This window comes from Lepidochelys kempii, chromosome 4 (genome assembly GCF_965140285.1).
Source record: "Lepidochelys kempii isolate rLepKem1 chromosome 4, rLepKem1.hap1, whole genome shotgun sequence".
Classification (NCBI taxonomy): Eukaryota; Metazoa; Chordata; order Testudines; family Cheloniidae; genus Lepidochelys; species Lepidochelys kempii.
In genome coordinates, this window is record NC_136383.1 from 125,135,012 (window position 1) to 125,423,369 (window position 288,358).

The following is a 288,358-nucleotide window of genomic DNA, read 5'->3' on the forward strand; positions in this document are numbered from 1 at the left end:
GCACTGCTGAAAATCGAGCCCTGTAGAACAAAAGTTCTTGATTGAAGTTTATAGTGTGGTCTGTTGGGGAGACTGTGCTGAGCCTAGCAGCCTGCTAGGAAAGACCAAGAGCTTTCTAATGAGGCTCTATCCTAAGACAGCCATCCTTTCATTCCTCAGGTAGGGTGGGGCTCAGGTAGAACAGGGGTTTCAAAAGCCAGCTCGTAAGCAACTGGGATCCAGCAAACAGGAGCAGCAAACAATGGAGTTTTGCCAGGGAGTTTAGAGAGAGCTTGGGAGCTAGATACACCTAATAAACATTCTCTAAACTGAGGCCAGTAACCTTCCCTTCCCCCCACACCTCCCAAACACCCCCTTCCCCCCACACCTCCCAAACACTCCCTTCCCCCCACACACATACACACAAACAACAAAAATATAAAAAACCCTGCAAACGTAAAAATAATGCAGGCAGAAGTTCAGCAGCAGAGTGAGGGCTATTCTGTTTATTTCACTGTACGAAACATGTGTGATTACCTGTCTTGTGGGCAGGTGGTGTACGTGTGCATTCATTGCAAGCAGCACGTGGCCGTCACAGCCTGAGTACGGGCTTTGGAGACCAGAATAGCTGAACTGGAGGAGCTAAGGGAGAGGGAGACGTACATAGATGAGACTTTTCTGATCCCACCCCTGCTCTGACAGCCTCTGTGCTGTTGAGGAGGATGAAAGTCTAGGGGAAGGAGAACATCAAACTGGAGCGGAGGGAAATGATCCCACAGTTGGGACCCACATGATGTCATGGTATTCTCTTGCACTGAGGTCCGCAAGAGGGGACCCTTGTTATTAGAAAGAGACAGGGGGATTCTATTATTAGAAATATAGATAGCTGGGTTTGTGATGGCTGGGAGAACTGCATGGTAAATTGCCTGCTGGGTGTGAAAGTTGTGGACCTCTTGAGACATCTAGACTGACTTATGTGCTGTGCTGGGCAGGAGCCGCTGCTACCAGTGACATAGGGAAAAGTAGGAGAGTGGCCCTGGAGGCCAAATGTGGGCTGCTAGGTAAGAGATTGAAGTCCAGGAAGTCCATAGTAACATTCTACGTGCAGGGGCAGTTAGACAGGCAGAACTGCAGGGTCTCAACACATGGATGAGACAATGATGTAGGGAGGAGGGATTTAGGTTTATTAGGAACTGGGGAACCTTTTGGGAAAGGAGCAGCCTAATCTGGAAGGATGGGCTCCACCTAGCCCAAAACAAAACCAGATTGCTGGCATGTAAAATTAAAAAGGTCATAGAGGAGATTTTAAACTAAGGGCTGGGGGAAAGTCGACAGGTAGGGCAGAGCACATGGTTCAGACACACACATCCCTTAGGGGAGGATTTATTAAAGGGGATCCTTGATATCTTAGTAAAGAGGAGACGATAGAAGTTGATAAAGTGCAGGGAGGAGCCGAAGAGAAACAGTCAAATGAAAAAGAGTCCCATTCAATTACATCACATGGAGGCAGACAACTAAATATTGACAAATTTTATAAGTGCTCATATATAAATGCAAGAAGTTTAAATACTAAAATGGGTGAACTTGACTGCCTGGTATTAAATGAGGATATTCATACCATAGGCATCACAGAAACTTGGTGGAATGATGATAAGCAATGAAACACAGTAATACCAGATTACAAAATATATAGGAATGGCAGAGTAGGTTGTGCTGGTGGGAGAGTGGCACTATATGTGAAAGAAAGCATAGAATCAAATATAGTAAAACTCTTAAATGAATGAAACAGTACCATAGAATCTCTACGGATAGAAACCCCATGCTTGAATAATAAGAGTATAGCAGCAGGAATGTACTACCGCCCATCTGACCAGGATGGTGATGGTGACTATGAAATACTCAGGGAGATTAGAGAGGCTACAAAAACAGAAAACCCAATAATAATGGGGGATTTCAACTATCCCCATATTGGCTGGATACATGTCACCTCAGGATGGGGTACAGAGATAAAGTTTCTTGACATCATAAATGACTGTTTCTTGGAGCAGCTTGTCCTGGAATACATAAGGGGAAAGGCAATTCTTGATTTAGTGGAGCACAGGATCTGGTCCAAGAGGTGAATGTGGCTGAATCACTCGGTAATAGTGACCATAATATAATGAAATTTAACATCCTTGTAGTGGAGGAAAATACCAAAGAGACCCACCACAGTAGCATTTAACTTCAGAAATGGAAACCACACAAAAATGAGGAGGCTAGTTAAACAGAAAGTAAAAGGAACAGATACAAGATTAAATGTGTGCAAACTGCATGGAAACTTTTTAAAAACACCATAATAGCGGCTCAAACTATATGTATACCCTAAATAAAAAAAAATAAGAGGACCAAACAAATGCCTCTCTGGTGAAAAAACAGAATAAAAGGGGTGGTTAGAGACAAAAAGACATCTTTAAAAAATTGAAAGTCAGATCATACTGAGGAAAACAGAAAGGAACATAAATTCTGGCAAGTCACATGCACAAGTATAATTAGGCAGGTCAGAAAAGAATTTGAAGAGCAACTAGTAAGAGATACCCAAACTAACATCAAAAGTTTTTTTAAAAAAAAGTACATGAGAAGTAGGAAGCTTGCCAAACTATCAGTGGGGCCACTGGATGATTGAGGTGCTAAAGGAGCACCCAGGGAAGACAAGGCCATTGTGGAGAAGCTAAATGCATTCTTTGCATTGGTCTTCATTGCAGAGGATGTGAGGGAGATTCCCACACCTGAGTCATTCTTTTTGGGTAACAGATCTGAGGGGCTGTCCCAGATTGAGGTGTCAATAGAGCAGGTTTTGGAACACATTGACAAATTAGACAATAATAAATCACCAGGACCTGACAGTATTTATCCAAGAGTTTGGAAGGAACTCAAATATGAAGTTGCAGAACTACTAATTGTGGTATGTAACCTATCTTTGAAGACAGACTCTGTACCTGGTGACTGGAGGGCAGCTCATGTAACACCAATTTTTTTAAAAGGCTCCAAAGGTGATCCTGGCAATTGCAGACTGATAAGCCTACTTTCCGTTCAAGGCAAACTGGTTAAAACTATAGTAAAGAACAGAATTATCTGACACATAGATGTACATGTTATGTTGGGGAAAAGTCAACATGGGTTTTGTAAAGGGAAATGTTACCTCATCAATCTATTAGAATTCTTTGAGGGGGTCAACAAACGTGGAGAAGGAGATTGAGTGGATATAATGTACTTGGACTTTGAGAAAGCCTTTGACAAGGTCTCTCACCAAAAGTTCTTAAGCAAAATGAGCAGTCATGGGATAAGAGGGAAGGTCCTTTCATGGATCGGTAACTGTTTAAAAGATAGAAAACAAAGAGTAGGAATAAAAGATCAGTTTCCACAGTGGAGAAAGGTAAATAGGATCTGTACTGGTAGCAGTGGTATTCAATGTATTCATAAATGATCCGGGAAAAGGGGTAAACAGTGAGGTGGCAAAGTTTGTAGACAATACAAAATTTTTCAAGATAGTTAAGTCCAAAGCTGACTGTGAAGAGTTACAAAGGGATCCCACAGGACTTGGTGACAAGATGGCTGATGAATTTTAGTGTTGATAACACTAAAAGTAACACATGTTGGAAAACATAATCCCAATTATAAATACAAAATGATGGGGTATAAATTAACTGTTAACTCTCAGGAAAGAGATCTTTGGGTCATTGTGGATTGTTCTCTGAAAACAGCTGCTCAATGGGAAGTGGTAATCAAAAAAGCTAACAATGTTAGGAATCATTAGGAAAGGGATAGATAAAATAGTAAATACCATAATGCCACTATATAAATCTATGGTACATCCACATATTGAATGCTATGTGCAGTTCTTGTTCCTGCATCTCAAAAAAAAGATATATAAGAATTGAAAAAAGTACAGAGAAGGGCAACAAAAATGATCAGGGATATGGAATAGTTTCTGTGTGAGAAGAGATTAAATAGACTGGGACTGTTCAGTTTAGTAAAGCGGCTACTAAGAAGGTGATATGGTAGAGAGATCTATAAAATCATGAATGGTGTGAAGAAAGTGAATAAGGAAGTGTTATTTACGCCTTCATATAACGCAAGAACCAGGAGTCACCCAATGAAATTAATAGGCAGCAAGTTTAAAACAAACATAAGGAAGTACTTCATACAACACGCAGTCAACCTGTGGAACTTGTTGCCAGAGGATGTTGTGAAGGCCAAAAGTGTAACTGGATTAAAAAAGAATTAGATAAAGTCATGGAGGATAGGCCCATCAATGGCTAATAGCCAAGATGGTCAAGGATGCAACCCCATGCTCTGGATGTCCCTAAATCTCTGACTGCCAGAAGCTGGGACAAGACAACTCAGAATGGATCACTTGATAATTGCTCTGTTCTGTTCATTCCCTCTGAAGCATCTGGTACCAGCCACTGTCAAAAGACAGGACACTGGGCTAGATGGACCATTGATCTGACCCAGTATGCCATTCTTACATTCTCTCCATTCTAGTAACAATCCCCATGCTAAAACCCAAGAACTCTTTTCTAGTAGGATAGCTTTTCTTTTTTGCTTGATTGCCTTTCAGTAGGTCCTCACAACACTCCCACCCCCTTCTCCCGATATTTTTGTGCTTAAATTAAGCCCTCATCAAACTTACATAGTGATTCAGTTTCCCACTGAGGGAACTGGCCAGGTACAATGGATAGTTCTTTTATCTTTCTGTACCAGCCCTACTCATGAGCTAAATATTCCAAATGAAAATACAGCCTGATAACACTCAAGCAACTCATTTATCAATGGTCTATTTCCCTTCAATGAATTCTCCTTATTTAATGCAACAGAACTTCAGTACAATTTCATTAATCTTTTTTCCTTATAAAACCTGAGGATAGAGGATCTGGATTGTCAAAGCTTCCGAGTACTTCATAATGTGTCATCCCCTTCATTTCACATTTGTCTCGAATCATTACTAACTCACTGGAGAATCAGCTGTGAGGTCTTCAAGGTTTCCACCATCCATGCATGCCAGTAGTCAACTTTGTCTTCAATCTAATAGCCCATCAGAAATTACTCATCAGAATCTGAGTGTCGATAGCTTTTGAGGGATCCTTGTAGCTTCTATTGCTGCTGTGCTCTCAGCCTGAGCTGTCGCTCCCTTCAGAGGGCATCTCAAGCTTTATCCCTTCTCACATTTTACAGCTTAACTTTCTTTAAAGTTTCTTTACTTCATTAAATCTGAAAGGTAAAATCACACCATCAGCTCTGTGTGCACAACTCTCACTGAAGTATAGAATAATGTTGAGCATGAGTCATTAGCAGGATGTAGATTAATACCCATCCTCACATGGCTGCCGTGATGAAATGTACCAAAGCCATTTTCTGCCATTTCGTTACAAGAGAGGTGCAGTAAGTGGATTTTTATGTGTGACTAATGTTAATTTCATTCTGGATGATTCTTCCAGTACAAGTTATTTACTTTAGTCTCTTTGTTTATTTTCATGTTCTAATCCAGATGCTCTCATTGCCTGAATGAACAAGGCTCTGTCTCTTCCAGTGGGTTCCCCATCATTTCAGGTACTTCTACTCACTCCTGGGCACAGGACCTGTCCAAGCCTTCTCGGGATGCTTCCTGGGGATACCCAGGATTGTGAGGCACTTTGCTACCACCTGCCCTGAGTGTGAGGGAGCCATGGTTGTGCCTGCTATGGGTCAGGTCCCCAACTCCACCAATCTCTGGCAACACAAGCATTATCCTCTAGGCCTCTTGAGGTCTTGTTCTCTCTGTGCAGGTCAGCCAGAGGTGCAGCCCATCCCCCCAGTCCTCCGAATGTCTCCCTAGCATGCCCAGTCCCTGATCACTGGAGACTCTGAGATTTCCAGATCCTCTGGTCCCAAAGGCACAGTTACACCAAGTATAAGTTTATTTAACAAAGAACAGAGATTCAAGTGATAGCAAGCAGAAATATTGAAAACAAAGGGTAACATATAAAACAAAATCATAACACGCATAGTAGAGCCTAAACTTAACCACCAAGATATTGTCATGTCATACAAAGCAAAAGCTCCCCCAAAATCTTTCCAGCATATTACAGCCAGGCCTGGCTGTGATATCATCTATTCATGAAGAAAGCCCACACGCAGCTTACTTCCTAGATGAAAGCTGAAGATTGAATCTCAGTACCCACAATTATAGTCCCCCAAAATCCATTATCTTCACTTTCAGCCCTGCTGCTTGGTTTTCCTGTCAATAGCCTTCCCTGGAGACTTTGCAATCACTTGGGTAGCATTTTGCTCAGACTAAATAGGAGTTCATTGTGAAGTATACAATCCTCTATGTACATGGAGACAGACTGATAAACATCTCTTGCCTGAAAGAAACCTGTTTCTCACCTTTTTGTGACCAGCCCCAAGTCACTGACATTAAGAACATCATTTTTACTATATATACATAATTCCTTATTGTGACAAAGTTCCTGCTCTACCTTGGTGGGTCTTGCAATTTTGGTGGATTTGCTCATCTTGGAGCTTCACGGCAGCCCTCAGCTTGGCCGTTTTTCCGAATTCACAGTCCAGGTCAACGACTCCTGTGTCTGACCAGGAGTTGGGAGGATTTGGGGGGAACCCGGGCCCACCCTCTACTCTGGGTTCCAGTCCAGAGCCCTGTGGAATGCAGCTGTCTAGAGTGCCTCCTGGAACAGCTGTGCGACAGCTACAACTCCCTGGGCTACTTCCCCATGGCCTCCTCCCAACACCTTCTTTATCCTCACCATAGGACCTTCCTCCTGGTGTCTGATAATGCTTGTACACTTCAGTCTTCCAACAGTCCACATTCTCATTCTCAGCTCCTAGCGCCTCTTGCTCCAAGCTCCTCACACGCACACCACAAACTGAAGTGAGCTCCTTTTTAAAACCCAGGTGCCCTGATTAGCCTGCCTTAATTGATTCTAGCAGCTTCTTGATTGGCTGCAGGTGTTCTAATCAGCCTGTCTTAATTGTCTCCAGAAGGTTCCTGATTGTTCTGGAACCTTCCCTGTTACTTTACCCAGGGAAAAGGGACCTACTTAGCCTGGGGCTAATATATCTGCCTTCTATTACTCTCCTGTAGCCATCTGGCCCGACCCTGTCACATTATATATTATCCATACATACATAGCGCAATGATTATGACCACTGCGACACCGGCTTTCAGTAGAGACGTTAAATGATGTGCTTTGGTAAACTAGAATATAGATACCAGACCCAGAGGATTCCTGTAATCCATATGCATCCTGTGTCTTCTGCCAGTTGGCAACAAGAGGGCCCTAGGTCACGTCTATGCACCATTTAAGTCCCACTTAAGCCCTTGATGTGAAATCCAGTGAAGTCAATGGCAAAAATACCATTGACTTCAATGAAGTCAGGATTTCCTCTCTTGAGTGGGACTTCATTAGGTCACAAGCCTTGTGCAGGGCCTCTTGTCTAAGAATAAAACTCATTTCCCACTCAAATATCTCTGGTTTTCCTTCTGGATTGGTATTGTAACAGACTCTGCAGTGTGCTTGTCGGTAAACAGACATATTATTTTGAATGTACACTTTTCGCCAGACAGAAAGTACTTTTAGTTCTTCGCTTCTCTCATGCAGACTCTTTACCGTTCCTCATGTTTGTAACGTAGACTGTTAAAACAACACACTGATCCAAAACATCATGGCTTTAGGCTGTGTTCGTCCTGTGCAATGTTCTTGTTTCTTAATGCAACATGATCGTGATCCAAACATACAGGAAAATTCCTGTGGCTCAGGTGCTCTAAAGTTTCCACAATATTTTTCCTGTAGTCAGTTTATTACCAAAATAAATAAATAAATAAATAAATAAAAGACGCGGGCTTGTTTTTCAGAGGTGCTGAGCACCTCCAGCTCCCAGGGACTTAACCTGGAATTGGGGCTGCTCAGCACTTCTCAAAATCTGGCCCTAAGAAATTACTTGCTTAGTATGTTTTGCAAAGGAAGAAGAAGAAAAACAAGGCAAGGCATGTCCTTAAAGCCTAAATGACAATGGCTTAGTGCTATATCTTTAATTCTACATAGATTATCCTATGGGATGCCCCAAAAGCCACGATTCCGCAGGCACAAAGAAAGGGTATGCTGGACCATCCAGGTTAAAATAAGATGTGGAAGCGGTGATCAAAAATTTAAAATGAATATAAATGGGTAGAGGGGAAGTAAATGGCAATGAATATAAGTTGCAAGTTAAAAAATATAGGTGACTGATAAGGGAAAATAAAGAAAGCTATGAAATATCAATGGCCTATAGGCTGAAAGACATCAAGGCATTTAAAAATATATATATTAGGAACAAACCAACAGAGACCTAGGTCAGATATAGGTTCATTGTTAGCTGCAGAGCGTAAAACTGTAAATAGTGATGTAGAAAAGGCAGAAATGTTCAATAGATGTTTCTGTTCTATATTTGGAATGAAGTAGGGGGATGTATTCATCCCATATGATGATGTGGATGCAGCAGAAGGATTATCATCTATAACAAAGGAGGATGTAGGGCAGCTTCTGCTAAAACTAGACATTTTCAAATCAACAGCCCTGGATAATTTATACCTAATGAGTCTTAAGGGAACTAGCTCAGGTGCACTGTGAATGCCAATGTTATTTTTTTTAACCAATCATGGAAAATGGGGGAAATTTCAAGGGACTGGAAGACTACTGGTCCTTTCCAACCCCCCCAAAACAAACAAACAAAAAACCACTACCAACAACCCTGAGCATGCAACTGAGAATTTGCATGAGTAGTGATGATCTGTGTACACAAAGTGGACAGATATCTAACCAAGCTGTACACACAAATCCTGCTTAGATGTGTATATTTCATCATTCCATCCTGAGCAGAGAGTTGGTGCAAGAAGTGGGCACCATTTAAGGTGCCAATGAGTTTTAAGTGGTGCATAGGCCTTATTCTAGCTATCTGCACACAGTTCAAGAATGTACATAAGTGCTGATGTGTGTCAGACTGCCTGTGCAAAGGTAGAGGCCCTTTGAAAACTTAGCCCTGAATGTCCAATTCCAATCTGGAATTCCTATCACCGCCATCACAATTCACTCCAAGTGTTGATAAAGACTTGATTGACCACTTATTCATGGAGGTGCTGATCTATGTCCCTGCATGCTTCAACTGATCTTAAGTGGCAAAGATTGGAGCAGGTGTTCAGGGCAATTTATCTCATGTACCATATATGCCACATTACAGGATCAGGTCAGAGGCACAATGTTCCTGACCAGATCTAGGTCTAAACTTTCCCAGACTTTGTGAGGTGAAAGATTTGGAGCCAGTGTTCTGGTCTGGGCTTAATCTTACTATATGCGCCCTCTAATTCAGGGCCTGATACTTCACCTTTGAAGTCAATGGGCACAAAATCAGGGCTTCAGTGTGCAAGTTAAGCCATTTCTTAAGATTTTCTTCTAAATTAATGGGCAGCATAGTACTTGTATATGAACATTTAAAATCTGGATCAACAGCCTACACTTTGTTCAAGGGGACACAACACTTTGCAGACTATACATTTTAATATTTTAAACGCCAAGACCTTTTAAATAACTTTATGCGTATAAAATTTGAGGAGGACACCAAACTGAGAGGGGTGGCAATCACTTCAAAAGACAGATTAGAATTCAAAATGACCTAGACAAATTAGAGAATTGGTTTGAAATCAGCTAAATTAAATTCAATAAAAACAAGGCAAAGTGCTTCATTAAGAAGGGAAAGTCAAATGCACAACTGCGAAATGGGGAATATCTAGCTAGATGGCAATACTGCTGAAAAGGCCCTGGAGATTATAGTGGATCACAAATGGAACATGAGTCAACCATGTGATGCAGTTGCGCAAAAGGCTAATATGCTGGGCTGTATTAACATGAATGTCGTATGTAAGACACAGGAGGTAATTTTCCCACTCGGCACCGGGGAAGCCTCCAGCTAGAGTACTGTGTCCAGTTCTGGGTGCCACACTTTAGGAAAGATGTGGATAAATTGGAGAGAGTCTAGAGGAAAGCAAGAAAAATGATAAAAGGTTTAGAAAATGTGACCTAAACTGGACATGTTTAGTTGTGAGAAAGGAAATCTGAGGAGGGCCCTGATAACAGTCTTCAAATATGTTAAAGGTTGTTATAAAGAGGATGGTGATCAATTGTTCTCCATGTCCACTGCAGGCAGGACAAGAAGTAATGGGCTTAATCTGCACATACGGAGATTTAGGTTAGATATTAGGAAAAACTTTCTAACTTTAAGAGTAGCTAAACTCTGGAATAGACTCCCAAGGGAGGTTATGTAAATCCCCGTTTTCAGAACAGGTTGAACAAATATCTGTCAGGGATGGTCTAGGCTTACTTGATCCTGTCTCACTGCAGGGAGCAGAACTTGACTCTTGAGGTCCCTTTCAGCCCTACGTTTCTATGAACTTCCTCATCATATTTTCATTTTATAGTCATGACACTATATTCACGGAATTAATGCATGCTACACCTCGTATAGTCACGCAGTGCTCACTTCGGACATATCTAATTTATGTGACAAACCCGGAGACTCTAAATTAGAATCCGAGTGAAATATGTTTAATAATTATACTAATATAAATATCAGTAAAGCTGACTGTACTGCCCTGTGAACATCCTTTGGATATATTAACTTTTAATATCTGTTAGTCAGCGGGTGCCATCACAGAATAAACAGAGAGTTTCAAAACTTTCTCTTAAAACCTTAGCTCCTTTTCCCTTTGAGTGGAAGACCTGAGGATACAGGAATGACAATGAAACCAGCAGATTCAAATCAAAGGAATGCCCACAATGAGCCAGTAATTAGTGCCATTGTTATTATTTGCTAAGGACCAAATGTTGGCCTTACTGAAACTCACAGGAGTTCAGTACTGGCTCCAGTGGGACCAGGAGTTATGATTCTATTTTATCACTATGCACTTGGCCCTGTACAAAACATGCTTGGCCCTGTACAAAACACGAAACGAGTTCCTGCCCCAAGAGCTTACAGTCTTAAAAGACAAATCATAGATGCTCAGGAACCACCAGGAGAGAAAAAACGGGTGTTTTGGCTTTTAAAATGTTACCACAATGCCCACAAGGATGGAGGTGGAAAAGGTGAGTCATTGGCAGGGGTTTGAATTAAGGTAGGGAGGGGGCTTGGCAAGCCAAGTGGTGGGGGGTGCGGACATTTGGCCCTAAGTTTGTTTGACTGGCTCCTGAGAGATTTTCATTATAACTTCTAGAGCTGCATGTTTTCACAGCATGCTACTTTTCACATCTGTCGTTTTGAAAGGATGGTTGTTCTAGATGCAGACAAACATGTGCAGGTTGCAACATGTAACCAATAAAAAGCAAACTTTCCCATGAAACGCCCTGGTGGTAATGGTATCGCACGGTGCCTAAAAAATGGAAGGCTAGAAGAAACTAAAGGCCTTCTGGCTAGCTCCTGAAAAAAGAGGCCGTGGATTATAGCATTCTTCAAACTTTCCACACGTCAGTGCCAGATAAGCAATCCAGCAGTCAAATGCCAATGCCAAAGTACTGCACCTTCGTGCAAATGAACCTGGCAGAGAACTATGACCAACATTTCCAAACTTGGGGAGCACCTGGAGTTAATGTCCATGGCCATATGTAGGCTCTGATCTGTAATCAGATCCACCCAGGAAGACCAGTGGTTAATGGGGCTGCATGTGAAGGCAAGAAGTCCATTCATGTGGGTCCAATGACAGGAGCAAGGCTCTAGGCACCTAAACACAAAGGTTCTGATTTTCAAAGGTGCTCAGCACCCACGTCTCATATTTGGCATTGTGGGAGCTCAGCACCTTTGAAGACCAGACCACTTCAATTTAGGGGCATAAATAGGGAGGTACGTGCCTAATTTTAGGTAGCCATATTTAAACATTTTGGCCCATAGTATACTGTCCTGGGCGGGGTGGCTGGGAACCACTGCTCCCTACTACATGAAATGACAGATCTGCTCACCTGTCTTTTCATGTTCCCTCTACAAGATTAACTACTGAAGCTGCCCATCCAGCTGGGGCCTGTGTTTACTACAGCAGACAGTCGAGTTCTGTTCCCTGTGCCACATGATTAGGTGACTACCATGGTCTCTGTGCAACCATGGAGCATTACAGCGTGATCTTCTGAGTGGGACATCTGGGCTTAAAGCATTGCACAACAGCTGACCTTTTGCTTGCATACCAAACAAAAAAAAATTGGGACAGATGTGGGTGGTTTCTGAGCCTTCCCTTAATTATTTGTGACAGTCGCTGCAGGCTGGCGATGAGCACAGCCCCCACATGTGTATAATCAGATACTCAATGCATGGTTTTATTAGGACAAGTCCCTATGGACGTTGGAGCGGATGAGAACAGTGGATTAAGTTGTTTGTTGCCCACATTGTTTTAACTACCTGACACTGGGTGTGAGAGCAGCCTTGAAAACTTACCAGCTCAGGCACAAAAACGACTTGGCCACCCTTTATCATGATGACAATAAGGGGATGGAAAAATGATATTCCACTTTCCTCGGGCCAGTCAGTAGAAGCTCACAAGGCGGGTTGAGAATGTGCTGTTAGCTGTAACCAGAGACCAGATCAGTCAGAACACTACTGCTAATCTGCAAAGCACAGGTTGCCAGCTCCGTGGGTGCACCACTGGTGGGCTCCGCCAGTCAGCTCCTCCCCCTCCGACCCAACGCCTCCTGCCTGCTAGCGGGCCCCACCAATCAACTCCTTCCCCTCCCTCCCAGCACCTCCCACAGATCAGCTATTCAGTGGCGGGCAGGAGGCGCTGGGATGGGGAGGGGAGTGAGTGGGGTGCGCTCAGGGAAGGGGATGCAATGGGGTGGGAAGAGGTGGGATGGGGTTAGGGCCGTGGGGAAGAGGTGCAGTGGAGGCCGAGCAGGGGTCGAGCACTCCCTCAGAATACTGGTGGAAAGCAACAGTGGTCACAGCTCTTGTCCTGAGTAAACCTCTCAACAGCTGTCTGAACCTCTGTCGTTTTAGGGTTAGTCTACACGAGAAGCGCTACAATGACGCAGCTGCACTGAGGCAGCTGCGTCACTATAGCGCATATGGTGAAGACGTTCTATGCCGACGGGAGTGAGCTCTACCATTGATATAATAAATCCACCTCCGCGAGAGGCAGTAGCTATGTCAGCAGGACAAGCTCTCTAGCCAGCATAGCCCTGTCCACACCGATGCTTAGGTTGGTGTCACTTACATCGCTTGGGGGTGGCTTATTCACGTCCCTGAGTGACATAAGTCATACCAACATAAGTGGTGGTGTAGACAAGCAGGGGACCACTGGCACAGCAGTTCAGCTTCTCGCTGGCCCTGACAAATGCATACAGAAGAAATCTAAGGCCTTTCAGAGGATCCAAGTTCCCTTATCATTAAAACAAAACACAAAGAAGCAAATCTACACAAAGTGATAAGGGGAAAGAGTTTGATCCATTGCTGCCTCTGTAGTGCTCAATGTGGGATCACAAAGTAACTATCATTTGCAGGTCTCATTCTGTGTATGTGCAATGTTTGGCGTTAACAGTGTCCACATCTTCTGTAATCCCCCTACAGTTATGTTGAATGCAAAAGGTTTAATTTAAGCCAGCTGCGAATGAAGATCTGCTATTAACTAGTTTAAAATGTCTATATAAATGGCCCAAATTAGTTACATATTATTTGTCCTATTTACAATAAATACCTTTAAAAATATACAGTTGTACAGAGTGAAATTCAAGGCCAAAATTCAGATGTAACCCAGTTCATTATAGTTTTATGGGGCTTTTGTGCCTGATTGATACTCCCTCTGCGTGCTTCACTTTTCTGAGTAAGCTGGGGTTTTGAACTAAATGAGAATCCTGTTCTCTATACTGCTCTGCCCTCTTCCTGCTTACAAGACCAGACAGGATAGTATAACATTCACATACACATGAGTGTCCTTGCTCATGAAGGAAGCCAGTGCCTTGGGATTATTACTGTAGGGCTGCCTAGCAGAGTACTAAAATCAATGTGACAGCCCTTGTTGTGGGAAGCAGACTTTTCAAGACTTAGCCATGTCTACATTACCATTTATGTCAGCAAAACTTATGTCGCTCAGGGGTGTGAAAAACACACACCCCTGAACAACATAAGTTTCACCAGAAAAAAATGGTAGTGTATACAGCGCTATGTCGGTGGGAGAGCTTCTCCCACCAACATAGCTACTACCGCTCATTTAGGTGGTTTTATTATGTCGACGGGAGACCTTTCTCCCGTCGGCATAGCATGGCTACGCGAGCGATCTTACATCAGTACAGCTGCATCAGTACAGCTGTGCCACTGTAAGCTTGCTAGTGTAGACATGGCCTGAGAAGGGCATATGAGTTCAAAAACAATATAGGCCACATGGAGTTACACCAGATATTCATTTGGTCCTATATAGGTAATTTTAAATGTTACGTTTGTCAACATAAAGTTCACAGGGTCTGTCCTATAGTAGTGCAACCCTGCAGACTCTGGTTGTCAGTGGGCAGGATCAAACCTGGGGCCTCTGGAGCTTAGTGCATGAGCCTCTGCTGCATGAGCTAAAAGATAACTGGGCCTTAGCTAAGGCTGTAGAGGAGACGCATTAATCTCTAAGTGGTCTCAGTGCCACTAGAGGAGTGAAGTGTGTGGGTTACAGTAGTTTGAGATGGAAACGACTTATTTGGTAGAGTCCATCCTTCTTCAAGGGTAGAATATAGTCCTCCCAAATAGAGAGCCTTCTATTCACTTCCCAAGTGATATACTTGGGTCTGAGCCTTCTTTCATTGACTCCAAGGACTTAGTCCTTGATCTTAGTTCCTTTAAAAACTAACTTTATTTAAGCACTAACAATATTCTCAACCATGACTGGGACACACCTGTAAAGACAGTACCTGCTCCAAGGAGCTTACAAGAGCTCGGAGACAGACAAAGAAAAGGCATGACACAAGCATAATGCTTAATAAGCATGTTCAGCTTTGTCAGGAAGAAGACACAGCATTTTCGTTAACTTGCACAAGCATTAAGCTCAGTCTGAGTATGCTTAGTTTTCAGAGTGGCCTTAACCCTGGCCTCCATATACAGCATCAATGCAGAGTTCAAAGTACTGGACCTAAAAGACCACCTTAGCCTCCATGATCCCCCCGAACAACTGTGCTCCATAAAGATGATGTAGCTGGATAGATCCAGGTTCTAACACTTGGGCTCTGGGAACAGAGCATTCTCAGCAGCAGGCCTCCAGCTGTGGAACTGCTTGCCAGAAAAGATCAGACCGAGCCCCATGTTGATGGAATTCAGATCAAGGTGTAAAATACATCTTTTTTGGTAGTCTTCCCTGAACTGATCTGCAAAAAGCCCGATGCAGACAAAGTCATGCTCTTCTGCTGGGGAGGAACACAGAGAAAAACACAGTTTTGTTCCAGGCTTTTATAGTTTAATACATTTGTGCAGCACATAAATATCATGGTGATAGGCGCAATACAGAAACCTAAGAGAAGTAGAACAATCAGAATAGATGTTATGTGAATTGTATATGCCCATAACTCTTCCCTCTATATTTGTTTTAGACAAAGTACTACTTTATCATAGTCATACTTCCATGTGTTCAACAGTTGAATGAGAGGCTAAGGACTGCAATAATGATGCAAATAATGCTGCTTTAGTCCAAAGGCATTCTAGCAGTATGTGTTAATATTCCAAATATATTACTCACTAAAAACTTCCAGTTCCTTATTTTCTTATTTGCCAGTGTGACGGGGCATGCATGCCCTGCACTGGGACTGCGAGGGTTAACTCCTCACTGTGGGCTTAGGAAGCCACGCCCCCCTGGTCCTACTGGGCATGCTTGAAGTGCAACACCAATATAAGAGGGAGCAGCCTGGCTTGGTCTGGGTTAACTGTTGTAGGGGAAGGAGGTGTGCTCCTGGTCCCTGCTGAAGGGCTGTGGGCATGTCAAGTTGAGGCCAGCCAGCTGACAGCAACCCTCAGGCTCTGGATGTGTCTGAGGGAGAAGGAACTGGGGGAAGTTGGAAGCCATGAGATGCTGAGAAGTAGGTAGGAAGTAACCCAGGGAGTCTCTGTGGGGAGTTGGTTGGACAATTAGAGGCTAATTTGGTGTGTTTTGGCTGGATACTGCCACTGTCAGGGCCCTTGGTTGGGACCCTGTAGAGAGGGAGGGCCTGGGTTCCCCATCCTGCCTGCTGCCCACCCTGAGGTGGTGGCCCATTCTGACAGTGATTGACTCTGGCCACTAGGCTGTGCAGCCCTGAGCCTGGGGGTGTGCAGGAGTGACTGCGCCTGATCCATGACAACCAGTTTTTAAAGACTTATGGCTGATGTCTATGGAATGGAAGACACTGGTCTTTGGCACAAATTAAAATCTCATTCTAAAAAAGTGAAAATGTGTTCAAATTGCAGATATCTGGATAAACAGGATTGTAGTTTAATAAGGGGAAAATGCTGAATTAAGGCAATGTTTGGAGTCACTTATATGTACTTCTCTGAAACTCTAGCTCTATTCAGAGAGGCACATACTGAAGTCTGAACTGAAATCAAATTACTATGTCCAGCTCTGCAGTTTCAATCATTCATCCCATTAAGAGGGGTCTTTTTGTCTTGAATTAGGCAAAATGTGAGCCCAACAGGAAATTAAGCAACCAAGCAAAATCAGGAAATTCACTCAAGTGGCTTAGCCAGTGGAATGCCATGGCTATCTGCAAACTAAGGCTCCAAAGAGAAAAGGCTGAACTGCAGTCTGATTTATTTTCAGAAAGGCTAATGTGCTTTTAATTTGTACAAGACTAGTAACGAGGGGGGGGAACCCCAAGGCAGAGCTTTATGCTGTTTTGAGATTTGCTTTTTAATTCTTAATATATTCTGCATACATACATATAGGACTAAAAAATACTCTACTTATACAGCAAACATCAGACTGCCACATTCTCAATTTGGTGTTGAAATACTTTTTTTCTCTTGCTATAAATCAACATTTTTGTTTAAAAGTTCAAAATTAACTGGAGCAGAAAATATACACTCTGAAATTGCTACTCACTCCTCAGACAAAGAACATCTATGATGATTCACTTTAAACATCCAAGCACTATTTATTTTTGTAGTGGCCTCTAAAATTGTGTGCATGTAACACCAACCAACCCCAGACAGGATCAAACCTGGGATTTCTGGAGCTTAGTGCATGAGCTTCTACCACGTGAACTAAACCCTATATAGTTCTTAGCTAAGGCTATAGATCAAACTTGTTAATCTCTCTAAGTGGTCTTGGTGCCACTAGATGGGACAGAACACCACACCCAGGAGGGGTGTGGGTTACATGTGCAATTTTGCATGTGCAATATTTTTCTGCACCCAGTTTTTTTGCATGTAACCTCTGATTGGCATATTTGCAGTAAGCCAAATACTTAGACATGTAATTATACTTTTTTGCATGCACAGATTATTATTGTAATACCTAGGATTCTTACTCATGGGCTGGGTGCATACATACACACAACAAAAAGGTGAGCAAAGAACAAACTAAGTGTAAGACAAGAAACCGATGGATACAGACCTACATGGGGAGCACAAGAAAACAATGAAACACTACTGGTCAGTATGATAGGCACTGGTATCACTGGACCAGTGGTTTAACCATTGTCATCATGGTGAAAGAGTTCTGAGGAAGTTCTGAAGGGGGATAATGAGAGGCTTTGCAGATGTTTACAGGAAACTTCTCCCAAACATGAAGGACAATGTACAGGAAAGCACAAAGCTTGTTTGAAAATTTAACTAGTGGGTGATGGGACTGACATCACTGGTCTAGTAGAGAGGGGAGTTAATGTCTAGGCAGAGAATGAAAGATAAAAGTTAGTGTGGGATTGGCTGTGAAGGCCCTTGAAAACAAAGACAAGTAACTTACATTTGTTGTGACTGAGAGGAGGGAGCCAGTAAAAGGATGCAAAAAAAGGACAGGTCAAAGCAGCAGGCCAGGAAAATGATCTTTGTAGCAGCATTCTGAAAGGATCTGAGCAGGGCAAGATGGAATTTGTCAGAGAGAAGGCTGTTGCAGTAGCTGAGTTGATGAGCATCTGGATGAGGATTTTAGCTGTATGGATTTATAGGAAAGGTCTGATCTAGAAGATATTACGCAGAAAGAATTGGCAGGATTTATACATAGCCTGAAAGGGAGTTGAAGATGACTTCCCGATTATAGACCTGAGTGACAGACAGGATGGCGATGTTCTCCACGGTGATTGAGAAAGGAGGTAGCGGGGAAAGCTTGAGTTCTGACAGCTAGACATCCAAAAGGAGATGTCAGAGAAACAGGCTGAGCTGCTAGTTTGGACAGAAGGAGACAGGTCTGGAGACAGAGAGAGATCTGTGAGTCCTCAGCATAGAGATGGTAGCGGAATGTGTGTTTGTGGATGAGATTACTCAGGGATAAGGTATGAAGGGAGAAGATGCAGTGTGAGCATAGAAAAGAGGTTTTGCATGCAAAACTAGGTGAAGGACTGTATGCCTAGTATTTTGGGCATGCATTATTATACCCACAATTAGACAACTGAGTTGAGGATTGTGTGAACTTGGCCTGTAATCATCATTTTGAATATCATCATAAAATATAATGGTTTCTTCCTTTATCAGATGATAGTAATGCTGTGAATATTTTGCATCAGATAAAGTGAAATAAACAGATTACTGGCCTACAATGTTTGTTAATAAAATGTCTTTATTTCCAGTAAAGTTTCAAGTTTGAAAAGTTTGAAGGGACTTTGGTTCCTGGGAACAGGTATAAGTTACTGAGGCCTGATGTAAAGCTCCTTGCCACAGCACACCATGCTCACTACAGTTCTCAGATTCCCAGACAGAACAAAAGAAAAGGCATAGTTGTGTGAGTCAAGACAATTCCCATCCTATGACAGTACCCCACCCATCCAAAATGATGCTGCATAGGAATGCTAATATAATTTAGTCCATTTCTTTTGTGCTCAATAGATTTATGGGAACCAAGTTATAGAACAAGAGACCAGAATCTTGGAAAATACTGTTTCATTTTTTAAAAATTTAAATATTTTAAAAAAATATTTTAGCTAATAAAAATAATCAAGAGGAGAAATGGCTGTTGGAGGTTTGACATAATTCAGTCTTGGATAGTAGTGAAAAATGTCAGTGATGTTTTGGGAAAGCATTCTCTGGGTAGTTGTACCTAAGTTTATTTACCTATGCCTCATGTCACACATTCTTCCCCCCCTCTCAGAAATTGCCAAAGGAGTTTCCAAAAACTGAGTTGCTTGCAACAAATTAATCTTTCTACCTCCTTCCAGATCCTCTTGGATCAAAATTATTCTAGCCAAATTCTGCCTGAACACACAAGGCATGTGCACCTGACATTATCTTTGTTTCTTCTTTATATTTAGATGACCTTTGCAAACTGCCATGTTTCTCAGTTTCAGATTCTTTTATTTAGCATTCTTATTGCTTCATCTTACTCACGACAACTCCCCCAAAGAACAGTCAGTAAGGGAAAGCAGTTTACAAACAAGCAAACCTTAGTCAGTTAGAACAGTCAGAGCTAAACTAGCATTAACCCACCAAAAGGCAAACACAGTTGGGTCAGGACTTCCCTATACCATCAGAATCCAGACATTTAGCTGTAGGATTGCCAAACAAATAGACTTGGGTGGGGAAGTGTGAAAAGCCAGTTTGATAAATTAGGCCACGCTAAAAATTCCCCCCTCTACCTCCCATATCCCACTAGAATATGAGGGATATTGCAGATCCTGCTCTAAGTAGGACTACAGAGCCAGTTTGGTTTCTTTCTTCACCCATCACCAAGAAGACTCCATCAGATCTGGCCCTAAACCAAATGGTGCCCCACACAAACAGCGTTTTCATCTCACCCCTCATTTATTAAACTTTTGAATACTTAATTTTTTTATTGCATTTGTAGCCCATTTCACAACTTAGATGCATGATTTGCATGCATGTTTTACCCCTGTCATATAAGATGATACATTTGCACACTAGGATCTGTAAATCTGTATTTATTCATGCTATATATAAGCAAATAAAAAAACTGTTTCATCTAAGCTTACAGACCTTTTAATTTTAAGGATAACTGAAATGTACTAACATCAGTACCTGAAAGATTTTTACCTCAAACATTTTATTTTCCCTTTTGTTGCTAACAACAAAAAGAGCATCCTGAGCCTGGCACCCCCCAAACCTGGCACCCCAGGCAATCGCCAAGGTCGCCTGCCCCTAAATCTGGCCCTGGACTCCATGGGCTAGGAGATGGCATCCAGGTTGATTGCTTGCCTGCTAAGGGGGGTTGCAAACTGTCCCTGATACAAGAGGATTAGCTAGGGTTTTATTGGATCTGGAATCTTTCTGACAGGGCTTCATAAATTTCACCGGTCTCTGAAAACAGAGGCCCCACTTGTATCATAAATATTTTATAGGGGAACAGATGAATGGCTAATAATGCCTCTGGCAGGAAGAGGAATATTATGTTATGTAACTTAACTGAAATTTGCTAGCAAAATTCTAGACTGCTTACCTGTATTAATTTCTCAGATCTTAAGATACAGAAGAAACAGTGTAGAGCAGTTATGCATATGCCCAGCTGCTTTTGGATTAGTAAAGTTAATGACTAAACACTTTAAAATGTGATTACTGCATCATTATACAGTGCAAAATATTTTTTAGTTAATGCAAAATGCATATCTGAAATTTAACAACTCTGCACTGTGGATAAATATGGCATCTCACTCACTTTACTGCTTCTCTCGTTTGCGGGAAGTAGGTGTGTGATAGCACCCCCCTGGCTTTGCACGCTGCCTGCCCCAGGCCCAGGGCTTCAGCTTCTGGTCCACATGCAGGGTCCTGGCTGCTGGCCCTGTGTCTGGGGTTCTGCTTTTGGCCCCAGGGTCCCAGCTGCCAGCCCCGTGCCTGGGGCTCCACCCCCGCGCCCAGCTGTGGCCCCAGCCTCAGCCCCCTTACCCGTCTGCACCTGCTCCACCCTGAAGCCATGGCCCTGCTCCTGGCACCAGCTCTAGGGGGCAGTGAGGGGCATGGGCACGGGGGGGCACAGCTCAGTACCCCACTCGAAAAACTGTTCCAGCGCTACTGCTTGTTCGTTTTTTTTAAAGATTAGAATCCATCATGAACCCAGAGGATATGTAAAAATCTATGGGTTAGATTGGCACAATGTCCTGGGTGCTTCCCTCCTTGCTCAGGGTGGGGAAGGAGGGTTAGTGTGGTGGTAATTTTCTGCTGGCCTATACTGGCAGCAAATTGCTCTCACATTCTAACCCTAACTCAGCTCTCCTCCAGCACACCAGTCGGCAGGAGGCAAAGCCCAGGCTCTCACTCCCCTCTTTCAAAGGAGGGAGAAGCACCTGCATACCACTGTACAACTGGACCCAAGAACCAGGGGGCTTGCACAGGGATATTATGGGAATTTTAAATTCCATCTAATGCTCCTGCATGGGCATACAGGTCAAGGGATGATTGAGCCCAAAATGTATAGACTGATATTTTTAATATATATTATTAGAATATTCAAAATGTAGGGCTGGAAGGGACTTCAAGAATTCATCTAGTCCAGCCCCCTGCACTGAGGCAGGATGAAGTATACCTACATCATCCCAGCTGATGTTTATTAAGCTGGTATCTATCTGTATAAACAAAATACACTCTCACTTAATCTGGTACTTGGAGTATATGGTGGGATGCAATAAAATCCAGAAAATAGAATTTTAGAATAGTCATCTCATACAGTAGCTCTGTATAGTGTTAGAGGATTACTATTGAACCTTGTTGCAGAGGAACTTTGAGTCCACACTTTCTTAGATCTCAACTATAATCCAGATCTTTGCTGGGCCTTTACTCTTGGTGGTATAGAAGCTGGGGAGAGACCATAGCTGAACACTTGATGCCATTTCTTTAAGTTGCCACTTGCCCTGTTTCAGACTCGGGATATGATTCTCAATTCCCCACTTCCACATTAGCAGGGATCCCAAAAACTAGAGACTAGCTTGGGAGTGCTACTTAGCAGAGGCACTGACTCCGTGGGTGCTCCAGGTCTGGAGGACCCATGGGGAAAAAAATAGTGGGTACTGAGCACCCGTTCCCTACACCCGCTGTTCACCTGATGTGTGTGTGTGGGGGGTGCCGCTGCTGTGGCCCAACAGCTGGGGGGGAGGGGGCTGTGTTGCTGCCAAACAGCTGACAGGGGGTGGTGCTGCCGCCAAAGTGAAATGCAGAGAGCAGCGGGTGGGCGGGAGCCTCAGGGAGGGGTGGAGTGGGGGCAAGAAGAGGTAGAGCAAGCATGGGGCCTTGGGGAAGGGGGTGGAGTGGGGGCAGGGCCTTGGGCGAAGTGGGGGTTGAGCACCCCTGGGGAAAAGGAAAAGTTGGTGTCTATGCTACTTAGGCAGCTTCCACACAGCTTGTCCACTTGTTGGTGCCTCACATCAAACAGAATAGGAAGCCATTAGGTGACTGGAGGAGTATGCCACCTGGTACAATTACTTGCTTGTGGCTCAGATCCCCACCTGCTCATGTGCTAGATAGAGACGAGTGGGCCCATCAGAGGTAATGGAAAAATAGACTGGCAGCCTTTCCTACCTGTGACGGGAAAGAGACAGGGACAGCTGCAGAAAGATGTCAGTGGAGGGAGTGGGAGCAAATAAGGGTAAGGACTTGTGAAAGTTACAGGAGGGACGGAGACAGAAGATCTAAGAGGTATAGACGGTGAACCTTACTGCAGTACCTGGGGGAAAAAGAGTTGAAAAAATCATTACTGCAAAGACCTTTGTTCCCTGTAACCTGATAGGAACAAAGCAGCGTGGCAACACTAAGGATACATAATGTGTCTCAAGTTAGTTAGGATGCTTTGAAAGAGTTAAACTAATAGGTAAATGAAACCCCAATGATATAATTTGATTAGAGACTTTGTCAAAAGCCTTTTCACAAAGTCCCTCACAAGAATCTATTAAAGAAACTTGGTAACTATGGCATGAAAGGTAAAATTATAAAGTGTTAAAAACTGATTACATGTATGACTAAATGGCCAATTCCGAGTGTGGAAAAGGGTTAGTAGTGAACTGCCCCAGGGATCAGTTGTCTTCAACAGGGAGTTCTATGTACAAAAGTGCTTGCAGGATATGGCTTTATTACTGCCAAACAAGGTCACGGACAGGATCATGAAAACAGATGGAATACAATTTCTCATGTGTTTAGAATGGATAAGGCCAGAAGCAAAATGAATACAACTAAAAAGTATTTCAAGGACCAGCATTAGGAGCTGAAGGAGAGACCTGTGAACTGTAGGTAATCTTTTCAGAAAATCTTGGAAGTAAACTAGTGCCTGAAGAGGTAGTGTACAAAGAGGTCATTTGTTTCAAAGATAATTTATTATACTGCAATGGTATGGGAAGGGTGCCCTGCCACAATTGTTTGGGAAGGCTTTAATGCCAACATGAAGAGACATTAAAAATACAGAGGATAAATTCAACAAACTGGGTGTCATAGGGCTTGCAAAGAAGAAAAGCAAAAGCTGACAAAGGAAATACTGAAATAGTGTTAGGGGGTAAATGAATTCTGATTTGGCCATATGCTAGTGCTAGAATTAAAGGCATGAAAAAAAGCAGTATGAAACAGGTTTCCTATGGACAAATACAGTGATGATTTTGGGCTCTGATTCTGCATCTGAATCTTAGGTTTGGCCCTTGTGCCACTGCAGTCTCATGATGCATCACAAATTTACAATGTAGTTGGATACAATCAATATGTAGGCAAGATTGGGAGGAGGGTAGTGTTGTAACATATTACTATAAATATCTACAAGCACTGAAGAGTGGAAGGTGTAAATAGCAAAAAATCTATTAAAAGGATTTTAATTTATGATTCTATTAATGGTAGTTATAGTTCATTATTGTGGTAATGGTAGGTATAAATGCAGACACATAAGAGACAGTCTCTGCCCTATTGGGATCACAGTCTTAGTGCTGTGCAAACAAACACCCTCCATTTCCTATTGTAGCTGCTTTGGAACTGCTTTTCAAACACTCCAATAGAAACCTTTCTTGTATAATAAGAAACAGTCCATCCTGTCCTCCAGTTGGACAAAGACTAGAAAATGGGGATGTGGAATGATGGGAGTTTTCCAGAAGCATTTGATGCCTTCTCTCACAATTCCCATGGACTTCCCTAAGGTCTTCCTGGAAGCCAGAGGGCTGGAAACTGTGGGAATAAGACAACCAGAGAGCAGTGCAACTGTAACAGTGGAGTACAGCACAAAGTAAGTGTGCACATCTATGCAGGAAGTCAAATGAAATTCCAGTTATGGAGAATATATCAGGAATGTTAAAAGTTAAAAAAAAAATCTTGTAATGAGGGGAGAATGTCAATGTCATTCAGTCTGCATATTGCTGCTGCTTGAGGTCACAGTGACTCACAATTTCCCACAATGGTTCTCATGGAGACTAGTGTCCTTCATCCATCTGTGTGAGCATCCTTAAAGAAAAGAATGGAGACTTTTCAGTCTTTCCTGTCAACCTCTGCTACATCTCTGAGGTGAAAAGTAAAGTTACAGACCACTGGCAGCTCCATCAACTGCTACAGATGGACCCTGGAGGATGAAATCCTTCTGCTATACACGCATGGTCCTGGTTTTGTAGGTAGCAGAGCTCCTCTCAAGCACGTGACTTTGCCTGAAGAGCAGGTGGGTGAGGTCCAGCTGTAATGGAAGCAGTTCTTAGCTAATCACTCAAAAAGGGGAGCTCTGACCCCCGAGGAGCTGTAAAGGCTTCCTGGGGCTGGGCTGCCCTTCAGAAGGGACGGCAGGCTGCTCTCTGTGAAGGCACTGCCAGCAAAGGGCCAAGGTCCCTTTCCCCATCTAGAGGGGGCCTCGCCGGCCTCTGCGGGGCCACGGGCCGTGGGGCTGCGTGTGCCTAAGCGCCCTTCCGCAGCCTGCCGGAGCCCCTAGGCTCTGGGGTGGGTGTCGCTCGGCCCCTCCCGGCCCCTGGGGCGCAAGCACGGCGGTGGCCGCTCCAACCCCGCGGAGGGCGGTGACAGGACGGGTACCCGGCCTCACCCCCACGCTCCCTAAAGCGCGCATGCCCACTTCCCAGCAAGGATCACATCACTCCCCCCCCCCTTATTACCACCGCGCATGCGCATAACGACGTAACGCGTCCACTTCTAGTCTCAGACGAATGAATTATAATACACATGCGAGAGGAGCAAAGGCTCGGGGGAGGCTGTTCCTTTGCAGTTTCATCCGGGGATATTGATCTCGGCTAGAGCATGCGCATTACTTCCTTAACATGTCTTTCTCCGCCCCCGCCTTGCGTGAGCGCATGCGCATGGGTACTACACAGGGCGTGGGGCGGCCGCTATGCCTTCTGGGAGTTGTAGTCCGGAAAGGCCCATTGAATTGGCCGTCGCTGCAGTGGAAGCGCTCCCGTGGCTAGTCCATCCCCTGTGGGCGGGGTGAGTGTGCAGTGTGGCCCTATGGCGGCATGGGTGAGAGGTCAGAGGCTTGCAGAGCCGGCCAATGGGAGGAGCGTGTCTGGAGGGGGCGGAGCTCGCTGTGTTTTGTTCAATTGCCATTGAGGAGCGTTGTTCACATATGCGGAGGGAGGCGGCCCGCGCTGGCCTTGGAGGGCAGGTACCTGGTGGGGGCAGCGGGGCCGGGCACGGGGAATGAGCGTGAGCCCGGGAGGCAGAGCGGCGGGACAGGTATCGGCGGCGGTACTAGCCGGGGAGGGAATGGGGCTAAGGACAAGGGGGGGCAAGTACAGATACCGGGTGGGGAGGGTCTCAGGTACTAGCTGTAGTGGGGGGAGGTACTGGGCGCAGGTAGCTGCGGGGCCGGGCACAGGTCCCTGGGCGGTGTGTGTGTGTGTGTTGGGGGGGGAGCTGCGGGGCCGGGCACAGGTCCCTGGGCGGTGTGTGTGTGTTGGGGGGGGAGCTGCGGGGCCGGGCACAGGTCCCTGGGCGGTGTGTGTGTGTGTGTTGGGGGGGGAGCTGCGGGGCCGGGCACAGGTCCCTGGGCGGTGTGTGTGTGTTGGGGGGGGAGCTGCGGGGCCGGGCACAGGTCCCTGGGCGGTGTGTGTGTGTGTGTGTTGGGGGGGGAGCTGCGGGGCCGGGCACAGGTCCTTGGGCGGTGTGTGTGTGTTGGGGGGGGGGTGAGCTGCGGGGCCGGGCACAGGTCCCTGGGCGGTGTGTGTGTGTGTGTGTGTTGGGGGGGGAGCTGCGGGGCCGGGCACAGGTCCCTGGGCGGTGTGTGTGTGTTGGGGGGGGGGGTGAGCTGCGGGGCCGGGCACAGGTCCCTGGGCGGTGTGTGTGTGTTGGGGGGGGGGGTGAGCTGCGGGGCCGGGCACAGGTCCCTGGGCGGTGTGTGTGTGTTGGGGGGGGGAGCTGCGGGGCCGGGCACAGGTCCCTGGGCGATGTGTGTGTGTGTGTTGGGGGGGGAGCTGCGGGGCCGGGCACAGGTCCCTGGGCGGGCTGTGTGTGTTGGGGGGGGAGCTGCGGGGCCGGGCACAGGTCCCTGGGCGGTGTGTGTGTGTGTGTGTTGGGGGGGGAGCTGCGGGGCCGGGCACAGGTCCCTGGGCGGTGTGTGTGTGTGTGTGTTGGGGGGGGAGCTGCGGGGCCGGGCACAGGTCCCTGGGCGGTGTGTGTGTGTTGGGGGGGGTGAGCTGCGGGGCCGGGCACAGGTCCCTGGGCGGTGTGTGTGTGTGTTGGGGGGGGAGGTGCGGGGCCGGGCACAGGTCCCTGGGCGCTGTGTGTGTGTTGGGGGGGGGAGCTGCGGGGCTGGGTACAGGTCCCTGGGCGGTGTGTGTGTGTGTGTGTTGGGGGGGGGTGCGGGGCCGGGCACAGGTCCCTGGGCGGTGTGTGTGTGTTGGGGGGGGGAGCTGCGGGGCTGGGCACAGGTCCCTGGGTGGGTGTGTGTGTTGGGGGGGGAGGAGGTGCGGGGCCGGGCACAGGTCCCTGGGCGGTGTGGGGGGGGGGGCTGCGGGGCCGGGCACAGGTCCCTGGGCGGTGTGTGTGTGTGTTGGGGGGGGAGGTGCGGGGCCGGGCACAGGTCCCTGGGCGCTGTGTGTGTGTTGGGGGGGGGAGCTGCGGGGCTGGGCACAGGTCCCTGGGCGGTGTGTGTGTGTGTGTGTTGGGGGGGGGTGCGGGGCCGGGCACAGGTCCCTGGGCGGTGTGTGTGTGTTGGGGGGGGGAGCTGCGGGGCTGGGCACAGGTCCCTGGGTGGGTGTGTGTGTTGGGGGGGGGGAGGTGCGGGGCCAGGCACAGGTCCCTGGGCGGGCTGTGTGTGTTGGGGGGGGGGGGAGGTGCGGGGCCGGGCACAGGTCCCTGGGCGGGCTGTGTGTGTTGTGGGGGGGGAGGTGCGGGGCCGGGCACAGGTCCCTGTGCGGTGTGTGTGTGTGTGTTGGGGGGGGGGAGCTGCGGGGCCGGGCACAGGTCCCTGGGCGCTGTGTGTGTGTGCGTGGGGGAGCTGCGGGGCCGGGCACAGGTCCCTGGGCGCTGTGTGTGTGTGTGTTGGGGGGGGAGCTGCGGGGCCGGGCACAGGTCCCTGGGCGCTGTGTGTGTGTGTGTTGGGGGGGGGAGCTGCGGGGCCGGGCACAGGTCCCTGGGCGGGCTGTGTGTGTTGGGGGGGGGGGAGGTGCCGGGCCGGGCACAGGTCCCTGTGCGGTGTGTGTGTGTGTGTTGGGGGGGGGGAGGTGCGGGGCCGGGCACAGGTCCCTGTGCGGTGTGTGTGTGTGTGTGTTGGGGGGGGGGAGCTGCGGGGCCGGGCACAGGTCCCTGGGCGCTGTGTGTGTGTGTGTTGGGGGGGGGGAGCTGCGGGGCCGGGCACAGGTCCCTGGGCGCTGTGTGTGTGTTGGGGGGGGGGAGCTGCGGGGCCGGGCACAGGTCCCTGGGCGCGCTGTGTGTGTGTGTGTGTGGGGGGGAGCTGCGGGGCCGGGCACAGGTCCCTGGGCGCTGTGTGTGTGTTGGGGGGGGGGAGCTGCGGGGCCGGGCACAGGTCCCTGGGCGCGCTGTGTGTGTGTGTGTGTGTGGGGGGGAGCTGCGGAGCCGGGCACAGGTCCCTGGGCGCGCTGTGTGTGTGTGTTGGGGGGGGGGGGAAGGTGCGGGGCCGGGCACAGGTCCCTGGGCGGTGTGTGGGGGGGGGAGGGGCGAGCTGCGGGCCCGGGCACAGGTCCCTGGCCGGGGGGTGTGTGTGGGGAGGGTGAGCTGCGGGGCCAGGCACAGGTCCCTGGGCGGTGTGTGTGTTGGGGGGGGGGGGGGAAGGTGCGGGGCCGGGCACAGGTCCCTGGGCGGGGTTTGTGTGTTGGGGGGGGGAAGGTGCGGGGCCGGGCACAGGTCCCTGGGCGGTGTGTGTGTGTTGGGGGAGGGGGGGGAGCTGCGGGGCTGGGCACAGGTTCCTGGGCGGTGTGTGTGTGTGGGGGGTGTGTGAGCTGCGGGGCCGGCCACAGGTCCCTGGGCGGGGGGTGTGTGTTGGGGGGGGCGGGAGGTGCGGGGCCAGGCACAGGTCCCTGGGCGGTGTGTGCGTGTGTGTGTGTTGGGAGGGGAGGGGCGGGGCTGGGCACAGGTCCCTGGGTGGGGTGGGGGGGGGGGAGGGGCGAGCTGCGGGGCTGGGCACAGGTCCGTGGGCGGGGGGCGTGTGTGTGTGTGGGGTGAGCTGCGGGGCCGGGCACAGGTCCCTGGGCGGGGGGTGTGTGTGGGGGGGGTGAGCTGCGGGGCCGGGCACAGGTCCCTGGGCGGGGGGTGTGTGTGGGGGGGTGAGCTGCGGGGCCGGGCACAGGTCCCTGGGCGCTGTGTGTGTGTGTGTTGGGGGGGGGAGGTGCGGGGCCGGGCACAGGTCCCTGTGCGGTGTGTGTGTGTGTGTTGGGGGGGGGAGCTGCGGGGCCGGGCACAGGTCCCTGGGCGGTGTGTGTGTGTGTGTTGGGGGGGGAGCTGCGGGGCCGGGCACAGGTCCCTGGGCGGTGTGTGTGTGTTGGGGGGGGGGAGCTGCGGGGCCGGGCACAGGTCCCTGGGCGCGCTGTGTGTGTGTGTGTGTGGGGGGGAGCTGCGGAGCCGGGCACAGGTCCCTGGGCGCGCTGTGTGTGTGTGTTGGGGGGGGGGGGGGAAGGTGCGGGGCCGGGCACAGGTCCCTGGGCGGTGTGTGTGGGGGGGAGGGGCGAGCTGCGGGCCCGGGCACAGGTCCCTGGGCGGGGGGTGTGTGTGGGGAGGGTGAGCTGCGGGGCCAGGCACAGGTCCCTGGGCGGTGTGTGTGTGTGTGTTGGGGGGGGGGGGAAGGTGCGGGGCCGGGCACAGGTCCCTGGGCGGGGTTTGTGTGTTGGGGGGGGGAAGGTGCGGGGCCGGGCACAGGTCCCTGGGCGGTGTGTGTGTGTTGGGGGAGGGGGGGGAGCTGCGGGACTGGGCACAGGTTCCTGGGCGGTGTGTGTGTGTGGGGGGGGGTGTGAGCTGCGGGGCCGGCCACAGGTCCCTGGGCGGGGGGTGTGTGTTGGGGGGGGCGGGAGGTGCGGGGCCAGGCACAGGTCCCTGGGCGGTGTGTGTGTGTGTGTTGGGGGGGGGGGGAAGGTGCGGGGCCGGGCACAGGTCCCTGGGCGGTGTGTGTGGGGGGGAGGGGCGAGCTGCGGGCCCGGGCACAGGTCCCTGGGCGGGGGGTGTGTGTGGGGAGGGTGAGCTGCGGGGCCAGGCACAGGTCCCTGGGCGGTGTGTGTGTGTGTGTTGGGGGGGGGGGGAAGGTGCGGGGCCGGGCACAGGTCCCTGGGCGGGGTTTGTGTGTTGGGGGGGGGAAGGTGCGGGGCCGGGCACAGGTCCCTGGGCGGTGTGTGTGTGTTGGGGGAGGGGGGGGGAGCTGCGGGACTGGGCACAGGTTCCTGGGCGGTGTGTGTGTGTGGGGGGGGTGTGAGCTGCGGGGCCGGCCACAGGTCCCTGGGCGGGGGGTGTGTGTTGGGGGGGGCGGGAGGTGCGGGGCCAGGCACAGGTCCCTGGGCGGTGTGTGTGTGTGTGTTGGGAGGGGTGGGGGAGGGGCGGGGCCGGGCACAGGTCCCTGGGTGGGGTGTGGGGGGGGGAGGGGCGAGCTGCGGGGCCGGGCACAGGTCCGTGGGCGGGGGGTGTGTGTGTGTGTGGGGTGAGCTGCGGGGCCGGGCACAGGTCCCTGGGCGGGGGGTGTGTGTGGGGGGGGTGAGCTGCGGGGCCAGGCACAGGTCCCTGGGCGGGGGGTGTGTGTGGGGGGGTGAGCTGCGGGGCCAGGCACAGGTCCCTGGGCGGGGTATGTGTGTGTGGGGGGTGAGCTGCGGGGCCGGGCACAGGTCCCTGGGCGCTCTGTGTGTGTGTGTGAGGGGGGGTGTGAGCTGCGGGGCCAGGCACAGGTCCCTGGGCGGGGTGTGTGTGTGGGGGGTGTGAGCTGCGGGGCCGGGCACAGGTCCCTGGGCGGGGGGTGTGTGTGTGTGTGGGAGGGTGAGGTGCGGGGCCGGGCACAGGTCCCTGGGCGCTGTGTGTGTGTGTGTGTGGGGGGGGGGGGGGTGTGAGCTGCGGGGCCAGGCACAGGTCCCTGGGCGGGGTGTGTGTGTGGGGGGTGTGAGCTGCGGGGCCAGGCACAGGTCCCTGGGCGGGGTGTGTGTGTGGGGGGTGTGAGCTGCGGGGCCGGGCACAGGTCCCTGGGCGGGGTGTGTGTGTGTGTGTGGGAGGGTGAGGTGCGGGGCCGGGCACAGGTCCCTGGGTGGGGTGTGTGTGTGTGTGTGGGGGGGGGGGCAGGGGCAAGCTGCGGGGCCGGGCACAGGTCCCTGGGCCATGGAGGTGGCGGGGCACATGTACTTGCCGTGTGTGTGTTTGGGCGGGCAGCTAGCAGGGCCCAGGTACTGGTACTGGCTGTATATGGAGTAACTTGCGGGGTTGGGCACATGTACTGGTGCGGAGTGGGGGGTTGTTAGCCAGGCCTGCACAGGTACCAGCTGGCCCTGTGTGTGTGGTGCTGACAGGGGCAAGGGTCTAGCACAATTACAAGCGTGGGGAACAGGCAGGCAGCGGGGCTGGGCACCGGTACTGGCTGTTTGGGGGATCAGCTGGGGGAGTAGCCACTCAGATATCTTTCACAAGGGGTAATGGAGGGGCTGGGCATGGCTTTGTGGGCACAATAGCTTGGGTATTGTCTGATGGGCACCGAGGTCAGGGTAGCAAGGCACCTACTTGGTCCCTCTGCCTTAGTGGATCCCTCTTGCGGAGAGCATACAAGTGCTGGGCGAAAGGACTGGCCAGAGGGGCCTATTCTGTTGTTTGGAAGGAGGGGTGCTCTGTACCCATGCGATCCCAAGTGTGAGAGGGGAAGGAGGGACTTGTGTAGTGCTGATATATAGGATAGGGGGTGGGAATGTGTGTATGTACTCTGAAGGGTGGCTTAGTGCTTGTGTGGAAGTGGGGGAGATCATCTATTACCTGTGTTAATGGTTTTCTGTTACTATATATACTGAGCACTACTTGCTTGGGGAGGTGTGATTCCTCACTCATGGCTGTAAATTGGTGACAATATTTATAAGGGAGTTGTATTTAACATAATAACCTCTTGTCTCTATTAACAAGTTTTAGTCATAGTAATTTTTAATATTTATATTTGGTGACAGGTAATGCAGGCTCATAATAAATGTTCGCTCCCCACCACCCTTTCAGCTGTTTACATTTGTTTTCTAGTTGGAGTGGAAACAAACTTGTTTTTGGCAGAATAAAAATGTAGTAACATCAATAATTGCTGCTTAGATTAAAATTAGGTTTTATGTATTGCACTGTTATAGGTTAGAAGATAAAGCTGCTCCTCTAGGCCAAGAATTCTCTGGCCCGTATGTAAATGCATATATGCATTTGTATATGAATTTTGCAAAGAGAAATTTCTTTGATGTTCATGTAAACACTAGCTCTTAGCACATGATTTTGTATTATGTCATAAAATATACATCCTGAAATATTTTAAGAGCTAAATAATTACTCCTTCAGCAGTTGAGGCATATGCAAAGGAACCAAGTTATGTTAATATAGCTACACATCTTCAACAATATCGGCATTAGACTTCTTGCCGTTCATTCCAAAATGTTGAGTTTTTTATAGCAAATGCCTTTGTGGTTGGTGAACTAATTCTCATGTATGTATAGCTTAAAGCATTTCAAGATCCGTTGGGGTAAAAGATGTGATGCAAGTGTAAGATTATTATGACAAACTCACATTGACTGTAGCTTTTTTTCTAAACAGTGAGGTTTTTTAAGTGCAGTGAAGTTCGTTCTCTGCAATCACCCAAGTGACCAGCAAAAATCAGTTGCCAAGGAGAGGAGATCTTTAAAGGTCAAATAAAATTGTACTGGAAACCTTGCACACTTTAAAGGGGTAACTTTAAGATTAGGGGGAGCTTTTCTGGAGATGGCCTGTATTTTAGTATCACGTATATCTTTTTTTCTAAATCTTGGCTGAGTTCTAAAAATAAACCCTCTTTTTATTTACATCATATCATATCTTTCCTAACTGTTCTAATAAATAGCTCTTTGAAAAATAGAATGCTTTATAGTAGTAACAGTTCTTTAGGTCCTCTGATGGAGAGGAGCCTGTACTGTTCATGGGAAATCAGAACAGATAGATACTGTTTTGTTTTTTTTAAATGTGCATGCTGAGTTGTAGGCCTCAGGATGAGTTTAGCCAGCTGGTCAAATCTATTTTCTGGTCCACTGTGCTTTCATTAAAATTAGCTCGTGTGAGCTGTTGTTGCAGGCTTCACTGTTAGATTGCCCTGAATTTTTGTGTTTTGCAGCTTTAAAATGTGATTAATCTTATACAAATAGCGCAAGTCTTTGAGCGTGTTTGGTAAGTAAAATGTTTTGAAGATGTCTTAATTATACTTCATGTATGTGTGCTGTGAATTGGATTCTCAGTGTTCAGAGTACAAAATTCCAAAAGTCTCCTTAATGAAGCATGGGATTTAATTTAGGATCATATTAAAAGTTTAAATGATTATTGAAGCTTTTCAGGGATGAGTGCATGATCAAGCCAACGAGGACTTTTTGTTTATGCCTGTACAACTATCCCATTTTTGAATTGGAAAGTAACTTAGAGATTTGCTTATGGGGAGGACATATGCATGGGGCAAAGTGTAGGCGTATAACAGCAATTTACAGTCCCCTAAATCTGATTTTTTTTAAATAAAAACTAGTCTGTTTAAAATGACTATTATATATTGGTCTAATTACTTTTCAAATAGGATTGCTGCTGCTTTATATCACATCCCTAGGAAATATTCATCCATGTTTTTTGTCTAAACTGGTTTTTTTTTCTGTTCTGTGTTGTGAAATACAAACTTCTACTCAACTAGAGTTTTCACTGGAATATATAAGTGCATTCTGTGTCTGAGAGACATAAACATAAAATATCTGGCTATAATTATTTTGTTAATACTTTGCTCAGTGATGGCTGGGTGAGCCATATGGTGGTAAACTTTTAGAAAATTTTATGTTGGAGTAACCAGACTGTATTCTGTAGGCCTCAATTGCAGAAAACCAGCAGTTTGTGTCTAGCCCAACCTGTAACACCCCATATCTTAAATATTTAATATAATATATAGCTCACTTACTACAAGTTGCAAAAACTATATTGAATTCCAGTATTCTACTTTTCTTCTCTTTGAATGCAAGTTTTGTGCAAAGTATTATGATTTGGATGGGAATAGAGAAGTATTATGAATAGTGCTTTCATTTTTTCTACGTTACGTTTTTTAGAAATCCAGTTTGTATGTTAGAACTTATGGGAAGTTTAGTTGACGTGATTGGAAAGCTTCATGTAGTAATTAAAGTTATGTCGTAGTAACATTACTACTTAATTTTTTAAACCAAAATTGTGTCTTGTGTGGGATAACCCCCCCACTCCCACCCCATCCCCAAGAATTCCTCTGGAGTCTGGTAGCCATTGTTGGGTGTTTGTTCTCTTCCCCCCCCTCAGCAACCCCCAAAACACATTTCTTTGTGTTAACAGCAATGATGATGGCAGTTCTGGTCACCTCCTGTGGTTTGATAGATTATTCCCTTTAGAAACATGTACTTAAAACTTTCCAACCCTGATTTTTGTTCCTGCAATAAATTTTACAATGCCACTTAGTTGTATTTTAGGAATCTGTTTTTTGTTTTTGCTTTGATTTTTTTTTTGAATAGTAAGATAAGTCTCCTGTCAGACCATGTTAAAGGTAGGTAATGGTGGGTTTATATTTTCCTTTTCTTTAAGACTTTAACACACACAGTTGTTCTTTGCATTCTTTGCATGTTTGAGGGAGCTGATGAGAACACTTAAAACATAGAAGAATTCTTGTGTTTGGGCTTTATTTTATAGTAAGTTCAGATTTTCTCCGTTAAGGAATCTGAATGATAGTATTCCATAGTTTTTAAAAGTTTAACCTGAATTTTCCTATGTTTCTATGAACAGTTTTTTAGTATCTAAAATATTCTCTTTAGAAGTCTTTGGTTATAAAGATGTAATTTATTATGTACTCTCTTTATGGCAATACATTTTGTCCAGTGTTTGCTGGAAGATATTTTTACTACTTCGATGTAAATATTTTCACAGTGCCTCAATACATTTTATCCAGAGATACAATGGGATAATCCAAAAATATCAGAAATCTAACATGGAAGACTATGTAAATGGCTCCTGCCTCTTGTCTCCCTCCTATTTAATATCTAGCTTCTGCATTTTTCATAGGCACACCTGTATCATCTTTACAGTGTGGCCAAGAGCATTGCTGTTTATCCAGCTGAAGGAAACAGTTTAACATTATAGCATCTGAAGAGGCAGTAAATGACAGTATGTATATTATATTGTAAAACAAAAAAGGGGTGCATCTGTTATTGGGGTGTCATTTGATACAGGATACAGTCTGTGCTAATTATGGGGAGAAAAATCAAAGTTATTTATAGGAGGAAACAGAGCAAAAGTTATCTTGTGCTAGCTAAATATGTAGCTCCTAATACTGCATATCTGTAGTGGTTGCTATAAGTGGACTATATTAGTAAAGTGGATACATACCTGAGAAGCAGTGATTTGTACTGACAACTTTTTTTGGACATGTCTTGAGGCTTATGTAGTTAACATCTTGGCTGTCCATGTTTATTAAGTATTCTTTCATACATTTTATATTATAAAAGAAACAGAATATTGCATAAGAATATAAGAGTGGCCATACTGGGTCAGACCAATGATTGATCTAGCCCAGTGTCCTGTCTTCTGACAGCAGTCAATACCAAGCACTTCAGAGAGGATGAACAGAACAGGGCAATTTCAAGTGATCCATGCCCTGTCATCCACTCCCCGCTTCTGGCAGTTAGAGGTTAGGAACACCCAGGGTTGTATCGCTGACCATCTTGGCTAGTAGCCATTGATGGAGCTATCCTCCATGAACTTCTTGGAACCCAGTTGTATTTTAGGCCTTCACAAGGCATTCCACAGCTTGACTGTTCCTTGTGTGAAGAAGTACTTCGATTAGTTTGTTTTAAACCTGCTGCCTATTAATTTCATCATGTGACCCCTAGTTCTTGTGTGTTATGAAGGGTTAAATAACACTTTCTTCACTCTCCGCACCATTCATAATTCTGTAGACCTTTATCATATCTCTCCTTAGTCCTCTCTTTTCAAAGATGAACGGTTCCAATGTTTTTAATCTCTCCTCATATGGAAGCTTTAATTACCTTTGTTGCCCTTCTTTGAACCTTTTCCCATTCTAACATATCTTTTTTGATATGGTGCTAACAGAACTGTTCACAGTATTCCAGGTGTGGGCATACCAGTGCTGCACATTGAGTGGATGTTTCAGAGAACTATCTACAATGTCCCAAATCTTTCTAGTGTTTTAACAGCTAATTTAGAACTCATTATTTTGTATGTATAGTTGGAATTAAGTTTTCCAGTGTGCATTACTTTGCATTTATTAACATTGAATTTCATGTGCCATTTTGTTGCCTGGTCACCCAGTTCTTTGCGATTCTTTTGTAATTCCTCAGTCTGCTTTGGACTTAATTACCTTGAGTAATTTTGTATCATCTGCAAAATTTTCTATCTCACTGTTTATCCCTTTTTCCAGATCATTGATGCAGTCCATATTTTTAAAAAATATATAAAATTCTATTAGTCTTAAAGCCAATGAGGTTGTTTTCTTTCTTAATTCTAAAACTTTGTTAGAGGGACTCTGAAAGTCAAATTTAGCAGGAAAAAAAATTTGGGGAGTGGGCTTAAAAAAAAAAAAGGCAAATTTACTGAGCATATGCCCGGTAAGAAGTGTGTGTGTACTTTTTTAGGCTATTCACTGGAATTTTTTTAAAAGAAGATCTACAGTGTTCAAATCAAATATTGTGGCATTATGCTAATGCAAGAAAACCCAAAAGATGGAAAATAACTGAATCAAGTGAAATGGACTATTCTGGACAATGAAAACAAGTTGCATGAAATACTAAAACAGCTCAAATATTGGAAAAAATAGATTTTAATGTATGCATTAAAAAGATCTTCCAGTCATTCTTCAGTTCTTAATTTAACTGTTTATACGTTTATTTTACATTGGGAAAGACTGATGTATGAAAGCATAGTTGTCCTGACTTTCATTTGTAAAAGAGGGAGTTATGTGGCTCAGGCAGGCTGAATGTATTGATTTACATTATCAATAGCATTTTCAGCTGTGATATTAAAGGATATAATAGATTAAATTATACTCTTAATTCCTTTTTAAAGACCTTTTTGTTGGATAACTAAAACTGAATTTACCAAATTTATTTTTCACCATTTGAACTTTGTTCATATCTCACATCAAACAATGAAATAGGCTTATCAGTTTTACCGTATGATTGTTATGCTCTAATGCAGCAGTTCCCAAACACTTTCCCTGCATGACACCATGTTCAGATGTATTGATTCCTGTGATCCCAGACAGCATGGAGGACGCCATTTAAAAATGGTGTCCTCCACGTAGCATGACCTCCCCCACAGACACCAGACATGAAAGGTCATGCAACATGGAGGATGCCATTTTGCTTTACAAAATGGCGTATCTGTACTGTATGACCTCACACATGGGATTGCTGCAACCCCATCTGCTGATGGAGTGACCCCACTTTGGGAACTGCTACCCTACTGATAAGACCCTACAGTTGTAACCATTGAAAGGGGATACTTATATTGAAATAACTGCTTTATATGTCAAGAACACTTGCTTTAAGTTTCATAAAGCCTTTCTTGTTAAACCTGCTAAACTCTCGGTCTAAACTGCCTTATATTGGGCATATAATTTAAACAAGTTGTCTAAGGCTCTGATTCTGCAGCTAGATGTGTGGAAGCAGACCCAATCCTATTAATTTCAGTTGGGCTTCATATGAGCAGAGGGTTCTGCTTGTACAGATAAGTTGTAGGATCAGGGCCTAAGAGTACGGAAATTAATCATACTGTATTACTTAACTGGCAACCGCAAACAAATATTAGATGCTAGTTTTGCAAAAAAGTTTTCACGAAAATCATATAACATCATTGCCACTATTCATACCAATGGAAGAGTTGCGTAGCATGGCACAAAGAGTTATCAGGCTGTTTCTGAACTGATTGAGTTTTACATGTTGGAGCCAAACTGAGCAGGGGCGGGTTGATGGAGAAATCGACTACAGCATTTTTTTGAAGGACATGCATTGTTTCTCAAAGTTTATGTAGTGGGAAGGCAGGATATAATATAGAATAGCTTTTCTCTGAAGAATGTCTGGCTTTTTTGAAAACATTTACCTTGCTCTTAAAAATACCAGTTTAGATGACAAGCGCAGGATTTAGTGGTGATGGGGGCTTCAACTACCCAGACATCTGTTGGGAAAATAACACAGCAGGGCACAGATTATCCAACAAGTCCCTGGAATGCATTGGATACAACTTTTTATTTCAGAAGGTGGAGAAAGCAACTAGGGGAGAGGCTGTTTTAGATTTGATTTTGACAAATAGGGAGGAACTGGTTGAGAAGTCGCAAGTGCTGGGCAGTTTGGGCAAAAGTGATCCATGATTCTAAGGAATGATAGGGAAATCTGCAAAATAAAGATAATGGATTTCAAAAAGGCAGACTTTAGCAAGCTAAGGTAATTGGTAGGTAAGATCCCATGGGACACAAGTCTAAGGGGAAAAGCAGTTTGAGGGAGTTGGCAGTTTTTCAGAGGGTATGAAGATCACAAAAGCTAACTATCCCACAGCGTAGGAAAGATAGGAAGTAGGGCAAGAGACCACCATGTCTTAACCAGGAGATGTTCAATGATTTGTGGGCACCACCCAGCCTTGCTCTGCCCTGGTCGTAGCCCTGCTTCTGACCATGGTTCTAGGGGAGGGAGGGGGACACCGGTTCCATTATGGGTAAAGGGGTGTAACAGAATGTTTGGGGGGACCCCTGGTGTAACACTTTTGCCAAAAAAAAGGGGGGGGCAAACATCATTCTGGGATGTATTAACAGGAGTGTTGTAAGCAAACTGTGAAAAGCAGTTCTTTCATTCTACTTTGTGCTGATAAGGGTTCAGATGGAGTAGTATGTCCAGTTCTGGGTGCCACATTTCAGGAAAGATGTGAACAAATTGGAGAAGGTCCAGAGGAGAACAACAAAAATGATTCAGGGTCTACAATACATGACTGATTAGGGAAGATTTTTTAAAAAAAAAAAAAAGTTTTAGTCTGGAGCCAAGAAGACTTGAGGGGGGGGAACATAAGTTTACAAGTGCATAAAAGATTTTTCTTGTTAACCTCTGAGGATAGGACAAGAAGCAATGGGTTTAAATTGCAGCAAAGGAGGTATAGGTTGAACATTAGGAAAAACTTCCGAACTGTGAGGGTAGTTAAGCATTGGAAAAAATTGTTGGAGAGATGGTGGAATCTCTGTCAGAGTTTTTTAATAACCGGTTAGACTGGGGGTCTCAAACATGCAGCGGGGTTCTTTTGTGTGGCCCATCAAGTTCCCCATGCCCCTCTGCCTACCTCCAGGCCAGAGGTGGGCAAACTACAGCCTGCGAGCCCCACACCGCTCCCTGAAGCGGCTGGAACCATGTCCCTGTGGCCCCTGGACGGGGGGTGGGGGGGAGGGTAGAGGGCTCTGTGCATTGCTCTTGCTTCCAAGCACCGCCCCCTGCACTCCCATTGGCAGGGAACCGCAGCCAATGGGAGCTTTTGGGGGAGGTACCTGGAGGAGCGGCAAGAGCAGCACTTTGGGGAAGTGGTTGGAATGGGGGCGGGGCAGGGGCGGGGCCTCATGGAAGGATTGGAATGGGGCTGGGGGCAGTGAGGGTGGGGGTGTCAGTGATGCGGCTCTCGGGCCAATGCATTAATCCTCATGTGGCCCTTGTGGTCATTTGTCTAACCCAGGGGTCTCAAACTCAAACACTGGTCAGGAATGGCCTACTTCAGGGATTCTCAAACTTCATTGCACCTCCACCCTCTTCTGACAACAAAAATTATTACATGACTCCAGGAGGGGGGGCTGAAGCATGAGCCCACCTGAACCCCACCGCCCCAGGAAGGGAGGCCAAAGCCTGAGCAGGGGGACCTGTATCCTGTGCCCCACCACCCAGGGCTGAAGCCCTCTGGCTTCGGCTTCTGCCCCAGGTGGTGGGGCTCAAGGTTAGGCTTTGGTCTGGACTCCAGCAAGTCTAATGCCAGCCGTAGTGACACCACTAAAATGAGGTTGTTACATATTTTGGGGTCCCGACCCACAGTTCTGAGAACTGCTGGTCTAGTTATTACTTTGTCCTGCCTTGATGCAGGGGTCTGGACTTGATGACCTATTGAGGTCTCTTCCAGGCCTACACTTCTATGATTCTATTTTGTTAATAGGTTGACAGTCTCACTGATTTATCACAACTGGAACTTCAGCAGTTGATCTGTATAATTTAAAAGATTGATCTGTCCTGTGGATGCTAACTGGCAGTCTTGTGGCTCCACTCCTTGAACACACCTGATATTGTACTTCTCAAAATCAAAGCTTTGGTAAAATTCCATTTGATTGGAATTATTTATCCAAGCATGGGTGTGGAAAAATGGACTCTGTACATGATTTCACTAGTAAGACTTCTAATTTGTATCCTGGAATTAGAAGTCTACATCTCAAACAGCTTTATTTGTTCTTATTTAGCCTGCTGTCTGAGGAGTTTTTGAAGAAACTTGATACAGAAATAGATCTGCCCTAAATTTCTTCTTTTGTACAAAGAAATGAGCTTCAAGAACTCTTAATGCGATGGTCAGATTATTATTTTAATCACACCGAAAATCAGCCAGTTTAACATTATGGTTCTCACAGAAACTTTAAATTTGTTGCATTATATTTGTGTATTTTGTATTGGTATTAGTATTTTTATTAATTTAATACATGTATGTAGTCATGCATATTAATACAAAATGCAATGAAGCAAAGTTACTGTGGGAGGCCATACTTTTGAACTGTGCCCGACTTTGGGTTTGTAAAACTGTAGCTTTAATTTTGCATTCATTTATTGTTTGTATTAAATGTTCTATTCAACAACTGTGAAACGATGCTGCTAGTCATAACTTGTTTTTCTTAATGTCCATCACTAGTGTGACTGCTTTTTTTCCTTCCCACTCTCTCCTCCCCCCTCCCCCATTTTCTCCACCTCTCCACAATCCCTCAAGATGATGGGGCTTTTTTCTCTTAAAGGTCATGGTTTTTAAACCTTTTATTTCCCAGTTTGATTGTGAAGTGTATAATGGCTTTCTGCCTTCAAGTTTTCTGTTAACTTTGAACTTTTAAAATTTTGGATAGGTGGAACCATAATATATCATGGGTCTCCTTTTGTTCAGCCAAGGTCTGCTACATTAGCAACTTCAGAGCTCAAGAGCTATCCCTAATCTGCATAAAATGGAGCAGTTTGTATCCATCCTGATCGTAAATAGGGAGTTCAAGTGAAAACTGTGGGATACAACATGTACAGCTCTGTCTTAGTTTGAGCAGCAAGTCTGCTTGAGGCTACATGGAGCTGGGTCCTGTAGCCTCCGTAGGCCATAACTCCGTATGAAAGATGTGGATGGCCCAATTCAGCCACAGGCTCTTCTTACACCATTTTAGTGAATTGTTTGCCTTCATATAATGTGTGATGTGATATAACATATAAAACATAGATATACCTTCATAACATATTTTATGGGGGGGGGGGGGGGGCACACTTTTCCTCTAAAGTTACTGCAAGTTCTTAAGTTCGATTACACGCCTTTGTACGCTGCTTCCTGCTGTTTGTGGGGAAAAAAATATATTTAGGGGGTGTGATTTGAGTCTAGATTCATAAGAACTGTATGGTTCATCTGCCAAAGTTTGTTAGAGAATTAGCCCAAGTCTAACACTATTGCCAGTAGTTATTTTAATCCTATATTTGTATTGTATTGTATTGGTGCCCGAAGCCCCAACTAGGATCAGATCACCACTGTAGTAGGTGCTATACCTAGGAAAAGACCGTTCCTGTGCTGCAGTGCATTCAGTCCAATTTGAGGCAAGACTTGAGTGAGGCAAGTTAAAAAGGTGGGGTGAAGGAAGAGAGAAGAGGAATAAAAAGTTTACATGGCTACTTGCATACATTGGTTCAAATGATGTTGGATTAATTTCTTTTAGTGTAAAATAAATACCTAAAACTTTCTGTAAACTTAGTTTCACAATGCCTTGTTTCTGATGTAAACCTCCAACAACAAAAGGGAGGAGAGACCAGACTTGTGTGGCATATAAGTATATAACTTAGACTCACTATTCTTTAGAATGAAGAGCATTTGAGAGGTATAATGGTAGAACTACTGCTCAGAAACACATTTGAAAATATTGGCCTGCTATATTGCTCAGTACTTGTGGCGGAGCACATCTGGACGCCTGCGTATGTGTGCCACCTTCTCCCTCTTCCTCCACCAGTACTGTGCTTTCAAAAGTCCCGTTTAGCAGTGTCCTGTCCAAATATTAAACTTCTAATAAAAGATATTGCCTCCCCCACCATGTCTCCCTGAACTCCTAAGTGGTAAGATTTAACCACTGATGGGTGCTCTACCTTTTAGTCCCTTGTGACGCAAATCTATTCAGAAACTTGGCACTTAGGACAAGTCAGATAAGAACTTTGAAAAATAAGGCACTAACTGAAAAATTAATAATTCCTACACCTTAAAAATACTAGACTTCCCCTAAAATACATCATTCAAAAGTGCATAGCACTTGTGTTTTTATTAAATATCGCCATTGTTGTGTGGAAATTCTTACTGCAAGACAAAAGATGATGAAACTGAGGAACTATTTTCTTGCACTTAAAGAAAAGGGGGGACTCTAAAGATGTGCCAGAGTTGAGAACAGAAACCACGGACTTCTTTTTAGCCCTTGAACTTAATGTAAGCTTAATTTAAGCTCCTCCAAGTCTCAGTCTGTAAAATGGGGCTACATCACTAGCATTCTGTAATATCTAGTTCAGCTAACTTCCAGAGTTGGAAGTCACATACCCAACCTCTTGGCTGTAATGTATGTATTTTTATTTTATTGTGAGGAGACTTTTTCCCAAACCTATGCCAGAGAGTAAGATATTACATCACTGATTGAAGTGCTGGTTCCAGAACTACTAGATGTATTAGAAAGATGGATCTATATAGATTTATCTTGGGGAATACGTACGGCTTTTATTGTATTGAAGCAAAAATCTCAGTGTGTTGGTATCAAATTCCTTAATGCCATGGAAGATGTTAAACTGATACTTTCTCACGTACAGATGTAAAATTAAGCGTGCCACCTGTGATTTCGGTAATGCAATAAAGTATGTCCTCATATGAAAATGTCAGGATAGGTATTTTATGACTTAAGTTTTCATGTAAAAGGCAAGAGGGTGACTTACTTTTATTTTAATAAACATTACTAGCCATCTGGGGAACCGGAAATAATGGTAATGGTGGTTTGATGGAATTACAGCCAACTCAGGCTGCATTTCTGAACCTGGTTTCTGGAACTAAACTAATAACTGTGGCCCTAATTTTTCCATTGAAATTAATGGATGTTTTGCTACAGGCTCATGGAAGACTAAGTTAGGAGAGTGTATTGAGGTACTGAAATATTTGGATTTATGGTAGAGACTCTAGTTAAGGTTGCCTTGAGCTCCTCATTTACAGCAAGGATAAAATCCCTCTATTTCAGGGGTTCTCAAACTGTGGGTTATTGTAAAAGTGTGTTAGAATAGAAAAGTAGAAACTATTTTCAGCCACAACTCAGACTTCTGGAATCCTTTGTATAACCATCATGGTCAAGTTTCCTTTACAGGGCATGTTTTTCTAAAAACAAGAGTGGAGTGGAAATCTGATTTCTTTGGCTGGCAAAATACTTATGTAAGTTTAGTCAATCAGCTTCAGTAAATACAGTTGAATGGGTACTTGATTTGGCGGAATACTAGGTTTCTAAACTGGAAGAGGGGTTTTAGGGTGCTGGATCTGGGGGGCACTCACCTCGAGCGGCTTCCTGCAAGCGGTGACCTCTCCCTGCTGTTCCTAGGCAGATGTTTTTGGGTCTGAAAATCTCTCTAACAAATGGCAGCTGGACCCAAGGGATAGTGCTATAAGTGTGTGTGTGTACGAACATACGTGGGGGTTGACTGTCCTCCCATTCCTCACAGCAGATGCTCCAATTTCCTTGGGTCAGTGGTTTAAGCTGCTCATGAAATTGGTACAGTTGACATGCCAAGAGGCAATATGGTGGGACTCTAGAAAGAGAAGTCACTTGCTGAAGGATGTATGATAGGAAGTGTAGGTCTGGGAGTGAGGTGGGCTGCTTCATCTTGCATCTTTCTCCTGTTTATCTGCTTTTGCTGATCATCTATCCTTCCATGCACGTGCACATATGTAGCAGTTCATAACTAACAAGCCCACATCCTGGCTGAATGTGGGTTGTTTTTTCTTCTTCCCTCGCCACTTGTTCTAAGGGGCATCTTGAACACCTCATCTACAAATGTGATTTTTCTGGATGTTAAGCAAAATGGGAGGACATCGTAAAGCTTTCCTTCTAATCATTAATACTGGCTATCTTCTCTCCCTCTTCCCTCCCCAGCACAGGTTTCTTGTCCATCGACTGGAAGGGGCTTATCTGTCAGTCTGCCTTTAAAGACACCATATTGTTGGCAGATCAGTGAGGACTAGAAAAATAATAGCTTTTTGTCTCCTTCTCCCTCCCCCCTCCCCAAAAAAGTAGTCCTCCATAAAAACAGGACCTTTCATCTAGGTCCTTAGTAAAAATCTGGCTAGTCCTTATTAACTTGTTCATACACTGCAATAGTGTTCAGAGGTCCCAGACAACACGTGCATTACCTTTTGTGCTAGATACTACACACAGGAGGATGGGATTTGTGCCCAAAAGAACTTGCGATGTAAAGACCTGATCGCATAGGCGAGGTCTGCCCATATGGGTCAGCTTATCTGTGCTGAGTCCTCTTTACTGTTTTGGCTCTACTTGGGTATATGGGTCCACCACTAGAGATTAACTTTCAGAATTGGTAACTGTTTTAATTCTCTGTACATTCTCACTCAGTTTATTGCATATATTTAAAAAATATATATATTTTTTTGGTGGAAGTAGTATTTTAAGCTTTAGTCAAGTGGGGGATAAATTGCATGAAAAATGCAAGCAGGCTACATATGAAATGGTAAAAGACCACAACTGCACACATTTTTCTCAAGACGGCCTCAAACAGTAACTTTTATTAAGTATGTCTGCAAAGGAAAACTGATGGCAAAATGAATGTTATAGAGAAGAGAATTTTATAATTTAAATAAAATCTCTAAGGAAAGATGTATGACCATTGTACCAATGAAATTAGTGTACTTATGGAAGAAAAAGAAATTTTTAGTTTTTGCATCCAGAAAGTACCGTGTACATAAGCATTAAGTTTAAGACATCAGTTACAAAGCAGATAGTGTGGAGGAGGGAGGGCAGAGTTGTGGCTGCATGTTCAACCATTTAACCTATTACATGTGCTAAACATCAATTAAACCATAACTTCATTTAACTGGAAATATAGACCACTTTGCTCAACTGAATTTGTTTTTATTTACAGGAGAGTAGTTAAAATAAACTTGGAGAGTTCTGTACTTAACTATATTACAAATAACATCTGGGATTAAAACAAAGTGCGCACTCCAATACTTCTTCTACCCTGTACATTGCATTTCCCAAAGGGAGTGAAAAGGGGGAGTCATTTCACTTTTTGGTTCCCATGCTCTAGCATTATGCTGTGGTGTTTGGGATTACAAATGCTACAGACAAATGTTTAAATCTAAACAAAATTCACATGCATACAATAGTAAAAACCATAGTTCTGTTAGGTGTTTAAACTTAATAGCCTAAATTTTGGGCCTTCCAGGGTCCCTTTTTAAATAGGGAAAACGCTTTCTAGGTATTTCCTGAGTTAACATTTTATTTTTGAAAGTTTACTGTTAGTAGTAAACTACATATGTTTAGTCTTGATTGAGAGTAAGTTTGGGCCGCAGAAGGGAACTGTCTTGTCTATGTTGCGCTATATCTTGTACCAGTTTTGTGCACTTTTAAGATAGATGATACAGCAGAAAGCCTTTTTAAATAACACCCGTAAGCCTGTAGAGTTTGCTTGCATAACTAATCCTATATCCATTTGTTCTCCCATAATTTTTCTCTTGTTGGCTTTTGTTAGTGTCTCCCAAACTTCTGCAATATATTTAACGTGTATGTTTAAAATAAACAAAAAAACCCTCTGGTGACAAAGTGATACATTAAACATAAGGACTACCATATTGACTGTGAAGATACCAGGCTATGATCCTCTTTCTAGAAGTAGAAGCTAAATCTGGATTCTTCAGAGGAGGATGTGTAAACTTTCTTTCATGCATTAAATTGAATAGTACTATACCGTGGGAGGGAAAAATTCAGATTTTCCCTGAAGAATGAGGCTGACAAAACCACAAATGTACAATATTTAACTACTGTAGAAATAAACTAGTCTTGAAATGATTCCAGTGAAACTTTTAATCTCTCTATCCATAAAGCCAAGTGCCTTAAATGCAGAGGTCCGACTGTACAGGACTAATGGGGAAAAACAGATTTTTAAAACTTACAAAATCAGTGAATAGCTTTCTTTGACACACAGTCAAATATTATGGGCGCTTCCAGGCTTAGAGGTATATAAAGCTCCTTTTTAGAGCCACACAAGGTAATGAAGTTTCAGACCTCAAGTTGAACGTTTTCCACCTGGCCTGAGGCCTTAAGCAGGCAAATTTCACTTTTAGGGAGAGTAAGAAGAAAACTTCTCAGGAAGGCTTATTTATACAACCAGAACAGCTGTTCGAAGCTTTTGAGAAGTGTGGAATGTTAGAATCATCCTTGGGAGAAGGGTCAGTGGACAGAGTAGGTGAGGTGGGTCAGAGGTGCTTGGTAAATGCATTTTATTATGTGTTACATAAGAAGGTCAGACCAATGGTCCATCTAGCAGAGTATCCCGTCTTCTGACAGGTCAGGGCCAGATGTTTCAGAGGAAATGAACAAAACTAGGCATTTGTCAAGTTGTCCACCCCCTGTCATCCAATTCCAGCTTCTGGCAGTGAGAGGTTTAGGGATAACCAGAGCACGGGGTTATGTCCCTGACCACTTTGTGCTAATAGCCATTGGTGGACCTATCCCCCATGAACTTATCTAATTCTTAACCCAATTATACTTTTGGCCTTCATAGCATGCCCTGACAACAAGTTCTACAGCTTGACTGTGATGTATGAAGAAGTACTTCCTTATGTTTCCTGTAAGTGAAAAATTCCAGTTAACTAAGAGGGAGGGAGTTTGAGTGCAGGGTTGGGGCATGGGAGGGTGTGCATGACACAGGCTCTTGGAGGGAGTTTGGGTGTGGGAGGGGACTCGTGGCAGGGAGTTGGGGAGCAGGAGGGGTTTTGGGGTGCTAGATCTGGGGGGCACTCACCTCGGATGGCTTCCTGCAAGCGGTGACCTCTCCCTGCTGTTCCTAGGCAAAGGCGCAGCTAGGCGGCTCTGCGCCTGCCCCACCCTGAGAGCTGGCTCCGCAGCTCCTGTTGGCCGGACTGTAAATCGGACTTTCTGCGAAGATAAGAAATGCCAGTTTATAGAGCTTTTTGGTTGGTACAGGGCTGGATAACACAGCTTTTACTGTACCTATTAATTTCATTGAGTGACCCCTGGTTCTTGTGTTATGGGAAGGGATAAATAATACTTCCTTATTCACTTTTTCTCAATACCATTCATGATTTTGTAGGCCTCTATCATAGCTACTCATAGTCATCTCTTTTCTAAAATGAACAGTTCCCGTCTTTTTAATCTCTCCTCATATGAAGACTGTTCAATGCCACCAATAATTTTTGTTGCCCTTCTCTGTACTTTTTCCAAATCTAATATATCCTTTTTTTGAGATGGGATGACAAGAACTGCATGAATTATTCCAGGTGTGGGCATACCATGGATTTATTTAGTGGCATTATGATACTTTGTCTGATCTATCCCTTTCGTAATGGTTCCTAACATTGTTAGCTTTTTTGACTGCTGCTGCATATTGAGCAGACTTTTTCAAAGGACTGTCCATAATCACACTCTTTCTTGAGTGGTAACAGCTAATTTAGACACACTAATTTTGTATGTATAGTTGGGATTATGTTTTCCAGTGTGCATTACTTTGCGTTTATCAACATTGAATTTCATCCTCCATTTTGTTGCCCCGTCTCACAGTTCTGTGAGATCGCTTTGTAATCTTCACAATCGGCTTTGGAGTCTATGCATATATATTTTCTATCTCTTTATTTGCTGTAACCATTACTGCCTACTGAGTTGTCTACATAAATAGCTCCCTTTCTTAAACTCAAAACCAATAACGGTGTACAAGTAGCTGAAATGATTCCTTCAAGTTTTTACTAGTTTGGCCTTGTGGACCCCATACTTCACAAAGTGTTTTTGCTGGGACTTTGTGAAGATCCTTACAAGCCTTACTAGATTCATACATAGATTCCAATGGTAGAAAGGACCATTGTGATTATCTAGCATGACCTCCTATATAACACAGGCCATAGAACTTCCCCAAAATAATTCCTAGAGCATATCTTCTGGAAGAACACCTGATCTTGGTGGGCTTTTTACACGTTTTTTTTTTTTAAAACACTTAAAAACAAAAGAAATAAACCAAATAAAACAAACAACCTGTTAGGCAAAGTTAGCCTCTTCATTATTCATCCCTTTTCAGGTTATTAATCAATACAGAGAACACCAACCTTAATACTCATCGTGGGGTAACCCTTTATTAACCTCTTTCCATGGTGAGAATTTGGCTATTTATTCCTACTCTGTTGCTTCTTGTCTTTTAACCAGTTTTAAACTATCAGAGGACTTGTCACTCTGTAGTTAATAAGATTCCTTTTTAGCCTCTTTTTTGTGGCACTGTATTTAGAAGACTTTTGAAGGGCTAGATAATTTTTATCCACTTGTTTCTCCCTTTCCCCTTCCCGCTTCTTCCCTATATACATACATACACACACACACCCCCCTTTAAGTTCTAAAAAAGAATTCTAACAGGTTAGAGATGTGGATTACCATTTATAAGGCTCAGCTAGCTTGCCCTCTGGTTTCACTATGCACTGTTTTATCTTGTACTTTGCACTTTCTATTCTAAATGTCAATTAAAACAAACTTTTCTGAAGAAAGAACATCTAGAAAACTCTTTGAGGGATGGGACCAGCAGTGTGGTGCAGCTGGCCTTAGTCTGTTCTCAAGATTTTCTTCTACCTCCCACCACTTGAGTGCAGTGAAGGGTCATCAGAGTGGCATAGCCAGCTGGCCTACATCTTTGTACTCTCCTTCGGGTCCCCAAGCACTAGTCTCTCTGAAGAGTACAGTAAAATCTTCAGGGGCTTGGGGCACTATTATTCTGTCAGTGTTTAATGTGTAGAAATTCTTATTCCTAATGAATTGAGTTTCATGTCAGTTTTCCCCCAGGAATCTTTGTTTTGTGTCTTATTAGAGAGACTTAAATTGTTTGAACAGTTACTTCATTCTGTTTAAATGGCAAATGCTCATAAAAAGAGGGTGCGTTGAGATGAAATTAAATAAATTGCTCCTATGATGGCTTGTTCCTAAACTTAATTAGCTGTTATCTGATTCATGTAATTCTGAAGAAGAGTTTTTAATAGTTAAAATTAGCTAGTGGCTGTCTAGCCAAGTATTTTTTAAAAACCCCAAAACATCGCAGGCAACTAAAATATTTCAGTAAACTGCCTAGGACTCTTATTTTTCTTGAAATGTGTGTATGCAGAAACTTAACAGAATGGATCAGTAGTCGCTGCCCAAACTCCTTGAGTTCCAAACTGGTAAAGCTAATTCTAATAATGGTAAAAGCAATGTATGAAAGCCTTATTAGACCAGACTTTAGCACAATATTAAACGATATGGTGTAGTTATGCACCAGTTTAGTTCAGTAATACTAGGTGGGAGAAACCTTTATTCAGATGTGGCGGAGAAATAACCTCAAAAGCTATTCCTCCAGGTTTTCTGTGGCTAATGTCAATAGCAGGCACATATGGAGCTGGATTTATCCTCTTCAAGTGTAGTAGTGTCTAGATGCTGTAAGTAGACTTAAAAAGTCACTAGTGTGTTCATAGATTTTTAAGGAAGAGAACAGCGGTAATATAGGAATTTACATATTGGATCTGAAGTTCATCTGATTCAGTGTTCTCTCTGACAGTGGCCAGTACCATATGTTTCAGGTCAGGTTTTCTCAATGAGTGGTCACCTAAATGTACTTATTGGGTTACATCCGTGGTTCTCAAACTTCTGTACTGGTGACCCCTTTCACATAGCAAGCCTCTGAGTGTGACCCCCACCCATATAAATTAAAACCACTTTTTTATATATTTAACACCGTTATAAATGCAAGAGGCAAAGCAGGGTTTGGGGTGAAGGCTGACAGCTCATGACCCCCCATGTAATAACCTCGTGACCCCCAAGTCCCGACCCCCAGTTTGAGAACCCCTAGGTTACATGGTGTACTTATCTAGTACTTACTAGGTTAATGTGTATATTATATTGTGGGTAAAAAATACTTAGTAAACCAGATGGTTTTTATACTAAAGCTATTTTTTGGGTCATGACAGGTCATCAAGGTTTACAAAAGGGTCCTGAGCCCCAAAAGGTTGAGAACCACTGTTTCAGACAAAGATTCAAGAACCCAGCAATATGAAGATGTGGGGTAGTCACATCTGATCTTGGTGGTATGTCTCATCCTGGTCTGTAATAGCTAGGTGTAATTGCAGAATGAAGCTTAATATCTCTTCCAAAATTATCACTAATTATATCTTTGGATAGTATTGATATCCATATAAATGTCCAACCTCTTTTGAATCTTGCTAATGACTTTCTATAGCAATTAGTTCCACAATCTAATTTATACATGTGAAAAACTCTTTACATTTATTGGTTTTGAATTTGAGGCTTAGTGGCATGGTTCTCAGGCACTATCTTCTGAGCTTATGCACTTCTCTCCCTTTGAGTACAAAGGCCAGGTTAGAAAACACCAGCTCCTGTTGAGTACAGCAGTATCGTGAACCTGTGTTTGGTGGTACAGGCTTTGTTCTCTTGCAGGAAGACTTGCCCATCCGGACTGTGGGAGGAAGGTAATCAGTTGCCAATCTGTGTAGGATGTAATCTCTAATTTGGGTGTATTTTTTGTGCTGCTTTTCTCCAGTTGCTGGAGTGGGCAATCTGTTGCTATTGCTTGGTGAAGATCTAGGATCAGACTTTCCCCTGCTACAGGAAGTGGGTCTTGGCCTAGTAGTCTTTCTAGGTTCTGGATTCCAGGGCAACTTGGCTGAGTTTAGCTCTCAAAGGTGCACTTAATGTATTCTCTTCATCCCTTTTTTTCTGAGCCAATGACCCCCTGAGTCTTAGTTCTTCAAATCTAGTGTAGCTGACCCACTGGATAACAGGGTATTTTGTAGAGCAATTGATCTATCTTTTACTGTTGCAGACCTACTTCTGAAGTCATTCACATGCTTTGTGCTTCTCCAGTCTTTATATTGTCTAAAAATTAAACTCCGTTATTTCTCACTTCATACAAACAAAATGTCTTTTTGAATATTTATAAATCTCTTTTCTCCCCTTCTAGTGAAAAGCATACCTCGCTGAATACTGCATAGAAACTTAGAATTCTGTGGCATGTTTTAGAAAGCATTGTGTGGAGAACTGGTGAAGCTTTTTGTAGCAAAGGTCACTGATTCTCTTAACTGAAGACACTTAGAATGTAAATGTTTTGTTAGATTCCGAGTATTTTTTTGGTTCAGTTCCTACTTTTTGACATTAAGGTTTGTGTAATACTATCTTTGTGTAATTTTTTTGCACAATGTTTGTGCATGCCAGGGAAACAGTAACAGTAACTACTGCTTAAGTAGGATTTGCTAGCTAGCTGTTAAACAGTATATCTGGTCTGCACAAATAGAGCCTACAAACCTTATTTTTAACTATGGATAGGACATCAGTTCTGTCCCACTGCTTTCTGAAATGAACTTCTGGCTCATAAAAGGAGAATAACATAATTTTTTAAAAAAAGACTTTCCCATATTAAATAAGGATCCCAGTAGTACTTTCTAGACCTGGTGGTCTCATAATTCATGAGAATTATGCCCTTGGGGTAGCAGTAGTACTTCTCTAGTGCTTTGGCCTCAGGACTAAATACTGGAAATGTACTAATCTAGTAATATTATAGTAATAGTAAAGGCTTCATTAGAAAATGACAATTAGGGATTGAAAACTACATAGGTCTGGAACTTCTGTAGTCAGTCTTAGACTTGAACCAAGAAGCTGTACTGGTCCAAGGAAATGACTTTTTTTTGTTTTTTGTTGTCATGAATACCCCAGGGCTAAACTTAAAGTACTTGGGAATTTTAACCTTGGCAGGCCATGAGCTTTTTGAGTTTATAAAAACATATTTTGGTTACCATCTTGATACCTCTTTCACTGAAATTGTGATATGAATTTGGAAGCTGCTCCCTTTTGAAGAGAAGGAGCTAGCACATAATGTCTTCTCTGATAACTGGTTTGGAATACCTCTTTTTCGATGGCATAAAACATAAATTTATAACTTTAGCAATTAATAAAAGATGGGCTTCTTGCATGGCTGTAGGAGTAAAGCAAGACTGGGGGGCTGTGGGGAGAGGGCAGGTAGGTGAAAGCACTGTAGTAATCTGAGATGTTCTGATTGGTGCATTACTTGTTGATGTGTCCAGGCAGCCTCTCAAGGCAGTAGAGGAATACACAATCAAGGATCTTCTAGTTGGAGTCTGCTCATAAAGTCTAGATCTGGAATCCAGACTAATGGGGTGACTGGCTGCTTTGATTTGCTGAAGTGTAGATAAGAGTTAGAGATCCTTGTTATCCTAATCCAAAGTCTGAATCTTCAGTTAATTCTCTTCCTCAGACTATCAAAAGATAAGCATTTCCTGAAGTACCTGAAGAAACCTAGAGGCTACTTCCTGGGTGAACTGAGTCTTGCTGAGACTGATGGTAAAAAAATATTGTGGAAAATGGTGTAAATAAGGACTAGCTATAGCTTGTCTGGGTAAGACTCAGAGGTGATGCAAAGAAAGGATTTGTCTTTTTCATCTTTCTGTTTTTGTTTATCAGTCACTGCAGGCAAAGTTACTGGGATGTAGAGGAGCTTCTTTGAAGTTCATTCTCAACAAGTTGTCCACATTGCAAAGGTGACTTTAAATACTCTTTCTTCAGTTTTGGTTATGAAGATCACACTAGCAAGCACAAAACTGTGGGAGAAGTTGTCATGACAAATGTTTCTCCCTTAGCTGTAGGAGACGTAATCAGTGATGACCAGATCTGATGTGAATCATATCTGGATTCTTGAAATCTGTGGTGCATAAAAAGATTGAAAGGAGCTTTTTTCTGACAGTCATAGAAAAGAGTATATTCTGAAGCTTGCTTTCCTTTATTAGTCAGACAACAGAATCTGTCTATATGTATAGACTTGACAGATAACCTTCGGAGGCATTTTCTTCAGGTTGATTATGGCTCCTGCTGTATGCTTGGAATTTTTTTATTCTGTGTATAAAATTCCTGGTATAGAGGAAAGACCGGAAACCTTGAAATGTGGGATGTCTGTTGCATCCGGTTCTGATGACCTCAGTCTTGGCACTGACAATATCAACCCCACGAAGCAGTGGATTTACTCTGTCTCTGTATACACTCCTTTTGATACAGAAGTCCTCAGGTGTGGCGGTGCTTTCTGTGACCCCAGGACCATCTATCTGGGTTGGCTACTTCAGACTGCAGGCTGTTTGTGGTGTCTTCCTCAGCACCAATTAAGAATCATGCTACAGAATTGAATCCAGTCTGATTATCAGCACTGAAATCTTTTGTCAGAACTGATACCCTGATCAGCTCCGATGACAATCCCAGCTTCTACACTTTTGGTACAGACCAGTTCTTCAGATTCAGTACAGATCTACTCAGCACTGATGGCCATTCTGGTCCTGAGCATTAGTCCCACATCAGCATTGCAACTGGTACTCATAGGTTTGGCTACTGTACTGTTCTGAGCACTGTGGGATTCTTACTGTACCTAAGGCAGTCTGAATGCTTTCTGGCTCCTGCAGAGTAGCACCTGCCTTGTTTGCAAATTATTTGAATGGTTCCTCAGGCTCAGAGTTGTCATCTGTCTCTGCCTCCTTCCAAAAACCAATGCTGGAAGTCTTCTAGGTCTCTGGGGTATCCACTGTGGGTACCAGGACTGGCACAGTTTCAATAGGAAGAGCTGATCTTGGCCCAGTGTCCTATACCATTTTCATTTCAGCAGAGGCCTCCCTGGGACCCTTGAGATGCCTTGGGTATCCAAGCTGAGTTTGTCTTGGAGAATACCCATGAATTGGTAGATATTCTTCATCCCTGGAGAAGGTAGCTCTCCCTATAAATGATGCTCTTTTGGAGATTGTAAAGTCCTTGTGGCATACATCCGCTTCCTTATTTCCCACAGCAGGGCATATGGACAAGTGGTACTATGTACCTATGCAATGATTTCAGCATTTCTACTTCCATTGAGACCCTAACTCTTGTTGTAATGGCTGCAAATGAGTTTGACAGGGAAGGTACGAGGCAACACCTAAAGACAAAGTCTGAGATTAGATTTAATGGTGAGAGATTTATTTTACCTCATTGTTACAGATGCATGCTGCTAATCAGCAGGTGTTATCTAAATATGATTTTGTAAATTGGAACAGGATGTCCAGGTTGGCAGGTAAGATGTCACCGCAATCAGCACTTAATGTAGCAGATGCTTCCTTCAGGATTATGGCCTCAGCTGTAACGATGAGAAAAGCTTCTTGGTTACCAAACTCTGGGGTAGCTCTCATAGTCCAACAAAATATACAAGCCTTTTGATGGCTTGTTCTTGTTTTCCAAAAAGAAAGATAGTGGAACACTGCATTCTTTTAAGGACAGTTGAACCACTTCGTGCACATTGGGAGTTTATACCCCAGCTATTAAGAGTGGACAGCAACAATGGTAACAGTACCATCAGTACTCCCAGGAGTATTTCAGACAGACAGCTTCTCTTGTTAGGCAACAAGATGTCTCCAAAAGGAAATCAAGTCACAGAGGTGAAGGCCCTTGGGGAACCAACCATACTGTCCTTCGTTAGCTTTGAGCTAGTAGTCAATTTAAATCTTCTCTTGAGGTCACTTGTCAACAACTTACTTCCCTGACCGTATCTTCCTGTTTGGGGACAAGCTATCCCACAACTACAAGGCTTGGGAAACAATAACCACAGACAAATGCATTCTGAGAACTGTGGGATCAGGATATGCCATCCAGTTCCTAAACCATCTCCTCCTTTGCATCATCCCTTTTGAGGGACACTTCTCATAGGTTACTCCTTCTTCAGCAGATTTAAGACTGAAGTTTGGGAACCATAGAAAATGTTTCCCTTCATCATTTGGGGAACAGGGTTCTACTCACATTGCTTCCTGATTCGCAAGTTCAGGGGAGGAGAGACCTATTCTTGACCTTTGAAGTCTCAACATTGTATCAAATATGAAATTCCACATGGAAACCCTAGCTCTGATTCTTCCTGCATTGGACCACAATAATTTGCTTGCTGCCCTCGATCTTCAAGAACCCTGCTTTCATGTAGCAGTTATGTGAAGCCCCAGGAAGTTTCTGAGATTTGTTGACCCACCACTACATTATCTATACACAGTACTCCCTTTTGGCCTGCCCTCAACCTCGTGTGTATCTACCAAATTCCCGACTGTAACAGCAGTCTGTCAGGAGAACAGGGATTCACATCTTCCCTTATCTGGATGATTGGCTAGCGAGGGGCAAGTCCAAAGACCAAGTTCACCATCAAGTCCAGTTCATACTATGTCTCTTGGATTGTCTGGGACTGATTTTGAACAAAGGAAAGTCCACATTAATTCCAAAACACAAAATGGAGTTCATTGGGGCCCTACTAGACTGAGTTCAGGGGCCTTTCTCTCAAGTCGTTTCAGACAATTTGCTGCCTATGTCCGTGTCTCAGATCTTCACCTCTCAACCACCATTTGGGTATGCTTGACATTGCTAGCCCACATGGCTTCATGTACTTATGTGGTTCAACATGTGAGATTGTGCCTCCGTACTCTGCAAGGATGGCTGAAATTGATGTGTCTCCCAAATCATCAATCTTTGAACAGCCTGATCTGAGTACCTTCAGCAGCCCTGAAGTCCCTAGTGTGGTGGGCAGATCAGAACGATATATGGAAGGGTGTACCCTTTTCTTATCCTCCACCAACCAGGACTGTAGTTACCGATGGCTTAACAATAGGTTGGGGGGCACATCTAGAGACTTTAAAAGCACAAAATTTGAAACAGATGTGAGGAAATGGGTGGGTTTTTTTAAGTGTAACTCATAATAATGAGTGGAGCTTGCTGCCACAAGAGATTGAGGCTGATTTTAGTAGGATTAAAAAACTTATTAATTTAGGTAGATGGTCTATCAGTATAAATTGAGACCATCTACAGTAATGTTTTAGGAGGATTTTTTTTTTCTTTTAGAAGAGAGAAACACTCCTACTTAATGGCATAAACTAGCTACTAGCTGGCAAGGTTAAGAAGAAACTACTCCATCGGTAGCTTGGACTATTAGTTTTTTCTGAGGCATTAGCATCCTGACTCAGAGTGGCCAGTATCAGAAGTGGCAGAGCAGACTGGGATTAGAGCTCTGTGCTGCAGTAGTTTGCCCAGCAAGGGGGGATGGTGGGGGTGGGGGTGGTCTGAATTGAAAGGGGGAAGGAAAAATTATTGACGACTCAGTTTGGTGGAATGAACCGCTCTAATCTATGAACAGTATAAAGAACTGTGAATGCTTATGTGTGAGAACAGGTCAGGTAGCATGCAGGTTACCTCAAAATAGTTACCTTTATAAGAAAACTTTAATCTTTAGCAGTGGTCCGAGTGCTGTTGTAGCCACGCTGAGCTTTCTTCTTCAGTCTCTCACTCTGTGATTACCTTGTGCTGAAAGCTGGGATTTCCCAACAGGAGTGGCAGGAGCTGAAATCTAGTAGAGAGTTAAACGAATTAGTCCGACTAATGTAATTTATCATCTTTGTAGTACATACTCTATCTTCCACAGCTTTGGTAAACTTAGTAACTCCTCACACATAACTGTATTGAGCATAGGTGTCTCTTAAAGTCTCACTTTGAATTTCCCAGTAGGATCTGCAGAAAAGGACCTGGGGTTACAGTGGACAAGAAGCTGGATATGAGTCAACAGTGTGCCCTTGTTGCCAAGAAGGCCAATGGCATATTGGGATGTGTAAGTAGGGGCATTGCCAGCAGATCGAGGGACGTGATCGTTCCCCTCTATTCGACATTGGTGAGGCCTCATCTGGAGTACTGTGTCCAGTTTTGGGCCCCACACTACAAGAAGGATGTGGAAAAATTGGAAAGAGTCCAGGGGAGGGCAACAAAAATGATTAGGGGACTGGAACACATGACTTATGAGGAGAGGCTGAGGGAACTGGGGATGTTTAGTCTACGGAAGAGAAGAATGAGGGGGCTTTGATAGCTGCTTTCAACTACCTGAAAGGGGGTACCAAAGAGGATGGATCTAGACTGTTCTCAGTGGTAGCAGATGACAGAACAAGGAGTAATGGTCTGAAGTTGCAGTGGGGGAGATTTAGGTTGGATATTAGGAAAAACTTTTTCACTAGGAGGGTGGTGAAACACTGGAATGCGTTACCTAGGGAGGTGGTGGAATCTCCTTCCTTAGAAGTTTTTAAGGTGAGGCTTGACAAAGCCCAGGCTGGGATGGTTTAGTTGGGGATTAGTCCTGTTTTGAGCAGGGGGTTGGACTAGATGACCTCCTGAGATCCCTTCCAACCCTGATATTCTGTGATCAGTTTTGGGTGAAGGAGTGTGTGGTGGGTGGGGTGGACAAGGAGGGAAGATACAAAATAGATCTATATCTATGCATGTGGTTCAGTCTTAGTAATGACAGTTCCTATAGAGGAAAATATAAGCAGTGTAAGTTGCATAGTAACAGAAAATTGCCTTAATGAGTCTCCACTGAAAAAAACCAGTAACTTATCCATCTTTGTGATTGTCTGGAACTAATAAAGGTGACAGCTCCTGATGGCTGGTTTCTTAATCTGAGTTTGAAATAGTTTGCCCTGCTGGTTCAAGAATTCTTTTCCTGGATTTAAGTCGTGGTCTGGAATGTCCAATTGATTAAAAATTAGTATCTAGCAGCCTTATCCCCTCCACTTACTTTGCATAATATGATGCATTTATTGAACTAAGGTTTAAGTTTCTACAATATGATGCAAAGAAAAGCCTTTAGTATATAGGCTTGTTCTAGCTGGTACTTTCTATATCCATTTTTTTGTAAATGTTCATTTGTGTATCATCAGTCATAGCAGGAGTTGGTGGCTGCCCTTCTGTAGTAATTGTCCTATGACGGTTTCTTAATCTGAAAGCCTTTGCATTAATATGTCAAAATGAAATATATGCCTCTGTCTGAATTGATGGAAGCATAGTAAATGGCAAAGCCCAACTTCAGATAAAATGCTACTGCTTTCTAGACTTTGAGTCAGACTCCTTTTCTTGGTTATGCCCACTTACTTCCAAGGAAATCAATCAGGTTGCCTGTGCAGAACAGCAGAATTTGGCTATGTGCATGCATCTATAGATATAAGAACACCAGAACATGAAAGCAGCCTTATGTTGTGTTGTATGGTATGGCAGATACTTTACTTTGGTTTAAAAAACATCACATCCTTCTTAGTGATGAGTGCATCAGTGCTCTGTAGAATCAATTTCTGATTCTGAGATTTGATTGGATTTCAGTAGAGGCATTGGCAAATATTTTGAGTCTTGGGTGCCTATAAAGGAAGACAGCATTGTGCTTTTAGCTTGCATTTCTGTAGAAACCGATCAATGAAGCTGCAGTGCTCCTAGGAAGCATTCAGGTGCTTAGGATAAGACAAACAATACCTACTTCATGGAAAGTAAAATGAGAGTAGAGTGAGGGGCAGGAAGGGTGACAGCAGCATATTTATATTATCCCATCAATTTTACTCTTTCCAAAGAAATCTGCTGATATGTAGGGCTAGAATATGAAATTATATTCTCAGGATGTACTTCTAGGTTACAGTTTTAAAGATAATCAGGCAGTATTGTATGGGTAATACCTAGGTTTTAGATGGTTTTAACTTGAATCATGTACCCAAATAACCTCTGGCTTACTATTAGCAAACTGATTAGTATAGGTAGAAAATACTGGACATATTTAAAATACATATACAAAATCTTGAGGTACGTTTGTAATATAAATTTACAAAATACTATTTTTCCAAAATTTTCCAATATTCCTTAGATTAATCTGTTTTTATCACAAATTGTATGCAGTGTTGTTGCTGTGTCAGTCCCAGGATATTAGAGACAAGGTAGGTGCGGTATCGTCTTTTATTGGATCAACTTCTGTTGGTGTGAGAGACAAGTTTTCGAGCTTACAGAGTTCTTCTTCAGGTCTGGGAAACATACTCAGAGCGTCACAGCTAAATACAAGATGGAACAGATTGTTTACCATACATGGTTAACACAAAATCTGTTCCATTTTGTATTTAGCTGTGATGCTCTGAGTACATTTCCCAGACCTGAAGAAGAGCTCTGTGTAAGCTTGTTTCTCTCACCAATAGAAGTTGGTCCAATAAAAGACATTACCTCACCCACTTTGTCTCTTTATCACAAATTCAAATTTTTTTTAAAAAAAATGTATCCTATTGAATGTAAACAAAATTTGTTGGTTTGGTGCCTCTCTTAATTTGTTGGGTCTTTTCCTGTTTGGCCATTCCCAACATTGCAAAACGTTTCTGAACAGTAAACAGTCTTTGGTTACTTTACATTTGACTTGCATCTCTGAATATGTGCTTGGGTATAAATAGCTCTCTGTTCCAGTTTTGCATAAACGCAAGTGTAGCATCTCTTCCTGATGCTTCACAAAGCACATGGTTTAAAGTGAATCAGTCTGACTTAGTACCAAATAAAAATTATATCAGTTTACATATGTGTTTACAAAGGCAGTGTGATGTGTTCCTACACTTAAAAGCTGACAGTCTGAAATAAGTAAGCTGAAATAAGGGACAATAGCTCACTGAGGGTTGGGCATAGAGAAATTATTGCTGAGATCAAGGTAGAAGTGAGTTTGGAAGTCAGAGGGGTCCAAGGTAGAAGGTGGAAAACCAGAAAAGGAGAGATTTATATCCTTGCATTGAGAAGTGCAAGGAACAAGAGGAGAGGGTTAGAGAAAATGAGCAAAGATGATGGGGGGTGTCTTTGATGGTAAGACTGTTGATGTAAGTAGGTAGCTAATGATCTTTGAAAAAGAGTGATGAAAGAGAGGTTACTTTCTGGGCAATGGTGATAGTAGTGATAGCAAAACTAAAGGTAGGTAAGGGATGACCAGGGCACAGCATGCACAGCAGTGAGCTTACTGTTGGTTTCTCTTTATTGCTCACCAAGGAAATGTTCTCTTCAATTTAAAATGTTTTTATAATGCACGTTTACCTTTCCAGTCAGCTTTATGTTTTATAATGCTAAGATCCAATTTTAGCTAAAGATCAGTAATTATAATAGTTAAATATACATTTTTATAAGCATTATTGGTCAATATACACATCTACCTAGAAATATAGGAAAGCAGAAAATATATTAAAAAAAAAAAATCCCCTCTACCGCTGTTCTGTTTATATAAAAATCTTTCAGTTAGATTTGCCTATTTGGGAAACATAATATCCATTATGTTGAATAGCCTGAAGATCTTTCCTGTTTTATGAAACAAGATTCTACATTTGTTTGTCCTTCCTCTTGTATAAACTTGCTTTTCTACACACCTGTCACTACTTCAAGCAAAATTACTAGATGTGACTTCCACCTTTGTGGTGGTAATTGTCAGCGATCAGTATAACTCCAGTAGGAGCCATACTTTGTGAAATGAGACCTGTAATCTGTGAGGCAAAGGAAAAAAATGCAAGATAAATTTGGGGGCACTAACATCTTTGGCTATATGTGAAAGGTCCTTACATATAAATCCAGTTATTGTAAAGAATTTAATGGGTACAAAGCTGACTCCCCCTTCTCCCCCCTTTCCTCTAACTTTACAGAAAAGCAGACATGATACCCTGAAGGCCTTTGGATATAAACTCTGGCAGTAAGATGGAAGCATAAATCTTGAAATTTAGAACGGAATCAGAAATGGCTCACGAATACTGAAACAGGACACAGAGGAGCCTTCAACACTTCCCAGTGTGAGCAGTGGCAAAGGGACAACTACCATGGTAACACTAATAACGGAAAAGCTGCAGAACCAGAGCTTGGATGATCTGACGTGTAAAACATACAATATTCACCTGGTAAGGATATGCCAAACTACTGTATAAGCTTGTTGAAGTAGCAGGTAGCAAAGAAGCAACTTTCATAAAATACACACCAAAACCAAGAATGGAGAATTAAATTAAATTTATGGATTTATGTTGGGACAACGGGTGAGAGTTCCTAAATGTAGGAGGGGAGTGAAACTTATGTGTTTGGGGTTCAGGTGCTCAGATAGTAATGTTTGAACTTCAGTCATATAAAAATGAAATTCTTTCAGCCAAAATCCATGTATTTATAAAAAGAGAAAAGGCTTTCTTCTGTGGTGATTGATACTATTTGTCAGGTAAGCGTTTTACAGGCATTAACTAACATATTCCCAGTGCTGTGGAGTCACAGTGATTACCATGTTGAAAACATTTGCTAGCAGTTACTGTTATGAGATCTTTATTTTACACAGGGGGGAAGAGGGGGACTGGTATTTGATACTGTCATCCACTTACAGTGAGCAAGTGTTTTGTTTTGTTTTTTAAATGGTGACCTCTGTTTATTCATAACTGTATCTACTGTGTACAAGGGCGAAACAGACACATTACCTGGTCCAAGGTTACAGATGGAGAGGAACTTTGGGTTAATGACTCCTATTCTAATGTTCAGATCACTATACCTTTCATGCTTAAGTAGACCAGGGGATGGGAAAGAGTAGAGTATAAGTAACTTTTCTACCATTTAATTTGAATGGCATGGATGCTATTGCTTGATCATCTATCTATGTATTAAAATACGTAATTACTGCTTTTTTTGTGGTGAAAAAGGGAGAATTCCTTTGTCGTACACGGTTTCTGTCGTTTCCTAATATTTGAATGCTTGACTTTATCACCTTAAGGTTCTCTTAATATATGTGTTTTTTTGTTTATTTGCTTGAGGTTAGAGGGAACCAAGGATGGGTAAGTGTTGCATTGGAGATCAGGAGAATCTTATTTTTTGAATTTCTGTAGAAGTTTGCCACTTAAATTTTGTTAGCCCTCTGAATGAATAAATGAGGCATTCTCAAGTAATATGAATGCTAGTTAGAAGGCATGGATATGTGCTTATGATGGGCCTTGAGAAGATATGATGAAATGCTTTGTCTGCAAAGATAGTAGATGCTTTCCTGACAGCAGATTGCGGCCTTCATTTATTCACCTAGTTCTACTGCAGGAATTATAAAGCAGCAAACTTTAAAAACAACAACAAAGAAGTGCAGAACACACAGCTTTGTGTTGAATAATGGTATGTCCTTTGAGTGGGGGCAATCTGCTACACCCTTTCACTTTTAGCACATTGGTTTGACTCCTTGGCTAGTAGCTATCATTTGATGCTTTACTCTGTGAGAAATAAATTCTAGAGGGCGATTGCCATGGACAATTTCATCAGAAACACTAAGGATTGCATGAGTTAGGAGTCTAAGCTAGCTTTACACTGTTACTAGTAAAAAGAAAAGGAGTACTTGTGGCACATTAGAGATTAACAAATTTATTTGAGCATGAGCATAAATTTGTCACTCTCTAAGGTGCCACAAGTACTCCTTTTCTTTTTGCGGATACAGACTAACACGGCTGCTACTCTGAAAATTGTTACTAGTGTACTCACTGGAAATTTAGGGGTAGGGATATACTTGTGGGGTTGAGTAGAGAAACATACTCTGTTTCAAGGGCTGTATCTGGTCTGTGGATAACAGTGCTATGAATCTAGCACTGTTCACAAGCCTTGTATATTAGGTAATTGTGGAGAACTTTGTAGAGGGATCATTTAACAAGTTTGAACTAGGGGAAATGGGGAGGATGAACTAGGGTTATAGTAATCATGGCTATTCAGTTTTGGCACTTAGACATCTTGATGGTTCCCCTAAGCAAAACTTGGTTTTGTAAATCAGCTTACTCCTTGCAGGTGATGAAACAGAAACAAGCTGCTTCCAGCCACACTAGGGAGAGTGAGGGGGAAGAGATGAGCTCTGCAAAGACAGGGGCCAAGTTATCCCTGCCCCCTCTCCTATAAGCACCTCCCGTCCCTTCCCTCCCACAAGGCTGCTGCTAGTCACGTTCAGGTGTGAACCCTGGCAGAAATCGTGGAGAGGACATGTGACCCTGGGTAGCCTTGGGACTTGTAGCCTCTGGAAGATGTGGCGTCAGGTACCAGGAGAGGCGGGTCTGTCCCAGGGGCCCAGCTAGGCATGTAGGGTGGAGAGCACCGGGCAGGGAGGGTTGGGTCGGTTGGTCACCCCCAAGTAAGAGCAGTGTACAGGAGTGTGTGTGTTACTTTTTCCCGTGTGTGGGTGGGGGGGGGGTTGGAGGTAGGGGTGTGTGTCACCCCTACCTGTGTGAACCTTAAAGATAAGGTAAATAAAAAGAATCCAACTATGCAGTATTTCTTTTTAACAAGGCTCAGTCACTTGATGTTAATTTGAATGTTTGTACTGCATAGTTCTGATTGATTGCAGCTGAACTCGCTTGAATATGAGTAATTTTACCAGGTGTCCCATATTCAGCATAAGGAAATATGGTTGCCCTACTTATAAGCAACCACTTTTGTTCACTTAGTATGTTTTACTGTTTGTCTTAGCAATTGGCTGAACAAGAATAGGACTTAATTGACTTGTGGGCTCTAAAGTTTTACATTTTATTTCTGAGTGCAGTTAGGTTAAAAAAAATCTACATTTTTAAATTGCATTTTCATGATAGAGATTGCACTACAGTAATTGAAGTGAATTGAAAAATACTTTTTTTACAGTGCAAATGTTTGTAATAATGTGAGCACTGTACCTTTGTATATGTGGTGTAATTGAAATACATATATTTGAAAATGTAGAAAAAGATCCAAAAATATTTATAATAAATTTAACTTGGTATTCTATTACTCTTTAACAGAGCAATTAAAGATATGATTAATCACAACTAACTTTTTAAATCTAATTAATTTGTTTTGCATTAATCGCTTGAGTTAACTGCAATTAATTCACATCCCTAATTAAATAAAAAAAAGTATTTAGTAGTATGTATTTGCTACCAAGTTTGAAAGAAAGTCAAACCATTGAACTGGTGGAAGTCACTGGCTTAAGCATCTATCACCAGAAATTGAAGTGCTAACCTAGTTTGACAGCAGTTACCTGTTCTGCAGGTGCAGAACAATATTTTCTTCATTTCAGTTCATTCAACTAGTTCAGGTCAAAGACTAGTTCATCCCAAATTAAGAAACCAACTGGGAATCGAAAAAGCGGGAAAACTTGTTTTTCCCTTTTCAATCTGCAAAAAAAACTAGGTGTGAAAAGATGAGATCTACTAGCTCAAAAATCTTGAACATAGTGGCGAGAAATAATCAGTTCACGAACTACAGGTAATACTTCCTTTTAATAAATCAGCTAGCTTTAAATGAAAAACCCATTTAATAAACTTTCTTATGTATCAAGCTATTTAAGATGCTTCATTTAGCTAAAAATATTATAATGCTGCTATTGTGCATGTTAATTGAATTTCCATCCAAAAGGGTTTGACACAAATCACAAGTAAAAAATGAATCCTCATATAATAGGTGCCCAGGCTCCCTATACAGTCCTAACGTATCATTCTTCATTTTCAAACATCTTATTTTTTTAAAAAAAAAAGTAAGCTAAACATCAGAATAAATTGCTTAAATAAACCATAGCAATACAAAATGTATCCTCTTGGTTACTAAAAAAAATCACCAAATTTAGAGTAAAATGTTATAATTTGTTCTAAATCAACATGTTTTAATGGTTACCAACCAGTAAAAATCAACCTTTCTTTAGACAAATAGCAAAAAAGTGCAAATGTAAAACCGTTTAAAATTGATTTAAATCAAGGTTTCCTGCTTGCCAATTTAAAACAAGATTTCAAATCTGTCATTTGAATCACCTGTGACATTCTACCACGATCATGCTGCTGGTATTCTTGCCTCTTCCTGCCAATGTCCTTTCTCATTAAGGTCTTAAATTAGAAATGGAAAGGGCCTTTTTTTCTCTGAAGTAGACTTGAGCCTTTTTTAATTTCAGTATGACACTGACGCAAATATAATTCAGGCTGTGTCCAAGAGAACAAGGTAAATCATTCTGTCCTAAATTTCTTTGTTTCTTCAGTGGACCTCACTCTTCTGGGTCATGTTAAGGCACATTTGGCTACAGGAGTTCCCTTCAAGGGGTCTTGGAGGACAACGACATGACTTGTCTATGTAGATCAGTGGTCTCCAAACTTTTTTTGATCGCGCACCCCTATCAGTAAAAAAAAATTTTGAGCATGCATCCCCAATATATGTATATTTATGTATAAATTATATACATGTACTACTGTAATATATTATGTAAATTATAAAACATAGAAATTAAACTGAGATAAAGATGAAATAATATTTTTTAAAATTTTTATTTTATATTAACAGTACAAAATACCTTTTTGCTCTCACTAAAAAAAAATATTAGTGAGAGCAATGTGATTGAATATGCTTTATTATTTTTGAAAATCTTGGTTTAACACTTTGTGATACAGCGGGCACTCAGGGTGGGGGCTGGGAGGGAGTTAGGGTGCAGGAGGAGGCTCAGGGCTGGGGCAGGCAGGAGGTGCAGAGCACTTACCTGGGGCAGCTCCTGTTTGGTGCAGGTTGTGTGCAGGTTGCTCTGCACACCGGAGCACCACCCCCATGGCCATGATTCTGGGAGCTGTGATTCTGGGAGCTGCCCCCTCCCCCAACGGCAGGCAGGGCCACCTGGAATGCAGGGGCTTCAGGGCTCTGGGCTAAGGGGGCCCTGGGGCCCTGGCCTGCACCTCTAAAGCCCCTTTCGGTGCATGGGCCGGAGGACTCAGGAGGAACAGGGGCAGCCGCGCAGCCAGCGGCTGGAGAGAAGCGGCGCTTTGAAGGGGAAAGTGCTGCTTCTTTCCGGCTGCTGGCTGCACGGCTGCCCCTGCTCCTCCACGGGCCGGAGGACTCAGGGCCGCGCTCCCCTTCCCCACCCCTTCAGCAGTGCTCCTCCTGCCGTGCCGCCCTTTTGCTCTGGCGGTGCTCCTCCTGCTGCGCCCCCCAATCGATCGTCTTGCGCACCCCATGGGGTACGCGCAGTCCGCTTTGGAGACCACTGATGTAGTTTTAGTAGGTGCTATGGCTTGGACTTGGAGTTCCATCGTGAATCTTTGTTTATCCTATCTGGGTGCTACAAGAACCTGTTTCTGGGACACCAAAACCCATAATTAGTGTTTACTGTTTGACTGCTTATCTGTCATTACTGAGAAATTTTTTCTTTTTCATACTCTGATAATCTCAGATCAGGATGGCTTCTCCTCTGAGAGAAGGAACTCTGTAAAGGCTTTCTTGATGATGAAGAACCTAGAAAGATAGTTTGAGTACTGTGCGTACCAAGAGACTATTTCTGAAGACTGATCGTTTTCAGTAGGTGGCTCTAGGGCACTAACGTAACAGACAAGAGTTGCTCCTCCTGGTGATTGGTACTGTATGTAGCACATATACAAATGGGAAAGAAAGTTCTGTTGTCATGCTCAGCATATCCATTTATCTGGAGAGTAGAAGACTGATAGGACAAAGCAAGCAGTAGGAACAGAAAAAAGGAAAGGGGGGGGGGGAGGGAAAAAGAAAAATAAGAGGCAGATGGGATTGAGAGAGCTGCCAGAGCTGACTTCTGAAAATAGCATAGACAGATGAAGCAACATCTGTCTAGTAAAAAGAAAAGGAGTACTTGTGGCACCTTAGAGACTAACCAATTTATTTGAGCATAAGCTTTCGTGAGCTACAGCTCACTTCATCGGATGCAGTATGCATCTGATAAGTGAGCTGTAGCTCACGAAAGCTTATGCTCAAATAAATTGGTTAGTCTCTAAGGTGCTACAAGTACTCCTTTTCTTTTTGCGAATACAGACTAACACGGCTGTTACTCTGAAACCTGTCATCTGTCTAGTGTTACTTGCAGATGAAGAAAGAAGCCTACGTAGCAGTCTTGTGGAGGTCACCATGAAAAGTTATGCTCTTCCTGTGCCGTCACCAAGACCATCGTGCACTAGTGTTAATAGTCCAATAGTGCTGGTCATAGTTGCTTTAAATATTTTTCTTTTTGAGGGGAAGGGGCATATAAAACAAATAGTGCATTTGACTTGCAAAGTTGATGCTCTTCTGGAAAAGGTGATAGATATTTCATTAGTCATGACATTCTGGCCGTTTAATTTTTGGAACTAATATTCTGAAATATTCTGGTTCAGAGACACTGACTGATATGCATACAGAAATAGTTTTCAATGCCCAACACTTCTGAAAATAAGGTCACATGTTTCAAGAGGACTTTGGGCCTGCTGGGTATGAAGAATTGGATCCTGAGATAGGAGATTACTGGTGAGTGGAATACTCAACAGAATACTAGATAGCTCTTCCAGTAGCTGGGGAGACTATGGATTTAAGGGCCAAAAGGAGAGCTAGTATTATTAATGTCTTATTGTCTCGCCCTTTTGTCCTTTAGGAAGAGGAAGCCATAAAACCAGGGACCATGCTAGAGAGTCAGAAAGGCGGGCTCTGCGATCTTTGTATCTGGAGCTATAAATTAGACTAGATGATTTCTGGCTGATATGAAAGTATATCTACAGAACGTGCTGAAAATATACTGCAATCCCCTTGGGTTGAGGGTATGGCTAGTGAGCTTTGTAAACTCTTTTTCCTTGAGCAGATGTGTCTGACATACAGAATAAGTTTATCCAAGCTGGTAAGAATAGTCAGAGGTTTTGGCTGCTGGTACTGCTGCTTTTGGTCTGATGGTTCTCATGTTGGGGCTGCCTGTTTTTTGGTAATGACTTTTTTCATGGAAGTGAGCTTTGGTATGCGAAGGAAGGAAGGAAGGAAATGCTGAATAGTAATACCTATGACTTCAAGTTTTAGGGTATTGACATATAACCAAGGTAGAAGGCTTTTATATAAGCCAGTACTACTTAGGCTAGTTTGTATAGAAAAATTTGCAATGGAAGAGTCTCCTGGACCCAACCACCAGTGGAAAGATTTGAAGGCTAGATTTGGGAGATGGCTTAATTAAATATCCCTTGATACATTGACAGTGCGTGGGCACTTGAAGGCTCATACAGTAAAGGTCTTATCATGGTGGTATCTTAGTGCATGCACAAAGGACCCAATGATTTCTTCTCCCTTTCCTAGATGGTATGTTGACTTTTTTTTGAGAGACACAATTATTGAACCCTGGTCTGCAAAGAATGAGTATCTGTTACAGTAATTACTAATGCAAGTAATTTATGTAAAAAGGTAATTTTACCTGTGATTTGTGTTGTCTGAAGTGAATGCTTGTAAAGAATCAGTCTAACCATTTCCACCCCATCTATGAAGAGTTGTTTGCAGAAGAAAGAAAAAAAGGACTGATGGAAGTAGCTATGACTATTAGACAGGGCCTCTGACCTGTATTGTACTGTGTAAGAATGATTACAATGTTCTCCAGACATTTGTATTAGATTATGTTGTAACTGCTAAAGATCTAATAGACTGGTTAAGATTGCTTGGTTTACGATTAGTTAGAACATGAAGCTGATCAAATAACTGGACTACAAATAGGGTCACCAGATGTCCTGATTTTATAGGAACAGTCCTGATTTTTGGGCCTTTTTCTTATATAGGCTCCTATAAACCCCCCCACCCCGTCCTGATTTTTCACACTTGCTGTCTGGTTACTCTAACTGCAAATATTTTAAAAAATAAATGTATTCTTACCAGATCTCCCTGGAAGCATCTGGGCATTCAGTTAATGATGGCCCACGCAGGAAATTTGGGATCAATTCTGTGATTTGTTATTGGTTTTTTTGGCCCTTCTAAATATGTGGTCCAAATTTGAGCCCTTAGTCCAACTGATCCTGATTTTTTGGGTTTCTTAATGAGTCCTTTTTTTAAAAAGGTTGTTTAAAGATTTACTTACCTCTCAGTCGTTTACTTTTTTTGTGGTTGAAGATATACAGTTTTCTAAGATTTAAGTATTCTTGTTTCCATGTTTTAATAGTTTGAATTTCCATAGCATTGTGGTTCACAAAATATAATTTTGTAATCTGCCCTAAAATGCAAATACTGTACTTATATAAATGGAAGGAACATTCTACTGACTTGTCATTTTTCAAGGGATGGTTTGGGACACAGGTTTTGACATTTCTCCAAATGGGACCTTAAATTGTTTCTAGTTTTCCAGTAGGATTCTAGTCAATCCCAGTGCAAGGCATACAGATAATACTGTTTCCAGTTTAAAGCAAAAGACAAGGTATAATTGAAGCTGATGGAAACTCATGAAGTATACCTTGGTTTTCATTATATAATATGACATAAACTGTGTGTACACCCTCCTCCCTCGAGCTATGGTTTTCCCCAAAACTTGGTTCTGTAATTTTCTCTAGCACACAGTTATCAGTTATAAGTATACTTGAAATGCCTATGGTAATCTGAATTTGGAGGGGAGGGGAGATCTTTAAATAACCTATTTAAAAGTCTTTTTAAATTTGTCACATTGTCACTCTGTCCACACTTGCTCCTCAAAACAATAATAGTGTGAGTTTCTATCTCAAATTAAAGGAGTACCTGTGGCACCTTAGAGACTAACCAATTTATTTGAGCATAAGCTTTCGTGAGCTACAGCTCACTTCATCGGATGCCGATGAAGTGAGCTGTAGCTCACGAAAGCTTATGCTCAAATAAATTGGTTAGTCTCTAAGGTGCCACAGGTACTCCTTTTCTTTTTGTGAAGACTAACACGGCTGTTACTCTGAAACCTATCTCAAATTAGTAAATAGAACAGAAGAGTGCCTCACTCCTAGTTTAGCACAAATGATTATATTACATATTAATAAAGTTATAGACTATGTAACTGGGAAAATTCAGTTTTACAAGATGAACATGAATGAAATAATGCTCCTTACCAGTCTCGATTAAAACTTTGAAACCTAAATTAGTCCTGGTATCCTAAGACTCTTGCTGTTTCTAGAAAAAGATTGTGCTTTATTAAGTAGCTAGTTGCTAATGCATCTGCAGATATAGAAAATATAAGATAAAAAGCATAGACAAAAGTCTATAAGACATGCAGACATTTTTGTGTGGTAGGTAGTGGGGTAGGATTTTTTTTAAAGAAAGCAAGCTGTCCTTTCACTACTCAGTATCTTAGTTGTGAATTTGAAGTTCAAGGTTTTAAAGCTGCCAGTTGCACTTTGTGGCAAACAGCAAAAATGCTCCATTGCCCAAGGATGTTTACTTAAAACTGAACTTGTATCTGGAAGGAAGTCTCTGAACAATACTATCTTTTTTTGGCTTAATACTGAGAGCGAGGTCCAAAAAAAGCTTTCTTTAAAGAGGGCATGTTTTTAAAATAATCAGTCCTTCCTCCCCATCCCCAGAAAAACTCTATACCAATCTGAGTGTTATTAATTTGCCTTTTAGTTATTAGGAGGCTCGATATCAAGCTACACTACATATCTGAGACAAATCTAGTCACTGTTCCATCTAAATTTATGATAACTGGGAGGAAAAACATTGAGGCCTTGTTTACACTCTTGGGGTAAGTCAACCTAAGTTACGATATTCTAGCTATGTGAATAACGTAACCGGAGTTGATGTAGCTTAGGTCGACTTACCACGGTGTCTTCATTGCGCTGCATTGATGGGAGACGCTCTCCAGTCAACTTACATTACTCCTCTCGCAAAGCTGGAGTACCGGAGTCGACCGGAGAGCATTCTGCCATCGATTTAGCAAGTCTTCACTTTGCATCGATAGCAGCAGCATCAATCTCCCCGGTAGTGAAGACAAGCTGAGTGTACAAACTCTCCTTACTACGCAGTAGACTTGTTTCTAAGGACTTTATAGAATGCACATATAGTAACCATACCTAGAAGTCACATGATGTATCTGATCAATTTTTGCAATGATTTGTATGAAAAACTGTAGCTATTCTTTGGCAATCATTCAATTTTATTGTCAAAAGTCTACTTTTTAAAGGGCAAAATACACAGACGATCTGCTAAAAGATCAGTAAAACATAGCAAAACACACTCTTAAAGGGCAACAAATATTTTTTCCCTATAAATGTCATATGTTTATCCAGTCCTTAGTTATGTATTAATTGAGTCTAAATTTGTGTTCACCTAAAAGACTAGAATGGCTTTAGTAAAGCTGTTCAGGTATCTGAATTTTCAATACCATACGAGCACGAAAATTCAGACAACAGCTTCTTAAATTTCAATTTCCTGCTGTTTTGTTTAATAATTTTTAGGTGTGGATCCAAAGCTCTCTATTCTTTTTTTGGGAGTTAGGAATAGATTCATTCAACTTTGGAATTACTTTATTTGGTTCATATTTCAACCCAGAAAATACTTGAAAGCTTTTTGAAAGATATTTTGGATTCTTATATAGCACTGTACCAAAAATTGAAAACTTAGGTTTTTTTAATTACCAGTAACTTAGACTAGAGTTTTTTAAGACTCCCAACCAGAAACATGGTCATTCCATTAATTATTCCCAGTTTCGCTATATATCTATATCTATATTATTTTTAAATATTTTAAGTTTTCCTTAAGGCTTATGCTCGCTACCTTTCACACCATGTGTAGTTGTATGGTGTTGAAATTTTTTTTTCTGATTAATTTCAGTACTCATCTGAGAAGCTGAACAAAAGTGGCAGCTTGTTCCCTTTCGAAATCAATGGTAAGTTTTTTGTTTTTTGTTTTTCCCCCTGAAATCGTAGCCGTATTTTTACTGAGGTAATTGGTATAGTAAGCAGCCTTTCTACTGAAATAAGGTGGAGGGGATTGGAGCATGCTCTTATACAGCCTCCTGGCTTATGAGGGTCTTGGAACAATACTGGGAATCACTGGTTGTTAATTTTTGTACTTGTGATCTGCTTTGCATAGTAACACCCCTTGTTACTGTTTGTTGTTCAATATCTGTTGTGATGTACAAATGCAGAGAAACTACCGTTTTGTTCTGTCAAGGCTTTCTCTTCAGGCTTTCTTCATAGCAGAAAACCACACCTTTAACTTCTTTACACATCTTCATATAAAAATAGGGCTTTGCAATATAGAATAAACCATAAATTCGCTCTCAAATACCTGTTAACGTGATGGAAACAGTCAAAGTTCATGTCCAGTGTTATTTGACATAGGAAAACCTGCATGTTTTGTGTGTGTGTGTGTGGTGTTTTTGTTCTGGGATATCTGGTTACTGTTCTATGTTTCTTCATTCTTACTGCCATGTTGTGGGCTTTTTTTTTTTTTTTACATCTTTGACTTGGGAAAAGTTGAAATTTTACATCCGCTTTATTTCTTTATAAGGGGTGGTACATTTCATTTACTCAGTAGGATTGTCTCCTGAGACACTGATCTTTGTTTCTTTGAGATTCTCAAGGGGACAGCAGTCGCACAATCTTACAACAGCATCTTACAAACAACACTAGTCTCAGCACGCTTACTGTAAAATCATCAGTGACTTTGAGCAGTTTTCTGGGGTTTTTTAACATGAACCAGACTTTTTAAGAGATCTTAAAATTAGATGCTAACAAAATTTGCATTACGGTAGTGTCTCGAAGTCCCAGGCAGGATCAGGGCCTCACTGTATTAGGTGCTTTATTCACACTGAATTAAGGATGGTTCCTGCCCAGAAGAGCTTACAGTTTAATTAAGGCAAAACACATATGACTGTACCCATCTGAAAGACTGGAGGAAGGAGGACAAAGGAATTCTAATATATATTTGCATAGGCCAGCTGTCTGGACTTGTAGCTACTTGGGTTTGCAACCCTCAAAGCATTTAACAAATCAACTTTCGCCTGTTGGTACTTAAAAAAAAAAAAAAAAAAAAAAGCTGCAGTGGAAATATAAAAACTTTCATGCTGGGTAAAACCAATGGTCTATCTAGCCCAGTATCCTGTCTCCCAACAGGGGCCAGTATATCAGCTTCAGGGGGAGCATATAGAATAGGGCAGTGGGAGTGATCCATCCCATCTTCCCTTCCAGTCTTCTGGCAGTCCGAGGTTTAGAGTCACCTGTGAACATGGGTTTGCATTCCTGACCATCTTCAAGATCCATATATAAAATATTATTAATCAGTGAACCTAGAAGAATTTTTACCTCCAGCTTTAAAAGTAGTACTCTGCTCTACTATACTTTAATGTGATGAAGTTTTTATCTTCATTACTTCTTATAACAGGCTTTAAAAACTTGGGAAAAAGAAAAGGAGTACTTGTGGCACCTTAGAGACTAACCAATTTATTTGAGCATGAGCTTTCGTGAGCTACAGCTCACTTCATCGGATGCATACCGTGGAAACTGCAGCAGACTTTATATACACACAGAGAATATGAAACAATACCTCCTCCCACCCCACCAGCAGGACAGTGGGGTGGGAGGAGGTATTGTTTCATATTCTCTGTGTGTATATAAAGTCTGCTGCAGTTTCCACGGTATGCATCCGATGAAGTGAGCTGTAGCTCACGAAAGCTCATGCTCAAATAAATTGGTTAGTCTCTAAGGTGCCACAAGTACTCCTTTTCTTTTTGCGAATACAGACTAACTTTTAATTCATCCTTTATTACCACACCCCCAGGATGAGTGAAATTTACTTGGCTAATTGGTTTAAATTAGCAAATTTTCTAGCCAAGCATGAAGAGCTGTTAACTGGCCAGCAGGACAATGATCTGCCTTTCAATTTGCAAATCCTAGGCCTCTGTTGTTTGTCCTCTTGTGCTTCACTCTATAATGCAGGGGAACAGCTGTAAAATGTGCAAAATGTTCTCAAAGAAAAGTTTCACAAAAGAGTGAGGCTTGGCTGGCAGACTTCTTTTTTTTTTTTCCCCCCTCCAACCCAGCATTGCCACTTCAGATCATAAGTTGTACACTGTGGGCTGTCTGTATTCACAGTAAAATTTGTATAAGGTTTTAAAAAAGTGTAAAATAAGGGGAATGGTGGACTTTAACATAGGGCTTTCAGAGGCTTTGTGTCATGATATGAGTGGGAGGGACAAATGTTCCACTATCCAAAAAACAATCTTAACTAACAGTTCCTAAAATAAGATTTCTCAATACTTTATTTTTAAAGCTTTTAGTCACATTATAAAGAATGAACAGACATCACATAAGCCTTGGATTTCCATAATGTGGTGTCTTGAAAGAAAAAACACTACAAACCTATAACTATTTGGCTTTACGTATGCAGTATATCTCCATTATGGAGAAAAACAAAATTATCTGTGGTCCCTATAGGCTTAAAATGGTCATAGTTATCTGCTAGATTTTAATTGGTGTTAAGCAAAAAAGCCCTCCAACCTGCTGGATTTTTCACAAGATTTGTTGAACCAGCTCAACCCTATTTATGGTGGTTCAGTGCTACTGGTCTCAATGTTAATATATTTTTTGTAGACTGTGGAGCAGCAGGTAAATTTGCCACTAATGCTTATTAATATCAACATTCTATTGTGCAAGCTTTTTACGTACAAAATGGTGTGCTGTGAGTGCTGTGCTTTGTAAATGATTTAGAGCTAATCTATCAATAACTCTTAATGTGCAAAAGTAATTCACATTTTCACAGTAGCTATACTGAAGTACAAAGACTGGGTATTAGGATATAGAGTTCAAGAGAATTTGTGCATACTGGTTTTTTTGTTTGTTTTTTGGTTTTACTCTGAAATCCCAGACTTCTCCCATAGTAATCTTCCCCTTCAAAACTAACTCATGTTAGAGGGTTGGGTTTTGGTGAAGATGCAGAGTTAAGTGTCACCTTCACAGCTAAGAGAACTAGGACTTCCAACTTATTCGTTTTTACCCAAATAATATCTCTATTAATGTAAGCTAACTGTGTCCTATTTTTTTCTGTTCCCTTACATTTTTCCTCTTTAGAAGAGAGCCCTTGGAAAGCTTTAAATGGGGGTTGTCCAGTCCAAGCTGACGCCACCAAAAATTCAGCTTACCCTTTCCCAGTGTGCCCGTTCAGTAGAGGCACAGCTAACAACGTGAGTCTGCAATGGCAGCAGGAATCGTCCAGCACATCTATGGTGTCAGGATGGATAAGTGAACTAAACCTTAATGAAAACTCGGGGCAGCCATTGGCTCCGCCTACCAAACGACACTGCAGGTCACTCTCTGAGCCGGATGAACTGGCGCGCTGTCGGTCACCATGGAAACCCGGCAGTTCAAAAGTCTGGACTCCTGTGTCAAAGAGACGATGCAACAGCGGCGGCAGCGCCACCTTGCAGCGCTGCAACAGTCACGGGAGTGCAAACTTACAGAGAAGCACAAGTATCAGCTTGCCACAAAATGTTTTGTCCTTAAATAGTGTCTTCACGGTCACCAGCTTCAACACGTCTCCAGTACCCCGACCTTCCTCTGCGAGCAGCGGCTTTGTGGACAGTAGTGAGGGAAGCACAAGTTCAAGTATCCGCTGGAATTCTGGAGGACCTCGTGACTTTAACCCTAGGCGTCGCCTCTCCCTCTCGCAGGAGCACATCACCGAGACTGGAAACCTCTTGCCTTCAGCCAACAGCACTCCCACCTCCACACCAGAGCTTAGCCGGCGTCAGGGCTTGCTGAGGTGCCGCTCACAGCCTTGTGTCCTGAATGAAAAGAAAAGCCGGCTAAAGCGCAGACGGGAGGAGGATGTACGGTGGAATCGTCCATCTTTAGACTTTTTTAAAATGACACGGGTGAGATTTTACTTTCTTCAGTAGAGTGTAGAAATGAATTGTTGCATGCAGGCTATTCCTAGAAAATAGTTGGCTTAATCAAACTCTTCTGTGGGTGTAAAAGTCCAATAAATTGGCATGCTAGTATTGGCTTTTGTAATTCCAGCAGTACAACTAGGCTTCTGCCACTCGCTAACTTCATGTCTTGTGGCTACCTATAACTCTCTACTACTAGGACCCAGCTTGTGCACTGCAGCCTGTTTCTACATACTGTACAAAGGGCTGCATAAAAACACTTTTACAGGGTTGGAGCAGAAAAAAAACTTTGGGCTTGCTTCTGAAATGCCACAGCAACTTCAGGGAGGAAGTGGAGGGAAAAGTAGTCAGTTAAGTAAGTCTGTTCCCATGAGATGGGATTAGGTGCGGTAATAAAACATTCTGTTGTGATGCAAATATGTTCTGCTTTAAGTTATACCTTAAGGCTCTAATACCTCTGTAAGTCAAAGAAAAAATGAGTCAGAACATATATTGGCCGATTACAACAGCATAGATAAATGTGCATCAACAAAACCTGTAGTTGAATGCAATTAAAGAAACTGCTAATAAAGAGACAACAGTGGAAACAGATGTATCCTCATAGGGCTTCTCCAAACATTGTCCCACAGTACTAGAAAAATGCATTCCTTAAACCAGCTGTGCAAAATTCTATTTCCCTACTCAACTGTGCGTGAGAATTTTCTTTGAATGAGTAACCATTTTTTTTCATTATCTGCATAATCGTGAGCTGGGGGAAGTGTAGACTTTGTACATGGGTTAACATTTCCATAACTAGGCAGTGCTGATGTAGATTTAAGCATGTGCTGCAGTTAAAAATAGAATCCCATTGTTTGGTGTCCATGGGAGCAATATCAAGTACTATCACTTGGGCCATAGAGAGAAATCTGGCATTGTGGTGTCATCATAGGTCAGCATCATCCACACCCTTTAACGCATCTTCCATAACTTCATTGGCACCAGCATTGGAGAGATTCATGTAACCTGCCTTCCTCTTCAAAGGAAGGCTATCCTAATGATAGCCTGGTGAGGGAGACAGTCTAAAAGGATGATAATGAAAGATAAAATGAGGAATATTGTGTTTGATGTTAGTGTAAGAACTACCTAATCTTTCAAAGGAACAAGTTGAATGGAGTGGGACCCTGGAAATCTGTGGTTATTGGTGAATTTTAGATGAGGACATAGGGAAGTTCTGGTAAAGTGCTGTGGGATGAACTTTTAACTGTTGGATGTCTTTCAACTGGACTGATTCTTACCTTTATTGTATTATGGTAAGCAAAATTAATTTGGGAGATCAAATATGAAATAGGCAAACTTTCTTGGTTTCAGAGTGTCTGAGCCCAGATTAACCTCTATGATCAGTGAGAAATAAAAGAACAATTAGGTAACTTTAGGAACTGTAGCAGAAGTAGGATACCAAGATGTGAATAAAATTGACTCCACCTCTTCCTTTAGCAGACAATGAGTCTTATAGTCTTCTGAAACTGGTGTTTCCTGGGATGATCTGACCATTGGGCAGATGGGTAGTTTTAGTTTTACTACTGTTTTGTTCATAAGAATCATAAAATCATAATATGAATTTTACATGGGTGGGGATGGAGAGTTGCAGTTATGTGATCATAGCTCATTTAAAAGTTATGTAGTGTGTGAACCTTTAATGAAAGTAAACACTATTTTAAAAAAAATTCCAAGGGTCATCATTAAATTTCTCGTTTACCAAGTGAATTTTTTCAGCAAACCTTCGTTAACTATAATGTCAACATCTTAAACTAGCTGTTTTATTTATCCCCCCAGATAAATTGAAGATTCTCTTTGATAAGACCTTGACTAATATATTTTTGTATTATGTGAGTCAGTGCTCTTCTTTTGATATTGATTTTATTGGTTCTCTGTCATGTGAAGTAGTTTTGAAAATTTTTAGTTAAAATCTATACAGAACATGGATTTGAAATGAGATTATGGGCCTTGATCCTGCAGCACGTGCCAGGCAATCTCTATGCAAGGCTTGATGCAGGATTGGAGCCAAGAAATGTTCTTTGTTGAACTCTCAATGATTACAAGTCTTTCTGGCTTTTAAGGGCTCCTTATTCACAAAATATCAATAGATTGTGAGATCAGCACAGTTTTTATTAATTTTAACTTAATCTAAAATATGCAGTTAGGCTTACTGCAAGTGAGTCTTGATTAATCAGTCCTCTAAGATCTTCCTGTGCTAACAATTGGCAGAAGTCTAAAACAGATTATGGAATTAGCTTTATTTACCAAAAAAGCTCACTGTAAATTAATTCTAACTCATTAAAATACAATTTATTTCATTCCTCTAATAGGATTTGAGGGAAATTATTTGCAAAAAGCTTCATTTTGGGTAGTTTTTGATTTGCCAGAAGGGGCAATCTTGGTTTTAGTCAAAGGTTGCCCAGTTTCTCATACTAGTCTATAATAAAGTCTGTCAAACTAGAAGCTAAGCACCTGCTTAAATTGTCTAAAATAAGAATATTTCAGAAACTGAAGCCAATTTGCATTTTTACTATTAGTGGTTCGGTTAACTTTGTCCACTATTGATTTATTTCTAATTTTTGAATGACTATTTTTTAGCATATAATATTCACATACATATGTGGTGTAGCAGTCTTTTGGAGGGAAGAAACCCTGAGAAATGTGTGCTTTAATTTATTGAAACTTTTTATGGTATAGAGTATGAAGGTCTATTTTCTGCTAGTACAGTCTCTGTACTCTTACATAGGGTTAACACTATTGCACTATCCCTGCAAATTAAACCACTTGTTTGTTTGCTGTAAATACACAAGAATCTATAATTGTACAAAAGCCAGGACTGCTTCACCACTGCATTTTAAGCATAAAAATTTGAGCACCTCTTTCTCCAAAGACCTACATAATCTAGCCTCCAAGCCTCTACAAAAAGAAAAGGAATACTTGTGGCACCTTAGAGACTAACAAATTTATTTGAGCATAAGCTTTCGTGAGCTACAGCTCACTTCATCGGATGCATTCAGCCTCTACAGTTCTCATTTTCTCCCACTCCCCCACCTCTTACTTGATGCTCCTTCTTGTATCTCTTCTCCTGCACCCTGTTTAATGTCTTTATTCTTGCTGTTCCTTGTACTTAGAAGTCTCCTCTTCCTGTCCACCAACAACAGTCATATTTTTTTCTCTCCCTCCCTCCCATAGTCCTTCAAAATCTAATCGGAATTCTATTTCCATTCATTGGAAGAACTGTTGTCCTGTGTCTCATCTACCTTAAACCATAAGCCTTTCAGGGGAGGAAATCTGCCTAGCTCTGAAAGTGATGTGTAGACTTAATGCTATATATAAATATGATCTTCTAACTAGTATTAAGAAAAAGTAGGATGTAGAGTGTAGATTCAGTCTTCCTCCTTTGTTCATGAAGGAAATACACATAATCATAACGATAAAGTAACTCTTCAGCTTTCCCCTATGAAGACGGTGCAGAAGTAATTGAAAACAGTCATAGTGATGGGTACAAAATAAAATGGTCATTTTCTGACCATAATCCTAACTAAATAAATAATCCCCATAACCTTTCAAAAAGGGCATGTTTTCAGATGTGCTTAAAGTTTGAGAGTAATAGCAAGCTCAATGTGGGAATGAGTTCCACACCCTGAGGGCATGCACAGCAAAGATTTAGTAGACTTCAGGTGAAATGACGCAATCTTTGCAGGATGTTTAAATTGGAACAGCTGTAGTTGAGTTAGATTCCAAGGCCAAAAGGCACCTTTGTGATCATCTAGTCTGTCCTCCTTTGTATAACAAAGGCCACAACTTCCCCAAAATAGTTTGTAGAGCATCTTTTAGAAAAACGTCCAATCTTGATATGAAACCTTCCAGTGATGGAGAATCTACCATGACCATTGGTAAATAGTTCTAATGATTAATTAAAATATTAAAAATATGCATTATTTCCAGTCTGAATTTGTCTAGCTTCACCTTCCAGCCATTGGATTATGTTATACCTTTCTCTGCTAGATTGAAGAGCTCATTATCAAATATTTGTTTCCCCATGTAATAAAGTCACCCTTACCTGTCTCTTCAAGTTGGATTCAAGGAGCTCAATCTATTTATCACAATAAGGCATGTCTTTTAACCCTTTAGTCATTCTTGTCTTGTCTCTGAACTTTCTCCAGTTTATCAACATCTCTTTTGAATTATGAGAACCAGAACGGGACACAGTATTCTTGCAGCAGTTGTGCTGGTGCTTGTAGCGAGGCATAAGCTGGGCTCCTCTGGTTTCTGCCCCTGCTTCCCTTTCAAATCAGTCAGGGACTTCTCAGGTTGTTGCAAACACCAGTGCTCTTTATTTATAGCTGTTTCCCACCACCACCTTATTATCTATGTATAGGTTTTTCACAGCCAAACTTTGCCAGCAGCAAGCCTGGCCAACAGCAGACTTGAGGGCCCCACCCTCTCTGTGCCTGGCCTTTCTCTTCCCCACTTCTCCCTCCTCTGGCTTCCTTCCTGCCAGCCTTTATAACCCCTGGCTAATGAGGTTGACAGCTGTTTCTTGTTGCCAGGCAAGCCCATGGCTCTTCAACCAGCCCCAATCCATCCCCCTTGATTTGGGGCTGATTAAGCCCTCCTTACTCAGCACCCTGTCACAGTGCTGAATACAAAGGTAAAGCAACCTCTCTACTGCTACATAAGATTCCCTTGTTTTATGCATCCAAGAATTACATTAGTCCTTTTGGCCACAGCATCACACTGGGAGCTCATATGCAAATGAATCCACCACCTTCCCCATATCTTTTTTTTTTTTTTTTTTTTGGTCACTGCTTCCTTGGAAAAAGTCTTATAAGTATGGCCTGCATTCTTTGTTCCTAGATGTATGTTTATATCTAGTTGTATTAAAACGCACATTATTTGCTTGTGCCCATCTTACCAAGTGATTCAGATTGCTCTGTATCTGTGATCTGTCCTTTTCATTATTTACCACTTCCCCAATTTTTGTGTCATCTGCAAACTTTCTCAGTGGTTTTGTTTCCTTCCAGGTCATTGACAAAATGTTAAATAGTGTACGGCCAAGAACCGATCCCTGCAGGCCCAAATTAAAACAAACCCACTCAATGACCATTCACCATTTACAACTACATTGTGAGACTTATCAGTTGGCCAATTTTTAATCCATTTAACGCAGATCATGTTAATTTTATATTGCTCTAGCTTTATAATCAAAATGTCATGCAGTACCAAGTCAAACACCTTACAGAAGTCTTAAGTATATTACGTCAGCGCTATTTCTCAGCCAATCTTGTAATCTCAATTTTAAAAGATTAAGTTAGATGAGAGGATCTAGTTTCTGTAAACCCATGTTGATTTTTGTTAATTGTATTGCCCTCTGTTAATTCTTTATTAATTGAATCCTTATCTTGCTTGGGATTAATGTCAGGCTGCCAGGCCTATAATTACCTGGGTCATCCTGTTTAGCCTTTTTAAATATTGTCAAAATATTAGCTTTCTTCCAGTCTTCTGAAACTTCTCCAGTGTTCCAAGACTTAATGAAAATTAACATGAATGATCTAGTGAGCTCCTCAGCCAGCACTTCCAAGATCTTTCAGCCAAGATTTTTTGATCTCCTGATTTTTAGAAAATGTCTGACTTTAGTGGCTGTTTAACATCCTCCTGAGATACTAGTGGAATAGGAAAAAGTGTTGTGTTATCGTTACATTTGTTTTTTCCAAATACAGAACAAATATTTATTGAACACTTCTGCCTTTTCTGCATTATTTCTATTGATAATTCTACCATTTCCATCTAATAATGGACCAATACCACTGTTAAGGGAGTTTTTTTGTTTTTTTTTGTTCCGAATATCTTCTTGTCCTCAGTTCTGCTGGCCATATATTTCTTTGTGCTCCTTTGATTCCTTTGTCAGTTTTCTACAATTCCTACCATCAACTTCTCCTTTCTTCCATTTGTTAATATATTTTTTATTTTTATATCTTCCTTCACTTTGTCTCTAAACGAGGTCATTTTTTTAACCAATATGGCCTTCTTTCTCCATTGGAAGATTGTGGCTTTTGATAGATCTAGTAGTGTTCTTAAACTATTCTTAGTTGTCATTCACACTTTTTCCTGATTTTAAATTTTCTCCCAGCTAATTTGGCTTATAATTGTTTTCACCTTTTGAAATTGCCCCTTTCAAAGAACTGTGTGTGTGTGTACTGGTCTGGACTTTATTCTGTTTCCACATTATAAATGCGATCATGTCATGATTACTTGTACCTACAGTATCATTAATTTTTAGTTCTGCAATTATTTTCTCTTTATCTGTCAATACAAGGTCTAATATAAAATTCCCCCATGTTGATTGCAGCACTTTTTGGGTTAGGAAATTGTCATCTATAATATTTAGTAAATCCAAGGATATTTTAGTATTGGCAACCTGAGACCTTGAGCATATCACTGTAATTACAATTCCCCAAGATCACACAGCTTTTTTTTTCCTTTCTCCATGTTATAAATAGGTGCATAAGGAGCTAGTCATCTTGTTCCACAGTGTGGTTTGGTGCTCTGTAGCAGACACCAGTACCCCATATTGTGTTTTATTGATTAAGATGTTTATCCATAAGCATTCAAGATAATTTTCTTCAGAGTTATCAGTGACTTGGAAACAGGTAATGCTATTTTTGACAGTGTGTCACTCCCCTTTTGCCACCTGATCCTTCATAAATAGATTATAACCATTGGTGTCAAGGTTCCAGTCATGCGAATCATCAGACCAGGTTTCAGTAATACTAACTAGACCACATTTATGCTGCTAAATGAGCAATCCAGTTTCTGTGGTCTGTTATGCAGGTGCCTAGCACGGGTGTATATTCAATTCTTTTTACATCCTTTGGTTCCTTGATTAATTGGGTTCTCAGAATTCCAGTTTTGTTAGTTGAGATCTCGTATCATTCTTCCTTTTTACCATCCTCTTTGTTAGAGTAACACCCTCCTGACTACTCTAGCTAGCTTGTCCCCAAGGAGATTGGTTTTCCTTCTACTCCGATGGAGGCCTTCCAATCTATACAGCCACTTCTTTCCACAGAAGATGCACTGCTGGGATTGTGTGTATTGTGAATAAAAGCTATATACACATAACTGCATTTTTGCCTGTTTTTACCTGAGGTGGGAATCCTTGCTGAGCTGCAAGGGGATTGCTTAGTGACTTCAGTATAACATGTGTTATACTGCATATGCACCACCAGACAAGTTTTGATATCTGTGGTGGGCACTGAAGAAGGGCACACTGAACAATTATGCACAATGATGGACAGCCCAGACCACCTGGACAAAGAAGGGGGCAATACTTAAAATATTGGCAAAAATAAATACTGGTACTTGAATTGATTCAAGTTGCCATGTTAGGATAGTGGCATTATCATGAGCTAAACTGCATTTCTGCATTGTGGTGAGGCTTTCTGGTCCCTTTAGCTGCTGCAAGGAAAAAAGTCATCCTGCTCATTTGATGTGTCTGTGTCTGTTTCTGTGTCTCCTTTGGGCTGTTGCTATCCTGCAGACCTTCTAATCTCCACAGGTTCTCTGCATTCATTTCCCTGTGTGACAGAGAGGCTAGTAGTAAATGATAATAAGTATTGATGATGCCCATACCTGTAATGGATGCTGTTCTCCACTGGCTTGCCAAGTTTCCCCACCCCCAGATGGGGGTTGTCAGATTTTTTTTTTTTTTTTTTTTTAGATGCTGCATTTCATGTAGAACAGAACCTACGGTCAATTGATTAGTAAGGTAGCCTCTTTGGCAAAAGTAAAATTAAAAATAAAATCTTATGCATAGTCAGATCTAAATCTATTTAAAGGTCCCAGTGTTAAAGCCCTGATAGGTGAGTTAGCATGATCTGAAAAATGCTAGACAAAGTCCTAAAAAATTTCCAACACTAGTCATTTAAAGAAGAAAAAATTGGCTGATGAAACTTTCCCAGAGACTGAATGCCTGATTCAGCTGAAAAACACAGCCTATTGATTCACTGAAAAATACCTACATGGTGTACTTAAACATTTACGTCTTAGATGGAGCCCCATGTATTTCACAAATGTGAAATAACACAAAACTAAAAGGAATTAAAAAAAATAAAAAAACCCTGCTCCCCCAGCAGTCACTTCTGCAACTCCTGTCCCATAGAGTTAGGCCCGGCCTCCCACTCCTGGTGGTGTGACCTGGCATGTGGGGAGTGTCAGGTAGGCTCACTCTGAAAGTCCCTCCCCAGGCCCTACTACCCCCTAGAGGAGGCTAGTGGTGGTTGGGATTCAGTGGGGAAGGGGAATATATGAAAGGGGGATGGGGAGGGGTCCTGAAAGCTAGTGAGGGGCTGAGACTCAGGCCTGGTCTACGCTCGGGGGGAATCTAAGTTACGTACCTTCAGCTACGTGAATAACATAGCGGAAGTCAATGTACTTAGACCTACTCAGAGCGGTGTCTTCGCTACGGTGAGTCGACTGCTCCCGCTCCCATGTCGACTCCGCCTGCGCTTCTCGCGGTGCTGGAGTACAAGAGTCGACAGAGTGCTCGCGGGTTGATTTAGTGTGTCTAGTCTAGACACGATAAATCGACCCCCGCTGGATCGATCGCTGCCCGCTGATCCGGCAGGTAGTATAGACATACCCTCAGTGTGGTAAGAGGAATATTCAAGAACAGTAGTGTTGGGATTTCTGGGGATTGAATTGGAGAGGGAGACGATGTAAAGGGGGAGGGATTCCTGGGAATAATGGGGGCTTAATGGGGGGGGTAGGGGTGCAGTTTATGGGGCTAATGGGTCTGGGGGATGAGGTTCATTGTGGGAGGAGGAATATATTTATATTTATATACTTTTAAAAAAGGGTGGATGAGGTCCCTGAGGATGTGATGCGGGGACTGACAAAGTCCTAGCAGGGATGATTTAGTTGGGGATTGGTCCTGCTTTGAGCAAGGGGTTGGACTAGATGATCTCCTGAAGTCCCTTCCAACCCTGATATTCTATGACTGGAGTAGGAAGCAGTAGTGGTTGGGAAGATCTCTGATTTCCTGTGGGGTTTGTGCCACTAAGTGGGGATGGGAAGTGGAAGTTATCTGTGGACTGCAGTACTAGGTAAATTTCAAGGGAGGAACCCTAAGGAGCTGTCTGGGGCATTTTCGGGTGAGGGGGTGGGTTAACGGAGGTGTGGGTTGGTGCGTGTCTTAAGAGTAATAATGCTTAATGAAATGATGTAGTATAAGAAAATGTTGGATTTAGATACTTATGGTCATTTGAGATATATTAATGTAAGTGTAGTAAAAAGGAATAAAACACATTTGTAATAGATAAAAGAGGAAAAAATCCTGAAAAATAAAACATTTCTCGGAACCCTAGTTATAGATATTTTTAGGTCCATTCCCATCATACTCGCACCTCCACATAACAGGCCCAACAGGCTTATTTCCAATAAGGAATAGAATAGAAAATAAAATAGATTTAAATAAAAATGTCTGTAAAATACTAAGTGGCTACAGAATTTTTCTTACTGTCCAAAAATTTTCTGCAGCATTAACTCATTGAAATATTCAAGATCCCATTTCAGTTTGAAATGGGGAATAGAATTTAGAAATCTGTCTAGGTTCTTACATGGTGTCAGTCACCATGGTACCTGATGAAATTACAATCTTTTAATAAGGAAATGTTGACCCACAACATAAACATACATAACACATTCAAACTGGCGCATGCTCTTCTTTTCAGCTTCTTATATCTTCCAGAGAAGTTTAGGAATTCTCTTTCAGTCTTGAACATTTTAGGACTCAAAAAATAATGACGATTTTGTTGAGGATTTTTTTTAAAAACTTGATGTTAAATTGGTTGAAGTAAATGACAGTTACAAGTGCAATATACTCATGTGCAAAATAAATAACACCTTTACCATTTTTAAAACACAACTAAGCTTTAACTCCAAGGTAAAGATTTTTGTTTGGGCATCTTTTATTAAGGGTGAAACTTATTCCTAAAAACATTTTTGCCAATCCTTATTCATATACAGTACAACAGGCATTTTGAGATAGATAAGAATACAAAGACTATTTGTATCAGTCTCCATAGCTTTAAATTTTAGTATGTGTGGAATGCTGGTATGCTTCTTGGGATACGTTCCAACTAAGATACTGCATGGTTTTTTTGGTATGGGGTGGATGGATATCTTTTAAGAATTGATACTGAATATAGTGTTCAATCAGTAAGTACTATGTGGCGGGGGGGGGGGGGAGGGGTTGTTCTTGTTTTTAGACCTTTTAACTCTGTAAAGGGATAGTATAACTAGAATTTGTGGAAATGACTAATTTTGAAAAAATGATCAGAAACTGGATGTCTTTCAAATAGGTCTTGAAATTAAAAACCAAAACAGAAAAAACACTTTTTTTTTTAAAGAGCTTTCTGCTCCCTTGCCGAAGTTTTATAAGAGCCTTTTAAGCAAGAAAGAAACTATCGTCTCCATACTGCACTTGGAATTACTAGTATGTACCCCCTGTGCCCATACAAAGTCCCGATGAAGTAAAAACTGAAAATAAAGTTAGATAGCTGTGAACATTAATACTGGAATAAGTGGAATAAGTGAGTTTTCAGAGGGGATTTAAGGCTCCAAGTCAGCAAAGCACTAAGAATGTGTTTGAGTCCTTATGAAGTCCGTTTGATTTTAGCATAAGAATAGGCTTACTGTAAGTCTAAGTGCTTTGCTACTGAGGCCTGTATGAGAAAGGGGTAATGTCTTGGTGGACTGAAATGGGAAGAAAGGCCTTCCAAGCACAGAGGGATGGCAGGAAAAAGTCAAATACTTGTGGGAGAAAGGAATGAATGGAACATCAAGTCTGCCATCATTAGAACAGAATTTGCAGGAGGGATGCAATAATATCAATTGTGATTTTTAACTGGGCCTTATTAAACCTGCTCATAAACCAACCACAGTGAGCAAATGGCCTTTGTCTAGGGAGCAGACTGGAAGATGGGGAAAGGAACCCCCTTACTGTAGCAGGTGGTCTTATGAGGGAGGTATAGTCATAGTATTTGTAGTGCAAACCTGTATTTAGGTGTGGCAGAATTCAATTTTTATTTCTTTTTTGTGACTGATATTGATGTTTGCTTTAAAGCACTTTTTAAATTTTAATTGATTTTTAATTTTCACAGTTGTCATATTTATGGAGGGGGAGAGTTCAGACAGCAAGGGTCAGACAATCATGACAGACATTCAGATTTAAAAAGTTAAAGCTTTATAACTGTTAAAATGAAAATTGTCAACATCAAATGTCACAATATATAAAGTAAATATCCTTAAATCAAACTAAGTTCTTAATCATCATTTTTTTCTTTCTTCACATCCTGTAAACTTTTATTATTGGTGGAAATTTTTTTTTTTTGCTGGTTCAGGTGCATATGGTGAAATTGACATTTACTGGTGATAAAAATCTAATTCTTCCAAATATACCTATGCTTGTAGATGTGTTTGTGTAAGAAAAATGGTATTTTTTTCTGTAAATTAAGTTTTCCCCAATAACTTCTCATTTTGTTTCCAATGAGACTTCATCTCTATTTAGAAGATACATTAATCTAAAATATATGTTGCCACATCCTTTGAATGGCTCACGCTATGCTGGGTTATGAATAATTTTTTCATTTTGGCTTCTGAACTGTCTTGTTAGAGTGGACGAGGAATGCTTACTCTGCTCAACAGTGTAGTATTTAGTAATTAGTTAGCTGACCCTTACTTTCCACTCCTGGTATGCATTGTGGCTCTTAAAATGAGGTCATGTTGGTCCTTTTCTGTGATCTTTGGATTATGTATGATTGAATTATTAGCAGTACTGTGGCCTAAATTACTTACTTTAGCAAAAATGAAGATCTCAAACAATGTCCCTGAATCTTTTAATTTTTAACTCTTGTCACAAGGTATATCCATAATGGCAAAAAGTTGCCAATATTGGTGGTACACGTCTATCATACATGCATCATTGCATTGAATTTCATGGATAAGTTATCTCCCCTTGTCTCAAAAATATATATTCTACTTCACAGGAATCTGTACGCTATTGCAGCTTTAAAAAAAATATTCTGTACTGCAATTATATCTCCAAACTCAAACATAGGGAGCGTAACTATGAGATGGGACTTCGGCTGTCATGTCATGTTGGGCTAGTCCGCTTCCCCTTTTGGCTAATACAAGGACAGTGATCTGTCCAGATATCAAGCATGCTGAAGAGATGTTCTGAGACCGCTCTTGCAAGGTCAAAGATCAGCGGTGGTAGTGGCCTACAACTTGGTGCTCAAAGCTCATTTAGAGCCAAAAAATTTGTAAGTGAAATTTTGCAGTGTTTTGAATGGTTAATAAATTCCACCACTTTCATTCCAACTTGTCTTCAGCCTCCATCCAAAATATGAATATATAAATTTATTTGCAGAAGACCTCAGTGTTTCTTGTCTGTTCACATGGGATTTATATTTACAAAGACTGAGTGCAGCAGGTCTGTAAGAACAATTGCTTTGATCTCTGCCAAACTTGTAAATTTAAAAATAAGATTTGCCGTATTTACAGTATATAGCTGTATGATATCTAGATAATTTTTGGTATTTTTTTTGGTTCAGGCTAGGATCCTGATCAAGAAAATGAGAGAAACTGCTGTAACTATATAGAACCCACTTGCAAATAAAGTAGGGGAGCGGATGGAAGAAAACTGCTGTGAACAAGGGGACTGATTTGGATACAGGGCTAGGATTTGGAAAATATGGCTTCTGGTCCAAATCCTTAAGCTCTCTCTTGGCTCCCCATCTGAATAATGGGAGTGGGAAGTAATGCTAACCTACCTTTTTATAATGCATTTTTCAAATGATTAGCATGGAAAGTGCTATATCAGTGATTATAAACTGAATAGGATTGGAAGATGAGACCAAATTCTTCTGAAGGGCAGAATGTAATCCAGTTAACTTGTGGGATACTATGACCCTGTTCAGTTTGCTGATATCTAGTCAGTGTATTATGACTAGCTTTGGCTCCGGTGTTCACTTTATTTAAAAAAAAGTTAGCTGTACTGTATGTTAACTTGATCACTAATATGGAGTGCATGTGGGTGACTATTTGCATGTGTCTTATTAGAAACCTTGCAGGGTCCTACAGCCTGGGAGCCAGCCTGACCCCAAAAGTGTACACAGCAATGAAACAGCCCCACAGCTCGAGTCGGCTGGCCAGCCGTGCATGTCTAGTTGCTGTGTAAATATAGCCTCTGTCAGGAATTTTAGAGTTAGGCAGTTTAGACTGCCCATCCCCTCTCAACTGCTTGGGTTCTCATCTCTTGCCACTTATGGTGTCATGTCACTAGTTCTTTGGTCCTAGTCTACCAGTAAAATAGGCAGGCAAGACGGATCTTTCTAATGTATAAAACAAAATAATGAAAATCACATGCAAACACAATGTTTTTGTTTTGCAGGTCACTGTAAAAGGTGCTTGTAGCAGTAAAAAGTTTTCATGTAAAAGTAAATTGGTCTTATCTGCTGTGAAGAAATTCAAAATTAAGAAACTGATCTGTTCCTTGACTTGTCTTGATCAAGCTGACTTCACTTTTAATGAGCTAAAATATTCATGTGCTTAGTATTAGTTTCTTTAAAAATATCATATGTTCAGTTATGTGGTGAATTTTCCTGTCACACTTCAAGTTGTTTTTAAACTCCGAGCAGGAACGTGACTTATAAAAGCGAACGTTGATTACTGATTTGGGGAAGGAAACCCTATCTTTCTTTGTATGAGCTTGTGCACTTCCAGTTTGGCTGTGTTACTTATGAAGCAACTTAACTTTAAATGATTTGAATTGCAAACACTGGTGTGAACTAAAACATATCTACCTCTAACCACACTGCTCTTTTAAACTTTCTTCAGCAAAGATTTCTATCTTTTAGTACTTCTATCCTGCTGTGTACCTTCGCTAGAGCAGTGTCCTTTATAGAAGAAGAAAATAAGTACTGATAATCTAGTACAGGCGTGAGACTATTTTTGAGAAGTAGGCTTTTGTACTTTCTAACGAATAGTTCAGATAATTTTCAGAGCAGCTGTTTGACCTTGTTGGAAATCTGTATTTCCCATTGGGCTTTGGACTATTATCTAGCAGTACTAGTTCAGTTCCATAAGCTTGGATTTTTTAGTTTTTTGCATTTTTTTTTCTACCCTGGCAAATCTGAACAAGTTGAATGCATATATGTGATGTGAAAGGTGGAAATGTACTATAGAATACAGCTTTAATGAACATTTAATGGTATCTAAAGAGTAATTCTATTAACATAATATCAAATGAATGGCTTATCCATAATGTGTGTAGCTCTTGTTACTTGAGAATAGTGTTGCAGTTGCTGAAAACAGGTATGTTTTAATTTTCATAGGCAGGTTTTCTGAAGACTTCTTGCATATGAAGTGCTAAAGTTCTAGCTGAGAATACTGTGTGGTATTCTTAATAGCAACATCATATTGCTGCACTTACTAAAATTTTGCTGATAGAGGTGTTAAGCACTGTACAAGATGTACAAAAACAGTCCCTCTCATATTAGTGTTAAGGGCCCCAATATTTGTAGAAGTGTTTGGTAGCTTGAAACTTTTCATGCCATGCCTTGCCTCTCTGGATGCCTAAAGTTAATCAAACACCGCAGCTACCACAGGAGTGCTATTTTGTTTAACGATGCAGAGCATCTAAGCTCAAGTGTTGAGCTTGATGCTGAGCTCTGGGGCTGGGAGTGTGTTGTGGAAAATCCTTAGGGAGGAGGAAAGGAGTCCAGTTTATTAAAATAACCACAGATCATTTCCTCAGGGGGAATAGTTACATGTAAATACCATATAAACATTCTCATATGTTAGAATATGGAAATGGCACTTCAATATACAGTTTAATCTGAAATGAAAAACTGGTAACTTGAGATATCAAGAGAGAATTTTTAGAAGTCTCCAAATCAGTGGTGGCCAGAAGGGACCACCAGATCATCTTGTCTGATCTCCTGAATATCATGGGCCACCAACACCACCCAGCACCCAAACAGTAAATCCAGCAACCAAAATGAGACCAAAGTATTACAGGAAATTAGACTTATGTGCCACAGGAAGAGAATGGGAGGGACCAAAGGGCACCAGTGGCAAGGAAATGATTAAGTGATATATAGCCCGATAATCCTGGAAAGTTACCTGCATCCATGTACTGCAGAGGAAGATGACCTCTCCCCTAATCTGACATGGCGAAAATTCCTTCCCAACCCCACAAATGACAATCTGGTTAAACCCTAAGCATCTGAGCAAGAACAGCCAGCCGTGTGTGTGCTCGCTCGGTGCCATCTGGCCCTCCTCTTCCAATGTTCCATCTCTAGCCATGGCCACCCCTCATGTTTCAGAGGAAAGAGATTTAAAAAAAAAACTAGTGGGAGGGGCAAAATCCCTTTTGGGTCGCTGGTTGAAACACTGAAGCATGAATTTTTGGGAACATAAGAGAAACTGGGAGTGAGCCCCAGTTTATTTCATTTGTTGTTAGGCCAACATGGTTCTTTAGCTTAAATAGCTTTTCCTTCTCCCTGGTATTTATCCCCTAGTGTATTTATAGAGAACAGTGGTATCCTCTCTCAGCCTTCTTTTTTGTTTGTTTTCCAAGTCTCCTCTCATAATATGGGCCCTCCATTCCCTTGATCATCCTAGTAGCTCTTCTCCACACCTGTTGCAGTTTAAATTCATCTTTCTTGAACATGATTGACCAGAACTCTACACGGTATTGCTAATGAGATCTTTACAATGGCATTTTAACGCTTCTCTATCTCTACTGGAAATGCCTCGCCCAATACATCCTAAAATTGCATTAGCCTTTTTCACAGCCACATCACATTAGTGGTTCATAATCCTCCTGTGATCAATCCACACAGCTAAGTATCTCTCCTCCTCTGTTGCTCTCAACTGATGAGCCAAGAGGAACAAGCCAGAGAGACCCCAGAGTTGAAAAGTATAAATGGCCTTTTCTGCAAGCTTCTGTACTTGTGAATAACTTGTAACTTTGCTACAAAGGTATACTTTTGTTTTGTTCAGTTTCTTTGCTAGCCTTGTCTAGAGGTGTGCTAGAAATCTTTGAACTGTACTGCTGGATTTCCATTTTTTTGTAAGTCATACTCCTTCCCCCCTCAAGAATCTCCTTGCTCTAACCGTGGCTGTAATTCAGCTTTGAATGCCATGAGGCTTTTCTGTTGGAACCATTCTGGACTTTAGAGGATGTAGGTTTATTCCTCCTCATTTGAATGTGTTCATATTACCCAAGAGGTCTTTACTGTGTTCCTAACTTCTGTCCACACCTTTTCCTCTAACTTGTTTTTATTAAACATCCTGATGCTATTTACCTACTTCATTGAAGACGGAGATGTAATGAGAACTACTAAGCATTTTGGTTTGGTTTTGTCTGTCCTTACCCTCTTTAGTAGAGGACCAAAACTTAAGAGTTTTATGTGAAAATCATGCTAGACATAACTGAAAATTCTTGGGCATTTTAGAAGTATAATGTAGCGTTTGCTGTTTGTGTTGTCTAAAAGTACAGTAGTTTATGGGTTACCATGCAAATTGAGTTTAACTGAGAGATGTAATTCTTTCCTTTTCCCGCATGCCTCCTCTACCCTCAAAGTGCATGTTAAAAGGGCCCTTATATTTTCAGTGTAGACACTTCAGATCTCATTGCTGGTCCAAGATCCTTTAATTTATTTATATCATGTCCAAAAGTGCTTGTTTTTACTCCCATAATTCAGAGTTAAGATGTAAAATTTTGGAATATCACCCCAATACACCTCCGCTGTTTCATGGTGTGTCATCTGTTTTGAAGTGGTAGTACCATTCTGTAGCAAATCATTTGGAGTTGCAAGAGAGGGATATACTTTTCTCTGTCCCAAACAATCGGTCTGTTTGTCCTCCACCATCCCAACGTTGTGTTTTTGTTTGTGGCAGGCTTGTGGCTTGGCCATGTGCGACAGTAAGTCATCTAGTCTGCCTCAGTTTGTTCTTTTGAACCCAGTGCTGAAAACATTTGACTTGGGGGGGAAAAACGATTGAGTTTTATGATTGGGGTAGTGGGGGAAGGAACTGCTTACGCCTTTTTTAAAAAAAAAGTGTAAGAATATTTTTGTTTTCCATAGCTCTTTCTGAAACCTAATATTCCAGAAATTGGGGATAGATATTTTTGGTGGTTTTGCACCCCTGAAAGTAAGGTTTTATAATGGAAAATGACAAGTTCTCTAGACTGGCACAGCTCTAATGAAGAGTAGCAGAATAAAGAAAAAATCAGAACACAAACCCTGGACAAAGCAGGCATTACATTTTTTGTAGACAAGATGTGTGACACCTCAGTGGGGTACGTCTGGACTGTGGGACCGCTGTCTCCTTTAACTCTCGGGATCAGGGTACCTTTCACAATTCTGTACTAGAGACAAGCAGCCCCTTTAGGCTTCACTCTCACACAGCCATTAGCATGTGAAGGCACACCCAAAGTTACATGCAGGCTCTCAGTCTTTTATGAACTATACACAGGGAGACACCTGCAAATCCCCCAGCCTTGCAGCCCAGAAATGTACCTTCTGACACTGCTCAAGACCTTCTCTTGAACAGTGCAAGCTCATTAATTAGTTCGCCACTTCATCAAAGGATAGTGGACAAGCCACCAGCCTTTATAATCGGAGCAGATTCCCCAAACACTTTTAGACAAACTCACTGGTAAAGATAAAACATTAAAATCAAATAGATTTTAAGTAATTATATGAGTGTTAGGCATAGAGGTCAGAGTTGGTTACATAAGAAATAAAAGGTAAAATCACAGTCTAAATCCTAAGCTTTATCTGACTAAGCAAGATTTGAATTGAGCAGTTTTTCCTCATCCCACTAGATGTAAGCAGTTCACAGTTCTAATACACAGGCTGAATTCCCTGCTCAGCCTGGGACCAGTCTCCCCAGTTCCAAGTCTTTTCTTCCAAACATTCTTGTTGCCTTTGGAGTGGGTGGGGGTAGAGAGAGGTGGACTCAGGATTCCACTGTCCCTTATTTTATACTCTGTTCCAGTGTCCGGAAAAATATTGACTCAAACATGGAGTCAAGCATCACATGTCCTGATACCTTGCTGAATCACAGAGTTAAGCAATCCCCATTGCGTAGGGCTTGAGCAACTCTCTTACTGAATCTTAAATCTCTTGTTTACGATTCCTCTGCTGGTCAATGGCTGGTGATTGTCGCTTAACACCTGTCTGGGTGTGGGTCACTCACTTTGTTGCCAGTTTCGGGCTAGCTGTGAGCATCTCCCAGACTCTCAACATATTTCAGTAACAAGCATGTAGCAAAATCTCATAACTCCATATACAATAATGATATACATATTTTGACAAAACAGTGAGTTTCAATAAATCATGACATTTCATAGGATAACTTACAAGGCATTTTTTATACAAAATATCATAGCCTTATACACCTGGTGCATGTGGGGGTTACAGGGTGCTATTTTCAGGTACAATGCCACAGGATGAAATGCAATACAGTCAAATGCAGAGGATGCCACATAGGAAGGAACAATCAATTGAACACATACAAAATAAGAAATGACTGCCTAGGATGGAATACTACGGAAAGGGATCTGGAGGTCATAGTGGATCACAAGCTAAATATGAGTCAACAGTGTAACAGTGTTGCAAAAAAGCAAACATCATTCTGGGATATATTAGCAGGAGTGTCGTAAACAAACACGAGAGTAATTCTTCTGCTCAACTCTGCACTAATTAGGCCTCAACTGGAGTATTGTGTCCAGTTCTGGGCGCCACATTTCAGGAAGGATGTGGACAAATTGAAGGTCTAGAGGAGATTAACAAAAATTATTAAAGGTTTGGAAAACATGACCTTTGAGGAAAGATTGAAAAAAATTGGGTTTGTTTAGTTTGGAGAAGAGAAGACTGAGAGGGGAGATAATTTTTCATTACTACTTTCACTACCCACTCAGCTTTATTAACTGCATGGTATGGTTTTTTGGGGCTGGCTTAGGAAAATTGTTAGATGAAATTATAAATCAGAATTACTTAAGTCTAAAATGACAAATTGTCCCACTTTACAGGCAACTTGAATTTCTTTCACAGGATATCCTGTTTAGTCTCCTAAATTTTTATTAATGGCTTATGTTCTCAGTCAGCAAGGATTCAAGATGAACTAATCTGCAGAAGATCTAATATTTATTACCTCAGTATGGGAGGCCAGTTGTGTATAGTGTACTAGCATACATATAGCGCACTGTAGTTGAATATTGCTGTAAACCTGTCATGATGAGCCAGAGAATGTAACTCTAATTTAACTAGTCTGATTATTTGGATTTAATCCTGTTTTAAACCATTTTCAAAACTTGAGCAATAATACTGGTGAGTTCAGCAAGTCTTGAAAATTCCACTTGCCAGTAGTGAATACTAAACTCCTCCATACCAGCCACCAGAATCTTAAGTCCTCACAGAATTTACTACTTTAGGAGAAAAAAGCCTCAGCCCCATAATTGGTTTACGTTCAGCACAATCACTAAATGCTGTCTTCCTGAGTCCGTACACAGCTTCAGTATCTCTGCTGCTCATACAATGGCTTTGCCAAGCAGAAATAATATAAAACTAGTAAGACTCTAGTCCATTTCACTGTTACTGCTCAGAACTACCAGTATGACTGATAGCAACTTGTCATGTTAGGGAGTTGACCCTCAACTACAGTGTTGTGCTTGTCAGTAAGCATTTTGCACCCTGATTTATTGAAAGTTTGTCAATTATTCCCACTTGTCAGGGTTGTTAAAAATTATTTTGCCATGAGGTCAAACAAAATCCAATTTGGAAGAGCCGCACAATTTTATTGTATTTAAATTCTGTGTAGATTCACTGCTGGAATTTTTTATCAGTTCTTCCAGCAGCTCTGCCTCCCCAGGCTCAAGGACAAGGTAAAAAAAAAAAAAAATTACAAATAGTGGGATTAGCTCGTAGTGTACTCCCACCCCCACCAAAACATCAGTCTTTCCCCACGTCCCACCGAGTAAAATCTGCGGTGCACTGGCGCTTGGGTAAGCTAAGTCTTCTGTGTAGAACAAATAATTGTTTCTTCCTTCTACCTCAAAAGGCTGGTCTCTGTAGTCATAGCTTTCATGGTACTGATCATAGAATATCAGAGTTGGAAGGGACCTCAGAAGGTCATCTAGTCCAACCCCCTGCTCAAAGCAGGGTCAATCCCCAATGTAGAAGTGAACTGTGTTCTGTATTCAGTTTAGTAGTGTAATAGTCCTCCTTGTGAAGGTTGATACAGATGTTCATCCCTCTGTAATCCTGCTGAATTTCATACCTTACTGGTCTTGCTGTCAATCATATGTTTCAATCTGAAATATGTCGTCTCGTCTTGGTCAGACTTAAGTTGATATAACTACGTAGCTCAGGGGTGTGGAAAATGCACACCCCTGAACAACCAGTTATAGTGACCTAACATTCGGTGTAGACAGTGCTATGTGAACAAGAGGGGTTTCTCCTGTCAACATAGCTACTGCTTCTCAGGCAGGTGGAGTACCTATGCTGATGGGAGAAGCTCTCTGTGTGTAGACAAGCCCTTAAAATTGCATTCCGTAGCCTACTCGACTGAGCAGATCAAAGTTAGCTATGAATTGGCCTGTAGCCTGTAACCTAGTTATTTTCAAACGACAGATTTTTCATACCTTTTTGCACATCATGTTGCCTGGGAGCTAGTCTGTTGATGGTATGCATAGAGAGCACTTGGAGAGTTTTGTGCCTTCATGTTCATGGCTGAATTTGGACCGACTTTTTCTCCTGTCTTAACTCTGTTAAAGTGAAAAGCATTGGAAGACTTCTTTCGAAGAAAAATTTGGCTCTTGAATGTTAATTAATTCTTTGAACGTAGTAGGTTTTGCTTTTTGTTTTTGACCAAAGAATCCCAAAGAATATAGGCACTTCACTTCTTTTCTAGTGTTAGTCTCATATTGTTTAAATATTTAAACTAAGAGGTAAACCCTCCTGTGAATCAACACATTTGTGTAATGTTGACCATTGGGCTTAGACTGGCAGAAACTTGTGTACTACTTAGCTAGGAATGTATTGTGCTTCTTAAAAAGTGGTAAACTAACCTGTGCAGAAATGCATGCGTTGTTAAATCAATACATTTATTCTAAAAATAGTTATTCAATTCCTTTTTCCTTCCAGTCATTCTTTAATTCCACACCATGTGTGTGCGCGCACGCAAAATGCACATGCGTAATTTTTATACTGGCGTTTTTACTGCTGAAAGTTTTCCCTACTCAGAGGGAGAGAATGGATCTGGATTTAAAACACAAAGTAATTCCCACTCAGTGGTATCGTCAACTGAGATCAGGGCGGTTGTTGCATTAAATCATTTAAAATGAGATGCCACTTCTCCTTCCATTAGAAGTTCTGCTTCTTAGGTGGTAATGCTCTGAATCTTATTTTGTCTGTTTTTCTTTTTATTTAAATGAACGTTGATCCTTACTGCGTTGTATTGTCTTGCAGATCTTTGTTTGACTGCAGTGAAAGTTGAAGGGCTCATTTCTGTGTAGTGCTCTACCTACTTAGAGAAGCCGGGGAGTGATGGTGCAGGCAGCTGTTTGTGGATTCCCTGATACTGAGCTGGTTAGCCCCGTTGGAAGTTAGACCTTACACCAGTGGAGGATCAGGCAGAGCAGAGTTGTGCGGTACCTTCATCCCTTCTTTCCCTGAACTGGCCCTATGTTGTGGTGCTTGGGGTGGGGGTGGACTGCAGTTTCAGGAGATTGCTCTGCTAGCTTTACTTTACAGGAGAAGTTTCCCCTATACAGTACATAGGGAAACTTTGCCTGGCCAGTTAAGTCCTGAATCCAGCCACTTTGACGCAACAGTGGTGTAAAATGGCTCTAGCATAAGTGAGAATTTGGTCCTAAGTGTATTACTCACTTTTTTTGGTTTTCTTTACCTTTTTAGGAGTCACTTTAAATCTTACAGTCTCCTCTCCACTGTGACAGGGAGAACTTTCTTCATTAATTAGCTACCAGTATGGTGGATTTTAATTTAAATTGTTCAAAATGCAATCTCTTTGGCCATGTATTGAAGCAAAGTGCTGGTTGTGGATTATGCCTGTAATCTCTTCCAGTAGGCAAATAAGACTTCATTTTTCTTACCAGCCTCTTAATAGTATTTTCCTGCCAGACTGTAAGCTCCACCTCTTTCAAGCAGCTAGAAGGGAGACAGGAGTACTATATCCCTTCTACGCCATCCAGAGACTGCTAGCTGCTGCATGGAAGGTTGAGGATTGGGGAATGGAGAAGTCTCTGCTATTTTGCCCTCCCCAGTCTTTGTCTTAAATTGTTTTGTGGTCCTCTCATGAGTAACTCCAGTGCCCGCCTTTGCTGCTGTTCATAATTTCTACAAGCAACAGTAGTGTGAAAGTGACATGATTAAGACATCTCTGGGTTTTAAATGGCTTCCATTTACGGCATAATCATTTATTTAACTGCAGTCTCATGACCTTTCTTGTTATCCTGGATCTTATTCTTCTACAATGGTGGGGTGAGGAGTGTGGGAGTTAATTACAGATCCATGAAATAGCACCAGCCACTTTAGGTTTTGTTAAAGGTCCTTGGTAGTAATGAAAGCAGCTGTCAGGTTACTAAATTCTGCTTTATTGTCTGATTGACATGTCTGTACTCCAACTAGACTAATGGTGAATGAAAAGTTCCCCTTTTCCTGTAATGATGGAACATCACAGTAATTTGTCTGAGAGCAGAAGAAAGTGTGACCTAATCAGGAAAAAAGCTTCAAACTTGTATTCTGTCTGTCAGGCAAAAGGAGTGACCAATTTGGGGTGCTTTGAATTTGGACTGTGTTTATTATAATGAAAGTCCTTTTTCACTTCGTTATATCTTGCAGGAAATATTGTCTTAATGTTCCTGAACATGGACTCTTTGGTTTCGGCTACTACTCTACACAATGGGGTCGTCCCCCCTGCATTTACAGTAGATACATTGCGGAAGGATTTATGTATTTTGTAATGCAGGAAGATTATGCATCGCACTGAGATTCTCTATTCTTTCAAATCTCATTGTACAACTGTATTCAGAACTGTGTTTAAGTCCAATTTTGAAATAAGAATCTGCAGTATGTAAATAAATAGCAGTATTACCCATAAATAACAGCAGAAATAAGTTTATCCTCTAAATCCACATTTGAGACTTGTAAGGCAAACTGGGAGCGGCTCCAAACTCTACGTAACGGAGGGCCATGTTGGTAATTTACCAGGAACCTGAGGGATGCACCTAAATGAAGCAGTTTGCTGTCGCTGCCCTAATCTTAAATTTTGAGAAATTTGAACCATGAATGCTACAGATCCTAATGGTCTGTCATTCTGTATTAAAGGTGAAGGTAGCTGTGGATTAGTGTATGTAACTCTGAACCTCATTAGGCCACCCATTCCCTAATGCAGTGGCTCTTTGGATGTACTACTTAAGATGGAAATACCAAATGGTTGATGGAGGAACTCCAATCCCAATCCAAGAGTTTCAATATGAATGGACCATAACGAGTGGGATTAATCTTTGCGAATGTCAATTTCCTGGCTCCCCCAGCAGCACTCTGTTTTCCCACTGCTGTGTCATGTTCCTCAGCTGTAGAAGCGCTGACCTTCCTTGTCAAGCCTCATGGAGCAGCGAGGGGAAATCTGTTGCAGCTCCTTTTGGTAGTGGGAGGAGGCAGTGAGTTAGAGCCATTCAGAGAAATGTGCCTTCCCTGCTCCAAAAATACAGTGCTATCTGAGCACTGATATCTCTCATCTCTTCCCCCACCAAAATGCATCATTTAACTTCAGAGGAAGGAGTCATCATCCAACCATCCCATCCCTTTGGTCTCTCCCAAGCTGGCTTCATAAGAAGTGAGGGAAAGGCTGGCCCTTATTTCCTTAAATAGTCTAGAACTAGCTGCTGAGACTAAGTGCCTGACTGCTTTTGCTCAGTCCCCGCAGCCCACTCCCCATGCCTGGCAGCCCTGAACCACCTCTTAATTCCCACAGCTCTGTAACAGGGGAGAGGTTACCCTTTGTACAGACTTTCCCAAGATGATATTCTCCAGTGTTGGTTTGAGAACTTCTGCTACAAATGTCATTGATTGTGATCTGTCCTGGAACTAAGAAGCAAGACTGGGGCTGTCTAAATGTGTGGCTAACTTGTTTAATATTGTTCCCATTATTTTTGTTTGCAAGATTCAAATTTTTCCCCGCTTGAAGGAAGGCAAGACAGCTTCAAGCTATCAACACTGTTCTTCATGTGCTTGCCTTTTACAGAGTTTGAGATGGTGTCCCGTTAAGATTGATGTACCAGCCAATTGTTCCTGTTTGGGGAGGGAGCATTCATGTTTTACAAAAATATATGCATCCCGTTTTCAGTAACTTGTTGGGCATGCATCTGGTTTTCTTGGAGCTATTTTTAAACATTGTGTGTGCTGAATGTTCCTCCAGGCAGATGTCTTTCTACATGTTTTTGTGCAGAGCCTAGTACAGTTGGGCCCCAGTCCTAACTGGGACTTCTGGACCATCACCATATTATGATTATTAATACAAATTATCTCTGCTCTGGGATTGAGGCTAGATATGACAGCAAAAGTGGTGAAAGGATAGCTGAAGTGAGTTCTTGAGAGAACTATAGAAAGAACAAGGTTGCTTGGAGTAAAGTGGTCTTTTTTTTTTTTTTTTAGGTCACTTGCATTGTCCCATATCCTGTTACAGGCATAGGAATGGAAAGGCAAGAGGGAACTGTAGTAGCTGTAGAGTTATTTATGCTGCTCATTGTACATCTCAAGATTTTTAAAAAAATAAATACTGCAGTGGTTTGTGGTTTTGTTTTAGGACTTGGAACAATGAGTTCAAATATTGCTTTATTTCTTGAAGTCTGGTCCTAGTTTACAACTTTGTTAATATTTCTGTCTTTCTGGATGGCTCCACCAATGAGTTTTTTCCTAAGGCTCAATTGTATTTCATAAGCAAGAGTGTTTAGAGTCCATCCCTCTTTGATCTTTTGTCTATTTAGATTTGAAGTTCATCAGAGCATGGACAGAGTGTGGGTGTTAACAGCACTGAGCACAAAGTTGGTGCTTAACCAATTCATCATCATCATTTTATTATTATTTTATTGTATTTATTAAGTTATTCTGGAAGCATGGCTTCTTTTTCATTAACCAAACACGAGTCAAATGAATAGCGTTCTTATAAGCTCTTTTCTTCAAATACCTGGACAAAATGCTGGACTTACAGGGACATGGTGGGTGAAGAAATATCTTTTATTGGACCAATTTCTGTTGGTGAGAGAAACAAGTTTTTGAGCTTACACAGAGCTCTTCTTCAGGTCTGAGTAAGCTCAAAAGCTAGTCTCTGTCACCAACAGAAGTTGGGTCCAATGAAAGATATTACCTTTCCCACCTTGTCTCTCTAATATACTGGAACCAACATGGCTACAACAACACTGCATACAGCAGTGGACTTGTAGGGAACTTTTTTCACAGCGGACATAGTCTGAAGCTCATAAAAGAAGTCAAGAGGAGTAAATGAAATAAATTACAACATTTTAACATGAATACATCTGTAGCTAGATGGTGGGGCTCAGTTCTCTTGATGTGAGAGCAGGGACCCAAAGTTAGCCTGAAATACAGCTTTTCTTCATGTCTTTGGGTCCTTGTCTTTCTCTGTTCTCTAGAACTTGTATTGTCTTAAACAGGATTTTTCAAGGCATGTAACACAGCCCATAGAGATAAGACAGAAGCTGAAGCAATATGAGGCCTTCAGCTAACTTCCTTACTGATCGGGGCTTAGGTAATTTAAATTAGGAGGGTTGTTGGTTAGCTTACAGGAAACGTTTTCTGTCATAGGAGCAATTCTTTTGAGAGGTCAGTGAATCATGGAGCAGCAGGCAGAAGATACCTAAAATAGGGCTATGAGGAATCGGCCTTACAGGTCAAGTGTTTGTACAGTGCCTAGCACATAGAGGCTGTGATCCTGGCCAGGGCTCATAGCCATCACTGTAATATAATTAATTAAAATAATATGACCCAGATGTGTCTGTCTAAATATTGCTTTTAGGATAATGGATTAGGAAGTCAGAAAACTTGAGTTTTCTTTCCAGCTCAGCCATTGACCTTGAGTAAATCAGTTAACTTCTCTGCCTTGGTTTCCCATTGTCCTTTGTCAATCTTGTTGCTGCTTTGCAGTGTTCCAAGAGTTGGAGACTACACCCTTAATATTTTAGGTTTGCTGTGCCATGCAAACAGCTGTTATGTAGTTTACCTAACTTTCAGGTAGAAGTCTGAACACTCAGGCTGGTAGACAGGTGAAGCCTATCTTTAATGTATCAAAACAAAATAGCTCTAGTAAATATTTGCGTTAGCCAACACAGATGAAAAAAGATGTCTGTTACTATAATCAGACACCAGGGACCTTGGACATTAAGTCTGTAACCATAACAGTGTATTTGAAACCAAAACACAGCTCCTGAGTGGCACAACTCTTAACTATCTGTAGTGTGATACAAGGCAGTCTGAGCTGAAATTTAATGTCTAGTTATTTAAGCTGAACAGATGATTTTACATAGAAAGTATATTATTCAGTGTCATTGTTCTGTGTCCGTTGTCTTGGTTTGTTTGGAAGTGTGCTTGTGGTTGCATCCAGATATTACTGACTGAACTGGCATTTGCTTTTTAATTTTAAAACTGAATGATACAGAAAGCAGCTTTTTTTATTCACAGCTAAGATTTTGACACTGCCTCAAACATACGGATTTTCAATCTCAAAAGCTATTACAGTTAAGTCAGACTTTCCACTATAAACTCCTGTTAAACATTTTTTAAAAGTTGCTGTGCTAATATTCTGACACTTACTTACAAAAAGGTTTTGTTAGAGTGGACCAAGAATTTAGAACTTGCTACAAGAAGAAAAAAGCATGGCCACTACACTTGCCATGTTCAGAGCAAAATGTAAAACTTGCCTCTTTGCCTAAGCTTCCCCTCAATAGTACCTTGAATCTCAGATTCATTAAAAGGTTTTTTTTAAAAAAAAGCCGCCTTTTTTGGCATCGAAAGAAGATGGAGCACAGAATTTTTTTTTTTTTTTAAAGCTTGTGGGACATGGAACTGGGTTCTACCTACAGCAATTCAGCTATATTTAAAAAAAAGGACCGAGGCCTTCATTTTTAATATTTTTTTGTTCTTTGCTGACAACAATTTTGCAGAAGTTAAATAAGATACCTTACTAGTAATGAAACTGAAATGAGACCGTTGAACTGAATTATAGTCTGTTTTTGATTTTAATTTAGTTCAATTTAAATTTTAATCTACATTTCAATAGTACAAATTTTCATTAGGTAGGGGCTTTGTAAAACTAATTTAAATTCCTGATGGAAATTGCCTGGACTTAAATTGCTATATCCCTTTTGTCAGTGCACATGAATTTTGTTCTAGAAACCTAAATATACCAGACCATTCCTTTTTTGTAAAATAAATGTATCAAGCTAATTCTAGTTCTTACCCTAGAGAAGCAAAAGCACTCATGTTGCTCTTTTGCAACCTTGTGTCCCTATCTCCCTCTGGGGGATGCTGTTGAGCTCCTCTGAACCAGACTTACATTTAATTAGATTCTGCTTAATTAATGCAAGGTACACAGAGCAAACCAACAAAAGGCATCTTCAGACCTGCCAAGCTTCTCTCACTCAAAGGGGAACTCCCTCAGTTGTGATTATGTTAAAAACAGCATCAGCATTCTTTCTCAGGAAGATTTTTCAAAATGGTTAAATAAGACTTAGAACCTTTTTTCTTTTCCCTTATTCACATTCAGACTTTGACAACCTCCTGTTTTAAGCAGACAAGTCTTAACGGGGCTCCACATATAATTTGGAAGAATGAGTTCAAGCTTGCCTACATGGAGAAGTTATTCCATAAAAAGGTAGGGTGTGAATTTAAAGCACAGTAGCTATTCTGGAGCAGTTCCCAGTGTGGACTTTCTTCTTCTAGAATAAGAGACTCCACCTAGGCGCCTATTCCGGAATAACTATTCCGGTCAGCTTGACCTTGTAAACAAACTCTTAGTTATCTCTGTTCTCCCCAATAGAAGAAAACCCGGGGGTGGGGGGGGAAGCTTCCCTCCTAAATGCTTCTGCAGAACTTGTTACTTTGGACCACTTTGATTAAAATTCTACAAATTAAGGAGGAAGTGTCATTGGCTAGAAGGATCGATCTGTTCAATATACACCTGGTAGATGTGGTGATGGATAGGGAGTGGAATAAAAGAATGAAAGAGTGGGAATGTTGAACACTCCTTTCTCTGGTCTCCAGTATCCAAGAGTCTTGCAGAAAATCATGGAAGCAAATAAATTCAGTTAAGGCTTTTCCAGTATTGGGTATACTGGGTGCTCTTTGTGTTTCTTATTACTGCCAGTTGTGTTCAGGTGTTGAAATCCTGATCCCTAAGAATGTTAGTGTTGTGTAGGAGAGTCTCTCGCATACTAATGTTGGAGTGTGCAAGAGACCTGGGAAGCACTTAATCGAACATTCATTCCACCTGTACAGTATCAGCATAGCTGAATAACTCTCATACCTTTGGAATCTAAGTGGAAGAGCATTTCAGGAGCTTTGGAGTTCTTAGTTTCCAAAACTCACTAACTTCTGCAAGCTTTGATAATGACAAATGGCGACTATGATGCTGGTCCAGTAGAAACAGTAATCAGAAATGTGTATTTCTTGAATTGCGAGCACACTTGAAAGTATTCTCTGAGGTTTTGGAAGAGTTTTAAATCCTTAATTTTCTCCACTATTGGGGATCTGCCTTGCTTCCAGTATCCAAATGACTGTGCTCCTGTTTGGTGTTATATGTAAATTGTAATGCTTTAAGAAATAAAACCCTCTTGGTCTGTTTAAGGAATACAAGTAGTGTACTGTTTAAAGTATTTGTACAGCACTGGAATACTGTCTGCCGTTTGTGCTAAATGTTTATTTCCTAGGATTCAGCCCATCTTACTTGTTGACTTAGTACAGCTGTAAAAATTGACCTAATTCCTCTTCTCTCACATGTGAATTTTCTTTCCTAAAAGACGTAAAAGCGTTAAGCTCTGTAGGCTAAAGAAATTCAGAGGCGATTATGCTGTGGGACCTGATCATGCTGCCTTTACTTGGACAGAATTTAATGAAGTTGAGAATTGTCTATAACTTGTTCATTCTCTTTCCTCTAAAGAAGACTTAGGCCTGGTCTACACTGGAAAAATTATATCAGCATAGCTATGTTGAGGTACGTGTGGGAGGGGAGCGGGAGGAGATTGAAAAACATACCCCTGACTGACATAGCTGTGCTGGAACAACCTCCAGTGTAAATGTCGCTATCAATGGAAGCCAACTTCTGTTGCCATAGCTAACTTCATTCAGGGAGGTGGTGTAGGCTGCGGCTATGCTACTGGGCTATGCTGGATTGCTAAACCAGTATGGTCTCTGTAGTGTAGACTTATCCTTAGAGAGCCATGTTTTGGGAAAGTGTTTAGAGCTAGTTACTCTTTTTCTCATTAAACTATTTCTCATTAAACTAGTATGAAAGTTAATTTCTTGTTTTCCATGATCACTATGCACCCTGCCACCCTTCTTTGACACCTATTGATGGTAAAGGTGGAAGATCTTTGCAGTGAGAGGACAAGAGAACTATGGCATGATATTGATAAGAAGTATTTTTATTTAACTTAGTGTTTAGTAGTACTTGTGAGATAACTTTTTGTTTCATTAAAAACATAGGTTTTAACCTTTTAAAAACAAATAGTTTTTCTTTAGTGCCAATTACATTATAAAAGGTCAGACTCGTTTAAAGACTTTTTAGATTAGGTGGGTTTGGGCTAGAGGTAGGAAGTGAATTTTTTTCAGGCTTTTTAGCTCTTATTTTAGGGTCTAACTAGCATAATCTGAAAATTGGGGTCTTTGGTACATATTTGGAAAGTATCATAATATTTGTGTCACAGGTGTCTTGTGGCTTAACCGTCTTGTGCTACTTCAGACTTTGAAAGTTGTTCTCCTGTGTTTTATAGGTCTATGTGTAAACTAGTTTCCCCGTTCCTTTTTGAAATCCGGATGTGCTTGTTGGTGTTGATCCAACTGTACAGCATGTCTAAGTAGAAATTAAAAATTCTTATTTATTATCACACAAACTTAAGATTGCACAAGTGGATGATGTTATACTTTAAATGTAGTGTATCAAGGTTATAATTTAAAAAGAGAACTCCAACCCTAAACATCAAGAATTATGGAAATAATTAGCCACAGTAGCCTTTGTGTAATAAAAGCTATATTCCATTATCTTTGCAATTATTAGTATTGTTTAATATTATTAGAATGTCAAAATTCCCCCCTACTCATTACACAAACATCCCAAAGTCTGAACCAGAACACCAGTTAAGAACTTTTATATAGCTCATGGTTTAAAACTTAACTTCCAAATTTTTTAAACCTTAGGTTTAACTGTAATGTTACATTCAGGATAGGAGCTGACTTGATGGAGCTAAAGTAGGAATTTCCTGTGTGCACATCTCCTAAAACTAGAACCCCATACCTTATGCACTGCGTACATAAAGTTTGTTGTACAGTGCTAAATTTATAATAGTTTGTGCAGAAAACTGTGTACCTGACAACTTTGTGTGATGCCAGAGTCTTGAGTCAAAGGGTGAGAGAAGTCTGGAATTAGAGTGATGGCAGGTACTGCATATGGGCATGGTTTGAAGGGTTTGCGGGGGGGTGGAGCAGGATTTAACAAATCTATAATGAGCTCAAGATACCTGTGCTCTGCTGGAGTGTGGAATTTTTAGTTTTTCAATCCTTGAATCTCCCAGCCCACTGAAAGTGCCTTGATTTAAAGCAGAATTGAAAGCCCTTTTCTCACGTTCCGTCTGATAAACACCAGACATACCTCCTATACAGCTGGGAAACTCCACAGAGAAAGTAGCATCTTCACTGGTTTTGTTGAACCCAAGTTGTCTGTTACTATTGAGCTGCTTAAGGTTTCCTGCTTCTACAGACAAACTGTCTCTTCTTGCTTAAGTGGCTTAGCAAGAAGACTGTAAGGAGCTCAATAGATTCCAGTGCCCTGAAGAGATACTAATCTCCCCAGAGTGCCTGGGCTGCTACCACTCTGTCCCTGCAAAATTCATACTGCCTTGCAAGAGTTCCTAAATCTGTGGAGGCTGGAATCAAGAACTCTGCAGGGTAATGAGATCTCACGTAGGCTTACTTGACTATTTATTTAAATTTTGATTTGGTTCTCTGGTATAAAATAGTTATTAGTAATACTAAGTTCAAATAAAATTGTCATATTTGAGACTTAAGTTTTCAAGTTTGACAATAAAGCCATGTTTAAGATAAAACCTTTAAAAGTAAGTGGTATAACTGATGTGCACATCTTATTTTCATCTAAGGGATTTTAACCCTGCTTTGACTGAAACTAAATGCAAATTTAACTATGAAGTTGCTAAAACCTCTCTAATGTCAGACATCAAGAACATGTCAGGTTCAGAATATAGTAAAAGTGTAGAGGAGGCCTTAAGATACACACTTAATAACTGTGGGGCTGTTCATACATCATAACTATCAATTTCCCAGTGTCTAATATTAGTTGCTGCTTTAATAAATGCTAACACACATCCAAATTAGAAGTTATTAAACACTGAACAAATCAAAATAGGTGACCTCACTTTAAACTCCAGATTGATGCAGGGGGCTAAATCTGGTATGCTCAGTCTAACAATTAATCCCATGAAACAGGATGGTACGGATGTGTTTAAAAAAAACTAAATTACACATTTTTCTGACCCATGTCTGTTCCCTCTTCCCCCCCCCCCCCCCCCAAAAAAAAAATAGTTTGTGCCAACAGCATATTGTTAGTTTTTAGTAAGGGGGAAATAGATTCACCGTGCATTTACAATTGTTCATGATAAAATTGTTCATTATAAAATGTCCTGTTTTGGGCTAAAAGGATTTCTAAGATAAATAGTTGTAATAGTTACAAATATGCATGTGACTTGGTCCTTTCTAGAATTTTTTTAACCTAAAAAACAAGGTGCAATTTATAAATCTGGTGGGTTATTTATCCTGGTCAGGTAGCTAGTGAGAGTTCAGACTTTTAAAGTATCCTAGTAACTAGTCTATAATAACTTTTCTACCCCCCACTCACCACTCATAGTTGCTTGTTACAAAGATTCACCTCCCAACAGGATGAACACTGGCAGAATAAGATTGTTTCATGCACTCCTACTGAGTGGGTCTTTTGACCTTAGAAAGAGAGCTTCTGCCTGTTCTGTGGACACTGACCTCATGACTCTGTGTAAGGTTTGCCCCCTCCCTCAAATTCAGTGGTCCCCAAATTTTTCAGGGTTGCACCTCCCCTTACCTCTATCTGCATCCCCTCCGCCACTCCAGGTCCAGGAAGGTGGGGAGATGTGGACAGGGGTAAGAGGATTGAGGCTAGGGTTGGGGCCAGGAGTGGGGCCAAGGCTAGAAGCAGAGCTGGGACTGGGTGTGGAGCTGTGGTCAAGGGGCAGGGCTGGGACCGTGGCTGGGGGCAGGGCCAAAGCATAGCTAGAAGTGGAGTGGGACTGGGTGGCACTCCCTCTCCACCCTGCCATGGGGGCTGGCTCCGGTCCCGCTGTGCCCCCTTGAATGTTCCTTCGCACCCCTGTATGGGTGCTGCACTATACTCCACTGCAGGGCGGGGGGAAGATAGTTGTATGTAGCTTTTGTGAAGCACTTCATTATCTTTTGGGATGAAAGGCAATGTTCAGGGTTGTGTAGCTGTAGCAGAACTTGGGCGGTTTTGACATAGTAGGTGTTACTGTTCCATGGGTATTGGCTGAAAATGGTTCAGTGCTTGAGGTGTAGATCAGATTTGTTTCCATAGAGTATTGTCTCTTCTCCACTCTCTTCCTTTTGGCCCCACAAAAAACAAACCAAAATCACACTTGAGTGCTATTTGCAGACTTTTTTCCAAATTCCTGACTTCCTTTATACCAGGGTTCCAGCCTCACTAAAGTCTGGATATAAGTGTCAAGCCCAACCATAACATTTTGTTCAGAGTTACGAACATTTCAAAGTCACAAACAACCTCCATTCCTGAGGTGTTCATAACTCTGGGGTTCTGCTGTAGTTGTTAGCTTGTTTCCTACAACTTTTCCTGATAGGGCATGTTTCTGTAGTAATCGGTGAGTGTCCCTAAAAATCCATAAATTTGTGGTTGCACCAGGTTACGGGGTTAGGTGTGTTGGGCAGAAAGCTGGAGATGGTTTCCTCAGCCACTTGAAGTTTGGAAACTATAACAGTTTGCTAATAAAAACAGTGAGTCTCAAACCCTCTGGTTGCAGGCAGGAGCCTTCATCAGCCATCACATTCTTCAGTAATTCACATACTGTAAATGCACATGCAGGTCGTGCAGCAGCCTTTGGGAGTTATAATTCATGTTGCCAATTGCTGAGTTTTATTTAAAAAATAAAATAAAATAATGGTGGTTGCAAGGTATACCTTTAATTGACTGTTGTGACATACAAAACTTATTCCGGTTGGAGTATTTAAACTCCCGTCCCACCCCCACCGTTCACTCAGTGTATGCTAGTTGTACTCTCTTCCAGAAAGTGATTAAAACCCAACTGTCAGGGCCAAGTGAACTTGATTTCAATAATATGGATTGCTTGAAGAGTTGATTTGAAATCCTTAGAATTTTATTTCTAGGTCTAGAGTTCACTAAAGAGATTGTGCACATGCGCCTATACGTGTGATTATATCACGTGTTCCAAGTACATAAGTGAGTTAATATTGCATAATACCGATCATTTCTTCGCTTTTTCAGCATAACCCCTATTTTCTAGGAACATCACCCATAGCTATGCTGCAAAGTCCAGTAAACCAATAACCTTTAACACTGCTGCCCCACACAAAGGGTAAGAAGAACATTTGTTCAATACTAACAACTTTTTTCTCCCTTGTTTTAAGTAGAATTTTTTAAATCTGACATAATTAAGAGCAAAGCCTTTAAATATTTTTGCTGCTATTTTGGTTAGAAAGGAAACTTGGATGTGTCATGGGTCAAGATGAATGTACTGCTGCTCCTACTCAATGTGTTTCTGAGAACTTAATCAGTATGCAAGTATCCAAAGCATTACTTGAATCAGAATTTGAGAAATCAGCAACCCCTTCACTCTTATCCCTCTTGTCATGCTGAGGAGGCCACCAGTGTTGTGTCCCACGCTAAGAGCAGAATATAAATGTGAGTTTGAAGAGTTAATTTGGTGGGTTTGGGGGGGGGCTCTTGCCTGGGTGGCAGCTGCTGTTTGAACCATCTCCTCTCTGCTGGGGCAAGTTGCCTGCAGCAGCTGCTTCCACTTTCCATTTCCCTCTCTATAACGGTAGTGTGGCCTGACAGAATGTAGTTGTTACAGAATATCTATGGGTTTAATGAGGTTGAAACTTGGCAACTATCTCTCAGAAAAACACTGCCAGGAGTAAACATTTTTCAGATGATTTAACGCAGTTAATGAGCATTTTTTACTTTCCAGATAGTAACATTCTTTGTATGAAATGTATTGCCTGGTGTTACTTACAAACTTGTGCAGATTTTTTAAATTGAAGACAGTCTGGTTTGCACCAACTCAGGATTATCTTCAGTCTGCTTTCTTTTAAGTGGTATTTTCTAAAAGGTGATTTGGGAAAGATTTGATTGCATCACATATTCTGTGTATAGCTAACCTGTGTCTTGCTCTCGGGTCTGGTAACTGGAGCAATTTAAGTGGGTCAGTCATAAGGAGCCATATAAAAGTAAATTCTACTAAGTGGGGCACAAGCAACTAGAAAAACAGATGGCGCCAAAAATAGTTTATTACCAAGCCCTAAACATGATTATGTAATTTTTTCTTTAAAAATAATGCAACTATAAATCCTGCTGGAAAGCAGTAAGTATTGAATTAACTCCAAACTACTGAGTGTTGTTAGAGCCTTTTGGCTGCTTTCCAAGCTTGGTGTTGCCCTTCATTCACAGGATCGACATTTAATTTCTTAACGGGAAACCTGAAGAATTCGTCCTTTTTGAATGGAAACATAGACACGGTGAGCTTGAATGAGTAGCTACAGGCTAAAGCGTCACATTGGAATGGAATGGGAGCTGTGCTTGATGAGATCCTGCTAGGTTGCAGCCAGGATGAATCTCTGGTCTTTCTTTTCAGCAACGCATGAACAATCAAAGGCTCCCTTTTTATCTATTGTTACCAGGGAGGACATCCATTTAAAGTTCAAATTCCAGCAGGCTTGGGAAGAAGGAAAGGAGATAGCAGTAGGCCAGGCTAGGAGATGATAATCAAGCATCAAAAGTGAGCTGAAGACAAGCCAGCACTTTGTCCTCTGACAGGAGAGACCAGGCTGGGGGTACTTAGTTTTGAATGGGGGCTTGAAGTTTTTTGCAATCGTGAATGAAGCACTACTGAGGTGGCAGGCACAGAGAGCATCTGGCGCTTTGCTTTCTTTGCATCAGCAGAGTGGATCACAATGTTGAAATTAGGCCCAAAATGGCATTTAATGAAGTGAAGCCTCTGTGTTGCAGGCCTCCCTGTGCTCTAACTGCAAAGGACAGCCCAATAGTGTGTGATCTGGGGACAGCGAGGAAAGGAAATCTCATTACGGATACTGTTTTTCCTTTTACAAATGTCACTTGTATAACAAATGTCTTACAGATAGCTGGCCTTCTCATAAGTGTTCAACACCATGTAGCCCTCCGTCAGCCCTGAAAAGCAGTACTTAAACTTACAGTACTTTGTTCTGGAAGTGTGCTCATAAGAGGATGAAGCTTAATATCCGATGCAGATTTACTGTTCCTCTTTGGCAAGTTGCTATAAGTACAAGTAAGAATTCATTGTTGAAATAGCTAATGAGTACCAGACCAGCTGCATTTGACCTTATGTGAAAAGGAGCTATCCATAAACTCACATGTAAGCTTGCAGGCAGCTGTGTGGGCTTTTTAAATTAGTCAGTGATAAACAAGTTCATGCCAAGCCTGTTTGGCATGTATCAATTCTTAACTTGATTCATGGAAGGATGAATAAGATTTAGAACATTGGTAATTTAGATTTAGAACATTGTTAGAATAAGGTTCATTGACAATGTATCCATGTATCAAGTTAAGAATCCTGGTACAATATGCCAGCTATGAGATATTTTCAGTTGATGTTTCCAAGCTGGTACCCAAAGGGCTATGTTGATGGTCCTGGTTCTGTCCGTCTGGGGCTGAGGAGGTGGCAGAGAGAATTATTGATTTCCCCTCCCCACCCCCATCTGGGATTAAAGAAGTTATTCAGCAAGTTTCCATCATTAATATGGAAAACCACTTTCTGATTTCTAAAAGTAATTTGGCCAGAATGAAGGTCAATTATTAAGATCCTTAGAAATTCAAGAGAAATGAGTTAATTGTACCACTTACTGAGTTAATAATTCAGTGGAATTCTTTAAGTTGTGAATGAAGTATTGGGTGGGGTGTGATATTGCAGTTGTTTAGTTCCAGAATGAAAGAGTTTCATTCATTTTGAAACCAGGCTGTCTTTTTTTTTTCTTTTTTTATATATTAGAAGGTATTCAGTGTAAAACTGTACTGTAGGAGGTGTACTTTACTTGCTTTTGACTGAAGTCACTGTCTGAGCAATTTCTTCAGAAAGTGCAAAAAAACAAAACACAATCGTTGCAAAGCCTAGAGCGATTATAAAAATACATCCTGTAGGGAAATACCTCACTGAATCAGTTTAACTGTCACGTCGTCTGTCTTTCTGCTAGACTTGCATTGCACAGACTGTTTTCTGTTGTACACAGATACTGGCACTTAGGTAAACAGATGTCTCAAATGTACCGGAAGATACTCAGCTTAATTTAGCCTATGCCAGCCTCCTTTATTAGACTTTGATTTTATCCACTGGATTTTTAGAATGGGAAATACTAGTTTATTCATGATTATACATGAATTCCTTTTCTTCAAAGTGTACAAACCTGAAAGACACTTTTTTACACCAATAAAAGCTACTCCTTTTAAATATTTGTAACCCACTGATATAGTCGGATATTACTATTTGAAAGTAACCTAGCTATTTCAAAAAAATAACTCTAAGCATTGGCATTGACCTTAATTAGATATATCAAAGTGTTTGAGAATAAACAGAATGAGCTATTTATATTTCTGAGGGTGATTGATAGATAATTCTGTTTGCAGTCATATGTTGCAAACTGGTGTGGTGAAAAACTGGCATTCAAATAAGTGACTTCCTACTTTTAAATAAGTTTGCTTTTACTAATAAAATTTGTTTCCTTTTGTTTGAGTTAGGATAATGAAATCACTAAAATGTTCTTTCATGTTTCATTGTTTTCCACAATAAAAGAAAGTAAAGAAATTTCCTGTATTAATGCATGAAATTTGGTAGCGTGGACTATTTACAGCCTTTTAAAAACCTGAATTATGTGATATTTAACATTTTATGTACAACCTTTCATCCAAAGGCTCCAAAAGTGCTTTACAAACCAAAGGGAGGCATCATGGAGTTGGACAGCTGGTGCACAGCACACTGCACTTCAGTAGGTGACTGAGACAAACTCTTGCCATTAAGAGAAATGCCATAGGAATTCTAATGTTCACTCAAAACAGGCAGGATCTTTATTGTAAAGTCTTACCTAAAAGAGCCTGCCTGCCTTCCTCCTTTTCCCCAGCCCACCATGAACAAGTATGGTATCCATTTGGCTAGCACAAAGGATAAATGACCACTTGCCTTGATTTGTGAACCTTGGCAAGGGAATCTATATCCAAACATCCTACTCTGTCAGGTGCCAAGTGCCCTCAGCACCTTGTGACTTCCGAACCAAGAAAGGATATCTCGGAACAACATTGTTCTAAACCTCTTTAAAAAGCACAGATTGACCTGATACTGAAATACCAGTGTCTTTGTGGCTTTATGTTAACTAAGTTGTCTCAAAACAGCCCTTGTCAGAAAGCGTTAATATTAGATATAACAGCTATTGTATTTTAGTTTATAGGTGCTAGATATAGTGAACATACTGGACATGTCCATTGGGCATTTTTCCCTTTACACAGACAAATGTAACTTGCTCAGTTTAACTTTCCTCTGGAAATAATCAGTGGCCCTGGTGCACCTGTAGATTGGATTAACAGCCAATAAGAATTCATTTTGAAATGTCCTTTTTTAACTTAAGGTGAGCAAAACATTCCTAGCATCTTTGCTTTTTAATGATTATATATTAAGAATATATAAATCTGATTTTCTTTTTGTATCAAAAAAAAAAAAAAGTAAAGGATGAAATTGCTTCCAGGCTGTGACCTTTTTTTCCAGCTGGGAGTGAATTTTATGGCCTAATTATAAAACCCTTTAAAATGCTGGTTATAATAGAATGCCAACACAACCTAATAATGTAAGTGAGGCTGACATCTGTCAGTAACTAATGAGTGCAGTTTGAAGTTTAAAATTCAAAGTTTACTTTTGTAATCTGGTATAAATCTTTCCAACAGATACATGTCAATTTAATATTCACAGCTAGCTTTACTGGTCTGTTATACCTCACCCTTTGGTAAACTCTGCAAAAAAAGTACGAAATGATAGTTTTAATAACGCATAGGGATTTGAGTCTATGGACTTCTGAGCATGAATGGGATGGTTGCAGCTATGAATGCATGAGACCATTAGTGTTGCTAAATGTGTCAGGTATAGTAGAAGATGCATAGTCCTGCATAAAAGTCAAGATGACAAATGTAAGTGGTAAGAAATAATACCATTTGGCAATGTTCATAGACCTAAGGGATCAAATTCTGTCCTCATGTCAGAGGACAAAGGCAATGGATTTACACCAGTGCTAAATACGGTCCAAATCTGGCACAATGTTCAGTGTGAACATGAAAAACAGTTTTGACAAATTATTTGTAAGTTTATAATTTTTTTGTCCTCTTTATTTAGAAATAGTTTCAGTTAAGGATGATTCATTAGTAAAATAAAAATAGTAAAATACTAAAACAATAAAATACTACTTCATTGCAAGTTTCCTCTTAGCGAGTTAGCTGTTCTTATATTATGAGCTAAGTTATATTCACTAAAATGTACTGCACTCTGAGGGTGGGGGAAGCGGGAGGGAATGTGTTGTATGTTCTTTGTATGTTTTTGTCTTTCTGAATAGATAGCCAAAAACATACATAATACAACTCCAGTGAAAAATTATGGCAGTGTTTGTTTTGGATCCTAAAGACCAATACTGTTACCTGCTACTGCTGCAAGCAGTCATTCTCTTGTTGATCAATATCCATATACTGTTCAGAAATGTCAACCTGAGCAATCAGAGTGTATTCTCATCTCTGTGTAGAGGAACTTGTCAGCATAATTCCCTCATGCAAAACAATGTGAATAGACCCCTTTGTGTCAAGATACCCATTCAAAACACAAAAACCGAAACGCAGATAGACTGGAGAGAGGTCAATTTATATGAGTTTTAAAGATACATGTTGTAAGTGTAATGCTAACAATAGTAAGCACTACAAACACTTTCTTTGTATCTGTGAAACTGGAAATATGATCTTCATAAGTTAGTGTCTTAAATGATAAATGTGAAAACTCTCATGCTTGAAGTGAAAGATGTGAATTACTAAATCAGATGGGAGAGGGGGAAACCTCCCTATAAAATTAGAAGGGAAGGGGTGAGGGGGAATATGAACAGTTTTTCTTATGTGATTTTTGTGACTGAGCAAATGACTGCATACTTTTTCTTTATGCAAAGATGCATAAATTTGTTTGCAGCAGAAACCTTTCAAAAAAGAAAAGGCCTTTTTTTCTTCTGTCAGAGCCCGTCAGGGTAGGGGTTGTCTCATTTCTAAGTTTGCACAGCACTCGGCATAGTTAGGCCCCAGTCCCAAATATAAATAGTTTAATAACATTCCAATTTTTTGGCTTGTCCGTCGTTTTAGGAGCTCTGCAGAAGGTAGACTCTTTGGTCAGGTGGGGAGCAGTAAAAAGTAGCAGTGGCTCTCATGGGCCACTGTGGGAAGTGGGGCTGCTCTGCATTGCCCTCTTCTGGGCCATACATGGTTCTGTGGACACTCCCCACCTTCATCTGCAAGGTTTGGAGTAGAGTATTCTGTGCCATAAGCTTGGTGTCAGTCTCAAAACAATCAAATGACAAAATGGCAACTCAAGACTTGGCCGTGTGCCCATTTAGATGGGGTGGGGGGGCACAAGGTGGCAAAAGGCAAGCAATTAATAATCATGCTTAGGGCAAGGCCCTGGTATGGGTCTGGGTTAGCCCTGAGGAGCTCTGTTCCAGTCTCACCCAGCTCTGTCCCTGAGCAACAGCAGGCAAGCCTTCTTAACTGGCCTGCTGGTTCTTGATTGGTCAGTGTTTTTTTTTCTTGGCCCTTCCAAGCCTTTCGAGGACTGTTTTGGTGGTGGTCCAGTATGAGTGAATTTTCCTTGGGTGGGGAACTGAGGGGCAGAGAAGGCCTGATGTACTTAGTCACACACCTCCCCTGCAGAACAGGCCCAGGACTCTGATCTCTTCCCTTCTGCAAGAACATCAGTCCCAGGAAAAGAAGTCCACATTCTAGAGCTGTGAACTTGGCCGGTGCCATACACAAAAAACATATGGTTGTAATGATAGATACTACTGAGTAATGTATTAGTGTCCTTCCTCACTTGCAACCATTTAAGGGCTGCATGGTCTGTTACTAGGTCAAAGGAAGCCCTAAAAGATAATATTGTAAGGCCCCTACAATCCATTTGATGGCCCAGCATGCTCTTGGTGGTGGAGTATCTGCTCTCCTGTGGCTGCAGCTTCAGGGTTATACACAGTATAGGATATTCCACCCCCTGAATGTTTTTGACAGTATTGCTCCCGGTCCAACTGTGGAAGTATCCATTTGTAACATAAACATGAGTGAGAAGTCCAAATACTGTCACACAGGCTGTTGACTGAGGTTATCCTTATCTTGGTAGAGGCCTTGGGACAGCCCAGTGTAACCTGGACTGCTTGAGATGCATTGGCTTTCTTGAAGTCTGTCCGTGGTGCAGCAAGTGTCATGAAATGGGGCGTGAACCTTTGGCACTACATGGCTAGACCCAGGAAAGCCCACACCTGCTTCTTGGTGGTAACTGGGTCTTTCTCAGGGCCTTTGTCTTGTCCTGTAGGGGTTGAACCCAGCCATTTCATATGAGATACCAGAGATGGTGGTTTCCAGCATCCCGAACTGGTGATGTATCTCACCTGTCTGGAAATTCTTCTCCACTTCGCAAAGTAAATAATTTTGTAGTTCAAAGTGGGGAAATTGGGAGTCCTGACTCTCCTGTGCAATGATTCTATTAATCACCACATGCCAATTGTGTGCCTTTCTAATAGCGTCATCTCGTTCCTAAACCAAATCAAAGGTCCTAGTTGGAGGTACCATTGATTCACTGTCAAGAAGTGTTGTCCCAAGGTGGTTCTGTTGAGCTGCCAGCTTGCCAGCTGCTAAGTCTGTTCGTTGCCAGGCCTTCCTGGCTCCTTGTTGCTGTTTCCAAGTCGTCTTGCATTGCAGTGGGCCATCACAAAGGTCTCACATGGCAGTTGGAAAGATGTCAGACAATCAGACTAGAACAGTACCCAGGTTCTCTGGGTGACAGAATAGTAGCAAGGAGAAATGGTGTCGTCAGTCCCTTTAAATTATTTCCCATGGCAAATTGGGGACTACTCCAGTTCGAAGAGTTCCAGTCTGGTTCCCTATTTTCAAATGCACCCAGGCCATAGGGTAGGTATGAGTGGGGACACATGCATTGGGTCATCTTGCAACTCTTCCAGATCCAGTAGAGTCTCACGGGACCAGGCTGTAGGAGCATCCAGAATCTATTAATCCTTTTTCTGTTTGTCCCCCAAGCACTACTGTAAATGTCCAGCAACACCTTTCGTGGCAAGGGCTTACTTGCTGAGAGACAGGTTTCAGTCTATGAACATTACCCTGGACCAGATCATAACCAACCCCGGAGTGCCTTTCAAAACCTCTTTCTCTCCTAGGCCATGTGGCCTCATGCCGTTAGGTCACACCTTTTGCAAGACTCCACCTTCATTGCCTATGATTGTGGCTTCAAACTGTGTACTTGCCAAACCAACAGTCCACGAACCCCATAGTGACTGTTCCCACCAAAGTAGTACGATATCCCTGTCATGGTGGAAGAATCCCCATCAGGCTTGCGTCAGCATTCCCTTCATTGCCTCCACACAAGAAAGAACAATAATTATTAACGCATGCCTGTTGGGTTTTGGAGCTGACCTGGACAACCATACAGTGTAAGGCACCTGGACACCTTGAAAGTAGAGGATGCAATCAATGTTCTCAAACTACAAGCAGTTTGAAGGGCTTGTGAAACCTTTCTCCTGTTCATTCAAGGTCACTATGCCCTAAAAATGTCAGACGACAACATCATGACCTATTTTCTACATTAACAAAGAGGCAGGAGTGAGATCTGTCCCCCTGCGTGCAGAAAGGTCAGTCTGTGGAACTGGTGCATTGGCAACCAGATTACACTGTCAGCTGTCTACTTCCCAGGAAAGCAAAATGTGCTAGCAGACTGTCTCATCAGGCGCTTTGCAGTTGATTGTTAGTGGGAGTGCTCCTCAGTGGGACTTGAACTTTGTTCTCTCCGTACTAACTAAGCGTCCTTTTGAACATTTAGCTTCTTGTTCCACGTCTCTACTATACAAGAGGGTCACATTCCTGATAGCCATCATCTCAGCCAGCAGGGTTGGTGAGCTTGAAGCATTGATGGCAGATCCTCCTTACGCTATACTCCATAAGCATAAAGTTTTGTTACATTGACACCCTAAATTCACCCCCAAAGTAGTCTGATTTTTACCTGAACCAGTCTATTCACTTACCTGTGTTCTTCCCAAAACCTCACACATGCTCAGAAAAAAAAAAGGGTTCCATTCTCTCAATGTTTGGTGAACCTTTAGCCTTTTATCTGCAGAGAACACAAACAATCAGGAAATCCCCCTAGATTATTTGTTGCCATAATGGAAAGGGTCAGAGGTCAGCCTGTATCCTCTCAAAGAATCTCGAAATTGATCTCAGGCTCTGTTTTTCTCTATCAGCTGTCTAACCTTCCCATATTCATTGGATAAGAGCTCTTTCCACAAGAGCGCAAGCAACATCTATGGTGTTGCTTCAAGAGGTGCTTCTACTTGATATTTGTAAGGCAGCTATGTGGCACTCAATCCACACATTTGCTAGACACTATGCCATGGTACAGTACTCCTCTGCCAGTGCATCTTTTGGAACAGCAGTCCTTTGTTCTGCTCTGCCATCTATGACCTTGCACCCTCCTCCTATTTGAGTACTGCTTGTCCAGTCATCCACAGTGAAATGCAGATAGGGACCAGTACTTGAAGCAAAAGAGAAAGTTACTTACCTGGTAATAACTGAAGGATCCTTTGAGATGTGTGGTCCATACCTGCCCACCTTCTCATCTGCTTCAGCTCTTCTCTGGCTTGTGGTGAAGGAACTGGAAAGGCGGTTGGTCTGTCCTGCCTTCTATCTCCTGATACAGTGCATGTGTCACCGCAGTGGAATACAGATAGGGACCGCACATCTCGAAGAACCTCCAGTTACTAATAAGTAACTACCGTATATACTCATTCATGAGCTGAATATTTTTGGTAAAAATGTGATGCATCAAAGAGCGGGGGTCAGCTTAAAATGGATCTACACTAAAATTTGATTTTAAACTCTGTAAAATCATTGAATTGAATATCTAATACATTGTCATTTTGTTTACCTGGAGCGTCTGCAGGCATGGAGCCCCTCGGCTCCCTGTGTCCGCAGTTCGCTGTTCCCAGGCAATGGGAGCTGCGGGAAGTGGCGCGAACCGCGGCCACAGGGGGCTGAGGGGCTCCGTTCCTGTGAACGCTCCAGGTAAACAAAACGTCCTGACCCGCCAGCAGCTTACCCTGATGGGCCGGGAGCTTATGAAAGGGTCATACAGGTTTTTACTATTTTTATCTATCCATCTTGGGGGGTCGGCTTATAAATGACCGGGCTAATGAACGAGTATATATGGTAACTTTCTCTTACAAATCGAAGTGGCAGTTTTATGCCCAAACAGTTTTTTATAAGTTTTAAACTTGAGAAAATGCATTTCCTTCTGAGTCTTTAATTTTAAGTTTTGAGCCTGGAGTTCAGATGCTATAAATCACTTTCTTGGAATTTAAATTAACACAAATGTTAGTAGGTTCCAAACATTCAACACTGCAATGGATAACCTTGTTTGTATTTTTTCCTCTCCTTGTTTTCTGCACTTTTTGTGAATGGTTCCACCTTCCTGCCAGACTGTAGGATCAAGAATGCCTCTTGTATTTGTTTTGCACAGTGCCAACCATTTTGTGAGTGCATCACTGATGATAATGACATTGTTTGAGTCAAACATCGAAGTCCTTATTCTCCACTGTTGTTAGTGCAACCTCATATGCTTCAATAAGTATGCAGGTGTAAGAGTGGAGAATCAGGCCACCAGTGTGCATATGGTTTTTGCACGGTCATTCTGTTCAATGTGGCGTAGCTGTTAAATTAGTATATCTGCTTTTATTTGGTGTGAGCTAAAATTGATTCTACTGTGTATAAAGTAAAAGCTGCAGTGGTGGGATGATATGGGATCAAATATTTCTTGAAATGTTTGAAATCACTGGAAAATTCAGAGATCTTTGTAAACACTTCGGGGCATGAACTGCAGCCTACTATGTTTTGTCTGTCATAATAGACAGAAACTGGTACAGAGCTCCAGCATGGTGGAGGTCTCTGGGTACTACCACAACATAAATTACTAATACTTGCATATCTCTGATCTTGATTTTTAAATGGAAACTTTTTAAAGAAGTTTTGTAGTAATGTGAAATGTATGATAAAAGTGGCTTACGATAATTTATAGGCATCTCAGTTGCATTCATTAGTAATTACCATCATTGTAATTAGGTGCATAAACCACTTCATGAAAGTGGAACACTTTCCCGACACAAGCTTGACTTTTAGAGAGATGCTGGATTCTTTCTGTGGTGGCTTGATGGAAATATTGATGTAAAGGTGGTGGGATTCAGTTTGCTTCCCTGTGGAAGTTTTGTTCTTAAGGAAAGGCTGACAATCAAAGAAAACCTTTTTCCACAGTCCTCGCAAAACAAGATCTGTGCAATTGAGCACAACAAGCCTGGTGGGTGTTATGTAGGTTTTATGGCTAAACTTAAATTGTGAGCTTCCTGGGGCCACGATGATATTGTCTAAGTGCTGTATCAATAATTTCTATAATATTTTGTTAAAATGGTGCCTTTCATAGAGAGGAGAGGATAGCTTGGAAAAAGCAGAGTTGCCAATTCCAAGCATTCAAGAATCATAAATCAGGCCACAAAATACCATGAGATTAAAAAATAATTGGGGGAGAGCAAGGGGGAGTCTTTTAATTTGCCTCCTAGTTTTTGAGCCTTTAGAGTTTGTTTTCAAGCTTCCCTCCATTCCAGTGAGAGCTAGAAACCGGCTACTTTTTTTTTAGAATGAAAGGTTGAGATTCTCATGTAATAACAGTGCTCCAGGAGCAGGGGCTTTAAGAAAAGCACAACATCTTGCAAGTTAGTGGTGAGAACTGGGGCAACACTAAGTACATGTGGGATTTTTGAAAAACTATATTTAGCCTTTCAAGGAGAATGGACTGTAACGAACACATTTCTGTAATACATTGTGGGTTTTTAAACACCACTAAGGACATGGTTAAATTGAATGTGTTGTGTAAAGTCATGTAGCAAAACGCGCCAGTGAAATCACTTATTAAAACAAAAAACTTCAGAAGTGTATAGTGACTTCCTGTGAAATTTCTGAACCAGAGATTCAGAAGCGCATGCACACATCAGCTTGCTTTCAAATTCCTGTGGGCCTAACTTGCTTATTTGGTTTGAAAGCAAGGGTCTAGGGATATTTTCTTTTATTTCCTTTCCCCTCCATTGTTTCCTACACAGAGTTTTAATATTCAGACATTTTATAACCCTACTCCTTCTAAAACTCTTTGAGCTTCTTTTCTTTCTTTACACAAAAGAATACTTCTGGCTGATTGAGTTCCATCCATTGCCAACTGTGGGTTCTTTTGTTTTGTTAGTCCAGCATCCTTTATAAAATGAGGACCATTGAGCAAGTACTCACTGACTCCCCACTGAGCATGATTGTGCTTGAAAGGTGTGGTACTGTACTGGTGTAACATGTAAAGCTTTAGTTAGAGGGGTTTGAATGCATTTCTGGGTCTACCTTTTTTGCTTTGTGAAAAGTAGTGAGATTGTGCTTGAGATAATAAATCCACCTATTTTTAGTTTGGTGTATAAGTTTGTGACAAGTGAGTGAACAAAGAACTAGCTGAATGCACTTGCTATTGTGTTGAAACCAACCAAAAGTTCCCATTCAAGTGGTTTCAGTGCAGTATAGCCAATCGGCAATTTTCTGTTTTATGTACACAAACCTAGAAAGACAACTGTGCTTAGTTTTGATTAATCTGTAGTAGAACTAGAATAAAGCTGACTGGAGGACAATTCAGGGGTTCAAAAATCCCTTTCCAAAAGTATAAATAAGTTTGTTCCTTTGTTTGAAGAGGAGCAGTAACCAGTATCTACCATAAGACTTAAAGGGCTACCTAGAAAATACTTTTTTCCCTCTGTCTGGAGACAGCAGGAAATGTTTTCACCATTTCAAAGCAGTAGGCTACAAGTAGGATTCAAGTATCCTTAACACCCATTTCCTTGCTGTATTGCAGTAGTTCTCATCCCGGGGCCCCCTGTGGGGGCTGCAAGCAGGTTTCAGGGGAGCCACCAAGCAGGGCCAGCATTAGATTTGCTGGGGCCCATGGTAGAAAGCTGAATCCAGGGCCCTGAGTCCCGCCACCTTGGGCTGAAGCCATAGCAATGTAGCTTCGCAGGGGCCCCTGTGGCATGGGCCCTCAGACAATTGCCCGGCTTGCTACCAGCTAACGCTGGCCCTGGCTTTTATAGGTAGAAAACCTGTTTATTGTGGCATAGGGTGGGCCGTGGAGTTTTTATAGCATGTTTGGGGGAGCCTCAGAAAGGAAAAGATTGAGAACCCCGGCTGTATTGCATTATTGAAATTTGCTGTTTTAAAATCAGGGGTCAATATGAATGAACCCCCATATTCCCTCTTCATATACAGGATATAAAAATGTTTGTTTTCAGTAACTGTATGTATATAGATTGCTATGGATCAATTAAGGACCTAAGGGTGGATCATAGAAATTTCATACAGATACGTAAAAATACACATGATCTGCTTATAAGTATCAACATAAGGAACAGAAATTTGATGAGAGCTCTTCAGCCTTGCGGACAAAGATAAGATCTGAGGGCTGGAAGTTGAAGCTAGACCAATTCATACTAGAAATAAGAGGCAGAACTTTGCAACAGTGATGGTAATTAACCACTGGAGCAATTTACCAAGAGTTATTCTCAATCTACCGATGAAAAGCCCTAGATAAGAGCCTAGTTGTTGTCGTCGTCGTCGTCATCACTGGAAATCTTTAAATAAAAATTGGATGTTTTTCCCAGAGATGCTCTAGTTCAGCCACAGCTATTGGACTTGAAGCAGGAGGTAATTCATGGAATTCCTATGAGCTGTCTTATGCAAGAGGTTAGCCTAAAGGATCACAATGGTCCCTTCTGGCTTTAAAACCCGTGAATCTGTATAACAATGTGGAGAGAGAATCTTTTTGTATCAGAGAGCACTCCACCTCCAAATTCTAATAACATTGCTGTTCAACCAGTGTAATGCTGTTGACTGCTGCAGAGTTATGCCAGACTTACTCCAGCCAGAGAAAAATGAATCAAGCCCACTGTACAAATAATGGTAGCAATCAGAAGCCTACTCTTGAAGATTTGTTCCATGGTAGCAGTATGATTTGGTGCAGGTTGCCATGAAATACAGTAATAGAACTTCAGTGGTCTCTACTGTGCAGCAAAATCTCATTGAGGTCCTGTATAAGAGTACAAAGTCAGTGAAGCATGTTCATCTTAGTAGTACTATAATCCACTGACTTTCATCCGAGTTGTGCTGTAAAATCATTCTAACATATCACACATTATCTGATTCTTCTCCCCCTCCCCACGCCCCCAGTTGAATACACTGGACCCTCGCTAGAACGTGCATCTGTATAGTGCGAATTTGCATATAACGTGGTCGCGGCCATGGATCCCAAATTTAATTACTTTAATTGCAGTTCATTTTAACACGGTCCCCATGTTAACACAGTACTGTGCATGGATCCCAAATCCTGCTTTCTAGCGAGGGTCTGGTGTGCTTTAATCCCTGAATGTGCTGGATTCAAGTTATGCATATCTAGGAAGTGACATGAATTAGAGTAGTAAGCAGGGGGTTGAATGTGAGGGGAGCTCCCAAGTTCAGTGATTTATATGGTCTTGGGCAAGTCGCTTCCCCTCTGTGCCTCTTTCCCTTCTTGTAAAATGGGGAAAGAATATCTACCTTCCTTCCTCAGTGGTGGTGCGAGGGCTAGTTAGTAAATGTCTGTAAATCTCTTCAAATATGTAAAGTTCTTTCTAAAAGGCATCCTGTGCCAGACACTGGTAACATAATGATTGTGTGTACAGTGAGAGAGAAATTGTATAAAATTCTCAATGAGGAATTAGCATAATATACTGTATAATATTGATAAGTACTCATCAGTGAATAGACTGATGTGTTTTAAAAACCGGGTTTTTAACAAAGAATGACAGCTAAACTAAAAACACTGCAAATTTAGAGGGGTCCTTAGTCTTTGTCCATGTGGATCCAGCTTATGGGGTGTGTGTGCACCTCATGCATGGGAGATCAGAACCTTTTGACACCAGTGCCCTTTGGGGCCATACCAGTGCCCTGCATACCTGTGCGCATTTCCCACCTCGCCTGTTCTGTATCCCTCCCCCTGCGTGAGGGTGTATGGGGCAGAGCAGCTTCTACCACCTTTCGCTTCACTCGAGCTCAGCAACCTGTGTGCAATCCCCCGAAGTACCCTTCATCGAGTCAATTTAGAATCATTCAGTTACTTTGCTTAGCTTACTGACAACTTCCTTTGCTGCTCCTTCTTTAAAATGTATTTTTTCTTCTACTTGGTACTGAGGTGCCTTTCCATCTTAAGGCCAAGACTAAACCCCTCCAGGTTCAAGCCAGGCCTTTCATGTGATGGAGTTACTCTTTTAACTGAGGGACACCATCAGTGTCTACTCTCTGTGGGAAAGAGCAGTGTGCTGCTGAATTTGACTTAGACCAAATCATTAATCTCTTATTCTCTTTCCCCAAGCACCACTTAAGCCTGGGATAAACCAAGTTCTTTAGATACTTCCAGAGCCTGCCTTTATTATTTTGGTAAAGCCATTCAGGAAATCAACCTGTTTGTGACATTAAGGAAGGCTGTAAGAGATCAGATCATCCTTCCTAGAGATTCAAATGGATCACTCAGTATGTTAGTCTTCTAGTAACTAGTAGATATGGCTTTCCCTCAGTCTTCAGGGCCCACTCAGCTAGAGGCCAGGCAACCTCTTCAGCATGTCTAAGAAATGTTTCTGTATGGGTCATTTGCACTTGGAGCTCAGCTCATACCTTTACCAAACATCATGTCCTGGATTTGGGGACTAGATCAGATGCCAAATTGGGAACAGTGGTTCAGAAATCCTTATTTGGCTAGCTGTAGCTAGGACGTCAGACTCTCATGTTAAGCTGGAAATTGCTAGCTAGTCGTAAGTGAGATCCATGTGAACAAAACATCTGAGAACTGCAGTTACTGAACAATAAATAACTTCTTTATTTCCCAAATGGATCCCATTTGCAGAGTTGCTGTAAATTCTCTCCTTAACCACTTTCCCTAAACATTTGAAGGGGTGGGTAGGATGTATGTCTTTTCTATTGCTTTTGGTTAATATATATTTTTTAATTACAGACTTTAAAAAATTCAAAGAGTCTTTGCTCCCTTGATTATGAAGAAGATGATGATGATGACGATGACGACGACACACAAATGAAGACAATTGTGTCATCCCCATGTGATTCACATGACTTTATGAACATCACCACCCCTGGTTCCAGTCCAGTGAAAGAGCAACTGGATGAAGTAAGGCATCATGGGCCATGCCAAGTTGGCTTCAATGTAAGGGATTATAAGAAGGCAGCTGCAGTATGTGAAAGTGATGAGGACACAAGTGATTGTGAAAGCACTGAAGAGGGCATCTTTCCGCTAGACTGCGGGGACTTGGATCTAGAGCAAATTGAAAACAACTGAGGCTCAAAGTTGTGTACTAGAATCAAAGTTGTTCTAAATTAAAATGATTAGTGGATTACCTTTGCAATGCATAATCCATGTCCCTGAATCTCTGTATTGCCTATCTTGGACCTGTGTTAGAAGAAATGTTTCAGGTGGGGGAAAAAAAAGAACCATTGTTATCTGTTTATAGTCTATTGATCAGTATATAAACAACAGCAAAAGACAGCTGGAGGTTAAATGTTATTTTGAACATTAAGGAGTAACTATGATTACAAATTTCCTAACAGATATTTTGCATTTTTATGGCTTTTACAGTTTGGGAGAAAGCATCTCTATTTTGAAATGAATTTTCAGAAGGGCATTCTATAAAACTAAATCTGTCTACAGTGATTCTGGTGTGGGTATATGTTCCGTTTGTTAAAGAGCTTAATGTGAAAAGTGAGTTGCATAATTAAACTGGTAATAAATGATTGGATATCTGGAGATCTGAACACTTAAGTGTCTGGTTGACAACTGGTCCAAAATACTTAACTGTCTCCTTATACAGTGAGTGGTTATAAAACTTCATAACATGTACAAATGGTTTTTCATACATTCAAGACTTTTTGATCAAAATGTAGTAGTGACCTTAAAGGTTAACATTTTTCCATGATTTTACTACTTGAATTGTTTTCCAGCCAGAAGCAATGCTAATTTAGGTGGGTTAAAAGTGCAAGTAGCTGCCCACCTTCTTGGTCATTATTATGTTTTCTGTGGTTCAGAAGAATGTACAAGAGCACTTGAACTTTTAAACAGGGACTTTGTAATGATCAATTCCCCAGGAGGTGATCCCTTCAGCAATACTAGAAGGAAACTAGTCCTTGAATTAAATAAAATGACATTTTGCTTTGCATTTGCATGTGTTTATGAATTTTATTGGTTGATCTATGAAGTCTTTGGCAGATACTGTAGCATGGCATCTCTTTAACATGGGGGAAGTAGTTTTAGATTCTTATCTATCCAGAATATTTTTGCGGGGCTTCATAGGGTAATGAAGTGTCTTTTCACCACTCTTTAAAATGTAATACTGACCATTACAACAGCACAATTAATAATGTGGTTAAAGTGAAGGAATTTTCCACAAACAAGGAGGATTAGTTTGTGGACACTTAAATTTGATGGAGTTGGGGAAGGTAGAAATTAGTTGTGGAATAGTTCAGGGACTGGATGGTGTAGGACTGATTAAATAAAGCTGAATCCACTGCGGTTTCTGCAGCAGTGCCAATGCATTTCAATGAAGATTTCAGTCCCTTCTGTTAGAGCTCGTTTTAAACCGCCTTAGTGGTATACGGGAAAATGAGTACATGTGTCATTGAATGCCACAGCACTCTACAGGATTGGGTTCCAAACAGCTAACCCACTGAGATGTCTAGGGTGTCTATACAAAATGAAAGAAGCCTGGGTAATCAAGAAGTGAAAGTCACTTTGTATACACAATGCATGCCAAATGACAACCTTGCTGCTCTAGAAATGTGGGAGTGTAAAAAAAAAAAAATAAAATAAAACAAATACAGGTTTAGAAAGCTGTAATGTATACAGGAAAGACCTGTTTTTGCACATCGTTGTACAAAGACAGTGAAATCTTGCGCCCATGAAGCGTGCTGCACACGATGGAGGAATCCACACACACACACCATTTCAAAGAACCACGGCTACTCCAAAGGAATTGTTCCTTTTGAAGTGCCAGGATACAGTGCCTTAAGTAAAAAGAAAAGGAGGACTTGTGGCACCTTAGAGACTAACCAATTTATCTGCGCATGAGCTTTCGTGAGCTACAGCTCACTTCATCGGATGCATACCATGGAAATTGCAGAAGACATTGCATCCAATCTCCCTGGAAATGTAGAGGATGCGCCAGTGGAATAGTAAGCCACAGTTAGGGTCCCAGAAGTGCCTTGGTTGAAAATCAGGTACTAGTGGTTGCAGTACAACCATGTTCTCCATTTTTTTTAAATGGAGCAATAAAGGCAAGTAAATTTGAATGAACTTAATGAAGCAGAGTGATAGCCACGGGCAGTAGGATGGCTGGAATCACTTAAAATCTAATAAAAAGAACAGGAGGACTTGTGGCACCTTAGAGACTAACCAATTTATTTGAGCATAAGCTTTCGTGAGCTACAGCTCACTTCATCGGATGCATTCAGTGGAAAATACAGTGGGGAGATTTATATACTCAGAGAACATGAAACAATAGGTGTAACCATACACACTGTAACCAGAGTGATCACTTAACGTAAGCTATTACCAGCAGGAGAGCAGGGGGGTGGGGGAGACCTTTTGTAGTGATAATCAAGGTGGGCCATTTCCAGTAGTTGACAAGAATGTCTGGGGGGGGGGGGTGGATAAATATGGGGAAATAGTTAAAATCTAATGTTTCCATTTTAACACACACTTCTCATTCCCTGAAGTTTTATAGTTTTAAGGAGATTGGTGTGGTGACAGCAGGGGCTCTTTAACCCATAAGAGGAGAGCCTAAAAAGTGAAAATAAAAGGAGAAGTGTCTTTTGAGGCATGGGTACAGAGGGAGTTCAGGGGAGAGGCTCAGCAGGGAAAATTTTTTACGTTTGCGAACAAATTATCAATGTAAAAAGAAAAAACCACCTTACATTTATTAGAGAAACGAAGTTTGAAAGACCTCCAAGCAGAGGACCGTACACCAGGAACTCCAGATTTCTAATCTCAAATCCGTGGTCTGAGCAAGTCAGTGCTCTGTGCCTTAGTTTCCCCCAAGCAAGCCTTAATTCCCCTCTCACAGGTGTGCTGGGACTCGGCAACATGCAGAGCTCTGGGGGCAGGAAGCGCTGTCGAAGTGTGAAACAGTCTTTATTTAGGAGAATACGGAAGAAGTTAGGGCCACTCTTGGATAAAGAACAAATTTCATGGAAAAATAAACGTCGTAGCCACCTACTTTTCAGCTTGGGTTTTTATTAGAGAGTGACCAAGAAAATAATGAGTTGAACAGCTGTGCTAGAAAAATTGCAAAATCCTGGGGAAATGAAATCTGTTGAAAGAGGAACATGTATACTTTAGGTCTACATACTAATATAATCCCATGTGAGAGCTAGGAATTAAAGGAATTACTGCAATTTTGTGGTAGCTTCAGACAGTGATTCTGCCATTGTATAATGCACAAAATTATAGGGCCTGCCCCAAAAGAGTTTATTAGACAATGAACTTGCCACATTTATGTATTACATGCAAGTTTTCCACGTCCCTAATAACCCACAGTGGACAAGTGTAGTAGGGAGTTTTCAAAAAGGAAGTCCTACAGCATTGTATGCCAACTACCTGCAGTCTGTCACAGGTTGAGCTATGCCCTTTAGAGGGTTCAGATTTCAGCTCTCAGATGTGCTTGGTCCCAGGCTGAGACCCAGGTCTTTTGGGGGAGATATGAAGTCACCTGTCTTCTATAGGGGGAAGAGCTGGTAGGAACAGAATAAGATGAAAGATTGGCTGTGGTTCCTTTCTGCCAGAGAACCAGTGAAAGAACCCTAGATGGAAGAAGCTAGGAAAGGGCCAGAGGAGGCCAGGAGCTAAGTTAGAGAAGTACTCTGGGGAGCCAGAGAAGAGAGCCTCAAGAGCAATAGCCACCACAGAAATGGCTCTGGGAAACCATTGAGAAGGGCAGCCTTGGGTTTAGGGAATAATATTGACTGCAACTTGAGGGCAGAGTAAAAGGAGGGTCCAGACTTCTGGGTAGTAACCGCTAGAGAGGTGGTAGTGGAAACCCAGGCACCAGGGCACCCAGGCCTGTGAGTTGCCTCCTGTCTCCAAGGTGTGGGAGTCTTGCCTGTACCTGGCTGGGTGTCCGCTCTCTAACACCACCAGCCTTTCAACCACAAAGCGCTCTCCTCTGGGACATACCAGCCCTTACATTGCTTTGTAGGTTAACAATTAATGCCCCCCAATCCCTGAGTCCTTTTGAATCATTCCTCTTTGATAGCCAGCCCCCGAGTTGGGCTAATTCCCAATCCTTTGCCCCCCAGAGGTACAGTGTACCCCATTTTTATCTTAAACCACCACCACTGTAAACCACATTGAACTTGTGAGCACTTATAAAAGTAGGTTTAGTCAAGACAGCGTGGTTACTGCTGGGCTGGTGTCGCGGAGATAAGGGGCAGCCCCTAGGCGGTGGCTGGCGAGCAGGAATCTGGGTAGTTGCAGGAGCCAAAATCAGTAGCCAAGGGTCAGGGTCAGGGTCAGAGAACGAATTTCAGTAGTCACCAGGCTGGAGTTGGGAGTCAGGGTTGAAGTCAGTCTGGGATCAGAGCAAAACAAGGTGAGGTCTGGAGCCACAGCAAGCCAGAAGTCTTATGTGGTTGCCCAGATGATTTTCTGCAGCATCTTCCAGGGTTAAATAGTAAGCAGTGGGCCCATCCGAGGCTGTGGGGTGCTGTCACTCTGGCCACTTTAGGCATTGCGAGAAGTAACCCCCAATCTCCACAGGGCTCCTTCGATGTGGCTAAATGTGGCCTTCCACTGGCAATGTTGGGAGCATTCACTGCCCCAAGCTGCACAGACCTGGGTTCTAGTCCTGCAGCTTCTTAAATTACACCCCTGTCAGGGGCACCTTTCCTCTGGTTTGGCACCAGGCCTGCTTTGTCTTAATGAAACCAAGTCAGGGGCATGGGTAGCAGGTTCCCAGAAGTGCACTTTGGGATGATAGCCTTTCCAATCTAGAGATTGTACAGTCTCCCCCTTTGCAGTCTAAAGTGGAGGATAGTTTGGACTTCTATATTCCTTATGCCTTTGGACCTGGTCCAGTGGGAGCTGGGGAGACAGAACTGATGGGGGATTGGGAGGTGGCAGGTGGTGGGGGGGGCAGAGGCATGCAGAATTAATTGCTGAGCAAGGAGATGGGCAGATGTGGGGGTGAGAGCTCCTGCAGTGGTGGCCAAAATCACCTTAATAAATTTGAGGGATTCAGCAGCACTAATTGTCTCTGACGCTGAGGTGTGGTGTGGCAGGGGGAGTTCAAAAATCCAGACAAACACTATATATATATTTAATCAGGAAAACCCTCAAGATTTGGGAGCCAATGTCATGATTTTTAAGGGTCTGACACAATTTTTGAACCTTTGGGGTTGGCAGTACTGCAGTTAAACGGTCGGTGGATACACATGTCTGGCTCTGAATATGAACTCTTTGGTTAACAGCAGCAAACATTTGCTATCTATGCTATCTATCTATGATATTAGATATCAAAGCCAGATACCGACAGCGACTGTGTTCTCTAAGGGCATAGCCAGGAAATGGGTCTCTACCTGATCCCTTTTTGAATCTTGCTGAGTTCTTGGCCTCGGCAACATCATGTGTCAGTGAGGTACGCTTTGTGTGAACAAGTGCTTCCTTGAGTTTTGAGTTGTCCATTTTTTAGTTCCCTCGAATGTCTCCTTGTTCTTGTGTTTTGAGACCCAGGGAACAGAAGCTTTTGATCTACCTTCTTTAGACCATTTGTATTTTATATACCAATGTTAGTCTCCTTTCTAAGATAAACAATCCCAACCTTACAATCTCTTCACATGATTTTTTTTTGGTTTCTCTACTCATGGCAGCTAAGATTGCCACAGGAGGGAGAGGGAGTGTATGAGCGTGAGTGAGAGAAAGAAAAAGAGAAGCAGGAAAATGCAGAAGAGAAGCAGCTCCTGAATGAGACCTTGAAGGAGCACCCAGTAAGGTAAGAGGAGACCCAGGAGAGAACTGCACTTTGCTAGTCGAAAGCCTTTTCATCCTCTGGTGATTATAACTTCCTAAACTGCCCCATGCGACAATCACTCAACCTCCATCAGACCCTTAAGTTACCACTGTGATGTACCAAAGCTGCACTGACTGAAGAGTGAGAACCCAAAGGCCTCTCTATTTTCCAGGGTCAGATCCTCAGCTGGTGTAAATTGTCACAGCTCCATTGAATGGACCTATGACAACTTACACCAGTTGAAAATCTGCCTGTAGGTCGTCTGCTTGGTAGCATCATTGAGCTTTCAACATATTTTAGTTGAATAGCAGGTGTGTAGCTGATGGACCAAAAATGCACTGAAAATGACCTGAAGAAGAGCTTTGTAGCTTGAAAGTTTCTCTTTCACCAATAGAAGTTGGTCCAATAAAAGATATTATCTCATCCACCACCTCTCCCTAATATCCTGGGACCAACAATGCTGCAACAGTGCAAACTGAAAATGAACTGCCAAAGGAGCATTTATACGATAGTCCAATAGCCTGTTGTGACACATTTTTCAAGTGGGTTTTGACACAAGTCATTTTAGCCCCTAAGTGCATCTCTTACTGTCTTTACTAGCTAGGTTCATCTGGTTAGTGTGGTCTCTCTGAAAGTGCTAAAACTGTGTAGGAAATGGTAAAACATAATGTAGTGTTTACGGGTTATAAATAGGCTTGGAAAAATTAATTTTTTTTCAGAAAACATTGGTAAACTTCGATTTCCCCATAAACGCACATTGATGAAAAAGTGCATTTCAATTGACGATGGGATTTTGATCATTTGTGTTTTAACGCTTACAAAGCTTTAACTTTCTGAGTCTCAATGTCTGCTGCTGTTAAATAAATATTACGACCTTCCTGCTCATAATTCACACAACTGCGAAATTCAAATGGGTAAAATAATCTAACAAAACCTGCTTAAAGCCCATCATTTTGTGCACTTGTGAAAATTTAAATTGATCAAAATAAACATGGATAGTATCGATTGAAATTATTTAAAAAAAAAAAATTCTGTCAAGCTACTTTAAACAGTCGGCATAGACCTATATACTCTTACAGTCAAGTTTAACATTTCCCAAACGAGTGATTCTTTTATTATATTTTTTTTAGAATATTTCATTTAACAAGGATAATCCATACAAATACGAATGTGGTGTGACATGAATGTGTACATGTTTGTAGCAGTATATATAACCTCTCAAATTATGTTAAAGGAACTGTAAAGTTGCAAAGTGAAGCATTCAAAAGTTAAGAAATGCCAGATTTAAGATTAACCATGCAAGAGTTGTTCCCGTTGGGCAAATTCATTTTGACACAGTCTTTAGTTACATAATCTTATACTATTTTTTCCCCAGGACCCCTGCCTCATTCAGTGCAAAGGATGGAGCGTGCTCACTGAATGGGTAACTATGCAATATTTCTTTTTTATCTTCTTTCAGCATGGGGCCCCATACATTACTTACAGCAGACGATTCAAATGAATGCAGATAGAAAAGCCCATGAGGAAATTAATCTATAGTGCCCCATCATAGTATCTTAGTTCTTTACAAGCATAAATGAATTCATCTTCACAGCACCCTTGAGACAAGAGGGGGTATTATTACCATTTTACCCATAGGGAATCGAGACAAAATTGTCCACAGCATCTGCTATTTTAGGTGCCCAATTTAAGAAGCCTGGGGCTTGATTTTTTTCAGAGTACTTAACATTTTACAGCACTTTATATGTTCAGATCACAGCTCCCAATGACCACAGTTGCAAGTGCTCAGTACTTCTGCAAATCAGAAGATAAGACATACACTGATTACCTGTGGAGATGGTGTAAATGACATGCCCAGTATGACAAAGGAACTCTGTGGCAGAGGCAGGGGTAGAATCCAGTTTTCCAGGATGTCGTTCAGCAGCCTTAATGACAAGCATCCTTTCTCTTTCTGCAGTTCCCCAGGTCCCTGCTTCATTCACCATCCACCTTCCAGCTTTTGCACTAAACGAGGCAGAGATACTGCAGACAACAACCTTATTAATTGCACAGCCCTAATTCATCCCCAGAGCAAATCTATCCCAGGCACCGTGTGTGGCAGGGAGTCTCATTGAAAAATACAGTATGTGATTAAAATGTGATCTTGTAATTACTATATCACAATGCATATGCACAAGGGGGCTCAATTTAGATTGCACATACATCTGGCATTTCTTAACTTCTAAGTACATGACTTTGCAACCTTAATGTTCTTTTAGTGCAATTTTTAATGTAATTTTCTACATTAAAAGCATTTTTGTTTTTTCAATTTTTGTTATATGCAACAAATTGAACCCCCCCACACACACACACACACTCAGCAGAAGCAGCAGGGTCAGGGCCTTTAGATCCACAGTACAGTCCTCTATCACTTCAACTAATGAAGTAACTAGTAGCAGTTGTAAGCTGTTATCTTCTATAAGAAAGGGAACAAGAGCTTTGACAGTGGCATTCACAACTGCTGTTTGGTAGACAATATGGAATGTTTAGACTCAGGAATAATGGGTTCAGCGGCAGGTCCTGTAAGGCCATGCCCGATAGTGGTTACAGGCCCTTCTGCCTCTGTACCCTCCCTTGCTGCTATCCCCTCTGGCTGCTAATTCCCATTCTCCCCCACCCCAACTTTCTGCTCCCCTCTGTCTATCTCCCCTGCCTCTCCCACCCCCACATGTTCCTCACTCCTCTAAATTCCAGGCAGGCTGCTCCCTCCTCTTTCCCGTTCGGGAACATGCTTAGTTGCTCTGTGGGCATGGTGTATTTGTAATCTGGTTGGCACCTTGAAGCTGTGACGGGGGCCTGGAGCCTGCCCAGTGCAGATGGAGTCTTCAGAGAATTTAGCTTGCCAAACTCTCAAAAGTCTCTGCTGAGCAAGTGTAAACTGAGATTTTTTTCAGAGTCTTAAAAAATAGGCAAATTTAGATGTGATTTCACAGGGACAACAAAAGGCACATATCTGACCCCAGGGCAAGTACCTGCTGTAAAGCATGCAGATGCTAAAACTTCTCAGCTAAAATGGTTGTAAGAGGTTTTTTGTTTAATATGGATAAAACGATGTATTTTTTCCTGAACCGCATTTTGAGAGATGATTGAATTGTTTGAGCCAACAATTTCCTTTACAACAGGTGGGTGGGAGGCAGGGGGGAATCAGCCAGAAGCAAACAATCAGCATTAGAAAATGACAGCCTGAATGATTTGTCTGGCAAAGTTATAAGCAACTGAAAAGAAGGTCTTATAATGGAAAGTGGTGGGTAACCTTACCTATAGGTAGTGCTACCTTCATTGCCTAATATGATGAGTAATGGAATTGACAAACTTGCTAAGTCTAATAACAAATCCATGAGTTCAAATGTCATTGAATTTGCAGTCTGTTTAGGGCAAACGAGGAGGGGAGGCAGAAGCGAATACAGACAGCCTACGAAGAAAGCAACAGAGAGAGAGAGAAATTCTAATGGGAGTAAATCCCCTGTATGCTCTCTTCTGTTAGAATGGAAAGCACCTAGTACATTGTGGGAGCTACTGCAAACATAAGGTGACACCTTGAAGTTCTTGCACACATGAAAAATAACTATCAATAAGGTTCACACTTGTGCAAATCTGGCTCTGACTGGGGTGATCATGAGGTTCTATCCCTAATACTCAGCAAAATAAAAAAAAACTCTTTTCTTAAAAAATGAATTGTTACTCTTGGGGGAAGGAACGTGATTTTAACTTTATGGGGGAAAGATTTGTGGGCGTGATCTGATTTGTACACATACACAAAATCGTTTGCAGTTATCTAGACCTTGAACTCCTCCAGGCTTGTATTTATTTCACACATTAACTATAAAAACCTGTAGTCTAGGCTGTAACAACACACACAGCCAGAGGGGAAAGGAATGGGTCTTTTCACTCTGATTTTGTATGATGCCAGATTGTGACACGTTTCAATATTCATCATGATGCCTGTTCTTAAATTAATTTGCAAATGATAATGTCAAGTTGAACTTTCACACATTCCTTTTAATCTCCATAAGGTTAAGGTCTCTGCCCTGATTGATTTGTTGCTGTTTTTCACAACCCAGGAGTTTGTATAGCGAGTGTCAAGAGCAAACTGAATGGCTTAAGACAGCCTTAAATGTGAGAGATGCGAGTGACACTGCTGCTCTATAGCAAACTATAAGCCTGGGTGGGGAAATCTTTAATATGCAAACTAAGCAAGCCAGACATCAGGACAATAGAATTATATAATCCATTTTCAGAATGGCCAGCTGTTCCATTAGGAGGCTGCTCAGTTCCCCACTCTTCTCTTTCCCCCAATGATAATTATGCAAATGAGTGGTGAGGCAGGAAGCCAGCTGGGCTACCAACTGAAATATTAAGCTGTTCTTTGTAACTTCAGACTCCTTATTAGCAGTGCTACTTGTAGAGCTGCAAACTGTATGATAGATGTCTCTGGATGGGGCTTGCCATTTGCCTTAACTTACCATCAGCCCACCCAATGCTGTAAACACAAAGTTTGTAAACTGTTCAAAGCAAAAATGTTGTATCACCTCCACGCGCCTCAAAAATGTTTGTTGTCAGAAAATCCTTTCACTGTGTCGAGAAAAATAATCCACAACCAAAAGAATCATGGTGTTGGTACAAACGGTCAGAACGCAAGTTGAGTGCACAATTAATGGACTCACATTGCACCATTGTTTCATCCTCTGCCAGTTTAAGCTACTTTCACTATGTTGTGTGTGTCTCTGTCCCCCGATTTTTGATTCATGTTCTGGATTTGGGTGCTGCCTGGTTGAAATATAAAAGTGTAGATGTTGTTTTAGTTTGGGCAAGACAAATTGGGTGGCAAATTCAGGAAGAGGGTATGCTGTGTCTGCGAATAGCGCCCTTTGTCAGTCCCCTTTGTCAGAAAAAGACAGAAAGAAACTGTATTAACACACATGCACACCTTCCTTCCAGGCCTTTTGTAAACATGAGAAAGAAACTAAAGGAGGTACAAGTCTAGTGTTGAAAAAAATTCTTTGCCAATCACCTTTAAGAGCCCATGAGTGTGGCTCCAGAATTCTCTGGAGAAGGATGTCAGTGCTCAGGCATGTACTTGCAAGGCATTTCCTTCTTGACTACCTGGTGTTAAGAATGCAAGCTCTGCAATCATGCCCCATATGAGAATGAGGACCCTTCTCTCCTGTCCAGCGATACAGATCCTGGGCACTTTGAACGTTTGTTTCTATGGAAGAGGTTTTTCAGTACATCCTGAGGCCCCTAAGTGATCACTTCCTAAAACCATTTCAAATAAATATGGTTGGTCATGGATGTGCTATAGGCCTCTTTTGCTTGCCTTCCATTAAATTTGTTCATCTCCTTCCTCCACGCTTCCCATTTTTAATATTTGATAGGTGTCCACAGCCTTTTAGGTGCTGCATGCGACACTAAATATAGTCACAGGAAGATGGGTTATAGGAGAAGCCAGGTGCTTCAAGGTGGGTATCGCTGGAGGAACAAAAGGGGCACAGGGTGATGCAATAAGGAATGAGGTCAGGGTTGTAGATTGGAGCAAAGCTATGTGGGAACTTTGCAGTTTGGTGTCCCCTATCCCTGTGCTATCAATAGAACAAAAGAATGGCCACACAGGGTCAGATCAATGGTCCATCTAGCCTGGTATCCTGTCTTCTGACAGTGGTCGGATGCTCCAGAGGGAATGAACAGAACAGGGCAATTATCAAGTAATCCATTCCCTGTCATCCAGTCCTAGCTTCTGGCAGTCAGAGGTTTAGGGACGCCCAGAGCATGGGCTTGTGTCCCTGTCCATCCTGATTAATAGCCATTGATGGACCTATCCTCCATGAACTTATCTAGTTCTTTTTTGAATCCTGTTATAGTCTTGGCCTTCACAACATGTCCTGGCAAGGAGTTCCACAGGTTGACCATGCGTTGTATGAAGAAGTACTTCCTTATGTTAGTTTTAAAACTGCTACCTATTAATTTCATTGGGTGACCCCTGGTGGTTGTGTCATGTGAAGGGGTAAATAACACTTTTTTCCCACACCACTCATGATTTTATAGACCTCTATCATATCCCCCCTTAGTCCTCTCTTTTCTAAGATGAACAGTCCCAGTCTTTTTAATCTCTCCTCATATGGAAGCTGTTCCATACCCTTAGACATTTTGTTGCCATTCTCAGTTCGTTTCCCAACTCCAACATATCTTTTTTTGAGATGGGGCAACCAGAACTAGGTGTGGGTGTACCATGGAATTATAAAGTGGCTTTATGATGCTTTCTATCTTATTATCTGTCCCTTTCCTAATGGTTCCTAACATTGTTAGCTTTTGTGACTGCGGCTGCACATTGAGTTTTCAGAGAACTATCCACAGTGACTCCAAGATCTTTCATGAGTGGTAACAGCTAATTTAGACCCCATCATGTTGTATGTATAGCTGGGATTATGTTTTCCAGTGTGCGTTACTTTGCATTGATCAACATTGAATTTCATCTGCCATGTTGTTGCTCAGTCACCCAGTTTTGTGAGATCCCTTTGTAACTCCTCACAATCAGCTTTGGACTTTGAATAATTTTGTATTGTCTGCAAATTTTGCGACCTCACTGTTCACCGCCTTTTCCAGATCATTTATGAATATGTTGAATAGGACTGGTCCCAGTACAGATCCTTGAGGGATCCCACTATTTACCTCTCTCCATTGTGAAAATTCATCATTAATTCTTAGGTTTCAGAGTGGCAGCCGTGTTAGTCTGTATTCACAAAAAGAAAAGGAGTACTTGTGGCACCTTAGAGACTAACCAATTTATTTGAGCATAAGCTTTCGTGAGCTACAGCTCACTTTACTTGTGGCACCTTAGAGACTAACCAATTTATTTGAGCATAAGCTTTCGTGAGCTACAGCTCACTTCATCGGATGCAGTGAGCTGTAGCTCACGAAAGCTTATGCTCAAATAAATTGGTTAGTCTCTAAGGTGCCACAAGTACTCCTTTTCTTTTTTCATTAATTCTTACTCTTTGTTTCCTATCCTTTAGCTAATTACTGATCTCTGAGAGGAACTTCCCTCTTATCTCATGACTGCTTACTCTGCTTAAAAGTCTTTGGGGTGGGACCTTGTCAAAGGCTTTCCTAAAGTCTAAGTACACTGTATCCCGCTTGTTCACATACTTGTTGACACCCTCAAAGAATTCTCTTAGATGGGTGAGGCATGATTTCCCTTTACAAAAGCCGTGTTGACTCTTCCCCAACATATCGTGTTCATCTATGTGTCTGATAATTCTGTTCTTTACTATAGTTTCAGCCAATTTGCCTGATAGTGAAGTTAGGTTTACCAGCCTGTAATTACCAGATCACCTCTGGAACCTTTTTTAAAAAAAATCAGTGTTATAGTAATTATCGCCCAGTCATCTGGTACAAGGCCGATTTAAGTGATCGGTTCTGTACCACAGTTAGTCATTCTACAATTTCATATTTGAGTTCCTTCAGAACTCTTGGGTGAATACTGTCTGGTCCTGGTTGCTTATTACTATCTAAATTATCAATTTGTTCCAAAACCACCTTGATTGACACCTCAGTCTGGGGACACTTCCTCAGATCTGTCATCTAAAAAGAATGGCTCAGGTATGGGTAGGGTGATCAGATCGCAAGTGTGAAAAATCGGGACACTTATTTTCAAGGTGTGTGTGTGTGTGGGGAGGAGGTAATAGTTGCCTATATAAGACAAAGCCCCGAATATTGGCATGATCCTGATAATGTCGGGACATCTGGTCACCCTAGGTGTGAGTATCTCCATCACATTCTCTGCAGTGAAAACTGGTGCAAAGAATTCATTTAGCCTTGTCTTCCTTGAGTGCTCCTTCAGCACCATCATCTTCTAGTGGCCCCACTGATTGTTTGGCAGGCTTCCTGTTTCTGATGCCCTTAAATATTTTTCAAGATAACTTCCATTTAATTTATCTATAAGGTGTTGGACCATCCAGAACCATTGGTCTAGGTTTACTGTCTTCCAGCCCACCTTTACTTTGACTTTAATGAATGAAAGTTTATTCATGTATTCATTTCCTTAACACAGTTGTGGCCAGAAATAGTGGTAACTGCTCTATGGACTTAATCCTGCTCCTCTGGAAGCCAATGGCAAAATTCCCTTTGACTTCAGTGGGAGAGGAGGGGTAGCGATGCATGCTTGTCTCTCCTTATTATAACATCTGCATGTTTGTGAAATGCACAGCCCATCATTACCATATAGCAGATCTTGACAACCAAGGACTTTGTGACACTTAAAATTCATGCCGCAAGCAGCTGGGATCTGTGTAATGGACTTCAGTAGAACAGGACGATGACACAACATGCTTGCAGCAGTGAAGATTATACTGCTGAGGATTCATTGGAATGGTTACATTTTCCTTTTTAGGCTGAAGGTGGAGTGTGGGCTGGCAAAAGAATCTATTAATATGAATGATAATTCACTTGGCTGAAACCTGAAAGTTATTTCAAGGGTTGTAACTTTTGGCTGTGTTGAAATCCGCCCATGCAGGCAAACACTGAACTGCAATTAGTCATGGAACTGTCACTTTCTTAAATGCTAAATTGTATTGTGCAGGAAAGAAGAGAGAGAATGCATTCAGTAATGTAGGAGGCCAAATGCTAAGCATTATTTACAATGGCTTGAAGTTTGGAGGAAGGAAAATGTAATGAATGGGGAAACTCTTGAACTCGTTTGCAAGGCTGAAGGAATAAGACCACTATTTTTATATGGGGTAAGGGGAAAGCTGGCCTTGGGGTTAAGGTGCTGGAGTGGGATTTGGGTGGCCTGGGTTCAATTCACATGTCTGCTGCTGATTCCCTTTGCAACCTTTAAACAAGTCAGTTAATCTCTCTGTGCTAGAGCTCCATCAGCACAATGGGGAGAGGAATGCCTACATGTAGTTGAGGCTCTGAGATTGTGGTGATGGGAATCATACAGATACCTAGACCAGTAGTCCCCAAACTTTTGAGGGACATCCCCACCTTACCCTTGTTCATGTGCCTCTATTCCCCCCATCCCATCCTGGGGCCGAGAACATGGCTGAGGCAGGGGACGTGGACAAGGTAAGGGGGCTGAGGCTGGGGCCGCAGCTGGGGGTGGGTCTGGGTCTGGGCAGGGCCATCCTTAGGATTTATGGGGCCCTATGCAATATGCCCTGAGGAGGGATATTGAGGGACGGGGGAGGGGAAGGTGGGGGCTCCACTGAAGGTGGTCCCCAGCCGGTGCCGCTGACCCCAGTGTGTCGAGGGGACACAGCCACCACCCCGCACCACCTGTGGACCCTCAGAACCCTCCTGGCGCCATCCTTCCCGGCGTGGCTTCTGCCGGGGCACCCAGGTGACCTCGGGGCTTCTTCCACCCCGTGGCTTGAGCTGTCTGCTTGGGTGCCCATTTTTCTGGGGGGTCCCATATTGGCCACGGGGGAGGGGAGGGCGGCTCTGGGCACGTGCCCCGTTGGCCTGTGTATTAATCTGCATGGGGGGGTGATGGAAGCTCTGGCCAGGGGCCCCCGCCACACACCCAGCTTTGAGAGGAGATTCCTGTCTCCAGCACGCACGGCTCCCTCCGGGCACCCACAGCCCCACGCCAGCTCCTACCTTGTTGATCTCCCAGAGAGAAGCCCTCCGGCCAGTGGGTGAGCTGAAGGGAGTGAGCAGTGTGCGAGAGGGAAGGGCCAGGGGGCTTCTTTCACGTGTGTCCCTCCCCACCCTTTTTTTTTTAATTTCCCACCCCTGCTGCTGATTGTTGTCCTGATTCATTCTGCACATGTGCAGCGAGGAAGACTCCGGGTGCAAACTGTACACAGCCCCGGCCAGCCTGCCTCTGGGTGGGACAGCGGAGTCAGAGCACAGCACAAGCAGAACTGGCCAGGGCCCCGCAGCCCCGGCGTGCCCCAAATTTTCGGGTGCCTTTTGCAGCTGTGTATGCTGCGTATGCCTAAGCATGGCCCTGGGTCTGGGAGCGGGGCCGGGGATGGAGCCGCAGTTAGGGGCCGAGGCTTCGGGTGGGAGCAGGCCCTCTGCTCGATGCAGAGCTGAGGCTGGGGATAGGGCCAGGCGCGGGGTCGGGAGGTGGGGCCGGAGCTGGGAGCGGAGCAGGGCTGGGTGTCACTCCCTCCTACCCCGTGGGGGCTGGCCCAGAGTTGCCATGCCCCCACGAACGTTCCTCAGCGCCCATGTAGGGGGCACGCCCCACGGTTTGGAGGCCTGTGAGCTGGGCAGATCTGAAGCATAACCAGCAGTTGTACGGTGCATGCACTGCCTTATTTTCAATGCTGTAAAGGGTGCAATTCAGCTGAACAATCTGCGCTGTGCTGAAGCTATACAAGTTAATTGTCAGCCTGAAAGCACATCTTCTCAAGTCCAGTTTGCTTTGGTACAATGTGCACTTCTAAATTGTCCCAGAGCCAACTCCCGAGAGGTCAGGAGAACCTGCCGTCCCCGCTGTAGCGAAGGGAAACTGTCGGTGCTCAACACATTTTCACATCTGGTCTGAATGTAAATTAAACGCATTTTTAAACCACCCGACGTGTGTTTTAAAATTTTAAGTATGGAATTATGTGACGCTCTCTGTCTATAGTGCATATGCGTTATACCAGTGGTATTGGGAGAGGGGTTTTCTACAGGTGTTTTTAGGGTTTAGAATGGTGATTTACACTGATGTTTGCCTGTGCACCCAGAGTTTGGGGTCGGCACATTTGGGAAATTAAAATAAATATCTATCAAAAATGTAATAATCCTGATAGTAAGCTTGCCAAAAAGCTTTCTGAATATACATAATAGATTTTTGGTAACGATAATTAGCCCTTGTTAAAGTCTAATTCTGCCACATTCCAGACGAAAAGCAGAAATGTAGGTCCTGATCCAACAAATTGCAAGAATAGGGAGATAATAATAATAATAATTAATAATTATAATAATTATAAGAAATAAAGACTGGTTAAGGAACAAGAAGAATTCCATCTTCACAACAAGAGATAAGTCTGGGTATTCCATGAAACTAGAAGACAGTGTGCGAATTTGTTATACAACATTCTGAATGTTTTTGCCTCTGGAAAACGTCCTAATTGTGGCCATGAATTTCGAAGACTATCCAATTTATTTTTTTTTTTTTTTGGTAAACTAATGGAGGAGATTAAGTTTGAGGTCCTGAAAAACTATTACTAATAACTGTCACAGAACTCAGATGCAGCTAATCAGTATACATACTTTTGTGATCCGGTTTGATGTTGCTTTACAGCTCAATATTAATGACCTGTAAGGTGGTTAATGATAGAAGTTTAGGGCTGGTCTACACACAATTATACCAGGATAAAGGGGCCTTATACCAGTATAGCTTATTCCCCTTCAAGTCCCTGTTTTGCCTGATTCAGAGCGAATGCTTTTTAACTTGTCATTTATTTTGATACCTATTTTCTCTCTCCACCCATCCCCATCTATTTCTTCAGCAAATGAATAGGAAAACTCTTAAGGCTTTCATTAACCCTTGTTGTTAAAGAATTTTACCAGTGGTTTTTCATGCATGTTGTAAGCACCTATCTAAATATTTACCTAACTCCTCTGGAGACATTTTAGTCTATTGGCAACATCATGTGTTTCCTAGTACACCTTAACTGGCTGGTAAAAGCTGTTCAGGTCTCTCAAGTAAATATTTGTTTTAGAGCCACTATTTTTTAAAGAAAAAGTAAAACTGGAATTAATTAGAAAAGAAACTAAATTTCTGCATAATAAGGTTGTGTGACTTGAATCAGGAAACCATATGTCAGCCTCAGCTTTGAATATTCTGGTTGCTGTTGCTTTGTGAAACAAGAACCAGAACGTCACTGAAACGGATTTTATGCAAGTGTTCATGGTCCACTTTTATTTTCGATTTCAATTGGGCTGCTAACTTAGTTCAATATATCTTGACGCAGACTAGCACAGAGAGTTGATGGTTGGTATGGGTATTTTTTCCCCTGAAAGAAGGAAGCCGTATGACAGTTTCTTACTCGAGGGAATGTGCTATGTACGTTTGATCTTCCTTTCAGGGCTGCAAAACGCTGCTTTCAGGAGAGCCCAGTTAACAGCACAGGCCGAGGCTTTCCCCCACTTCCATGATGCAACTGGATACTTGCTTCATCTGTTCCCTTTAAGCAGTTCAGCCTTAGCAAGGGAAGAAAGCTGTTTTCAGTTTAACGAACTCCAGCTCTGGCCTAGTTGTGCTCCATTGTCTCTGTGATGTCCGCCCTTTCGGCTGAGGATCTCAGCATAAAGCAAACTCCAATTAGAGGGGAAAAAAAAAGAGAAAAGAAAATAGATAGAGGCAAAGTTAGTCAGCTTCCCCAAATCTATAGCACACTGATTAAACAGATGGAATCACGTGGCCAGTTACTTTGCTGCAGCCTGGCCTCCTAAGCAGGTGGCTGTGATTCAGAGGGGCATTCTGGAAACGATGAGCAGTTTGCCCTTCTAATTCATGGCTACCCAGCTTACAATGGCCATATGTTGATTACAACTTGACTTGGCTCCTGCTGTTGCAGGAATTGGAACATATTTATCTCCCCACCCCCTAAAAAAAACAACCCCCCACACAGAAAGCCTGCCACAGACAGTTAAAAAAAAATATCCAACACTTGTTGAGTGCAGGTTTGGAGACCATCCATGGTACAGAACCCCATGGGTATGATTCCTTGAAGGGCTAATTGCTGACCACCTTTCATTAAGAGACCATCGCTGTGGTCCCAGCAGCATTTTGAACGTTTATTCCAACGGGCAGATGGCCCTTTGCTGTTACAAGCAGACACATCTAATGTTACAGATGGATTATTATGCTGATTCATCGCTAAAAGAAAAACTTACCTCACAACTTAACTCACGATGAAGTGGGCTGTAGCTCACGAAAGCTTATGCTCAAATAAATTGGTTAGTCTCTATGGTGCCACAAGTCCTCCTGTTCTTTTTGCGGATACAGACTAACACGGCTGCTACTCTGAAACCTGTCAACTCGCAATAGGGGATTCATTTGAACATGAATCCTTCTCTAGCGTATGTTCCTCTTCCATGGTGCTGGTGCTTCCTCTGTGGGACAAAGTTCTCCATCAGTACTGCTGGTATTTACCCTCCTCCTTGCAAAAATTAAAAATACAAAGAGTTGTAAAAAACCAGTGTAAAAATAAATATGGTCCTCGTTGAGACCTACTCTTGCTAAGTACTGGACACCTTCCACTCCTATGGAAGAGTGGTGATAAGCTATGTGGATACTACTTGTCTTTCTAAGTCATGCCAACAGAGGTGAGGGCCATTCCCAGGTAGAGTCTGTGATCTACCCATGTCACTGGTTGGGCAGGATAGAGACTTCGGGCAACTCAGCACATTCGGCAGAAGGAAGTGGAGTTGTTCTGAAGCTCAAGGCAACTTTCCTCTCCTGGAAAGTGGTTTTTCTGGACCCAGCTCCTGTCATGGGGCTTGGCTACCATGAGGAGGAATGGTAGGGTTGGCTCAAAAATCATTCACAAAGCACATGCCTCTCCTGCTATCTCAGTGTATCACAGATTTGGCTCAGAAGTGCCCTCCGTCACTTTAGTATCTTAACAAACTAACTTTCTCCTCACAAGACCTGGGTGATTTAGCAATGTGATTGCACCCTGTGTACAGCTGGGGAAGCAGGGCACAGAGAGGCTAACTGACTTGCCCAAGGTCACACAAAGAATCTGTGGCAGAGTCAAGCACTGAACTTGGATCTCTGTCCTGAGCCTTAGGCCAGTGTCTTAACCATGAAACCATCCTTCTCTCTATTTGACCTTAAAATGCAGTTCTATTCTGAACTGTGCCGTTGTGGGGTCCAAAGTTTATTGTGTCTCACTGATTCCACATTAAATATGACCAGTTCACGAATTAAAAGCTGTTTTTTCTAAAACTCTCAAAATTCACCTTTAGGACTGAAAGTCAAGCTGGGTTCTTCCTGGCTTGTGTATCATCTCCAGCAATAAAGATTTTGCTGCCCAAATGGTGCCCTCAGTTATATCTGTGCAACACCATTATTCCTGAGAGATGGGGATTAAATTTGATTATGAAGTTAATTTCCCTATCGGGAAAGAATATTAGAAGATATATCAGATATTAGAATCCATCAGTTGCCTTGGAGTTTCGTATTTGCCCTAACTTGAAATGCCTGTGTTTTGTTTTTAGAGTGCTACTGGGCAGCAGTTTCTTTTGACTGATTGAGTCAGTGATGGCTGGATTGCTTAAGGAGGCTGAGAGCTGTAATGTATACACCATAGTCTGAAAGTGTCCATGGTCATCAACATTCGGAGGAACTCCATTTTCTGTACTCAGGTAAAGTGTATTTACTAGTGTGTTTATTAAGACACAGTTTTGTTGGGGGGGAGATTTTGGTGGTGTTTCCCCCCTTCCCTTCCCCCTCTCCCCCAAATGATATAATAGAATCATAGAAGATTAGGGTTGGAAAAGACTTCAGGAGGCCATCTAGTCCAACCCCCTGCTCAAAGCAGGACCAAATCCAACTAAATCATCCCAGCAAGGCCTTAAAAACCTCTAAGGATGGAGATTCCTCCACCACCTCCCTAGGTAACCCATTCCAGTACTTCACCACCCTCCTAGTGAAATAGTGTTTCCTAATATACAACCTAGACCTCCCCCACTGCAACTTGAGACCATTGCTCCTTGTTCTGTCATCTGCCACCACTGAGGACAGCTGAACTCCATCCTCTTTGGAGCCCCCTTCAGATAGTTGAAGGCTGCTATCAAATTACCCCTCGCTTTTCTCTTCTGCAGACTAAAGAAGCTCAGTTCCCTCAGCCTCTCCTCATAAGTCATGTGCCCCATCCCCCTAATCATTTTCGTTGCCCTCTGCTGGACTCTCTCTAATTTATCCATGTTCTTTCTGTAGTGGGGGCCCCAAAACTGGACGCAATACTCCAGATGTGGCCTCACCAGTGCCGAATAGAGGGGAATAATCACTTCCCTCGATCTGCTGGCAATGCTCCTACTAATGCAGCCCAATATGCCTTTAGCCTTCTTGGCAACAAGGGCACTCTGTTGACGCATATGGGACGAGCATATTGGACAAAATCTCTAGAAAGACACTAGTTGATATAAGCCAGCAGCAATAGGCAGGGGAGTTTCAAAGGAAACATTTTAGAGTCTCAGTTTGACCTAAAGTTTTTATTATCTGGGAAGTCAATACAGTTTCTATAAGTGAGTGTATAATTGTGCTGGGATGCAAGTTAACCCTATTCAACTAACATCTCAATGAGTTGTCTGGATTGGAAACTGTGGAGGAGGAGGAAGAGCGAAAGGCAGGAATAGTGAGAGACAGAAAAGAAAGGAAGTGAGAGAAAAGGAGAAGGAACTCCCTTTCTCTCTCAGCCTGCTTCCAAGTGAAGACCGATGAGGCTGTGAGGTGAGAACATGCAGTAACAAGGGATCATGTAGGGGCTTTGGTGACATGAAAATGCCTTGCAGCATCTTCTGGGACTGGGAGAACAAATGCACCCTGCTTATTCTAGAGAGGGTGATTTTTTCAGTTTTGAAGGTAGATATTAAATTTGATTTTGACTCTCAGACTGGGGGAAGATGTGGAGCCGTACCTTCCTAATGTATAACTAAGAGCTGTGAGGATACATTCTTTAAGACTGGGTGGTCCCCCTCCATCCTTATCAAGACTGAGCAGGCAGAGCCTAACAGAAGGAGTAAGGGGTTGTCCAGTGCTTGTGAGATATAATTGCAGATGACTGTCCACAGGAGGGTTAGCATGTGGAAGGAGTAAAGGATGTGTGCTTGTGGGGCCTGTGAATTGGTTGTATCTCCAGGAGGTTCTCTTCTCTCTGATGTTCCTGGCCTGTAATCTGGCTAGTTCTCATCAGAATCTGTCCCGTCTTCATTTCCTTGTGGTTGTCCTACAAAGAGTGATAAACATGACAAACCTAATTTATCTTCCCTCCAACTCCCTTTGTGGGACAATCCACACTGCAGAAGGGGGAGAAAAAGCTTCAAGTAACAGCCTCTAAGAGCTACTTATCAGGTACATTCTAGACTTAACCAAGACAGGCGCCATCACTTCATTCGCCTTCCACCAAACACAAACAAAAAACAAAACAAGAGTTCAGTCTCTCATTCTGTTTGAAAATGATACATTCTGTTAGAACCATGTCTGAGCACACCACCACTCCTCTGGAGGAATTTATCTGCCTACACTTTGGTGGCCAATGTTGCTAATTGATACCAGCTCTCTGCCACTCTTCCTGACCCTTATTGAGGAAAAAGTGGAACGAAGAACTTGGACTCTCTCTGGGAGATAAAACTTGGAAATAAATCTGGCACAAAAGCCTATTCAGTAAATTTATTTAGAGAGTTCCCTAAGAGGCAGATTCATAGAACATCCGTGTTTTGCTTCAAGATTTTTAATAATGGAACAGCAACAGAGAGAGACAAAAGTTGCCATCCAGCTGGAATATGATCCACTGGTGGCTGAGTCACCCTTGGGAGCTCTGGTGTGGTGTTCCCCTTATCAATGGATTATCGCTAAACCCTCAAATGAGAATATTAAATTTCAGCTATTCAAAAACAAATGGTAAGTCATTTCTTGTACTTACTGGTGATTATTTAGGGCTTGACTGTGCTGTATAGACACTGGGCCCTGTGCGGAGCTACTTTGCACTAGGAGACATTATATTAAAGAGGTTAAAGGATCTACGACTACTATAGTACAACCTAAGGGAGATCTCCAATAATTGAAGGTCAAGATTTTCACAGATAGGAACTTAAAGTCAGATTCCTAAATCCTGATATAGGCTATTGAACAAAGCTCTAATTCAGCAAGTCCCACTGCAGTCAGTTATACAGACACATGAAATCAAGGGGGGTTAGGCACATGCTTAAAATTAAAGGGTTGACTTAAGTATGTGTTTAAGCGCTATACTGAATTCGTGCCTCTGTCAGGTGGCTTTTAAAAGGGTTCGGAGCCTCCAGCAGTTCCCATTTAAATAAATAGGATCCTTATTTAGAGTATGGATATCGTGTTCATTTTTTAAGCACTTTGGTGGGCTCCTGGGGATGGAAGGCACTATAGAAATATACTGCACCTGGCGCCAAGCCAAAACCCTGGATCCAAACATTCCCCAGACTTTGCGGCCGGATCTGAATTTTGTGGCTAGGACCAATTTTATGCTCAGCTCATCAGTGCGCCATTTTGTGGGCTGCACACTTAGTTGCTGGATGAGCAGAAAGCTAATCTCATTGTATTTTTTTCTTCACGATCGCGTGGGGGAGGAGGGAAAGGGAACTTTGCATAGACATATAAAGCTCTGCTGGCGAGAGGCCACTGCCACATTGCATTGAAGGGGCATAAAAAGCAGAACAGTAAAGGAACTTTCACATCTTGTGGCTATTTCATCAAAGGCTCTCTGTCTGTACAATTCACAGGCAATATTGCTCCGATCACGGTTTGTATGTATATGGTTTGCCAAAGGGTCACATTTCCTGAAATCCAGTTTTTTAGAAAGATAAGAGCCATATTTATTTATCCAGCTTGTGGCGTGAAGAATCGCAAATCAATAAAAAAACAAAACAAAACAAGTCAGCGCATCAAAAAGATGCCAATACATAAAACCTAAATATTATTTATATTTCTCTGCTAAATGCCTAGCACGCATTTGGGAACTTTAAAAGAGTGATTGTTTGTTTACATTGATTTTTTGCACATTCTCCTAATTTTCTTCAGCACCTCTGTAGAATATGCTCTGTTGCTCAGCTGTTCAATGCATGTAATTATCGGAGGCTATTAGTGGAGGCCTGGGGTTGTGGTATCTTCTGTATGACACCTACCTTTAAACTGCTATCTCACTCTCTTTGTCTAGGTGCTTATATGGCTCTCATTATCTGTAGCCTACAGAGAGGATATTTGCTTATGTTTATATAGAATTGTTGACATGTAAGTAGGCCCCAAAATCTATTTCTTTGACAATTGTCAAGGGAGGCTTGGTAAAATATGAATAAAGTGAAGTGACACAATTCAGAGGCAAGTCGAAGATAAATTAGGACATACATAACCCCAGGTTATGTTGTAAACGTGTTTTGGTCCTTACTGGTTTTTACAAGTGTTTTCAATAAATTGTTAATGTTTTGGAAAATGCTATCTATATTGATAGCTATCTATATTTCCACAGATGCTAAATGAGGTGATGTTTAATGGTAAATAGCTAATGAGAAAGTAGAAAATATTTAATTATGCTAAAAGGTGGCTTTAATGTTAATTTAGGGGAGTTGTTATAATTGATTATAAAAACAGCAGCATGCTAATTTTAGATTAAGCTCCATCTACCGTCAAGGTACTGTTAGAGAACGGATTATGACCATTCTCATTTAGGGACTGATCACCCTTAAATGAATCATTTCATTTTGCAATTGACTTTCATCCACACCATTACATTGACTTTCTCCACACCGTTCATGATTTTATAGACCTTTATCATACCTCCCCTAAGTTTTCCTTTTGTACACTGAGCAGTCCCAATCTTTCTAATCTCTCCTTGTGGGGGAAATTGTTCCGTACCCCTAATCGTTTTCAGAGCCCTTCTCTGCACCTCTTCCAATTCTAATATATATTTTTTTGAGATGGGGCAACCAGAACAGCACACAGTATTCAAGCTGTAGGTTTATTGTGGATTTATATAGCGGCATCATGATATTTTCTGTCTTCTTTCCTAATGGTTCCTAACGTTCTTTTTGCTTTTGGGACTGCCCCGGCACGTTGAGCGGATGTTTTCAGAGAACGAACTGCAAAGACTCCGAGCTTGCTTTCCAGATTGGTAATGGCTAATTTAGACCCCATCAGTCTGTATGTATAGTTGAGATAATTTTTTTCAGGGTGTGTTACTTTGCACTGATCTACACTGAATTTCATCTGTCATTTTGTCACCCCGTCACCCAATTTTATGAGATCCCTTTGTAACTCTTCACACTCAGCTTTGGACTGAACTATTTTGAGTAATTTTGTATTGTCCACAAACTTTGCCAGCTCACTGCTTACCCTTTTTTCCAGGTTACTTATGAATATGTTAAGCAGTACAGGTCCCAGATTCAAGGGGGAACCCATTATTTACTTCTGTCCATTGTGAAAACTGACCATTTATTCCTAACCTTTGTTTCCTATCTTTTAACCAGTTACTGATCCATGAGAGGAACTTCCTCTTATCCCATGACTGCTTACGAGCTTTTAGTGTGGGACCTTGTCAAAGGCTTTCTCAAAGTCCACGTACATCGTATCTACTTGATTGTCCTTTCCACTTGCTTGTTGACCCCCTCAAAGAATTCTCATAGATGGGTGAGGCATAATTTCCCTTTACAAAAGCTGTGTTGACTCTTTCCCAACATACTGAATTTTCTCAGTGCTGAAGATAGGCTTACTGGCCTGTACTTGCCAGAATCACCTCTGGAGCCTTTTAAAAATGTTGGCGGTACATTAGTCATCTAGTCCAGAGGCTGATTTAAGTGATACGTCAATAAAAGGATGCCTGCAGACTCCAAATATGCATTTAATAAGGCTGCTAAAGCTTGGGATGACACACCTCACACATCAAACTAAAATGATTCCATTGCATTGCATTAAATAATGTCTCATGATGATGGAGTGGGGTCTAGAGCTTAAGGAGGCAAATGACTTTGTGGATATATCTACACGGCAAAACAAAGGTGTGCTCCTAACTCAGGATAGCTAAATGCCAGAAGCCGAGACTGGATAACTAGGGATGGGTCACCCAAAATTGCCCTGTTCTGTTCATTCCCTCTGAAGACCTGGCACTAGCCACTGTCAGAGAGAGGAGACTAGGCTACATGGATCATTGGTCTGACCCAATATGGCCATTTTTCTGTTCTTACATAACCCAACTTAAGTTAAAATAACAGTAAAGATCCAGCAACTCTGCTCTTAACCCTGATTAGCAGCTTGAGTTCAAGCTTAGGCTGCTGTATATGCTTGAACTCGAGCTGTTAACCCAAATGAAAAGCCAAGTTGCCATCTTGGGATACAGAAGGACCTAGACAAATTGGAGGATTGGGCCAAAAGAAATCTGATGAGGTTCAATAAGGATAAGTGCAGGGTCCTGCACTTAGGACGGAAGAACCCAATGCACAGCTACAGACTAGGGACCGAATGGCTAGGCAGCAGTTCTGCGGAAAAGGACCTAGGGGTGACAGTGGACGAGAAGCTGGATATGAGTCAGCAGTGTGCCCTTGTTGCCAAGAAGGCCAATGGCATTTTGGGATGTATAAGGAGGGGCATAGCGAGCAGATCGAGGGATGTGATCGTTCCCCTCTATTCGACATTGGTGAGGCCTCATCTGGAGTACTGTGTCCAGTTTTGGGCCCCACACTTCAAGAAGGATGTGGATAAATTGGAGAGAGTCCAGCGAAGGGCAACAAAAATGATTAGGGGACTGGAACACATGAGTTATGAGGAGAGGCTGAGGGAGCTGGGCTTGTTTAGCCTGCAGAAGAGAAGAATGAGGGGGGATTTGATAGCTGCTTTCAACTACCTGAAAGGGGGTTCCAAAGAGGATGGCTCTAGACTGTTCTCAATGGTAGCAGATGACAGAACGAGGAGTAATGGTCTCAAGTTGCAGTGGGGGAGGTTTAGATTGGATATTAGGAAAAACTTTTTCACTAAGAGGGTGGTGAAACACTGGAATGCGTTACCTAGGGAGGTGGTAGAATCTCCTTTCTTAGAGGTTTTTAAGGTCAGGCTTGACAAAGCCCTGGCTGGGATGATTTAACTGGGAATTGGTCCTGCTTTGAGCAGGGGGTTGGACTAGATGACCTTCTGGGGTCCCTTCCAACCCTGATATTCTATGATTCTATGATTCTATGATCTCTTCACTGCTGTTTTAACCCAAGTTCGCTAACAGGAGTTAGCTCACCTAAGTTAAGAACACACTTTTTTTTTTTTTTCTTCAGGATAAACATACCTTATGACTTCTCAGTTCTAGTTTTAGATCCACCATAAACTAGCTCTGTGCAACAGTTAACCCATCTGTGAAATGGGGCAACTGATATTTTCATACCTCCCAGGGTGTTTGTGGGTCTTAATTCATGTTAGCCCAGCACTCGGCGATCTTTAGATGAAAGTCACTTTGTAGGTGCAGTGAGTGCTCATTAGCACGCCCTGTCGTCATCAAACACAACGTGATTCAGTCCATCAGTGTCATTCATGAGATATATTAAACACAAGCAGTTACCTTTAAGCGGAAAAAGAATCATTTTAAAGGGGCAAACTTAAAGGAAAAAAATCTGTTTAATTTGTTAATGCTGTCGTGTGATCCTGAATTCACACCCAGCATCGAGGTCTTGGATAATTGGTGGTGATCTTACAAACTAATGCATGTTTTGTACCACAAGAATGCAATGAGCTGCATACTGACCTTCAACAATCAGACTAACGGTCCCTTTTGACCTTAGGGTCTATACGTCTGTGCAGTCTGTCATGGTACTCCACATATGTGTTTGCCTTCTTATAAAACTAGGACCAACCAAGGTTAGTTTTGCTGATCACCACCATCAATAACTATCTGATTTAGCCAATGTATTTTTCAAGCTCCGTACAGCTGCTCTTTAGGAGATTTATTATTTATACACGAATGGGATTTCCAAGTACCCCAAATAGTAGCAAGGTTTTTCAAAAGTGCTTAGCACCCAGCAACTCCCATAGTGACTCTTCTGACCTGATTTTTCCAAAGATCTCTGTACCCAGCTTTCTGAGCTCTTTCAAAAATCAGGCCACTTATTTTCGTGCCTAAATGGAAGTTAAATTCCTCTTTGAAAATTTAGCTGAAAAATTCCTTTTATAACTAATAAGGAAAAAATAATGTAACTGTTATAAATGACACAAAGAAATTATAGTATCGGGGGGTAGCCGTGTTAGTCTGTATCCACAGAAACAACGAGGGGTCCGGTGGCACCTTAAAGACTAACAGATTTATTTGGGCCTAAGCTTTTGTGGGTAAGTTTCAGAGTAGCAGCCATGTTAGTCTGTATCTGCAAAAAGAAAAGGAGGACTTGTGACACCTTAGAGACTAACAAATTTATTTGAGCATAAGCTTTCGTGAGCAACAGCTCACTTGGGTAAAAAATTCACTTCTTCAGATGCATGGAGTGAAAATTACAGATGCAGGCATTATTATACATGAAGAGAAGGGAATTACCTTACAAGTGGTGAACCAGTGTTGACAGGGCCAATTCAGTCAGGGTGGATGTGGTCCACTCCCAATAATTGACGAGGAGGTGTCAATACCAAGAGAGGGAAAGTTGCTTTTGTACTGAGCCAGCCACTCCCAGTCCCTATTCAAGCCCAAATTAATGGTGTTAAATTTGCAAATGAATTTTAGTTCTGCAGTTTCTCTTTGAAATCTGGTTTTGAAGTTTTTTTGTTGAAGTGTGGCTACTTTTAAATCTGCTATGGAACGTCCAGAGAGATTGAAGTGCTCTCCTACTGGCTTTGTATGTTACCATTCCTGACTTCTGATTTGTGTCCATTTAGTCTTTTACATAGAAACTGTCCAGTTTGGCCAATGTACATGGCAGAGGGGCATTGCTGGCACATGATGGCATATATCACATTTAGTAGATGTGCAGGTGAATGAGTCCCTGATGGTGTGGCTCATGTGGCTGGGTCCTCTGATGGTGTCGCTAGACTAGATAGGGCGACAGAGTAGGCAATGAGGTTTGTTACAGGGATTTGTTCCTAGGTTAGTGATTCTGTGGTGTGGTGTGTAGTTGCTGGTGAGTATTTGCTTCAGGTTGGGGGGCAGTTTGTAAGCGAGGACTGGCCTGCCTCCCAAGGTCTGAAAGAAATTCTAGTATCTTTATCATTTAAGGCAAGTTCTTGGAAAGATCTCTAACCTGTATTTTACAGAGACACAGTGGAAGTATATTTCCTTAGTTCTCAATAAAGGCAAGATAGTGTAATGGCAGAAAGAAGGAAATGTTGGGTTATGATTACAATTTTTCTACTCTATTTTTCTAACGTTGGCCTCATCCATTAGCCGTGCGATGTCAATGAATTAGTTTTGAGCAACGCCATAGAAAAATATTTCTTATTAGGATCCCAGAGGGTTCAGGATAGTGAGAGAAAATAATGCCTCATCTATTGCAGAACCCCGAGAGACTTCTGTTGCAATGGCAGGGGGGTGGGGGGGGGGCTTTGTGAACTTTGTAAAGAATGAGCTTGTGCAGAGACATGCCTGCCCCTTTGAGAGAGAACTGAGTTGCCATCGTGCCTCCCACTTTCTGAATCTGCCTTTGTGAGAAACACGTGGGCTTGGCTGTGGTCAAAAATCGGCCTCAGTTTAATTGAGATTTTTAGTGAGAACATGATGGTCCGCTGCTGGCACAGAACACTGATCTGCCTTAAAGCTGCATTATCTATTCTGAAAACTCCCAAGGCATGACGGGAAAAGGGGGAATATCTTTCCCTCTAGTCCCTGCAAGGTCCAGCTGCCGTATTTGCATCACAAATAACCAAACATTCATTTGACTAGAATCTAATCTGGGCTACTGGGGAAAGCATCCTGACTCTCTCTATGGGGGCAGCTCATCGCTCCTACAGCCTCACTCCTCCTCCTTCCAGATTTTCCTTCCCCCGCAGAGATCCATCTTCCAACCTTTCAGCTCCAGTGCCATAATATGGCATTGCATGTAGGATGACTTTGGCTCCGTTTTATTAGGTCCACATTGAAGGTAAATGTTTATTATACAGAGTAACAATATAAGGGTGAAAATAACCTGTTGAGACAAATTCAGCTATCAGTTACAGATGTAACCCGCTTTCTTGCTTGAATGTTAATGACAATGGAACCCCCACCCCCCCCGGCTTTCTGATTTATAAAGAGGACTTGAACGAGTTGTGGGGTTTTAAGAACATTTTTTAATATTTGATTTGTTGTTTACATTAACTCAGATTTGGGTCTCCCCTGGAAGACTTAATGGCTGGCTGGGAAACTGGTAAGCTTGTGACAGCAGAGAAATCAGGCAACTGAAACCCGAAGGGCCGAGCAGGGAGGTGGTTTTTCACTCAGGCACTTTAAAAGGCAGACTGGCCTTTGTCTCGTACTTCATTTCATTCCTGCCTGCCCAGTATTCAGGGCCACATGATTTACTCAGTGAATCATGCTCAGCAGCCGTATTCACAAGCTGGAATGAATTTATCTTAGTCTGCTGGCCAATTACACCAACTGACTCCACTATTGTTTATTTTCTTCTGTTGCATCCCTCTTCAGTACTGCTAACAGTGTTCCTTTTGAGTATGGATGGTTTTCCTGGCACTCAGGCCTGCCGGCCTGCCAATCTAATGGACCATATCAGTTATCTAACTACTTGTAAGGGCTCCAATTTCAGGACAGCATGCAGTTGCTGTAATGAGCTGTTGTGGGCGCCTACTGCTGCCTTTATTGGCTAGAACATGTAATTCTTCCTCAAGTGCATCTTTTTGAAGCTGTCTCACCCTTCGGTGCATAGGGGGCTGCAGGGCCTGCCACAACGAGATGATGCATGTCTGTGGCGGAAAGTATAGTGAGATGGTCGTGTAGGGCATAGCTCGTTCAGTGTAGGATGTGAGACTCCTGCTGTTGGCTGGGCTGAGTCAAAACAAAACGTGCAGACAGAAAGAGGAGCCCCCTTCTGTCGCCTCCAAAATGTTCAGACGCTCCATTTGTCTGTGAGCCTGAGAGCCATTGTGCAAATCTGAGTGGCAAGGGGGCCGTTACAGTGAACAGAATTGCGGGTGAAGTCGAGGCACTTGTTATGCCAAATGATGTGGGAAGACTAGAGATCTGCAGCGGGGAATCTGCTGTCTATGCGTATTGTTAAATGCCACAAAAACTTCATTAATCCAGAGTTAAGGTTGCCCGGTGGTGCCCTATGCCCTTCCCGAATGTGAAGAATGGCTAACTTAAACCTCTGGAAGCCAGCAGGTAGAAAGTTAAGGTACATGCCGCCTCTGTAATGCAGCCTTAACTCTGTCCTCTTTGAACGATGCCCCAACCTACCAGGAACACACACACTACTGCTCTACCCTTACAGATGCTGTCGGAACACTTCGAGAACAGAGCACATGAGCATAGTAGGATAACGTCTAACACTTTCTCTTTGCTGAGGCAAAATTTGGGTTTAGGTCAGGTATGGCAAACAGCAGCTGCCTACACCTGGCCTGCATTCAACCATGGAGCATACTCCACTCAAACCACCCCAGACATGCAAAATGTTACCATTCTTCCCCTGAGCCCTAGAGACCACGGTCATGTATACTGCCAGACTGCTGAGAGTCCCCATGGCAGGAAGACACTCCTGTGCACATCTGCCATCACAATCCAGAAAACTCGGCACTAAAATAAAGCAAATTTGATCCCCCAAGTTACTTGAGCACTTTTCTTCACATCATAGTCACAGCTCTGCCAAGCTATTCCACCTAATCCTGCTTCCATTCAATGCAGCTACACCTAACACAGTGAATGCAGCTGGAGTGCATGCAGATAAATCTGGAATTTATATCTTTGGAACACAACACAAATACTGGTGCGTTCTCTTAGTCCTTCCTCCTGTCTACATATTACAGATAGATTGATTTTAAACTCCCATTGAATCCATTTCACTCTTGGTCTTTTACTGATAATGTGAGAGATTTGTACCAAGATCCAGGGTAGACTTATGGAGTAACTCAAGGTTTAGTAAAGTTATTGCATTTAGCATCACTCAGAAGCGGAAAACTGTTGCGGGCTTTTGTGTGATTTCCACCGTTTCTGCCCCTTGTCTGTTTGGCAGTATGCATGCGTAATTATATGTGAAAATGAAGCATGAGTGTGTATTTTGCATGCTCGTTTACCCAGCTGTCTTTTCGAAAATCTGACCCTTCAGTGTCACTACTGGGTTTCAGAGTCAGCCCCGCTTTGAGATGAATGGGGGAGCTCGTAGCTCTGAGCCATTGCTTCTCCCCATTGGACAGCCTTAATTCTGTTCACACTTGGAAGGTTATCTTTGCTACGAGAAGGGCCAGAAACTTACTTGAAAAAAATGAAAATGGCATTCTGCAACATCTTGACTCTGTCATGAGCCCCAGACAGTAAAGTGGGCTGGTCATTTGACACCCCTCCACTTGCCTGTTCATGACCATATAAAGAAATCTGGCTGTTGCAGCTGTGGCTTAACACGTGGATCTGTGACTTCTTTGATAAATTTTGATAGAAAGAGCCATCAGTTTACACAGCGAGTGAGCACCCTGCCTTCGCCCTCGCCACACAATGTCATTTGCAAATGGAACCCCCATGGAGCTTTCCTTGGTTCCTAGGTGCCTGCTAGTAACTGAGGGAGAGACACGCTGTCCCTGGGACACAGCGGGGCCTTAGGCAGACTCAGAGTCCCAGCTGCGAGGCAATCAAGTGGGAGAGAGGGGAGATGCTAGTTCTGCCGGCTTTGAGGGAGTTATTGCCGCCTGTGCCTGGATGGCCACCAGACCGCTTGCTTAAAGGAGGAAGCGGAGAGAGAGAGAGGAGGATTAAAGCAAGGATGATTGACGGGTTAAGCCTGGGGAACTGAATAAGCCTAACTCATGAGGAAGGGTCTCATGACAGGGCAGCCCCTGAGAAGCCATGTTGTGAGGAGAGAGAAGCCACGTAACATAGAGAGGAGCTAGCTACAGAAGGGAAAATGTTTTTTTTTGGTGAGCTAGGGAGTGCCATGACTGCATGCAGGGTCACCCTGAAAACTGGCCTCTGGGTCACTGGCAACAATGTTCCTAAACTTGCTCTAGTTTCTGTTGATGGTAGCTCTCAGTCTATAGGTTTCATCTGGGAAAGCTCCCAACTAGTTAAGGACTAGATTAGTTCCTTAGCTCTAGCTAAAGCAGTTACCACATGGGAAGAAATGCTTCTTCCTGCTAGATCAGGATCTCCTGCCTGTTTTGACCTACGGTTAGACTTTTATAGAATAAGAAATAAGGATTTAGGACATTTAGAGTTATTTTGGATTGGGTCCGTGCCTGTTCCCTGAGTACCTTTGTGGGGAGAGGTACCTCAGAGGCAGAAGCTCTTTTCCACTTTTTGTAATGCAAAAATCTATAAGCCCAGCATGGGGTAGTGTGGACCTCGACCAAGAACATCAGCCCCCTCCTACAGCTGCTGAGGGAACCAGGCCATGATCTGAACCGGAGGATCATCCAAGTCATGGTGTTTGAGTGCATCAACTGTTAGATAGGTAGTCAGGGCCATTGTCTGGAAGATACCTATCCACTGACTGTGTCCTAAAGTGGTGGGATACTTTGCTCTCCACTACTACCAAATACACCAACCTCACCAGCCAGCCAGGGCCCCAACACAGTATGTATACCGACAGGACATTGTTCTTCTCTGCTCTAAGTCACGGGATTGGGCAGTTGTGACCCTAAGAGTATTCGTTTGCATTGTTAATGAATGTTTACCTTTTGTTTAATACAATTACTCACTCTGATATACTATGTGTCTCTGTTATTCCTTGTGAGTCTCCATATATGAGATGGCCGGATCAGGATTGGACAGTGGTTAGAATTTTTTCCCTTCTAAGCAGCACCCTGGCACTTTTGCAAGAAGGCATTCGGGAGGAGGCACCACCAAGTGATTGTGTATCAGGACAAGTGAAAGAAATCACTGAAAAGGGCAGTGTGAGGAAGTAGAATCACTGCTACATTCACTGGGAGGTTGGTAATATGACGCCCAGTGGCCAATTGATGACATTGGTATGTTGGTGAATTTGCACAAAACACAGAGCACGAAAAACATCAACATTTAAGAGAAGCACTATGTGAAGGTTGTTGTCTTGCTCCTCTCCTTTCAACCACCAGCAAGCTCATGGAATGAGCGCTACTGATACCATCGAAGACATCCTCCCAGCAGAGCAGGCGGGATTTCTCCTGAAGAGGAACTGCTGTGACCAAGTAACTTCACTTACCGGACACATTGAGGCAGGATTCCAACGTGAATTGAAGACAGGGATCACCCTTGTTGATCTGTCCTTGGCATATAACACTGCACCTCTTCCTCAAGATCTCCCATGTCATTCACTGCTGGCGAATGATCTGCCTTTTGGTGGCAATGAGTGGGGACCGCTGCTTTAAGGTACACCTGAATGGCCAGAGCAGTAAACCAAGACCTCTTAAGTCGGGCATCCCTCAGGGCTCAGTCCTGGCCCTGATACTTCTTAATCTATGCACCGCGGATATACCAGCGACAGAATCAAGGAAATTCATGGATGCGGATGACATTTCCCTAACTGTTTAGCATACAAGCCTTCATACCATCAGCTGCAGCCTAACCTGCAATCTTAGCACAATTACTGATTATTTCCAATGCTGGAAACTTAGGCCTAACCCCCCAGAAATCCATGATAACCGCTTTCCATCAGAACAATAAAATGGCTAACACCAAACTCGATGTTCAGTTCTGTGGTGAGAGCGTCAGCCATGAGGCTAATCCAAGGTATTTTAGCGTTACACTGGACTGGAGTTTGACCTTTCAACAACACCTTGAGAAGACACATGATAAGGTCAGGTCTCATGTTGTGCTTATCAGAAAATTGGCTGGAACATCATGGGGCTCCAGTCCACGGACCTTACAAACTGCAACAATTGCCTTGGCATATTCTGCAGCTGAATACTGTGAACCAGTGTTGTCTCAGAGCAGTCACACTCAACTTCTTGACACTCAACTCAAGAATGCTATGCGCATAGTGTCAGGGATACTCAAATCGACTCCAGTTGACTGGCTTCCAGTCCTATCGCACATCCAGCCTCCACAGATGAGAAGAACTGCTCAGACATCTCGCTTTCTTAACCATGTCAATGCAAACGTGAGGATCTTGCTGCATGATGACCTGCACAACCTGCTAAAGACGAGATTAAAATCCTAAGAACCGCTATAGAACTGTATCAAGACCCTTACACCCAACTTCGATGCTGAGGCTCTATGGAGAGTCACACGGAGCATTTTGACCACTCAAAACACACAGCTCATCACTGACCCTGCTGAGGAACCACCGGGTTTTGATTTATGTTGGAGAGACTGATGCAGATTGAATTGCATCAGGACATCTCACGGAAGATGTGGACAAACCCTCTTTAAATGGAAAATGAGGCAAATACCTGTATATGACTGTGGTCACCAGGCACAAACAATGGAACACACCATATCTGAGGGTGCCCTTCGTTTTTTTTGCCAGGGGCCTGAAGGACATTCACCAGCTCACTGCTGTGGCAATGTGCTGGCTATCAAACTTAGATATAAATTTGTAGTCATTGCTACCTTCCCAAGCCATACAAAAGAAGAAAGAAATCACTCAGCCAAGGCTGAACCCAGACCTGTTCATCAACTCCGCAAGAAGAGTGATGCCAGAGGAGGTAACTGGGTAGCATAGGAGCATTACACAAAGCCTGGGAGTTTATTTTCCATGCCACATGCATGGGGTTAGCTGATGGTGTGTTTCTATATGTAGCCATGGATTGTAATGGACACTATTGGATATAGTAGAAAATTAGCTAGAAAGTTACTGGGTTAGGTCATTGTTGACAGTGGATGAAAAACACGTGCCAATTGCACATGGTACTCAGTCTCTTTGGATTGCTGAGTGAGGCTGGATTCTTCCTGGTTCAGTTACTTAAAATAATTTGGGGTGACTTTGTCAAGTTGTAGATTTGTAATTTGGGGATATGCACTGAAATGTGACTCTCTGAAAGTGGCATTGCAGGGTTTCCCTGTCTATCATTGAATCTAGATCAAATACACCAAGTTTATAGGTAAAAAGAGACCTTGTTGTTTGCTTTCCTTGCAAACTCATCTTGGGATCTGAAAGTCAAGCTGGGTTCTTTCTGGTTCATGCATTTTTGTCAACAGTAATCCTTGCTTAGCTGGGGTGTAATTATACCAGTAGGTGTAAGTGTGTGCACATCTGTAAACGCAATTAGAGGACTATACCCTGGTTTGCATCTTAATTACAGCTGTAATTAGGTCTCAGTGGGGCCAGGGTTACAGGTGGTGATGCACAAGCCAGACAGAATGTAGCTGACTTCAGTTCCCAGGATGAGTTTGCAGGGCTGGCAGTGAGGAAGAAGATGGTTTTACCTGTTGACTGAGCACATTTGACCTGGAAGTCACAGAGGGACAATAAACACGGTGGAGTCCCCAGTGCCATTTTTTACAGTCACTTGCCCTAATCGGAATTGCACAAAAGCATCCTTGCTCGTGTGCCCAGAGGTGAGATTGGCACTTTTTAATCAATCATCTTTAAATAAAAAGATTTTTGGGCAAGGTGAGCTTCACAAAGCTTGGCTCCTGGAGCGACTACCGTTGTTTTGCAAGCCTGGTGGGGGCTGCCTGTCTCTTTGATTGGCATGATAAGTAGCAGTTCTGGGTCCAGCTGCTGTGCTGATATCATCATTCATCGCAGCTGTTCCGGCGGCAGGCTGGGTAGTAGGATAGAATGCATGCCAATCCAGTACCAGAGCTCATCTCTTGTGTGTGTTTTGTCTGGACAGCATCGATTTTATCTATTTTTTTCTAAAGTTGAGTGACATCTTTACAATTACCAAGACGCTGCTGGCAGGCGAGGGTGCTTGGAGGGCAATGGTGGATATCCTCTACCTGCTATTGCAACACATTGGGCCAAAGTCTGTCCCTTTCTCTCTAGCCACAGAGGGCCCTGCCAGTGTGATTCTACTATATGGGGAAGGGAAGGATCTGGAAGAGCCTTTCCAGGAGGGGTGACTCCACAATCCCGAGGGGCAGGGGACAGAGCAGCTGATACATTTATTTTAATGCCGATCCAAAGGCCATTGCTCCTCACAGAGCAGGTTTGCAGAAGTCAAGAGCAAGGCCTGCTGGCAGTATCAACATTGACATAGCAGCTGGGGAATAGATTCTCCCATGGAACTTACCTTGCACCAAGCCTGGCTACTTCAGCGTGGTGTGACAAGTGGAACTTGAGGAACCCTTTTGAAATAACCGAGAAAGCAACAGGATTTGTTTCTGTACCTCCCCAATCTCACAAGGGTTTATAAGTGCTAGTGTGTCCTCAAGGCTTCTTTGGCCTATGAGATTTGGGTGGAGAGAACTGGGTGGCCATTAAAAATGAAATATGGTGCCAGGTATAGAATGTGGCGTAAGGAGCTTAAGATGCTCTGGTAGTTTGTTAGAACAACTTTTAACCTCTTGTTTCTCTACCTTGACTAACTCTGCAAGGGCTACCTTTCCAGGTGTGCCACTGAAATTTTCAGGCTGCAGTCATTTGCATGTGCAACCCCCAGTTTTGCATGGCACTGGCATGTGCAAATTCAGATGTTCTTGTGTTAGGCAGCTTGGTTTGGGTGTAGGCATGCTGCTTGCATGTGCAGATTTGAGGGGGGCAAATCTCTGCACTCAAGACTGGCAGGTGCAAATTTAAAGGCTGAGATCTATTGAAAAATGGATGCATGTCACTGAGGGCCACATTTTCAGTGGCTCTCTTTACTGTGCTGCAGTATCCATATCCTTGCTCTCAAGTCTGCAAATGAGCCCTTATACCAGGTAACTGCATGTGTTATTGTCTGCTTTGAATGCAAATGTGTGAGCTTTTGTGTATGCAAAGAGACATATTTACAAACCTTTTAGGAAAGATTGAAAGAGACCTATGAACAAGACCATACAAATATACCTTAGTTAGGGGCTGGGTCAGTAAAACCTTGGTTGGGCATGTCACAGACAACTAGAGTGCCAGACCCCAAAGCAAGCTGTGAGGGCTTCAGCAGTACAGGGGCTAGACAGAATTTCATTCAGTGTCATTTAATGAGATAATAAGACAGACAATATTATAAAGCAATATATAAATTCATGATATGCCCATACCTGGAATACTGCATGCAGTTCTGGTCGGCTCATCTCAAAAAAGATATATTAGCATTGGAAGAAATACAGAGAAGGGCAACAAAAATGATCAGGGGTATGGAACAGCTTCCACATGAGGAGAGATTAGAAAGACTGGGACTGTTCATTTTAGAAAAGAGATTACTAAGGGGGGGATAGGACAGAAGTCTATACAATCATGAATGGTGTGGAGAAAGTAAATAAGGAAGTATTATTTACCCTTCATATAATACAAGAACGAGGGGTCACCCAATGAAATTAATAGGTGGCAGGTTTAAAACAAACTCAAGGAAGTACTTCTTCAGACAGCACACAGTCAACCTGTGGAACTCATTGCCAGGGAATATTGTGAAGGCCAATTAAATATAACTAGATTGAAGAAAAATAAGTTCCTGGAGGATAGGACAGCAATGGCTATTAGGCATGATGGTCATAGATGGCAACCCCATACTCTGGGTATCTCTAAACCTATGACTGCCAGAAGTTGGGACTGGATGACAAGTGGTGGATCACTTGATAATTGTCCTATTCTCTCTGAAACATTTTAGCACTGGTCATTGTCAGAAGACAGGACACGGGGCTAGATAGACCATTGCTGTGACCCAGTATGGCCATTCTTATTTTCAAATGAGCTTCCTCACTGCTAGTATTCTGTTCTTAATCCGGCACAGATTGGTAAAAGTTGCAAATTATAATTGAATGGCTTGGTAGTTACTGATGTCTTTAATCTATGGCCCTGTTTATTCTGGGGTTTTTAGCACTGTAGCTACACAAGTGCAACCCCCAGTAGAGATGCATTCATTCCAGTATAAGAAGGGATGTGCAGCTGTGTGATTTTTTTTCCCCCCTGGTGAACTTCATTGGTGTAAATGTCCTGACTCTAGAAGAGTTCTAACATCCAAGTGATTCAGACTGAAAGGGCTTGGTTGTACTTTGCACATGAGAAACATATAGTCTGTCACATAACAAACCATCCATAAATACTGCCCTGCTGAGTCAGCACGTCTGAGTGTCACGGGCCAGCATTTTTCAAACTGTGGTTCTTAAAGAAAATTCATAGGGCCAGAATTGCGAGCCCTTTACTCACATTGGGGAATAATACTCACCCCAGTTGGCTTTGGTGGACTTTCTCATGTGAGTAACTGCTCACTGGTGTGAGAAAAAGGCTCACATCCCAGGTGCTGTGAAACCACAGCCCCACTGACTCAGTAGAATTATGGGTGTCTTGCACTCTGAGGGATCAGGCCCCTTTTCTTTGGGTGCCAGGCTTTAGGCATACAGCTTCCTTCAGCTTCAGTGCAATGGCAATTTGGGCCCTATACATTAACAGTGCATTTTTTGGGGGGTGGTTGTGATTAGAGGTTTTACTTTTTGTTCTCAAAGTGCCATGTTGCTGGAGCGACACATTGGCAAAAATGAGCCCAGGTGCAAAGTTTAGATCTAGACACGCTTTCCCAAAGTTCAGGGCTGCCTGGCTCTGGGGTTCTGGTTTCGGCTTGTCTATGGCCCTAAGAAAATTTTTTCACAAGCACAAAAGATCCATGGTAGGACTAAAAAGTAAAGATAATCTCTGCTCAGCCCTTTTCTTCTTTTCCTTTTGTCTTAAAACACTTTTTGTTTTCTTTGCTGCACTTAAGAGCTCCACGTGGAATTCAGACTCCTTAGAGTTATTGAAACAAAGTGCTGCCTTGTTTAGTAAGTTCTCACGACACACAGTCCAGATGCACCTAATCTCTCTTTTTACTGTATGTAGATTTCCAGATCTTAACAACTGAATAAATGCCACCTGCTGGGCACACTCTGTAATTGCAGCTGAAATATGTGTCAACATTTAAAATAAAATTAAAAAAGCCTGTACAAACACAACTGATTGTTTGGAAACTGTGTGAATAAAGTCATAAAGTTTCCTTTCTAGTCCCCATTTGGAATGAAGAGGATCTCTGTGCTCCAGCAAGCTTAGTATGGATCACCGTCTCCCTCGGCTTGCATGGATAAAGATCCCACAACGTTACAATGGCTGAAACATACACCAGTGGCCGCTTTCTTGGACCTTGCTGCTTGGAAGAATTGAGGACCCACTGAAGGAGGGACTGGCTAATGGATGTAGCTTTGCCATCTCATTGCTACTTATTAGAATATTTATTTTCTTGCCAAAGACAATTGATGTGACGAGGAATGAATTTTCAGCTCATCAAATGCTCCCTTCTGCTTGTCTCTGCAGCACTTAGAGGAACCATGCCTACTGCATTTGCACTGTCCAGCAGTCTTCACCACCGTGTTCTCAAATCCCTTATATTAGCATCCCCATGAAAAACACTTCATGTGACCTGATGGCAAACTGCACTGGAATGGCCAGACTATGCCCCTAAGAGCCATGTGTGGGGCTGAGATCTCACCCCTCCTAGGTGGAAGGGGTAGGGACTGGCCATCTTCAGAAGGCTCTTTCCTTGGATTTAAATGTTTTCGTATGTTCCATTGATCAAAAAGGCTACTGAGAAACAAGAATTGGACCAGGGAATAAGTAATGAGATATAGAGATTGTCATCTAAAGAGAAAGAATGGTCTAGTAGTTAGGGTGCTAGCCTGGGACATGAAAGACTGAGTTCAGTTCCCTGATCTGCCACAGACAACTTATGTGACCTTGAGCAAGTCACTTAGTCTCTTTGTGCCTCAGCTTCCTATCTGTAAAGTGAGGATAACAGGGAACCTCTCAGGGATGGTGTGAACAGACATAGTTTAAATACATTAAAAGACTGTGAGGCGTTCAGCTAATGGCAGCTGTATGAGTATTTTAGATCACCATTGCTAGGCCATTTGTTCAAATGGGGATTAGGTGGTTAAACACTCAAAGCTGTAACAACGGCTCAGTGGCCTGGGTGAACCATGTGGGTGTTTTCAGTAACAGCTGTGCAAAGCTCAACAGTAATGGTGGAAGTGGCTTTGGGGAAGTTTTTCTCATTGCTTTCAGTTTGCACGGTTTTGCTCTGTTAAGTTTTGATTTCTTCTAAAACCCATCCCACACAGTCAAAGCTCAAAATAAACCCAGTGCGTTTTAGCATTACTTCAGTGTTAGCATGTTTTATGGGTCCGAGCAATGTAGTTTAGTCAGCAGTGCTTTGTAAGCCAGGAAAACACCAAAATCCGAGTTGAGACACTCATGCCAAATTGTATCATTCTGAGAGTACACAGAAAATGTGAGGAAGGGGAGTCCAAATCAGCTTAGATGAGACTCATACTATGAGCCCCTTGGTCAGGGACTATCATTTCTTGAATGTCTGGAATCTAGCACATGGTGGGGCCTACGATAAATAATGACTAGTTGCTTCACTAGTTTTGAATCCCAATGGACATATGCCCCCATCACAAAACCTCCTCCACACGTAGCACCTTTTTTGGCAGTCTCAGTAGAGAGGATGTCTTCTGCAGACCATGGTCTCTGTGCCCAGGAAAGCTTGCCCCAAGCATCTGAGCTCCCCAGCAGTTCAAATCACCATATGAGCTATCACTTATCACAGGCCACTGGTTGGGTGGTTACAAGTGAGCAGGGCTGCCTTGCAGGTGGGCGTCATGGTTGGGGGTGGAGGGGCGGGCGGGCGCTGTGGTCAAGAGGCAAGGAGTGGGGCAGGCCTGGGGTGTGAGACTATGGAAGGGAGCTTGGGGCAATGGGGGAGGGAAGCAGTGGGACCTGGGGATGAAGGGGGAGGCGTGGGGAGCCTGAGGAGGCAGCGGGGACCAGGAGTTGGGGATGGATGGGGAAGCAGCAGGAGCCTGGGGGGATGATGGGGAGCCTGGGGAGGCAACGGGGGCCAGGGGCGCCAAAATGCAAGTGTGCCCAGGGTGCCATTTTCCCTAAGGCTGGCCCTGCAAGTGAGGACAGAACCAGGACCGTTAGCTCCAAAAGAGAGCCCTCTACTGCTTGAGCAGCAGGACTAAACCCGTTAGCCGGAACTTGAGAGCAGTAGCAGCCAATTATGCTCTGTAGATCAGCCACAGAGTGGGATGTGCAACCCACTTCGCCCCCGGGATGAAGAGAGGACGTCATCCTCCAGGGCTGGCAACCGGGCACCGCCCACGTGCATGGCTTTTCAGGAAGCAATAGAAAGAATTGCACAGAATAAAGGCGACAGATTTTCAGAATGTTTTGTTCTTGAACAAAAATTAAACCAGGAGCTTCCACCCACGGATGCTATTTATAACTGAATGGTAACTACATTAACTTGGGATCCCCGCAGTTCCCCACGCTGCTCAAAGAGCACTCATTTGTTACAGTCCCATTATGTGGTCCGCTGATGTGAAAGCCACAGCTTGTACAGAACAATTTCTCACGTACTCTTCCAGCACTCCAGTGCCTGTGAATCAGAGCACTCGCTCTCTGCTAGCTCTGTAGCATACCAGGGGGTGAGGGCTAGGTGCTTCTAGCATTGGTTAAAGCACTCACCTTCACCGTGTTTTGGCCATCTTAGACCAGGAATGGAATAGCACAAAATGCTGCAGGTCGGGCCGGAGGTGCACTGGCCTCTGCTCACATTGTGGGTGACGTTTGTGCACCCTGTACAAAGGCTGCATGCTGGGGCTGGGGAAGGTGGGATCTCCCCTTCCAACCTGGAAGAAGGATGTGGTGTACCTGCACATCTAGCCCATGATGTACTCCAGCTACAGAAGTGGCTCCCATCACTCCAACATGGGACCTGGGTGGATTCATGTGGTCGACAGACCCACTGGCCCATGCCCCCACTGTTCCCACCCACAAATGCCCCCAAACACATGCCCACAGCTAGAGCCTAAGTGGAGTATGCTGCACGGTGCACAGCCTCTCACCCCACACCGCGGGGTGGTAGCATTCCCCACTGAGCGTTAGGCCAGGCCTGGCTATGGACAAGGCAGGGGAATGGAACTTCATCCTATGTGTAGCTTAAACCAATCAGTCCCTCACTTTACTGCATTTTAAAATTCACTCATACATTCAAAAACATGGAAATCGGACAGGTAGAACTTCCAGCCTGTCAGGAGGGCAATTTCACAGCCATTTGGCAGACCCAAGGCTGGCGACTCCCACTGAATTTCCTGGAGGGGGAGTTACGAATTCGAATGAAAGTGTCCAAATGGGTCAGAGCCCAAACTCTTTCCTGGCTTCAGTCCACACGTGGTCACATTCTCTCAAGAACAGAGAGCCTTCAGCCCAAAATAACAGCGATCTCATCTCAACAGCTGAAATTTCATAAGGACTGGGCGTGAGACTGCTGCTGTGTCGAATCTGAGCCTGAATCCAAACCCTGGCTCTGACTCGGTGTCATCCCCAAACTCTTTTCTGTACTAGCTCTGAAAGCTGCCTTCTGGGCCATTTCTGGTACTTATATTGTACCTTGTATTTCAAAAGATCCTAGAGGCTTTTCAGATTATAAACAGGCATCACTAACCCCGCCACTGCAGTATACCCCTTTCGGAGGTGAAACATAGTGACTGTTTTAAATCACATACAACAGTATAGGCAAAGAAGGTAATATTCTAACTGAGATGGCAGAGAGAATGTAGGTGAGGTAGGCAGAATAGGAATCCGATCAAGACAGCTGGGTTAACCCCGTTACAAGTCATGGACTGCAATTTTAGGTTTAATCTCATGGGACATTGGTGACACTAGAGACTCTCAGAGAAGGGCATCGTCAACTAAATCACTAGTAAGGCTAAGCTTTTTGTCATGGTTATTTTTAATAAAAGTCATGGACAGGTCACGGGCAATAAACAAAAATTCATGGAAGCCGTGACCTATCTGTAACTTTTGCTGCTGGGGCCTCAGGGTTTTCCCCACCACTGGGGTAGCTGGGAGCTGTGAGGTTCTCCCTCCGCCCACAGTGGTTGGGAGCTGCAGAGTGACCATATTTCCCAAAATAAGAAAATGGGGCACCCCCAGCCGCTCACCCGAGGTGTCCCTCTCCCCCCGGGGCCCCATGCGAAGCTGTCGCCCATCGCTGGAACTCTGAGGAGGGCCCCCTTAGGCATCTGTCACCTGTCGCTGGAACTTTGGAGGGGGCCCCCTGTGGCTTGTCACTGCTGTTCCCTGTTGCTGGAACCCTGCCAGGGCCTCACTGGCTGTCAGCTCCAAGGTCCTGCAGCCCCTGGGTCTGAAGCAAAGAATGTCATGGAGGTCTCTGGAAGTCAGGGATTCCGTGACTTCCATGACCTCTGTGACACAAACTTAGCCTTAATCACCAGACCAGCATCCCAGGTGCTGCTAGGAACTGTGTGGTCCAAGTACTGACCTGACCTGAGTGCACTTGGCTTGTCAGGATGACATGAGCACAGCAGCATTAGGAAATTCTTTTTTTGACATTTCTCCCAAGAGCTGTGACCTTGTATGCATCCTGTAGGTAATTTGGGAGGTGCTCTGTCAAGAAGGATTTTGCAGCTGATACCCAACTGGCTGCCAATCCAACTACGGATCCAATACTTGCTGTGGTCTGGTAAGAAGGTGATTGGAGAAAGAGGCTCCGGCCAGTATCTTACCAAGCAGGACATTCTCTTGAAGATAAAAGACTGCAAGGCGGTGTGTATGGAACAGTGAGGCCTACCAGGACCCACAACAGAAGTAAAAGGACTTATATGCTGACACAAGTCAAACTGCTTAGAGCAAAAACTATCTATATAAAGTTCTGGGGATAGCCAATTATTTGTCATAAATGCATAGATTTTAAGGCCCGAAGAAACCACCATGATCATCTAGTTTGACCTCTGCATAACACAGGCCATAGAATTTCACTCTAAATCAAGCTTGTAATGTCTGGTTAAGTTACAGCTTATCTTTAAGGATGACACCCAGTCTTGAGTAAAAAACTTCAAGGGTTGGAGAATCTAGCACATCCCTAGGTACGTAATGTTACTTAGGCCTCACTCTTAAAAATGTGCCTCTTACTTCCAGTCTGAACTTGTCTACTTGCAGCTTCCAGCCACTGGATCGTGTAACGCCTTGACTAGATTGTGTAATGCCTTGACTGTAAAGGGGAGATGATAATACTTCCCTACCTCCCCTGGGGCGTTGTGAGGAAAAAGAAATCGTTCCCGTGGCTCAGATACTCTGGGGGGAGGGGCTACACTACACACTGATACAGACAGGTTTCAGGGGCACGATTCTGTAACCCAAATCACTATTAACACACGTCCACTAAATGGACACCAGCTTTGTGATACAAAATGTGTTCTGTGGCTGCGTTTTCATACACAGGTGTTTGTATTCTGATTGACGCACACAAATATAGACACAGTTAATGGTTATATTCTCAGAACAGGGAGAAGACAGAGAAGGTCAGGGGTTAATTGATTATCTTGTAAGCAGCTTTGGGATATTCACACACGATGAGGCGTTTTATACCATGTTGAGAGTATTTACAGTAAAAGAAGATTAATAAAGCTCCATGTTAAAACGGAAACTAAGCTCTTTGAGTCAGCTCATCTATCTGCTCTAAATGGGGCTTTTACTTGTAATGGAGTCAGTGATCTCTTCTAGCACCCACTCCATTTAAAGTCAGAGGTTTGACCAAAATAGCTCTTGGGATTTTATGATTTTCTGTTTTTTTCAAGGATCTACTTAAATGCTGACTTCATCCTCTTTAAGACAGGCAGAGCGATCTAATTGGCTAAATGCTGCATATTGCTGAAAGAATGGAATTATTTAAAAATATATTGAGTGATGAATGTATGATGGGTATTATGTGCCATTTCTTGTGACAGTCCTAGAACATCCAACTGCAAAAAGGGGTCAAGGCTGAGGACTAAGGTAAATGGTAAGCCTTAATACAGGGGCAGTTTCTACTACCCTTTATCTCACTGGGTAGCACCTTACTCCTTCAGTTGTTCCATTGAATTCAAGGAGTAAGGTTCTATTTATTATGTGTAAGGGTAGTAAAGTCTGGGCCCCAGTTCCCTCCCACCTGTTTGCTCTATTTAAATTGTGAGCTTTTCAGGGCAGGGACTGCCTCTCTCTCTCTGTTTGCACAGAGCCTTGTGCAATGGAGTCCCAAACGTGGTTGGGGTTTCTAGGTGCTACTGTAACACTAATAACAATAAACGCTAATCACAGAAAAAAATTAGAGTCCAGTTCTGATTACGTTGCTCAGACTGGTAGCATCTTTCTCCACATGTAGTCCCCCTGCAGGCGGTGGAGTAAGGTGCTATTTACTGTAAGAGTATTGAAATCTATGGGGTGGGGGAGTTAGGAGTGAAACAGATTCTTCACTCAGTTACATTTAAGTGGGGACAGAAGCTGCACCACTGAGCAGATACAGTAGTTTATAGTGGGATAGAATTTTCCTAGGAGTTCCCCTTACAGGCTTATCTTTGGTGGCATCTCTTCTCACACTGGCACTTTTTAATTGATTTCTATAGCTACTGCAGGGAATCTTGCATGGCACGTGGGAGTTAACAGCATGAATGTTCACAGCCATATACAGTGCACAGAGAGTGGCATGCTCTCAGGGCCTGAGAAGATTGGGAGAAGCAAGCTGCTGCTGCTTTCTAAACCTGGCTTTTACTCCAACACCCTCTGAGGTTTTAAGCTTTGCCTCCCTTCCACAATTTTCCCTGGGGCCCAACATGTGCAGCCTTATTTATACAGCACCTTACATGCGCACAGTGCTGAAGGCAGCATGTAGGCTTGAGCAACAGCCCAGAAGTCCATCTATTTTTGTCTGCACAGGGACCTATGATTAGCAGAGCTGTAGAGCACTATCAAGGCTGGTATGATCACCTTTCCCTGCTGTACTGCCAACATGTTACTGTAAGGGCAAACACTGGGGCTATCTCACAGAAATCACATCCCCTCTAGACTAGAGCACAAGCAGCTGCTGACTCAGAAGGCTGAACCTTATCCCAAATTATACTGCAGGGAGGCTATTTTTCATTAACCTTCTGGAGCTGCTTGAAATAGCTGATATGTTCACTCTGGCAATGCATGCCTCAGATATAACCTACTATGATCTTAGACAAAAAGGCTAAATATAGGTCTCATAAACTTTTCTGAATACTTTTGCCTCCGTAGTTCAAAATACTTCTCCTTGCATTTAAACACAAATAAATTTCACACGTTAGCAGATTTTAAAAAATCCATCCTTTTAGGAATTAAGGAAACAAAACCCGCAACCAAAAGGACCAAGAAATACCCCTTTCCTCTCATCCTACTTTTTGATGCCAATCACAAAATTTTCCCCAATGCAAGTCCTCAAAGGGGCGGAGGGTGAGCTAGCAAGAAGAGCAGTGGCCCTTCAACAAAAGTATTCGGTGGGAACAAGGTTGGGCCGCGAGTCCTTCTGTATTGTTACCCAAGAGGCTGTTGTACATGTCAGTGTGTTTCTGCAGTTGTAGCACATACTGTATTATGCAGCATCTAGAGCTTTGGTTTTCTTGGAAAATATGTGCCGCATGAAAAACGTTATGTAAAAGACACTACGGTGAGTCCTCAACTGGTGGAAATCAGTGTTGTTTGAGTTCAGTGCAGCTACATTGATTTATACCAGCTGAATTTCTGGCCCACCATTTTAAAAATGAGTGAATTCAGTGGCCATCATCGGATGTCTTCTGGATCCATAACCTGTGCAAGAAGCTAGGCCAATGAGATCCACCGCAGGTGCTTAGCAAGGCTCTTCTTCCTAAGGGCCGGCTTTCTCTTCTGATCTGCTGTAACGGCAGGGCCATGTCTCACTGTAGCTGTTTGGGTCAAATGGGAGTGCCCACAGTTTTCAGTCTAGATTCCAATGTTCAGCCAGCAAAAGCAGCAAGTTATTTATTATTATTACTATTATTATTATTTATTATTATTTGTATTGTGGTAGCATCTAGGAATCCAAGTCATGAACCAGGAACCCATTGGGCTAGGCAGTGTACAAGCAATTTCACACACCACTTCTGTAGGCTCATGTGAATCTGGAGTGGGTTAAAAATGTTTCATGGCAAGATTTTTCAATGAAATGTGGCTTTTCAATCAAAACACACATTTTTTGCAGAATTTTTTTGCATTATCCTGTTCTTAGTTAACACAACTGGAAACTGAAAACCAAACATTTTCTGTAATTGACAATGGGAACATTCTAACCAAAAAACAAAGAAAATCAGTTTTTCATTAAAAAGAAAAACTGAACTAATTTTCTCAGGCAACTTAGGGGAAAAATAAAATTTTAAAAAATCCAGCAAAAAGTAATTGGTCTTTTTCCCCACCAGCTCTGTTTGAATTTTCATTAATAAAATCTCCAAACTAATGATATCATTTTGGCTTTAAGACTTGGGGAAATTTATCAGAGCTGATCTGGATATAAGCTATGGCCTTTTTTTGGCTGGGAGGAATTCCTCTTTCAGCCATGAACCCTACAAATAATTGCTAGCTGATGTGCTGTTCTAGTTTTGGAGTCTTCTGGAAACACATTGGCAATTTGACTGGCAACATTCATTAAATACATCGTTCAGCAAATATTGTTTCTCAGGATTCTAACAGCTCTGCTTACAATAAGTGCAAACCACCCACAAATTAAAAATGGTCAATGACACAAAATCCCCGCAGAGCAGAAAAACCACGTTACGTCTGTGAAACCAAACCATGGAGACTCGTTTTACTGTGCCAACTTTGGTGACCATTGAATCCCTGTTATGTCAAAAAAGAAACTGAAAATGAACTGAAGCTTGGGTTATATATCGCTATATGATACAGGGAAGTCCCCTCATGCACTGTTTGTTTATGATCATACTTGCTTGGCTGTGGTTTCTGGGGCATTTCAGTGCCACTTCCTGAGTTTTGGAGTACTGATGTTCTCCTACAGAGAAACATCCTCAGCTTGCAACTGAAAACACAGAAGTTACAAATAAGCTCATTGTGTATTCATCTATTCCCTTCCATGGAGGAAGGAGGAGCAGCTGGCAGTAGGGAGGCTGCCAAGAAGGCCTTCATATCCCTTATCTTGGTTTCCCTTTCCCTAATCAAAATTTAACATAACAAGAAAATGTGACTGTCTTTTCAAAGTAAAGGGGTGGCGGTGAAATGAAGTCTGTTTCGAATAATAGCATAACTGGATGACTGGCATGCTGAAACTTCAGCAGGTATTGTAGTTATACTTGTCACTGCCTGTTGCCTTCAGAACAGGTGTTGTGTGTTTGAAGGGATGTTTGTACTGCAATTCTTGTATGTGCAGAATCTGCTGTAATATGCAAGGGGGTTGGGCGTGGAGGGCGGGGAAGGAGTGATGGGATGCAAGGGCTGTCAGACAGGGAAAAAACATGGACCAGACAGACATAATAGTGTCTGGAAACAGTTTGCAAATGAGCCTGGCTGGCTTTGGCACATGGAGCACTGCACAATGGGGAGAGGAAAGAGTGGACAAGATCCTCAGCTGATGTAAAGCAACATAACTACAGTGCAGTCAGTGGAAGTGTATTGATTTACACCAGACAAGGAGCTAGCCCAGCATCTTCCTTAAAAGTGATCCGAGTAGCTCTTCTTAAGGGAGTTAAGAAATCAACGTCCTTCAACTTTAGTGACATACATTATTACAGGAGATGCATCATTTCTAGTAGACCCCAAGTCAGTCTTGTTTTGGGGCTACTCCCCCTGAATGGCTTTTCTCTGTCCTAGTAATGGGCACAAACTAGGGTTGTGGTTTAATCACAGTTAACTCACGCAATTAATTCAACAAAATTAACTGCGATTAAAAAAATTAATCACGATTAATCGCCTTGTTAAACAATAGAATACCAATTGAAATTTGTTAAATAGTTTTGGATGTTTTTCTGCATTTTCAAATATATTGATTTCTATTACAACACAGAATACAAAGTATACAGTGCTCACTTTATATTAGTTTTTATTACAAATATTTGCACTGTAAAAATGATAAACAAAAGAAATAGTATTTTTCAATTCACCTCATACAAGTTGTCAAGGTTCCTTCCCCACTCTGAACTCTAGGGTGAAAGACCCCCTAAGCTTATTCTTACCAGCTTAGGTTAAAAACTTCCCCAAGGTACAAACATTGCCTTGTCCTTGAACAGTATACTGCCACCACCAATTGTTTTAAATAAAGAACAGGGAAAGAGACCATTCGGAGATGTCTTCCGCCAAGTCCTACACCCCCTTTTCTGGGAAAGGTTTGATAATAATCCTCACCAATTGGTACAGGTGAACACAGACCCAAACACAGATCTTAAGAACAATGAAAAATCAATCCGGTTCTTAAAAGAAGAATTTTAATTAAAGAAAAGGTAAAAGAATCACCTCTGTAAAATCAGGATGGTAAATACCTTACTGGGTAATCAGATTCAAAACATAGAGAATCCTTCTAGGCAAAACCTTAAGTTACAAAAAGACACAAAAACAGGAATATACATTCCCTCCAGCACAGCTTATTTTACCAGCCATTAAACAAAAGGAAATCTAATGCATTTTCTAGCTAGATTACTTACTAACTTAACAGGAGTTGGAAGGCTGCATTCCTGATCTGTTCCCAGCAAAAGCAACAAATAGAAAGACAGACCCTTTGTTCCCCCCCCCACCTCCAGATTTGAAAGTATCTTGTCCCTTCATTGGTCATTTTGGGTCAGGTGCCAGCGAGGTTAGCTTAGCTTCTTAAGCCTTTACAGGTGGAAGGGTTTTGCCTCTGGCCAGGAGGGATTTTATAGCACTGTATACAGAAAGGTGGTTACCCTTCCCTTTATATTTATGACACAAGTACCGTAGTACAATCTCTATTGTGAAAGTGTAACTTACAAACGTAAATTTTTTTGTTACATAACTGCACTCAAAAACAAAACAGTGTAAAACTTCAGGGCCTACAAGTCAAGACTGTGTCTTGTTCAGTCAATCTATAAGACAAACAAGTTTGTTTACATTTACGGGAGATACTGCTGCCTGCTTCTTATTTACAATGTCTCCTAAAAGTGAGAACAGGCATTCCTATGGCACTTTTGTAGCCGGCGTTGCAAGGTATTTACATGTCAGATATGCTAAACATTCGTATGCCCCTTCGTGCATTGCCACCATTCTGGGGGACATGCTTCTATGCTGATGATCTTTAAAAAAATAGTTCGTTAATTAAATTTGTGACTGAACTCCTTTGGGGAGAATTGTAATGTCTCCTGTTCTGTTTTACCTGCATTCTGCCATATATTTCATATTATAGCAGTCTCGGATGGTGACCCAGCACATGTTGTTTGATTTCCGAACACCGTCACTGCAGATTTGACAAAAAGCAAAGAAAGTACCAATGTGAGATTTCTAAAAATAGCTACAGCACTCGACCCAAGGTTTAAGAATCTGAAGTGCCTTCCAAAATCTGAGTGGGACGAGGTGTGGAGCATGCTTTCAGAAGTCTTAAAAGAGCAACATTTTGATGCAGAAACTACAGAACCCGAACCACCAAAAAAGAAAATCAACCTTCTGCTGGTGGCATCTGACTCACATGATGAAAATGAACCTGTGTCAATTCTCACTGTTTTAGATCATTATCGAGCAAGTTGGGTATAAGCGCTGCCTCCCAAATACATTTTAAGAACATATTTTCTGCACACACATATAACTCTGTACACAACCTACACATACCTCATGTAATGATTTTTGGGACCAGTATGTCACCAGTTTATATATGGTACCTTACACGACACCTTTCAGGTACAGATTATGAGAACAGGGTTCTGGGGGTGGGGGTAATGAGTGAGTCAGGTCTGATATGAGTTACAGTATGGTGGGCTCTCTGCCAGTTGGCATTGAGGGGCTCTTAGAGTTACAGGGATATCTGCTGCAATTTAACTGTGAGATAGTGGGCCACATTCTATGCTGACATAACTCATATCTCAGTTGCTCTGGTATAAAGCTGGAGAAACTCTACTGACACTGACCTTTTCACCCTATTGTGACTGTCCGTGGAAAAGCCATTCTTGACTATCAGTTCCTTTCCAAATCTAAAGGAATCACCTCCTCATTGATTCTCCTTCCTTTCCCTTTGCTGCCTCTGATGTTCATTGGAGTTGGTCTAGATTTACACTGGTATAACTGAGATCAGAATTTTGCACCTGGCCTCTGAAGGCCAGTGGAAGGGGAAGGTCAGAAGAAATTTCAGAATTAGAGAAGTATTATTGAAGAGAAGTATTATTAAATACTCCCAGAGAAGTATTATTAAATTTATTTAGTTGTTTTTTTTACTTCAAATGACCTATTTACTGCCAAATTATCTCTGAAAATGTCTGCTTGAAAGTACCAGACACCAGTACATCACAGAACCATAAAATCAGAGACTTAAAAGACACATTAGTCCATCTTCCTGACAGTGCAAGATAGATTAATAGATTTTAAAGCCTGAAGGGACAATTATGATAATCTAGTCTGTCCTCCTGCATGTGTCCATAGAATTTCACCAGATGATGCCTGAAGTGGAGGGAATTATTCTTCCTTGCTCTGTAATTGAACACTATCATACGTAGGGCCCTACCAAATTCATGGTCCATTTTGGTCAATTTCACGGTCATAGGATTTAAAAAAATAGTCCATTTCAGGGTTTCAGATATTTATATCTGAAATTTTACAGTGTTGTAACCGTGGGGGTCCTGACCCAAAAGGCGGTCATGGGAGAGTCGCAAGGCTATTGTAGGGAGATTGTGGGATTGCCACCCTTACTTCTGCGCTGCTGCTGGCAGGGGCGCTGCCTTCAGAGCTTGGTAGCCAGAGAGCAGCAGCTGCTGGCCGGGAGCCCAGCTCTAAAGCCAATGCCGCCGCCAACAGCAGTGCCGAAGTGAGGGTCTCAGGATCTGGAGGGTGGGTTACTATATGTCCAGGTTTTCCCGGCAGCTTCTCCGCCCAGGTCAGGGGCTGACAGCTGGTGCTGCAGCCTCTCCACTTGGGTCAGGGGCTGAGAGCCACCCTCCCTTCTGCCCTACCTTCAGAGTTGGGCTTGCAGCCAGCAGCTCTGGAGCTTCCTGCAGCAGGGGGAGATTTCCAGAGGTGGGTCTGACCTAGCTCCAGGAGCAGCCCCTGCAGAGGAAGAGGAAGTCCTATCCCTCCCCAGCCCGGGCCAGGACTAGCAGCTGGAGCCCAGCACATGGTAGGAGCCTCCAGCTGGGGTGCCTCCAGACCGACCCCTCTCTAACAATAGCCAGATTTTATGGGGGAGATCAGATTTCATGGTCCGTGATGTGTTTTTCACGGCCGTGAATTTGGTAGGACCCTAATCATACCCAATAACTTATTGTTCAATTGTTTGCATTTTAGGTATGATAGGGCTTCTGTTCCTTCTCTTGGAAGACTAAAGAAATTGTCAGACAGATATCACCATTTGTCACTTTTCCCCAGCATGCTAAGGACCATATTCTTTTACTCACTTTTATCCTACCACTCCCAGCTGAGCTCTGTTGGACTCATCTGAACACAATGTATACATTTAAAATATCCAGCTCCCCTCCCCCAAACCCCAAATGCTACAAAAACAAAACACTACACTGCACACACACTTCTCCCTTAGGGAGAAAATGAGAGAAAGAGAATGAATCACACGTGACAGATGTTAATTACATTATTTAAAACGCTACCAGAATATGCCCAGATGCTACGGTGGTGAGACTGTAAAAGAATGTATATAAGAATACACACAAAAACTATATTAAAAGAACATTAAGGTGAAGCACTCAGCAGTTAGGAAATGCCAGAATTAAGGCTGTCTGTGCAACTTTAATCCACCCACCCCTTGTGTGTATGCATTGAAGGTATACAGGGGGATTTCAGGAAGAGAAAGGATGGTCTCATGGTCAAGGCTGTTGAATGATACCCCGGAGAACTGGATTCTAATCCTGCCTCTGCCACAAAGTTCCTATGTGGTGCTGGGTAAGTCACTTAAACCACACTTTCCATAGGTGGTCACTAATTTGTGTTTCCCATTTTCTGGGAGCCTGACTTTAAACCCTGGGATTTGATTTGCAGAAGTGCTGAATGCTCACAGCTGCAACTGAAATCAATGGGAGCTGTGCTTTGATCTTATAATGTGCTAGACAATGCTAAGTACTTTGAAAAATCCGTCCAGAGGTGTCTCAAATTGGGCACCCAAAATTAGTGGATACTTTTGATTTCGATCTCTCAAAAGTTAGGAAAACCGGACTTAAGGCTGTCTGTGCAACCTTAATTTGTTCCCCTGGTGTGTATGCATTACGATAGTCTTTAATCACATTTGCATACTACTTTTTCCTCATTCCATGCCCCTCACTGAACGAGCAGAAATGCAATATTTTATTTTGTCCTCGTTGTTCAGTGTGAGGCCCAAAGTCTTATTTACTGAACACTGTTCCAATCCTGCTCAGTTGGTTGCATAGCTATTTGCGGAAAGCTGAGCAATGGAGAGACTCCGGAATCTTGGGTTCCATTCCGGACTCCGGAGGGAAGTGTTCTCCTGTGCTCAGAGACCCTTCGTTCCAAGCTTGACATCTTTAGCGCTATCCCTTCCAAGCTGTCCCTATCCTTTTCTCTTTCCCACCCTGGGCTCCTTGCCTCAGTCTTCTTCTCCTTGCCTCTTGTGACACGTTTTGGGGTTTACCGAAGTGTCCGGCGTGAACCGCTACCACCTGCTCATAGCAGGAGGGAGACTTGCCTGTGCCACCAGGGAAACCTCCCTAACTACCAGTTGCTGGCAACACAAGCGCTCTGCTCTGGGCGCCAAAAGTCCTGCTTTTCCCTCTGCAGCCCAGCAATTTACACACCCCACTTTTCCCAGTCCATTATCTTCTGGACAACCACAGTGTACACTGGTCCACTGCCTCCATGGAAACAATGCACCCCACTGCACCAGTTTCTCCTCAGTTCAGCACTCTCCTTAGCACAACTCACTTAGAAGTCTGTAGCAAAACAAAACTGATGTTTATTTAATAGAGCTTGAGGCAGAGATTCAAATGAAAGCAAGTATAAGGGTTTGGAAACATAAGGTTGCAGGCAAAAGGAAAACATACAATGCAATCTACAACCTATACTTATTAACAAGTTACTTTTGTGTCTAAGAAGGTATTTCTCAACCAACGGTCAGTCCTTACAGCGCTTGTCCAGCCCAGAAAGCTGGGATCCACCTTTCATGGGACGCTCCCGTTGGCAGAATGTCTCCACCGTAATGGATAATGTCTTGTACCTGTTCTTCTTTTATACAGTTATAAACTATTGTCTCTTAGCCTCTGGGGTGGAGGGAAGTGCCCTGGTCAGAGACTTCTCTTGGGGCTCTTTTGTCTTTGTAAGCACTCAAGCCTACAGCTGGTCCAGACAGTAAACATGGGGCTTAGGCTGGGTCCATGGATTTCGATTGTTCTCAGTGTTCATTGAGTTGGCTCTGAAACTCCCCCACTTCAGGTGACCAATTTCACTTCCAATCTGGTTTGGAACACAATATCCCACATTACATAACTCTAAATTTATCTCTTGCAATAGCTATTGCAATCAGATAGTTCTTAGCTTTTGGCAAAGGTGGCACATGCCCCTCTTTGGTGAGATATTGAGATGATGGTTGGACAGAGGGGTAATATGCTAGCCAGGGCATGTCTGAGCATGGCTATGTCTCACCTACTCAGCCATAATCTCCACTTCTCAGACTTCTTATTCTAGTTCCAGTCTCCTTGCCCAGTCAGTCCCAGTTCCCCCCTCCTTGAGGCTCATCCAATCTGTGTCTCCCCTTTTACCCCAGTCTATAGTCGTTCCCCCTCCTGGGCCCCTTTTCTACGCTCTGCTTGGTCCTATCTCCCTTCCCACATTCCTCATTCAAATAGTCTCTGAAAACATCTGTAGAATCAGTTCCTCTATGGAAACATTAGGACTTTTACTTATTTCTGGGGGGGTTTAGGGAACTTTCTCAGATACCTGCAGCCTCTGGAACCCCCAAATGACAGCAAATGGGGTACCGCAGATGAATGGGCACTTTGAAGTGTTACCAGATTCCAACTGTCTATCCAGGCCTGCCCAGGGGACCATTAGATAAGTGTGGAACTTCAAATAGCCCCCCTCGAGATTTTCAAAAAGAAAAGGAGTGCTTGTGGCACCTTAGAGACTAACCAATTTATTTGAGCATGAGCTTTCGTGAGCTACAGCTCACTTCATCGGATGCATACCGTGGAAACTGCAGCAGACGGTATGCATCCGATGAAGTGAGCTGTAGCTCACGAAAGCTCATGCTCAAATAAATTGGTTAGTCTCTAAGGTGCCACAAGTACTCCTTTTCTTTTTGCGAATACAGACTAACACGGCTGTTACTCTGAAACCTGGAGATTTTGAAATTGCTTAAGGGCCACAAGATGCCCAGAGTGGTGCTGCCTTTCACGCACCATCTGCCTGGGACCAGTGGACACAAGTTCTTCATGTGCTCCATGGTGCCCTGGAGGTGTAATGACCTCTGGATAACCAGGGTAGTCTTGTCTTTTGCATACCATCCCTCCATTACTAGCAGATTCTGGCCCCTGCTTCCACCTGCGCCAGATCACCCTGAAAATATAATGGTCCCTAGTCACATGGGGAGCCCTTCCTCCACTTCCACTCATAATCTGTCTGTACAGGGTAAGACAGGGGACCAGTAGGTCAACATGGATTTCCAATGTGCTTGCTGGGACTTTGAAACTTTTCATGTCCAGCCATCTGGGAACTCAGCCGGCACAGAACCTGCCTGGGAATTCACCACCTGCCCAGCCGTGGCGTAGGCAGAAACCTGTAATTCCCTGATTGGTCTCCTGAAAAGCTGAAAGGTAGAAGAACAACAATCTGATTTGTACAGATTTGTAATCTGTTGATTTCTACACCAGACACATGATTGGGAGGGGATCTGATGCCTGGTGTTCGAACCCACAGAGCTGGCAATGTTTCAGACAGTGCATTTTCTATTCCATGCAACTACATTCAGCAATGGGATAAAATCGGCAGCGCCCCCATGTGTAACATTCTGAAGAGCTTCAGCATTTCCCACCTCAGCCTTCCCAGAGGTGGGGGTTAAGCCAGGATGGTCTGTAAGATCAAGGAGATCTATGTTCCCTTCCCACAGAGTTGCTGGGCACAAACCCAGGGGGATGACGGAGCATGGAGATGTTTATGAAATTGCACATGGATTTCCCTCTCATGGGTGAAATGTCTCTGGGATTCTCCCCCTTCATTCCTTTCCACCTGAGTACTTGAAGCCAAGGTGCCATTGGAAACACAAGCTTCTGCCTCACTGTTGTGACCAACACAAGACTAAGTCCTTTGTAGTGCACAGTGTGACTGCTTCCCTGCTGCTTGCCAGGAGTGACTGGGCACTGCTGTCTATCCTGCATAAGAGTTATGCCCTCTTCCCCCCCTTACACGCAACCTGTAGGTACACATTGGACGGTTGCCAGAGGGTGAACCCTACGGTCCAGATTCAATGCAGCAACTAGTCCCAGTGAGAAGCCTCCATGTGTTGTCCTCCTGAGCTTGGGGGAAGGGGTTTTACCCCACTGAATTCAGCTCTTTCACACTAGTCTGATTTGCAACCTCTAGTGTGTGTGATGAGAGCACAGCGTGAGGGAATTCAATACAGCTCATAGTTACTGATTGCACTCTCCCCAGGGCACCATCTGATACCCTTGTGAGGGAGCGTGATGGGTCGTATGAACCCCATAATGGTCAACCACGGGTTAACAGGAGCTTGAGCCCAATTAGGCCACTGAGTGGCACCAGTGGAGGGTGGCTATTAGCCAGAAATGGTGATCACTCCCAGATTGGACGGAGCTGGGTCTTCATAAAGGAAGGGGCACAGGGCAGTGAGAAGGAGAACGAGGGTAGAGACCCAGATGAGAGGTAGCTGGGTATTTCCTCTCCTGGGCTAAAGGCTAAGAGAAGCCTGAGAGGCCTGGAGCCAATGGGTCCTGAGCCAGGAGGAAGCCTGGGAAGCCAGAGGCAGTTATGGTAAAGACTGATCTAGGCATGTCCCTGAACATGTTCTCCTGTTCCCACTGCAATGCCTATACCCCACTCCCCAATTCATATAAAGTACTTATCTGTTTCTGGAGACTTCTCTTGGTTCTTTTCCTCCCATATTGCCTACTTAAATCTCTTCTTTATAGAATCATAGAAATGTAGGGCTGTAAGAACATAAGAATAGCCATACTGGGTCAGACCAAGGATCCATCTAGCCAAGTACCCTGTCTTCTGACAGTGGCCAATGCCAGGTGTCTCAGAGGGAATGAACAGAACAGGGCGATTATCGAGTGATCCATCCCCTGTTGTCCATTCCCAGCTTCGGACAGTCAGAGGCTTAGATTCACCCAGAGCATGGGGTTGCATCCCTGATCATCTTGGCTAATAGCCATGAACTTATCTACTTCTCTTTTGAACCCAGCTGTACTTTTGATTTTCCCAACATTCCCTGCCAATGAGTTCCACAGGCTGACTGTGCATTGTGTGAAAAAGTACTTGCTTAGGTTTGTTTTAAACCTGCTGCCTATTAATTTAATTATCAACCCCAATGTGTGTTTGTCTAACCTGTTCTTAAAAAACCTACAATGATGGGGATTCCACAACCACCCTTGAAATGTTTGGTTTTCATTCTGAATCAGAATGAAACCAGATTTTGAAAAGTTGTAATTCGGTTTCACAGAGGATTTCCGTTCTCCACGCAGCTCTACTGCTGAGGTCCAATGGCTGGAAGTGGAAGCTAGACAACTTCGAACTAGAAATAAGCTGCAAATTTTTAACCGTGAGGGTAACCTTTGGAAGAACTTACCATAGGTTGTGGTGGCTTTCAACATATTAAGAAACAATTCCTGGTCTTCAGTCTAAATTTCTTTTACTCATTTTATGTAAGGCTGATTATTGGTGGCTTAGTCAGGCCACATGAATGTACGAATGGGGGTTGAGATGCTGAAAATAAACAGCATTGCAAATGTATGGGCATGTTTGCTGTCTTGTCTTGGCACCCAAGGTACTGGAACCATTATTGTTCAAACTACAAGAGCTCTTGCTACATCTTGATGGCAAATTATAAACATAGCTTCAGCTATAAACTTGGGAGCAGATCTTGCAGGAGATTACTTAGGCCCCAGTCCTACAAGCATTTATGCACACATTAAATGTTAAGCAATGTATTACCATTGACTTTAAGCAGGCTTAGGGTGTTTGCTGGTTCGGAGCTTTAGTATTTTATCAACTAGAAAACAATTAATGGCTGAGGCATATAACGTGAGCGCAGTATGCAAATGTCCAGTATTTCAGAGTTATTCATGTCTTCAGATATGAAGCCAGCTAGTTATTTTAATTATCATACCTTTTTTCACTAGTAAAAGAGATCCAGTGACAAAATCTTATTCATTTTGCAACAGACGAAAGAGGAGCAGACTTCAAAAGTATAATGAATTTCTTCTAACTTGTCTGGGAACTGAACAGCCATAATGCTGATTGATCAGATATGCTCTACATCAGAGAGACCCCAGATGTGGTCCAGATTTTAAATAGATGCTACTGCTGTCAAAATGTATTCTTTCTTTCCTGGCATAATGAACTGATGTCTGTCGGTCCTGAATAATGTACTTTTTTTTGTAATAACTGCTAACATCAACAATAAGCTTTGTCTCATTAGCATCACATAATCCCACCACCAAGTCCCCAATTTCTGCTCCCCATATTATCTGCCATGAGGAAAAAAAAAATCCCACAGCAGGAGCTAAGAAGGTCAGTGCATTCTCAGGGTAATCAGCTGTAGTAAATTCAATTCTGACAAGACAAGGCTTGCAAATGTCTCGGGAATAAGGGATCATCTATAATGTTTTATAGTGAATGGGAAAGTTTCCTTCCAAATGTTTATTAATTACAGATGAGTATGCATATGGTGGTCATCTTTGGAGAGATTTCTTTTGAGGGAGACTGAATCAAAGCCAAAAACCAAATTTAACTGCTTTCTCTTGCTGTGGAAGAAAAACAACCATATTCTACTATAGATATATAAAAGATCTCATAGCAAGTCAGTGGAAGGCTGAGAAGATAATCCAGGTATTTTGACTTACATTCACCTGTTCTAACCACTAGACCACTCTGCTGAGCTGTGGCTTCGATTTATAAATGAATGGGAGATCTGTTTGTCTGTCTCTTCAAACCTCTTCCTACTGAGCGAGCGGGAAGCAGAAACTGGAACAAGAATAAGTGAAAGTTGTGCTTAACCTCATTAACTTTTCAGCTGCCATGGGCATTGTCTACATAAAGCATGACCTTGGCCATGCCATGAGAGTAGCACTTGAGGGGTTAACAGAGGTTTCTCAGCTGCTCTTCTCTCAGAAAAATCATTCCTCTTACTCACTGATTAAAAAAGAAGTTCAGAAGCCAGTGCACACATGCTCACTTTCTCTAGCCATGGACGTTGCTTACAAATACAAGCTAAATTCTGATCTCAGTTCCATAGGTCCTGGAACTAAGGGTGCTGCACTCCCTGGCTTGAAGTGGTTTCCATCATCTACAGGGTTTACAGTTTGGTTCAATGGCTCTCAGCAGCCCCACTGTACAAATTGTTCCAGCACCCTTGCTCAGCTCCCCTGGTGCTCATCTGTAAGCGATTCCAACAAAGCCAATGGAGTGACCCTGAATTTACATTAGATCTTATCAGAATCCTTCTTGAAGTGATACTCCCAAATCTTCTCCTTTATAGTGGTGTCATTCCCTAGTTAGTTAGTGAGATGGCTCAGCAGAACATTCATTTTACTTGCGTGCTTCACACCCTGCATCTCTAACACCATCCATCTGAGTACCATCTGCTGGACCAAACTGGTCTCTTCATCCCTGTGAGCTCCCCTGGGTATGTGTTGTTTTGGGATCATCCTGATCTGAAATGGCTATTGCTACCACAGGAAGAAAATTAATACCTGGTTATATCAAATACCTGCTATTTTTTAACAAGCCACAGTTACTTATCGGCCAGATTGCAGCACTTGTATGAAGAATTTTCAGTTCCTTTTTGTCCCTGGCAGCTGATTAAAAGTTCAGATTATTTATGGCAGGAAACAGCAGTGTACTTCTGAGTCTGAGGAAGCTGAGAAAGTGTGGTGAGTGTCAGTCAATTAAGCTATTCAACTTATTTATGAAACAAGACAAAACACTGTTTAGCGTGAAAACTCCCCACTCAATAGGATTCTTCCTGATATAAAATGTCAGAGCTGAAAAGGGGTCATCCTGTGACCCCAGAATGTTCTTTTAAACTATTTGCAAATCAATAGCTCTTCTTTGGATTTGTTCAGAGCCCCTCATTCCCTTTTATTATAAATCACAGGGCACAGACTGCCTATCAATTAATATGGAGACAGATACTATGCTAAAGGAGCAGCTGGCTTTAGAGTGATTCAGCCTGATCCTCATTTATATTAAAGTCAATTTACGCCACTCTGGCAGTGTAAAGAAAGCTCCTTTACAGGGCCAGAGCTGTGTAAAGGGGCCTTAATCTAAATGAAAATTCAGACTATCGTAGTCAGAAAAGTGACTTAGTTAAAATTATGATCTCAGATTCTTGTGGTGCTTCTTCTTTCACCACCACACTGGAGCTTCTGCCTGGGCCCTGTGTTCTCTCTGCCTCTCACACCATCATACGCTAATAAAGAATTGCCATCAGGGCTGAAATTTCCAAAGCCACCGAAAAGATTTGGACACCCAATTTCCATTCATTTTAATGGGAATTAAATGTCCAAATCCTTTAAGCATCTTTGACAATCTCAGCCTATAACGTCATTAATAACTTTGCTGACCAAGCGTTAGGCAGAATCCAATCCTATCCGCTGTCTCTTTGCACTGCTAAGAGTGCCCCCCTCTCCCTTAACAGTGCTATCAGAAGTAATAACTTGTTTGACACAGGCATGACTTGAAGCCACACACTGGACAGATGCATTGGGCCAGCTCCTCAACTGCAGTAAATTGGTACCATCAATGGCAGAGGTTCTAGGTGACGTTCTGGCCCCTTAGGTTGAATAAGAAGGTGCCATCTTTACAGAGTCATGCTTCTGACTATAGCTACACATTCTTACCATCTAATGGCTATCCAGGGGCCACTGTGACATGAGTAGGTGGTCTGAGATTGGATCCTAATAAGTGTCTGTCATAACCATAGGGGTAGCCTAAATTCCTCCTTACCTGTAAGGGGTTAAGAAGCTCAAGTAACCTGGTTGGCACCTGACCAAAGGAACCAATGGGGACAAAAGATACTTTCAAATCTGGTGGGTGGGGAGAGGTTTTGTTTTGGGTTCTTTGTTTCTGTGGCCATTCGCTCTTGGGACTAAGAGGGACTGGACATCAATCCATGTTCTCCAAATCTTTCTAAAACACGTCCCTCATATTTCAAACTTGTAAGTAACAGCCAGGCAAGGCATATTAGTTTACCTTTGTTTTCTCAACTTGTGAATTTTCCCTTTGCTAGAGGGAGGTTTATCCCTGTTTTGTTGTAACTTTGAAACTAAGGCTAGAGGGGGTTCCTCTGTGCTCTTTGAATTTTCTGCTACTCTGTAAGGTTAACTACCAGCCTAAGTTTACAGAGGTGATTCTTTTACCTTTTTCTCTTTAAAAAAATCCTTCTTTTAAGAACCTGACTAATTTTTCCATTGTTCTAAGACCTAGGGGGTTGAGTCTGTAGTCCCTTTGTAACCAATTGGTGAGGATATATGCTCAAGCCTTCCCCAGGAAAGGGGGTGTAGGCTTGGGGAAATATTTTGGGGGAATGGGACTCCAAGTGGCCCTTTCCCTGATTGTTTGTTAAATCACTTGGTGGTGGCAGAGATCCCAAGGCAAGAAAGGAATCTGTGCTTTGGGAAAGTTTTAACCTAAGCTGGTAAGAATAAGCTTGTGGGGTCTTTCATGCGGGTCCCCACGTCAGTACCTCAGAGTGGAGAAGGAAACCTGACAGTGTCCACCTCACATGCACCCTCATAGGTGGCCAAGGCTTGGAATAGCATTACGGGAGCACCTTGATGGGACTGGGTGGGGGAGCTTGTTCTGCCTCTCCTTGTGCAGTGCTCATTCTCTGGATGATAATGTAATAAATAGAGGGGCTTTTGTTTCCACTGGTGTCAATCCAATGTCTTTCACAAGAACTAACTAACTTATCTACTACGTTGACTCAGCTGTCAGAAAGAGGCCTTTTTGCAAGGCAGTTGTTGACAGCAGTGATCCTCTTTGCTAAAATCTAGTGTGCATCTGAGGAAGTCAATATAATCCTCCTGGAGAGAAGGACAACAATACAATACATCCAAAACATTTGTAAGAAGAGGATGTTCTTCCTCCAGCTTTCCCCTGTGTAACTTGATCTCCAAGACAGATATTGTGGTAATGCTAATCTGGTGAAAGACGCATTAGTTTACAAGTGACACTCACATACTGCACTTAATATTGGGTGAGCTGGAGACGGGCCTGAACCAAGCCCCCAGATTTACACTTCCTCTCAAATTTCAGATAAGCTTTGATCTGGATCTGAACTTCACAGACCCATAATGGACCAAACCAAAACCCCAGGCCCAAACTGCTCAAAACTTTGGGGGAGTTTGGATCCAGATTTGTGTGTGTGTGTGAGAGAGAGAGATTAAAGAGCATTAAAACTTAGTAAGTATAAGAGCGGGGTTAGGTATGAAATTTTAAACGTTTGAAAAAATTCCCCATTTTTGATCAACTGGAGAGATGGTCAAAAATGTTTCAAATTTTGAAAACTTAAAAAAAAAAAGTAGAACATTTTTTTAAAAAACCCCATGAAAATTGCCCTCTTTCCCCCCTCCAACCAACTCTAGTAACTGTAGAACTTCGGGGCTTCTTGTGCTGGCAAAGAAAAGAGAGAAGGAAAAGGAAATTAGTGATAGATATGCAGAACAAGTGCTAAAGGAAAAATGTCAATGGATGCATCCCCCCATGTTTCTGAAAGAAGAATAGGGCTCGCACTCTATGTCCTTAGATTTAGTGCTCCTCAGTTCTGTTTTAGGCCACCCACTTTAAGGCTCTTAGCTTGGTAAAATGCTGTCTCATGAAGGAGAAACAAAGAATTTCCATCACTGTGAATAACAGCCTTTCATGTTATTAGGGAATCTGGGAGAAATTACTGTTCCTGAGCTCCAGATAAATACGACAGGGGTGAAAGGAACTGGAGCACTAAGAATAAGCTTGACTATAGCACACACTTACTTTGTTATAAATTGGTTAGTCTCTAAGGTGTTACTAGTACTCCTTTTCTTTTTGTTGTAGAGGACCACTCTTGCAGTTGAAATACAAGCCTCTGTCCAGTAAAGCAATTAGGCCCAGCTTTTTAAAAAAAGAAAAGGAGTACTTGTGAGGAGAGTGAATTTGTGTGGGGGGGTGGAGGGTGAGAAAACCTGGATTTGTGCTGGAAATGGCCCACCTGATGATCACTTTAGATAAGCTATTACCAGCAGGACAGTGGGGTGGGAGGAGGTATTGGTTCATATTCTCTCTGTATATATAAAGTCTGCTGCAGTTTCCACGATATGCATCTGATGAAGTGAGCTGTAGCTCACGAAAGCTTATGCTCTAATAAATTGGTTAGTCTCTAAGGTGCCACAAGTACTCCTTTTCTTTTTGCGAATACAGACTAACACGGCTGTTACTCTGAAACCAGCTTTTTAAAGGTATTTAGGCATTGCTGCACCCAGCGTCGCAATGCCTAACTGATTTAGGAGCCTTAATCTCATTTTCCAAAGGGATTTAGACTCCTAAGTGCCTAGATCCCTTTTGAAAATGAGATTTGGACTCCTAAATCAGTTAGGTGTTGTGATGCTGAGCGCAGCAATGCCCATATGCCTTTAAAAATCTGGGCCTTAAGCACATGCTTGACTTTAAGCATGTATGCAATCCTGTTTGATGTTCAGTTCCATTCAGTATGATTACATATGACTTTACCTTTAAACACATGCTTGAGTAGGGTTATGCAATCATAACTAAGGAGAATTTGCCCCAGTGTAAACAAATAAAGCAATATTTACATTTATAGTAAAGAAAATTGTCACTTGCTGATAACTTGTAAAGTAAATTACATTAAACAAGTGGAGTTAAAATAACGCACTGAAAGAGGGAGGAATTAGAAAAAGCTTAAGTAGAGCAGTGCCTATGTAACATTATAATATAAAATCCATGAGGACAAATTCTAGGAAGATATGCCATGTAAGAGTGAAAAGAAATTGGAGGAAAGTGTATCAAACTGTGGAGTATGCTTGATGAAAAAATAAGCTTCCAGCTATCCCATGGCTCACTATTAATAGATCTTTACTGCACAATATTTCTTAGAAATAGATTTGGACTTGGAGGTTCACCATGATGTAGCTAAAAAAAAAAATGCTGATGAATTGCAGTTGCCTCCCTATAAATAAAGAGTAAGTCACCAACGAGCCATCTGTCAGTGTATGATTACCAACTTTCTTTTTGTCTTTCAGAGCAGCCTGAGAAACCAAGGGCATGTATAATAGAGAGAATGCACACATTACAGCATGTTCCAGCAACTAGCCAGAAAGGATCATACAAGAGTCTCTCTCGATTTATCTCACTCAGTGAAATAATTTCATACTGAGGTTTTTCAGTTGGTGTGTCTATATATTTTAAATACACATGGAACCCCCGCAGCGATTATTTTCCAGGACTTGGGGCTGGGATTGATACAGTTAAGACATGCAAAGTAAAACATTTTTAAAAGAAGAAAATCCTTAAGTCCTCTCTGTTTGTGAAACCAGCGGTTTAACAGAACAATATTAATTCATTTTTTTCTGCTGTTGAATAGTAAAAGGTCTGGGATACCCTGGGAAAACATATTCCTATGGTTTTGTTAAAGCTGAATACCTCACTATCAGTGGGAAAGACAAAGATCTAAGACCTCTTTGCCTACAGAAAACAACACAGGTTTTTATGCTGGAAAAATGAGGGATTTATTCTTTTCATTTTTCCCTCTCTCTCCCTCCCCCCCTAAAATAAGTTCAGGGTCAGTGTACAATTTCTCCTTTTGTTTCTATTCTAATGCCCATCCATTTTGGGGTGCTTTTATTCCCCAAAAGTCGGTCTGACTCTGATAACATTCTGTGCATTTGATTCTTTGTTGTAGAAAAAGCTTTGCAGTATGTGTGTGGCTACAAGCGCACATATGCATCTAATGTTAATAGTCTTAAAAAGAAACCTTAGTTTAAGAAGAGTTAAAGGCTGAAAGTAGGTTTTACAATGGAATCCAATTTGCATCCCACCCAAATATTACACTTTCTAAACAAAAATTCTACAAATTAATCAACACCAAATGTTGCAAAGTCTGCAAACGAACACTTGAGTTCCTCCTCCTCCCGTCCTTTGCACCTCCTGGCTTCTCCCTATACCTTCATGAACCCTGCATCTCTCTGAGCTCCCTAATACTTTGAACCCCTTTCCATGCCCCTATCTGTCTCTCTGGCCCGTGATCCTATCCATGCCCCACTGTGATCTCCTGAATATCTCTGTCCATGCCTCCTTTCATTATTCCCATGCCCTCCCAGTACCCCTCTCTCATTTGCCCCCCTTCCCCCAGTTCGCTACACTCTACTCCTGGCCTGCTACCTCCAGCTCCACTCAGCAGTTACTGCAGCAAAGCCTAGAAAGTGAAGAGGAAGTCAGCTTCTATTAAATGCAGTGTTGTAGCCATGTTTGTCCCAGGATATATGAGAGAGAAGGTAGATGAGATAATATCTTTTGTTGGTCCAACTTCTGTTGGTAAGAGAGAGAAGCTTTCAAGCTCTTCTCTGGTTGGGGAAATAGGCTACTTCACCTTGAATGGTCCCTTGAAATATATGTTAACTACTTATGCTAAACAATCCGTTCCATCTTATATTTAGCTCTGAGTACCTTTCCCAGACATGAAGAAGAGCTTTGTAATTTTGGAGGAATTAGGCCTTGATTCTGCAAAGACTTAAGCCCTTGCTTTATTTTATGCACCTGAGTAGTCCCACTGATGTCAATGACACTATTCAGGCTCATGAAGGTAAGCAAAATGCAAGTTGTTGGAGAACTGGGGCCTTCACGTGTGGCTGTTTAAAAATGAGGCTTAAAGTGGGAATCTAGCTTCAGCCTTACCATTGCTATACATGCCAGCATATTAAAGCAATCATTTAAATGTACAACTCATCTATGTGATAAAAGGGTACCCAGGTCTGTAGTTTAAATGTTGGCAAAACTTTCATTGAAGTCTTAGGAGTTTGTATCTAATCTGTGGATCTGCTCGTTTATGTTGCACCAATCCCTGTGGTATTCAGATGTCAAGGAACGTCCCACGGCCACAGGATTAAACAAATAAAATGTATTTCTAATCAAGCCCCTGTAAAACTGGGAATTCAGTAGGACCCGGAAGGCAGTTAGCAAGTAGGCTGCATTGTTTTACTACTAAAAAGCTAATAGTAAAATATCCTAAGGAAAGCTGCTTGTGGCTGTGGTTTGTCAGGGAGGGAAACAGCAGCAACAGTGGTCATCTGTTTAGCATTTGAGCATGAGCGGAAGCAGGAAAAGGAATGGGCAAGCTATTTTAAACTAATCAGTTCTATCAATAACCTGAAGGTACTTTTAAAAGCTGCAGAGGTAACAGTAGCGCTTGACTCTTCCAGAAGGAAGTTTGCTTTTGTTTCAGAGCTGTCGTTGCTTTAATTTGACACCAAGACATGTTTCCCCTGGAGTATGAGGTATCTTGGGCCTTATCCATTTGGTAAAGAACCGGCCTGCATAATTCCTATGTAGTGAGGAGATTTACTACTTAGGTCAACATGCATCTCCTGGGAGTCAAATAAACACAAGGAGCATTCATTAGGCGTGCTTACTGAATTTAGATTGCATTCACACAACCTGATATGGTAGCCACTGGGGCCATGCTAGTTCAACCAAGGTCGCATAGGGCAACGGGGCAAGCAAAGAGGGCTTTTATCAGCCACAGACTGAACCAATCAATCAATCCAGCTGATCTCAATACCCAATCTAATTGCATGTGGCAGGAGGCTAACTTCAGGGAATGCTTCTGAGTTTACACTAATTCAAACAGTTAAGGTTGAAAAAAAAAGCTAGGCCTCTGTAAAATAGAAAAAAGAAGAGTTTAAGAAAGATAGATCAGAGACACATATGTCATTATGAAAATACATCTGTAATTTTATAATTTACCCTGTCTCTCACCCACACCCGCACGTAAAGGTGTGAGACAGTGTTATAAAAAACAGGTTTTCATCTAGGAAGTAGTATCTACTCATTAGAGTAGGGGGCGGTGAGACTCCTGGATTCTGTGCCCAACTCTGCCACAGACTTCCTGTGTCACACCTGGGAAATCACTCCGTCTCCTCGGACCTTTCTGCCCCTCTGTGAAATGGATTAATACACAGTGGCCTGAAGTTGTGAAAGTAACTGTTGATTTTCATTTCCTTAGTTAATGAGTACCCAGTTTCTGACATCTCAACGGGGACTGATTCTGAGAGACCGCCTGCTCAGCTCTGAAGCACCCCAGATCAATAACTGCTTGAAAATTGTAGGGCAACAATTATAGATTAGAAGAAAAATATTTTGCACATTGATTTGAGTCGGGTGATATCAGTGCAAAGGACTTTGTGGCCTGGTGAACCAAATCCAGATGTCGATGGAGACACGTGTTTTGACATTATGTCATCAATCTCTCTATCGAGCTTTAGTCGTGATTGGTGTAATGGTAATACCTAATGCATTTATGTGTCTACGGAGCTTGGAGATCCCAGGTTAAAAGCAGCGTTCACAGCCTTGCCAACACTCTCAGTTTCCACACTAGTAGGGTTGCGATTTTGGGTCAGGGCTGGAGACTAGCCTCCGGATGAAATGAAGTGCGGCAGCCCCACTTGCCCGCCTCCTGGGGAAGAGCAGCCAGTCAGGACTGGCCCAGCTCTCCCGCCTTCCCTCGGCAGCTGAGAGTAGTTTTTGAGCAGGAAAGAGGGAGAAGGAGCAGTGGATAACCACTTTCACTGGAGGGGGGAAGAGAGAATTGAAAGATCCCAGCAGCTCTCAGCTTCTCTGCTTTCTCCTCTCCCCTCCCTTTCTGTGTGCAATGGATAAGTCTGCTGTCTCCTCCTCTCCCCTTCCCCTTCCCAACCCCATCCTCACCCCTGCAACACCAGGCCCTGGACAAGAGAAGGGGATACATAACCCCCGGAGCTGCAGGAGCAACGGAGCTAGGGGCTGGGATAGCTGCATAATTCATCACTGGGTTGGGGGAGTGGTAGATGCGGAGGGGTGGGAGGACACAGATTTGATTCAATCAGAAGTTTGGGGAGAAGCTGGAAGCTCTGCACTCTTGGATAGCCAGCGAAAACACGTGTAGCCAGGGGCCCAAATCACCTTGCTCTGTAAATCTGGGAGGGTGGGCAGCACTTACTGTCTCTCATACATTGGGCTCAGGGGCAGGCAGCAGAAGTCAAAAATCAAGAGACAAACCAAACCCCGCAATTTGATCTTTAAAAAAACCCTCTCAATTTCTGGGTGAATCCCATGACTTGTGGGGCCCGACTCGTGATTTGTGAACTTTGGGAGTTGGCAGTACTGCATCTAGGGTCCAAGTATTGCATAGGGAAAGCAGACTATCAGCATCCATTGTGTGGTTCTCAGAGACATATATAAAGAGAACAATTTTCTTTGCTGATCTTTTCCCCCAACACCTCAAGGTTTCAGCAGCAGTGAGGCATTTCCCTAAACTCATGACACATTGGTGAAAACTCAGAACGTTGCAGGAAGTGGTACTGGTAAGTCAATGGGCAGCATTCTTCCCTTAGCATCATTAAACAATTCGCCCGCATGGCGCTAGGGGCCGCTGCGCTGCGTGAGGTGCTGTTTGATGAGACCTAAAAGCGAGATCCTGACCACTCATGGTCACTTTACATCCTTGGAGTCTTCTAATAAAATTAGAGGATATTATCCTATGATGGCCTTGCTAAATAAAAATAGGATAATTACATTCTATCAAAAGCCCTCTTCTGGTGTCCATTGGTTGAGGTATCATTTACTCTCTATTCTCAACTGTTGGGTAGTGTTGCTATGTGCTATTTAAAGGTTGCCCTCTTCCACGCCAGTGAATGGCAGCTGTACTTCAGCAGAGGATGAAGTGAATCCTGTACATATAATTTGCAATCAGTTTGCAATGTTTTCTGAATGCTTTGGGATCTATAGCAAGAAAAGCTCTATATAAATTTCAGTGAGTATCATTAGGTGTGTGTGTGTCTATAATGCTGATGGAACACAAGCACCATGAATTACCCAGACCCTGCACATTGCTACCATGGGAACTACATACTTTTTAAAGGATCTGATCCCTGCAAGTCTCATTCATGCTGAGTAGCACTTACTCATGTGAATTTTCCCAGAGTGGTAAATGGCACTGCTTGCTCAGGAAAATGCTATTCAATCTGAGTGAAAGTTGCAGAATCGGAGTCCTTAGGCATTAGCAGAACAGACTCGAAAAGGTGGTAAAACCCACATAACTTATTGGCACAGAAATTGTTTCTTTCTGCCCTGGGGTTGCTGTCACTGACTTTTCATGCTGAAAAATTGTGTGTGTGTGTGTGCACTAAACCCATTTTTACAAGTTTTATTTTGCTAATATCACATGAGTTCTGATCTTCCCAACGGTGAATCGGAGATACTTTTGTTCTTGTGTGCTGCAGAGGAAAAGGATTTAAAGACCCAACATAAAAAAGAGACTGCCTTTCTGTGGTTTGGGAGTAGCCGCTTGATGTGAAATAATCTTGAAGATGAGGTCCAACGTTTTCTTTTGAAGTAGGTTGACAATGCAACAAGTTGCTGTTGTGGACGGAGACAAGAAAAGCAGGTACTTTTGCTCCCCACGGTGTGCTAAATGTTAGGGGTCAGGACGTCCTGGTTCTTACTTGCCTATGTGGGGGAGTAAGGCCTCCCTTACTGCCCTGCTCAGTTATGACTTCGGCAGGCGAGAAGAAACCTGTTGATGCTCACTTGCCTCTTTTCATTGAGAGCAAGTGGGTGGGGAGGGGTCTGAGAGGAGCAGGGAGCGGGAGGAGCCTTGACTTCAACCCACTCCCTTTTCTGGCCGTCGCAGTTGACTGGGTGCACAGGGGGAGTATGCCGCTCCATGACATAATGTGAAGCAACATACTGCTTCCCAGAACAAAGGGTGAGCAGGATTAGAATTCCTGCTCTGCTCCTGGGACATTGCAGTAACCGACTGCCCTTTACTTGGGGCAAACTGAAGGGAACAATCTTCTGGACAATATTTGGGTTAAAAAATATAATGGAAAAAATGGCTGGGCCTGGGATATGGTCAGACTGTCACCCAGGACTCTGGGCTCTGGCTTTATGTGGTTGTAAATCACAGACACTAATGAATTTGCAAATGGGGCTCACCAATGCAACAATTGTGCTTTCTATTGACTTCCTTTGCTCCAGGTGAAGCATGGGGAAATCCCTGTGGTTGAGGGATTGGCCTGGAAATGAGGGGATGTGGGTTTGATTCCTAGATATTCCACAGGGCTCCTGTGTGACGTTGGGCAACTCACTCAATCTGTCTATGTCTCAGGTGTAAAATGGAGATGATCATTTCTCCCACCTTTTGTCTATTTTGATTGCATGCTATTGGGTCAGAGATTGCCCGTTACTATATATAGGTACAGAACCTAGCATAAGAGGCTCCTAATCTTGGCTGGAGTCTCTAGGAGCTACTGTAATACAAATTTCAGAGTAGCAGCCGTGTTAGTCTGTGTCCGCAAAAAGAAAAGGAGGACTTGTGGCACCGTAGAGACTAACCAATTGATTTGAGCATGAGCTTTCGTGAGCTACAGCCCCAATGTTCTATGTGCTGTCTGAACTCACGAGAAGTTGCTTGCTCTGAAGAATTTACAATCTACTAACACATGCAGCCTATGGAACTGGGGACAGTGGAACACAATAAACTATGTAACATTTTAATAAGTTATACACATTTTGTACATTTTTAAACAATGAATCGAACACCTCAGCTATGCCTGGCGTCGCCCTTCAACCTTTCCTTTCTTGTAGGCATAAAAGAAGAGACGGGACGTGGAGGCTAAGTGGGCAGTTGCCATTTTGGATCAGTTTGGCCCTTGGAGATGTTCCATGCAACGTGGGAGAATGTGTGAAGACTGGTGTGGGCTTGGCTGGTGGCTTGTCAAGACTGTCAGCGTTGGTGGAGTTGGGGAGCAAGAGATGTGAAAAGAAACAAGCACAGATAGGTAGGGAGAGGCAGAGCTGTGAAGGCTTTGGAAAGTGAGGATGAGAAGGTGGAATTTAGAATTCCCATCACAAATCTAGGACTGTTTGCAGATGAAGGGCCAGACTCGGATCCCCCTACTCATGGCTGATTTCCATGTCACCACTTGAGGGGAAACTCTTTCGCAAATCAAGTAGAACCTATCAGAATCAGGCCCTAAGAATACTGGGCCAAATTCAGAGCTCAGATAAGCAAGTGAAGCTCCATTGACTTTAGTGGAGTTGGATCGCCTTACACCAGCTCAGAACTTGGCCCAATGGAACCCAAAGCATTCCCTCATTGGTGCCTCTAAGTATTTTCCCATTGGGGAATCTATTGTGTGGATAAAAACTCATCCCCCAGCTTCTCATTCCAAAGGAAAATTATTGTTTCAGGTATTATGCAATAGAGGATACAGGCCTGGTGAAGACAAGGAAATAGCTTGTTGAATAGGATTAAAGAAGGGTACATAGAGCAGCATACGTTTACTAATGTGTCTGTCTCTGCATGTGTTGCAGAAGCTTTGGTGTTTTGATTGCTGCTTGATTTAGACAGCTTTCTGGGTTATGTTACTCTTCTATTTATGTGGCCTAAGAAAGGGAAAAGAGAGGGAGAGGAGCCTTGGGGAGCTGTGACCCTCTTTATTCAAACCTGAACAGTGGCAGGGTCTTTACTTCCAAGAACTCCCTTTGCCTTTCTTCTCGCCATCCAATGAGGGTGCCAAAATAATAGGTCCTCGGAGCTAACAAGGTTGATCATCAAGGAAAGTGCTGTGCCAGTTGCATCCTCGGGCGATGGAAAAATCTTAGTGCTTCATTGAACTACATTGCGATAATAGACTTTCTAAAAGGCAAATTTAAAGGGTGATTTCGTAACTGATCTGTGCACAGACCTTTTGTGCCATTCCCTGTTCCCAAAACAACATAGCATGGACCACTGCATAGACTGAGCTCCCTAAATGCCAAATAACACCAAACGTATCACATGTGATTGCAGCAGATGTCTCCAGTGGTGGGTGGCGGGATCGGGATTAATGTTTAATGCTGGGGTAGGGATACAAGGGCACTAAATTATGGAGATTACATTAGTAGGTTAAGAGGATCATTACTACAGAAAGGTCCTGCTGGGACCTTAGCCTTCTCCTTACATGGAGGTGTTAAACAGAACCACCTGCAGTGAATGACAGAGCTGCAGATATAAATAACCACAAACAGGAGGACAGCAAATGCTTCCCAGGAAGCAGAGCAACACAGGATTTTTGGCTGCACTTTGAATATTATCCACTTTTCTTTTTCAGACACAGATAGCCTGGTGGCTAGGACAAGAAAGTAGGAGTCAGAATTCCTGGGATATATTCCTGCTACTGAGTGTCTGGGTACCCTTGGACAAGTCGACATTGGTGAGGCCTCATCTGGAGTACTGTGTGCAGTTTTGGGCCCCACACTTCAAGAAGGATGTGGATAAATTGGAGAGAGTCCAGCGAAAGGCAACAAAAATGATTAGGGGTCTGGAACACATGAGTTATGAGGAGAGGCTGAGGGAGCTGGGATTGTTTAGCCTGCAGAAGAGAAGAATGAGGGGGGATTTGATAGCTGCTTTCAACTACCTGAAAGGGGGTTCCAAAGAGGATGGCTCTAGACTGTTCTCAATGGTAGCAGATGACAGAACGAGGAGTAATGGTCTCAAGTTGCAGTGGGGGAGGTTTAGATTGGATATTAGGAAAAACTTTTTCACTAAGAGGGTGGTGAAACACTGGAATGCGTTACCTAGGGAGGTGGTAGAATCTCCTTCCTTAGAGGTTTTTAAGGTCAGGCTTGACAAAGCCCTGGCTGGGATGATTTAACTGGGAATTGGTCCTGCTTCGAGCAGGGGGTTGGACTAGATGACCTTCTGGGGTCCCTTCCAACCCTGATATTCTATGATTCTATGATTCTAAGTCACTCTACCCTTCCAAGCCTCAGTTTGGGGGAGGGAGGGATAGCTCAGTGGTTTGAGCATTGGCCTGCTAAACCCAGGGTTGTGAGTTCAATCCTTGAGGGGGCCATTTAGGGATCTGGGGCAACTGTGGGGGATTGGTCCTGCTCTGAGCAGGGGGTTGGATGACCTCCTGAGGTCCCTTCCAACCCTGATATTCTATGATTTACTCATCTAAAAACAGGTGTGACAATATTTGTGTTTCAGAGTAGCAGCTGTGTTAGTCTGTATCCGCAAAAAGAACAGGAGGAGGTGTGGCACCTTAGAGACTAACGAATTTATTAGAGCATAAGCTTTCGTGGGCTACAGCCCACTTCATGGAATGCATAGAATGGAACATAGAGTAAAAAGATAGATACATACAGAGAGGCTATGTGCCCGCAACTACCACTGAAGTCTCTGGGAGAGGAAGGTGCTCAATACCTTCCAGGAACTCAGAGTCTCCAATGATTAGGCCCACCAAAGGAGCTAGGACAATAGAAACTTGGTCTACTGCACTGATGGCCCCAGTCCTGCAAATTCTTAGTCTTGTGAATAATCCTTAATTAGACTGCAAGCTCTTTGGGTCAGGGGCTGTTATCTGGTTGTGTGTGTGTACAGCTCCTAGCACAGTGGGGGTCCTGCTCTATGCCTGGGGCTCCTAAACACTATTGCAATACAAATAATCAATAACATTAGTCAGAATAATCCCATTGACTTCAGTGGGGGTAGTCCAATGAGTAAGGGTTTGCAGGATGGGGTTCCATGACTGAGAGTGAGTATGGGTGCACCTGACTGAGCAGGACTCTGCACAGGGGAACCCGAAGATACAATGCAGTAGGGAATGAAGCAGTTTAGAATGAACTGAACTCGGTGCAGGGGCCACCGTAGTCTTCTGTTGTGGTGAATAAATACTGTTAAATCTGGGCCTCTGCATGGTATCTTTCTCGGCTAATCCATTTCCAACAATTACACCCAGGAAGCTGACTTCCTAGGAGCTCATGCTCACGCTCACGTTGTAATGAGCTGCCTGTCACCTGCTACAGAACCCAGAGTGGGACATGTCTGGCCAGCAGATATGTTTACACTGGAAGAAGCTGTGGCTCAGTGAGCCTCTACAATGTTCACTCTGACAACAATCACACCAATCGGCAAACTGTGGGCAAGCTATTTTTTAAGGTTAAATTTAATTTTAATGTTTAATTTTCCCAAGTTAGGCCTTTTTTCATTTTAAGATAAATATCCTGTTCCATCTTAAAGGCAGATGAGTTAAGGGGTGATTCATTTGCTCAGGTAGTGCAGGAGGGATCTTCAGTGTGGCTATTTGCAGCTCATCTTGGTTTGCTGGTGATATTAGCACTTTGTGAGAAGGAGCATGCTTTCTAACAAAAATGGATGGATCCAAACTTCCACAAAGTTTAAGGCTGCTCAGAGCTGAGGTTTTGGTTCAGCCTGAACTTTGTACCTGAACTTCTCCAAAACATAAGTTTGAATCTGGAGTTTTGTTTGGGGCCCATCTATGTTTCCAGCAAATCACAAAGCATTTTCCCTCTTTTTAAAGAAGGTAAATTAGGAGAACTATTGGCTAAGCCCCAGCTGCGTTACTCATACCTATAACCTTACTAAGGTCATTGTTCTTTGGGACTCCTGGGATAAGTAAGGCAAGCAGGATTTGGCTCTACTGTTACAACAAATTAAATTAAAAACAAGAGGGTCCAACCTTGCTCCCATTGAAGCTAATGAGAGTTTTGTGTTTGAGTTCATTGGCAAAAAGAACCAAGCATATCGACCTGAATTCCAAATGTATGGTACTGCTCTACTGGCTCTGTGGCATTAAAAGTGTAAGTAAGAAAGTTCAATTAAAAAAACCCAAAATTTCATGGGATTTTTAAATGCAGCTTTAATTCTACAGCATGGTTTGGTATTTAATATATGTTTCTACTGAGAGGAGAGAGAACACTTACACATTGTTTGCATTATATACAGTGACTTTTTTGTGACTCATTACATACATTTCAAATCCAACAGTATCCAATGACCTGGTATTTAGCTTTAAGCATCACGAACCAGCTTCTACTTTAACTTGACATCTGGGATTGAGTTCACTTTTTTATTCATATACATTTTCCCATACTTCATCATGAGTGCCCTATACTACCTCATAAGGAGAAGCGTAAAACCAAGGTCCCTTTTCCAGCACGTCCAGCAGAAATGTGAGCTATTTCTGCTGTGAAGGAACTGTATTTGGCTGATAATTCCTTTATAAACTATACTGTATGGATGTTAGCATCAGGTCTAAAGGTTCCTTATCCATTTTCCTCCATTTTGCCACCATCTCCTCATTTTTTACAACCAGTAATCCTAACTCTGAGCCCGTATCTATCTCTGTCTCCAACAGTTCAGAAATCTGTAATGAGTAGGTCAGATCTTCAACTGGTGTAAACTTGCCTAGCTCCATTGACTACAATAAAGTGATACCAATTTACATCAGTTGATAATCTGGTTTAATTCCCCTCCCCCCTCCTCCCCCAGTTTTTAGAGTGTTTCCATCTACACTAATAATTCAGGGCCTTTTCTACATCTCCAACATTTCCTGGAGCTCTCTTCTGCAAATTTGGCCAACATCCCTGGAATCAGAGAAAAATTATATTAATGATCTTCAATTTAAGCTATTTGAGAACGAAAAGGCTGCTTTTGCATATATGAGACCAATATTCTGTTCAGAATTGTCCACCAGTTCCTCATCCCACAGAATTGAATGTTCTGCAGGCGATTACTACCTCTACATAGGCTATTTAGGCCTTTTTGCCTCTTATTTCTTGGAAGCATCACCTCGTCATCTCCCCAGTTATATCCATAGAGGATCCTATTTTCCTGGATCTGGTTCTGCTTTGGAGGTATTGGAAATATTTCTGATTTCTCCTTATATTTTACACATGACTTTTAGTTAAATGGAGGCTAAGACATTAGTCAGATTCAAATTGGGACTGGACATTTTATATAGATAACAAGTATATGCAGAGGTATTGTATTAATGCTATCAAAACAAGAGTTTTGGAAGGAATATAAAACCTCCTTCACCTGGGGCTAAGACAGTCTCTAACGATTAGTGGTTAGAAAGAGAGCGTTATGGTGGGCATATTATCCTATGTCTGCCTACTGTGAGGTTACTTTCCCCTTCCTCCGAAGCACCTGGTGCTGGCTGCTCTTGAAAACAGAATAATGGACTAGACCAGTGGTTCTCAAACTTTTGTACTGGTGACCCCTTTCACATAGCAAGCGTCTGAGTGCGATCCCCCCCCCCTTATAAATTAAAAGCACTTTTAAATATATTTAACACCATTATAAATGCTGGAGGCAAAGCGGGGTTTGGGGTGGAGGCTGACCGCTCACGACCCCCCCATATAATAACCTTGCGACCCCCCATATAATAACCTCATGACTCCCTGAGGGGTCCCGACCCCCAGTTTGAGAACCCCTGGACTAGATGGACCATTGATCTGATCCAGTGTGTCTGATTGACCATATTACCAATTCCTTTCCAGAACTTTATGGAAAATCATACTAGGGTCTTCAGATAATTTGAGTCACTCTTTCCCCACTTTTTACAGGTTTCCTTCAGGATTTTATAGCCTGTATATTTGTTAAGGTCACTAAATCTTTGTTGTAACAGATGCTGGTCCATTTACAATACTGTGGTCTCTGAAAAAGACTTTTTTTCTACCTGGAACCATAATGGATTTTGGTTATCCTTTTTGAAGACCCATTGTAGCTGGTAATGAATGTGAAAGGCCACGTAAGAAGGTTCCATCTTAGGAAACCCTGTCTGTATCTAGCTACACCTTTTAAATTCTAAACCTAGATCTCTTACACTTTCAGATGAAATGCATCAGGAGTTCATTGCCGTCTTTTGGCCACACTATAGGAAACATGCCCCTTATTGCCCTGAAGTAATCAATAGTTTCCACAGTGTGGACCACATCTCAGTGGAGAGATTGTCCGGTGGACACTTCCTCTCTGATTTGCAATCATGCAGATCACTGTCCATCTGCAGTTACATAGGCCACCTCGCCTCCCAAAATATCCTATGATCATTGCTTATGTGGAAAAGCATTAGTAGGAAAATATCTTTTAAAGTGTTTACATATCTGAAAGGAAAGATGGTCTTGTGGTTAAGACACTGGACTGCAACTTGGATGACCTCAGTTCCCTTCCCCGTGCTACCACAGATTGCCTGTGTGGTCTTGCGAAAGTCACTTTAACTCTCTCTGCCTCTGCTCCCACGCTATAAAATGAGGATATTAGTACTTACCTTGTAAGCTTTTGGAGACAGGGAGTGTATTTATGTGCAGCACCTACTGTCTTGCGACTGCTAGTGGCAGGTTGTTATATTGCCAATTTTTAGCTCCGTTTAGTGTGATTGAATACAAGTGAATCACACTGCCTTCTTTTGGTCTTCACTTGATCTCCTCCTCCTTTCAGTTATGTTTTATCTGGAAACAAAGAGCATGAGCCAGCACCATGTGACTAGCCAACACAATGTGTATCACCAGGGACTGCTCTGCAGACCATTGATGCGCCATAGCTGAGAATCCACTGCTCGTCCCCATATTGACAGTGGAAGGAGAGACACGTCTCTTCCAATCCTTCTGAGCTGGGTCCATAAGGGGCCTGCACTAGGGCTATATATTTTATTAACAGGTGGGTGTAACCTGACCCTCAGCTATCTGAAAGTGTGAATTTCTCCAAATAAATCTTAACCCTTTCAGTTTTGTTTTACCATATTTATAGTGTAAGGGCATCAATGTTGACATGCCCACATTCTATTGCATGCCAAATGGGTTGTTTGGGAATTTTTAATGTTGTTAACAGTTGATCGTCAGCCTCTGACCTTTCTTTGGCCTCTGTCTCCCCCAAATGAGTCCCTTCTGTGCCTGGGTGGTCTGTGAGTTACTGTGGCCGAGGGACACCTTTGTTATGTTTCTCTTTGAAGTGTCCTGCTCACCATCATTATCTCTGTTCCAGCTGTAGGCGTATTAAAGAACACTTTTGCCCGTTTTAGAAAAGTCTTCCCTATGCCAGGGAGCCCTGCTTCATTTTATCCAGTGCTTTTCCCACATCAGTCATAGAATTTGCCATAGCAACTGAACACAGCTTTATTTGCCATGTAATATTAAGGCCAGATCCTCAGCTGGTGTAAAAGTGACGTAGCTTCATATGCTTCAGTGCATCTCTCACCAGATGAGGATGTGGTCTGTAGCATTTTCCTGGTATTTCCCTTTCATAGTCTCCTTAGTGTGGATGTTCTAGATAACTTAACCTGGATCCCACTGGTAACTAACTCTGCCAGCACCTTACAGCCACAGTTTTTTGTCATAGGGTTACTGATGATATTGGTCTGTAGCTTTCTCGCATATGAGAGGTTCTACGCCTGCTTTCTTTAGCCAGACGATAGAGGCATTACCCATGGTGGGAGGGAGCTGCCCTTCTTCAAAAGCATGTAGGAATTTGTATATATATTCAGTGTCACCAGGTCACTTTGTATTGTGGATTATTTGCAAGGGCCTAATTCATCTCTGTCTCAGATTTAGGCTGGTCAGGAGAATTTCTCGCCTAATGTATATAATTTAATTTTGCTTAGTGTGTTTGTTCCCTTGGGGCTTAGTTCTGTATGTCCCTAATGTCCTGAGTGATTGCTCCCAATTCCCTACACAGGACAGCGCCCTCGTTAGTCTTGGTCTATTATATGTTTTTGCTGCAAGACTCTCCAAGCTATATTCATGTTAGCCCTTGCTCTAATGCAGTAATAACTTTTTGCACACCACTGAAAGAAACTTTGTCGCAGGACTGAATTAAGGCAAAGGCAATCTAGGCCAGTGCCTAGTGCCTCAGTGCCTGGTGTTACGTGATTACATCAGATTCTCAGCTTTCATTTAAAAAAAGTGTAAGTTTTCAGCCATCATGGTTGCAAAGAATAGACTGAAAACATGATCTGAGTGTAACTGATGCAGAGATGTCTGAGTCTGCAGAGAGCCTGAAACAACAGCTCTGAGTAGATATAAGTGCACCACACATCTCAACACGGTGTTAACTCCAAGAACCACTGGTCTGGGAGGCTCTCAGATACCATCCCATCAGGGTGCTCTGTGCCTGACATGAGAAGAGTACAGCAGGCCCAGGCTACCCACCCAAGTGATATGCCCCAGCGGCTAGAGTACATGCTGCTCCCCCTGGGCCCGCTGCCACTTTGCCTCTCCAGCAGGAAAGAGAGGGCTCTTGCTGCTGCTCCTGGTGGGGAGAAGGGGTCCCAATACCAGTGTCACTCTAAGTAAAGAGCAGGGCCAGGGACAGAACTGTGCGGGAGAAGCTGTTTCATGATGTGCCTACGGCCCCAGATTGCCTTATCTGGCCTGGTTTCTGACTGATTTATCCTTTGCAAGGGGCCTTTCATGCCACGGGCCAGACGGCCCTACGGTGGTCACGCGTGCATTCCCAGAATACTGGGCATTCCGGTACTTCTGGGAACGGCGTGGGAGTGTGCCCGCCAGCACATGTGCATGACGTCGCGCTGTACAGGGACTCCATTTTGAAGAGCGAGTGAGGTCATGCCATTGGGGGCAGGGCAGTGCACTCATCACAGTGGCATCCCCCATGCAATACCAGACAAAACCACATGTGGTTTTGTCTCAGTCCTGGATGGGGTGTGTGGGAGGGGGGGTGGGGTGGGGTGGGGGTGGGGGGGGAGGAACAAACCTTAGAAAAGCAGGACTGTCTGGTTTAAAACTAGACATACGGCCTGGCTAGATGGCCCCCTTCCCTGGGGAAAAACATGCTGGAGGTGGAATGGGGAAAGAAAATCGTTGAGGATCCGCTAGCTGAGTTTCTCCCCCACTCACTGTTCCAGGGCGTGTCTGGTGCTTCAGAGGCCAGTGTAAGATTCCTACAATAGGCTGATGTGGGATATTCTGCCTCCCACATTAGGTCTTATCCTGTTCTCTAACAGCTGGAGATTGGCTTGCGGCCTGAAAAGTGAAGTTCAATATCCCTTCCAGAATCTGATATAATTAATTGTGATAAATGGGTATTCTTGTTATCCAGATAAATGAACACCCCCTCTTTGAATCTTGCTGACTCCTCCACGTGTCTGCACTGTCCTCGGTACTTTTCTGATATTTTTTATTTTTTTAAATCTGTCTACTTCCTTTGTATTTGAAATGTAGACCCCTATGAAGCTTTGCAGTGCATTTCCTTGGGAAATATTTGTCTCACAATGAGGTTCCAGCCCATCATTTTTGAAGCGGGGGGTAGTTTTTCTCTCACAACATTTGAATACACATAGTAGTGCATACAGTATACCTCTGTCAGAGGACTGAAGAAGCATCATTTCCCTCCAGCTAACAATAAAGGGGGCTAATTGGTAGCAACAATTACCCCAAAAGCTGGAAAAACTCAATTAGGAGCAAAGCATGTTCAAATGTTGTTCCCAGATATTCCACCTTCATTATCACAGACCACCCATGAGTGGAGGGTTCTGAATGTCATACAGTGGTGGTGGTATGTTTTTTAAAAAAGGGTAAATTTGTAATGGGGCGGGAGAAGGCTGGGGAGCTATTTAGAAGGGAGACAAATTGCTCTTTCTTCTGTCTTGAGTGGATAGCGTTAGAGCAGTAATGAGCCATGTAATGAAAGCCAAGTGCCAGAACTTCATTTTTTATAATGTGTGGTCCAAAGCCATTGTCGTAAATGTAAATAGAGGGGAAATGATATTCCATGTACTGTATTGTAATCATGCAGGTATCTGGAAAAAGCACACAGAGCCTGCAGCACCTCTCTGGCTGTACTTGCAGACTTCACTGAGGTCAGTATTATTTCGTGTCCTGACAAGGATTCTCTGCTCAAAAAGCTTCGTTTTTTGTTGTTGTTTTTTTTTTTGTCTGCTTCAAGCAACAGCAGGGGGTATGAAAAGGGCATTTTTCTCAAGTGATGAGGTCTGTTCCCACGACTGTGGGAAGGAAGATGGGGAGAGAGAGAGAGACAGATGGGCAGAGGAGTCAGAGACACAGAGAGACTCGAACCTTTAGAGGAAAATTTGGGGAAAGGAGCTAAAGGAATATTTAAACCAGACACATTGTTTGAGAGCTGTGGGGCGTCTTCCTAGGTAGTGTGTGTTTTCAGTATGTGGGAGGTTCAGTGTGGCCTAGGGCTGAGGTGTGGCTGAACTTTAATGGGAAAGAATTTTGTAATATTCCTAACTGGTACTCGGCGGCATGCTTAAAACTTGCCAAGTCCTCCTCTCACTTTGATGTGCCAGTATCATCCACAACACTGAATGCTACGTTTCAGAGTAACAGCCGTGTTAGTCTGTATTCGCAAAAAGAAAAGGAGGACTTGTGGCACCTTAGAGACTAACCAATTTATTAGAGCATAAGCTTTCGTGAGCTACAGCTCACTTCTTCAGATGCATATCGTGGAAACTGCAGCACTAGGTAGAAGTCCTGATGTGCCCGGAGCTAGAACACATGAACTATGCAAAATTCACGTCCTGCACAATTCAGTATTGTTATTATTTATGTGCACTGCATTTGTGCCTACAGGCCCCAACCAAAATCAGAGTCTCTGCGGGGCTAGGCTCTGTACAAACACATAGCCAAAGATAATCCCTATCCCATAGAATTAAATACACAGGACAGTCAGGGGTGGGAGAAAGCAAGTACTGTTATCGCCATTGTACAGATGGGAACTGAGGCACAGAGAGATTAAGTCAGTAGAAGTTAGGAGCATGAATACCTTTGAGAAGCTGGGCCCAAGTGACTTCCCCAAGGTCCCAGAGGGAGTTTGTGAGAGAACTGGGAATAGAAACCAGGTTTGTTTATGTTCATTCTTGTGCCTTAACCAGAAGACTCTCCCTTACCCTGGGCACAGGGTTTGAGTACTGGGGTTGCCCCTAATGATGAGATGGTTAAGAGGCTGTGCCCCTTCACCCACATAATTATGCCCCATGCAGCGCAGTTGTACATTTATCCTGGGTCATCTGGTTCTCACCTGGTAGGGTCCACTGGGAACACTATGCATGGGGGCCTGTTCTCTGGTGAGATTGTCCTGGGAGAGAAGCCACCTAGGAATAAGAGTACAGCAGCGTGAGCTTCCTGCAACTCCTGCGCTGCCATGGGACCACGAGCCAGCTGGTTCATAGGTTGGCCTGAATCAGGAGCAGAAAGGGTGACGCCCTGATTCAGCGCCTCTCCTAAGTTGCATTTGCAGAGAGGGCTCCTATGATACCCTAGCTGAATGTTAAAGCTGCACTTTCCTGGCAGAACAGCCCCACTGGGATGAACCCTCCATCAGACACAGCTGCTTCAGGAGGTGCAGAAGGGGTGCAATTAGCACCCTCCTTAGGCTGCAGGAGTGAATCTGACTCATTATTTTCCCTGCAAGAGAGTCAGCAAAGACCCCTATCGGTGAAATAATCTCTCTCTCTTTCTCTAGTAATATGGGAACTCACATTCCCAAAGGTCTCTGGGCCACACAAAAAAATGCACCAACCATTTAAAGCAAAACTAAAACAATATGGCTCCAAAATACTTACAAAGCCAGGACTGAGAATGCAGAAAAAGGTGGTATTTGGAGATTTTTTTTTAATGTAAACTATATGAGAATTATGCCCAGGTTGGGGTCCTTGGAAAATCTGGCCAGAAGTGTCACAATGGGAGTGTCTGAGTGCAAAGCAATATCAGAAATATGGCTCTAATCTCCATGCCAGAATTTGGAGCTGAGCTCTTTCAAAAATGTGGCCCAACTGTGGGTCCCAAAATTTGAAAATCTGCCCATGTTCTTTTGAAAACCTGACCCTATGTTGTGAATGGACACACTTATACAGTCTATGGGCTTCTGGACAAGGACCAAGGCCATCTCTGTGGTTTGAAAAGTCCGAGCAGTGTGGGTGCTCGTGCACTAACATGAAATATTTTGCCAAATTTCATCCAAATCCAGTGTTGTTATCTAACTTCTTCATAACTCTGGTGCCTGCTCACCTCCATGAACAAAACAGGAGCAAGTTAGAAATCAAACCCAAATGCCCTAGTACTCTGCTCCATGCACATACTAATTTTTCTCTGTATGTGGGATCTTTGTTTAAAATACCTTGCTTCTACATAGCATTTTTTCACTATAGATTTCAACGTGTTTTACAACAGAGGTAAGTGTCATTGAGTTACCATCTTACAGAGGAAGAAACTGGGGCACAAAGTGAGATGGAGTGACTTGCCCCTCATCACATAACATAATCAAGGAACAGAATCCAGGTTTTCAGGGTCCAAGCCCAATGCCTATTCCACTGGGCCACACTAAGGGAATACAAAATAGTCTATATCCCCACTAGAATGCCACAGGTGTACTTAGTGTGACAAAGCTCTGTCCTTGCCTCCGTGGGTCCTGCATTTCCCGGCAGATTTTGCTAGCCTCAGAGGCTCACTGTGACCCTCCACATAACCCTTCTCTCTCTAGAGACAAGGGTCACAGTCTACTGAGCCATTTTCATCATAAGCCAGCAAGGGAGGTGAGGAGAAGTTATCCTTCCTTGCACAGTCTCTGTTGTCTCCCAGTCTCAGTGATTAATCAGAGGGCAAAGGTCGGGGGGGAAGAGGGGGAGCCCAGGCCCACCCTCTACCCCGGGCTACAGCTCAGGGACCCTAATAGTATCAGCTATGGTAGCTGACCTTTTAGAAACATGACATGTACAATTCCCTAAGCTACTTTCCCCACAGCAGCCCTCACTTCCTCAAGCTCCACTTCACCCTTACCTCAGGGCCTCCTTCCTTGTGCCTGACATGGTGTGTACTGCTCAGTCTCTCCAACAGCACAACTTCCTCCCACAGCTCCTGACATGCACACCCACCTGACTAACTGGGAGGCTTTTAACTAGTTTCAGCCAGCCCCTGATTGGCTTCAGGTGTCCCAATCAACCTAGCCTTCTCCCTGCCTTCTGGAAAGTTCTTAATTGGCCCCAGGTGTCTTAATTGACCTGGAGCAGCTGCCATTTCACTTATCCTGGTACCAGGGATTTGTTTAGCCTGGAGCTAATATATCTATCTCTCATTACTTTTCCATAGCCATCTGGCCTTGCCCCATCACATTAGTCAATGGAGAAAGGAGAGCATGCCAGGGCTGGAAAGCCCTGTTTCCGATTCTTTTCAGTTTATAATGTTAAAGGCTCAGCAACACCATTTCCCCAACCCTGGAAAGTTCAGAATCTTCAATGGGAGGAAGATAGAAATTTTGTCTTCATAAGGCTGGCAGGATCAGTGGTAGGCAATCAAAAGATACTCCAATTGGGGCCTGATCCAAAGCCCACTGAATTCACTGGGAGTAGTTCCATTGACTTCAATGAGCTTTGGATCCAGCTCTTGTTTGGTTAAAAAAAGAAAAGAAAAAGAAAAAAGTGTTAATTAATGCAGCATCCTTAAACTAAGTAGAGAGCATACAACTTAATATCTTACTATTGTGGGGCCCGTTCCTATGGTCCTTGCTCTGGCCAAGCTCCCTTTGACTTCAGAGGGAGGTTAGCCTGGGTAAGGACTGCAGGATTTAGCCTGTGCTGCTCATTTTACTGTAAAAGAGGACATGTATGCTCACAGAAAAAATCCTGATAATGGCCGACAAGTGATGTAAATAAACAAGATGCAAATAACAGCAAAATTATGCAGACATGAATTGTAGTTGCTTTAGCTAGATGAATCCATTCAGTACCATGCTACAAAGTTTTATACTAGCCTGGGGAACGTAATGGGAGCATTTAAAGGGTAAATGATATTAATGATGTTCGTCAGAAAGATTAATGCCATTGTATCATATGGTCTCAAATTAGTCCAAAGTTTGGATCTATTAATGAACTTACTTATGAATAAAGTCATGCTGGGCTAAACAATAGTTAATTGAGCAATGGAAAAAACACAGAGGAAGATATTATCATTATGAAACCAAACATACAGTTTAGTCTGAGACTCAAATGTTATTTGAGGTTCATAGGTTCATGTTTGCAATCAGAGATTGCCATCGCCTCTTGGACAGGACACGGGAACTTGCCATTGTGGGCTTCTTGCCATTACAAATTAACCACTGTACATCTGGTATGGAAGGATTTAGACACATCTTCCAATTTGAGCGTGAATGTGTCTAAATCCTCAAGGCTGCTTTGAAAATTTGAGCCAGGAATACTGAAGCAAAAGGCAAAAACCCAAAACAATGTATATGACAGTGAAATGTCCACTGTTCTCAATAACATGCACTGTAAGAGATACAGATACAGCTTGGGTTATGTGGCACAGTCAGATCTCATGAGTTAAGGGAAGTGTGGTGGCTAGGCTTGGTCACACTTGGACAGGAGACCTAGCAGGAAAACCCAACTGGCTGTAGCAAGTGGTATTGATGCTTCACTAGGTGCTTTTCCCCCCTGTAGCCATGACCTCCAGCATGGTGCTAAGGGACACCTCACTGGTTGAGTTACTTTTTCAGATGAAATTAAAAATAAAAGTCTGTGGCACTTTTGGTCATTAAAGAACCCAGAGCACCTTTCACAATTTAGCTCACTTAAAATCTCCCCTGCCAAATGGCTTTGGTAACTTTCACTTTGTATCCTAGACTATTGTTGCTCTGCACGGTTAGCTGTTGTGTTTCACAAATTGCTGCATTTCAGTGATGGGTCTGTAAAGTGCTTTGGGTTCCTTCCGTTGAAAGACAACACACACACACATGAATGTAATTAAGTTATTATTGTTAGGATTGTTAATATACATTATTTATACAAAGGGAGTTGTTATGGGTCTGGTCGGCAGAGCATAACACGACTCATAGAATCATAGAACTGGAAGGGACCTTGAGAGATCATCTAGTCCAGTCCTCTTCACTCATGCAGGACTAAGTATTATCTAGACCATCCCTGAAAGGTGTTTGTCTAACCTGCTCTTAAAAATCATATCAGGAGTTGGAGAAGATCTCTAATAATGGATCTCTTTAAAAGAAAGAACAAACTTGAGGGAAAGAATCAGTGCTTAAAGTAGATTGTGACAGGAGGGAGAGCTCTCAAGTGCTATGGAGTGACCTCCTTCTTCCACAGAGGAAAGGGGAAAATCTGCTCTCAAATTGTGGAGACAATTCTCCCTATATTGTAAATTAACTGTGAGCCAAATTCAGTCCCGGTGTATATAGGAGTGATGCCCGCTGAAGTCAAAAGAGGAGTCGCAATAGATTTACCAGGGCAGAGTTTGGCTCTAAAGCTCATTGAAGTCCATGATAAGACTCTCATAGACTTAAATGGGCTTTGGAGACGTACCTAGGCTGGGTGCCTAACTCCCATTGAAAGTTAATGGGAGTTTGGCACCTAACTCACCCACTAGCATCTATCTGCATCTTAAGGTGCCCAAATACCTTTGAAAATCTGGCCCTGGGTGACTTAGGGCAGGGGCCATGTTTTGTATCTGTCCGTCATACACACCTATGGCATTGTATATGTAAAGAATACAAACAATAATTAATATGGACTTCCCCGTTAGGCATCTGGACTTGTGTGAGGGTGTGCATGCTGTGTGTTTCTGGAGCACATTACTGCAGCTGAGACTCCATACAGCATCTTTCAGGTCCATGTGTTAGCAACACACCAGGTGAAACCTCTACTTGAATAAAATGCTTCCAGGAGCTGTTGTTCTTTGCAGATCTTACTGTGAACCCTCCTCAGGTCTGTGTGTCCCACAACATGCTTTCTAACGTCCGGGGGGAAGAGAGGCTGTACTCTAAGTCTTCTTTCATTTATACAGGGGTAACTCCATTAAAGTCAATGGAGAGACACCAGTGTAAGTGAGGGCAAAGTCCGGCCCTGGGTGTCCTGGCATGGCCTCTGAGGGCATGTCTACATGGCAGCTGGGAGATGTGATTCCTCACGCTGTTAGATCTACATGAGCTGGCAGACTAGCCATCTGTGAGTACAATCCTTCCTAACCCTGGGCACATATTCAGGCAGCTAGCCTGAGCTGCTCCCACCACACTGCTGCTTGGGCAGTTGCGCTCTCGGAGCTTGGGGCGGCAAAAAACCCTAGAGCCGGCCCTGAGCACAAGGCATCAAACCAAGTCCCTCCCTGGCCTAAACATGAGATGCTACAGCCTGAGGTAAAGAGCCAGCCTCAGTAACTTGGTGCCATGAGAGAATCACATCCTTTGAGGATCAGGCACAGGGGGAGGATGTATAACGTGCACTGACCAGTGGGCTACGAGTGACTTTCAAGATCCACAGCAGCCCTTGATTTTCTATTTCACGCCCTCACTTGCCTTTCATGTCACTAATTATTACTTTTCCTTTAAAAAAGACAAAACCCAAACCAGCCAAAAACACCCTGCAAGTGTTCTGTGTGTATTTAAATCACTGTCAGGTCTTTCCGTGGCACCAGAGTAGAGTACATCCTCCTGTGGGGGGCAGTGATATCTCACTTGGGGCACAACTGTTTTCTTCCTCTGGAAAAAGAACATTTTGTCTGTTAATAAAGAGGAAGCTCATAGTGTCATGCAATCTTATAGCTCATTATTATTTTGAACAATTGTATCTGTTGAACAGAAAGGGATGGAAAAACAATTTTTTTTGTAATGACACAATATCATTTCCCATAGGTTTTTTTTTTTGTTTTTTTTTTACAGCTCCAGCCATTTTGGTTATAAAAATCCATGATGTTGCAACCCTTTGCTGCCCTCAGCCAACTCTAAAAGTAGCAAAGGGCTGCACCTGAAAACCCAAGATCCAAACGCATTCAGACTTTGGGGAAGTTTAGATCCAGATCTAAATATCATGGCTAGGACTAAACTCTACTAAATGTGTTGGTTTAGTTAGTGGCAGGAAAGAAAGTAGTTGCCCCACCCTCTCTATTTTGTTCCCAGCGATTAGAGAGCCATCCAGTGGGCCATAACAAAACACACAATGGAGTGAGATCAAATCAAAACCGGAAGCAATACATCTTCCATGTATCCCTTTACTCCTTGTCTAATATTACCCTCGGTCTTGGTCCATAAGTAAATATGTCAGTGCTTGGAAGGCAGATAGATTTGAATGAGGAAACACAGTACTCACAGCCTAACGAGGGTAACTCTTGCAGAACTGTGAGTAATGAACACTCAGTTGGTTTTTACTGGTGATCACTGAAAGTAAATTTCTTCTTGGTTAAACTGACCAAAAAGGATACTCAAATTGAACATCAGAGGGCTCGTATGTTTTTCAAGGCAGAGTTGTTTTCCAGAATCTCAGTCTCTGAATTTTCATACATGTTGGCCAGAAGTGAAATCCTGCCTTAACCAAAGTCAATGGGAATTTTGTCGCTCTCTTTGTGGGGAGGGACAGGATTTACCAATCCAGATCTTGAGAGGTGCTGAGAGCCTTCCATCACAAGTTGCATTTGTTCTGCCCATTCAGGATTTATTCCATAGATAGTAGGGTCAAAACAATTATTTAGATCACACAGCCGAAACCCCAGCATTCTGCAGGATGACTTATTATTCTATTCCTTTTAATCAGGGCCGGATTACAGTTATGAGGAGCCTAGGCTAATGGGAGGGAAGGGCCTAAGTATGAATTACATATTGCAAAAAATTATGAAGTCATCAAAAATTTATCTACATACATATTTACATATTATTTATTTATATAAAATTAACACATGTATTCTATGCTCACTAAACTCAATTCTTCAAACAATTTCCTGCCCCCGAGCTTTAGCTGTGGTAAAGTCATGAATGATGTCATCTTAATTCAAAGACCTGACAATTTCATTCTCAGTGCTCAAGAGGAACAAAGCACTGAGATGCTCTGAGTCATGGTGGATCAGAGGACATTTTTGATCCTTATTAGAAGAGAGAAGGAACCTTCTCCACTACAGTTAGTGATCATAATACAGCCATAATGCAGTTTCAACACTCGGGAAACATTCTATCACATTGGATTCATAACTCAGTACGTGATAACTCAGTACATCCAAATAGATTTGCTTTTGTCATCTTTTCTCTTTGCATCTGAGAGTGATGTGAATTCAACAAACTGAAGAAATTCTTTAGTAAAATCTACTGGGAGATCATCTGGGTACTTCTGAAACAGACATTTGATACCTTTGCTGACTTCAGAATTTGAAATGTTAGGCAAAAAATTTGTTAGTACACGAAAGGGTTTGTCAATATTTTCATAAGTTTCAATCCGATGTTCTAATGAACTCTTCAGTTTGCTGATGATTGTGATGAAGGTATTAACGCTGAAGGCCTCCTTGTTACTGAATGTGTGGGCAGTTGCATTGTTGCATGTCTTCTGTCTTTTGCAGCATTTGGCTGACTTATACTCATGGTTAGCTGTCCTTGCAACCCCCTGAATTTCATACTCATCAAAACTATCCCATATTCATTGAAGAACAGTTCCAAGACTCCTCATTAGGTATAGACTGGTGGAAAGGTCAATCTGAGCACTTTGCAAGCTTAGACTGCACCTGCTGAATGGCTGAAGTATATCATTTCAGACTTCATACAAAATACCAGTTTCCAAAGTGCGCATTGCATCACTCGGGATCTGCGCATCTTTTCTTGTTGCTAATTTTTGAGATTCGTCATCCTTGATGCTCTCTAGCACTTCGAGGATGTTGAGGTATCCCAGAACAACTGCATTCACAGCTTCAGTGTTGGCACTCCACCATGTCCCTGAGAGTGGTATGGGCACTGGACATCTCTTTGGTAGTGAATCTCTAAGAATCATCCAACAACTGATTGATGCAGAGAAAAAACTGTACGATTCTTGGACAAATCCAAAAAAAAGAAACTGTTTCAACACAACAATCCACAGCAGACTGTGGTTGAGTGCGTGCGTAGCACATGGTATGTAATCAAATAAAGCATTTTGCTCTTTTATCTTTGTCTGTATCCCTGAATATTTGCCATTCATATTACTTGCATAATCATAGCTTTGGCCATGACAAAGTCTGATGTCAATCCCATTTTCGGTGAGGAAATCAAGTAGGTACAAGGCAAGTGTCTTCCCTTTGTGGTTGGTGATGTTTATGAGGGTCATGAAATGCTCAACTGGTCCTCTGGGTACCGTATAACACAAGATGACAGTCAGCTAATCTACATATGACACATCCGGTGCTGAGTCAACGGACACTGAAAAATACTCCACGTCTTTGATCTCATCTACAATGGTTGATAGCATCTTCTTTGCCAGCTGTGCAATGAATTAATCACAAATAGTTGTTGATAGGTATGTTGTATGGCCTTTTCCATGATTTGTGTGTTCATTGATGTGCTGAGCTAAGAAAGGGTTGAACTTGGCGATTAGCTCTAGAACACCAAGGTAATTGCCATTGTGTTTCAATCCAACAATCTCATCTGAGCCATGGAATGGCAGACCATGCTTAGCAAGAAAATCTATGGTTTCAACAACACATCTGAGAACGTTTTTCCAATAAGCACGAGCTTCCAAAAATTGGTTTTCCATTTGCATATCAGTTCTGCTACTAACTTTCTTTTGGGCATGGTAGCTGCTAACTGACAATGTATTCTGCTCACTCACTGCATGATTGGCAACATATGCAGTATTCTTCCAATTATTTAAGCCTTCGCAGAACATTCCCCACCTTTTGGTATCAGAAAACAGGTGGCAATAAAACCAGTGCACTTTCTTCTTAGAAGGTGAATAGATGAGTCATTCTCGCTTGCAAATCTGTTTGTTAGGCTTCACATATTCAAACATTGATTTGGTCAGATAACGATTCTGATCGGTGCACTCTCGCTTTGTCAATGAAAAGTCAGCATCTAGATTCTGGCATTTCTGTGGGCCCTTCTCAGTCCAGTGTGCAATGAGATCTTGAGAAGTCATGCCCCACTTGCCTGGATCACTGGAGAAGGATATTTTTGAATTACTACCACTGGGAAAGTCTCCAGAGGAGTGGGGTGAGACTGCCGTTAGAGAAGTCACAGGAGGCTGCTCCTTTTGATCAGGTGCAGACGCAGCAGGTTCACTTGGGCTGGCATTCACCTGGACTTCCTCGCCCGCAGACTTAGTAGAAGAAAAAAAAGCTAGGAGAGAAGGAGTACCTTTCAGCACTACATCTTGTCTTTGCCGTCTTTCTTTGGCCTCCTTCAATTTCTGCCATCTTCCTTTCTTCGACATGGTTTCTATTGTCCAGTGTAGGCTTACTGTGTACAAAGTTCAATATTGCTTGGGCCCACAAACACTTACTTAGCCCACAAAGACAAAATCACAACCATCATAAATTGAATTCACAATCTTGATGGATTAATTTGTACAAAGCAATATCCAATGAGACAAAAAATTTTCCCGATGGGCTTCGCTACCGTCACTCAGCTGTTACTTCAATATGGAATGGAGGGCCTACAGGAGGGCCTAAGGCTATACCCTTATTAGCTTATGAGTTAATCCGGCCCTGCCTTTAATGCTTCTTCTAGCCTACTGTCTGTCTGCTTGAGGGTGCTTCAGCTGCTAGGCTTGTCAGTCTGTTCCACTGCCAGGTTCTTCTTACTTGCAGCGCTGCTCCTTCTCCGTTTCTCATAAGCAATGGGCAAGGGGTATTTGGTGAAATTGAAAGGAAGCATAATTAAAACAGATGAAAGGAAATTTTTACACACTGCATCTTCATGACCCTGTGGAACTCGTTGCTACAAGATATTACTGAGGCTAAAGGCTTAGTAGGATTAAGTTAAGGATTAGACATTTATATGGAACATCCACAATTACATTGGACAGGATTATTAAACAAATAATTTGGCAGGGATAAAATCCTATTGCTTCAGGGCATAAACCAACCTCTTATTAATGGGATTAGGGAGAATGTTCCCCTATGGGCGGGCTATTCCATAACTACTCATCGGGGGGTGCTTGTACCTTCCTCTAAAGCAACTGGAACTGGCCACTGTAGAGACTAGATGAAGCACTGGTCTGATTTTGTTAAGGCAATTTCTACATTCCTTATTCTGGGCTGTTTCCTGAGTTGAGGCTACCTAGATGGTTCGTATAGTCTTATTAATGGGGCAAAGCCTGTGTAAAGAGTTGGGTCTTGCACTATGCTTTGAAGGTGCCTCTGATCAGGCTCCTGACTACTAAGGGAGACAGTGGGAAGTGGCAAGTGCAATTAGGGTTGCCAGTTTTGGTTGGATGTATTCCTGGAGGTTTCTTCACATTACATAATATTTAATTAAAGAATAATCTTTAATTCCTGGAGACTCCAGGGCAATCCTGGAGGATTGACAACCCTGTCATATGGCCAGTGCCTGTGCCCATGTACTAAGGAGGAGCAGACTTCAGCTTTTGGGCTGGATTTTGTATTTGTATCCCTGTTGGACTGTTTACTCACACAAGTCCTGCTTTCAGGGGAGATAAACAAGTAAGTGGGTGTGGGGGTTTCCATAGACGAGGCAATGACTCAGCTCCTGCTACTCAGTGACGACACCCCTGGGAAATTTGGGTGGGGATTCAGAGTCTAGATATTAAGATGAGATCTGAAATGCCTCTCATTACAGGATGTAATACCTTTGAGTTTGGGGAATGGTATCATGTTGGTAGTTTACACCATCTGCTCCTGAAGGCTGGTTAAAGCCCAGAGGCCTTTTGCATATTGCTTTGCTCTTGTATGAGGAGCATTGTCACAGGGTGACTGGCTCCTTTAAGGGGAAAGGGGGCCAGCCACACTTGTGCCACAGTTAATTAAATGAAAGGTTTCAGAGTAACAGCTGTGTTAGTCTGTATTCGCAAAAAGAAAAGGAGTACTTGTGGCACCTTAGAGACTAACCAATTTATTTGAGCATAAGCTTTCGTGAGCTACAGCTCACTGCTGGAAATGGCCCACCTTGATTATCATACACATTGTAAGGAGAGTGATCACTTTAGATAAGCTATTACCAGCAGGAGAGTGGGTTTGTGTTGGGGGGTGGGAGGGGGAGAAAACCTGTATTTGTGCTGGAAATGGCCCAACTTGATTATCATACACATTGTAAGGAGAGTGAACACTTTAGATAAGCTATTACCAGCAGGAGAGTGGGGTGGGGGGAGAGAAAACCTTTTGTAGTGGTAAACACCCATTTTTTCATGCTTTGTGTGTATAAAAAGATCTTCTACACTTTCCACAGTATGCATCCGATGAAGTGAGCTGTAGCTCACGAAAGCTCATGCTCAAATAAATTGGTTAGTCTCTAAGGTGCCACAAGTCCTCCTTTTCTTTTAGTTAATTAAATGCTTTCCAAACCTGATGGGGCAGGACTAAGAAGGGTCAGGTGATGCTTAATGGACACCAGGGCCTTATAAAAGGACTGAGAGTGAGATAAGTTGAGAGTTGGAGCTACAGGGAGCTGGCTTGCTCCTTCCCTCTTTCCTGTGGAGGGCCTTAGCCAGGGTCTACAGGGGAAAGACTATGGCAGGGGAACCAATCTGGGGCTAACACTATGGTTACCATCTGACCGGTATTTGACTGGCCTGGCCTGTTTTTTTTATGGGTTTGCCAGTTGCCAGAAAAATAATTTAATCTGCGGGTTTTTTTACATGGGTCTAAAGATTAGCATTATTATCACAATACACTGGGATAGCTAATGTTAAAATTTCTGTGTCCAGCTAAAGATGCTGCAGTGGTTCCAGTTCCACAGTTGAAGCAATAACAGATCAAAATTGTTGAAAATTCAGCAACTGTCTGTCCACCAACATGCAAATGCACCGTATGTGTGAGAGAGGGTTTGAGTCACATGGGAGCAGAGGTGAAAGTAATACCCGGTAAGAGCCGGTGCGCCATACCAGGACCGGCTTTCAGAGAGGGCAGTTTAAAGCCCTGGGGTAGCGGCAGCGGGGCTGCGGCAGGGATTTAAAGGTCCCTGGAGCTCCAGCCGCCGCTACTGCCCCGGGGCCCTTTAAATCCCCACCAGAGCCCCGCCGCTGCTAACCCAGGGCTCGGGCAGCAGGGCTCAGGCCGGGATTTAAAGGGCCCCGGAGCACCAGCCGCCGCTACTGCCCCAGGGCCCTTTAAATCCCCGCCTGAGCCCTGCTGCCTGAGCCTTGGGGTAGTGGCTGTGGCAGGGCTCTGGCGGGGATTTAAAGGGCCCCGGAGCTCCAGCCGCTGCTACTGCCCTGGGGCCCTTTAAATCCCCGCCTGAGCCCTGCTGCCGAAGCCCTGGGGTTGGGGTGGGAGCAGTGGCAGGGCTTTGGAGGGGATTTAAAGGGCCAGGGCAGTAGCGGTGGCTGGAGCCCCAAGCCCTTTAAATCCCCACCTGAGCCCTGCTGCCCGAGCCCTGGGGTAGGGGTCGGGGTGGGGGGGGGTGGGGGCCTCTGGCGGGGATTTAAAGAGCCCCAGAGCTCCAGCCATCCCTACTGCCCCGGCCCTTTAAATCCCCGCCAGAGCCCTGCTGCCAAAGCCCTGGGGTAGCGGCGGTGGGGCTCCGGCGGGCATTTAAAGGGCCGGGGCGGTAGCGGCGACTGGAGCCCCGGGGCCCTTTAAATCCCCGATGGAGCCTGGCCACCGCTACCCCAGGGCTTGGGCAGCAGGGCTCAGGCAGGGATTTAAAGGGCTCGGGGCTCCGGCAGCTGCTACCACAGCAGAGCCGAAGGCCCTTTAAAGCTCTGCCAGAGCCTAGAGCCCCGGGGTAGTGGTGGCAGCCGGGAGCCCCCAGGGCTCCTCAGTGATTTAAAGGGCCCGGGGCTCTGCTGCAGTAGTGGCATCTGGAGCCCTGAGCCCTTAAAATGACCCCCGAGCCCCGGGGCTCCCAGCCGGCTCTGCAGCTGGTAGCTCGGGGGTGATTTAAAGGGCCCCGTGCTCCCAGCCGCCACTACCGCAGCTGGGGCCCTGGCCTTTTAAATCAAGATTTAAAGGGCCAGGGGATTTAAGACCCTGCCTCTTCCGGTTGAGGCCATGCCCCCTGCTCAGGACTCCGGCATACCGGTAAGTCCTCTAACTTACTTTCACCCCTGCATGAGAATGAGGAGACCTGCAATGTTATCAGTGTTAGCTGTCTATGTTATCTCTCTAGATACTAGAAGTGGCTGTTGGAGTGGGGAGTGGCAGAGTTGCCTTGTGGTTGGGGGTTGGGGTTGCTGCAGGCTTGCCTTGTGGTGGGGGGATGTGCCTTTTTTTTTTCTTTTTTTACATTTCAAAAGTGGCAACCCTAGCTAGAGCTCTAGCTTAGAATCCAGAAAGTATCTCAAAAGTAGCCCAGACAGGTGCAGGAAGCAGGTCCCAGAGAGCAGTCTGAAGAGAAGCCCCCAAGCACAGAAGCACCTTTAGTTTGTTCGGGACTTTTTAGTTTGGACTTTCGCTACTCTGGGAGGGGTTAAGGTTGTTTGTGAGTTGGCCAGAAGGCTTAAGCCCCTTCTTCACCACAGACTAGTGTCTGTGGGAGGGAAACTGAAGCTGGAAGTGCCAGCCACACCACATTTGACCAGAAGGGGCATGACAAGGCAGCCACGCCCTGAAAGAAGTTTATTCTGATTCCCTCCATTTTTTTTCTTGGGGGGTAGGGAGAAGGAAAGGGAAATTGTTCTCTAAACAGAAACACTTGTAGGAACATAGGAGTTGCCAGGCTGGACCAGACCCAAGTCCATCTAGTCCAGAATTCTATCTCTGACAGTGGCCAGCACAGATGTGCCAGAAGAAGGTGTAAGTAATCCTACAGTAGGTAGTTAAGAAACAACATGTTTGCAAGGAAAGCGTCTTCCTAATACCCCCTGGCTAGAGTTTGGATTATGCCTTGCATCTTGAGGATTTATATCCCATGCAAAATTCTAGTTTTCTTTTTCATCCTCCCTATCATAACTCTGGATGTGCTTGATATTCATATAAATATCCAATACTTTTCCCAGTTCCATGAAGTTGTCTGTGTGGAACATACAAACTGGAAACCAAAGTACTGAGACAGTGTGACAAAGTACAGATCGATAATTCGAGTTAACTAATGATATGTGAGGCATGTGTGTACTTTATTAAGGATTTTTATCTGTACCATGCACAAAGTGAGCTTTAGCTCACGAAAGCTTATGCTCAAATAAATTGGTTAGTCTCTAAGGTGCCACAAGTCCTCCTTTTCTTTTTGTGAATACAGACTAACACGGCTGCTATTCGGAAACCTGTACTTACATGGTGGCTCAAATTAATTTTACTTCTATCAAATGTAATGTTACCAGATATTCTGGACAAGATAATCAGATCTGTTGCCTAATGTGCAATGATTGAAATAGTGGATTTTGTGCATGGTACAGATAAAAAAGATAATGTGGCACAGTCTGCTACCCTTGTGTTGGGTAGGCAGGACAAGTAATGAGCACAGTGTCCTTGCAGTATTTCCCTCCCACAAATCTATAATGAAAATTAGCTCCCTGCTGTTTAGATTCTGCAGCAATCCTAAAAAGAAAAGGAGTACTTGTGGCAATCCTAACACAACAGAAATTGCTCCAGATTCCCAAATCTGACCCCTAAATTAGAGGGATCAAGGGGTCAGTTTGGAGGGTTTAACCCATCTGGTTTATATGCAATAGTGTGCAAGTAGTGACAAACTAATTAATATGCTATGCACAATATTTTATAGGAAATGTAACTTACGTGACTCAGGTTATCCTGAACCTTTATAGCAAGCAGCTTAGTGTAGGAATACAAGTGTAAGCAGAGACAGGGTGGGCTCCACCCTGACATCTGGTGGTGAGGTGTGGCAAGTTGTGGAAAAGAACTTCAGGGGCTGATCTCATTTGCATAGGCACACCCACCCTGCCTAGAATGAGGCCATAACTGCCCAAATGATCACTTTGGCTGTTGTGGGATCCCCAGTGTCTCTGTTATTGGGGCGGGAAGAATAAATTGTTATTGCCCTGATTATGGGAACTGTGCTTGGAACTGTACTTGGCCTTTTTGTTATGATGGAAGACTCACCATCAACTGAGTAGCACTCACTAGGCAAGGGACATGGGTTCCAAAACTCTGTGAATTGAGAAAGACTTGAGACAGGTATTAGTGCCTGGTGGTGTAGGCCCCTTTGTGAGGGCCTGAAGCACCAATTGCACCTCTGTCTCTCTCCACTGTGGAATGTCAGAGCTAATTTTGGGTCTATTAAGAGTTTTGTTACAGGTACTGTGCTGAATTCACTTCAGCCTTATGGTGCACCAGCACTAAGGCTCCCACTACTGAGAGCTGAAATCACTGAGCGCTGTGTCAAGTAGTGGGGAGCCGGAAGATCTAGTATGCAGCGGAGCTATTTGTGAGATGGAGGGGTGAGCAGAGCTGTTTGTAAGACAGCGGTGTGTTCGTGAGACGGCGAGCTGAGTGGAGCCGGTCGTGAGACAGCGGTGTGTTCGTGAGACGGCGAGCTGAGCGGAGTTGTTCGTGAGACGGCAAGCTGAGCAGAGTGGAGCCGGTCTTGGTGGAGCGGAGCAGAGCCCTGTGGGGCAGTCAGCTTCAGGACACGTAAGGTGCCCCTTACCTCTTTCCCCCACACCCAGGCACATTTAAGCCAGACTGGGGAGTAACACTCTGCAGATGAACTTTTGAACTCTGGGGCTGGACTTTTTGGACTTTGGGTGATTTGTGGATTGCTGGACTCAAGAGACGTTTGGGTTCTGGGACTCAAGAACCTGAGGGAAAGGATGTGGCCAAATTTTTCTGGGGTGGGTCGTTGCTCATGGTTTGGTTAATGAACACTAGTTGTGGTGTTTCCCCAATTTAATGCTGATGTTGTTTACCTCATGTTATTAAAGATTCTCTACTACACCAAGACTCTGTGCTTGCGAGAGGGGAAGTATTGCCTCTTTGAGGCGCCCAGGGGGTGTGTAAGATTTTCCCAGGTCACTGGGTGGGGGCTCGAGCCAGTTTTGCATTTGCTTTGATGAGAGGGAACCCCTGTGTACTGAACCTGGCCCTTGCTGCTATCAACTTGGCCTGGCAGAAGGGTTACACAAGATTGACAAAAGTATTACAGAGCACGATTTCCACAATATTATGTACATATATAAGCCAAGCTATGAAGGTAGACGGCGACTACCTTTTAGCAAAACTTTTGATTCATCAGTAGACTTTACAATACAAAGGTCCTACATTGAAGGTTAGCAACTCGTTTGTGCTGGGTAAAATGTCAATTTGTCTGCAAAATGTGTAGCAAAAGCTAAATATCCTCAAATTAGATCCATGGCAGCATAAATGTTTTGCCTTCTCTTGGAGTCACAAGGTTATTAAACAGCTAAGTTACTTTTCATGTGTGTAGACTTTCTATTCTCAGCCCTCATGACAAAAGCATTTTTATGATCAGAAGTACATGGCACTGACTCACATCTGACTTTCATTTGCAAGAATGTTATGTAAAACCAGATGTTGAGGTTGGTATGCTTAATTATATTGCAGCAGGTACGTTCATATCTCACAGGTGTTGTGAAAGTAAAATCCACTCGTGATTGTGAGCTGATCAGTTATGATCGCGATAATGACAATATAAGATAGAAATCAGGATAGCTCCAGTTTATTCTGTGCACAGGGCTCCAAGCAGTCATTTGTGTCTGTGAACAGGCCCTTAAAGCATTTGCTTCTGCTACTTGGTAGGAAGTAATAGCTAGGAGAGAGAGGGCTGGCTAATTAGGTATCTTGCAGTAGGGGTTTGCTGGAACAAATGAATGTTGGGGCTCATAATGTAAAGACAAAGGAATGTCTCAGTGACTTCAGATCCTAAATTAGGTTGTTTTATTATTCCAAAAGCTGCATTTTGCATTGTTGTTCAAGCCCCAATTCTGAATTATCCTGTAAACCAGAGCTGGTCTAATCCTGCTTCAACTGTCATCAATTAGCCATAACGAGCCATTTTGGTATGGCTACTCCCCCTGTTATGTAAGGTGAAAGCTGGCTCCAGGCTATTGGGTTAGTAGCTTGGGCGTGTAACGTTTTGCAACATTCAGCAGTGTATGCTGAATGGATTTGGCTGACGACAGCCCGGGTATTACAATCAGAAAATGGTATGAAGACAACTAAAATAAAAATTGAACAATTGAAAAAAGTCCTTGAAAAGAAATTTATATTTTAACAAAGGCTAATGTTCCATCAAGTACTGATGAATGAAGAAAAGATTTTTAATTTTTTGTAAAAGGGCAGGAATAAATGTCCCCCAAATTCAAGTTTCTAATCAGCTAATGACACAAACTCTCCAGGATGTCAGCAGCCTGTCTGATTCCTTGTTAACTGATATGCAGAACCCCTTATACTGCACAGAGGGCCGTGATGCAGTGGTAAAGAATATAAAGTTTGTACCAATGTCTAAAAGCTGTGCAAGCGAAATAAATTTATGTAGGAAAAATAATGCAAAAACAGGATTAGCCTTCTGGAACATCACCTGTACTAACTGCTAAGTTAGGCTAGTGACTGATTTAATGATAGCTGAGGGAAGAAGCCAAACAGCTGTTTCCCTAGATCCATTTTAAACATTTCCTTCATCCTTTCATAACACCTCACTTACAAGTATTTTGAGATCAAAGCGTTTAACTTCCTGGGTATTTTCTGCATTAGCAAATACCTGAGCTTGAAGTATAATGTGTAATGACCTTCCTCGAGAAGTGATGAGTTGGGAATGGAAATATCTGATTCTGATAGGTGCTCACAGGTGTCTTCCAAATATCCAGTCTCCACGCAGGTGTCCTAATGACTGCCATGCTTTCATGTCACGATAGTAACGAGCCCTTGTGGGATGAAGCCTGCCATCTGCTTATTAGTGATGGACAATGGCTAGGATGCTCCTCCTGGAGTAAGGGTTCTAAGGATCTTGGTGTTCAGACTGGAGTGTCAAGCTGTTCAAAAATAGATTGGATGAGCAAACTATCTGAATGTTAATGCCCAGAACAGCAGGGACTCTGGAGTTCAGCGAGGGGCACCAATACGTGCTGTGTTCATTTTTGACCCATCTCTGCTCTTGAGTACAAGTGTGTGTAAAGGAGAATATATAAACCAAAAATGAACTGAATCACCTAGGAGAAATGCTGGTACCTGCAAACACATGGGAAATGGCAGTGCGGGCAGGGGTGCTGGAACAATTTTAATGGTGGGAGTGCCGATGATGAAAACCATGTATTTGGGTTTGTTATTACTGCTTCATGCGAGGGGGTGCAGGAGCACCCCCAGCACCCGTAGGTATAGCACCACCGAGGTATCAGTTGTGCCAGCCTACTTTGAGCTGTCACAGTGCCCAATAACCAGCAAACCATTTCTCACATAAAGAGAAGGAGGACTTGTGGCACCTTAGAGACTAACCAATTTATTTGAGCATGAACACATGTAAGTAATATGCGGCCACATAAGGAATTCCACAACAACTCCAGGGAATGAAGTCATATCCCCTTTCTCTGAAAGTACGGGCTCCTACTACACGAAATATTATTACTACAATAGCATCTAGAGGCCCCAGCAGGGACTGGCACCCTGTTGTTCTAGGAGCTGTATAAACATACAGTGAAAGACAGTCCGTGCCCCAAAAAGCTTACAGTCTAAATAGACAAAGACAAAGGATGGGAGGAGAGAGAGTCACAGAGAGGTAAAGTGACTGGCCCAAGGTCACAAAGCAAGTTAGCAGCAGAGTTGGGCATAGACTCTAGGTCTCCTGACAGTCTATATTCTACTTGTATGACCACACTGCCTCCACTTAAGGAGAATATGCATTAATTGTTAGCAGTGTAGGGCCTAGGACACACAATTGAGTCAATTGTGTTTTTCAAATTAACGCCGAGTTACTTCTCTCCTTTTATTAAAAGTTTCTTTTCTACGCTCAGACTCTTTGCATTCGAGTGGTGACGTATTGCCTCTCCGAGGCACCCACTGTATTTTCCACTGAATGCATCCGATGAAGTGAACTGTAGCTCACGAAAGCTTATGCAATAAATTGGTTAGTCTCTAAGGTGCCACAAGGACTCCTTTTCTTTTTGTGAATACAAACTAACACGGTTGCTACTCTGAAACCAGAGGTGGTGTGTAATTTTCCCAGGCTACTGGGTGGGGGCTCGAACTGGTTCTGTGTCGTATTGTTGAAAAGGAACACCCAGATATTGAACTCGGCCCTGGTTGCTGCCGGCTCCACCTGGCAGAAGGGTTACATTTTTGGGGTGAGACCCAAGATTACCCATAGACCTGTGCTTTGGGGTATCAGAGGTTGGAAAAAGCTATTAGACACAGTTGCAGTATGTTTCCGGACTAAGAGAAAAACTGCAGGATGCTTATCGCTTTACACAACTTCAGTAATCAAACAAATTCGAAGATGGCCAGGACACTAAGGTTAACAGCCTTGCTTTGTGAAAAATGCAGTTAGGATCCTTAATAAGCACCATAAGCAGTTGAAAACTCAGTTTGGTGTCCTACTTTCTCTACCGTGCCCCTTCGTGTCATGCTGGGGCATTGGTTCTGTAACGACTAAGAAGGAAGATCCTTACTGAATCTCTAACACCATATTCTGCAATACCCTGGGGTTTTCCTTGGATATCTCTCAGTTAAGAACCGACTAGACCTGACCCTGAGAAGCTTGCTGACTGGGAGTGGTAGAGCTGAAAGCCCAAAACTCCATGAATGAAAATCTAGGCCCATTGAAAATGCAGGGAGGTTTACCCTATTTGCATCAATGGGAGTTGTGCAAATAAATCCCTGGGCACCAGGCTGACAGTTTACTCCAGAATTTTCTCTGTGATGCTAATGAATTCAGACGTGTGGCTATAATCCTACAGAGAGGATGTCTTTGCTTCTAGGAAGAAATGCCTAGTCTGCTCATAAACAAATGAACGTGTATATTCAGCAACTGGCAAGGGTGACCATATTTTCCCAATGCGAACATGGGACACTGCTCAAACCCCCCCCCCCCCAGGAGCCACCCCAGCCCTTTCTGCCTCCTGCCTCCATGGGGCTGGCCCAAGGCTCCCCTTTCTCCCCTCTCCCCCCCGTGCACAGGGGTGACTCGAGTCCCCCTTGCCACTCACCTGCTTCAGGCTGGCCTGAGGTCCCCCTCTACCCTCTGCCTGCTTGAGACCAGCCCGAGCCCTCCCCCCCACATGTGGGGCTGGCCCAAGACTCCCTGCTGCCTGCCCGCATGAGGCTGGCCCAAGCCACTCTCCCGAGCCCTCTCTCCTGCGCAGGCCTGGCATTTCCGCTTCCCCCCCGTCCCTCCCCCACATGTTCCTCTGCACCCTACCAGGGGTTACACCCCACTTTTTTGGCAAAACAGCTTTTGTCCACTTTGCTCTTGCCAACTGATGGTCAGTTGACAAAAGCAAAAGGCACCAATGCCCAGTTTTGCCAAAAAGATCGGGATGGCCAGGGCTTAAAAAAGGGACTGTCCTGTCCAAAATGGGACATATGGTCACTCTAAACATCCTTGATACCCTTACCCAGACAGCCCAAAGGGGAGGGAACAATGGGAAGGAGGGGGATTCCCTGAAATATTTTATATTTGTGTGACTGCTCTGCCTATTTCTGGGAAGGAGAAATAGGATAGCAGTGCAACTTTTTGCACTTATTTTATTTTATTTTACTAGAAACTGGCTCTCCCTCTCCCCTCACCACAGCTGTCCTGGCAACTCCCAGTTGTTCCCAGTTCAGAGTTGCCACAGGTTGCCGCTATTGGGGTGATGGTGTGTGCCTGGCGTTTTGGCATGTTTGTGTGTCCTGTTATTATTGGGGCATGCTGCCAAAATTCTCCTGAGGAACACAAACAAGGGAAGGAAAATGGTGATGTTTAACAGTTTACACCTATCAGAAGCTGACTAGAATTTCAAGGGACAAAGAACAGGCACTTTCCTAGCTTGTAGATGTTCTCTCTGCTGAATATCAAAGGTCTGATGCAAACAGTGGAGCTGTGAGAGCTTCTTAAAGAAAAGGTAGCAAGAATCCTTAATATAGAGGTTGCTATCAGCTCCTTCTGTAATTCTGAAACTATCACATATTGGTAATAACGGAAAGTGTATTCTGCAGTTGGCATCTTTAGAGAAAGCTCTAGCTTCTGTTGTTGTAAACTTATAAGCAGGACAAATGAACTGGCCAGCCAGTGTAATGAACAGGTGAGGGTATAAAATGGAGTTAGATTAGGCGAGGATGACATGGAAAGCCTGCTGACGGTCTTAGAAGTCAGTAAAAGAACTTTAAAAGTAATGTCAGACCTTACAGAAAGCTAAAGTAAGGCTTGCAGGTTAATAGTAATGTGCTGCCGTTTAGTATATCTGTTAAAGGAGTCCACTTTGAGAACTTGGAATCAGTTGACGGCTTGTGTTTCACAGCGAATCCCTTTAGGGCTCAGATCCACAGTGATGAATGCAGTATAAATGCCTAGCTAGATATTGTACTTAGACTGCTGAATATTGGGTCAGCATACTGCATTGCTAACAAAAATATGTTGAACCTCAGAGTACTTTCTTCTCCAGAGCACTTTAAAAACTTTAATGAATTAATTAAGGTAAGTATTATCCTAATAGATGGGGAAACTGAGGTGCAGTGAAATTAAGCGATTTGCCCAGGATCATGCAATGAGGGAGTGGCAGAGACAGTATTAGAACGTTGAAGTTTCTGTCTCTTGTACAGGTGTAGACCACAATACCCAATCCCACTCTACAATTGTTTAAGTCAGTTAAAGAAAAATTGCAAAAGCTTGTGCCGGTTTGCTTCCTAATGAGTTATAACATTTGGTCATATCGTTTCTTCTCCAATTTACATTGAAAACGCCAGAAATCAGAACAGGTTTTTGCTAGTGTTAATATTCTAGTAGGAAGAATAGTATTGTTTAGGTTTGTAAATGTTCTATTCTGGTTGTCATAGCGATAACATATGATTATCTTGTTCAAGGTTTATTTAGGAAGTGCATTCAAGCTACAGTTTTAAACTGAATTAACCAGTTTTCTCGAGTGATCAATGTGATGCTTTGGACAATAATATACTTAGATAGAAATTAATATCCAATTCAGGGCCTCTGTTATCTGCATGTTGATTTTACATCATTTCTTCTTTTGTTTCCTTGTCTGCCTTTATATTTCTACCCAGAATAAAGATATCCTGTAGACAACTTGTCTAATCAATACATTTATGTATCACTTAGTAGTATACCATATGGGCACATTCTTCACTGGGTCTATTCCAGCCTTCACCGTCTCTAACCTTGGATTTACTGAGACTTTTATGAGAATAACGGCTGGATGTAAAATTATAGCCTGAGGGGTCTGTCAGACACACACTTCAAATTTCTGATTATTTATGTAGATAGGCAGATAGAAACTGAGAGAGAGAGAGAACTACATACAAAGTTGCCGATTATAAAAGATGTATTTCAATACTCTTCCTGCTTTTAGCTGCCCCATACATAAGGTAGGGCCACAACTGTCCATCTGACAGTGGCATGTCTCCACACACACATATATGCTGCGAATGCCCTTAAAAATGAGTTCCGGTTCTGGGAAGATGACTGATTCGAGTGCTGTTCCCTATTTTAAATACTGGGGATAGCTCTGAAATGTGTGTACTTTTTAAACTGAATGAACTGCTTTGGCTTGCTATGGGAAACCCCTGCAGGCAACGGCAGAAGTGATACCCCTCCATAACCCTGAGGGGTTATGCCTGCCTTTTTGTTACTTGAGTTCACAACTCGGGCACTGTGTTGGCTTCCTGGCTTCTTCTGGATCTTCACAGAGCAGCTGTGGTTGAGTGCTCACTTTCACCTGTGCCTGGCGAGGACATTGTGACCTTTCTTTCCTTACAGAGCCCTTACTCTTGTTACCTGTTACCTGCAGAGGGAATTATTACAATATGTCCTACTTGCTAGGGCTATAGCCAAAGGCTGCTCGAACTCCACCCGGTGCGGAATGTGGCAGCCCATCCCTTCCTCGCATGGAGCATATTATGTCCACATTCCACAGACAGTGCTGGCTTCCAATTCACTTCTCAACGCCTTTCAAATGGTGGGGTGTGATCCAATCCTTTTCGAATGTAAAGACCTGCCTTTCTCCATATGTTCTACCCCAGTAGCTGAAATCTGCTAAGATGTTTGAGCTGACTGTCCCAAATTTGTACATCAGGCACTGAGGGGGGGTGGGGGTGGTGTCCTCAGGGACTGGCCTGTGACTGGAACTTACTCTGCCATTGGTCTGACACAGCCCAAGTGTATTGATCTTCGTGGCACGTTACAAACCCTACCTATTTACCCAGTTTTTTTTCTGAGTGGAAGGTTGAATTGGGTGTGAGTGGCAGAATCAGTTTTTGTAGTTCAGGGAGTAATCTGGTGTAGACATGGAGCCAGTGTGAATTATTTTGGGAGATAAGTGTTCAGTGATTAAACTGTGCATGTGCCTAGCGCCTGAGGCTATGCACAATGTATACCACAAAATAAATAATGAATAAAATTCTCCCCTGTTTACAACTGGCTCAACTTTGTTGACTTCAGGGGCAGTTACATAAACTGAGTGTTAAGACAGAATTTTGCCCACTAGGTTTAGAAAATAGTTTGACTTCTTATTGTTTCTTAATTTACCATTGCCTCAATAACCGGCTGAAAAGATTTAATATAGTTTGCATGGAAAGGCCCTGATCCTGTAAGTACGTACATGTGTGCTTATCTTTAGTCCTATGAGTAGTCACACTGAAGTGTGAGGGACTGGTCACATGAATGTTTTCAAGATTGGGGCCATAGATCTCACCCCAAAATGATTTACTGAATACAGTTGTTCCTATAAAAGAATTATATTTTTGTACATATACATGAATGGTCCAATGGAGAATAGAAATATTTTCCTAACCAGCTATTACCAAGCTGGAAAATGCAAACCTAAGATTAGCTCAGATAAGGATTTCCGCATGCAATTTTCAATAGACTCTGAACGTAAAATGAATTTTCCATGCATGCAAAGACCAAAGGACATCTTCGTCAGAATAGTTACTGCGAATAGAGTAGAGGAACCACTAGATGTGCCAGGAATCAATTAGCAAATAACACAAGCAGCAAATGAAATCTTAGTACGTCAGGAAGGGGCTTCATGTAGGACACACTGAATACAAAAACATGGGTGGGGGCTGATTTTAAACTCTAGTTCATGCAGGAATTTGAAGGCTTGCACAGGAAAAGATTTGACATTTATGAGGAGCATTTAATCACTTTAGGTGGTAGATACTTTTCTGCTGATGCAGAGAAGTTGCAAGGGCCATCTAGATATGGTAATGGTGTAAGGGGAGTTGTTGGTATTTCTCAAGGCAATTAAGTCCAGTCAGTTGTTCACAGACCTATTCTTAGTATCACTCATAGACTATAAACTCAAGGGTTGAGTGGGGTGCTTTATTTTAGCCTTCTGACCCAACAACTCTAAACACATGCTGCATTCTGTTTGCTGCAGATATAAGGGCTATTTGCTGCCCTGACTTTGACTTAAATGGGCTAGAATGAAGTCTATGAACTTGCAGTGGGGTGCTAATTGGGGCAAGATCCGACGTGGATAATACTGCTCTACATCTATTATCCAAGAATGGACAGATAGGTAAAGGGAAGGGAGAGGAAGGAGAGAGAGAGAGTGTCACTTCTCTCCTACATATACACCTGTGTCACAGTGACTTTTGCTTCCTATTGCTGTAACTTAAACATGAGTAAATGAGTTTGGTTCAGAATGTTGCTGTTCTGAGTGAAGAGAGTAGGGTGACCAGATGTCCCGATTTTATAGGGACAGTCCGGATCTTTGGGCCTTTTTCTTATATAGGCTTCTACTACCCCCTCACCTCCTGTCCTGATTTTTCACACTTGCTGACTGGTCACCCTAGAAGAGAGAGAGGGTGGGTGCAGTTAGAGGTAGGTCGCATAAGTGGTTACCGAGAGTAGAGGACTTGGAAAGAGGGCATCCCTGTCCCAAAAGGTCAACTGAATGTACTGTGGGGGGAGAGAGATGCTGGCCGCTGTAATGGGCCCATGACTACAGTGTGGAACAGTTGTTTACAGTCACTGGCTTTGAGTATGGAGCAAGGCTGGGGGACTTAAGGCCCCGCCAATCATAAGGTCAGCCCTGTTCCTTATAGTTACAAGGTGACACACACAGAGGAACAAACCTGCTCTCTGTCCTGGCCATGATCTGTCTGTCCAGCCAAACACTTAGCGCTGTCAGATCCAATTAGAGTTACTGCTCTCCTGTGCTCTCAGCAGCAATAGAAATAAAAGAAGCTTAAAAATGTGTGCACAATCAATTTGAAATGCATTTTTATACACATTTAATCTCAGGCATCTCTGCCCAAATTTCTGTAGACAGGTACAGTTCCAATGGCCTGCATGTGCCAGGGATGAGTTTGGCCCCTGTTCTGGATGGAGATAGTTACCTGTTCCCTCTCAGCTGGTAACATTTTAATGTGAGACAGTTCTTCTGTCTGCTTGCACCGCTGGGCAGCACTTCTCCCCTTGAGCGCCTTAAGTTATCTGCATCAGGCTGGAGGGAGTGGAGTAACAGGCTAGGATGGGAACCAGGAATGGACACTCGGAGTTCAACCTATTAAAATCTTGTCTGGGTTTAACAATTCCTGGGGGAGGAAACAAGGGAGAGACTTGTTCAGCTGTGCCAGTACCCTAGAAACTCTGAGTGCTGCTGTTTATGGGTCTCACCTTGCTTCCATTAAAGTAATAGAAGTTTTGCTATGGATTTCAATGGGTGTAATATTAGGTTGGGTGTTCAATACTTTAATACTGAAAAAACCCCTTGCCATTCCCTCATAGGCGCCGACTCCGTGGGTGCTCCGGGGCTGGGGCATGGTTAGACTATTTGACTCCACTCCACTTGTGAACATGGGTGCACCTGGAATGCAAGTAATTTCCTGTTGATTGTAAGCTCCTTTTATCTTCAATCAGAATTGAATCCTGTACTATAAGTATCACCCAACTTACTTTTAGGGTTGCCAATGGTCTAATCACACAAAATTGAATGCCCCTTCCCCAAGGCCCTGCCCCTGCTCACTACATTCGCCCTCCCACTGTGGCTCGCTCTCCTCCACCCTCACTCACTTTCACTGAACTGGGGCAGAGAGCTGGAGTGCAGGGAAGGGTGTAAGGCTCTAACTGGGGGTGTGGGCTCTGGGGTGGGGCCAGAAATGAGGGGTTCAGGGTGTGGGAGAGGGCTCCAGGCTAGGGCAGGGAGTTTGGCTGTGGGAGGGGGTGAGTGCTCCAGCTGGGGGTGCAGGCTCTGGGGTGGGGCCAGGGATGAGACACTTGGGGTGCAGGAGGGGCTCCAGGATGGGGAGTGGGGCTGGGGGATTCAGAGTGCAGGAGGGGGCTGCAGGTTGAGGCAGGAGGTTGGGGTGCAGGACGGGTTACAGGCTATGGGCTGGGGCTGGGGATGAGGCATTTGGGGTACAGGGGGCTGCAAGTTTGGGGGGGGGGATTCAGGGATGGGGCAGGGGGTTGGGGCTTGGGGTTACCTCGGGTGGCTCCTGGTAAGTCGCACAGTGGGGCTAAGGCAGGCTCCCTGCCTGTCCTGGCACTGCGCTGCACCCCAGAAGTGGCCAGGAGATCTGGCTCCTAGGCAGGGGGGCCAGGAGTCTCCATGCGCTGCTCTCGCCCTGAGGCACCTTCCAGCCCCCATTGGCTTGGTTCCCGGACAGTGGAAGTGTGGAGCCAGTGTTTGGGGTGGGGGCAGCGCCCGGAGCCCTGGAGCCCCCTCTGCCTAGGAGCCAGATCACTGGCCGCTTCCGGGGTGCAGTGCGGAGCCAGGACAGGTAGGGACTAGCCTGCCTTAGCTCTCAGCACTGCTGACTGGACTTTTAATGGCCTGGTCAGTGGTGCTGACTGGAGCCACCAGGGTCCCTTTTTCTCTGGGTATTCTAGTTGCTATTTCAACAAACATTCCTGCCAGTAGAAAGTTGACGAATAAGAGGGGACTGGATAAAAATATATACAGTAAGGAATGGTCTAGAGAAGATAAGTCAACCAGGACTTCATTTCTCCCCCTCTTGAAGCGTAAGAATAAGGGGACATTCACTGAATGTAAAAAGTAGAAAATTTGAAACCACTAAAAGGAAATATTATTCATAGAAAGTGTCATTGAACTGTGGGACTCACTGCAGAACAAATGTGTGCAGCTGAAATTAGTGGAGTTGGTTATACATTTTTATCTTGATTTGGGATTTATTTTGGGTGATAGTCCAGGCTTGGTCACACTGGCGCTGAATAGAAAGTAGCTACAATATCATTTTATGATTGCACCTTGACATAAGACCCCTGATTAACCAACCCCAAACTGACCTGCCTTCTCTTTTCTGCTCCTGTGCATGGTAGGCTTTGGACTGATTAATCCCTTTCTGAGGTTCCCTCTTCCACTCTTTGTGTCCCTGGGTATTAACTTTGTACTTGTCCAAACTGAATCATACTATGTTATATTTTCTTCTGTTTTTAACCTCCAACCAGGTCCCTTGTATTATTTCTCTGTCCTTGGATGTTCACATCTCTTGATTTGGTATGAGCTGAGCATTTCTTTACCTCCAATTCTAGATCTCTCTGATTCCTGGATTGATTCTCCAGCACTGGAGAAAGTGGGAGGGACTTAAGGAACTAGTTCTGGTTCTCAGCTTCTCAGGCCCAGCCCCAACCCTGACATGACTTAGAGCAGCTTCCAGGCGTCTCTATCTTGCACCATTATGTAGGGTCCTTAATGGAGCCTGTGCCACTGCTGGACTTCTATTTGGAGTAGAGCTCCACCATGCCATCCCTGAATCTACCCTCCCAACATGCTGCTTCTTTCCCTTGACATGTCCTTATGGGAGGAGTATTGTGAGCAAAGGTGCAGGGGCCGGAAGCAGTGCTACACCAGAGGAATTCTCTGTTGGGCATTTGCAGTTGGATTGTACATTAGGGCGTTCCCCCCTGAGAGGCACAAAGGGGCCGTAACCCAGTGGGAGAATCGGGCCCATTAATACAGCTGATTGAAAAATGGGATATTTTTTTCACAAAAAGCATGTCCTTTCTGTGGAAAAAGTTTCAAAATTTGACATTTTTGCCCAGCTCTCCTGATTAATAAGGATCTCACATCGATCCCTTTCCACTCAGTCACAATCAATGCAAGCAAAGCAACACAGTATTTTACTCAAGCAAACAGAGGGGAGTATTAGAGAATCAAGCCAAAAGACCAGTGCAATGTTGTTTAAACCAAAATACAAATAGTGCCTCGCATTTCATTACACATCCCCAGGTCTGTGGAGTGTGAGGAGAGGGTTAAACTCTTATATGCTATGTAAACTCGAGGGCTGCTGGATTCTCTTGCCCTCACACTGCCTTTCTCCCACGTTCAGCGATACCTAGGTTTAGGTGAAGTTATTTGGCACAGCATTAAAGTGGATGTACTCCTTTTTCTCAGATTAGAGGGCTAAATGAGAAATCAGGTTTAAATAGATTAAAGACAGAGGACATCTTTCTCTTTAAATAAATACTACAAAGGCCCAATACTCATTAAAATACTGTTTCTGTAGGAAGGGAGCCGGTAAAATCCTGCAGGAGGGTGATGAGCTGCCTTACTGAGCTCCGTGTTAGCTAGGTTCTCTCTAAAGCAGATTGCACAGACATGTATAGCGGTGTACAGGCTTTTCTGTAGCAATCACTAGCATGGAAAGTGGAAGGATTGTCTTGCGCTTATTACCCTGGAATGTGACTCAGGTGATTTGGGTTTAATTCCCAACTCTGTCAGAGACTTCCTGAGTAACTTTGGGCCAATCCCTTAATCTCTCTGGGCCTCAGTTCCCATCTGTAAAATGGGGATAGTCCTCTACTTCACTGAGGAGTTTTGGGGGTAAAGATAGAAATACTTGAAGTTACTGTGCTGCTAAATTGTTGGGAGCCACATAAGATCCCAAATAAATGGCCAGATGTTGTCTGAGCATCTCACAAAAATGCACATATTTTCACATCATCTCTGTGTGATAAGGAAGTGTTTCCCTCATTGTGCAAGTGAGGGACCTGAGGCATACAGAAGATAAGTGACTTCCCCAAGGTCACACCATAGATCAGTGGAATAGTCCATCCTGTATAGTGGAAAGTGAGCATCTAGTTTGCTTAAAAGCTTACTGATGGACGGGCTGAAGCAGCACTCAGACCAGTCTTGGGTTGAGGTGCAGTCAGATTAGTGCACTCCGTGCTACTGACTATTTCTCCTTTCAGCATAGAGGCTTTTGAGAGTGTGGCCAGATGATGAGGAGGCATTTTCACCAACACAGGTTCTTACACTGATCCTGGGTGGCCTTTTGGGGTATTTCTGACTTTTCAGTGCAAGTTAGAGCAGCCTTTAGGCTTAGGGGACACAGCAATCTGGTGTCCTTTCTCTCTATTTCCCTTATGAACAAGGATGTAGGCATGTAAAATTCTGCTGTTTGAGTTGTGAGGAGTTTTTGGTTTTATGGGCACTGTTCCTGGGGGAAAAGCTTCCTGGAAAAAGTGTATCTGACTCACACTTGGTCCTAAACACTGTCAGGCTTAGGTGCAGTCCAATCTCTATTAGCAAAGTGTTTCAGCATCTCAGTCCTGCTGCTGACAACACTCTGCCCTCAGTGATTAGTGGGCTAGAGCTGGGTGTCTCAGCTGTAATGTCACTGGGAAGCATAGCTGTCCTGGACAGTAAGGCAGGCTCTGTGGTAGTCAGGGCCCAATCCATTAGGAGCTTGATGAGGAATTAGTGGGTGGTATTCTACACCCTGAGTTATGCAGGGGGTCAAATTAGATGATCAATAGTCTCTTCTTGCCTTAAAATCTGTAAATCATCCTCCCTTATGTCAGTTTTACATCAGTATTACTCCATTAACTTCATTGGTGTTACTCCTGGTTTACACTAGTGTAGGTGAGAAGAGACTTAGGCCATAAGAAGATGTGCCTTAAAATCCTGTTCTAAAATATATCTGTACTTACAAGTGATGTCTTGTTATGATGAGGGGTTAGTTACTCTTTGGAGCTCAAGATGCTGTAAATGCAGGTGCTTTCATTCCGAAACAACAAATTCCTAGTAGGTGCTGCTAATGAAGATTCCCCGTGACCCTAAATAAAGAATGAAGTCTGCAGGGACCATCTTATACTCTGTCGAGTCTGGATTCACCACCACAGACATGTGCCACAGGCCTCTTGTGTTCAACTAGCCTCATGCAAAGACACATATTCCTGTGGAATTTGCTTGTTATTGTGCTGTTCAAATCCTCCCACCTCCGCATCCTGGCTCTTTGCACCTCCACGTGCATAATTCACAGCTGAATTTTAGGTTATATAATAATCCAAGTCATAAAGAGCTGACTCACAACTGTCTCTGCTCTTCTCGAAACACCTTTTCCCCACCTGTTCTCCCCTCAGCAAATTCGCTTCTATTTGTCAAGCATGGGAGGCTGTTGCCACAGAGAACATTACAAGGAAGGAAGGAAGGAAAGGAGGGTAGTAACATTACTGCCACCTGCTTGCACATTTCAAGTCAAAGGGCAACCAGCCTAAAAAAAAGCTAACATGAACGGGCATCAACCCAAGCTGAACATACCGCTGGTACCTGCAAGCAGGATCTGTCACGTCTGCAATCCTGCGGGATGAACCGTTGACTGGTCTATGTACAGTATGAGAACCTGAGAGAACATGTAATCGGGGCTGCTGGCAAGTGGTATAGAACATTGTGTTGTACAGTGTCTTGTGGGCTAGACAATTTGCTTGCTATTCTTTTTTAAACATGCCATGCTTCCCACATGCATTTCAGTACCCACCCAGTTATGAAAGCGTTCCTGGCGTTTTGCCATTCGGCTCCAGCGCTCGAACATCTGAATCTTGAGCCTGAATTACGGTCCAGTTCAAACCCTGTTTAAACAGTTTTGGGGTTTTTTTTTAAGCGCTCAGAAGAACAAGACTGTAATGGCGTAATAGCCTGGATTAAACACTAAACAAGCGTGAACAGCTTTGAAAGTGGGCAGTCTATGGTAGCATTACTAGGTGAAATTCACCCCAGCACAGGTGGAGTGCAAGGCTTATGCAACACGTAAGTCCTTGAAATGGAGCTTACATGGTGCATAGATCTCATGCAGCTCTCACCTCTATCCAGGGGTGAATTTCACTCACTGCTCTTAGTGCTGTGTGTGCTGGTGGTTTTGTCATGGTCAACATTATTGGCTTTGCATATGCACTTACTATGGGCCCAGTTCTGCAGCCCTCACTCATACTGAGTAGTTTTACTCACATGGGCAGTCCCAGTAACTACTCTTGTGAGTAAATGGTCCTCAGCATGTGTGAACGTTGAAGAATCAGGAGCTACCTGAGTGAAATAGAAATGAATGTTTTATCAACATGAGTTTTGGGAATTGCACCTTTAGTATTCACTGGTTATGGTTTTGGGGTGTTTTAGTTAATGCTGGGCTTGAGATACCAAGTTTGAATTTGGATCTAAAGCTAATTATTTATTGCATGTTTTATAACTGTTTAAAAAGAGGTTGGAAAAAAACAATGTCATAGGGAACACATCACCCTTTCACATGGTTTTTGGCATATGAAATTGTCATTTTAAGTGGCTGCACCGTGGTACCTGGAATCATTATTATCTGTATTGAGGTAATGCCCAAAGACCTTAGGTGAGATCGGAGCTCCACTGTACCGGGCACTGTAGAAACACATAAGCAGCAGTCCCTGTCCTGAAAAGCTTAAAATCTAAACAAGTAGTAGGTGAGCAAGGATGACCCAGTTAGTAGGATGCTAGCTTGGGATACCTGGCTTCTGTTCCTTGCTCTGCCACAAACTTCAGTGACCTTGGTCAAGTTCCTTAGAGCTAGATTTTTGAAAGTATTTATGCACTTAAAGATGCAAATAGTGGGATTTTTCAAAAGCACCTACTCACCCAACTCCTATTGAGAGCTGTCCTTTAGTCTCTCTATGGGGTGTCTCTGTTCCCCATCTTAAAACAGGGTGCTGTTCTAGCTCACAGGGGTGTTGTGAGGATAAGTACATTCAAAAATTGTGAGATGCTCACATATTACTGTAATGTGACTACATTACTAAGATTTGTTCCATACCATGATAAGGTTGGAGAATCTCTAAACTAAAACATCCTAGTTTTGGCCCAGGAGACCAGACTAGATCATCTAATGATCCCTTCTTAAAAAAAAAATCTAAGTTATTATCCCCGTTTAACAGATGGGGAACTGAGGCACAGAGAGACTAATTGGCTTGCCCAAGTCACACAGGATGTCAGGAACTGAACATGTGTCTCTTCAGTCCAGCCAGGGCCAACCGAGACCATCCTCGTTCTCCACCATAGAGCCCACAAAAAAGTAGCTTTCAAGACAAGCAACCATTTTCTATTTGGGAGGAATAAACCAGAGCAATATTTGGAAGACTTTCCCTCTTTCACATGGTCATTGCTGGTCTAGCCTTTGCAACTTTCCATAGCAGTGTAGAGTTCAAGCATTACTTTTAACAAGGCCAAACTCTATGATCCCAGCAACTGGAGCATCTTATTTACCCCAGCCAAAAGTGTTGAAGGCACTTTTAATCTTTTCACTAGTGTATAGTATGTGCTCTAACAATGATTTCATTGGGCTGTTTCAAATCATGTCCTTTGTCCATGTAAATCATATACTCTGTAAGAGTAACCCCATCTGCCAACTCTACTCCATCACTGCCATCAAGCCAACCCTAGGCTGCACCAACTCTCGGCAGAAAATAATTAAAATAAATCCCCACATCCTCAAAACATCTTTTCAAAAACGTCCATTATTTCATTTCTCACCAAATGCATTTAATAAGGGTTTCTAGATTTTGCCTTTCAGAGAAAGGCAACCAATGTAAACAGGGAGGGGCTGAACACTGAGTTAAAGATGCAGGCGGTAGAAGGAGTTGGTACAGATGGACACTGCTACACTATGAGATCTTGAAATCATTGTTGCAATGTTAGGGTCAATTGAATCTTAGGAGGACTTCGGCTGCTGTGGTATGGTGTGCACCCCTCTGCAAAGCCAGCGTGGGTAGTGCAAGATGGAATTCTGTGGCCAGGTAGGTGGTGAGGGGAAGGTTACTTGTGCCCTCTTTCATAGAGTCATAGATTTCAAGTGCAGAAAGGACCATTGTGATCATCTACTCTGACCTCCTGCATAACACAGGCCATAGAACTTCTCAAAAATAATTCCTAGAACATAGCTTTTAGAAAAACATCCAATACTGACTAAGAAATTATCAGTGATGGAGAATCTGCCATGACCCTTGGTAAATTGTTCCAACAGCTAATTCTTTTCACAGCTAAACATTTACACCTTCTGTCCAGTCTGAATTTGTCTTCTTTCAACTTCCAGCCATTGGATCATGTTATACCTTTCTGTGCTAAACTGAAGAGTATATTATTAAATATTTGTTTCCCAGGTAGATACTTATAGACTGCAATCAAGTCACCACTTAACTTTCTCTTTCTGAAGCTAAATAAATTGAGCTCATATAGTGAAAGGCTCAAAGGCATGTTTCTAATTCTTTAATCATTCATGTGGCTCTTCTCTGAACCTCCAATTTATCAACATGCCTCTTGAATCTGGGCACCAGAACTAGACATAATATTCCAGCAGTGGTTACACTAGTGGCAAATAGAGGTAAAATAACTTCTCAACTTCTCCTCCATATTCCCCTGTTTATGCATCTCAGGATCACATCAGTTCTTTTGGTCACAGCTGCACACTGGGAGCTCATGTTCAGCTGTTTATCCACCGCCATGTCTCTGGGGGTTTCTAAGAACAGGTTAGACAAACCCCTGTCATGGATGGTCTAGGTCTACTTGGCCCTGCCTGAGTGCAGGGGGCTGGATTTGATGACTTCTCCAGGTCCCTCCCAACCCTACATTTCTCTGAGTCTAGAAGAGGTTGCCCCACAGCGAGGGCTGAGGCAATGTGGGGAAACTTGCGCTGTCACTGCCCAGACTGTGGTTGTTCTGTAGATAAAGATTGGAAATCAGACCCCAGGGCGACAAGCCAGCACATATCTATTAAACAAATTCAGCTGCAGGCTGGTTGCTGTTTATAACCTTCGATATGGTGTAACCCTCCTCCCTTGGCTAGTAATCATGACAGGATCCAAATCCAAGCTAGAGTTTCCTCCATCTGGAATATAGGGCTCCATTGCAGAATCCACGGCTGGCAACTTTGGAGTTGCCGCTCAGTCTGTCATGTGATTAGACTGCTCATGAGCGATCTGGGCTGCTTGTCAGTTTGATTTCCATCCTTGTCTGAGCCCTCTTTTATTCAGGGGGAATTTATGCATTTTTACCCATCTGAGAATGAGGTCCCGTGGGAATCATTTTTGAGCTCTATCCATTGACATCCCTCACCTTCAGCACATACACAGTTTTTCTCAAAGAAGGCTATTGTTTCTCCAGGGATGAATGAAGACTGGGTCTACAATAAATACATTCATCAATTAAAATGAACACTAATAAAATGTACTTTGCACTTTTATTCTTTAGAAGACTTAAAAACCTCTTAACAAGAATTAACCAATTAATCCTTATACTATAAAGGATGCATAAGGATCACTTCTTCCACCACTGAAGTACAATACCCTCAGGAGTGATATGCAGTAAGGTGGTATGCAGTAAGCCAGCTGAGTGCTTCCTACAACATACTGACCACCACTGACTTGAACTGAAATCCGTGGGAGTGGAAGGTGCTCAACATTTATGAAGATCAGGTCCAGTTCTCTAACAGTTCACATCAGCATCATGTAACAGTTTTTAGGTGGGAAGTGAAAAATATTTTACCCAGCTGAATGTGTGTGTGGGATTGAAGCAGGCAGAGTGCTCCAGATCCTCAAAGATATATAGGCTCCTATCATCCATTAAATCAACGGAAGTTAGGAGCCCAAATGTCTTTGAGGATCTGAGCCAATGTAACTACCTGGCCACAATGCAGTGTTTAGCACCTGTACTCATAGAAGAGATGCTGTAGATGCTTTAACTGCCACAAGTGATCTGGAGTTTGTCTTTAGCCCTCATGCAAAATATAGCACAGTGTTCTCTAATACCATGCTGGGGTATTATTCAGGGCTGATTCAAGGGGCATCACTTAGCAGACATCCTGCACCACCTCTTAATGTTCCTTTCTTACCTTGAAGGTCTCCCATCCAAGCGCTGACCCAGGCTAAAAGTGCTTTGCTTGCAGGATATAAAATGATCGCAGTACAAGGTAGTATGGCTGCAGAGCTGCACTCTCTCCCTCGGTGACCAAGGGATGATTAATCATGGGCAAGTTGTGATTTCATTCTAATTACAAAGTCTAATCACTCAGGTCCGCTCAGTGTTCCAGGGAAATGGATCTTGGTGTCACAGGGTTCTTCTCGGCTCCCTGGTTAAAACCATAGACACACAAAATACAATATTATTGTATTATAGCAGAGTTAAAAGAGAGAGATCAGAGGTAATAGAAATTTCTGATACAACCATGCAAACTATCCTTTGAGACTTTCAGGAAAACATTTAGTGTGGTAGGTGAAACAGTGTGAAAGCAGACTAGACTCTTATCCAAAAGACAACATCTTATTTTCCATCCTCTGCCCCATAGGAATGGTAGCAAACCCACACTGTATCACTAATGTAAGTTAGAAACGTCTTTCCCCAGAAGCATAAGAATTTATTAGCAAGAGGCAGAAAAAATCTCACTTTGATGCCACTGAAATAAATAAATATGAAGTTATACATATTATATATATTTCTAAAAAAATATGGACCTAATTTTAAATATAGACTCAGAGAAAAACAGGGTTGGAAGGGACTGCCAGGGTCATCTAGTACAGATCCCTGCATTGAGGTAGGACCAAGTATATAGGGATCATCCCTGACAGGTTTTTTTCAACCTGTTCTTAAAAACCTCCAATGAAGGGAATTCTACAACCTCCTTTGGATGCTTATTCCAAAACGTAACTACCCTTGTAGTTAGAATATTTTCCCTAATATCTAATTTAAATCTCCCTTGCAGCAGATTAAACCCATTACTTCAGTGGACATGGAGAACAATTGGTCACCATCCTCTTTATAACAGCCCTTAACATATTTGAAGACTGTCATCAGGTTCCCCCGCCACCCAGTCTTCATTTCTAAAGACTAAGTATACCCACTTTTTTTAACTTTTCCGCTTAAGTAATGTGTGCTAAACCTGTTATCATATTTTTTGCTCTCCTCTGAACTTTCTCCAATTTGTCCACATCTTTCTTAAACTGTGGTGCCCAAATCTGGACAGTCCAGCTATGGCCTCGTCAGCATCAAGCAGAGCGGGACAATTACCTCCCGTGTTATACATATGATACTCCTGTTAATATAACCCAGAATGATATTAGCCTTTTTCGCATCTGTTAGCTCATATTCAATATGGGATTAACTATGCCCCACAGTTCCATTTCTGCTATACTGCTGCCTAGCCAGTTATTCCCCATTTTGTATTTGTGCATTTGATTTTTCCTTCCTAATTGTAGTACTTTGCACTTGTCTTTATTTAATTTCATCTTGTTGATTTCAGATCAATTCTCCAATTTGTCAAAATTATTTTGAATTCTAGTCCTGTGCTCCAAAGTGCTTGCAACCCCTCCCAGCTTGGTGTTATCTGCCAATTTCATAAGTATACTCTCTACTCCATTATGCAAGTTATTAATTAAAAATGTTGACTGGTACCATTCACAGGACCCCCCTCTAAATACACCTTCCCAGTTTGACAGCATAACATTTATAGCTACTCTTCACAAACAATCTTTCAATCAGTTATACACCCACCTTATAGTAATTTCATCTAGATCACATTTCCCAAATTTGCTTATGAGAATGTCATGTGGGACTGTCAGAAGCCTTACTAAAATCAAGATATATCACATCTACTGCTTCCCCTTATCTCCTAGACCAGGAACCCTGTCAAAGAAGGAAAGGAGGTTGGGTTTGGCAAGATTTGTTCTTGACACATCCATGTTGGCTATTACTTATCACCCTACTATCCTCTAGGTGATTACAAATTGTTTGATAATTTATTCCGGTATCTTTCAGGTATCAAAGTTAGTCTGACTGGTCTATAATTCCCTGGAACCTCTTTGTTCCCCTTTTAAATGATAGGTACTACATTTGGCCTTCTCCAGTCCGTCTGGGACCGCGTCCTTCTTCCATGAGCTCTAGAAGATAATTGCTAATGATTCCAAGATTGCTGCAGCTAGTTCCTTAAATACCTTAGGGTGAACTTCATCAGGCCCTGCTGACTTGAATACATCTAACTAATCTAAATATTCTTTAATCTGTTCTTTCTTTATTCTGGCTTACCTTTCTTACCCCCTTATTGTTAATATTAATTGTGTTAAGCATTTGGTCACAATTAACCTTTTAAATGAAGACTGAAACAAAATAGGCCCTAAACACTTCAGATTTCTTGAAGTCAACAGTTGTTAGTTCTCCTTCCCCACTGAGTAGTGGACCTGCACTTTCCTTCATCTTTCTCTTCCTCTTCTAATTGCCCTTCATGTCCCTTGCTAGGTGTAACTCATTTTGTGCCTTAGCCTTTCTGATTTTGTCCCTATATGATTGCGCTTTCCTTTACATTCATCCTTAGCAATTTGTCCATGTTTCTACTTTTTGTAGGATTTCTTTTTGATTTTCAGGCCATTAAAAAGCTCCTGATGGAACTATATTGGCCTCTTACAGTTCTTTCTATCTTTTCTTTATCTTGGTATAGCTTGCTGTTGTGCCTTTAATATTGTCTCTTTGAGAAGCTACCAGCTCTCCTGAACATCTGTTCCCCTTAGATTTTCTTCCCATGGGACCTTATCTACTAGTTTTCTGAGTTTGCTAAAATCTAATTTTTTGAAGTCCATTGTCCTTAATTCGGCTGTTCTCACTCCTTGTTGCCTTAGAATCATGAAATCTATTATTTCATGATCATTTTCACTCAGATTCCTTGCCACATTCAGATTCACAACCAATTCCTTCCTGTTGGTCAGAATCAAGTATAAAATGGTTTTCCCACTGGTTACTTCCTCCACCTTCTGTAGCAAGAAGTTGTCTGCAATATTTCCCAAGCACTTATTGGACATTTTATATTTTGACCAGGGCCGGATTAAGACCTTTAGAGGCCCTAAGCACTGAAAAGACTATGGTGCTCCCCCATATGTAATTCAAAATAAAAACAATACTATACCGTAAAATAAAATTTTATTTTTCAAAATGACACAAAATTTACATGTATGCTGAAATTAAAATAGCTTCTTTCTAGATTTTCTGATTGCAAAATTTTGGATAAATTCATTGAAGCTGACTCAACGAAGTATGGTCGCTTCCATATACAATAAGGAAAGTGGATCAAATCTGTCCTGACACATTGTTGTTCTCTGAGGGTTTTTTATTCTTTTCAGCTGACAAAAAAAGCGTTCTGCGGAGCAGTTAGTAATCATCAATGTTAGAAAAATACGTAGTGCGATCTCTACATTTGGAAATACGCATTGTATTCCGTCTTTCAACATTGCGTCATGAAGATCAATGTGACTGAATTTCATTTTTCCTGTTTCATTAAACTTTTCACACATATAACAGTGGAACTGCCGTACTTCTCCACAGAGATTCATGTTCAAGTCAATAGGGTATGACTCAACTAGCTTTTGGGAACCTTGTAAATATTGTTCTTCAGATAAGTCCATATTGTTTAGAAAAGAAAATCTACTTGATACTTCTTTGTACTCTTCACCTTTCCTCTTTGCATGAGCTTCAAGTGTATCAATTATAGCGTAGTAAGTAGATATGTGAAATTTGTCTCTAGGATTCAATGCCGTTTCTGTTGCACTGCTATCATTTGCTTGTTTTTTCCTCATTCGCTTGCGGGACTGGGCTTCTTTGTAGTTAGTATCAGGCAAGATATCTTTTGATATGTCTTCAAATCTTTTGAAATCATTCCTCAAAGTGTGTAAGTGGTCTGCTAATGATTGACAGAGATCTGCACATGTTTTCAAATCCAATTATTTTTCTTGAAGAGCTTGACTTGTGTGGTAAAAGTGTTGTAAAATTTCATTCCACATGGTCAACATGAACACAAACTCTAGTTCTTGCATCTTGTTTGCAATGTTTTCTGCCTCTCGTATAGTTTCTCCCTTTTGTGAATGGTCTTCAGCTATACTTTCTAATGCATCCACAATCTTTGAGTAGGACTCCAGAATTGCACTTGTTGCCACTGCATGTGCCTCCCAGCGAGTATTAGAGAGAGATTTCAACATATGATCATTGCCCAAATATGTTTTAAGAACTGCCCATCGGTGTGTTGAGGCAGAGAAAAATGTATAAAGTAACTGGACTGTTGAGAAAAAACGTACTGCCACCGGACAACAATCAACAGCACTGCGGCCAACAAGATGGAGAGCGTGTGCAGCACCCGGTGTGAATATGGCATATTTGTTCTGTTCCAAAAGCTTCTTCCGTATTCCTTGATAACGCCCTGACATGTTGGCAGCGTTGTCATAAGATTGACCTCTGCACTTTGAGAAATCTATTTTGCAAACTTGGCACAGATAATGCAGTACTTGATTTGCCATTTCTTCACCAGTGTGGCTTTTCAAATTGAGGATTGTTATAAATCGTTCAACTGGTTTTCCATCTGTGGGAGACGCATATCTTAGTACAATACTCAATTGATCAATATGTGAAAGTTCAGGTATAGCGTCGACAGATTAACTGAAGTACCCAGCAGTACTTATTTCATCCACAATAGCTGAACGAACTTTGTCACTCATTAGACTAATGAGTTCATCACATATTGTCTTGGATAAGTATGATACAAGTACGTATGACTCAGAAGAATATATCAGTAATAAAACATAAATTTATTGCAATACATGACAGGATCTGATTTCCTTGCATTATTTCAATCTACATTACTAGGATGCCCCCCTGGTTTAGGTGGGGATAAGTAATAAAAAGAGAACAGAAAAATGGGGGAAGAGTGTGGAGTGGAGTGTAAGGAAGTCTAACAAAATTCTGATTTTTCCCATGATGACTAATTTGATGCTTTTTTTGAAATATCAACTATCAAAGTTTTTAAAAAAAAATCTCATTTTTTTTGGTGCCCCTTGCTTTGCTGGTGCCCTAAGCATGTGCTTAGTCTGCCTATTGGGTAATCTAGCCCTGATTTTGACATACTACTTTTCCAACAACTATCTGGGTAGTTAAAGTCTCCCATTACTGTCAGAACTTGTGTTTTCGATATTTGTTATTTGTTTTCGAAATGCCTCATCCACCAGGTCCTTCTGATTTGGTGGCCTGTAGTAGACCCCCTACTCCCTGTTTTCCCCCCCTTTAATCTTCACCCAGAGACTTTCAGCTGGCCTGCTCATACCTCCTTTGGGACTTCAGAAGAAGTGTATACATTCCAGATATACAATGCAACACCTCCTCCCTTTTTTCAATGCCTGCCCTTCCTGAACAAGTTATATCCCTCTCTTCCAATATTTTCTTCATGAAATTTATTCCACCAAGTCACAGTGATGCCAATTAAGTCTAAATTTAGCTTGTGTACTAAGATTTCCAATTCTTTCTGTTTATTCACCATGCTCCTTGCATGTGTATATGTATATGAATGTATAATATCATTGGCCTTTGTAGTGGAGGGGGAAAAAGTGATCTGGTCACAGCAATCACACCTCTTCCTGCCTTCTGGATGGGTGTGACTTCCTATATGTGCAACAACGGACCAACCTTTTTAAAGTTAGGAAGCCCATTGGTGCCTGGCTAATTTATACACACAAGACTCAATATTTATGCACAGATCTGATATTTATGCTTGTATGTGCCTCACTAGATACCTAAGTGATAATGTGCACAGGCAAATACCAGATTCACGTTCAAATCCAGTGCTTGTGTGCATAAGTTAAGCATGCACAAATGTATGTGCACAAATGTGCACCAGGACTGTGAAAATCTGAGTGTGACTAGTGACGGAGACGATGGGATTCCATCCCTAGCTGTGCCACTGATATGAGATGTGACTTTGTCTATTTCTCACTTATCTTCTCTATATCTCAAGTACCCTTATCTGTAAAGTGTGTAAAATAATACATATCTAAGTCACGGGAGTGTTGTGAAGCTTTATGTTTGTAAAATTCACTGAGATCCTTAGAGGAAATACATTATACAAGTGTTCTTTGTGTTATGAACTATAACAAAACTTGGAAAGTCTGTAGCTGAATGTCCTTATAATGTAATCAGCTTTGTTCTTTCACATAGGGAGGGCCAAATCTCAGGCCCCATTTTAGTCTGTCACACCAGTGTAATCTTACTCTTGATTTATGCCAGGAGAATCAGGCCTCAGTCTTCAGCATCAGCTCTAATCTTTAGCCTGTTTAACTAGAAAAGTCCTTGTTTACAGCTTGAGGAGTGCAGTGATGTAGGCAGATAACTATGGATTTTCTGTGTGCCTTGCTGGGAAAGGAATGGATAGCATGGGCACCATTTACCAGCTCTGCTGCGAAAATCTATTGTCTACTGCTCTCCTCTGACACAGTTTGTTCTCTAATGGAAATGGCGTAACTATTGGACCTGAAACACATACTTTGGCAAGTAGAGAAAACTTAAACTGGGCAGGCTGATTTGCAATAATGTTGCTATATTCTGGGTCCCATCCTCTGAGATGCTGAGTCTCTGAAAAGCCTCAGACCCTTACAGTTTGGACTGAAGTGAATGTAAAAGCTCCACATGACTTCAGTGGGAGCAGACTTAGGCTCTTATTTAGTAAGGCTTTTTCTTCCACCAAGAGTATGGGACCAGATCCTCAGCTGGCATAAATCAGTGGGGTTCCATTGAAGTCATGGGTGATTTACACCAGTTGAGGATCTGGCCTTTGATATTTTTGTGCATCCCTCTCCTGCCCTGCCCTCCCTTCCCCCCACAGATGCACAAAGTCCAGGTCAGAAATGTGCACTCTCTCTCTTTACAACTTTTGCCAGGCTCCTTTTTTCAATGAAAGTTTAGTGATATATTGCAACAACACATCTTGCATGCCAGAACAAGAAGAATGCCACTGTTGTGTAGGTAGGGAAATAGTTGTGATGCACTAAAGAGATATTGTTTTTCCATCAACATAGCCAAACTTTACACTTAGCTTCTCATGTAGGGAGGGTGTGCCAGTGAGATAGGATGTAGACTGTGAAACTGCATCCCCACGGAGAAAAGACAGATGGATTCCAGCTGGCGGATATCACACACATTTTCTTTTCTGTTAGATATCACAGATCTGATAACCAAGAGAGAATAACAAGGCTTTATAGAATGCAGATGAACAGAGGCTCCCATATGCATGTAAAAGAAACTGTTGAATACTTGTCCTTGTTAAATGAAAGTTAACTCTCATAGACCCATAAAACTAGATTGTACATGTTTAAAGTACATATTTGATTACATACTGGGCAAATTTATTGACATGCTGTGCCTTTTATTATCCTCATCTCATTTAATAAAATGTCATATCAGATTCATATTGATAGCAAGGAAAAGTAAAGTGAAGTTCAGGCTGAATGAAAAGGAGTACTTGTGGCACCTTAGAGACTAACCAATTTATTTGAGCATAAGCTTTCGTGAGCTACAGCTCACTTCATCGGAGCTGTAGCTCACGAAAGCTCATGCTCAAATAAATTGGTTAGTCTCTAAGGTGCCACAAGTACTCCTTTTCTTTTTGCGAATACAGACTAACATGGCTGTTACTCTGAAACCTGTCTTCAGGCTGAATGTTCACCAGCTTGCTTGAATCTCTGGCTATTGAGAGCAACTTTTATAGTCAGGCCTGTCAAAATCCGCACTCTGCTTAAATTAAAAATGTGCACTGAATGTAGAAATTTGGGAATGATGTGCTAAGAGAGGTGTAGTCAAGTGGTTAGAGCAAGAGAATGGTAGTAGAGCGTTCCTGGACCTGACACTGACTTGTGACCTCAGGTGTGTCACTTAGTTTATCTGTGTCCTCTTTTAACCTCCTGCGCTTTCCCACCTTATATGGTGCTGTGAAGCTTAATTATTGATTGCCTTTTGTAAAAAATCAGGTGGTGATCCTTAATAGACGTGTCAGACATTCATATTAATAAGAGAGCATGCCCAATTTAGTGATCTAGTACGACACAAGCTGCTATCTGGTAGTTCTGACAATGCAGAGAATTAAATAAGATGTGGTGTAAATTAGGTGCCTCGTGCTAACGGAGGGTCTCATTTTGCCCTGTGTAACTCCACTGAGTTCAGTGGAGTTGCAGAGGACACAAGTCTGGCAGAATTTGGCCTTACATCTGTTTAGATTCCCTTAGACCTAGTAACATGCAAGGGAGCCCAAGTTGGTCTTAATTATATGCAGAGGCAATGGATGAACGTGAAAGACGGTGTAATGTAAAATGGCCCCTGAGCTAACATCCTCTTTTATGGTTTGTATCTATGCATTGTGTATGTTACACTGTTAGTCCGCATTACATATTGGTTGTGTGGATGCAAATTAGGCTAGCTGACTAAGGGAGTCTGTTGGTGTGAGGGAATTTACACCACCTTATACATCAGCTCTGAATTTGGTCCATTGTTTGTTTCAAAACCAATTAAATCTACCTATAATTTGTGAGCATGTGGCTAATGAACATTTCATTGGGCTCTCTTCAGAGGGAGTAGCAGAACCTATCTTCAAAGGATTTAGACTTTTAAAGGAATCATTGTGATGTACATGGGACCATAGAGTTGGGTTAGAATATGAGACCAGTAGATCCTGTATCTTGTCTCCAGCAGTGGCTACTATCTGTTGCTTCAGAGCAGATTGAAAGCTTCCCATAATGCACTGAGAGTCACCACTAATTTTGTGTGACTCCACTTCTGGGGCGCTAAACTTGAGAGAACTAATTAGACTGGAATAGATGGCCTGAATTGGGCACCCCAAAACAGTGGCTGCTTTTGAGAAAATTTGTCCTTAGCAAGTTGTACACAGAAGGAAAAACTCTTTCTAATAATTTGTTCTAAACTGTTAAAATTAGTTTTCAAAACATTTGTCATAGTTCCAGCAGTATATTATATTATCATTAAGAATTATCAGTACAGAGGTAAAAATAAAAAATACCCTCTCTAGGTAACTGTGTACTGACATCTATTGTACACGTAGTTTTGTGACTGTAATAGGTCACTATGTTTCTTGATTTTCACTTCTGTTTGTTTAGATTCTATATATTTAGGTTCTTCTACAGCCACTTCCCCCCTCCCCCCACTGGACAGCATGTGGGTGTCTTAGATATACATACAGAGAGAGAGATTTTGTTCATTGCTAAGATATTACCGTTGCTGCCTTTAGTGTTTCATGGTTTCACCTCATGTCTGCTCATACTGGAAACACAAAGCACCTTATCAATTGCATCTGTTTTCTATCCAAGTCACCATGCATCTGATATAATTTTCCCCTTGATGTTTAAGGCAAAAATCAAGAGAGAACTGCTTTCCCCTCATATAGTAAATATATTTTCACGGCAGACAGGGTTTTCATCATTCTGTTAACAAGCTAGCCACAGAAGCAGAAATTAGATTCGAAATCCGTCTTTTAGGGCAATTGCTTCCTGTGTCCTTTCAATTTTGTTTTGAGTGCTGCCATTGTGCTTCCTGAACTCAGCCTAGTGACCCTATAATCATTACTTTCCTATTTTCATCCAGTGAAGATTGTAGAGGTTATAGTATTGCCAGCTAATACAATATATTCAGGGCTTTGGGAACATTCTTTATCTGTGGACATTTTCATTGTTTTCCCATTCAGGTTTCAAGGGTCTTTGGCTTATCTGCCCTTTTCCCTCTTACTCTTGTATCTCTGGTTTGATTTAGAATTAAAAGGTTCTGGGAAAGGAAAGGGCAAAAAAAAAAAAAAAAAAGGCCACATCTATACTGCCTCTTAATGCAAGGAAGGGTTTCCCAGCAACATGCATGCTAGGGAGGATTTCCTGTTTTGTTTCTTTAAGCACATTTCATGCATCATGACATACTAATTTTAAATACCAACACTACACAGCCAAACCATGTATTGGTTTTGTTCAGACAGGATAAATGGAAAAACTGAAATGATCTTTAATGATATATAATTGTCCTGGTAAATATGTCATAAAAAAACCCAAGGCTGAATCCGGGTATGTTTTGTAACAATCACACATGACTGTGGGAGATCTTCTCGGTGCTTGATAGCACAGCTAGTTTAAAGTCAGTTGGTCTGGAAAGACTGCCAACTTTCACTTCACTAGCTACCCAGACCAAGGACTCTTCAAAGCATGCTGACTAGGATGAGAAGACAAACAACTGTGACTTTTGAACCAGAATCACTGGTCTGGCAGGCCTGATCCTGTACCACTGAGACTTTTGCTCTTGATTTCAATGGGAACAGGACTGAGGTCTAAGGAACTGCTTTTCGGACTGCCTTAACCAAGACTCGCAGTTTGCACCTGCCATTTTATGGAGGCAAAAAGGAGGAGACTCTTTAGAAATCGGTCCCCAAGACTTTTAAGTTTTGTCCCAGTGTCATAACTTCAACAGAAACACAGCTCTTGCCATAATTTACAAGTAGCAAGAGTTCAGAAAGATCTCCGGAATGAAAAATGAACCTGTTAAAGTGCTGAGTAAACAAACAAACAGAAAAAGCTGTTCATGCTGTTTCCATGCGTTGCATAAGCCTATAAGTTCATCATTTGTGTCACCTTGAATTGTAATGACTGTTAATAGTGAGGATAACAAAGCACTACTATACACAGTAGAGATATGAAATCCAGAGAAATCTGATTTGATTTTCACAGAGTGAAAAAACATACCAGAGCTCGCGGTGAAGAATATGTCCCTGATTCCTAGTTAGATCCCTTACACCACACTAAATTATTCTTTTGTGGAGTTTACACTCTTCCAACATTTGTAGACAATTACGGCTCCCTCTTAAGTGTGTGCTGTACCCGTCTGAATCTGATCTCACACTAGTATAAATGAGGAGTTACTCCATTGAAGCCAATGAGCCTCAGCCTGCCTGCTGGAGGAAGTTACGGCCAACAGCACCCCGGCAGTTGTTCGGGTGCCCCAGCCTGAGACTACTTCCAGCCATGGCTGCTTACTGCTGACTGGTCCAGGAGCACCAACCATGTCTAGCTGCATAGCTTACACATCCCTAGTCATTAGCAAAGACTGACCTTAGCTAATGTTTCTGCTCCTTAATCAAGATGGAGAGCACCCATCACTGTGAGAAATGGATGTTAAAGATTTAGCTAAACAAAACAGTTTTCTCACAGAGAGTGTAGGGCACTTTTAGGTGCACTGGCCAAAGACACCTCCACCATTTCTTAGCAACCTTGGCGGCCCTTTTTTCAGCAGTTGGCTGAGGTTCAGGTGCTGTCATTCCAGTGTAGTTATTTGCCTTGGAGAGTGGACACTGACTTGATACAAGCTGTGAGTGAACACCCATTGGAAATGTTGTGAGCGACTCAAAGAGGAAGTTTAGGCGTGGCTGGTGAACTGCATCACCTGCCCTGCTCTTGTCCGATCTATTCAGCTGAACAAATTTGAAGAGCTGTTACAGAAAAGGCTTTTCTTCATACAATCAATTGAACAGAGCCAGTTTTGGGGGCTTGGACTCTGTAGACACAAACCACAGACAATCATCTCAGCCTGGATAATGTCAACATTTGAAAATATGCCCATCAGTCCTCTGGATACCGGCGCACTTCTTAGGCCTTGTCTACACCACAAAATTTTGCTGACTAAAGGCAGCTTTTGTTGACAAAATGGTGAACGTATACACACTGGAATGTGACTTTTGGCGGCAAAAAATGCCCTGTTTTGGCGACAAAATACATCCACCCCGATGAGATACATAAGCCTTTGTCCTCAAAATGTTTGTCCACTAAGTGCCAGTTTAGACACCACATTTGATTTTATCACTTTAATTGACCTCCAGGAGGTGTCCCACAATGCCTATCCTGACCGCTCTGGTCAGCAGTATGAACTCCACTGCCCTGCATCCAGGTAAACAACCATCTGCCCCTCCCCCATAGAAGCCCCGGGAATTTTTGAAATTCCATTTCCTGTTTGCTCAGCCTGGAGAGGTCTCATCACATCTTCCCAGGTGACCATGGCAGGTTATCGCAGCAAACACTCCCCGCTTGGGCCACTGCGGAGCTGCCGGATCTGCTCAGTATATGGGGAGAGGAGGCTGAGCAGTCACAGCTGCGCTTGAGCTGGGCACATTTCTCGAGGCTTGTGCGAAAAGGGCTACAATTGGGACACGCTGCAGTGCAGAGCAAAGATAAAGGAGTGGAGGCAGGCGTATCATAAGGCGAGGGAGGCAAACTGTTGCTCTGGTGCAGACCTGCCCCCTCTATAAGGAGCTGGACACTGTCCTCAGTGGTGACCCCACCTCCGCTGCCAACAGCCCCGTGGATACTTCGGCCTGGCTGGAGGTGGTGGAAAGAGGACCTAACCCAGAGGACGAACTCATTGATGAAGAGGTGGAGTTAGACTATGATGTGCAGCTCCCAGTGCGGTCACCCGGTGAGGCAGGCAGCCAGGAACTGTTCAGCACTCCAGAGATGTCCAGCCAGTCTCAGCAGTTCTGACTCCTGCTCTTAAGCTTTAGCCATATGGCTACCATTCCCCTCGAAAAAGCCTGCAGAAAGTGCTACACTTACAAACTTCCTTCTTTCTTTTCCCATTTTCTTTTGCCTCCTAACTGCTGCAGCCGGGGAAAGGAAACATAATATATTGACAAACCTGGCACCAGGTGAAAGAAAAACATCCCCATGACTCAGGAGGAAGAAGAGTAACACCAAGTAAGGCATAGATGCTTCAACTTAATTGCTCCTTCTAGAGACAAGAAACAAAGGTGCTCTGAAGAGGAAGGGGAGAAAATGTGGAGTACTAAAGGGCTCTTTAATTTATCAGAGAAAGGTATAGCAAGAACAATGGCTGGGTGTTAATGCCAGACACATTCAGATTAGGGCGATTAGCCATTCGAACAAACTACCAAGGGAACTTCTTTTGCTGTCATCAGCTCAAGACTTTCTAGAGTACATGCTTTAGTCAAATACAAGTTATTGGGCTGAACGCAGAGGTAACTGCGTGATAGTCCCTTCTGCCCTTAAAATGTATGGCTCAATGGGCCTATATACTATGGGAGGAAAGATGGTCTTGCGGTTAAGGAAGAGAATGGGGAGGCAGGAGATCGGCATTTAATTCCTAGCTGTACCATAGCTTTCGCCAATGACCTTGGGCAAGTTCCGTGTGCCTTGTTCCACATCTGTAAAATGGGGCTGATAATAATCCTTCTTTAGTTTAGCCTGCAAGCTCTTTGGGGCAGGGTCGGTAACTTATTATGTGTATGTAAGTGCTAGTATAATAGCGTCCAATCTCAGTTGGGCTCTGCAGACATTAGGGCAGGAAAATCCTTGGCTTTTATTGGTGGCCTCCTGGTTGAAGTAAAGAGAGGACACATCAGACTGCAGTGATGGTCCTGGGGTCAGGGAAGTCTGATTTAGCATCAGGATACCACTTAATAAAAATAGTGTCTGAGGGCGTCTCCTGAGGAAACATTTTGCTTCCTTGGATGGAATTTTTTCAATACAGGCACCTTCCGCTTGGAATTACAACAATAAAATGATCAGTGCATGACTTTATCCGTATGCTGCACAGTGAGGTGCTGTACTGTATTTACTTATCTGAAGGCATTTATGTACCGCCAAGAATGGAAAGATCATCTGAAATGGCTGGAATGATTTCAAACCATGTTCCAGATAGCTGGAAAGTTCACAGCCCTGTTCACTTACCCAGCTGCCTCTAACTATAAGACAATAAGTGGAGTGCCTCAGTTGGTGGCTAGATATACTTCTAGCTGTGCACCCTGCTCATTGCCACAACTGAAATAGGACCTGGGACTCTCATGGTCTATAGGAAGCAGACCTAGCAAGTGAGCTGATGAGCAGTTATCCTCAGGATCAGCCAGTAGGAGCCACACTGTTTCAGCTGGAAGTCTCTGCTTGGAATAGCTTATTCTCTGCATGCCAGCTTGGTGAAATAGTAACATCTCAGAACATCCAGATGTAAGCCACCAATCAATGTGTGTTATAGCCCTCACTAGGTGACTAATCCACACAGAGTCGGAGTTTGTTACACCTTTAGCTACACAACCTGGATGTAGAGGATCATGCTTTTAGCTCTGGAGGTCCCTGGTTCACACCCTGGTACTGGCAAAGATGACAGTGTCATTCTTGCACCTCCTATGGTTGACTCCTCTGCCTACAAAGCTGGTGTTTGCCACCAGTAATCTCTCTAGTTCCACCTTGGTGCATAAATACAGCATTAGCTCTGTCTAAAGAGAGGAAGACATAACCTTCTGAGCTTGAGATTTCCCTGGTGCTATATACAGGATTTACAGGCACTAATGGAATGAGGTAGATCAGTGCATTGGGGTGTGTGGGAAGACCCAGGTGAGGGGAGAGGTGGCTGGGCAGAGGGGAGGATTGGATCAGAAATCTGGTAAGACATGGCTCAGGAGTGTTGGTACACACTACTCTGCCAACACCCCCTTGGCACAATGCCTTCGGATAAGAGCCTTTTAATCTAGCACTGCTTCCCTCTGGTTTCTCATGGCCACAGTAAACCTTTCTATTGCACTAATCTCATTTTACAGCTCTACACCTTAACACAGCGCTAGTAAAATTGCTCTGCCGTTTCTGTTGGAAATATGATGGTTGTATCACATGACAGTTTTTGCAAGCCAGATAAATATAGCTGAACTTAATGCATCAGATATGAAGAAATCTGGCATGTTACATGAGCACGTCGTCAGGAATATTCTGATCAGGTACCTCTTGTAAAAGGAAATGAATGAATTCCAGTGAAGATACTACGTTCTTTTGGAGAACAGGGATTTTGCCAAAGGAGGCTGGAATAATTTAAAGGTGGTTGCAGGGCCCCACCCCCTGCAGCAGCCCACCAGGCTGCTTGCTGTCTGGTCTCCCCCGCTGCAGTGTCCAACCTGCCCTTTTGGCTCCCACATCCCGGACGCCTCCAGCTGGCCCTCGGTGCAGGAAATAGTCTCTTTGAGCTGGGAGAGGGGGGGTCAAAGAAGGACAAGCTGCAAAAGTTGGGACTGTTGGGAGGTTCGCAAAGTGCTTCACAGACAACATATCTGACAGATCTCTGAAATACAGAGCCATGTGGGGTGGAAGAGAAGAAGCAATACAGCACCTTGCACGCCGAACCACAGACAGGAGAGGGGCAATGTTAGTTACAGACCACAGGGAAAGCCCCAGTGCATCTTTAGTGTGCATGCAGAGCAAACATGACATCTCTTTTTAAGGCCTTAGCTGAAAGACCCATCCTTCCCCCATGGCCAGATTTTGCCTAGCCCTAACAGAAGGTTTCTGTGGTTGGGAATGGTATAAGAACCATGATAGTGGAAGAGAAGAGGAAATTACTCTTCTTCCTGAGCTGGTACCCCCACTCCACCCCCACCTCAGGGACTTGGCACAACAGAAGTCCCTGCACTTGTGGGGAAGCACGGCGACTGATCGGGTCTAGCTCCCCTTGGAAGACAGTCACCCAAAGGGAGGGGTGAGGAGGAGATAGTCCCACAGAGCCAGGGGAGCGTGTATAAAGGGGTAGTACTGGGAACACACTCACTCTGTGCTGCGGGAGAGAGTGTGCCTCAGGAAACACAAACCCTCCAGGCCCTGGACCTCTGGGGGTAAATGCCAACACTGATGTTTTGTTAACGTTACAACATCACTGGCCGTGTAGGCCATTGTCTGAATGGCAGGCTGAGGCCCTTCACTGAGGTATTCACTGTAGCTAGGTCAGAAGGATAAAAGGCTGAATCAGCGCGGCTGTGGCTCCAGGGAGTCTAAGTAATTCCTAACCTGACGTTTGACTGTCCCCTTTTGGAGGGATGGAGCTCAAAAGCCAGCCAAACTCTGGGAAACAGAATATCAGGTCCAAGGGATCCATGTGTTTCCAGTTTAAATCAACACTATCTTACAGCCTTTGACCAAACCCAAAAGAAGAATAAACAAAGAACAGGGTCAAATCTCAGTCCCAGAGGAGAATGAAAAGACCCTTTGCATCAGCTCGTAGATGTGGGAATAAAACGGCCCTTGCTGGCCCTTCAGTAGCATCAGTAAAAATAACTAGGGTCTAAAGCCTGCTACTGGAGGTCATGCCATTGCTGCTCAGAAGGGAGGGCAGGATTCGGCTCGTTTCCCCCACTATTTGTTTGAGAGCCATGCAGTTAATAAAGACCTCCAGTTACGATATGTGCTACTGCCTCGTGTGCAACTGGCAAATATAATGCGCTGGATTTTCAGCATTAGGAGAGTTTGGGGAATTAATCGATTCTGTCATTTCTCTTTAGGTGCGCACACTGAAATATCGCACATCAAAGCCTTGTGAGAGCTGCTTGTGGGATGTGGTACCAAGACTTTGGTGGTGATGAACCAGACAGGAAGATTAGGGTAATATGAAGAACTTGTAGCCCTAGGATATGATTGTAAACAGTGCTGCTTTTGCAGAGCTAACAGCCCTGTCTCTCCATAAACTCGGAGGAAAAATGTTTTCTAACTGCTTCTCAGGCTATTGGTAAAGTGAAAAAGCACCCAACCGTTGCTGTGATATTTGAAGAAAAAAACAATGTTCCAGCTCAGGTAAACTGATCACTTTCTACATTGCGTTTGTTTCCCTCAAAGAAAGAGCTCTAAACATCTATGAGTCAGATCACAAATCGGTCGTCCCACCCTTCCAAACTACTCAGAGACTCAAAAGGATGCATAAGATAAGTAAATATTGTCACTGCTAGCTAAAATTAGCTTAGTACTCTTCGTACTGCCTTGGCCAGAATAGGCGCTTTATTGATTCACCCGCCAGAACGTCTGCCTATGGTCATGATGGTCTTGCTTAGACCTTGATTGTGATAATGTGCAGAATGCGTATGCAGGGATTGCACCTGCCCAGTTGAGGGCAGCCACTCGTTGGCTGACTCTTCTCACACTAGTTGGGGAACTAACAGTAGACAGAACTGATAAAAGAGGCACAAAGGGCAAAAGATTTGTTTTATTAGTCAGTTTACTAGTCCATGCTGAGACAGAGCATATAAAGCCAATCATCGCCAACCAGAAAGGTTATTTTTTAAAAATTTGTCATCTTGAAGTTTTACAGCCTTCACTTGGTGAATCTGGAGTCCCTACCAATAACTGATAGACCTACATAGCTTACCTAGGCTTGGGAATACTGGAAATCCAAGTCCTGCAATCTTGCAATGTTCCAAAAGGCATGAAGAAAGATTTCTGGCTCCTGTATGATTTGTGAGACTGTAAAATGGAAACAGTTACGTGACTGTGAGCATCAGAAAGATCAGAGCAGCTCATTTCTTTTCATGCTTCCTAGACACATGGAATAAGTGGAATATCCTGAATACATCACCAGTGCAAGGGTGGAGGGTGGTGTTGAGGGACAGTAGTGTTGGGACAATGACTGCCCCTAATTTTCCGTAGACAGAAATATCTGCACTACAATAAGTCTGAGTTTTGACCTTGTGAAGATGACTACTAATGTAAGTCAGAGCAGCCCTGAGATGTCTGTAACTCAGGCTGCACCAGTCCCTGGCTGGCCCCCAGAAGCCTGGGCGTCCAAAAGTCAATGTAAACCACATTGGCTTCCCTCACCCCCTTGTGTCCTGTGTGGATCACAGCTCAGGTGGACCTGAGGATCTAGCCCTTGTGGGCCAAGTTCAGATCTGGTTTAAGTGAGTGAAAAAACATTGATCAGCACACACACACACACACACACATAGTTGAAAAAGATGGGTGAAGAATACAGCGGGAGGAGGGCTAGACAGAGACAGATGGATGAAGATGTACATTTGCTGTTATTTCATTTTTGTAAAAACTGTAATGTTTGTGTCTCTTTTCATTTTCACCCACATGGTATCATGCCAGTAGCTCCATTATCCAGTGTTGTTGTCATCCCTAATTATCAGAAAGCCTTCACGGCTGCACTGCGTAGGATCCTGTTCACTCTGTTTTTCACCACCTGCAGCAGCTGGATCCGCATCGGTAACCTCCCCATCTGCATGCCATTCCAACCAAAACAATAAAGCTAATCCTGTGGTAACAAAGTCCTTCGACTGCCTGAGAATGAAAGATTTATGTCCTCTAATATGTGTTTAGCTCCTCATTGTTCATTCATCGTGTTTGCCTAGAAGTTACGACTGTTCTCTCCATTTAATTTTTAGCCGTACCTCACTCCACGCCAGTAATACTGTAAAAGCATTGACTGTTTCCATGAATTCCCCAGCTCTTGGCAAGCGTAGTGTGTTGTGTGCATGGCTTGTCTTTATTGCATGAATATTTAGCACCACTTGCTCTTATGTTTTTGCAAGACCAGAAACGCTCCTTTAAAGCCAGGCAAAGTTTTAATCTGCCCGAGGCAGATGCTAGAGCTGGGGGCAAAGAATGAAAAATCCCAGCTGAAATGCATCTTATACAGTGCTCCTCACCTTGGCATCTGAGTGCCTAGGGATTATTAACCACATTTTATGGGGAGGAAACTGAGGCACAAAGTTGCTCACTGCCATGGCCAAGGTCACATCATGCTGTGTCTTGCCTAGGAAGAGTGATTGAGGTTAGGTTGGTCTTAACTAATGTGAGCTAGCTAAACCACATCTAAACTTGACCTTTCCCCTCATGCAGATGAAGGGTAAAAGCTGGGTGCAATTTTACTGGTCAAGTTGTAGGCACCTGCAAGTCTAGAAATGATGAACTAAAATGGTGCTTAAAGCATTACCCTGCATCTACACCAGAAATAAGGTCACTTTTAGGTCAGGCTTAGCTAGCTTATGTTAGAATCAGCAGGGGCTCGCGGGTGCTGCATGAGCAGCTGAGGAGAACATTTTGAGCATGTTATAGCTTGAGTATGCGTGGGAGGAGGAGATGCACGAGAGGAGAAGGTGGAAGGGGTAGGTCCAGGCATACAAGAACCAAGCAAGTTCTAGCAGCCACACAAAATGATTTGGGGCCCAGCCCATCACCACTAATCAGACTTGGCAAGAAAAGGAGAGTGGCTACAGGGGCTCTTTATGGAGTCCTTCCATGCATGCTGCTCCCATTGAAAGCCGTGGGAGTTTTATTTGTATCACAGAAGGGCCAGCAGTTCAGCCTCTATCTATTCAGGGCCCAATTGAGCAAACGCTTGCACATGTGCTTAAGTGAAGCCAATGGGATTTAAGCATGTGCTTAAGTGCTTTGCTGCATCGGAGCCTCGTAGCTATACAGGTACAGTACCTATCACTGAGACTCTTACACTAATTAAAACCATTTAAATCAGGGGTGGTCAACCTGAGCCTGAGAAGGAGCCAGATTTTACCAATGTACATTGCCAAAGAGCCACAGTAATATGTCAGCAGCCTCCCATCAGCTCCCCCCAGCCCCTGCTCCCAGCACCTCCCGTTCACTGGCAGCCCCGCCTATCAGCGCCTCCCCCTCCCTCCCTGCACCTCCTGATCAGCTGTTTTGTGGCAGGCAGGAGGCTGGGGGGGAGGAAGGGGGAGGAGCAAGGGCATGGCAGGCTCAGGGAGAGGGGGGAGCGGGGGCAGGGCCTGTGGCAGAGCCAGGGGTTAAGCAGTGAGCACCCCCCGGCACATTGGAAAGTTGGCGTCTGTAGCTCCAGCCCCAGAGTCGGTGCCTATACAAGGAGCCCCATCTTAACTTCTGAAGAGCCGCATGTAGCTCCAGAGCCACAGGTTGGCCACCTCGATCTAAATATTTACTAAATGACTCTCTAAATGAATCTGTAAAGTCACCTTTGCTCTGCTGCTGAAATTCTCCAGTGAGCAAAGACCCAGTAAAAGACCAGAGACAGTAAATTGTACGCTGGGCCCTGCAGTGCACCCAGCTCGGGCAGTGGAGGGAATGCTGGTGGAACTGGCTCCCAGAGGCACGGGGTCGTCACTGAAAATACACAGCTGCTGCATTCCAGCGAAAAGCAAGAGCATCCCAGGGACTGGAAGTGCGGCCTCTAGTGACAGAGGGAAATGTGGTCTTGGTGCTAGTTCCAATTACCCTGAAAAAGAATAATAAAAAGGGACACTTTAAACAGCAACTTTCACTCAAAGGTCCCAAAGCGCCTGACAGACTTTACAAAATTATCAGCAATTGCGCAGTTAGGGGTCCCCACCTCTTAGCGCAGGGCAGCCCACCCTGGGGTATAAGCTAACAGCCTTTATTTATTGTTATTTATTCAAACTTTTACCGTGCTCAGTGAAAGAATGTTTCGTGGCCTGCTGCTGGGCACCCTCGACAAACTCCTCACAATTACTTCTCTGGAAATAAACAAGCTCCAGTGGCTAGCTAAATATAACAAAAGTTTTATCAGCCCCAACCACCACGCACCCCAGTCTTGTCCATTCCCCAACTCCCTAAGAGCCAGGGAGAAAACCGGGGCTTGAAGTGCGACCTGCAGGTTAGCAGACACAGGCGGTTATGGACTCACAGGGGAAGGACATTCAAAAAGCACGAGGCCCTAATGGAAAACACCCTGCAGGCAGCCCTCTCTTTTTTCCTGATGGAGCTCCTGTCCAGGTGGTGCTGCTGACCCCAGTAATGGCAGTGGCTCACAAGGAGCGAGGCAGTCACTTAGGCAGGTGGGTTCCAGGCCATAACTAATGTTTAAACAGTGCACTGCACCACTGCATAACAAGACACAAAGGGTGAGGAGAATGCCTTAGTCACCACAAGCCGCAGCGAACGGCTAGCGTTCCTGTAAACTCCTTGTGGGCAGGGACTCTCCAAGGTTAGTGTTTGGTCAAGGCTGAGCATACTACTGGCTCTTCACAGACAATGGGCCACATCTGGCACTGCACTAGGGCAGCTTTGCAATGTCCCCACCCTGCGGCCCCGCATCTGAGAGCACAAAACTGCCCCAAAGCGGGCACTTCAGCCATTTGACGATTCTCCAGGTGTCGGGAGCTCCCCGGGTGGAGCTGAGGTGCAATAGTGGCTCCTACGTCACCATTGCAGAGGATGTTGCTGTGGAAACGCGGTATGGCTGGCCTCGTTCATGTACCGTGGTAATCTTTGGTTGCCAGAACCAGCTAGTAGTTTATAGCAGCCTTGGGACCGGTGGCCCCCAGGGCTGAGGGAGCGCAAAGGTGGTATAAAGTCCTCTGTCCCTCCAGCCCCTTCCTGAGCTGTGCCAAGTGCACACAAAGACTATACTTATCTAACCTGAGGCCTGCTTGTGCCTTCAGATGAATAGATTTTAAAGCGAGAAGGCCGCCATAATGATCATCTAGTCTGACTTCCCGCATTACAAAGGCCATAGAGCCGCACCCAGTAATTTCTGCTTCAAGCCCTTCACTTCTGTGTTGTTTTTAGAATGAGCGCCACGTACACTCCCATTCACAGCTGTTACTGTGTATCTGAGGGCTGAGCTTGGCCCTTGGAATTTAGCCAAGCCTAACAACCCTCAACACTTCTCACCTTATCCACTATTCATGATTCATCACCTCTACCAAAGAATGAGGAAAAGCGCCTAACCTTCATGAAACAATAGAAAGGAAAAATTGTGATGTTTGCATCTGACCATCAAGAGGTTATGGCACAAAATCAAAGTACTCCACAGAAAAGCAAGCACCCTTTATTTATTTGTCCAACAATTCTGAGATGTTAATCTGCAGCAAAGAAAATGAACGATGAAAGGCTAAGCTAGAAGAGGAACTGAAGCCAGGCAGGTGAATTTGGGCACCTAGCCACGAGTAGAGCATATGGGTGCATGTTTCTCAGTGTCTATTACCTTTTACTAAAGAGTAGGGCTTGTGAACGTGCCACTGAAATTGTTTTTTTGATGGAACATTGGGTTTTGAAGAAAATGAAATTTTTCACAAAAACTCTCTGCTTTCCATGGAAAATGTTGACTTTTTGTCAAACAAGCAGCTAATTGGTAAGTCTAGATGGGCTCTAAGGCCAAGATTTTCAAACCAGGTGAGTAAACTGAGGCAACCTTGGTCCAGAGCCTCAACGGTACATAGGCACCTAACCCCCATTGACATCACAATACCTAAATACCTTTGGGAAGCCAGGCCTTGGCCTCGGCTACATTTTGGAAAAGCCCCCCCAAGCCAGTTAGCAGCCTAGGGCTTTATCAGAAAGCTCTACTTATTTAGGCACCTAAATAAAGGCAGCAACTTCTTCCAAAGTGCTGAGCAAACCCCAGCACACACTCAAGTCAGCTGGAGCTGCACATGCTCAGCCACGTTGAAAATTGTCCCGCTTCTATTTGGCTGCCTAACTGTAGGGTTGCCCATTTTGGTGTAGGATTAATGTGGTTGACATATAAAGCCAAGAAAGAAAATATTAGGCCACGAGAGGTGCCTGAGCAGAGGAGATTGCCAGGGTTTATTGAAGTTTAAGGGCCTCCCTAGGCGTGTTGAGCACACTTCTAAAGCAGACCTAAAATTCATTTGCGTTTCTGAGCTGTGCTTCTTGGTATTTATGATGTTGTCTGGCTACGGCATTATAGTGCCTCATTATTGATAAATTATTATGAAACAAATTGAATTTCGAGAGATAATTCAAGCAGTCTGGTTGGCTAATGTACAGGGCATTAATCCTCTTGAACTAGCCTGTACATACTAATTGAGTCGGCATGGCTCATTTTAAAAAAAAAGAGCGACTACCATACACCTATAGATTTATTTCCTTTTGTCAGATTATAATATAGCGATAACCAGTTCAGCACAGGATGTTTGCTTAGTGCCCTGCTGGGGCTAATGGCTTTGACTTTGCCTCTGGCCACATACATTCCTTCTACCCACTTATTAATCCCTAAGAAATGTCCTCTGCCTTAATCATCAGTGCTTTTAACTCCATACCACCATTGGGAGGGGCACCTTTCCTGATACAGATAAAATCTGCTTAGTGATGACTTGGGTGAAACCCAGGATTTTAATGTTATTTGGCCCGTGCTCTGTGTCCTTGACGTCAGCTAAGAGTAGCCCCAGTGTAAAAATAATTTCATAACGGATCTTACCGAACGAACGTAAGTGGGAAGCTGACATCCTTTGCACAAACCTGGGATTGCAATGAAGGAGGGAGACAGTTAGCGAGGCAGGTAGCAGTCGTCTTTCATGTTATTTCCTGCCACGGGAGTGTCCCTCCTGTTTGTGCATGTGGATATGGTATGCGGCCACTGGAGCCTGGCAACTAAATAATGAGTAGGGACCTACCAAATTCACGGTGCGTTTCGCTCAATTTCACGGCCATAGGATTTTAAGAATAAGATGTAAGCAGTGTCAGGCTGAGCTCCACCCTGACATCTGGTGGTGAGGTGTGGCAAGTTGTGGAAAAGAACTTCAGGGGCGATCTCATTTGCATAGACACACCCCCCCCGGCCTAGAATGAGGCCATAGCTGCCCAAATGGTCACTTTGGCTGCTGGCCGGGAGCGCAGCTCAGAAGGCAGCGCCGCCGCCAGCAGCAGCGCAGAAATAAGGCTGACCTGGTGCGGTATCGCCACCCTTCCTTCTGCGCTGCGGCCTTCAGACCCGGGCCCTTGTCCAGTAACCGCCACGCTCTGGCCACCCAGCTCTGAAGGCAGTGCTGAAGTAAGGCTGGCAATACGACAACCCGCCTACAACAACCTTGCAACCCCCTCGGCAACCCCCTTCTGGGTCGGGACCCTCAGTTCGAAAACCGCTGGTCTCCCCTGTGAAATCTGTGTAGTACGGGGTAAAAGTACCTAAAAGGCCAGATTTCTCTGTGGAGACCAGATTGCACGGTCCGGGACGCGTTTTTCCATGGTCGTGAATTTGGTAGGGCCCTAATGATGGAACAGGGTGTCAGAACTCTGAGTCCTATTCCCAGTTTTTCTACTAGCACACTATGTAACCTTTGGCCAAGTCGCTTTGGTGCATTCCCTAATGTCAGACTTGTACTCCAAAGCAAAACCTTAATAGTGCCCTCGGTAGTGTTAAGGGAGACTAACTTCCCAAATCCATGGACTGGGTGACAGTCACTGGCACTGATCTATTGCTATAAAAGCATATGAGCTGAAACCTGTTAAGGATTTGTGTTAGAGTGCAAGTTTGAAGCTGGGGCCCATGCCCGGGGGCCCCGGCCAATTTGGGGGCCCACCGCAGGAACATCAGAACTCTGGCCCTGCCCCCTGCTCCTCCTCTTCCCCTGAGGCTCCGCCACCCTGCCAGGCCTGGAAGTTGGAGCCTGGCTGTGGTAGGGGGAGCATATTCCCTTGCTCTCCCATATGGAGCTTTGGCCCAAGCCCCGCCCCCGCATCCCTTGTGTGGCTGGCCCAAACCCTGTCGCTCACCCCCTCTTGCCTCCAATCCACTTTTTCAGCAAAACAGGGCATTTGTCCCACCTGATCATCAGTTGGCAAGAGCAAACGGGACAAATGCCAAGTTTTGCCAAAAAAAAAAAAATATCAGGATGTCTGGTACTAAAACAGGACATATGGTCACCCTAACTGTGGTAAGAGCCGCCCAGGGAGCCTGGGCAGCTGTGGGGAGCCCCGGACCCTCCACCTGCCCTGAGCGGTGGGCTTGGGGGGCCTGAGAGAAGCCCATGTCCCTGCCCCCACACAGCATGCCACCCAGGGCAGGTGGAGGGTCCAGGACTCCCCCCAGCAGCCCAGGCTACGTGGGCAGTTCTTACCATGGCTTGGCTCCAATCAGGCCAGTGGGCAGGGCCTTGGGGGAACAGGAGAAGAAGGGGATGGGGCTCGATGGTGGGAGGGCTGTTGGGGGGCCCAAATGTTCTTTGTGCTCAGGGCCCCAATAAATCTATATCTGCCTTTGTAAACACCTGTCATGGACGGTCTAGATAATACTTAGTCCTGCTTTGAGTGCAGGGGAGTCGACTATGGAAAAAAACCTCTCGAGGTCCCTTCCAGACCTACGATTCTGTAATTAGCATTCATTCAATAGTGTCTATTGAGGATGCAGCATCCGGGCGTCTAAGTGCAAGGTGCGTGTTGATCAATGGCATGCATAGATTCCAAGCCCAGAAGGGCCCATTATAATCATTCTAGTCTGATCTTCTGCATAACCCAGGCCACAGACCTTCCTCTAAACAATGCTTAGAGTCTATGTTTTAGAAAAAACAGCCCATCTTTATTTAAAAATGGTCAGTAATGGAGAATCCACCACGACCCTTATTAAATTGTGCCAGTGGTTAATTGCCTTCATTGTTAAAAATGTACACCTTATTTTCAGTCTGAATTTGACTACCTTCAACTTCCAGCCCTTGGTGCATGTTATACCTTTCTCTGCTAGATTCAGGTGCCCATTATTACATATATGTTCCCCATGTAGGTACTTGCAGACTGTAATCAAGTCACCCCTTAACCTTCTTTCAGTGGTTCTCAAACTGTGGGTCAGGACCCCATTTTAATGGGGGTCACCAGGGCTGGCGTTAGACTTCTTGGGGCCTGGGGCTGAAGCCGATACACAAGAGCTTCAGCCCTGGGCTGCAGGGCTCTGGTTACAGTACCCGCCCCACCCCAACCTGGGGCTGAAGCCCTAGGGCTTTGGCTTTGCCCCACCCCACACTTCCAGGGTAGTGGGGCTTGGGCTTGGGCTTTCGCTACCCCGTGTGCAGTGGTGCGGCTTTGGTCCCCGCTCCTGTGGTCATGTAGTAAATTTTATTTTCAGAAGGGGGGGGGGTCATGAAGCAATGAAGTTTGAGACCCGTTGAGCTAAATAGATTGAGCTCTTATAGAGATAGACTCAAAGGCATATTTTCTAAGCCTTTAATCATTCTCATGGCTCATCTCGGAATCTTCTCCAGTTTATAAGCCTCTGCCAGTGGAGGCTTGGAGCTGCAGGGTTCCCCACCGCCCATGGGAGCTTGGAGCTCCAGAGTCCCCCCGCTGCCCATGGGGCCCCCACTGCCCGCAGCAGCTTGGAGCTCCTGTGGGGTTCCCCGCTGCCTTGGGCACCAGGGGTACCCTGCAGCTCCCAGCCACTGCCCACGGTGCGGGGACCCTGCAGCTCCCAGAAGCCACAGGCTGGAATCACGGAGGTCTTTGGAAGTCATGGATTCCATGACTTCCGCAACCTCCATGACAAAACAGTAGCCTTACTGATAAGGCAAAACTACATTGCAGAAGTTATTGTTGGTGAAGGGAAGATGGTGGTTTTAGCAGCTGAATAGGGAGCTGTTGGGGCATCTGGCCTCTGAAGAGGGGTGGGAGGCAATTTGGCTAAGCACATTCGTTGGCTGTTTCTGCTAAAAATGATCAGAAGTGAAATTGCTGATAATGCCAAGCTAAAGTTAATTGGTTAGTTTTTAATTTTAAGTGTTACCTCAGCCTAGTTTCTATTTTTTTAACACAGCTTATTTCCCCACGAGAGCATTTCCTCTTCTTCTCCGCCTCTTGCCCAAGCCCTGAGGGTTCTTCCTCTGCCCCAACTCCAAACCCATAGGTCCTTCCTTCCTCCACTCCTCCATTAGGATGTATGACTGTACGGTCATAGAAGCAGCTGAGATTCCCTCTGGTTGCCGAGTGCAGGAAGCAGCAGCTACAGGAAGCATCCTCTCCATGTCCACGGTGACTGACACATGCACATGAAGGCTGGGCTGTCTGCCGGATACATCAGCCTCCAGGCCCTCCTATTCTGGCTATATATGTCCAGTGGGAGGCCCCATTACATTGGACTGGACATGGGAGAAGAAGGGACTGCAGGCCCCCCTCTGGCAGTCCAGGGTGCAGTGCAGACCAATGAGGGGCTCTCTTAGCCCTGCCCTGCAACCTTGGGTGCTTTACGATGCCTTGCTTCAGTAGCTCCCAGATGGGCAGCCCACAAACTGCCTTCCAGCATGCAAATCACACCTTGAGTGTCTGTGCAACTGCAGCATGCCAGCCACACTCTGGCTTTTACCAGTTTTGATTACTTCTGCAGAGTGACCCCAACATACTCCCACTCCTGGATTTCTCCCCCCTCCAAATGTATGTTCTGTACTGTCCAGCCATCTTCTGGAAAGCCCAGAGCTATTTGGTCCATTGTTCCTTCAAGGGAATAATACACATAAGAATGGCCATAATGGGTCAGACCTTTGGTCAGTCTAGCCTAGTATCCTGTCTTCTGACAGCGAAGCACTTCAGAGGGAATGAACAGAACAGGGCAATTTCAAATGATCCACCCCTTGTCATCTACTCCCAGCTTCTAGCAGTCAGAGGCTAGGGATAGCCACAGCATGGGGTTGCAACCCTGACCATTTAGACTAATAGCCATTGAGGGACCTATTCATGAATTTATCTAACTCTTTTTAAACCCAGTTATAGTTTTGCCCCTCACAGCATCCCTTGGCAATGAGTTCCACAGGTTAACTGTCTGTTGTGTGAAGTAGTACTTCCTTTTGTTTGTTTTAAACCTGCTGCCTATTAATTTCATTGCGTGACCCCTGGTTCTCATGTTATGTGAAGGGGTAAACAACACTTCCTTATTCACTTTCTCAACACCATTCATGATTTTATAGACCTTTCTCACATCACCCTTAGTCATCTGTTTTCCAAGCTTAAGAGTCCCGGCCCTTTGAATCTCTCCTCATATGGAAACTGTTCCATACCCTTAATCATTTTTGTTGCTCTTCTCTGTGCCTTTTCTGATTCTAATGATCTTTTTTGAGCTGGGATGATCAGAACTGCACACAGCATTCCAGGAATGGGATACCATGGATTTATATAGTGGCATTATGATCTTTACTGTTTTATTATCTATCCCTTTCCTAATGGTTCCAAACATTGTTAGATTTTTTGACTGCCACTGCACATTAAGCAGATGTTTTCCGGGAACTATCCACAGTGACTCCAAGATCTCGTTCTTGAGTGGGAAAGCTAGTTTAGATCCAATCATTTTGTATGTATAATTGGGACTATGTTTTCCACAACAACTTGCCACCTTAAATAGAGTAACCCACATAATTAACTTACATTTTGCCATTGCTGTATGTAATTGATTACTTTGACCAATTTTAGCTCTCATCTATGTTTCTTTCTTCTTATGAATAAACCTTTAGATTTTAGATTCTAAAGAATTGGCAACAGCGTAATTTGTGGATAAGATCTGACTTGTATATTGACCTGGGTCTGGGGCTTAGTCCTTTGGGATCGGGAGAACCTTTTTTCTTTTCCTGGGGTATTGGTTTTCATTACCATTCATCCCCATAAGGAGTGGTGCTCGTGGTGATACTAGGAAACTGGAGTGTCTGAGGGAATAGCTTATATGACTTCTGGTTAGCCAGTGGGGTAAAACCAAAGTCCTCTCTGTTTGGCTGGTTTGGTGGACCTTAGTAGTAAAGGAACCCCAGCCTTGGGCTGTGACTGCCCTGTTCTTAGCAATTTGCCCTGAATTGATACTCTCAGTAGTGTCCTGCCAAAGGCCGCTTCATTACAGTTAAGTTACGCAGAAAGCCTTAGGGTGTTCATCCTTGTACGTTCCCCCTGCATCCATGGTGCTGTAGACCCAAATTCATCAAATCAACATCAGTGGAGCTATGCCAATTTACATCCACTGAGAATCTGGCCCCTCAGGATCTGGCCTATGGGGAATTGCAGGTGCTTACCCAGGATCTGGCCCATTAAGGTTAATTATTTTGTTTGCTTTTACTGATTCATCATCCTAATGGAGGAATAACAGTGTCCCTTTTCTCCCATCACTCCCTCTAAAATTCCCTCGCTCGTCTGGGATTTTTTTAAAGCCCCTATTTATACACAAATATTTTAAAATAACACTTATGAATCAAATCCACAGGCAGGCCTCCTGTTCCTTCTGGTTGTCATTTTGAGAACACAATACAATGACACAACATTCCCTTCCAGACTTGTCTCGTTGATGTGCTCTCATTGATCACACATTATCAGAGTGACAGCTGGCAGTAGCAAGAGGCCATGAGCCAGATCTTCACAGTACATTTTATTGACAAATATGTCTCTCTTAAAAAGAAGATAGGTCAATAGAGAAGCCAAGGGATTTCCCCTTCTCCCCACCCCAATAGCTAGAATGATTCATTAGCAAAATAATGCAGATGCAGTTTCACAAATCACTGGCAAACACAGAGCTTCACCTCACATTCCCTATACGGGTAACATTTCCATGGGTTTCATTAAAAGAGTTTTATCTGACAATGGATGGAGTCAGAGCTTCAAGATTTGGTCTCTAACCAAAGAGGAATCACGTCTCCATTTGCTTTAGTTAGGCAGGGCCTGATCCTGAATGGTAAGGAGTATGTGCAACTTCCACTGAAGCCAAATGGGAGTTGCAAATGCTAACCATCTCTTAGGATCAGGCTCTCAGCTGGGCAATGATTGTCACCCGACTGGAGACAACATGCTGCCAGTGCTTTACCCAGAGGAGAGTTGAAATGGTCTTATCTAAATCCTACTATGGATAAATGTTCTGCCCTTTGAAAAGAGACTCCAGTCACCATGCTGGTGATGTCCAGTGTGAAATACAAGCTGCCCACAAACCTGCCTGGATAGCTGGTGAAATATTTTTTGTGAAAAATTTGGCAACTCCCTCACCCTTTTATTAAACTGAAATTCCAAACAGTTTCAAACAACTGTTTGAAATTAAAAAAAAAAAGAGGGAAGAAGTTTTTGTGAAAATGTTTGTGAAAAATTCTTTTGTTTTTTCATAAAAATTTCTCATTTCAGCAAAAACAAATAATTGAAAAACTGAAATTCAGCCTCCTCTGCCTGATTTGATCTCCTGAAGCATGAACCTAACTTGGGCTATCTTAGCTCCGGCTCAGTTTCTGCAGTATGTTCCAAATGAGTGATAAACAGATAATTTTTGATCATTGTCTTCAGTGCTTTGGCCTGCCTAGCAACTTGCTACCCATGGTATTCGCCTGAGAAACAGCTCACAGTTGCAGCAAATGCAACAGCAAAATCTTGATGTTACTGCTGTCTCTCTGAAATTGCATTATAAAATTTGAAAATCTCTCTTGGACTACATTCAAACCGTTTAGACAGGAATAATCTTTGAGTTCCAGACCAGCAATCTCAAGGATGTGGCTGACGCAGTACATGAGAACCTCAGGAAGAGTATTGAACAGCTGACTCTAGCTCAGCTACAGACCTTGGTGTTCTTAACAAACAAGTTATTGGGGCACTTGTAGTGTATGACTGAGAGTTGCAAGGGAACTGTCCAAGGTCAGAGTAGTGAGAGGTCACCAAAGGTTGCAGTTAAAAACACAAACACAAATCCTCTCTGAGGGGTTCATAGAATCATAGAAGACTAAGGTTGAAAGAGACCTCAGGAAGTCGTCTAGTCCAACCCCCTGCTCACAGATTTCTTTTGGCCTAATCCTCCAATTTGTCTAGGTCATGCTGGACCCTATCCCTACCCTCCAGCATATCTACCTCTCCCCACAGCTTAGTGTCATCTGCGAACTTGCTGAGGGTGCAATCCATCCCATCATCCAGATCATTAATAAAGATATTGAACAAAACCGGCCCCAGGAACAACCCCTGGGGAATTCCACTTGATACCGGCTGCCAACTAGACATCGAGCCGTTGATCACTACCTGTTGAGCCCACAATCTATCTTTCTATCCACCTTATAGTCCATTCATCCAATCCATACTTTTTTAACTTGCTGTCAAGAATACTGTGGGAGACCATATCAAAAGCTTTGGTAAAGTCAAGATATATGACGTCCACCACTTTCCCCATACCCACAGAGCCAGTTATCTCATCATAGAAGGCAATCAGGTTGGTCAGGCATAACTTGCCCTTGGTGAATCCATGTTGACTGTTCCTGATCACCTTCCTCTCCTGCAAGTGGTTCAAAATGGTTTCCTTGAGGATCTGCTTCATGATTTTTCCAGGGACTGAGGTGAGGTTGACCAATCTATAGATCCCTGGGTTCTCCTTCTTCCCTTTTTTAAAGGTGGGCATTATATTTACCTTTTTCCAATCGTCTGGGACCTCCCCCGATCACCACGAGCTTTCTGGTTCATTTTAGGAGCTCTTTGATTTAATCAGAAGGATACAACTTCGGCAAGTGTCTCTGGCTGCATTCCTGCCCTACACCAGACTCCATAACCAAAAAATACACAAACTAAACAGGGTAGCTCTTAGGTTTTCTCAAAGCTGCATTAGTTTCAGGGCAGCACAATCCCCTGCCTGCCTCTTCTCTGGAAGTAACCAGCCCCCTCTTTAAGGTGCCCTAACTAGCTCTGAGCTGGACATACTTTCCTGACCTATGAATCCTAGTTGAGGATTAACCCCTGAAATCCAGTGACCTACCTGGCAAGGCATCCTCTTAATGACCCCTCCAGGGCAAGGTTCAGTGAGGCTGCAGGGGGTCAACAAAAGATCTGTATGGCTCACCACAGCACACTAATCTGGGGAGGTCTAGCTACAATGAGTGAAGCAGGAGAAGATTTAAACAACAGCAGTTCATTAAAAAAGTGAGAGTTAATCCATTGCTATCTGATTATTTTGCTAACCCACTCAACAGGACTTCACAATGTTCTCATGGCTGTGGGGGGCTGAGTTTGTTATTTGGCAGAGATCCAAGCTTTAGATCAAAATCCCTCCAAGTTACTTAAGGAAAACACTAATATATATATATATATATATATATTGTATCCCGTCTCAGAAACATGTAGTTTAAAAAAGGGAAGAAGGAGGATCCTGGGAACTACAGGCCAGTCAGCCTCATCTCAGTCCCCGGAAAAATTATGGAGCAGGTCCTCAAGGAATCAATCCTGAAGCACTTACACGAGAGGAAAGTGATCAGGAACAGTCAGCATGGATTCACCAAGGGAAGGTCATGCCTGACTAATCTAATCACCTTCTATGATGAGATTACTGGTTCTGTGGATGAAGGGAAAGCAGTGGATGTATTGTTTCTTGACTTTAGCAAAGCTTTTGACATGGTCTCCCACAGTATTCTTGTCAGCAAGTTAAAGAAGTATGGGCTGGATGAATGCACTATAAGGTGGGTAGAAAGTTGGCTAGATTGTTGGGCTCAACGGGTAGTGATCAATGGCTCCATGTCTAGATGGCAGCCGGTATCAAGTGGAGTGCCCCAAGGGTCGGTCCTGGGGCCGGTTTTGTTCAATATCTTCATAAATGATCTGGAGGATGGTGTGGATTGCATTCTGAGAAAATTTGCGGATGATACTAAACTAGGAGGAGTGGTAGATACGGTGGCAGGTAGGGATAGGCTACAGAGGGACCTAGACAAATTGGAGGATTGGGCCAAAAGAAATCTGATGAGGTTCAACAAGGATAAGTGCAGGGTCCTGCACTTAGGGCGGAAGAATCCAATGCACCGCTACAGACTAGGGACCGAATGGCTAGGCAGCAGTTCTGCGGAAAAGGACCTAGGGGTGACAGTGGACGAGAAGCTGGATATGAGTCAACAGTGTGCCCTTGTTGCCAAGAAGGCCAATGGCATTTTGGGATGTATAAGTAGGGGCCTAGCCAGCAGATCGAGGGACGTGATCGTTCCCCTCTATTCGACATTGGTGAGGCCTCATCTGGAGTACTGTGTCCAGTTTGGGGCCCCACACTACAAGAAGGATGTGGATAAATTGGAGAGAGTCCAGCGAAGGGCAATAAAAATGATTAGAGGTCTGGAACACATGACTTATGAGGAGATGCTGAGGGAACTGGGATTGTTTAATCTGCAGAAGAGAAGAATGAGGGGGGATTTGATAGCTGCTTTCAACTACCTGAGAGGTGGTTCCAAAGAGGATGGTTCTAGACTATTCTCAGTGATAGAAGATGACAGGACAAGGAGTAATGGTCTCAAGTTGCAGTGGGGGAGGTTTAGGTTGGATATTAGGAAAAACATTTTCAGTAGGAGGGTGGTGAAACACTGGAATGCGTTACCTAGGGAGGTGGTGGAATCTCCTTCCTTAGAAGTTTTTAAGGTCAGGCTTGACAAAGCCCTGGCTGGGATGATTTAATTGGGGATTGGTCCTGCTTTGAGCAGGGGATTGGACTAGATGGCCTCCTGAGGTCCCTTCCAACCCTGATATTCTGTGATTCTATAATAGTCATGGGGTCTCTTTCTTGTCCATGTAGACTTAATTCTCACCATAAATACATTACCCCAAAGTTTTGAATGAAAGAGCTTAATGGTAGGCACCTGTCTATATTTAAGCACCTAAATAAGTCACCTGTTCTTTGGGGTGCTTAGCACCCACAGGTCCCATTGAAATTATTGCTGTCCTTCTGCCCCAGAGAAAACTCTTTAGCACTAATTGTTTGGGCGGTGAACCGGGACCAGCGTTTGGACTAGGCCTACCTGTGTTTTGCAGCATGCTGCATCACATCCACACACAAACACTGCCTTCAACTACTGCTGTACTAGTGCACTGTGGGACTCCCACAGTTCCAGCATATCTCCCCAGAGCAGAGGGTTGTGGGGAAAGTTTCAAAGCAATGTGGGACCTGAAAGCTATTCAAGGAGATTGTTGTCAATATCCCATAGCATCACTGCTCCCATTGTCTGCATTGACATTAACATGGAGTGCACCCCAGAGGAGTTAAGGGAAATCTATGTTCTACAAGCCATATTTCTGGCTCGATTTGGATGTTACGGAATCACCTGGTCACTGATGGGCAGTGACAGGGAAGAGTGAAATTCTTGAGGACAATGAATGCCAGGGCCAGAACTTAACCTGCTACCAGTATCTTCTTCTCATGCAAGTGGTTTCTTCCAGTGATTGGTTCAGTTCTGCCAGTGGAACCACCCAGGACCACAGTCCAGGAGTATACCTTCACAAAGCAACTTAGCACAGTGGCATAGGATGGATGCATTGCTTTCCCTCTCTGCTGCCTGCACTGTCTCTGGATCCAGAAGGTGTCCACATCCATTGACGCACTGGTGCTCCTGGTGGTAAGTCTCCCATTGTTTTGTTTTCTTTTGACTCTCCATCTGTATTGGCAGTGCTGGTCTATTTATCTCTATGCAGGCTCAATAAACAGATGGGCACAGTTAGCCTTCTTTACCTCCTGCTCTGCCTCTCTCTTCCCGCTTCCGCACCTTCAGCAGCTCAGTCTCCTTTTCATATCACTCTGTACGTTGGGGAAACTGTCATTCCTCATCATGCAAAGGCTGGTAAGTTGCATTCTCGTGTGTCCCATCCCTTATGTGTATTGACCTGATTGACCTTGGTTATCTCCTCCTTTTTCACAACGGGCTCTGAGGAAGAAAGGGGGGAATGAGAATAAATGAGTTATTGGTGGGGTGACAGTTATTTCAACGCAGTTATTTACCTCCTTGTTTGTTTCAAGGAGGCAGTGTGGGAAAGATAAGAAGCCGCCATTCATAAACACAATACAAGGTATCTTTGTCTGAATTCCACCATTATTTCCCACTGAGTATTTTCCACCTCCACTCTATCTGATACCCTGGTGGCTGCTCAGAAGTGAGACACAGAGCACAAAAAAATCATGATCAATGTCCTTTTTAAAAGAAAATGGGGCTTTCATTGAGGTGATAGAGTGTGATGTGACTGTATCAAACTCCATATTGGAAGTTAAGTGGAAATCCAGCTAGGCACTTATCTGCACCGTTAGGTGCCAAAATAGCTTTCAAAATCTGGCCTAAGTCCCATTTTCAAAAGGGACTCAGGCCCTTTGGTGCCTAAGTCACATTGACTTTAGTTGAGATTTAGGACTAGTTTATACAGTTTTTGTACTGATATAACGATGTCAATTCGGGGTGCAATAGTTTACTGATATATTATAGCAGTACAACTCCTAGCATGGACACAGTATACCTTATTCCCCTTCCTGAAGCCAAACCAGTATAAGCCCCTTTATACCGTTGTAATTGAGTCACCACTACTAAACTGGTATAATTTAAAGCGGAACAACTTTTGTATGTAGACAAGGCCTTAGACTCCTAAGTGTCCAAGTCTCTTTTGTTGAAGAAGCTCTAAAAATCACGTAGGCACTTCAAAATATTTTACCCAATTACATTAATCACTAAAATCCTCTTTGATAAAGAACTCATTCGAATAATACTTCCCTGTTAAGGGTCCATTGGAGCTAGCAGTATTGGTTTTAAAGAAGGCAGTCCCATGTTCCCATCAAACTCAAACAAGTGGGAAAACAAAACTGAGCTTGAAGCAGCTACTAAAATACCCAGCAAATCCCAATATGCATTTTTGCTTTGTAGCAAAATATATGAAAGAGATTTGAATCTCTTTTCCCTCCCTTCTCTACTTAAATCAGCACCACAACTAAAATAACCTCTCTGCTTAAGAGGGACATTGATGAATTCTGAGCACTGCAGCCAATAGACATTGATCGGAAACCCTGATGACACTGTTATTAACAGAATGCAAATTCTGGCACAATGTTTTCAACCTTTTAACATGAAATTAGTTGCATTTTACTAAGGAAATAGCAAAAAAGGAGCAAATTGGTTGCATGTTACTAAGGAAATAGCAAAAAAGGCATATATAATTCCATGGCTTTACAACTGAGTGCTTGATCTGAAGTCCACTGAAGTCAATGGAAAGACTCCCTTTAACTTCAATGGGATTTGGATTAGCCCCCCAAATTGCTAATATTGTAGTGAATTAAAATCAGTGTAAATACTTCTAAGCCTTCAGGCAAATTCTGACCTCCTGTTGTTATTAACAACAAGCCAAATCCTAAATTCCTTGCACAATGGTTTTTAAGGCAAATTCACCTGATCCTTCTGTTGCATACGCTAATGTAAATGAGGAGTAACTCCACTGAAGTCAGTCAAATTAACACCGGTGTCATATTGGTGTGAGAGGAGACTCAACTCTTTTAACTTCAATGGCAGTTGCCCGAACAAGAATTGAGTAAAAAATAAACCAAGCTGAGTAAGGACCACAGAACTTGGCCAACTATATTTTGCATCAGACTGTCTATCAGGAACTCCTGACTCCTTACTGAAATAATCCAGGATAATAATTAAAGGGGTGAAGGCACTGATTGGAAGGAAGACTACAAGAACTAAAGACAATATTTTGGATGCCAAAATATTTGATTTTGGGTGCCTTAGTTTTAGGAATGTTCCAGGTCAGGCCCCCCAAAATTAGAGGGCACTTTAGAAAATTTGGGCCTCAATATGTAGGACCATATGTTTAGTTGATGAAAATCACTGTGGCTCCATTAACTCCAACCACTGACTTGTTCCTGACAATTTGGCCAATCTAGCCTGGCTATATCAGTGACTATGGAGGGAAATAAAGATCATATAAAAAATATCAGAAGCATGTAGACACCAAGGACTGAGAGGGATTATTCCTTGTGGTACAAAGGGACAAAATTAGGACTAATACGCTTAAATTAAGAAAATGAAAACTCAGTCTGAATAACTGGCCCTGGATCACCTACTCCCATAGTAAAACCCATGGGGAGTGGCTCATGGAGAAAAAAAACCTCTGAAGTCCCCCTTACAGAGATTCTGCCATATCATTCTGTTGGGATGCAGGAAGGTGAGACCTCTGTGCAACAGGACACAGGACCTTCACCCACAGCCTGCAGACCATAATGTTCTGAAAGTGAGTGTCAAGCATTACCATTCTGAGTATCACTTGTTACTAGTTCTTACTCTTCCTAGACAAATGTTCTGCTTTCCATAACTGGGAAAGGAGCCTAAGAAGAGAGCAAAGGTTAGGGAAAAATGAGAGTAATTAATCAGAAAGTCTAAATATCTTTAGCCATTAGTGATATGGCTCCTTTCCAAGTCTACTGAGGTCAGCGCAGATCTGTTAGATTCTAACTTGTCTCTATTTTGAGTTGCATATTCTTTACTTATAGCGTCAATATTTATTCTAGCTGATGGCTCTTTGAAATATTGCACTGATAGATTTGGTTTTTAAAATGTCCTTTCCTGGTAGTGACACACTTCCTTTCCAGCTTTTGAAATAGAGATACAATAAGGGATTAACTAGCTGAATAAATATTACCTTTCATGGAGAAAAATATAATCTAGCCACTTCTTCATATGTAATATGACCCTTGAATAGAAACTGCCCAAATATATATCTCTTTAATATTAATGTATAAGCTTGGCTGTATGTATTCTATTGATTCATTAGCTGTTCATTTATACGGTATTGAATCATGTGGAACCATTTTTACTATTCTATTCTTGATGTCTGATCTATGGTTGCCTCTCCCTGCCCCTTAAACACTTAACAGGTGTTCACTTAAGGAGGCTCAGAAGTAACCTCCCCTGAATAAATCACTAAAGAAGAATAAAGCCCCTGGAAGAAGAATTTATTAGCCGGAGGAATAAATATCTTCTCTCTTTCATTGTCATGATATTTTCTTTTCCATTTGGCATGCACTGTACTTAGAAATTCCTCCAAGCCTTTGTTTCTGAACTTGTAGACTTCACAAACCAAACCAAACCCCTGTCCTCCAAACCACTGCCAAGGCTGCTACTTTCATACTCCTTTTCCTGTAGATTAAAAACAGGATATTATTGTAAAAACAAACAGAAATTACTGGTTTTGCTGCTGCTAATTGCCAAGAGAACCAGAGGGGAATGAAAGCTCTGAAACTTCTGTTCTGCTACTGTCTGGTGAAGATCAAACACGTTTCATTGCTAATCACCGAAAGCTTCAGCAGATAACTCTACAATTTGCTGCTCCCCTTTGAAATTTTAATCATTTAAAGGTGAATTTAGAGTTTAAAGCTTTCTTATGTCTTTCATTGACAAGAGGGTTCATTTCAAAGGAGAAGGGGCAACAGCAGTTCATGGCTAAGAGCATGGCTAAAGATAGTTTACTGTATATAGCTGCAGCCTATTTCAGCATTAGGCAGAGGGATTTTTGTATCCTGTTTTCCTGCCTCTCTCATAGGGATAATATAGCTGAAGTTAAAAGCCATGTCTTTGTACATGCCAATCCCCCTGGACCGAAGGTATCATATCAATCTGTTTTAAAACAAGAGAAAAAATTGATTTCATGGGCTGGCACTCACCTGATGGTCTGCTATACCTACATGAACAAGATTACCACTGATGTCATTGGCAGAGCTAGGTATATAGGGGGAGCAGAGCATTGGAATCTAATTTAGGGTATGTCTACACAGGCAGTGAAAGGACAATTGTGATGGGTAGACATATCCATGCTAGCATTAATCTAGCTAGCATGGGTAACAACAGCAGTGAAAACAGGGTGCCATGGACTTCAGTATGGGCTAGCAAACCAAGTATGTACCCAGGCTCCCCAGTGGGCTTGTCTTTGGGTTGCCAGCCTCCGCATCCATCTCCATTGTCACTCCTATTGTTACCTGTGCTAGAAAAGCCTACCTGTGCTACAATCACACATTCACTTGCAGGGCAGACACACCCTAAGTTAGACTCATACTCTGCTCTCCCTACCCTTAGGCTAACCTACACTACACACCACTTCCAGCAGCATGTAGCATATTGTACCTGCGTAGCCCCCCTAGCAGAGGTATAATAGCAGCATAGCTGGTGAGGTGAGTAAAGACGTGCCTGAAGTGTGTGTGTATGAATCCAAGTATATGCTGTGAACAGCTCTTGACTTGGCCAAGCTGTGCCTCCCTGTCCACACAGCTATTTTTAACAGCGTAGCGTCCCGTTCCCTCCCTGCTCTTGGAGCCTTTCCCCCCCAACAGGAGAAGCTCTGCCAGGTCCCCACTGCTGGAGCCTTTCCCTGCCACAGCGAAAGGCTCCAGCAGCAGGGAGTTTCTGAAGCTTTACCCTGCTGTCTCTCGCCTCCATGCCAGAGCCTTTCACCGACAAGTGTAGCTACACACTGCAGTGTGGAGGCAGCCTGCTTTTCACTGCGATGTGTTGCTACACATACACTCCACGCCCCTAAATGGCTTTTGTCCTATATTTTTGTAGCACCTCCCTCTTTCTATTTAGAAACTTATGCAGGCAATAGAACCCAGGTCTTTTCAGTCCCAATGTGCTGCCCTATCTACCACCACCCATCCACCTCAGCCCAGCAGCAGTGCCGGAATAGCTAATTTAGCCTCACCCTCAATTCATCTCCTGTGCTGGATTACTCCAGACTGGCTGGGTCCTATTTTCAAATGTATCAGGGAACTGTAGTCCTTTCCCCCACCAAAATACCTCCTGAATCTTGGAGTAAGAATTGAGAGGAACAAGGATCTGGATTTGAAATAGTTTAGCTCTGCTGACCTTCAGTCACACTTTCAAGGCACATTTTCTTAGGAGGGCTGCTGAGGAAGCAACTATCATCTGAGTTGATGCTTAAAATTAAAGTAGGGAATCTGGTTTATTTCTGTGCTGCTGGATGCTCAGTATTATTATGTATTCTGGGTTGCGGTTTCTGTGATTTACTGTATTTTTAAATGAGATGCTTAGAATATTCAGATATGCATCTCTTATTATTTTTATAAAATTAAGGATGAAATAAATAAGGAGCTTCTGAGATTTATTCCCATCTCTTCCACTAGCTGTTCTCTGCACTTCAGAATCCTTATTTAACAGAGCTTCATAGGCACAACCCAAAGTGGGGGCAATTACCACTATTTCCATTTTACAAAGAGGTTACAGTTAAGATGGTCAGATTTGGATGCCTAAAACTAGGAACTTAAATCCATGTTTAGGATCATGTATTCAAAGGCCAAAAGGGACCATTGTGATCATCTCGATTGACCTCCTGTATAACACAGGGCCATAGAACTTTCCCGACATAATTCCTAGAGCCAATCTTTTAGAAAAACTTCCAATCTTGATTTAAAAATTATCAGTGATGGAGAATCCACCATGACCCCTGGTAAATTGTTCCAATGGTTAACTGCTCTCACCATTAAAAATGTATAACTTATTTCCAATCTAACTTCAACTTCCAGCCATTGGATCGTGTTAGACCTTTCTCTGCCAGACTGAAGGGCCCACTATCAAATATTTGTTCCTCATGTAACCCCTTAATCTTCTTTTTGTTACGCGTTAAAAGACTGAGCTCTTTGAGTCTATGACTAGAAGGAATATTATCTAATCCTTTAATCATTCTTGTGGCTGTTCTCTGAACCCTCTCCAATGTATCAACATTCTTCCTGAAGTGTGGACACTAGAAGTGGACATGGTAGCCCAGCAGCGGTGCCACATACAGAAGTAATGGTCTGATTTAAAGGGGTGCTGAGCTCCAACAGAACAGATGCAGTTGACAAGTAAATGGCACCTTACAAGCACATAAAAGACATTACCCCTGCCCTGAGAAGCTTCATTTAAGGCCATGATACAGGAAACATGTGCTCAAGTGCCTTGCTGCATAGGGATGATTTTCTGATAATGCAATAGTGATCCGCACCATCATGCAATAGCTACACTATTACAGATGTTTAAAGAATAAACACGGTTAAGTTGATGTACCATTAGAATGGATTGTTCAGTGGACTGGTAATAACACAAAATAACTTTCACTTCGAATCTATCACTGAGTGAGAGTTCTCAAAAGTGTGACCTTTTGATGGCTGGTTGGTGGCTTATGTGGTGCTATCGGGACTCAGTCCAGTTCCCTGTGACCAGATGTTCACATCACAGATCACAACCACGACTTTCTTTATCATTTATATTTTATGCTAATTACAGAACAAGAGAGCAGCTCTGGGCTCCCCTTATGCTTAATGAAAATAGCCAGTTATGCAAAACTCAGGAGACTCTCCCACTGGTTTATGGCTGCTGCACCAGAGATGCTGTCAAGGTTCCTTCCCCACTCTGAACTCTAGGGTACAGATGTGGGGACTTGCATGAAAACCCCCCTAAGCTTCTTTTTACCAGCTTAGGTTAAAACTTCCCCAAGGTACAAATTATTTTATGTTTTGTCCCTGGACTTTATTGCTACCACCACCAAGCATCTAACAAAATATAACCGGGAAAGAGCCCAGTTGGAAACGTCTTTCCCCCCAAAATCCCCCCCCTCAAGCCCTACACCCCCTTTCCTGGGGAAGGCTTGATAAAAATCCTCACCAATTTGCATAGGTGAACACAGACCCAAACCCTTGGATATTAAGAGCAAGGAAAAAGCAATCAGGTTCTTAAAAGAAGAATTTTAATTGAAGAAAAAGTAAAAGAATCACCTCTGTAAAATCAGGATGGGAAATACCTTACAGGGTAATCAGATTCAAAACCTAGAGAATCCCTCTAGGCAAAACCTTAAGTTACAAAAAGACACAAAAACAGGAATATACATTCCATTCAGCACAACTTATTTTATCAGCCATTTAAACAAAACACATATCTAACTAGATTGCTTATTAACCCTTTACAGGAGTTCTGACCTGCATTCCTGCTCTGGTCCCAGCAAAAGACACAGAGAGAGAGAGAGAGAGAACCCTTTGTTTTTCCCCCCTCTAGCTTTGAAAGTATCTTGTCTCCCCATCGGTCATTTTGGTCAGGTGCCAGCGAGGTTATCTTTAGCTTCTTAACCCTTTACAGGTGAAAGGGTTTTTTCCTCTGGCCAGGAGGGATTTAAAGGTGGTTAGCCTTCCCTTTATATTTATGACAGAGGCTAAGGAATGAATTGGCCTGGAGACCAAACCACACTCCGAAAGTTGGTCCCACTAGGTGAGGGGCCTTGCAGACAAGCTAGCACTACAGCTACCTAAACTATATCTATTCTATGGTCAAACAGAGGACTATGGGCCCATCTAGCCAACACCTTACACAAGCACTCCAATTCACACCAAATTTTGTAGTAAACCAGACAATATGGGGGGAGGGGGAGGGCCCTGAACCAGACACAAATCAAGTTTATTTGACTGCATAACATACGTATAAGAAGGAGGCTTCTGGCAGGGGATAACTCTATGAAAATATAGGCCCATATTATACAAAGCATCATATTACATGCTCCAGCTCACTCAAACCACATGTGTGGGATCTCCATTTGCTGAAAAAACCACAGCTCATGCTGGTAGTATTTAAAATATTTTAAGTCATTGACAAGCAGTTGGAAACTCAATATAATGGTTATATTTTACTATGGATTAATACTACTAGAACATTTCAGCCAAAAAATGCTTGAAACTGCTGCTAGAATTTTTCATTGACTTAACATTCCATAGACATTGTTAAAATGTCATTCTAAGCCCATTTACTTTTCCTTTTTTTTTAAAGGATTAATGTGCCTTTAGAATGTTAAAAATGCTTAAATTACTTGATATCAGATAAGAAGGTTTTAAGTGAGGCACAAGAAAAGTAGAAGATTTTATTAAGAAAAGAGGTACACTTTGTCTTATGCTTGGTTGGCACAAATCAGCTCCTTTACGAAAAGGATCATGCTGGTGTGTGGTCAATTAGTGTGTGGGTCATTTGTAGTCCATTTGCCAGGTACCTGATGTTACAAGTGGTTGAAAACATATTCAAGCACCAGTGTGGAGAGTCTCAACCCAAATGCAAGTCAAGGTGCTGAACTTTGTTAAAAAAAACCCCACATCAGTGCGTGCGAGAGTGAAATCATCAAGGTCAGGTTTCTATGTGCTAACTAATAATTGATACACACAGACTATGTGAGCTCGGTTCTCATTTACATCTGAGCTTAGCTTGGAAGCTCTGAGGGATGTGGTAGGGTACAAGGAGCCGGTAGCAGCTTTCTGACCCCTCGGTATAAGTTAGAGCTATGGCGAAACAGCTCTAGTTTACACCAATGGTGGGAAGTCCCGTAGTAACTTTATACCAGTGAAGTTTCTGGTATATCTCTACTCTACCCTCATTGCCTCCTCTGACATGCCATTCCCTTCCTCTGGTTCCTCTGGTTCAAATTTGCAAATGAATTCCAATTCAACGGTTTCTCGCTGGAGTCTGGATTTGAAGTTTTTTGTTGTAATATCACAACTTTCATGTCTGTAATCGCGTGTCTGTAACCACTAACCCAGGAACCTATCCTTGCAACAAAGCCCGTTGCCAACTGTGCCCACATATCTATTCAGGGGACACCATCACAGGGCCTAATAACATCAGCCACACTATCAGAGGCTCATTCGCCTGCACATCCACCAATGTGCTATATGCCATCATGTGCCAGCAATGCCCCTCTGCCATGTACATTGGTCAAACTGGACAGTTTCTACGTAAAAGAATAAATGGACACAAATCAGATGTCAAGAATTACAACATTCATAAACCAGTCGGAGAACACTTCAATCTCTCTGGTCACGCGATTACAGACATGAAAGTTGTGATATTACAACAAAAAAAACTTCAAATCCAGACTCCAGCGAGAAACTGTTGAATTGGAATTCATTTGCAAATTTGATACAATTAACTTAGGCTTGAATAGAGACTGGGAGTGGCTAAGTCATTATGCAAGGTAACCTATTTCCCCTTGTTTTTTCCTACCCCCCCCCCCCCCAGATGTTCTCGTTAAACCCTGGATTTGTGCTGGAAATGGCCCACCTTGATTATCATACACATTGTAAGGAGAGTGGTCACTTTAGATAAGCTATTACCAGCAGGACAGTGGGGTGGGAGGAGGTATTTTTTCATGCTTTGTGTGTATATAAAAAGATCTTCTACACTTTCCACAGTATGCATCCGATGAAGTGAGCTGTAGCTCTCGAAAGCTTATGCTCAAATAAATTGGTTAGTCTCGAAGGTGCCACAAGTACTCCTTTTCTTTTTGCGAATACAGACTAACACGGCTGTTACTCTGAAAAAAATCAGAAGCCGTTTTGAAAATCTCAGCCTAAGCACCTTGTCTGCAGGTCTCCTGACTCTTAGTTTGCTCCCCTACCTACTGAGCCACAGTCTAGCCAAACTACATTCATCCCCCAAATATAGTTTGATTACTGAATAACGCATCCAGGTTACTGCAACTACTAGAAACAACAATGTGGTAGAGAGAGAACATTACTGCTGCAGGTGCCATGTAAACTCTACCTAGGGTTCCTCATGCCACACTCCACAGTAGAGTTTTCCAGGCTACCTTACAGAGCATAGGTCTCTTTGCTAAAGAGTCGTGAAAACTCTGCTTAAATACATATCCAGAATAGATTTGTCACACCAGAAAGAATAGATTGAGAGGTAGTAACTTTGCATTTAGCTGGAAACATCTACAAGGCAGGAGTGTGTGGCCACAGGATTCTTATCATGGATATACTAGGCCAAATTCAGTCCTCAGATGCTTTGCATGTACACACCTCTCAATGCCCAACTGTGTATTGGGGTCAGAAGTTCCAGTGGTTTTGGCCACTACCCTAGCATTTGAGATACCTGGGTTCAAGTCACTGCTCTGCCACAGACTTTCTGTGTGACCTTGGGCAAGTCACTTAACCTCTCTATTCTGCATCTGTAAAATGGAGGTAATAACATTTCTTTACCTTACAAGGGTGTTATGAGAATAAATACATTAAAGAGCTTTTTTAGCTATCTAAAAACCAAACAGGCTACATATAGGAAATGGAAGGAGGGGCATGTCACCAAAGAAGTATACACGGGAATAGCGCAACCGTGTGAGGACAAAATCAGGAAAGCCAAGGCAAAGAATGCATTATAGCTGGCAAGAAATATTAGCGACAACAAGAAGGGGTTCTACAA

At 43.0% G+C, this 288,358-nt stretch overlaps 1 protein-coding gene and 1 long non-coding RNA gene across 20 annotated transcripts; one reads left to right on the forward strand and one right to left on the reverse strand.

The window, feature by feature from the left end:
* Positions 1 to 23,407: 23,407 nt before the first annotated feature.
* On the reverse strand, positions 23,408 to 25,282 carry LOC140910829 (uncharacterized). The gene is made up of 2 exons (XR_012158754.2): positions 25,179 to 25,282; positions 23,408 to 24,751 (listed from the first exon to the last, which is right to left on the reverse strand). It is a non-coding gene; the product is annotated as an uncharacterized LOC140910829 (long non-coding RNA).
* A 315-nt stretch (positions 25,283 to 25,597) lies between these two features.
* On the forward strand, positions 25,598 to 191,119 carry FAM53A (family with sequence similarity 53 member A). 19 transcript variants are annotated; one of them, XR_013635733.1, is made up of 9 exons: positions 25,666 to 25,755; positions 60,730 to 60,978; positions 71,600 to 71,654; positions 74,839 to 75,641; positions 103,548 to 103,655; positions 125,728 to 125,934; positions 133,158 to 133,205; positions 145,988 to 146,134; positions 191,104 to 191,119. XR_013635733.1 is itself a non-coding variant. In XM_073342777.2 (8 exons), exons 2-8 carry the CDS (start codon positions 60,901 to 60,903, stop codon positions 146,021 to 146,023), a joined length of 1,335 nt encoding a protein of 444 aa, XP_073198878.1. In that variant the 5' UTR covers positions 25,666 to 25,755; positions 60,730 to 60,900; the 3' UTR covers positions 146,024 to 146,153. The 19 variants fall into 19 exon arrangements, 14 of the variants coding, with proteins under 14 accessions (XP_073198868.1, XP_073198878.1, XP_073198876.1 ...); XR_012158755.1 differs by lacking the exon at positions 191,104 to 191,119 and adding an exon at positions 131,643 to 131,764 and having other exon boundaries at positions 125,728 to 126,200; positions 145,988 to 146,004; XR_012158757.1 differs by lacking the exon at positions 191,104 to 191,119 and adding an exon at positions 131,643 to 131,764 and having other exon boundaries at positions 145,988 to 146,003.
* Positions 191,120 to 288,358: the final 97,239 nt, after the last annotated feature.

Excerpts from the sequence above, each read along its gene's own strand:
- FAM53A (XM_073342767.1), top strand. The coding sequence starts at position 60,901 with ATGGTAACACTAATAACGGAAAAGCTGCAGAACCAGAGCTTGGATGAT. Across the intron at positions 75,642-103,547 it reads ACTTTTTTAAAATGACACGG|ACTTTGACAACCTCCTGTTT; the intron begins GTGAGATTTTAC and ends ATTCACATTCAG. Across the intron at positions 103,656-125,727 it reads AGAAGTTATTCCATAAAAAG|ACTTTAAAAAATTCAAAGAG; the intron begins GTAGGGTGTGAA and ends TTTTAATTACAG.